Below are 276329 nucleotides of genomic sequence, written 5' to 3'. Positions count from 1 at the left end.
ATTGCGGCACTATTCACAATAGGAAAGACTTGGAATCAACCCAAATGTCCATCAGTGACAGATTGGATTAAGAAAATGTGGCACATATACACCATGGAATACTATGCAGCCATAAAAAAGGATGAGTTTGTGTCCTTTGTAGGGACATGGATGCAGCTGGAAACCATCATTCTTAGCAAACTATCACAAGAACAGAAAACCAAACACCGCATGTTCTCACTCATAGGTGGGAACTGAACAATGAGATCACTTGGACTCAGGAAGGGGAACATCACACACCCACACACCGGGGCCTATCATGGGGAGGGGGGAGCGGGGAGGGATTGCATTGGGGGTTATACCTGATGTAAATGACGAGTTGATGGGTGCAGCACAGCAACATGACACAAGTATACATATGTAACAAACCTGCACGTTATGCACATGTACCCTAGAACTTAAAAGTATAATAATAAAAAAATTAATTAATTTAAAAAAAAAAAAAAGAGTACATGAAATTTTGGCTACTTCTTTCCGGACTTCATCAGGTCTGCACAAACCACAACGTCCTGGAAAAACATCACATTGTACGCCCTAAAACACAACCCCCAAAAAGTGCTAATTTGAAAAACAAAACAAAACAAAAACCCTGCAAATTTGGATCTGCATATGAAATCTCTCCATTTAAAAATGGTGTCGGCGGGTCTGTGTGGCTCACACCTGTAATCCAAGCTCTTTGGGTGGCCGAGGCGGGCGGATCACCTGAGGTCAGGAGTTCTAAACTGGCCTGGTCGACGTGGCGAAACCCTGTCTCTACTAAAAATACAAAAATTAGCCAGGGGTGGTGGCGCGTGCCTGTAGTCCCAGGTACTCAGGAGCCTGAGGCAGGAGAATCGCTTGAATCTGGGAGGTGGGATTGCCCCACTGCACTTCAGCCTGGGCGATAGAGTGAGACTCCCTCTCAAAAATAAGTAAATAAATAAATAAATAAAATGTCAATTAATTAAAAACCCCCAAAGGCAAAATTGGAAGCAGACAGCTGCTACTCTAGAGAATTTATTACAGCAACTCAAAGCTCAAAGGAGACTTAGGGTTGTTCAACCTCACCAAAAACACTGGGTTCAGGTAAACTGAATGAGAGGTGGCAAAGTCAGGTGTCTTCAGGAATTGTGTAATTCTCACTCAAGATATATACTTGCCAGCAGGCACGGTGGTGCCACCGCGCACGGCTAATTCATGCCTGTAATCCCAGCACTCTGGGAGGCCAAGGTGGGAGGATTGCTTGAGCCCAGGAGGTGGGGACCAGCCTGGGCAATATGGTGAGACTGTCTCTACGAAATTTTTTTTTTTTAATTAGCCAAGTGTGTGCGGGGCGCGGTGGCTCACACCTGTAATCCCAGCACTTTGGGAGGCTGAGGCAGGCGGATCACAAGGTCAGGAGATCGAGACCATCCTGGCTAACACGGTGAAACCCTGTCTGTACTAAAAATAAAAAAAAAAAATTAGCCAGGCGTGGTGGCAGGGGCCTGTAGTCCCAGGTACTCGGGAGGCTGAGGCAGGAGAATTGCTTGAACCTGGGAGGCAGAGGTTGCAGTGAGCTGAGATCATGCCAATGCACTCCAGCCTGGGCGACAGAGCGAGACTCTGTCTCAAAAAAAAAAAAAAAAAAAAATTTAGCTGAGTGTGTTAGCACGCATCTATAGTTCTAGCTAGTTAGGACGCCGAGGCGGGGATGATCACTTAAACCCAGGAGGCAGAGGTTGCAGTGAGCCATAGTCACCACCGCACTCCAGCCTGGGTAACAGAGCAACACCAAGACCGTGTCTCAAAAAAACAAACAAAAACAAAACATAACAAAACACAGATGGTTTCTGCCTTTTAGCTGTAGAGGATGGCTTCCATGTATTGCCAAAACTGCCCATTTTTTTTAAGAGCGCATACATTCGCATCACAAAAAAATACATGTGAGGTGATGCATGTTAATCAGCTTGATTTAGCCATTCCACAAAGTACATATATTTCAAAACATCATGTCATATATGATAAATTTTATTTGAAAAACATCACATTGTACACCTTAAAAAGTAAAATATGCTAATTTGAAAAGAAAAATTCTACACATTTGGATTTCCATGTGAAATCTCCCCATTTAAAAATGGTGTTGGCCAGGCGTGGTGGCTCACATGCCTGTCATCCCAGCACTTTGGAAGTCCGAGGCGGGTGGATCACCTGAGGTCAGGAGTTCAAGACCAGCCTGGCCAACATGGTAAAACCCGATCTTCACAAAAAATACAAAAATTAGCCGGGTATGGTGGCCTGTGCCTGTAATCCCAGCTACTTGGGAGGCTGAGGCAGGAGAATCACTGGAACCCAGGAGGCGGAGGTTGCGGTGAGCCAAGATCACACCATTGTACTCCAGCCTGGGAGACAGGAGTGAAACTCTGTCACAAAAAGAAAAAAAGAAAAGAAAAAAAAAGATGTCAACTAATTCAATTTTAAGGAAAATTACTCTGCAAGTCAATCAGAATTGAAAGAAGCCTCACAGCCTCTATTTGTCATGGGAGAAACAGACCTGGGAAGAAACTCAAACTTTTTTTGATAAGTTCAAGATGAAGAGTGTGAAAAGTGTTACCAGTTATTGGCTTGCCTTTTCTTTTTTTCTTTTCTTTTTTATTTATATTTTATTTTTGAGACGGAGTCTCACTCTTGTAGCCCAGGCTGGAGTGCAGTGGCGCGATCTTGGCTCACTGCAAGCTCTGCTTCCTGGGTTCACACCATTCTCCTGCCTCAGCCTCCCGAGAAGCTGGGACTACAGGCGCCCGCCACCACGCATGGCTAATTTTTTTGTATTTTTAGTAGAGACGGGGTTTCACCGTGTTGGCCAGGATGGTCTTGATCTCCTGACCTCCTGATCTGCCTACCTCGGCCTCCCAAAGTGCTGGAATTCCAGGCGTGAGACACCACACATGGCCCACTTTTTTTTTTTTTTTTGAGACAGAGTCTTGCTCTGTCACCCAGGCTGGAGTACAGTGGCACTATCTCGGCCCACTGCAACCTCCACTTTCCAGGTTCAAGCGATTCTCCTACCTCGGCCTCCCAAGTAGCTGGGATTAAAGGCACATGCCACCACACCTGGCTAATTTTTGTATTTTTAAGTAGAGATGGGGGTTTCTCCAGGTTGGCCAGGCTGGTCTTGAACTCCTGACCTCAGGTGATCCACCCTCCTTGGCCTCCCAAAGTGCTGGAATTACAGGTGTGAGCCACTGTGCCTGGCCTTCTTTTCTTTCTTTTCTTTTCTCGTTTATTTTCTTTTCTCTTTTCTTTCTTTTCTCTTTTCTTTTCTTTTTTTTTCTCTTTTCTTTTCTTTTCTCTTTTCTTTCTTTTCTTTTCCCTTCTCTCTCTTTTTTTTCTTTCTTTCTTTCTCTTTTTTTTGAGACAGGGCCTCCCTCTGTTGCTCAGGCCAGAGTACAGTGGCATGATCATGGCTCACCGCAGCCTCAACCTCCAGGGTGCAAGCGATCCTCTCACCTCAGCCTCCCAAGTAGCTGAGACTATAGGCACACACCACCACACCAGGCTAATTCTTTTATTTTATTTTACTTTATGTTCCAGGATACATGTGCAGAACGTGCAGGTTTGTTACATAGGTATATATGTGCCATGGTGGTTTGCTGCACCTGTCCACCCATCCTCTAGGTTTAAGCCCTACACACATTAGGTGTTTGTCCTAATGCGCTCCCTCCCCTTCCCTGCACCTCCGGACAAGCCCCGTGTGTGTTGTTCCCCTCCCTGTGTCCATGCGTTCTCATTGTTTAACCCCCACTTACGAGGAAGGACATGAGGTGTTTGCTTTTCTGTTTCTAAATTAGTTTGCTGAGGATGATGGCTTCCAGCTTCATCCATGTCCCTGCAAAGGACATGATCACATTCTTTTTTATAGTGCATAGTATTCCATGGTGTATATGTACCACATTTTCTTTATCCATTTGATCATTGATGGGCATCCATGTCTTTGCTAATATAAATAGTGCTGCAATGAACATACGTGTGCATATGTCTTTATAGCAGAATGATTTATATTCCTTTGGGTATACACCCAGTAATGGGATTACTCACAGCAGGTTCATTCTTGTATTTTTTTGTAGAGATGGGGTTTCACCATGTTGCCCAGGCTGGTCTCACACTCCAGAACTCAAGCTATCTTCATGCCTCATCCTTTGGAGTGGCTTGGTCTAACAGGCCTGCACCACCAAACCCAGTTTCTATTTTAATCCAAAGTGGATTTAAAAATTCCACGCAGGGCAAGAGGATTGCTTAAGCCCAGAAGACCAGCTTTGGCAACACAGTGAGACCTCTGTGTATATAGAAAATAATAAGTAAAGTAAATCAGATTCTATCATGCTCCTGCTTAAAACATTCTATTGGCTTCCCGTTGTCCTTAAAATAGAATCCAAGCTCTTTACTGTGGCCTAAAATGCCCTATAGCTGGCTCCTATGGCTTCTCTGACCTCATTGGTGCCAAGTCACTTCTCTCAAACTTTCACCTCATTATTCCTATTTAGACATCAGGGACTTTGCATCTGCAAGACCCTGTCTCCTTGAGTCCTCACATGATTGGCCCCTTTTGACATTCAGATCTCAGCATAAGATAATGCAGTCTCATCTGTAATCTCATCGCTTTGGGAGGCCGAGGCGGGTGGATCACGAGGTAAGGAGTTTGAGACCAGCCTGGCCATCATGGTGAAACCCCAACTCTACTGAATACAAAAATTAGCCGGGCATGGTGGCACGTGCCTGTTATTGCAGCTATTCAGGAGGCTGAGGCAGGAGAATCCCTTGAACCTGGGAGGCGGAGGTTGCAGTGAGCCGAGATCGGGCCACTGTACTCCTGCCTGGGTGACAAGAGTGAAACTCTGTCTCAAAAATAAATAAATAAATAAATAATAAAAATGCATCTCACAGAAGACCTAAACATGTTGCATTTTCCTCAAAGCATTTATTACTACATGGCATTATCTTATTTACCTGTTTATTGTTTACCTCCTCACTCTGTATTCTAGAAGGGTTACAGAAACCAGGCTTGCTTTGGCCACCGCTGAATCCCCAGTGTCTAGAACTGGGCTGCACGTGGAGTACAAGGTCTATAAATATTTGGCCCAGGCTAGCTCCTTAGAGAAAGGGCCTAGGAATACAGGTGGACTTACAAGAGTAACACTAAGGGAATTCAATTGGGAGATAAAGCCACTGCCTGTGGGATGCAGAGAGATGGGATTTAATTAGAGCATCTCAAATCAGAAGAGAAAAGAAGAACCACTTCAATTTCAGGTGTTGGGCTAAGAAATGCTGATAACAGGTGACTTTAAAGCAGAAATATTTTATTGCTCTTGGTTTTGTTTCTTGTTTTTTTTTTGAGACTGAGTCTTGCTGTGTCACCCAGGCTGGAGTGCAGTGGCGCGATCTTGGCTTACTGCAAGCTCCACCTCCCGAGTTCACGCCATTCTCCTGCCTCAGCCTCCTGAGTAGCTGGGACTACAGGTGCCCACCACCAAGCCCGGCTTTTTGTATTTTTAGTAGAGACGGGGTTTCACCACATTAGCCAGGATGGTCTTGAACTCCTGACCTTGTGGTCCGCCTGCCTCAACTTCCCAAAGTGCTGGGATTACAGGCGTGAGTCACTGCACCCGGCCTACTGCTCTTTTAAAAAAATCTCTGAGCCAGGTGCGGTGGCTCACGCCTGTAATCCCAGCACTTTGGGAGGCTGAGGTGGGCAGATCATGAGGTCAGAAGATCGAGACCATCCTGGCTAACACGGTGAAACCCCGTCTCTACTAAAAATACAAAAAATTAGCTGGGCGTGGTGGCATGCACCTTTAGTCCCAGCTACTAGGGAGGTTGAGATAGGAGAATCATTTGAACCGGGAGGCGGAGCTTGCAGTGAGCCAAGATCGCTGCCACTGCACTCCAGCCTGGGCGACAGAGTGAGACTCTGTCTCAAAAAAAAAAAAAAAAAAAAAAGCCGGGCACGGTGGCTCAAGCCTGTAATCCCAGCACTTTGGGAGGCTGAGACGGGCGGATCACAAGGTCAGGAGATCGAGACCATCCTGGCCAACACGGTGAAACCCCGTCTCTACTAAAAAATACAAAAAACTAGCCGGGCGAGGTGGCGGGCGCCTGTGGTCCCAGCTACTCCGGAGGCTGAGGCAGGAGAATGGCGTAAACCCGGGAGGCGGAGCTTGCAGTGAGCTGAGATCCGGCCACTGCACTCCAGCCTGGGCAACAGAGCCAGACTCAGTCTCAAAAAAAAAAAAAAAAAAAAAAATGTTTATAAAAAAATTGCAGCCGGGCGCAGTGGCTCAAGCCTGTAATCCCAGCACTTTGGGAGGCCGAGACGGGCGGATCACGAGGTCAGGAGATCGAGACCATCCTGGCTAACCCGGTGAAACCCCGTCTCTACTAAAAATACAAAAAACTAGCCAGGCGAGGTGGCGGGCGCCTGTAGTCCCAGCTACTCGGGAGGCTGAGGCAGGAGAATGGCGTAAACCCGGGATGCGGAGCTTGCAGTGAGCTGAGATCCGGCCACTGCACTCCAGCCTGGGCGACAGAGCGAGACTCCGTCTGAAAAAAAAAAAAAATTGCATGATTTATGAACTGTGAAAAAGTTTAACACCTGAGCTGGCAGAATGGGAAAGGGAGGAAAAGCAACAGACCTGCCTACAGATGGTTTAAATAACCCATTTGCATTTAAATCGTTCCTACAATCTTAGCCTCTGCCTGGTTGTGGGGGGGCATGTTTCCCAGGAGACATAGTGTAGTTTCCATTGAACTGCTTGCTGCAATGACTACCTGGACACTTTGGACACCTCGTGCCGTAAACCTGGGAGTGGAGGAGTTGTCAGACCAGCAGGGTAATCCCCCTGTTTACAATGAGGGGCCAGGGTTGCTGTTATACACCACAGAGTCAGGAGTGTGTCTGGAGCTCAGGGGACTTACCAGGACATCTTTTGTCACTTCCACACCTAGTGATAACAGAAAACAAGCAACTGCAACAACCACAGCCCGACAAGGGAAGGTAATTAAAGGCTAAGACCCTTCTGAAATAAAAGTCTGGATTGCCCAGGCCGGGAAAGCATTTAGGCCAACCAAAGTACTAGCCAAGGGTGAGGGAAATGCGGAATTATGGAGGAAGGAGATGATGATTATCACTTACAGCCTTGTGACCAGTTGCAGCTGCAGAGAGCTTAGTTTTTTTCACCAGCTAGCTCACCTTAAGTCTTTTAGAGATTGTTGCTGGCTACTACATCAAAAGGGATTTATATGAATGTTTGGACTCCTACCGCCCCTCTTGGAAGGAACGAGGGCATTTTGTTCCTACAGTCATGGAGAACTATGGGACTGGATATAACGGGAGGGAGTGAGCAGTGCAAGGAAGGGATTGCATCCAACATCTCTTACATTTCACCTGAGATCTTTGCAGTCTTACCTATCTCCAAGGCCCTTGGTCAATTGTTGCACCCCCAGCCACTTCTGTGCTGACCAGTTCTACTTGGATGGATTCTGTCTGGCCACCCCCATGGTGACCAGCTTGCACAGACCCAATGCAACAGCATGTCACTGGCACGTGTACTACACGCTTTGGACTCCTGCCCTAGAGCTTTTCTATTGCTACTGGAGCAGGAGACACCATGGACCAGCATAGTGCTTACCTATGTGTGACCCAGAAGTGCAGTGGAAGTAATGTCCCGCGGAGCAGATTTTTGGCCAATAAGAGATGGGAGTGTGAACCCTGAAAGAGCTGGTCCTTCAAGATGGATCCTGAGTGGCTAAGGTGGCCTGAAATCAGAACACAGCCAAGCAACCATTCGCTGTCTCTAGGTCACCCACGTATCCTGCATTCCCAGAAACCCACATGCTCATGTAACGTTGGGACTTTCATACCTGTCTGTTCTTGTTCATCCTGCCTGAAATCACTGCTCCTGGAAAATCCCATTTCACTTCCTGAACTGCTATTGTTTGAATATGGTTTGTTTGGCTCCACCAAGTCTCATGCTGAAGTTTGATCCCCTATGTTGGAGGTGGGGCCGTGTGGGAGGTGCTTGGGCGATGGGGGTGGATCCCTCGTTAATAGCTTGGTGCTGTTCTTGTGGGAGGGAGGGAGGTCTCACTCTTAGCTCTCAGGATAACTGATTGTTGAAAAGAGCATGGCACCTCCTCCCCTCTCTCTCGCCTCTTCTCTCTCCATGTTATCTGCACAAGCCTGTTCCCCTTCACCTTTTGTCATGAGTGGAAAACTTCCTGAGGCCCTCATCAGAGACAGATGCTGGTGCCATGCTTCTTGTACAGCTGCAGAACTGTGAGCCTAATAACCCTCTGTTCTTTATAAATTATTCAGTCTTAGGCATTCCTTTAGAGCAACACAAACAGGCAAAGACATGGACCTAATCAATAGACTATGACCTGTATGGACGAATCAGAACTCAACAAACATCAGTCAATCAGAACTAGACAAGATTGTATCCCTCATTTGCATAAGTAGACCATAGTGAGAACCTGGGCGGAGCTTTCTTTGTAAAAGACAACTCCTCTCTTTTTTCTCTTGGAAGGTACCTTTGTTTTCACTGAAGGATGCATCTCTCTGGTTTGCAAACTGTTCATTAGAATGAAGTCTCTCTTTTTTAAAAAAGACAATCCTTGGCCGGGCATGGTGGCTCACGCCTGTAAACCCAGCACTTTGGCAGGCCGAGGTGGCTGGATCACCTGAGGTCAGGAGTTTGAGACCAGTCTGGCCAACATGATGAAACTCCATCTCTAATAAAAACACAAAAATTAGCTGGGTGTGGTGGTGGGCGCCTGTAATCCCAGCTACCTGGGAGGTTGAGGCAGGAGAATCGCTTGAACACAGGAGGCGGAGGTTGCAGTGAGTTGAGATCACACCACTGCACACCACAGCCTGGGCAACAGAAAGAGACACTGTTTCAAAAAAAAAAAAAAGACAATCTTTGTGAGTGGAATTTATATATTTATTTATTTATTTTAGATAGGCTCTCAGCTGGGCGTGGTGGCTCACACCTATAATCCCAGCACGTTGGGAGGCTGAGGAGGGTGGATTCCTTGAGGCTAGGAGTTCAAGACCAGCCTGGGCAACATGGTAAAACCCCCTCTCTACAAAAAATACAAAAATTAACTGGGCGCAGTGGCACGTGCCTATAGTCCTGAGGCAGGAAAATAGGGTTTGGAGGCAAGGAACATAAGGCCAATTCATACTTCAGCTATAACAGGAAATATCCTCTCCATAAAACGTATGTGTAAATAACTTGTAACTTTACTTCATTCTCTCCATTTATGTAGGGTGTGCCTGAAGTAACCAATGGAATCCTCTAGGGGATATTTAAACTCCCAAAAATTCTGTAACGGGGCCCTTGAGCCTCTATGCTCGGGCCTGCTCCCACACTGTAGAGTGTACTTTCATTTGCAATAAATCCCTTCATTCTTTCCTTCTTTGTGTATTTTGTTCAATTCTTTGTTCAAGATGCCAAAAACCTGGAAATCCTCCACCATTAACAGTCGCAGCTACTCAGGAGGCCAAGGCAGGAGGATTCGCTTGAGCCCCAGAGGTCAAGGCTGCAGTGAGTCGTGATTGTGCTACTGCACTCCAGCGTGGGTGACAGGAATAAAACCCTGCCTCAAAAAAAAAAAAAAAAAAAGAAAAGAAAAGAAAAGAAAAGAGAGAGAGAGAGGGAGGGTCTCATTCTGTCTCTTGTAATCATGCCCAGCTAACTTAAGTATTTTGGTATTTTAGTATTTTGGTAAGGACGGGGTTTCACCATGTTGGCCAAGCTGGTCTTGAACTCTTGACCTCAGGTGATCTGCCTGCCTCGGCCTCTCAAAGTGCTGGGGTTACAGGCATGAGGCACCACGTCTGGCCTATATATTCCTTATAGGTTATATCCTGAGAACAAAAAGAAAAGCAAAGAAATCTGAAATGGTTTTAAATAATCCTAGTGTCAGTAATAATATTGATATTGCTACTTTATTTATTTTTGTTTTGCTTTGTTTTTTGTTTCTTTTTTGAGACAGGGTCTTGCTCTGTTGCCTAGGCTGGAGTACAATGGTGTGATATTGGCTCACTGCAACCTCCACCTCCCGGGTTCAAGTGATTCTCCCACCTCAGCCTCCCAGGTAGTTAGGACTACAGGCGCACGCCAGAATGCCCAGCTAGTTTTTAGTACAGACAGCGTTTCACCATGTTGGCCAGGCTGGTCTCAAACTCCTGACCTCAAGTGATCTGCCTGCCTCAGCCTCCCAGAGTGCTGGGATTTACAGGCATGAGCCACTGCACTCAGCCTGATATTGCTACACACACACACACGTACTTATATATGTACTCCCAGTGGGTCCTGAAACCACGAATAGTACCAAATCTGAATGCTGCCAGTTGAAACCTGTTTCTGTTCATCTCTCCCACCCACAAATGTAATGCCTTTTCCATCTGAACTAAGCACTTATCACATACTGCGGTGTAACTTTTGCAGCAAAACTGGCACAAATTTCTTTTTCCTTCTTTACAATTTCATGGATAGATCTGTTTCTATCACAGATCTTAGCAACCTCAGCATACATTTTTTTCTTTCCTTATTAAATCAAGAACGTTCACCTTTACACTCAAAAAAAGGAATTTATGGCTTCTCTTTGGCGTATCTGAGCTACCAGCATCACTAGTCTCGGGCTTTGGGACCGATATTAAGTAAAATAAGGGAAACCTGAGCAAAAGCACTGCAGAACGGTAACAATTGATCTGATAACTGCAAAGTGACTGATGGGTGGGGAGTGTATACAGCACGGAGACGCTGGACAAAGGGGCGATTCACATCCCAGGCAGGATGCAATGGGAGGATGCAAGATTTCATCATGCCCCTCAATTCAAAACTTATGAATTGTTTATTTCTGGAATTTTCCATGTAATATTTTCAGACTGTGGTTGACCACAAGTAACTATAATCATGGAAAGTGAAACCAAGGATTATAAGGGACTACTGTGTATATATGGAGACAGCAAAAAAGAGTGAATATGTTATGCATTAGAACCAAGATTTTCAGTGAAAGGAAAAATATATAGATCTAAAGAGATTAAGTAAAAACATTATTTTAAATTTAATTAAGAAATATCAGTAACAGTACAATGCGTTTTCTTTTTTAAAAAAAAATGTATTTCCGGCCGGGCGCGGTGGCTCAAGCCTGTAATCCCAGCACTTTGGGAGGCCGAGACGGGCGGATCACGAGGTCAGGAGATCGAGACCATCCTGGCTAACACGGTGAAACCCCGTCTCTACTAAAAAATACAGAAAACTAGCAGGGCGCCGTGGCGGGCGCCTGTAGTCCCATCTACTCGGGAGGCTGAGGCAGGAGAATGGCGTGAACCCGGGAGGCGGAGCTTGCAGTGAGCTGAGATCTGGCCACTGCACTCCAGCCTGGGCGACAGAGCGAGACTCCGTCTCAAAAAAAAAAAAAAAATGTATTTCCTAGTGTTTTTTTTTTTTTTTTTAAGAGACGGAGTCTCGCTCTGTCACCCAGGCTGGAGTGCAGTGGCCGGATCTCAGCTCCCTGCAAGCTCCACCTCCCGGGTTCACCCGCCATTCTCCTGCATCAGCCTCCTGAGTAGCTGGGACTACAGGCGCCCGCCACCATGCCTGGCTAATTTTTGTATTTTTAGTAGAGACGGGGTTTCACCGTGTTAGCTAGGATGGTCTCGATCTCCTGACCTCGTGATCCACCCGCCTCGGCCTCCCAAAGTGCTGGGATTACAGGTGTGAGCCACCGCGCCCGGCCGTATTTCCTAGTTTTCTTGACTAAAGAGGTTTATAAGAAATAATTAGACCCAATGCAGTGGCTAAGCACACGTTAGCTCCAGTAGCTTTTTTGTAGAATCTACTTTTTTACATAGACAGTCATGTAGTATGCATATAAAGATAGTTTTATGGTGACTGTGCCTGTAATCTCAGCATTTTGGGAGACTGAGGTGGGAGGATCGCTTGAGGCCAGGAGTTCAAGACCAGCCTGGGCAAAGTAGAGAGACACCCCCAACCTGCCACCGCCTTGCTGTTTCTACAAAAAAAGAAAAGAAAAAAAGAGGATTGTTTAACCTTTCATTCAAATCTGGATTCCTTTTGTTTCTTTTTCCTTTTTCCCTCCCTTCCTTCCCTTCATTGTTCTCCTTATTGCACTGGTTGGAACCTCCAGTGTAATGTTGAACAAAAGTGGTAAAAGCAGACATCTTTGCCTTATTCCTACTCTTTGAGGGAAAGTGTTCAGTCTCTCACCATTAAGTTTAATGTTAGCCGAAGATTTTTTGTAGCTGTAAGATTGAGGAAGTTCCCTTCGATTTGTAGTTTGCTGAGCATTTTTATTAGGAATCTATGTTGTCAAATGCTTTTTCTGTTATTGAGATGATCATATGACTTCTCCCTTTTGTTTTTTTTTTTTGATATGAATAATTATACTGATTGATTCTTTTAAAATTGTGGTAACAAATATCTAACATAAAATTTATCATTTTAATCATTTTATAGTGTACAATCCAGTGGCATTTAGTAAAATGTTGTACAACCATCACTACTACATAGTTCCAAAATATTTTCATTAACCCAAAAGGAAACCCTGTGTGCATTAGCAGTCACTTCCCATTTCTCCCTCCCCCAGCTCCTAGCAACCACAAATCCACATTATTTCTCTATGAATTGGTCTGTTCTGGATATTTGATATAAAAGGAATAATACAATATATGTGGCTTTTGTGTATAGCTTCTTTCATGCAGGATAATGTTTTCAAGGTTTAACTACGTTGTAGTGTGTATCAGTATCAGATTTTGTTTTTTGAGATGGAGTCTCACTCTGTTGCCCCGGCCGGAGTGCAATGGTGCCATCTTGGCTCGTTGCAACGTCTGCCTCCCAAGTTCAAGCGATTCTCCTGCCTCAGCCTCCCCAGTAGCCGGGATTACAGGTGCACACCACTGCACCTTGCTAATTTTTGTGTTTTTAGTAGAGACAGAGTTTCACTCTGTTGGCCAGGATGATCTTGAACTCCTAACCACAGGAGATCTGCCTGCCTCGGCTTCCCAAAGTGCTGGGATTACAGGCGTGAGCCACCGTTCCAGGCCTGTTTGTTTGTTTGTTTGTTTGTTTTTGAGGCAGAGTTTTGCTCTATGGCCCAGGCTGGAGTGCAGGGTGCGATTTTGGCTCACTACAGCCTGAGATTGCTCAAGCCATCCTCCTGCCTCAGCCTCCCAAGCAGCTGGGACTACAGGTGTGCACCACCATGCCTGGCTAATTTTGGTATTTTTTGTAGAGATGGGGTTTTACCATGTTGCTCAGGCTGGTCTTGAACTCTTGAGCTCAAGCAATCCTCTCACCTCAACCTCCCAAAGTGCTGGGATTACAGGCATGAGCCACTGCGCCTCACCCTTCAGTTCTTTGTTTGGCCAAATAGTGTTCCATTGTATGAATGTACTACTTTTTTTTTTTTTTTTTTGACAGAGCCTCACTCTGTCATCCAGGCTGTAGTGCCGTGTTGGGATCTCGGCTCACTGCAGCCTCCCAGGTTCAAGCGATTCTTGTGCCTCAGCCTCTGGAGTAGCTGGGGTTACAGGCACGCACCACTGCACCTGGCTGATTTTTGTATTTTTGTTAGAGACGGGTTTTCGCCATGTTGGCCAGGCTGGTCTCGAACTCCTGACCTCAGGTGATCCACCCACCTCGGCCTCCCAAAGTGCTAGGATTACAGGCATGAGCCACTGAGCCCGAATATACTACATTTTTAATCCATTTGTCAGCTGATAGGTATTTGCCTTTTGGCTATTGTGAATAGCACTGCAGTAAACATTTGTGTATAGTTTTTGGGTTGAATACTTGTTTTGATTTTTGTGGATATATACCTAGGAGTGGAATTGCTAGATCATATAGTAATTCTATTTTTAACTTTTTTTTTTTTTTTTGAGACGGAGTCTCACTCTGTTCCCCTGGCTGGAGTGCAGTGGTGTGATCTCAGCTCACCGCAAGTTCCACCTCCCGGGATCATGCCATTCTCCTGCCTCAGCCTCCTGAGTAGCTGGGACTACAGGCGCCCACCACCGCGGCCAGCTAATTTTTTGTATTTTTAGTAGAGACGGGGTTTCTTTTTTTTTTTTTTTTTTTTTGAGGAGGAGTCTCGCTCTGTCGCCCAGGCTGGAGTGCAGTGGCCGCATCTCAGCTCACTGCAAGCTCCGCCTCCCGGGTTTACGCCATTCTCCTGCCTCAGCCTCCCGAGGAGCTGGGACCACAGGCGCCCGCCACCTCGCCCGGCTAGTTTTTTGTATTTTTTAGTAGAGACGGGGTTTCACCGGGTTAGCCAGGATGGTCTCGATCTCCTGACCTCGTGATCCGCCCGTCTTGGCCTCCCAAAGTGCTGGGATTACAGGCTTGAGCCACCGCGCCCGGCCAGAGACGGGGTTTCACCGGGTTAGCCAGGATGGTCTTGATCTCCTGACCTTGTGATCTGCCTGCCTCGGCCTCCCAAAGTGCTGGGATTACAGGCATGAGTCACCGTGCCCGGCCTATTTTTAACTTTTTGAGACAACACCAAAGTGTGTTTTACAATGGTTGCACCATTTTACATTCTACCAGCAGTGTGCAAGGGTTCCAATTTTCCCTCATACTTGCCAGCCCTCATTTTCTCTTTAAAAAAATTATAGCCGGCCGGGCGCGGTGGCTCAAGCCTGTAATCCCAGCACTTTGGGAGGCCGAGACGGGCGGATCACGAGGTCAGGAGATCGAGACCATCCTAGCTAACACAATGAAACCCCATCTCCACTAAAAATACAAAAAAATTAGCCAGGCGTGGTGGCGGCGCCTGTAGTCCCAGCTACTCGGGAGGCTGAGGCAGGAGAATGGCGGGAACCCGGGAGGCGGAGCTTGCAGTGAGCCGAGATCGCGCCACTGCACTCCAGCCTGGGCGACAGAGCGAGACTCCGTCTCAAAAAAAAAAAAAAAAAAAAAAAAAAATTATAGCCAGCCTCATGGGTGTGAAGTGGTGTTTCACTGTGATTTTCATTTGCATTTACCTAATGACCAGTAATGTGAAGCCTCTTTTCATGTGACTTCTAGCCATGTGCATATCTTCTTTGGAGAAATATCTATTCAAGCTCTCTGCTCCTTTTTTTTTTTTTTTTTTTTGAGACAGGGTCTTGCTCTGTCGCCCAGGCTGGAGTGCAGTGGCACCATCTCAGCTTACTGCAAGCTCCACCTCCCAGGTTCATGCCATTCTCCCGCCTCAGCCTCCCGAGTAGCTGGGACTACAGGCACCCGCCACCATGCCCAGCTAATTTTGTTTTTGTATTTTTAGTAGAGACAGGGTTTCACTGTATTAGGCAGGATGGTCTCAATCTCCTGACCTTGTGATCTGCCCGCCTCAGCCTCCCAAAGTGCTGGGATTACAGGTTTAAGCCGCTGTGCCCGGCCGCTCCCTGCTCATATTTTTAATTGAATTGTTTGTCTTTTTGCTGTTGAGTTATGAAAGTTTTTTTTTTAATGTATATTCCGGATACCATACCCTTATCAGATATATGATAAAATGTTTTTCAAATATTTTCTCCCATTCTGTAGGTTGTCTTTTCTCCTTCCTTCCTTCCCTCCCTCTCTCCTTCCCTTCCTTTCTTCCCCTCTCTCTGTTCTCTGTCTTTCCCTCCCTTCCTTCCTTCCTTCTTCTTTCCCTCCTTCCCTCCCTCCCTCCCTCCCTTCCTTCTTTCCTGCCATCCTCTCTCTCTCTCTTTCTTTCCTCACACTGTCACCCAGGCTGGAATGCCATGGCATGATCATGGCTCACTGAAGCCTCAACATCCTGGGTTCAAACAATCTTCCCACCTCAGCCTTCTGAGTTGCTGGGACCCACCACACCCGGCTACTTTTGTTGCTGTTGTTGTAGAGACAGAGTCCCCCTATGTCTCCCAGGCTGGGCTTGAACTCCTGAGTTCAAGCAATCCTTCCGTGTATCTTCCTTCCCTCCCTCCATCCCTCCCTTCCTTCCATTTCATTCTGTCACCCAGGATGGAGCACAGTGGCACAATCATGACTCACTGCAGCCTTGACCTCCCGGACTCAATGAACCCTGATACTTCAGCCTCCCCAGTAGCTGGGTCTACAGTTACATCCCATCATACTGGCTAATTTTTTATTTGTTTTGTTTTTAGAGACGAGTTCTTGCTATGTTGTCCAAGCTGGTCTCAAACTCCTGGGCTCAAGTGATCTTCCTACCTCAGTCTCCCAAATTACTGGGATTATAGGAGTGAGCCACTGTGCCTGGCCTGTTTTCTTACTATTGAGTTTGGCTCATTCTTTGTTTTCTAAAATTACTCATCAGATACATGATTTGCTTATTGGTCTCTGAGTGGCAAAGTTGTCCCTGGTTGAGAGTCACCGCTCTAGATCTTACTACCACCACTTTACAGGAAATTCAGGTTCAGAAGAGTATGTTAAATGCCACCACAGGAATGTGAACAGGATAGCCCACACTGAGATAAACTCTACAGGACAAACGATAGGGTTTCTTTAACAATAACACATTGTAAAGAAAAGAGAGAAATATGTCAATTGAAGATTTAAGAAAAGAACTTTTTTTTTTTTTTTTGAGAGAGAGTCTTGCTCTCTTGCCCAGGCTGGAGTGCACTGGTATGATCTCAGCTCACTGCAACCTCCGTCTCCTGGGTTCAAGCGATTTTCCTGCCTCAGCCTCCCAAGTAGCTGGGACTACAGGCATGCAACACCATGCCCAGCCAATTTTTGTGTTTTTAGTACAGACGGGGTTTCACCATGTTGGTCAGGCTGGTCTTAAACTCCTGACCTCCAGTGACCCACCCACCTTGGCCTCCCAAAGTGCTGAGATTACAGGCATAAGCCACTGCACCTGGCCAGAAAAGAACATTCTTTTTGTTGGTTTGTTTGTTTTTTGAGACGGAGTCTCGCTCTGTGGCCCAGGCTGGAGTGCAGTGGCACCATCTCGGCTCACTGCAAGCTCCGCCTCCCAGGTTCAGGCCATTCTCCTGCCTCAGCCTCCCGAGTAGCTGGGACTACAGGCACCCGCCACCACCCCCAGCTAATTTTTTTGTATTTTTAGTAGAGACGGGGGTTTCACCATGTTAGCCAGGATGGTCTGGATCCTCTGACCTCATGATCCACCTGCCTCGGCCTCCCGAAGTGCTGGGATTACAGGCGTGAGCCACTGCACCCGGCCGAAAAGAACATTCTTAAAGGTAGTGAGCTTGGCCGGGTGCGGTGGCTCAAGCCTGTAATCTCAGCACTTTGGGAGGCCGAGATGGGTGGATCACGAGGTCAGGAGATCGAGACCATCCTGGCTGACACGGTGAAACCCCGTCTCTACTAAAAAATACAAAAAACTAGCTGGGCGAGGTGGCGGGCGCCTGTAGTCCCAGCTACTCGGGAGGCTGAGGCAGGAGAATGGTGTGAACCCGGGAGGCGGAGCTTGCAGGGAGCTGAGATCCGGCCACTGCATTCCAGCCTGGGCGGCAGAGCGAGACTCCGTCTCAAAAAAACAAACAAACAAACAAAAAAACCCAAAAAAAAGGTAGTGAGCTAGAAAACTTCCTGAAATAAAATTTCACCATCTGGAGAGAATGACGCCCCAGGAGACTCTAAACCAGGAGAATGCTAAGGAGCGGAAGTAGAACTGGGGCCTCCCATACCATAGAGACCTAGGATAGGAGGTTAGCAGAGACCGCGCTGTGAGGGAACACTCCAGTTCCCAGCACAGAAGAGACAGGCACCTCCTAGAAGTGAATTTAAAACTACTCAGTCTGGCCGGGCGTGGTGGCTCACGCCTGTAATCCCAGTTCTTTGAGAGGCCGAGGCGGGCGAATCACGAGGTCAGGAGATCGACACCATCCTGGCTAATACGGTGAAACCCGGGCCCTACTAAAAATACAAAAAATTAGCTGGGCAAGGTTGTGGGCGTCTGTAGCCCCAGCTGCTCGTGAGGCTGAGGCAGGAAAATGGCGTGAATCCAGGAGGCGGAGCTTGCAGTGAGCCGAGACCGCGCCACTGCACTCCAGCCTGGGCGGCAGAGCGAGGCTCCGTCTAAAAAACAAAACAAAACAAAACAAAAACCACTACTCAGCCAGGCGCGGTGGCTCATGCCTGTAATCCCAGCCCTGTGGGAGGCCGAGGCGGGTGGATTGAGCTCAGGAGTTCGAGACCTGCCTGGGCAATATGGTGAAACCTTGTCTCTACAAAAAAATTACAAAAATTAGCCAGGCACAGTGGTGCGTACCTGTGGTCCCAACTACTTGGGAGGCTGAAATGGGAGGATCCCTTGAGCCTGGGAGATAGAGGTTGCAGTGAGCTGAGATCGAGCCACTGACTCCAGCCTGGTGACAGTAATGAAACCCTGTCTCAAAACAACAACAAAAGAAGTAGAACTCAGTGTTTTTCTCAGTGTTTACCCCAGAGAAAAGGCAAAGCGCTGGAAGATCGGAAGATCCCCTGCCACAAACAGGTAAGGGTCAGCCTCTGTAAGCAGTGCAGGCCCAGGGACCGCCGTGCTACTTTAATAGGCAGTAAAGATACTGAAAGGCAGGAGAAAGCTGTGAGGCAGATGTCACAGAAGAAAACGTCAACTTTATGCTTCGTTATCTGGTTGGGAAAAAGAGAATCCAGGTACAGGACATCTTTTAGTTGGATGTATCTGCAGCCTTCGTGTGGCCTCAGAGGGCCTGAATTTTCTAGGGAGACACAAGCAGATCAGGGACAGGCACAGACTTACTGCAAAAATCATGAAATCCCAGGATCTACAACTATGGTGGAGCATCCTCTGTCCATGCCTCCCAGGGACCCTGTGCCCCATCCAGCACCAGCTACGATGTACCAAGGCTCCCAGGAGCCTCAGAACATCTCCATCTTCATAGATGTGTGTTTCATAGTGCAGGGGCTGTGAAAGGAAAATAAATCTTGGGGCCTCCAGATCGCTAAGCTAAAGGGAAAAGGTCAAGCTGAAAATTGCTTGGGAAAAACCTGCTTCGCATTCTATTCAGTCACCCCTCTGCTCACTGAGATAAATGCATATCCGATTGCCTTCTTTGGAGAGGTTACTCAGAAACTCAAAAGAATGCAACCATTTGTCTCTTATCTACCTATGACCTGGAAGCCCCCTCCCCATGGAGTTGTCCCACCTTTGCTTCAAGTTGTCCCACCTTTCCGGACGGAACCAATGTTCATATGTAAATATGTTGATTGATGTCTCACATCTCCCTAAAATGTATGAAACCAAACTCTGCTCTGACCACCTTGAGCACCATGTCATCAGGACCCCTCCTGAGGCCGTGTCACGGGCACGTGTCCTCAACCTCAGCAAAATAAACTTTCTTTATTAACTAAGACCTGTCTCAGATATTCGGGGTTCACATTTTAGTAACCATCTCCATAGAAGGATTCTGAGTGGAGATGCACCTGACCTTTGGCATATCTCCTATCAGTGCTTGGGACCAGCATGAGCTACCTTTATGGCTCAGACCAATAGGACAATTTGCTGAGGTCGGATGCACCCCCTCCAGAGAATCCCTGATCTCCCAAAATTTGGTGGAGATCTAAAGTTTATTTTGCTGTACCACTCCCTTGTTTGTAGTTTTACTTGCTTCCAACAAGAAGATCTCCTGCTTCCACGATGATTGAAGGCAGGTAATTCTTTTACGGAGTTTGAGCTCGCTGCCAGCAGGGAAGATGAGTTTGAGTTTTTTCCTGCTTTTAGGATGGTAGAGAGCAGTCTTCAGCCTGAGACCCATCCCTACGTAAGTAGCTGAATTGGGGTTTTGTCTTGGCTAAAGTTTAACAACCAGCTGGTCTTAATTTCTCTTTACCATTAGAGTGCTTAGTGACCATATTGTTGGGTTTGTTGTTATTGTTGTATGTTCTAGTCTTTCTCCCATTAGATTTGACCAACTCTACGTGACTTCGTCAAATCCGAGTGCGAATTCCAAAATATGGGTAACAAAGCCTCTCTAATTTGGCTAAAATTTCTTGCAGCTGCAAAGAGGGAAAACAGAAAACAAAAAAACCCCAAAAACCATGTGCTTGGTTTCTGTGTTTGTTTTCTGTTTAAAAAAAAAATTCTTTTTTTTGGTGGCGGGGACAGGGTCTCATTCTGTCACTCAGACTGGAATGCAGTGGTGCAATCTTGGCCCAGCACAACCTCTGCCTCCCGCGTTCAAGTGATTCTCCTGCCTCAGCCTCCCGAGTAGCTGGGATTACAGGTGCGTGCCACTAAGACCCGGCTAATTTTTGTATTTGTATTTGTATTTGTATTTTTTGAGATGGAGTCTCACTCTGTCACCCAGGCTGGAGTGCAGTGGCATGATCTCGGCTCACTACAACCTCCGCCTCCCAGATTCAAGCGATTCTTCTGCCTCAACCTCCTGAGTAGCTGGAACTACAGGCGTGTGCCACCACACCCAGTTAATTTTTATATTTTTAGTAGAGACGGGTTTTCACCATGTTGGCCAGGATGGTCTCGAACTCCTGACCTCAAATGATCCATCCACCTTGGCCTCCCAAAGTGCTGGGATTACAGGCATGAGCCACTGCACCTAACCAAAAAAAAAAATTTTTTATTTACTTTTCTTGCATCCTAACCTCCTTCCCTCTTTGCCATATGCACTACCAAAAAATCTAGCGAAGGCTTCCAATGACTTAATCCTCTTTAAATAATTCAAACAAAGGCGCCGCTCACCCTTTTTGAGGTGTTCTGTTTTCTCTGTGGAGTTTTAAGAGTCATGAGCAGATTTTTCTTAGGTCTAAAGCTCTGTTTCCCTGTATTGTATGACCTGACCTCTTGGGCTTTGGGGATATCAGAGATTACCTTATACTGTGAGAGGATTTGACCTTGCTGTGTGTAATGGCGGATAAGAGCTACAAATAAGGGTGGCTGAGCACAGTTTACAGGAAGTAGTCTTGGCTGTTGGTTTTTATTTGCTCTCCTAGGAAGTTGTTGTTTAAGGATCCTACTTCTAGTTCAGAGATGCTCTCAAAATTAATCTTAATTTGGCTTCTCTGTGCATATTTGTGTGAGGAACTGAACTGTTGTTTTCATAGGTAAATGAGAGACTAAGTTTTCTCAGCACCTAAGAGAAAGGGCATTTGCTCCTCCCCGCCGAAAGGCACCCCTGGGTGACTGGGGGCCTCATGGGAGTGTCTGGGGGATTCACCCCCTGTGATGTGCAGTGGCCCCACGAGGAAATCCACAACAAAAATTAATTTAAAAAAAAGGCTTGTCTAAGAAACACATATAAGGGCTGACACTCAGTGTTCTGAGCCCTTTCAGAGGTCATAGACCTCTGGAGAGAGAAACAGAGGGTGGAAACGACTCAGTGGTGACACACTTTGGAGTCCTGCCCACAAGCAGTACGCATCCATCCACCACACAAAAACCCTAGGCCACAGCTCAGTGCCTCCTTTTAAGAGAAAAAAAAAAAAAGTGAGAAACAAATAATCTAAGAATGAGGAGAAAACTATGAGAATAATCACCTTGAAAGCACTCCATAGGTTTTATGGCATCTCTGCTTGCCAGACTTTATGTAAAATGAAAGTAATATGGTCTTTGTGCACATTTACATTAAGGAAAAAGAGCCCTAAGGTCGATCAGCAACTATAGAGTTCCTAAGTCCTCTTTTTCTCTATTTTCTTTTCTGCCTGCTTTAAGTCTGCTGTTATTTTTCTATTAAAATAAAAACCATTGTTTGGATCCAACAGGTTCTTTTTGCAAGCTGGTGAATTTGTATTTATCTCATGGCTAAAGTTCTGAAGTAAAAGCTATACGATCTTTGTGTATGTGTGTGTGTATATATATTTAAAAGGCCTTTATAATTTCTATAATTTTATGTTAAATTGGCAATTAAATCTGTTTTAATTTCCCTCTAGCACACCATAGTTTTTTCTCCATACCTTATGATATAAATTTTGCTATTTGATTTTCATCTGAGTTGTTTCCTTTAGTATGCAACTTGAAGGCAATTTAGCTGACAATTGCCTAGGGTAGTGAAACAGATTATAAAGAATTTGCAAGTCTAAGGAAAATAAAAGATTTTTATGAATCTATAAGATGTACTTATTTTTTTTTGAGATGGAGCCTTGCTGTGTTACCCAGGCTGGAGTGCAGTGGTGTGACCTCGGCTCAATGCAACCTCTGCCTCCTGGGTTCAAGCAATTCTGCTGCCTCAGCCTCCCAGGTAAATGGGATTACAGGTGCTCATGCCCAGCTAATTTTTGTATTTTTAGTAGAGACTGAGTTTCACCATGTTGCCCAGGCTGTTCTTGAACTCCTGACCTCAAGTGATCTGCCTGCCTTGGCCTCCCACAGTGTTGGGATTAGAGGCGTGAGCCACTGTGCCTGGCCAGAAAACATTCTTTCCAAAAAAAAAAAAAAGTGAACAATTTTTGTCTAATTCAAAGCTTATTTAAAGATTATATGGTTATATTAAAAAGGTAAAAGAAACCAGGAAATAAGAGAGATGTAAAGTAAGTTATATAAAAAAAAAAGTTTTATTTTGTTTGTTTGGTTGGGTTTTTTTGGTAAGGAGGCTTAAAGATTTTTTTTTTTTTTTTTTTTTTTTTTTTTGCGATGGATGGAGTTTTGCTCTTGTCACCCAGGCTGGAGTGCATTGGCGTTATCTCAGCTCACTGAAACGTCTGCCTCCCAGGTTCAAGCAATTATCCTGTTTCAGCCTCCCGAGTAGCTGGGATTACAGGTGCCTGCCACCACACCCAGCTAATTTTTGTATTTTTAGTAGAGACGGGGTTTCACCATGTTGGCCAGGCTGGTCTCAAACTCCTGACCCCAGGTGATCCTCCTGTCTTGCCCTCCCAAAGTGCTGAGATTACAGACGTAAGCCACTGTGACCAGTCATGAGAAACAATTTTATATGAGCAAGAACCTTGTATGGTAAGTTTAGTCCTAGAATAAAATGACTGGTTGTTTAAGAGAGAGGGGTGTTTGACCAGGCATAGTGGCTCACACCTGTAATCCCAGCACTTTGGGAGGCCGAGGTGGATCAACTGAGGTCAGGAGTTCAAGACCAGCCTAGTCAACATGGTAAAACTCCATCTCTACTAGAATTATAAAAAATGAGTCAGGCATGGTGATTTGCGCTTGAAATTCTAGCTACTCAGGAGGCTGAGGCATGAGAATCACTTGAACCTGGGAGGTGGAGGTTGTAGTGAGCTGAGATCGTGCCACTGCACTCCAGCCTGAGTGACACAGTGAGACTTTGTCAAGAAAGAAAGAAAGAGAGAGAGAGAGAGAGAAAAGAAAGGAAAAGGAAGGAAGGAAGGAAGGAAGGAAGGAAGGAGAGAGGGAAAGAAAAAAGAGAAAGAAAGAAAGAAAAGAAAGAAAGAAAGAAAAGAAAGAAAGAAGAGGAAGGAAGGAAGGAAAGAAGGAAGGAAGGAAGGAAGGAAGGGAGAAGGAAAGAAAGATGTTCAGGACAAACCAGAAAGTCCAAGCATGGCATGAACAGTCTTTGTAAGTCATAAGAGGATTTATTTAAAAAAAAAACTTTTATGTGATCAAGTTGTCTATTAATTAAAGGGAAATTATAATGGTCTTTCCAGAGATTGGGCTTGATGTAAATGAAAAAAATGCAGTGAATAATTTGTAAGAGCAATGAAACTTTCTTAAGTGATTGATTTACTGTTAATAAATCATAAGAGATTTAAATATTTTTTAACCCAAATTTCAACTTCTATTATAGCTTGCCATTTTCGGTTTTCTCTCCTCTTTTAAAGGGCAAGACAGTAATGCTCTTCAACTTATTTTTCAGCTCATATAAGTTTTTTTCCTTGAGTTCTATTTGTTGTGGACTGATGCGAACAATGTTTTCTTAAAGGTATAAAGGAAATGTTTTCTTCCAACATAATATTTGGCGCAGTGCTGAAGGTTTTTTCTTTTGCCCTTTGGTAACCAGCCTAACAAATTTTATGGTTTACTGAAACAATTCCTATGCCATTATTATCAAGTTTTGGTTTGCTGAAAAAAAAGTGAGATTAAAAGAATTTTTTTTGCTGGGCATGTTGGTTCATGCCTGTAATCCCAGCCCTTTGGGAGACTGAGGTGGGTGGATCACCTGAGGTCAGGAGTTTGAGACTAGCCTGACCAATATGGTAAAACCCCATCTCTACTAATATTACAAAAATTAGCCTGGTAGCAGGTGCCTGTAGTCCCAGCTACTCGGGAGGCTGAGACAGGAGAATCACTCAAACCTGGAAGGCAGAGGTTGCAGTGAGCTGAGATAGCACCACTGCACTCTAGCCTGGGTGACAGAGTGAGACTCTATCTCAGAAAAAAAAAAAGAATTTTTTTAACCTTAAGGTTATTACATTCATGTATCTTTCTAAATGGGCTTTTAAAGTCCTTGTGATACTGAGTTAAAGGGCTTTGACTACTGGGTCTAAGAAGGACACCAAGTCTTGCTAAATGTTGAACACTGACATCAATTAAAGCCTCATCTTTAGGCCGGTAGAAGATGGCAGTCAAAATAAACTGCATTCCTGAGACATGGAGCCAGAAATTAAAGCTATTTAACTCCTCAAGGCCCAGGGACTATCACAGAGGAAGTGGGCATGTGAGATTGTAAAAGCCAATTTTGAGAGATAAAATAAGTTTAGTTTCTCTATAAATTAATCATTAATGTCAAATGCATGCTGATGCAAGACCAGCATTAACAATGTTTTCTCAAAGCATTAACCAACTCATTAATAAAGGTTATAAAAGGCTTATGGAAGTTATAACTTATGGGCAAGATTAAAATTTTATAGATTACTTATAAAATTTTGAAAAACGGCCGGGCACAGTGGCTCATTCCTGTAATCCCAGCACTTTGGGAGGCTGAGACAGGTGGATCACGAGGTCAGGAGATCGAGACCATCCTGGCTAACACAGTGAAACCCCATCTCTACTAAAAAATACAAAAAACTAACCGGGTGACATGGCAGGCGCCTGTAGTCCCAGCTACTCGGGAGGCTGAGGCAGGTGAATGGCGTAAACCCAGGAGGCGGAGCTTGCAGTGAGCTGAGATCCGGCCACTGCACTCCAGCCTGGGCGACAGAGCAAGACTCCGTCTCAAAAAATAAAATAAAATAAAATAAAATATTGAAAAACAAATTTAATTGGCTTCATGTTGTTTTCATTAGGGCTTATTGTTTACAAAATTAAGTCTCCTCTCTCAAAGAATGAAGGTTTCCTCTTTTTTAGAAAAAAATCCTTGAGTTAGCACTTTGGTCAAAAGAATGACTTATTTTACAATGACCTGTGGTATCAAGTGTTTTCAACCTTTAATATTTGACAAACTTTCTAAACTCAAATTATAAATTATGTCTTTTTCTGACCTAATTAATGCTTTAAGATATTAGATTCCCTAAAGTCCAAAAATGACACAATTTGGCTTATTTGGTATAAAAAGTATATAGAAAACACAGTCAAATATGAAATGGTGTTTGGTTTTCTTTGGGCTATATTTGTATAAATATGTTATTAGTATGTGTTCCAAAATTATGGGAAACCCCTATAATTATTGTATGACTTAGTGTATATTATCAGTAATAATTATAATTGTTACATTAAATTATTTTGTGCCACAGATGTAACAAATATCCTTGTCAATTGTGTTTGACTATGGCTGCCCTAAAACTTTTTGTCATCCACAGACAATTGTTGTCTTGTTTTGGTCCTCTTTAGAAGGTTGTTTTATAATCAGCTATAAAATCTAACAGGTGCTCTTGAATACAAGTTTCTGATACATTTGGAGATTGTGACATCAGAATAGAATAAAACTTTCAGAACTCACAGAGAAGTGAAAAGTTCATGAATATCAAGCTGAACAGCAATGAACTACATGGAATGAGCTAACAGAAGACTGATGTAATCTTTTTGACTTTTTGCTGAAAACATTGCTAATCCTTTGTTTTGTTTTTTCAGAGTCAAGGGAAGTTTTCTTTTGAGCTATTGACAGCTTTTAATAATTTAGTATACTCCTATGAACAACATTTTGAACATATTTTTTGCTCTTTACCTGATTTCTCCAGAATTTGGAAACTATCTGTGAGTATTCTTAACTTATGGTAACACAGTTATTTACATCAGTACAATAAGAATCTGTTTTTGGCCAGGTACAGTAGCTCACAACTGTAATCTCAGCACTTTGGGAGGCCAAGGCGGGCAGATCACCTGAGGTTGGGAGTTTGTAACCAGCCTGACCAACATGAAGAAACCCCATCTGTACAAAAAATAGAAAATTAGCCAGGCGTGGTGGTGCATGCCTGTAATTCTAGCTACTTGGGAGGCTGAGGCAGGAGAATCACTTGAACCCGGGAGGTGGAGGTTGCCAACAGTGAGCCAAGACCATGCCACTGTACTCCAGCCTGGGCAGCAAGAGCAAAATTCTGTCTCAAAAAGAAAAAAAAGAAAAAAGAATCTGTTTTCATTTATTGCAGGACAGAATTGGAGAAACTGGTTACTGACTGGAATGGTATGCTTTCCTTTAAGGAATCAAACTTGACCTATGGGGCCAATAAAAGCACCTTGGGAAAACTGGCCTCTTACCTTGTCTACACAGTCCCTGTACAGCATTCCTGACCTGTGGTAAGTAAAGAATGTCACTTTCTGACAGGCCCAGGAGCCACAAGTTTATCTTGGAACTTCAAGAAGAGAGGAATTCACCCAACTCATAGGTTATTTGATGATATAAATCCATGGCTGGGCTCAGTTTTAAAAAAGTCTTGGCCGGGCGTGGTGGCTCAAGCCTGTAATCCCAGCACTTTGGGAGGCCGAGACAGGCGGATCACAAGGTCAGGAGATCGAGACCATCCTGGCTAACACGATGAAACCCCGTCTCTACTAAAAAAATACAAAAAACTAGCCGGGCGAGGTGGCGGACGCCTGTAGTCCCAGCTACTCGGGAGGCTGAGGCAGGAGAATGGCGTGAACCCGGGAGGTGGAGCTTGCAGTGAGCTGAGATCCGGCCACTGCACTCCAGCTTGGGTGACAGAGTGAGACTCCATCTCAAAAAAAAAAAAAAAAAAGTCTTATCTGAGATTCCTTCTATGGAACAAAGTCCATTCATAGCCTTAAAAGCCTATGTAAAAAAATTATTCTTGCCGCACTGTATACAAATAATCAGGCCTAGTATAATAAAGCAAATCAGTCCTAACATGACTTTAGTAAAAATGGGAAACTAGAGAGAGAAAAATTATGTTTCAAAAACTGTAGTACACCTGTTGTTAGACTCTAATCTTGCCTAATGTTTTTCATTTTTTATTATTTTCTACAGTTTGGACTGAATTCTAATTTTTCTTGGCTACAAGTCTTAAAAATAATGTTTTTAATTTCTTTCCTCTTTTTTTTTTTTTTTTTTTTGAGACAGAGTCTTGCTCTGTTGCCCAGACTGGAGTGCGACGGTACGCTCTTGGCTCACTGCAACCTCCATCTCCTGGATTAAAGCAATTCTCCTGCCTCAGCCTCCCAAGTAGCTAGGATTACAGGTGCCTGCCACTATGCTTGGCTAATATTTAGTATTTTTAGTAGAGACAGGGTTTCACCTCGTTGGCCAGGCTGGTCTCGAACTCCTGACCTCAGGTGATCCACCCACCTTGGCCTCCCAAAGTGCTGGGATTACAAGTGTGAGCCACTGTGCCTGGCCCTGTTTTTAGACATTGGCAATGGGCAGCACAGGACTGTGATCCCTGAGAGAAGAGAAACAAAGAGAGTGAACCCTGTGATTTTCCAGGTGTAGGAAAACAGCCAGTTGCCTGGCAAGAGTAACACTATCTTGAAGGGAAACCACCATAATGACCCATGTTTGACTAGTGCATACTAAGGCGGTCCTGTGGCAAGGTCAGGAAACAGTGCCTGTAATGGAGATAACCCCTTGTAAAGAAACAGTGCCTGTAGCAGAGATAACCTCTCATAAAGATGTTTATCTAGGCTGGGTTGCAGTGGCTTAATCCCAGCACTTTGGGAGACTGAGGTGGGAGGATCTCTTGAGCCCAGGAATTTGCGATCAGCCTGGGCAACACAGTGAGACCCTGTCTCTTTAAAAAAAAAAAAAAAAAAAGAGAGAGAGAGCTTATTTAAATTCCCCAGTGGTCAGGAGTTTCACAAGACGTCTGAGGCTAAAATTTCACTATAAAAAGGATACTTTCTGGAGGGCAGTTGCAGAGATCCACTGCCATGTGGCTGCCTCAGACAAGGCTTCTGTTTGTTTCTCTTAAATATTTCTTTTTGAGAAACTGGATTTGTCAACCTCTTTCTTCAGCCTCTCAGTTCCCTTGGCCTTTGGAGGTAGGTTATCTTAGATCTGCTAACAACAGAACACCAGCCTTTCTGCCTGAAGGAATTTCTTTTCTTTTCTTTTCTTTTTTTTTTTTTGAGACGGAGTTTTGCTCTTGTTGCCCAGGCTGGAGTGCAATGGTGTGATCTTGGCTCACCGCAACCTCCGCCTCCTGGGTTCCAGCGATTCTCCTGCCTCAGCCTCCCAAGTAGCTGGGATTGCAGGCATGCGCCACCACACCTGGCTAATTTTGTATTTTTAGTGGGGGTGGGGGTTTCTTCATGTTGGTCAGGCTGGTCTTGAACTCCTGACCTTGGGTTATCCACCTGCCTCAGCCTCCCAAAGTGCTGGGATTACAGGCGTGAGCCACTGTGCCCGGCCTGCCTGAAGGAATTTCTAAGCTGCTAGGAAGGGAAGGGGAACCCAGACAGACAGTCCAGTAGTCTCACAGAGGCAAGAGACAGAGATAGGAGTTGGGGGAAGTTGAAGTGGCTAGGATTTGCAGGGTAAGGTACTGAGAAGAGGGAGCTAGGCAGGGCAAGAATTCCAGAAATGTGCATAGGAATTACCTTTAAATCATCAGCCAAATAATTATCTGTGCATCCATGGAATAAAACTCCACTAGTCTTGGCAAAAATAATTTACGAGCATAGAAAGTTGATTCTTCATCTGGGCATGGTGGCTCACACCTGTAATCCTAGCACTTTGTAAGGCTGAGGTGGGCAGATCACTTGAGGCCAGGAGTTCAAGACCAACCTGGCCAACATGGTGAAACTCCATCTCTATAAATAATGATAATATTGGGCCGGGCGTGGTGGCTCAAGCCTGTAATCCCAGCACTTTGGGAGGCCGAGGCGGGCGGATCACGAGGTCAGGAGATCGAGACCATCCTGGCGAACACGGTGAAACCCCGTCTCTACTAAAAAATACAAAAAAAAAACTAGCCGGGCGAGGTGGTGGGCGCCTGTAGTCCCAGCTACTCGGGAGGCCGAGGCAGGAGAATGGCGTAAACCCGGGAGGCAGAGCTTGCAGTGAGCTGAGATCCGGCCACTGCACTCCAGCCTGGGCGACAGAGCAAGACTCCATCTCAAAAAAAAAAAAAAATAATAATAATAATAATAATGATAATATTAATAAATTTTAAAAAAAGAAAGTTGGTTCTTTGAAAAGATCAACAAAATTGACAAACCTTTAGCTAGATGAACTAAGAAAAAAAAATTCAAATTACTAAAAGTAGAAACAAGAATGAGGACATTGCTACTGATTCCATAGGAATAATAAGGATTATAAAAGATTACTGTGGCCGGGCACGGTGGCTCACGCCTGTAATCCCAACACTTTGGGAGGCTGAGGCCAGAGGATCACCTGAGTTCAGGAGTGCGAGATCAACCTGACCAACATGGAGAAACCCTGTCCCTACTAAAAATACAAAATTAGCCAGGTGTGGTGGCACACACTTGTAATCCCAGCTACTCAAGAGGCTGAGGCAGGAAGGAGAATCGCTTGAATCTGGGAGGCGGAGGTTGTGGTGAGCCGAGATCACACCATTGCAATTACACTCCAGAGCAAAACTCTGTCTCAAAAAAAAAAAAAAAAAAGATTACTGTGAGAAATTGTACACCAACCTAGATGAAATGAACAAATTCCTAGAAACACAAAACCTATCAAGACTAAGCCATAAAGAAATAGAAAATCTGAGTAAACCTATAACTAGTGAGATTGGATTGGTAATCGAAAATCTCCTAAGAAAGAAAAGCCCAGGATCTAATGGCTTCACTGGTGAATTCTATAAAACATTTAAAGAAGAACTAATATCAACTCTTCTCAAACTTCTGACAGAAATTGAAGAGAACACTTCCTAACTCTTTCTATGAGGCCAGCATCATGCTGACACCAAGGCCAAATAAAGACACTACAAGTCCCAGTAATAGCATAAAGAAAAGAAGACACTAGTAGAAAGAAAAACTGTAGATCATTATCTCTTGTGAGCATTGATGCAAAAATCCTCAGCAAAATACTAGCAACTGAATTCAACAGCATGATAAAAGGATTGTGTACTGTGACCAAGGGGGTTTATACCCTGAAAGCAAGAGTGGTTCACCATACAAGAATCATCAATGTAATGTACTGCATTAACCGAATTAATTAAAAAAACACGTGATCATCTCAACAGAGCAGAAAAATCATTTGGCAAAATTCAACACCCTTTCATGATTAAAACAGTCAATAAAGTAGGAACAGAAGGTAGTTATATAATGTAATAAAAGCCATACATGAAAAATCTGGCCAGGTATGGTGGCTCATACATATAAATTCCAAACACTTTTTGGGAGGCAGTGGCAGGAGGATCACTTAAGTCCAAGAGTTTGAGACCAGGTTGGGCAACATAGTGATACCCAGCTCTATAAAAAAGAAAAGAAAAGAAATCCACAGCAAACATCATATTCCATGGTGGAAGACTGAAAGCTCATCCACTGGGATCAGGAGCAAGGAGAGAGTCAACCTAAAATAACAACAGATACAGTGGCTCTAAGAAAAAATGATATTACTTGGGAATGAATGACAAATTGTATATTAGTCCGTTTTCACGCTTCTGACAAAGACATACCTGAGACTGAGTAATTTACAAAAGAAAGAGGTTTAGTGGACTTACAGTTCCAAGTGACTGGGGAGGTACACAATCACAGTGGAAGGCAAGGAGGAGCAAGTAATGTCTTACATGGATGGCAAAAGGCAAAAAGAGAGAAAAGCTTGTTCAGGGGAACTCTCTTGTGAGACTTATTCACTGTCACAAGAACAGCACAGGAAAGACTTGCCCCCATGATTCACCTCCCACCGGGTCCCTCCTACAACATGTGGGAATTCAAGATAAGATTTGGGAGGGGACACAGCCTAACCATATCAGATTGTGTGAAAGGAAAATAAAATCTCAGGACCCCAAACTCACTATTCAAAAAGAAAAGTTAAGCTTGGAAACTAAGCCACACAAAAAGCTGCCTTACCTTTTGTTCCTAAACAGATAGGTATAAGATAGAAGGCCACATGTCTCCCCAGGTGGCCTCCCTCACCTTGACAATGTAAATTAACAGCTTATCTTCACAGGTGCAGCACAAAAGGAGACTAGAAATCATCCCCCCATATACCCCTCAGAAAAATGCATATTTGACCTCTTCCTCTACTCTCTGTTTATCTTATGTACAGATTTACTGAGTGTAAGATATGTAATTGACTATTCCTCTACCCTGTCCTTTTCACATGGAACATGTGGATTCAGTGAGCACTAATCAAAGCCTCAAAAGAATGCAATGGCTTGTCTCACTTGTCTACCTTCCCTTTTTTTCCCTTTCTCCTTTCCCCTCCTGCCCATTTTTCCCCTTTAAATAATGAAGTCCTCAAAATCTTCTTTGGAAAAAAGTGCATGCCACAGATCGTACTGTCTTGTGTCTCTTCTTCTTGGGTGCATGCACAACCTTGGCAAAATAAACCTCTAAATTGATGGAGACCTATCTGAGATACTTTTTTGTTTACAGTTCCATCCCCGGGAATACATGTACCATGGTGAACCATTGCGGGAGGCACTCAGAGAGAAAAAGAAAGGAAAGGGGTTTTAAAGGCAAAATGAGGAAGGTTACATTAGTTGTTTTGAAAAAATTATCCTTGGCTACAAGGATTGATAACAAGGGTAGCATTAGTCCAAGATTGAACAGGCAATTGCTGGACAGGTGTCCTTGCAGAAATATTCTTTGTGCATGGGTGTGACGACCTTTGTGCAAGATTGTGGTTTCAGACAGTCCTTGTTTTTTATTGTTGTGTTGGGGTTTTTGTTTTGTTTGTTTCTTTGTTTTTGTTTTTGTTTGAGACAGAGCTTTGCTCTTGTTGCCCAGGCTGGAGTACAATGGGGCAATCTCGGCTCACTGCAACCTCTGCCTCCTAGGTTCAAGTGATTCGTCTGCCTCAGTCTCCTGAGTAGCTGGGATTACAGGTGCCTGCCACCACGCCCGGCTAATTTTGTATTTTTAGTAGAGACGGGGTTTCATCATGTTAGTCAGGCTGGTCTTGAACGCCAGACCTCAGGTGATCCACCCATCTCAGCATCTCAAAGTGTTGGGATTACAGGCATGAGCCACTGTGTCCAGCCTCAGACAGTCCTTGTAATATTTTCTATCATAGGCGTGTGTGCATGGAAGCCCCTCCTCAGCCTCCTAAGTTCATTTTTTTTTTTTTTTTTTTGAGACGGAGTCTCGCTCTGTCGCCCAGGCTGGAGTGCAGTGGCGTGATCTCGGCTCACTGCAAGCTCCACCTCCCAGGCTCACGCCATTCTCCTGCCTCAGCCTCCCGAGCAGCTGGGACTACAGGTGCCCACCACCCCGCCCAGCTAATTTTTTGTATTTTTAGTAGAGATGGGGTTTCACCGTGGTCTTGATCTCCTGACCAGATCTCCTGATCTCCGCCCGCCTCGGCCTCCCAAAGTGCTGGGATTACAGGCATGAGCCACCGCGCCCGGCCTAAGTTCATTTTGTTAGGGTTTGGCATAAGTGACTCCAGTTTGATTTGGACAACTTGTGCAGAAGGATGCCCACTTTTGCTACTTCTATTCAACATAGGACTGGAAGTCCTAGCCAGGGAAATTAGGCAAGAAAAAGAAATAAAAGCAACTCAGATTGGAAAGGAAGAAGTATCTCTGTTCGCAGATGGTATTTATTTATTTAGAGACAGGGCCTCACTCTCATTGCCCAGGATGGAGTGCAGTGGTGTGATTGTTACAGGACAGGGGTAACCCCAAGAGAGGGTTCTTGGATCTCATGCAAGAAAGAATTCAGGGTGAGTCCTTGGTGCAAAGAGAAAACAGGTTTATTAAGAAAGTAAAGGAGGGGCAAAGTCTCACTCTGTTGCCCAGGCTGGAGTGCAGTGGCACGATCTCAGCTCACTGCAAGCTCCGCCTCCCGAGTTCACACCATTCTCCTGCCTCAGCCTCCTGAGTAGCTGGGACTACCGGCACCTGCCACCATGCCTGGCTAATTTTTTTTTTTTTTTTTTGTATTTTTAATAGAGATGGTGTTTCACCGTGTTAGCCAGGATGGTCTCGATCTCCTGACCTCATGATCCGCCCACCTCGGCCTCCCAAAGTGCTGGGATTACAGGCGTGAGCCACTGTGCCCAGCACTGCAACCTGTGTTATCAGCAAGGTCTTTATGACTTGTATTTTGTGCTGACCTCCTATCTCATCCTGTGATTGAGTATGCCCTAACCATCTGGGAATGCAGCCCAGTAGGTTTCAGCCTCATTTTACCCAGATCCTGCTTATGATGGACTTGCTCTGGTCCACACGCCTCTGACACAATCATGGCTCACTGCAACCTTGACTCCCCGGGCTCAGGTGATTCCCTCACCTCAGCCTCCTGAGTAACTGGGACTATGGGCACCATAACACCATGCCTGGCTAATTTTTTGTAGTTTTAGTAGTGATGGGGTTTGCCAGGTTGTCCAGACTGGTCTCAAACTCCTGGGCTCAATCTATCCACCCATCTCCACCTCCCAAAGTGCTGGGATTGTGGGTATGAACCATGGAACCTGGCTAATAAGCTCTTATCTGTATAAAACCCTAAATATTCCACACACCAAAAAAATGTTAGAGGTAATAGATGAATTTAGCAAAGCAGTAGGAATCAAAGCCAATGCACAAAAATCAGTTAAATTTCTATGCATTAACAATAAGCAACCAAAAAAGAAGACAAAACTTCCACTTACAATAACATCAAAAAGACCAATCAAAAAGCTCATGCCTGTAATTCCAGCTCTTTGGAAGTCTGAGGATGAGAGGATCACTTAAGCCCAGGAGTTGAGGCTGTAGTGAGCTATAATCGTGCCACTACACTCTAACCTGGGCAAGAGTAAGATCCTGCCTCAAAACAAAAAACAAATACCAACAACAAAAACTCATGCAAATAGACAGCAATAAATAAATACATTAATTTAATTAAATAAAACAATTTTTAAAAAAACCTCAAAAAACCAGTAACATCAAAAGGTTCTCAAGGTGTTACCAATTAAATTGAAAGTTCCAGCTGGGCTTGGTGGCTCACACCTGTAATCCCAGTGCTTTGGGAGACCAAGGCAGGAGGATCCCTTGAGGCCAGCAGTTCAAGACCAGCCCAGTTAATATAGCGAGGCTCTGTCTCTAAATAAAAAAATTAAAAAGAAAAAAACAAAAAAACCTGGAAGTTCCCTTCACCCCAACTCCACTTCTACCCCCAGTGTGGGGGCACGTCTTTCCTTTCTCTCTTCCAGTCCATATTTCATAGTAGCCCTTCAAGTCCCACATTAGAAATAGCAGACAGCCCAAATCCCATGGTGTTTCTTTGCATCGTCTCCCTGTACCCCGTGTTTAAATGTCACAGCGCCTCACACACAGAGCCTTGACATACCATTTGCCGTCTGTTGGTCTCACTGGATTGTAATTTCCGCATGGCCATGGCTGGATTTTATAAAACGTTGCTGTCCTGGTGCTTGGCAAAGCGCAGGCAGGGAGGAGGCATTCAGAGCCTGTTCACGGAGGGCAGCGGGCAGCGGCGGAGAGTGGCAGGGTGTCTGGATAAACCAGGTCTGCCTTTCTCGGGCTAGTTCATACCTAAAGGACATTTAAGGGGTCCAGCCGGGCCATTCAAACTCTGGTCGTATGAACTGAAGCCTCCTCAAGGGACATACACACAAAAAATGCACAAAACAACACGGCCTAGTGGGAAAGGACCTGGACTTGCATGAAAAGGTGCGGGGGAGCCTTTCCCAGCCTCAATTTTCCTCCTCTTACAGAGGCGGAGGCTCATAGAATGAGGTGCATGACACCCCAGCTTAGGAGAAGAAACTTTTGCAGAATGAATCAGGAGCCAGGTCTGCGCTCCCGAGGCCAGAGCTGGCCTCCTGTCGCGGCCCAGTGCACAGAACGGCCACTTTGTGCCCTGCGCTTCGCCTTCAGACCGGGCGGGAGCTGTGCCTCGCCGCGGTGTCCTGGACACGAGCAGCTGGGCGCCGCTGCGGAGAGAGGGAAGCGCCGCGCGGGTCCCGGGCCCAGCGCTGCGCCCAGTCCTTAGGCGCCCTCCTGCGGCCGCTGCTCGGCGACCTCCCGGCCCTGCGGCTGCGGCCCCGCCCCCGCGCTGACGTCACCGCATTCCGGCTCCGCTCCTCCCGCCGCGGCGCCCGCACCGCAGTGACAGCCAGCCGGGCCCGGTGGCGGAGAGGAAGTGCGGTCCGCGCCAAGCTCGTCCCCGCCGAAGCCGGCTCCCCGCGGCTCGGGTGACAGCGTCGCGGCCGCCGGACGCAGCGCGGGGCAGGCGCGGGCAGAGCCGAGCGCAGCGGAGGCTCCGGCAGAGGCGCGGGGAAAATGGCTGATGACTTTGGCTTCTTCTCGTCGTCGGAGAGCGGGGCCCCGGAGGCGGCGGAGGAGGACCCGGCGGCCGCCTTCCTGGCCCAGCAGGAGAGCGAGATTGCAGGCATAGAGAACGACGAGGGCTTCGGGGCATCTGCCGGCAGCCATGCGGCCCCCGCGCAGCTGGGCCCCACGAGTGGGGGTGAGTCAGCGCGGGGCCTGGAGCGGGGCTCAGGGCGCGCACCCGGGGGACCCCGGCCGGGGCCCAGCGGCACAGGGTAGAGAGCCTGCTCTAGGCCAGCCGGGGCAGGAGCTGGGGGACGTGGGGAAGAATCTTCTTGGAGCTCTCCATGTAGCACTTCCGAGCTGGGGATGAGGCCTCCCCTGGGGCTGTGGATCCGGTGACTCCCGGGACAGGAATTCGGTCATGACATTTCATCCCCAGGCCAGCTTCCCCGCTGCCCGGCTCTGGAATCCAACCCCAGCTCAGTTTTGAGAGTCCCTCCTGAGCCTTCTAATAGCCTGGCTGTCCCAGGCTCCCAGCTAAGTGTGCAGGTGTGGGCAGAACACAGCCCTCCTGGCCCCTCAGGCTTAGCTCTCTCCTGCAGCTGGGAAAAAAGAGGACCCTGGGTGCTCCAGGAAGTCACTAACCTTCCCCCGTGACCACCTGCCATTCGGCAGTCGCTGGGCTAAGCGCCTTGGTTACATTTAATCACTTCATACACGTTACTGAACCCATTTCAGAGATGGTAAAACTGAGACTCAAAGGGGTATGCTATTGAAATAACTAATAAGTGGCAGATCAAGAATTTAAACCTGATTCTTTTTATTTTTTATATATTTTTTCTTTTCCTTTTTTTGAGATAGGGTCTTGTTGTGTTGCCCAGGCTGGTCTTGAACTCCTGGGCTCAAGCGATCCTCCCACATCTTCCTCCTAAAGTGTTGGGATTACAGGTGTAAGCCACCACACCTGGCCGTGAATTTAAACCTGTTTCTGTCAGACTCGAAGCCCTCTCCACCTGACCACACTGCCTTCCAAGTGTCTGGCTCTGAGTTAGACACCGGAGTGTGGGCCGCAAAGAGGCATCAGTCAGATGTGGTAGGGCCCTTCAGGGTTTTGTAGTTGTCGACTTAATGGTTTTCCAAACGTGGTCCGGAGCTATCATGATTTACTGTGATTGGCTTCAGACTTCAGAGTTCATGCCTGGTCCCTGAGAGATCATCTTTATCAATGATGTTCCTGCCCTGGTTCTGGCTAGCAAGAATGATTTTGTGAAATATTTAGTAAAAAAGTAGATATCAGCCGGGCGCGGTGGCTCTCACCTGTAATCCCAGCAGTTTGGGAGTCCAAGGCGGGTGGATCATGAGGTCAGGAGATCGAGACCGTCCTGCCTAACACAGTGAAACCCCATCTCTACTGAAAATACAAAAAATTAGCTGGGCGTGGTGGCAGGTGCTTGTAGTCCCAGCTACTTGGGAGGCTGAGGCAGGAGAATGGCGTGAACCCGGGAGGCAGAACTTGCAGTGAGCTGAGATCGCGCCACTGCACTCCAGCCTGGGTGACAGAGCGAGACTCCGTCTCAAGAAACAACAACAAAAAAAGTAGACATCACTTTCATGGGTGCATCCAAAACAGGTTTTACTTCCTGTTAATGTCATTTTGGAGTGGTTTATGGACCTGTTGTAATAGTGCTGACATATATACATATAGATATATTTTGGTTAATGGTGTTTACAAGGCTCTTCACAGTCATGTGTGTATTCATTCAACATTTGCTGAGCACCTACTGTGTGCCAGGACACTAGGGATACAGAAATGAATAAGACAGTTCCTGTGGCTGAGGAGTTTGAAGCATCTCTGTATCTCCTTGATATGAGAAATGTAACCAGGCTTTTGTAACATGCAAGAAACTGGTGGCCCAGAGAATCTGAGTATCTTGCCCAGAGTCACACAGCCAGGAGTGACCGATCTAGGGCTTGATCCCACACCTCCCAACTCTGGGCTCCATTCTCTTTCAAATGCTGTGGAGCCTGGGCAACATGGTGAAACCCCATCTCTACAAAACATACGAAAATTAGCCAGGCGTGGTGACATGTAGCTGTAGTTGTAGTTCCAGCTACTCGGGAAGGCTGAGCCAGGAGCATCGCTTGAGTCCGTGAGGTGTAGGTAGGTTGCAGTGTGCTGTGATCATGCCACTGCACTCCAGCCTGGGCAACAGTGAGACCCTGTCTTTAAAAAAAATATGTGTAGCAGTCACCTCCTTGGGAGGAGATAGGATGTGGGGTGAGAAGCACTGGGTCTTTTGCCACCTGTCTGAGACAGCAATGGAGGGCTTCTGAAGTGGCAGCTTCCAGCACCTCAGTACAGACCCTGCCCTGTCCCAGGGAATTGCTGAGAAATGCCTGCCCCAGTTAATGCACCAGTATTCATTGGTCCACACCTCTGTGAGACCACCCTTTTCTTCAGTCTGGCTCCCTGGGGCCTGTTGGGGGAGGGGTGCAGGGAAGAGGAGGGAGGCCTTGTGGGGAGGTCCTGCTGAGGGGAGCCATTGCCAGAACCTCAGGAGAGAGAAGATGGGATTCAGGCCGAGGGCAGCCAGACGCCTCTGGCAGCTGAGCAGTTTGTGGCCTCTCCCAGGATGGTGGGCTCCGGGGGCTTAGAGCCTGGACGGGAAGTTCTGTCCTTGGCAGAGATGGGGCACAGATTGGCCTCAGACCCGAGGTGACAAGGAGAGAAACAGACACGCTTGCTTCTTCCAGGGAGCTGGTGGGGACACAGCCTTCTGAGGGTCTCCCAGGCACATACCTGCTGACTCTGCAAAGCCTCAGCTGCCCTCCTTAGTCAGGTCGGGGAACAGAGAGGTGTTGAGGGATGGTGGCTCAGTGGGTGGCCAGATGGACTAGAATTGATCTGACCTTCTCAGCCTACGCAGTGCTGAACAGGTAATCTTCCCCTGGCCAGGGATGTGTGCCAGGAGCCTGGATGGGGCAGAGAAAAAGCGCCCTGGCCTGCTGGGAGTTGAGCAAAAACTGGCTCTAGCAGCAGCCGCCAGTCAGTACCTCTGAGGCACCTTCTCTTGGATGTTGGGGTCCTCAGATTAGCAGTCTCTGTGCTGCCACTGGGCTCAGGTGCCCCTGGGGAAAGAGGGATCTGCTGTAGACCTGTGCTGGAGCTGCAGGGAGCCCCTCCTCTCTGGCGGGGCCTGTGGCCCTGGGTGATCTGGATGATGGACACTGTTTCCATTCATCAGCCTTGGGTAGGTTTCCATTTTCACACCCAGTTTTCTGAGCACCAGGCCTGGCTCTGACTTGCCTGTCAGTTCTGGGCAAGCCCATTTCCCCCGCTGGGCCTCAGTAAGCTCACAGGAATGTTCTGGACCCTCTCTGCCCTTGTTCCAAAATGGGCCAGGCAGCTGAGGGAAGCAAACATCCAGGGGTTTATCCCCGGGACGTGCCTCTGCCTCAGTCCTGTTCTGCCGGCCTGTGAGTGTGGACTCCCGGTGATAGATGTGCAGTGGGCGGGTGGAGAGCCCTGTGGGAACAGGTACTTGGAACGCTGTGTGGGTGTGTGTGGACTCCCAAGGAGGCCGAAACGGCTTCTCCAGAGGAACACTCTGGAGGCTGAGGCTGGGCAGAGACTTTTTCTGTTGGTCAGGGTAGACTCCGGGCAGCTGCGTGCAGAGGTGGGGTCTGAGACTGGAGTTGGTCAGGGCGGAGTGGAGTGGTGCAATTTCTTGAGAAGGCCAAGTGTACTGACCGGCATCCCAGGAAATAGACAGACCCCGGTAACGTGAGGCCCTGCTAGAGGAGACGGCCCTGCAGAAGCAGCCCCTTTGCGGAAGATGCTGCCACTGAAACCCTATTGGTCCCACTGTGATTTAGGGGCCAGGACACCCATGCAGGAGAAGCCTTATCTGAAGGAGTGGGGGTGACAGCTGACAGAGTTGGTTGGAATCCATCACTGTTTGACTCTGAAAGTAAAGTCAATTATGATTTATGTCACCCGGGGATTATTTCCATGGGATTAAGTGTCCTTCCCTTCGGTCCCCAGGCCAAACACACTGTCGCTGCTCACGGCCCTCTCTGGCTGGTGAAGGGCTGTTTGACTATCTGCCTCATAACCTCATGTGGCCTCCATGGCTTTTTGCTAGGAGGCAGCGCAGTTTTTGAGAGCCTTGCAGATAACAGCAGGCCTCAAAAGAACAATTCAATTTGCATTTAGCCAACAGTCACTGCTCACCCCTTCCGTGCTGGAACCCTGAGGAGCTGAGTAGGACACAGAACTGGGTAACGGGGTACACACGGACCCTGGGGATCATAAGTAATTGCACAAGAGGGTGGGGGATACTGTATGATATCCTGGAATACCCCAAAAGTGAGACCTACCATAAGTGCCTAGGGAAGTAGAGGAAGCAAAAGAGGGCTTCCCAGAGGAGGTGACTTATGAGCTGCACCTTGGAGAATAAATGGATCCAAAAAAGCGTTCTTTAGAGAGGGAAGCAGGACGAAAGCATGGAGATGAGGGTGGTGTGTTTGGGGAAGGAGGAAACCAGAATTTAGGGTTTGTGGGATGGGCTGGTGGGAAGTGAGCCAGGAAAGGGCAGGGCCAGATTGTAGAGATCCTCATGTTCCAGGTTAGATGTATTCATCTGGCAAATATTTATTGAGTCTCTGTCATGTGCCAGGGACTGTTGCAGGTGGTGGGCCCCATCATGGATGAAAGCAAGTCCACACCCTCATGGAGGGTCTGTTCGATGGGGGAAGACAGATAATAAACACATAGACAAATAAACAGCAGGCTGTAGTAAGTGCGCTTAATACTGCTGGAGGAATAGGAAGGGGTGCCCAAGGGGTGGATGGGGGTGTGGTCAGGGAGGCCTTTAATTAGGCAGCATTTGAGCAGAAGCTGAAGGGTGTGAGGGAGCAGCCCTCCAGGCAGAGGGAACAGCACCTGCAAAGTCCCCAAGGCAGGAGCAGACGCTACAGGCCACTGTGGTCCATGGGAAGTGGATTTCTTTGGAGTTTGTTTTCATGACATTTTGAGTCAGAGGAGAGGCGCAGGTAAGTGCATGTTTTATGGACTGTCAGCCCTGGCAGTTGGTTTGAAAGAGGGATGGGAGAGGCTGGAGTCAAGGGGGCCTGTGAATGGGCAAAAGCCGTGCATTCGTTGTCTTTCTTTCATGCATTTATTTACTTGTTTATTCAACAGATAATGACTGCGCACCTGCAAAGGCACAAGTGCGTGCAGGTCTCTGGGAAAGACACAGGAGAAGAGAAAGAGACACAGTTGTGTCTTCCCAACTGTTTGCCCCTATTTAGCAGGCAAAGCAGTTGTGCAGGTGCAAGATGCTGAGGGCCGGGCCTGGGGCTGAGCTGCGGGAGAGAGTGGAGGGCAGCTGTGAATGTCACTGTTGTAGCCGAAGCCCCAGGAATTGGTGACTAATCAGATGTCAAGGAAAGGGACAGGGAGGATTCACTGCTGAGGGCAAACTTCATTCCTTCTGGGAAGGGCACAAAGAGAAAAAATGTGCCAGGTGCTGTCTGGTGGGAACTGCAACTCCTGCTCACCCAGGAGGAGCAGTTGCTTAAGGCACCTCAGGGACAGGCAGAGACACGTAGGCCCCTCTTTTCCTTATCCAGTATAGCCCCCACCCTGAGCTTACAGCAGCTCAGCCTACTCACCAGCACAGGCTCCACAGGTAATCTGGCCATTCCCAGCCATGGCCAGGGGTCGGTGATTTCGGGTAGGTAAGGAGCTATTACTGGCTGGGTGATTTTGAGCAATCGCATGGCCTGTCTGAGCCTCAGCTTGAGTATCTGTAAAATGGGTTGACAACTATTTCATTGCAGGGCTGTGGTGAAAATAAAATGTACTAATGGCTGTGAGAGGCTTTGTAAACAGTCAGGGAGGGGATTGAGCCTAAATTATATATATATCCGTTATGTCTCCTATATGTGGGTCAATATATACATGGGTATACACAGAGTTTGGGTTGAGGGGCTAATGTAGGACCATTTCCTGCTTGCTATAAGCTAAACAGTGAGTAATGCTATCTCCTTGTTCTCTTTCCAGCTGGTTCTGAGGACATGGGGACCACAGTCAATGGAGATGTATTTCGGGTAAGCAAGGCTCTGTCTCAGCAGCAGTGAGGACCAACAGCCCCGATCTCAGTAACTTAAAGCCTCATTGTTGTAGGCTTACAGCTCCAAGTTCTCCTGTTCATTATATCTGATGCGTTGGGGTGGGAACATAGAGAAAGGTTTTTGGCATGTTTTCTTGTCATGTAGAGGGCAGGGAAGAAGAATAAGGACCACTAGTGATCGAGATTGATGGGGAGTAACCTCAAGTTGCCCATGGTGATGTCTGGTTTTGGGAGGGAGAGGTCAAGTAGCCCACGGTGGCATGAGATAAAGGCAGCGCAAGGCCTTCCCTGACCATGTACCACTGACGAGAGGCAGAACCCAGGCCATCTCCACACACAGGGCGGGCCCTTTGGTCCAGATATTCCACTTCCAGAATTTTCCCAAAGGAAATAATTGGACAAGGCCACCCAGATTCTCTGCAGGATTATTTATAATGGCAGACAAATTGGAGACAACCTAAGTGTCCAGCATCAGGGGACTGAATAGATAGATGAGAAAACCATGCTGTTGTTAAAAAGGGCAATCAGGGCTGGCCGCAGTGGTTCACGCCTGTAATCCCAGCACTTTGGGAGACTGAGGTGGGTGGATCACTTGAGGTCAGAGTTCAAGACCAGCCTGGCCAACATAGTGAAACCCCATCTTTACTAAAAATACAGAGAATTAGCCCGTCATGGTGGCAGGTGCCTGTAATTCCAACTACTTGGGAGGCTGAGGCAGGAGATTTGCATGAACTCAGAAGGTGGAGGTTGCAGCGAGCCGAGATCATGCCATTGCTCTCCAGCCTGGGAGATTAAGAGTGAAACTCCGTCTCAAAAAAAATAAATAAATAAAAAATAAAAGGGCAATCAGAGCTTCCTGTATTAACACGAAAAGATGTCCACAATATATTAAGTGGAAAAAGCAGCTTGCAGAATAATATACACAGTATGGTCCTGTGGTTTTTTTTTTTTTGAATATGTTTGGGCCAGGTGTGGTGGCTCACACCTGTAACCCTAGCACTTTGGGAGGCCAAGGCAGGCAGATCATGAGGTCGGAAGATTGAGACCATCTTGACTAACACGGTGAAACCCCATCTCTACTAAAAATACAAAATTAGCTGGGCGTGGTAGCGCATGCCTGTAATCCCAGCTACTTGGGAGGCTGAGGCGGGAGAATTGCTGGAACCCTGGAGGCGGAGGTTGCGGTCAGCCGAGATCGCGCCACTGCACTCCAGCCTGGGCAACAAGAGCAAAACTGTCTCAAAAAAAAAAAAAACAAGTTTGCACTACATATCTGAAAGGATGTGTACCAGCTGTTAAGAATGGTTAGCCCCAAGGGCGGGGTGGGATGGGGATAAGAAAAGGGCATTCACTTTCGCTGGGTTGTTTAAAAATTCTTTAAGTGTTTTTATAGCACAAAAAAGGAAAACCCAGCCGGGCACAGTGGCTTACGCCTGTAATCCCAGATTTTGGGAGGCTGAAGTGGGAGGATCGCAGGAGTCCAGGAGTTTGAGACCAAACTGGACAACATAGTAAGACCCCGTTTCTACAAAAAATGAAAAATTAGCTGGGGAAATAGTGTGTGCCTATAGTCCCAGCTACTCAGTAGTCTGAGGTGGGAGGATTGCTTGAGCTGGGGAGGTCAAGGCTGCAGTGACTATGATTACACTACTACACTTGGCCTGGGTGAGTCTTTTTTTTTTTTTCTTTTCTCGAGATGGAGTTTTGCTCTTATTGCCCAGGCTGGAGTGCAATGGCACGATCTTGGCTCCCTGCAACCTCCGCCTCCTGGGTTCAAGTGAGTCTCCTGCCTCAGCCTCCTAAGTCTGGGATTACAGAAGTCCACCACCATGCCTAGCTAATTTTTTGTATTTTTAGTAGAGACGGTGTTTCTTTTTTTTTTTTTTTTTTTTTTGAGATAGAGCCTTGCTCTATCGCCCAAGCTGGAGTGCAGTGGCGCGATCTCTGCTCACTGCAAGCTCCACCTCCCGGGTTCATGCCATTCTCCTGCCTCAGCCTCCCGAGTAGCTGGGGCTACAGGCGTCCACCACTACGCCCGGCTAGTTTTTTGTATTTTTAGTAGGGACAGGGTTTCACTGTGTTAGCCAGGATGGTCTTGATCTCCTGACCTCCTGATCCTCCCGCCTTGGCCTCCCAAAGTGCTGGGATTACAGGCGTGAGCCACCGTGTCTGGCGAGACGGCATTTCATCATGTTGGCCAGGCTGGTCTTGAACTCCTGACCTTCAAGTGATCCACCCAACTCGGCCTCCCAAAGTGCTGTGATTACAGGCGTGAGCCACCACGCCCGGCATGACAGTCTTTTAAAAAAAAAAAAAAAAAAAAGGAAAACCCTAGTAAGTGTATTTCTAGTTAAGACTGCTTCTGTCTGCACCTGCCTGACTCTCTTCCCCTTGAACACACACAAATCCATTTTAGTACTTTGAGGGAACTCAGACCACAGAGGCGTGCAATCATCCTCACCTCAGCCCCCGAACCAGATGCCTGGTGGGGCTAAACCTCCCCTCAGAGCCTTCATTCCCACTCAGACTGGGCCAAAGACCCTTGATCCTGGGGACTTCGGCTGTGGGATCTTCTGAGCCCCGCCCTGGAGGAGCTGGCTTCTTAAATCCTCTGGGGGAATAAACAATCCTTATTTTCTTATGTAAGAGGGATGGGCTGGTACCTTATGCAGGGAAACTGGCCAAGTCCTGTTTCTGGAAAATTACTCAACTATCAGCAAGCTGGAAAAGTCGATCTCTAGGACTTCAGCAGCTTCATGTCTGGTTGGGCCCGAGGGAGTCAAAGAATGAGGATTTGCTGCTGTGCAGCTTGGTAGATCACTGAGACTTAGGCTGCCCAGGCTCTGGGCACATTCAGAAGGACTTTGGTTGACCCCACAGTTCTCTGTCCTAAAGTGGACCCAGAGCTGGAGATATGCTTGGAACCACAGAAGTATGTAGAACGTGGCTGGGCACACTGACTCACGCCTGTAATCCCAGCACTGGGAGGCTGAGGTGGGTAGATCACTTGAGGTCAGGAGTTCGAGACCAGCCTGGCCAACATGGAGAAACCCTGTCTCTACTAAAAATACAAAAATTGGCTAGGCAAGATGGTGGGTGCCTGTAATCCCAGCTACTCAGGAGGCTGAGGCAGGAGAACTGCTTGAACCTGGAGGCAGAGGTTGCAGTGAGCTGAGATCGCACACTGCACTCTGGCCTGGATGACAGAGTGAGACTTTGTCTCAAAAAAAAAAAAAAAAAAAAGAAAAGTACCTAGAACACTCTGAGCAGGATCATTTACCTTTCCTAAAGATTAGCATCGTGAAGCTCAGAGCGGTGAAGTGGTGAATGCAAAGTCACCTAGGAAATCAGCCAGTTCTGGAGTGCACCCCCTTTGACTGACTTGGCCCCCCGCCTTCTCCCTCCCAACCCCTCATCCCTGGGTGAGCCCTGGGTGAATCTGAGGAACCCTGGGCCTCTTTTCTAATCTCAGTGAGAACTCTTATTTTCACTGTTACTAAGAATCAGAGCAGGTGTGTTTTTTTGTAAATCATATCACATCAGTGCCATCCTAGAATCCTTACAGGCAGGGCAGGGTCACAGACGAACTGAGTCACTCAGAAGCATGGTGGCAAAGCCCCAGTGTGCCTACATCTCCTGACCTCTGACCTGGTGTGCTTTGCATTACCGCTCTGTTGCTGGAACTGGCTGGCCACAGTGGCTGGGTCACAGGTGGAAAGCCCCAGCTCTTTAAGATTGAGCATAGCAGGTCTGGCCTGCACCTGCCTGGGGAGGAGAAACCTTGGCCTGTACACACCCAACACTTTCAAGGATCCTGGACCGAGCTTTTGTGCTTCCTTTGTTACTCTTTTCTGCAGTCCGTGCACCACGAGCGGGTCCAGCTGCAAACCCGATTGCCAACACAGCCTAAGAACAAGCCTGCCCACACCTATTCCAGCTCTATTTGGCACAGCCAGGGAGGGGCAGGGACAGAAGGGCCCTGCAGGACTCTGCCTCCCCACCTCTGCACAGATCCTCTCTCCTTTCCCTTAATACTCCCATCATCCTCCTTTGAGCTACTTAGAGGAATTAGCAGCTCAGCTTAGCTTAGATTTAGCTGATCAATCCCAAAGAAGGATGTGGCTCATCCTCTTGGCCGTCCCTGGAGTCGCAGCACATGCTTGGCTGGTGTGGGTCCACAGAGGCTTTTCATGGGTGGGCCCAGCAGAGGGCCTCTCAGGAGAGGGATTCTAGGGAGCTAGACTGAGACAAGCCTGGCCCTGACTGTCGCCTCCTGCCTTCTGGTCCTGGCTATTCCTGCCCCTTTCTCTCTGCAGAGCTTGGGAGGGGTCAGAACATTGCTCTAGCCACTGGTGAGCTCTGCTGGTTACCACCCCTCCTGGCCATGACTTGATCTCCCCACTGAGATGCTCAGGTGATTAAAGGAGAGCCCAGTTGTGGCCCCTGACGCTGTCACTGGCAAGGGTAGGGGTGGGGGCAGGGGCAGGAAAATCTGTTCTGAGCAGCCCGGAAATAATGAGTGGCGGCTGCTTCTCGGGGCTTTACCTGCTGGCAGCGGCACTGTGCTCTCCTGGCCACGGTGCACTGAGGCCAGCAGGCGTGGGGCCTGCCACACTGGAACAGCGGGCGACAGCAGCCATGCTGTCCCTCACGCACACGCCCTCCATGGGCTGCGGAGTGTTTCCATAGCGTCTCGTGAGCCTCACTTCCCACCGGTAGTAGGATGTTGTCACTCATTTAACAGGTTTGAGAGCCAAGCTGCCCGGGGAAGGGACTTCTCAAAGGTCACGAGTCCGGTGAGCGGCAGAAGGGGGATGTAAAGCCCAGCCCCTCTGGTGGAGTGTCCAGCGCTCTCCCCTGCCCTCCACACCCCTGGGTACCCAGCCACTTGTTTATTCATTTGGTTTATATGTTTGGTCATTTATTCATTTGGTCAGTGCACATTCTTTTATGGCTACACACCTGCTACGGCAGCAAATAAATGGATATGGAGGCAAATCCACTGGGTAGTTGGTGTCCAAAGAGCTCTCTTGGCCGGGCGCGGTGGCTCACGCCTGTAATCCCAGCACTTTGGGAGGCCAAGGCGGGTGGATCATGAGGTCGGGAATTCGAGACCATCCTGGCGTACATGGTGAAACCCTGTATCTAGTAAAAATACAAAAAAATTAGCTGGGCGTGGTGGTTAATACAAAAAAATTAGCTGGGCGGGTGCCTGTAGTCCCAGCTTCTCGGGAGGCTGAGGCAGGAGAATGGCGTGGACCTGGGAGGTGACAGAGCTTGCAGTGAGCAGAGATCACGCCACTGCACTCCAGCCTGGGGGACAGAGTGAGACTCCGTCTCAAAAAAAAAAAAAAAAGAGCTCTTTTTTTTTTGAGAGACAGGGTCTTGCTCTGTAATTGAGACTGGAGTGCAGTGGTGTGATCAAGGCTCACTGCAGCCTGACCTCTTGGGCTTAAGTGATCCTCCTGCCTCAGCCTCCTGAGTATCTGGGACTACAGGGAGGGCCATCATGCCTGGCTAATTTTTAGATTTTTTTATGGAGATGTTGTCTCGCTGTATTGGCCAGGCTGGTCTCAAACTCCTGGGCTCAAGCAGTCCTCCTGCTCAGCCTCCCAAAGTGCTGAGATTACAGGTATGAGCCACTGTGCCTGGTCCCACACTCGCTTCTGATAGAAGATAGGGACCTGGAAAGAGGTAGATGGGAGCCCAGGAAGGTGAGGGCTTGGCTCTGGGGAAGTATTAGGAGCTAACAGATTGAGTTCTTCTCTGTGTAGGCACCAACCAAGAGCTTTACGTGCATGATCTCCCTGAGTTCTCCCAACTCCCTGTGATGTCGGTTGTCATTATTGTTTTAATCAGGAGGGTTAACAGCTCGCTCAAGTTGTGTAGATAGTAAGAGGTAAAACTTGAATCCAGGATCAGGCGCCAGAGCCTGCCCTAAAGTTAGGGAACGCAACTGTGAGGGGACGCTGGCAGGGGGTTCCAAGGCTGCCCATGGGGATGTGGGTGGCCTTGGTCAAGGGAAGAGCATGTGCAAAGCCGCAGAGGGTTGGTCATTCAGTCCAGGGTTCACCCGAGCCTGGGACCTGCTGCACCAAGGGACGTGCCAGGAGAGCCAGGAGGGGCCAAAGGTTTCGGGTGAGCCCTGCATAGCCTTCACTAGAGTGCATCAGTGGGCCTTGCAGCTGGTTGCAAGGGGTGGAGATGTGGACCCGGTTTGGCCAGCCTTGGCACCTTGGGCCTGGGGCAGGACACCGTGGGGGCTGAAGTTTCCTTAAGGCTGTTCTCGCGCCCAGGCTGCAGGCTGCAGCAGAGGTTTAGATGGAGTCAGAAGACCTGGACTTTCACTTTCTGCTTTTTCCCAGCTGGCTGGCTGTGCGCTAGTCACTTAACTGCTCTGAGCCTGGTTTCTCATTTGTAAAATGAGCATTAGAGGCTCTGCTCCGCTGCCACACAGGGCTGTGGAGAAAGTGCTCTGTAGCCCTGGACACTTCTCACAAATTCCTGACCCAGCCCCTCGTTGAGCTTCGGGTGGTGTGTGGGGGTGTGTCCCAGAGGAAGGCGGGCCAGAGGCCTGGGGGCAACCGGAGCTGGGGACCCAGTCTCTAGTCTTGTCTTGAGAAGGAGACAAGCAGGAACACAAATCATGCATCACAGAAGTGGTGCATGGGCCCTATTAGCTACTATGTGACAAGTCACACCCAGCAATTCAGTTTGAATCCTGGCTCTGTCACTTCCTGGCTGGGTGACCTTGGCTCTTTGGAGATAGAGTTTCCCTACCTGTGAAACAAAAAGAATAAAACTTGGCTGGGTGTGGTGGCTCCTGCCTGTAATCCCAGCACTTTGGGAGGCTGAGGGGGGCGGATCACTTGAGGCCAGGAGCTTGAGACCAGCCTGGCCAACATGATGAAACCCTGTCTCTACTAAAAATAAAAAATTAACCGGGCGTGGTGGTGCCCACCTGTAATCCCAGCTACTCAGGAGACTGAGGCAAGAGAATTATTTGAGTCCGGGAAGCGGAGGTTGCAGTGAGCAGAGATCACGCCACTGCGCTCCAGCCTGGGTGACAGAGTGAGACTCTGTCTCAAAAAAAAAAAAAAAAAAAGAAAAGGGCCGGGCACTGTGGCTCACGCCTGTAATCCCAGCACTTTGGGAGGCTGAGGCGGTTGGATCACAGTCAGGAGTTCAAGACCAGCCTGGACAAGATGGTGAAGCCCCGTCTCTACTAAAAATACAAAAATTAGCTGGGCGTGGTTGTGGGCGCCTGTAATCTCAGCTACTTGGGAGGCTGAGCAGAGAATTGCTTGAATCCGGGAGGTGGAGATTGCAGTGGGCTGAAATCACACCACTGCACTCCAGCCTGGATGACAGAGAGACTCCATCTCAAAAAAGAAAAAAAACAAAACAAACAAAAAACACCAAAAAACAAAAAAAAACCACGTAGGGTTGCGAAGATTAAAGAAAGCCATTTAATTGCAAGTTCTCCGGAGTCTTAATTTAGGGCAGGCTTGGCCAGGCGCGGTGGCTCATGACTGTAAACCTGGCACTTTGGGAGACCGAGGTGGGTGGAACACCTGAGGTCAGGAGTTCGACACCAGTCTGGCCAACAGTAGAGACAGAACCCCGTCTCTACTAAAAATACACCACACCTAGCCAGGTGTGGTGGCAGATGCCTGTAATCCCAGCTACTTGGGAGGCAGAGGCAGGAGAATCCTTGAAGCCAGGAGGCTGAGGTTACAGTGAGCCGAGATCCTGACATTGCACTCCAGCCTGGGCAACAGAGCGAGACTCCGCCTCAAAAAAAAAAAATTAGGGCAGGCTTTATGGAGATGGCAGGCCCTCAAGGATACAGATGAAAAGAGACTCCTGCCCAGGGCCCCTCTCCACCCCTCTCCTCCCACATCTGGCTGCATGTGTGTATTGATTTCCCGAAGGCTCCAGGCCCACGTGACTCCTACACGTGCTGGCTCTTGGCCTGAAATGCCCTTCCCCATCTCTCCCCACTGTGCTCTATCTCCAGGTAAGAATGGTGCCCTCCCCCACTCTCTTTACCTGACCTGTGTTCCAGCAAGGTTCACACTTCCCCAGCCATGGTTCTCATCTGCGAGGGACTCCCTGTCCCGACTTCCTGGAGGATGTCTCGCTCATCCCTGTCCCCAAGCCTGAACATCTGTGAATTCATTCAATATTCTTGAAAGGTGGCTAGGCGCGGTGGCTCAAGCCTGTAATCCCAGCACTTTGGGAGGCCGAGACGGGTGGATCACGAGGTCAGGAGATGGAGACCATCCTGGCTAATACGGTGAAACCCCGTCTCTACTGAAAAATATAAAAAACTAGCCGGGCGAGGTGGCGGGCGCCTGTAGTCCCAGCTACTCGGGAGGCTGAGGCAGGAGAATGGCGGGAACCCGGGAGGCGGAGCTTGCAGTGACCTGAGATCCGGCCACTGCACTCCAGCCTGGGTGACAGAGCGAGACTCGTCTCAAAAAAAAAAAAAAAAAAATTCTTGAAAGGCTCCTGCAGCCAGGCCGTCCCGGTGTTGGGTGCTGTGTAGAAACAGGCAGCCTCTGCCCTCCTGGAGCTTGCTTACTTTTTTGGGGGAGGGAAGGGGGAAAACACAGATTTTAAACAGGTAAACAAGCCAAGGCCTCAATCAGGAGGCAGAAGAAGCCCTAGGAAGATATAGACCCTCGATTCTAGGGGAAGAATGTTCCAGACAAAGCCTCTGAGGGGATACAAGATGAGCTTGCATGAAGGCCAGTGTGGCAAGAGTACACAGATAGAGGACAGAAATCAGAGGCCCAGGGAGAGACCAGATCACTTGAATTTTGTTCTAACCATAGTAGGGAGCCTTCACATGTTTTATTTTAATTAATTTATTTTTATTTTAGTTTTATTTATTTGTTTTTTGAGAGAGTCTCACTGTGTCACCTAGGCTGGAGTGCAGTGGCACGATCTTGGCTCACTGCAACCTCCATCCCCCGGGTTCAAGCAATTCTTCTGCCTCAGCCTCCTGAGTAGCTGGGATTACAGGCGCCTGCCACCACATCTGGCTAATTTTTGCATTTTAGTAGAGATGGGGTTTTACCACGTTGCCCGGGGTGGTCTTGAACTCCTGAGCTTAGGCGCCTGCCTCAGCCTCCGAAAGTGTTAGGATTATAGGCGCCAGCCACCATGCGCGACTGCCTTTGGATATTTTAAAGTGTGACATGATAAATCGGATTTAGGCTCTGAACAGGTCATTCGGGCATTTTGTGGAGATGAGGCTGCAGGAAGCAGAGACCATCTGTGGTCCAGGCCAGGGGTGGTGAGGGCCGGAGGGAGAGTTTTAGAGATGGTGATGACAGGCCCTGCTGATGACTTGCTCAGGGCATGGGAAGGAAGGAGAAATCAAGGACGAACATGAGGCTGGGGCCTTAGTACCCTTGGGAAATTGTTCACTGTCCCTAGGCTTTCATTTTAACATCTGGAACAAAAAATCCAAGAAAGCAAAGGAGGTTTTGTAAAAATGTTGTGCGACACAAGGCGAGTGGGTGAGTGGCGATTGGAGGAGGCAGCCCCCACTGCCCCTTCTCATAGACCTAAAGGCTGAGGTCTCGATGCCATGTGGATGCCACCCTAAAGACAACGCTCAGATATGACCCTCTCTTCCCTTCCTCCTCCCCCACAAGGGCACTGTGGTGCCTTTTTCTCAGACGGAGGGTGGGGGCAAGTTTGGGGAATGAGAAGTCAAGTGGCGTTCGGGATTCCTGAACACCCACGTGGGCTGGCGCAGAGAAAGGGCTCAGTACATGTTTGCTCGAGGAGTGGGGATTGGGTGGTGGTCAGATGGCTGCCTTCATTGTATTTTTATTTTTATTTCCAACTTCTCTGATCTCTCAAGTCATTTTAGATAGAGGTAAGTGTTGGGAAGAAAATAAAACAGGGCACCTGGGTAAACCCATATACACAAAGTAACAGTGCAGTTGTCTGCAGATGGAAGGCTCTGTAGGTTTGGGCAACGGTGCTGGGAGGAGTCCTTGTAGCCTGGCCTCAGAGCAGCGTTGTTCCCAGAAAGGAGCAGCGGTGAACTTGTGTTCTCCGGGTACGGGTCCCAGAAGGGCCCCTGGGATGTTGGGGAGAGTCTCTGAATTGAAATACAGTGCTGTGCTGGAAGAGGAGTAAGGGTGGCGCCCAGCTGCCCTGATGATCCCAGGAGCCAGGCTGCACCCCTGTCCTGGGCCTGCCCGTCCCTCACTCCCCAGACAGCTGGAGACCGAAGCCCTGATGTGCCATCTGTGTTCCCTCTCCCAGAGCTCCTCCCAGAACCGGGCGCCTGCTGGCTGCGGGATCTTTGCTCATTCAGGCACTGAGGATAGGTGGGCGCCATAGGACAGAGGGTGTGCCAGACACTCCTGTGGGGAGAAGATGTCAAACAACACGGGCAGTCATGGCAGTTTTGATAACTGCTTGAAGGAGGAGGAAGGGGAGACTATTGCAGGCCAGAAGCCCCAGGAGACAAAGGCGGGGCGGCTGGAGTGGAATGCCTGCAGACAGGAATGCGGAGGGCGTGGGTGCCAGAGCGGGTGTGGCTGGGCCTGGATTGGAAAGGCTTTGCCAGACCAGAGGGTGCCACACCCTTGTGAGCAGAGCTCATAGTCCTCAGCGCTTTGGGTCCCCAGCTCTGGCAAGGGGGGTGGGGAGACGTGAGCAGAGCCCTTGCCTGGGAGTCAGGGACCTGGACTCTAGCCCTGGCTCTGCCACTACATTGTCCCATGTCTCTGGGCCTCAGTTTCCTCCCCTGTAAAATGGGAATAATAATAGTAGTAATTCTAGCTACTATTCACTGAGCCAGCACTCCACACCAAACACTCTTCTAAATGTCTCACAAATATTAATGAAATCACAACAGCTCTTAGGGGTGTTCTTAATATTATTCCTTTTCTTTTTTTCTGAGACAGAGTCTCACTTTTATTGCCCAGGCTAGAGTGCAGTGGTGTGATCTCGGCTCACTGCAACCTCCTCCACCCCCGGATTCAAGTGATTCTTGTGCCTCAGCCTCCCGAGTAGCTGGGACTACAGGCGCGGGCCACCATGCCAAGCTAATTTTGTGTTTTTAGTAGAGATGGGGTTTCACCATGTTGGTCAGGCTGGTCTCTGACTCCTGACCTCATGTGATGCACCCACTTTGGCCTCCCAAAGCGCTGGGATTACAGGCGTGAGCCACCATGCCTGGTCTATTCCCATTTTTTTTTCTTTTTTTTTTTTTTTTTTGAGACTGAGTCTCACTCTGGACCGGGCTGGAGTGCAGTGGCATGATCTCCGCTCACTGCAACCTCCGCCTCCCAGGCTCAAGCGATTCTCCCAAGTCCCAGCCTCCTAAGCAACCACCACGCCTAGCTAATTTTTCATATTTTTAGTAGAGACGGTGTTTCACCATGTTGGCCAGGCTGGTCTCAAAAACTCCTGGCCTCAAGTGATCCACCTGCTTTGGCCTCCCAAAGTGCTGGAATTATAGGCATGAGCCACTGTGCCTGGCCTTTTTTTTCTGTAATTAAAAAAATTTTTTTGAAAATAGTGACAGGGTCTTGCTGTATTGCCCAGGTTGGTATTAAACTCCTGGCCTCAAGCAATCCTCCTGCCTCAGCCTCCCGAAGTGCTGGGATTATAGGCATGAGCTACCATGTCCAGCCCCATTTTTCAAATGAGAAAACAAAAGTCAGGCAAGGTTAAGCAATTTCTCCCAGGCCTTACAAACATTTCATAGTATGAGAGGTGGCATCTGAACCGAGAAAGCCAGGCTGCAGAGTCCACGTTCTTCCCCATGGTGTGATCTGAGCTATGATCATGCTGCATATCTCAGGGATTCTTCTCTACTCAACAAACATCTACTGAGCATCTGCTGGGCCAGGCACTGTGCTGGGCTCTGGGGACACAGCAGTGAAAAGGACAGAGGTGACATCCTGATGGCAGAGACAGACAAACACATTATAAAGTAAGGTCCTTTTGGGCTGGGCATGGTGGCTCAAGCCTGTAATCCCAGCACTTGGGGAGGCCAAGGCCGGTGGATCACTTGAGGTCAGGAGTTCGAGATCAGCCTGACCAACATGGAGAAACTTAGCCAGCCATTGTGATGGGCGCCTGTAATCCCAGCTACTCAGGAGGCTGAGGCAGGAGAAGCGCTTGAACCTGGAAGGCAGAGGTTGCAGTGAACCAAGATCGCGCCACTGCACTCCAGCCTGGGAAACAGGGACACGTCATCTCAAAAAAAAAAAAAAAAAGTGAGAGGCCGGGCGCGGTGGCTCAAGCCTGTAATCCCAGCACTTTGGGAGGCCGAGACGGGCGGATCACGAGGTCAGGAGATCGAGACCATCCTGGCGAACACGGTGAAACCCCGTCTCTACTAAAAAATACAAAAAACTAGACGGGCGCGGTGGCGGGCGCCTGTAGTCCCAGCTACTCGGGAGGCTGAGGCAGGAGAATGGCATGAACCCGGGAGGCGGAGCTTGCAGTGAGCTGAGATCCGGCCACTGCACTCCAGCCTGGGCGACAAAGCGAGACTCCGTCTCAAAAAAAAAAAAAAAAAAAAAAAAGTGAGGTCTTTTTGGACTGTTAGGAGTTGATACAACCACAATAGAGATTTTAATGACAGTAACATAAGGGACTCACTGTGCCAAGCAGTATTTTTATATTTTATTTTTATTTATTTATTTTTTGAGACGGAGTTTTGCTCTTGTTGCCCAGGCTGGAGTGCAATGGTGCGATCTTGGCTCACTGCAACCTCCGCCTCCCAGGTTCAAGTGATTCTCCTGCCTCAGCCTCTGGAGTAACTGGGATTACAGGCATGCACCACCACGCCCGGCTAATTTTTTGTATTTTTAGTAGAGTCAGGGTTTCTCCATTTTGGTCAGGCTGGTCTTGAACTCCCAGGCTCAGGTGATTCGCCCGCCTCGGCCTCCCAAAGTGCGGGGATTACAGGTGTGAGCCACCCGCCCAGTGTTCTTTATAATTTTTAACTCATTTCATCCTTATGTCCTCCCATCAGGGTGCATACTGTTATTTAGCCCATTTTATGACAAAGAAAGTAGCTGGCACACGCTTTCTTGAGTCTCCTGCTTGGGGGGTATCAAAGCCTATGACTGGGCCGGAGGCAATGATCAGGCACAGAGAGGGTGAGTAAGTTGCCTGCAGTCACACAGGTGGTGGAGTGTTGCTGGCAGAGGGAACAGCAAGTGCAAAGATAGGTGTAGTCACTGGAGACGGTGGGTATGAGGTGGTTTGAGGTCGAGTTATGCAGACATGAGCGAGTCCCCAGCAGGGGCAGCAGAGACAGTGGGGCAGGTGTGCTGGCTGGATAGACTGCTGCGTGTTTGTGTTGTAGGAGGCCAACGGTCCTGCTGATGGCTACGCAGCCATTGCCCAGGCTGACAGGCTGACCCAGGAGCCTGAGAGCATCCGCAAGTGGCGAGAGGAGCAGAGGAAACGGCTGCAAGAGCTGGGTGAGGGCGGGGCTGGGCCGGGGTTGGCTGGGTGGGCTGTGTGTGGGGTGGAATGTGTGGGGAGTCCTCGGAGTGCATGGAACCCTGCATGCCTTAATGTGGGACTGGGCCGGTGTGGCCCTGAGGCTGCCTGGCAGGGGCCAGGGGAGGAGCAGCCGGGGTGGCCAGGCCTGTGCATCCCAGCTGGAAAGCAGCCGCTCATTCTTCTGTGGGGTCCTAGATGCTGCATCTAAGGTGACAGAACAGGAATGGCGGGAGAAGGCCAAGAAAGACCTGGAGGAGTGGAACCAGCGCCAGAGTGAACAAGTAGAGAAGAACAAGATCAACAACCGGTGAGAGGCCTGTGGGGACATGAGGGGGCCGTGGGGACATGAGAGGGGGATATGAGGGGGCTGTGGGGACATGAGAGGGGCTAATGGGGACATGAGGGGGTCGTGGGGACATGAGAAGGGCTATGGGGACATGAGGGGGCTGTGGGGACATGAGAGGGGCTATGGGGACATGAGGGGGCTGTGGGGACATGAGAGGGGCTATGGGGACATGAGGGGGCTATGGGGACATGAGGGGGCTGTGGGGACATGAGGGGGCTATGGGGACATGAGGGGGCTGTGGGGACATGAGAGGGGCTATGGGGACATGAGGGGGCTGTGGGGACATGAGGGGGGCTATGGGGACATGAGGGGGCTGTGGGGACATGAGAGGGGCTATGGGGACATGAGGGGGCTGTGGGGACATGAGAGGGGCTATGGGGACATGAGGGGGGCTGTGGGGACATGAGGGGGCTGTGGGGACATGACTGAACATTGCCCAGTGCTTCCTGCCTTTGAGGCTGTGCCCTTCAAGGTACAAGGTCTTCCGGGAAGGGAAAGGCGTGTTGTGGGAAAAGCTGCCCTTCTGTCTGGGGAACTGCTGCGTGCCAGGCTCTGGGGTAGGCACTGAGGAGACGGAGATAAGGAGGACCCAGTCTTATGTCCTCAAAGGGCACAGAGGAGAAACACACACGTTTGACTGAGCTCGAATACACTAGGGCCCTCTGCACGAAGGCCATGGAAGCAAGGAAACAGGTCAGGGAGGGCCTCTGTGTCTTGGGACTTGGGCTTTGGAAGATGACTAGGAGGTCATCAGGGAAAAAAGGGCAGGGGGTAGGGGGCGCATTCTAGACCTGGGTACGAAAGAAAAAAATGTGATGTATTGGACAACGGGGCCAGGGAGTGGTGGGAGAGAAGGCAGGAACCTGTGGGCTCACGTTGTAAGGGCCTTGGCTGATGAGCTGGGCAGTGACATGGGCGGTGGGGAGCCACTGAAGGGGTCTGAACAGGAGTAACACGATCAGGGATGGATTTTAGAGAAGGCGCTGGGGCCAGGGTGAAGGTCCCCGTTCTCCTATTTGGGTCTGTGGATCGTTGCTGAGCCTTCCAGAACTATGCTTCCTAACACTTCTCCCCCGGGAGGTACTAATGCTCTCTCTCTCTCTCTCTGTCTAACCTTCTGCCTGCCTGTCTGTCTTGCCATCTGTCTTCCCCCACCTAACCCCTTCCCTCAACCTTTCCCTCAAGGATCGCTGACAAAGCATTCTACCAGCAGCCAGATGCTGATATCATCGGCTACGTGTACGTGTTCCTTTTGCTTCTCTGTCGGGGGAGCTAGAGAGGGAATGGCCACCACAATTTCTTGAGTTTCCTGCTTGTGGGATATAAATGAGTGTGGCTGGGCTTGGAGCAATGGTCAGAGCAGGAGGCAAATGCCCTGGTGGGTGCAGGCACCAACCACCTCCTTCCCTCCAGCGAATTGGAGGCTGCTTGGCTAAATCAGAGCCCTGCAGGATAAAGGCAGAGAGAGGAATGTGCTTGGCACTCATTCCCATGTGGGAGGGGCAAATGGCAAGGCACCCAAACTCCCTCCCTCTGAGATATCTCTTGGTGAGTGTGTGGGGTGAAGGGTTTTTTTTTTGTTTTTTTTTTTGTTTTTTTTTTTTTGGGATGGAGTTTTGCTCTTGCCACCCAGGCTGGAGTGCAGTAGTGTAGTCTCTGCTCACTGCAACCTCCACCTCTTGGGTTCAAGCGATTTTCCTGCCTCAGCCTCCCGAGTAGGTCAGATTACAGGCACATGCCACCATGCCCGGCTAATTTTTGTATTTTTAATAGAGACAGGGTTTTGCCATGTTGGCCAGGCTGGTCTCGAACTCCTGACCTCAGGTGATCCACCCACCTCGGCCTCCCAGAGTGCTGGGATTACAGGTGTGAGTCACCATGCCCGATTGAAGGGGTCTTTTATTGAACAAACAGACACTGAGCATGGGATGCTGGAGGCATGTGAAGGACAAGAGCTGCTCCTCTGTGACATCCATCTCTTCCTCCTGCCCCAGTGCACTGACTTTGGTCATCAGCCCCTGCCCAGACCACCACAGGCCCGCTCACGTTTCAGGTTTGGGTCTACTTGGTGTGATGAGTAATCAAGACCAGGGTTGGCAAACAGGTTTTATCTCATGCCAACCTCTTGATTGGTAGAGGCATCCTGGAGGGTGGCGGTGGGGATTCTGGAGCTGAAGAGAAAGTACTTTCTGTTCTTCACTCTAGGTGTGCCCTCTCAGCCTGTTGTGTGTCGAGGCTAAGCCTCCTCTCACAGGGCACAGAGCACACCAGAGCCTTCGTCTGCTTCCTTCCACTCTCCCTCATTTAGTACTCATTGGCACTCGCCTTGTGCCAGATTGGGAAGACACCCACAGGCCGCCCCCCATGGTGCTCATGGTCTGGAGTGTGTTGTGATAAGGGCCTCGTGGAAGGACACAGTGAGCTCTGGAAGCCACTGTCTGCCTGGGGAGCCTGGGCAGGCTTCAGAGATGCAAGACCTTCAGCTGACCTTCAAGTGTGAGAAGGAGTTTGCTGGACAGGGAGGGTGGGAAGAGAAGGTGGGAGGAGCAGCTGGGGCCAAGGCATCCGGAGAGAAAAGGCCCAGCTGGCTGCAGTGGCTGAAGCTCTACAGGCCAGAATGGTGGGGATGGGTGGGAGCTGAGGCTGAGAGGTGGTTGGCTTGGGGCTGGTTGCAAAGCTCCTGTTGTGCCAAGGCTGAGCTGAGACTTGATCCAGAAGGCAGTGGGGAGCCACGGGAGGCTTCCAGCAAGGGATGGGGATGTCAGATGGGCATGGGTGCTGTGAAATACCACAGGGTGCTCAATGCTTCTGTTGAGCCTGAGCAAATGGCCCAGAGAGCACCCAGGAGAGCCCTGAAGAGAGAATGTAGACCAGGGCTTCTCAAACTTTTTTTTTTTTTTTAAGACGGAGTCTCGCTCTGTCACCCAGGCTGGAGTGCAGTGGCATGATCTCAGCTCACTGCAAGCTCCGCCTCCTGGGTTCAAGCAATTCTCCTGCCTCAGCCTCCCGAGCAGCTGGGATTACAGGTGCCTGCCACCACACCCAGCTAATTTTTTGTATTTTTAGTGGCGATGGGGTTTCACCATGTTGGCCAGGCTGGTCTCGAATCCCCAACCTCAAGTGATCCACCTGCCTCTGCCTCCCAAAGTATAGGGATTACAGGCGTGAGCCACTGCGCCCAGGCTCAAACTTTCACATGCCTGTGAATTACCAGGGGGTCTGGTGAAAACCCCGATTCTGATTCAGCAGGACTGTGGGGAGGCCCAAGGGTCAGCATTTCTGACAAACTGTGTCGTCATGCTGATGCCATTGGACCATGGACACTTTGAGCTGCAAGGATGGAGGACAGCCTCTGGACCCTGAAGGGACAGCTCCTAGGATAGCTTCCCTCATCCCCACCTGCCACCCAGCTCCACGCGGCACTTCTCTTTTTCCCAGGCCCACTTGCTACCTCATTGAATTCTCAGGCCACTGAAATAGTTGATAGGGCAGAGCTGTGATCCTCATTTTACAGGCTATGAAATGAGCACACAGCCAGCATTGCTCGAGAGGGGCCAGGTCACCTGATCTGAGGTCAGCTCCTCCGTGGAGAGCTCCTGCCATCAGTCGTGTCTGGCATCGGCAGAACTGGTCCTGCTTGAGATGGAGAGGGGGCTTCCAGGGACTTCTGAGGGACCCTCACTGGCCAAACAGAACATTGACCCAGCTCTCCTCACCTAAGCATCCCTTATTGTCTTTCTCTTAATGAGTCCCACGTTAGATTTTGTTCACTATACTGTATTTACTTGTTTCCCCACTGTCCCTTAGTCAGTGGCTTCTGTAACTGTCAACCAGAACTTCTGATGAAGGACCACCAGTTTTCATCCTAACTTGATTCCAACCAAAAGCAGACTCCAGTGGAGCATTCATGCCCCAGGCTGTGGCTCCACAGAGACGCCATAGAGACAATGGTGGTTCTGGGCTACAAGGGGCTCTGTAGTGAAATATGCTTGGGATGTGGTAGATTCCATCACATACCCACCTTGGAGGGTCATGATGCACACAGCGTATTAAAGGCTTTGAAAGTCTTGCTGTAAAGATCCTCTTTAGCTGGGTTTTCCATAGGTATTTGACCACAGTCTTTCTGGAGAATCCTCACACACAGCATTCGGGCCATGCTGAACTAGGTGCTTCTGTTAGGTGGTTCGTCAGTGTCCTACTTCTGCCAAGCTTTTGGAAATGGTGAAAATAGCTAAGGTCCTGCATTAGGTCCTCCAAGGGTCTTTAGGTGTCAGGAACCCCAGGTTGGGAACTCCTGATAGGGAGGTAATGAACAGAAGGTGCCTAGGCTGGGAAGACCTTTCTGAGCAGGTAAGGCCTGCACTGAGACCCGAATGGCAAGAAGCAGCAAGCCAGGAGCGAGTCTGGGGGAAGTGTGTTCCAGGAAGAGGTGACAGCAAGGTCCTGCTCAGGACCAAGCTAGGCTTCCTCTTGCGCCAAGGCTGCCCTCCTCTGAAGTCAGGGGGGCACAAGGCTGGGGAGGACAGAGTGCCCCAGAGTAGGCTGGGCAAAGCAGCCTTGCTCAAGGGACGGGCTGGGGAAAGGCAGACTGCTATAAAACCCCCTGTCCTATCTCCACCTGCAGGGCATCCGAGGAGGCTTTCGTGAAGGAATCTAAGGAGGAGACCCCAGGCACAGAGTGGGAGAAGGTGGCCCAGCTGTGTGACTTCAACCCCAAGAGCAGCAAGCAGTGCAAAGATGTGTCCCGCCTGCGCTCGGTGCTCATGTCCCTGAAGCAGACGCCACTGTCCCGCTAGGTGCCTGCTAGGTGCATGGCCACAGAGCACGGGCCGGGCCTGGGCAGAGGAGGAGCAGCTGCTTTGGTCGGGGCGGAGACTCGCAGCAGCTGCTACCCACAGCCTATTCCACTCCTCCCCATCTCCAGGCGCTGGGAGGGAGACCCTCACCCCCCTCAGCCCTCTCTCCCTCCTGGCCCTATGGTCCAGCCCCTCACACCTCCTCTCAGTCTACTCAATTGTGACTGTCCCTCCTGATGTATTTTTTTTTCTTGGCTTAAAGGGTGTGTTGTTAACTCTTTTTACACTTATTTATTATCATTCTCATTTCTCTGGAAGCCTCAACTGGTGTCAGGGCTCAGTTTGTGCTTAGAACTTTCCCAGCTTCGTGGCCTTGAGAGAACGTGAGACTGTTTCCCCATTTCCCAGCCAAGTGGGAGCCTCAAGTTGTCTATGTCTGTTGCCTCCATCTCCAGGAGGAAAGACAGCCTCTCGCAGAATGCTTTTGTAACCTCGATCCTTTAGCAAGTCTGTGAGGTAAATTCTGTTATTCTCATATAGCCAAGGACACCAAGGTTCCCAGAGGGGAAGTGGTTTGTAGTGGGAGGGAAAAGCAAGACAGAGGTTCCTAGTGGTAGCTTCCTTCTAAGCCTGGGGAAGAGCCCTGAAGACCCAGGAGACTCCCTTCCTCGGGGTTGGCTGGGACGCTCTGGATGTGGAGGGTCCACTGCCCTGTGTGTTTCGCTTCCTCCTTCAGCTGGGCCCATCTGTGGATTCGGGATAAACAACCAGTGACCACCTTCTTCCCCTTCAGCAGAGTTTGCAAACAGGACGCTTATGACCTGCATGATGTTTAAAAAGATTTGAGTAATTGCCAGTAAATATTAGCTTCCTAGGGCTTCTATAAGAAGGTACATGAACTAGCTGGCTTAGAACAGAAGTTTATCGTCTCATAGTTTTTGAGGCCAGAAATCTGAAATCAAGCTGTGGCAGAGCCATGCTCCCTCTGAAGGAGCTGGGGAAGGGTCTGTTCCACCTGCTTCTGGCTTCTGGTAGCCTCAGGCATCCCTTAGCTGGCAGATGCATCACTGCAATCCTGCCCCCATCAGATGGCTGTTTGCACATTGCCTTATAGGTATGTCTGTCTTTGTAGCCAAATTGTCCTTTTTTTTTTTTTTTCTTACCAAACAGGGTCTCGCTTTGTCACTGAGGCTGGAGTGCAGTGGCACAATCTTGGCTCACTGCAGCCTCAACTTCCTTGGGTCCGGTGATCCTGCCACCTCAGCCTCTCAGGTAGCTGGGACTACAGGCATGTGCCACCACATTCGGCTAATCTTTGCATTTTTAGTAGAGATGGGGCTTTGCCATGTCATCCAGGCTGGGCTCCAACTCCTGGGCTCAAGCAATTTACCCACTTTGGTCTCCCAAAGTGCCGGGATTACAGGGATAAGCCACAGCACCCAGCTTAAGGTCACATTCTAACGAACTAGAAGGACTTCAACATTTTTGGAGGGGGACACCGTGACACCAACACTTACAGTGGTCATCCTCTTTAAAAGTGTCACAGTCCTCACCACTCCATGTCCTTGTCTTGTATCTGGAGGCCAAGAGTCACCACAGTGCACTGCTCTACGCCTATCATCTCTGGCTCAAAGCTGACAGGACATGGTGGAGGCGAGACACTTAGCTGGCCCTAGTACAGCCCTCCACGCTGAGATCTAGACTCTTGGGGGGTTCAGGAAGGGGCATGTCTTCACTCCTTTTCCTTCTGCCAGCTTGAAGCTGGTGTTGAAAACAGCAGAATCACACACAGGAAGAGCGTTTGAGGAGAGCTGACCACAGACCAGGAACGCCTGTTGGAGACTTTCCATGAAGGAGGAACTCACAGGCCACCTGTCCTCCAGAGTTTGCTCAGGTCCTCAGCCTCCTCTTCCAGAACCCTTGAACATTACGTACACAAATCGCTGGAGAGCTTTGGGACTGTGTTCTTCCCACTGTGCCAGACTGCTTCTCAGCCTGTTTCCTCTTCTATACTGTGTCAAGAACCAGATGGTCTAGGCTGGGCATGGTGGCTCACGTCTGTAATCCCAGCAGTTTGGAAGGCCGAGGCAGGTGGATTACCTGAGGTCAGGAGTATTCTTCTAAAAATTAGCCGGACATGGTGGCACACACCTGTAATACCAGCTACTTGGAAGGCTGAGGCAGGAGAATTGCTTGAGCCCGAAGGTTGCAGTGAGCAGAGATTGTGCCGCTGCACTCCAGCCTGGCTGACAGACTGAGACTCTGTCTCAAAACAAAAACAAAAACACAACCAGATGGTCTAGATCAGTGGAGCCCCGCAGACTCTCAGGAGGTGGGAGCAGGATGAGGAGCTGATGGCGGAGTGGAGGGCAGAACCCTCTGTCCCTGACCTCACTATGGGAGGCCTCATCTGAAGGAAGGTGGTCCTACTGACAGTGTGAAAACCTGCTGGGTAGATCAGCATTTTTCAAATGGCATTACTCTAGGCCCACTGAACTAGAATCTCAAGGAGTGACCTTGAGATTCTTTTTTTTTTTTTTTGAGATAGAGTTTTGCTCTTATTGTCCAGGCTGGAGTGCAATGGCGGGATCTCAGCTCACCGCAACCTCCGCCTCCTGGGTTCAAGTGATTCTCCTGCCTCAGCCTCACGAGTAGCTGGGATTACAGGCATGCACCACCACGCCCAGCTAATTTTGTATTTTTAGTAGAGATAGGGTTTCTCCATGTTGGTCAGGCTGGTCTTGAACTCTTGACTTCAGGTTATCCGCCCGCTTCAGCCTCCCAAAGTGCTGGGATTACAGGCGTGAGCCACCGCGTCGGGCCAAATCTCTGCTTTCAAAGTGCCCTGGGTGGCTGTTACTAGGAAAGTTCGGGAATAACTAGACTACACGATTTCTAAGCACCACACCAGTCTAAAGTCTGTTTCCTCCAAAATCAAAGACCAAAAACCATGGGGATGATACTGAATTCACCATACTACAAGTGGATTTTTAGAGTTTATTAAGCAGGGGAGTGGAGGGGAGATGTGGCACAAATAGAAGTATGTAACATTCAAACAACAGAATCTAGGATTTCTGAAAAACTTTCAGTTACGGTTACACAAAGGGTCACTTCCTCCCCCAACGACACATGGGCCTCTCAGAGGAGAGGAGGGAGTAAGTCCCATGGTAGGACCAGTGGTTGCTCCTGGGTTTTGGAATCATTTCTGCGGAGCTTTCAAGGCCAGACCTTGGGCTCAGGGTCGAGATTTCATAGCGGTGACAGCTAGACCCAGCAAGAGGGCTGTGACCGTGAAACCCTGGGCGGCGATCCGGGTGCGCATCATGAGCTGAGAGCGCCGGCTGTCGCCCCGGTAGAAGGAGTAGACGCCGTAGGTGAGGGCGGCCACTGTGGCCAGGCAACCTGAAGAGGGGACAAAGCAACTGGGAAACAGCAGGTCGGGCCCCGCAGGTCATTCTCCGCTTTAGGTCTAGCTTCCCCAAAGCCAAGATCTCTGGATCACAGCGGAGGTAGGGCGGAGAGGGTAGGTCGAGGTGAGGTCCTCCTAGCCACAGAGTCCTCCCAATCCTAGGCCCCAAATCCCGCCCCCAAACCCGCTGCTCCCGCTCCAATCAGTTTCTCCCCTCACCGCCCCGCCCCCTCGTTACTTCTCTGGTTCGCTCTCATTCCGCTCCCCGCTAGCGCTGTGTCCTCCTCTACTTCCTTCCCTCCGACATCACTCTCCTCTCCTTGCGCAGTTCCTACAGCACCCACTTACCTATGGGTACCACCGGGTTCTCGCGGGTCTTGCGAAGGAACTTTTCCTTGAAAGTCTCTGGATCCCTGTAAACAGTGGGGCTAAGCCCCTCAATGACTGGAGGCTTCGATGGTTCAAAGGGAACCTCCGGAATCACAGGGCCGGGAGTCGCCATATCCGGGCCACAGCAGCACGAGAAATTAGGGACTCCGAGCTCTGCCTCCCGGTAAAGGTCACGAAAGGGGCGGGGAAACGAATAGATTGAGCGTTGTACGCAGGCGCAGGTGCTCGTTGCATCCTGGGAGTCGTATGCTCAGAACGGTAGCGCTACGAAAGGACTACATTTCCCCAAATGCCCGCAAAGCCTTGTGCACGCCTTCCGGAAGGAGTTTGTTACACGAGGTCTGAGAGTGAGACGCACTTTGAGCTGCTGGTGCCTTGGTCAGCGCGATGCCCAAGGCCAAGGGCAAAACCCGGAGGCAGAAGTTTGGTTACAATGTCAACCGAAAGCGTCTGAACCGGAATGCTCGACGGAAGGCAGCGCCGCGGATCGAATGGTGAGGGGGCTGGGGTTCCGGGTGGCGGTGGGCCTCGGCCGGGAGGGTCCGCGAGATGACGGATCTGCGATGTCTCCCTTTGCCCGTAGCTCCCACATCCGACATGCCTGGGACCACGCTAAATCGGTGCGGCAGAACCTGGCCGAGATGGGATTGGCTGTGGACCCCAACAGGGCGGTGCCCCTCCGTAAGAGAAAGGTACTGACATGGCAGGGTCTCGGTCCTTGTCTTCTTTACTCTTCCCCTGCCATACTGACCTAGGTTTCAGAACTTGGTACTGCCCATACCTTCCCTCAGGCCCTTCCCGAGTTTTCGACCTCGCCACAGTTGGAACGCTCAACTGACGGTGATCACGGGTCTCTTTACTACCTTCATCACACTCCCTCCCCTGCACACATTCCTCACACCCTCTCTACTCGGTCTTTTTTCTCTGAAATTAACCCATTGGCATCTCAACGGTATTTTCCTTAATGTATCTTTTTCTACCCTTAACTTTCCTAATTAGTACTGCGTAAGAGTTGGAGATCTCTACACCTTTTCTTTGTTGCTCTATCATCCTTGGTCTGAGGCTTCCCTAGGCTTCCCTGACTGCAGTCTGCTCCCCGGGTTCAAGCGATGTCCCACCTCAGCGTCCCAAGTAGCTGGGGTTACAAGCGTGTGCCACCACACCCGGCTAATTTTTGTCTTTTTAGTAGAGACAGGGTTTCGCCATGTTGGCCAGGCTGGGCCTCGAGTGATCCACCTGGCCCCCTGGAGGCTTCAACTATTAAAAGAATCTAGATTCCCAAAAGAAAAGCAAGCAATTCATCTTTCTCTGCCTATCTATAAAATGGGTATAACACTCCTTGCCTTAGGGATTATCTAACCCGTGTGGCTGTAGCCTCACATTTATTCAAGAAATGGCAGTGCCATTTTTCCTCTGGCATGAAAGAATAAAAAGAAACTTGCCTAAGGCAATGGGACAAATGCATTCAGCAAGCCCATTCATTAGGTTAACTACTTATTGAGAACATGTCACATCCTAAGCACCCTGGGGATTTAGTAGAGAACAAAACACAAAGTTCTTGTCACCAAGGTTATGTTGGGGGTAAAAGGCACGGACGGATTACTTGAGGCCAGGAGTTTGAGACTGGCCTGGCCAACATGGCAAAAACCCATCTGTACTAAAAACACGAAATTTAGCTGGGCATGGTGCACGATTGTAATCCCAGCTACTTGCGAGGCTGAGGCAGGAGATCACTTGAACCCCGGGGGGAGGTTGCAGTCAACCAAGATCGCAACACTGCATTGGAATCTGGGCAACAGAATGAGACTCTGTCTCAAAAAGAGAGAGAGAAAAAGCCTCCAGGGCATTAGTTCTCATTGTTACCTACTTCTACCTAACCTTGGGCAGGGATTCTTATGGGTTAGCAGTTGTGTTGGGATAAGCAGGAGTCTGTAACTTTCCCTCATCAAAGATCCTTCTGGTCTCAAGGACTCCGTTCTCTGCAGGTGAAGGCCATGGAGGTGGACAGAGAGGAGGGGCCTAAGGAGCTTGTGCGGAAGCCCTATGTGCTGAATGGTGGGTTTGGTCCACATATTCCTTTAGGTCACTGTCCTGCACTGTGGGAAACTGGGAAGGGCCCTAAGATGTTCTCATTTTGCAGATGGAGAAACCAAGTTTCAGAGGGAAGAGATGAGCTGGTTCAAAGTTCACAGAGTTAGGACTGTGTCCTGGCTGGGTCATTTTTCATTGTCCTGACTAAACCCTGACCTTACTGTGTGAACTAAGGTCAGAGATGTTCAGGGGGGATGTAGCTAGGTGCCTGGGAGAATAGAAGAGAAACTAGTAAATCTCAGGCATGTGTATGGCTTACCATGAATTTAAGGATGAACTGATTTTTAGGGATTCCACCATCTCAATAAATGTTTCCAATGACAAAATCGATTTTACATATATTAAGGCTATAGAGAGTGAATGCTAAAACGAGAAGAGTAAACCCTACAGGAAAGTGGGAATGCTCTAGAATTCTTCATTCATCCTTCCCCTTACCTGTCAGGGTGTTTAAGCAGCTCCCCTAAAGATAAAGGATTTGAATGGCCAGACATTTGATACAGAATTCCTTGAGTTCCTGTCTTTATCTCAGTGGTTCTCATGAGAATTACTGCACAGGATTGTATAAACAAAGCCATGTGCACTTACTGTAGTCAAAGAGAAATATTTTTAAAAATTTTAAATTGTGGTTAAAAAGTACATAAAAGTCACGATCCTAACCATTTTTGAGTGTACTGTTCAGTCAAATATACTCACTTTGTTGTGCAATAGGTCCATATAACCTTTCATTTTGCAAAACTCAAACTATACCCATTAAACAACTCCCCGTCTTCCCCTACCTCCAACCCCTGGCGACCATGTCAAAGATAATTTTATATACAATAGGACCTAGCCCCTGGATATTATTTGCCTACTTCCTTTCTCTGAGGTAGCTCTTTCTCTCAGATGAGAAATGGAGTAGGATTTGCCTGCCTATTTTAAAAATGAAGCCATTAGTTGGCTCCACATCCTGGCTTTTTCTCTCCCATGGAGCACTAGTAAGGTGCCAGGGCCCAGCTTCAGGCCCCAGACCCGGAAGCTCTAGATCTCATGTATTTAGACCGTCTGATTTCATGTGTTGAAATAATACATCAAGAGCTTATTTGAGAGGCTTATAGCTGGAAGGGAGCCCTGTCCTGTGGCAGGTATGTGCCTTCATCTCTGTCCTGAGACCTGCCACTAAGTAGAGGTTATTAGTTTGTTACCTTCCTTGTAAATCCACCCGAGGCCCGGAGAGAAGTGACTTCCCTTTCCAAAAGTTGCCATACTGGTAGATGATTGGGTCATAGGAGACAGAGTCTGGGATCCAAGGGGCTGAAGAAGGTTCCAGCAGTGAATTGGGGAATGGGGAGGCAAAGACCCCCAGGTGGTTGGTGTGGTGGGTCTTGTGGCTTGGGAGTGGGTGAAGGGGTGACTGGACAGCTCAAAGAGCACAGAAAGCAAAGCCTCATTCCCTATTTCCCCGCTTCTCATCATTCCAGACCTGGAGGCAGAAGCCAGCCTTCCAGAAAAGAAAGGAAATACTCTGTCTCGGGACCTCATTGACTACGTACGCCACATGGTGGAGAACCACGGGGAGGACTACAAGGTGAGCCGGCTGAGGCCACGTGGGCTGGCTGGGAAGGTGCCCTGGACCATTCGCGGCTTGATCTGCTTGCGCAGCACCTGTTTTCTGAAACTGAGTGCAAAGAAAGGGAGGAAAAAGACACTCTAGGAAATGGATCCTACTGACAGGGACCTAACTCGAACGAATGCTTAAGGCAAGGATAGACTGAGCGGCCTTGGTTCCTGTCTCACTCACAGATAAATGTTTTGCTTGCATATGGTGTTTTTTGGTGTGTTTTTGTTTTTGAGACAGAATTTCACTCTGTCACCCAGGCTGGAAGTCTATTTTTGGCTTCCTTAACAGTGGAAAGATCCGGCTACAAACAATGGACCCTTGGGCCCAGGTGCGATTAGTTGGCTATGATGCGTCATGAGCTCCTCAGCTGGCCCCAGCTCCTCCCTGGCCCACTGGACTCTCAGGCCTTCCTGAGAAGGCCTGAGACAGTCTTTTTTTGAGACAGAGTCTCACTCTGTCACCCAGGGTGGAGTGCAGTGGTGTGATCATGGCTCACCACAGCCTCAAACTCCCAGGCTGAAACAGTCCTCCTGCCTCAGGCTCCCAAGTAGCTGGGCCCACAGGATGGTTAATTTATTGTTTTTGGAGAGACAGGGTCTCACTGTGTTGCCCAGGGTGGCCTGGAACTCCTGGGCTCAAGAGATCCTCCCACCTCGGTCTCCCAGAGTGTTGGGAGTACAGGCGTGAGCCACTGTGCCTGGTGCACCACAGCCTTTGAGGTTAGGATTCTGGACCTCAGGGGTAGATAGCAAGTGGCTTGCTTAATTCAGGATGAGCTAAAATTTCAGCCTTTGCCTGTCTAGCCCTCTCTTAAAGTAGCCCTTCTCCTTTCTTAGGCCATGGCCCGTGATGAGAAGAATTACTATCAAGATACTCCAAAACAGATTCGGAATAAGATCAACGTCTATAAACGCTTTTACCCAGCAGAGTGGCAAGACTTCCTTGATTCTCTGCAGAAGAGTAAGATGGAGGTTGAGTGACTGTTTTACATCACAGCCGCCCCAGGCTGAGGCGTGCCCCGGACCAGTGAAGCTGGAGTCAGGGTGTAAGGCAAGGAGGGCTGTGTGGCTCCAGAGGTGCTGGCCAGGTCCCATGGAATCAGAAGGTTACACACTCACACGCACACACACACACACTCCCCGCTCTGGGGAAGGAACTGTTCTCAGAGGCTCCAATTTATATTCGTCTGGGGGTTCATGGAAAAGCCAGAACCTGCTGTTTTCAGGGTAGGTGGTTTTTATATATAGTGTGTACATAATAAAACAAAGGTATTTTACTTCTCTGATGATTTTGTATTTTCTGCTGTCAGCCAAACCCTGGGACTGCCCCAGCGAAAAGCACCTCTACCGGGGCTGAGAGGCCATCCCACCTTCAGCAAGTGCTACATTCACATGCTCTTCTAGGCACGGCCCCGGCCTCCTCCTGACCGCTGTCTGCCCGTTTCCCACACGGCAGTTCCTCTCACCTCTACAGAAGCTCGCCAGGAACCCTGGGCTGCTTGGAAGGGGCCTGCCTTGCCCACGCTAGTCCCACCCCTAGGCTGGGGGCTGGTGGGGCCTAGCCTGAGGCCAGCTGTGGCTTTACTGGTGGAGGGTAAGGAGCTCGGGGGGTAAGGAGCTCCGCCGGACTCTGAGTGAGCTGCCCTCTGAGTGACCTGCCTCCTCTGCTTTTCTTTGCATTGCTTATGTTGGCCTTGGTCCGAAGTGAATCCGAGGCCCCCAGCCTGGCTTCTGGGACTGGTGGACTGCTGAATCCTACTCTGTTGTATGCCAAGCACTGGGCTACACATGGCATGGCCATCCTTCGGGGCCAGGCTTGCCTGATTTGGTGGCATGAGGTGATGTCCACAATGTAGCAGGATCGCAAGCAGGGTATGGAGTGGGCACTGGGCATTTTCTTAAGTCCTGCTACTTGATCCCCAACTATTAGTCATACAAAAACCTCATTCCCAGGGTTTCTCAGAGTCACCTATCAGCTGTCTCTTGTCACTCATTGTTCTCAAAAAGGAGGGCCTGCTTTTTTTCCATGGATCATTTCATGTGAAATCTTGTATGATGCATGGTTTTATCCTCATCTTACAGGTAAGGAAACAGGCTACAAGGTGTCAAGGTGGGGTTTGAAGTCTGTCCAACAACTAAGCCTAGGCTTTCTGCTTGCTCTCTTCCCCTTTAAGGACCCCGAAGGCTGCCCATCGGTCCCACACCATCAAGTCAGGCTGGGACAGCCCCAGAAGCCCCCTTACTGGAGTCAGCCGTAGCCTCCAGCAATGACTGGCCCTGGGAAGCACGCAGCGGTGTTTAGTCTGCAGCGGTGTTTAGTCCGCAGCAGTGTTTAGTCCGCAGCGGAGCTCCTGAGGGCCTATTTGGCCCCATCTCATGTCCTCCACAGGATTCCAAATTCAGGCCTTTGGCTGGGGTGGCCCCTTAACGTGTATCTTTATGCAGTTGAGGAAAGAACTTTAAGAAGCCTTCCCTACCACTATCCCCCACACCCAGGCCATGTGAGTGTCTTGTAGGTTTTCTGAGACAAGATCTTGATCTTGTATCCCAGGCCAGAGTACAATGACATGATCATGGCCCACTGCAGAAGCAGCCTCAACCTCCCAGGCCCAAGTGGTCCTCCCTCCTCAGCCCATCCCAGGAAGCCATCTCTGGTGGCCTCTCTTCAGAGGGATGGTAATAGGTCAGAGAATGGAAAATCGGAAGCCACCGCTTCATCTGAGTTACTGAGGAACAAAAGCCCCCAGTGCCAGGTGAGTGACCAGACACAGGTTCAACAGGTAAGTGTCGTGAAGACTTCCCTTCTATGTGAGGAGTGGACGCTCTGCATGGTCGGCACCACCCACTCCCTCAGGTCCACAGCCTTCCCTCCAGCCATCTCTGTTGGAACATGAGAGCTGCCCAAACTTAACTCTGTTCCCAAGCTCAGCTAGGTTGGCAGCTGTTGGGTTTAGGCAGTGGGGGGAACACAGTATCACCCAGGCTAGATCATGAGCAGCTCAGGGTAACTGGACTGGTTCCCAAGAGCAGGTGATTGTGGCTCCTGAATCACAAAGTCATATTCAGGAGCAGCTGGGTAAGGGCACCACACAGCCAGTTAGGTGAGGTTCTTAAGGCCTGTTCACCCACTTTGCCCAGTCTACGTGTGGTGGAAACCAAAGCAGGTGAGGACTGTGCCTGGGGAACAGGCCAGCAGCCCCACCAGAGGAGCGCAGCTGCTGACCACCAAGCCACAGGCTGTAGGACACTTACATTCTGTACCAGTATCACAGAGTGGTGCCACTCCGGACCTTCAGTGCCCTCAGTGTGCTGCTGGGAGTGGTCTTGATAAAAGCAGCTCAAGTAGACATAAAGAAACTTTATTCTTCAAGGTCACCTCCCACAACTGGGGACTTTTAAAAATGGTACTATATAAAGATATTCATTAGACAGATACAGAGCTTAATTAGGTAAAATGGGACCCCCTCAACAATTAAACTGGTTCCAAAGGTGACCTCTGTTAAACTGCATTAAGTCTGGCCTAAAGCTGCCTCTGTACATAGTGAATTATAACCTAACTTAATGTGTAAACACCCTGCAACCTAATCTAAGAGTCTACTCTTGTAACAAGTAGCCAAATCTCAGCCAACCGTAGGCTGAAGGCTGCCAAAACATGTCCAAAGAAGGGAAACGCCAGACTGCAGCCAATCAGGCTATCTCTGTATGTCATTTCCATTCCTTTGCCTATAAATATAGCCTGCACACATTCTGAACCATCGCTTTTGGTCCTGAGTGCTACCCGGTTCATGAACCCTCTTCTGCTCAATTAAGCTGTTAAAGTTAACTTGTCTATAAAATTTTTCTTTTAACAAATTGGTGTCAGAAGTAGGATCCGAAGTAGAACTTCAGTGACCTCCAGGAGCACTGAGTGACCACACAAAAAGGTATCTGCCAGGGCCCATCGTGCCCACTGATCTCTCACAGCAACTAGAGGCCATAGTGAGTTCTGGGATTCTGAGCTCCACAAATTTGTTGAGCTCTCCAAGTTTATCTGAGCAATTTTTACTGGACTGGGTCCTGGATTAGACTCAATCCCATAATAAACTGGATGGATCCAGTTAGAGGCATTGGGTAGGTTATCCTTTTGATAATGGTCTTGTTTCAATCCAAGGAGTCTGGGACTCCACCTTCTGGAACTCCATCTAATTTTATATATAAGAATTATGAGGCTGGGTGTGGTGGCTGACGCCTGGAATCCCAGCACTTTGGGAGGTCAAGGCAGGAAGATCTCTTGAGCTCACAAGTTTGAGACCAGCCCAGGCAACATGGCAAAACCCCATCTCTACAAAAAATACAGAAGTTAGTTGGGCGTGGTGGTGTATGCCTGTAGTCCCAGCTACTCGGGAGGCTGAGGTGGCAAGATCTCTTGTGCCCGGGAGGCACAGGTTGCAGTAAGCCAAGATCACGCCACTGCATTCCAGCCTGGGCGACAAAAGCAACACTCTATCTCAAAAAACAAAACAAGTCCGGGCGTGGTGGCTCACACTTGTAATCCCAACACTTTGGGAGGCCGAGGTGGGAGATCACCTCACCTGCCTGGCCAATGTGGCCAAACCCCTCCCTACTAAAAATACAAAAATTAGCTGGGCGTGGTAGTGCACACCTGTGAGCGCAGCTACTCAGGAGGCTGAGGCAGGAGAATTGCTTGAACCTGGGAGGCAGAGGGTGCAGTAAGCTGAGATTGCACCACAGCACTCCAGCCTGGGTGGTGACAGAGTAAGGCTCTGTCTCAAAAAAAAAAAAAAAAAAAAAAAGTCCCCAAGATTATGGACCCAGACCTTGTTTTTAGAAAACCAGGCTAACCTTACTAGAAACAACTTAGAATTAAAATGGCCACAATGAGGAAACTTTAAATAAAACTGTTTATTTGTGGGACACATTAGAAAGGATCAAAAACTCCACAAAAACAATGGGATGCATTTTAAATTGGTCTCTGCAGAGGCACCCAAAAGACTATACAAATCTAAAATTGCCTAAAAGATTCTTTACAAAATGCAAATGAAAGTCTCATGCAGCACACTAACCCCGACTGCTTCTTCTCTTTCTCTTCTTTACCTTGATGCTCTGAGTATAGTAACCCTTTTGCGAAGTCACCTTTTCTCCTTGAGGCTAACGAAAGAGGGGAAGTTGGATAAATGCCTTGCAAAGTGAGACTCTCTAGTCAACCGGCCCTGCCTGCTGTAACCACTTTTACTCCATTGTCTAAAGCTGAGCTTAGAGCCATCATAAAGACTTAACTAATCCAAGAGAAAATACTCAAAAATGTACTGGGAAACTGAGAATCCTCATAGGAGCTTATGATCCAGGCCTCTAATCTTTACCAGTTTATTCACATGATACTGGGACCTGGTAAGCTCGAAGACTGACATTGACGGCAGGAGTAGAATGGAAACAGCCTGAGGATATTAAAGACCACTCCAAAACCCCAAGAGGAGGGCCAAAAGGAACTAGAAGAATTGCCGAAAATCTTTTAAATTCAATCCCTAAGACTTTTCCACAAAAAAATTGATTGGTCAATCACATAATCTTGTGGGCAAAAGATGAACCAGTTTCAGATTATAGAGCTCATTTAGAAACACTACTTGTGAAACCTGCAGAGACAGAAATGACATTAACTGCTCTATTTAAAAAGGACTTCATTCAGAACTTCACAGTCTAATTAAGAAATATAAACCAGGATGGAAAGCCACAGATATGGTTGCTCTAGGATTTCCAGATTACACTGAACCCTTCACCTTGTTTGTTCATAAACACAACAATCAGGCATTAGGAGTTCTTACTCAAGAACATAGTTGGCCCAGCACTTTGGGAGGCCGAGGCGGGTGATCACCTGAGGTCAGGAGTTCGAGACCAGCCTAACCAACATGGTGAAACCCCGTCGCTACTAAATACAAAAAATTAGCCAGGTGTGGTGGCATACGCCTGTAATCCCAGCTACTTGGGAGGCTTATGCAGGAGAATCGCTTGAACCTGGGAGGCGGAGATTGCAGCTAGCCGAGATTGCACCGTTGCACTCCAGCCTGGGCAAGAAGAGCAAAACTCCATCTCAAAAAATAAATAAACACATGAAAAAGAACATAGTTGGGAAAGCGCAGGCCCATCATGTATTATGGCCTGCAATCAGACCCCATAGCTAAGGCATGTCCTAATTGCTTAAAGGCAGTGGCAGCAACACCAGATTGGTAAAGGGTTCATCTGACCTGGTTTTAGGGAATGAACTTTTTTTTTGCAAGTTCCACGTGCTGTGGAAAGTCTATTAAATTCCAGTCAAACCCAGCATTTTTCAGCAAGTAGACTAACATCATTTGAAATTACTCTTTGGCAAGATATGTCATTACAACCCAAAATGAGTTAATAAAAAGCAGACTCTTCCCAGTTTTTCTCTCACTTGAGCTTGTCATATAGCTCAAGGGAAATCAGTAAATGCTTATGTACAGAGCAGATATGCCTTTGGAGTAGTCCACAATTTTGGCGTGTTATGGCAACAAAGAGGGGTTCTCACTTCTAGTGGAGCCCCCATTAAAAACAGACTCAAGTGGATGAACTTGCTACTATCCTGTTGCCATCACAAATTGCTCTAAGTTCCAAGCTATCTTGAGTAAAGGAGAAAAATAAATAACAAATTCTTACAAGATTGAAGCCCATACATGGAAAGCTGAACCTGAATATCAAGGGACTGCCTTGGCAGATTTTCATGCTAAATCAGATAGTGCTGAAACAGTTAGGATGTGCAATTGGAATGAACGCCACTAGATTGATGACCTTTTTGATGACCCATCTAACAGTGCCATGCACCTGATCCGGAAAGCCAAAATTGTTGTCTGACAGACATAAACATAATGTTACGTGTGAACTCACGGAGAGCCTAGATGGCCCCCTGGTCCTTCCTGAGCCCTTGAAACTTCCATTGTTAAAAGCTTTGCACTCGGCCAGGCATGGTGGCTCATCCCTATAATCCCAGCACTTTGGGAAGCTGAGCTGGACAGACGGCTTGAGCCCAGGAGTTCAAGACCAGCCTGGGCAAGAGGGTAAAACCCTCTCTACAAAAATTACAAAATTTAGCTGGGGATGGTGGCGCACACCGGTAGTCCCAGCTACTCAGGAGACTGAGGTGGGAGGACTGTTGATCCCTGGAGGTGGAGGTTGTAGTGAACCACGATTGCACCACTGCATTCCAGCCTAGGTGACAGAGCGAGATCCTGTCTCAAAACGAAAAAACCTTCTGCACCTCACAATTCCTCATGAAATGAGCAAAATGATCCAAATTATAAAAAATATTGATAGTGTGACTCCTCTAAAATGCTAAAATGGGTTATAACCAATATTTGGTTTGTCAAACCCATAATCCTGGGAAGATAATAAAAACTCCAAGCGGTTTATTTCCACCGCCACCTGATGGACCACTGGAACGTTTACAGACGGCCCTCATTCAACTGCCGCCCTCGATTAAGTATCAGTATGTTCTCGTAATAGCTGGCATGTGTTCTGGTTGGACAGAAGCCTTCCCGTGTAGGAGAGCTGGTGCTGTGACATGACAGCAGCTAAGGAGTTACAAGAAAATATGTTTCCTTTATGGGGCATCTCTGGAAAAATCTCCAGTGACAGAGGAACTTATTTTATTGGACAAACTATGAAGCAGCTAAATAAAGTGTTAGAAACACAGCGGCACTACCATCATCCCTTTTACCGTCAGTCTTCTGGAAAGGCCAAAAGGACACACAATATTTTAAAACTAAAACTGGCAAAATTAACTGAATTGATTGGATTATCTTGACCAAAGGTACTACCACTGGCTTCGAATTTCATTTTTATTTTTCTGATCTCTGAAGAAGAAAGTCAACCATCGCCTTTGGTCCGCGGATCAGATCCACGACAGACAGATTGACCCCCATGAAATAGTTACTAGAAAGCCTGTGCTCCTAACAGAACTTCACGTAGTTCCTCCTCTCCTAAATGCTCATATGACTAAATACGACAAAGCTATAACGCATTATGTCACACTGTATTTTGACAAAATAAACTTTCTGTGGCCCACAGAGGACCATCAAACCCTTCACAATCTGTAACCTGAGACTGGGTTTTCTGGAGATGGTATCAGAGAAAAAGTGCCCTTAAACCTCACAGAAAGAGGCGATACCAAGTTCTTCTATTTCCCACAGCGTGGCAAAACTTCAGGGCTTCGAACCGTGGGTCCACATCTCACAGCTCAAAAGGGCCTCTCCAGACTCCTGGAGCTACACACCTGTTGGAGACTTGAAGGTAAAGCTACCCAGGGCAGTTTTCCCCCAGAAGCAGATGGCATCCTAGACACGAACAGCTTTCCCGAGATTGTGGATGAAGACTTCACTGCAATCACAAAAATCTTATCTTTTTCCCTCTATTTCCTACTTTCTGCCCCCAAATCTTTTCCCTTTCTTTATAGGAAAATCCATGGGACCATAATCTGGGGCTGGCTTTAGCAAAAGCTAATGCTCTAGCAAGAAACTAGAGTAACTGCTGGGTCTGAGTTAATGTCAAAATCAGGAAACGATTCCATTAATGGAATGCCAGAGATTCCATTAATCTCTCCACGTTCCCAATGAGTCACCCCGAAACCCCAGACCCCAAAGGAAGAGTAGAATGCTAACCTTTTTTTTTTTTTTTTTTGAGACAGAGTTTCACTCTGTCTCCCAGGCTGGAGTGCAGTGGTACGATCTGGGCTCACTGCAACCTCCGCCTCCCGGGTTTAAGAGATTCTCCTGCCTCAGCCTCCCGAGTAGCTGGGATTACAGGCGTGTCCCACCACGCCTGGCTAATTTTTTGTATTTTTTAGTAGAGACGGGGTTTCACCATGTTAACCAGGATGGTCTCAATCTCCTGACGTCATAATCCGCCTGCCTCGGCCTTCCAAAGTGCTGGGATTACAGGCGTGAGCCACCGCGCCCGGCAGCTAACCTTGATATTCTAAACACCACTACTTCCTTCCCTACGCTCACTGGAAGTGGTACCCTGACCTTTTCAATTAATAACTAGTAAGTGCCAATATGGAAAACCTGTCCAGGTAATGCCTATGCAAGGAATACTGCCTACACCTATGCTTTCAGGCGTCACATATTCAGGACCTGGGAACTATCTATGTGGCTCCAAGCGACTGCTTATATAATGTCACTGGGTTGAATCCAGTAGGGTCCCTTCGCCCTGGCTGTGGTTATGCACCCTTACAGCATGCTATAAAGGGACCACATAAAATCAAGTTCCCCACTGGAGCTTGTTTAGGAGCTGTGCAGACTTATGGTGGAACGTAAGGGACCCCTGCTCAAATGCTACCAGGTGGCCCCCACTTTCCAGCTTCAGAGGGTACCTATTAGGTCTGTGGATAATTTGCTTACTCTGTCCTGACTTCAGATCTTGCTCTTTCGCCTGATTCACACTCGCCTTGCAAACAGCTTTCCCTGAAAGGCCCCATAATCAGAGGTCAAAGACTAAAATGAATACCGGCCTTGAGACAGATGATGAGTAAGTTTCCACCGAGCAGATGTTCCAGTGGGGTTCCTGGGACTCACTTTCCATGGCAGTGGGGTGCCAACTGTATGGAAATTAAAGTTAATGCTACATTGAACAACATTTTGTAGCATGGAGATTCACACGGGGAGAAGCCACAGATGGATGAATGGAGGAGGCCATCTGGGTTCAACAAAAACACTTAATGGAACGTCATGCAGCTTTAGACGCCCTTTGCCCAGCTAGAAGCTTGTGTGTGGTGCTGAACAAAACCGAACGCTGTGCTTATCTTTCCCGATTCTACTACTATGGAGAGCTTAAAAAGGCGGTGGTGGCTGCCGCTGCTGTAGGTACTGCCACCAAACACATCAAGGATGTTTCTCAGGGAAAAGGAACACATGATGTGCTTGCAGGAACAGCTAGTGGTCGGTTTGCAGGCATCCTGAATAGTAGACAGCAAGCTCAGCCGCTAAGGTTTTCTAATCTTTATCTTTAGTGGGTATCCCAATCACCATGACTTTTGTTCCCAAGCTAACTAAAAAATCAAAAACTTTAAAATTAAGTGACTTCATAGTGAACTATGTCTTTAATTGCCGTTATACCCTGAACAGGCTATGAGCCACAGAGCTTGAATGCTGTTGAACTATTTTTTATCGTTGCGACTGTGACCTTGGGTTGTTTGATTCCGATCAGTTTGGTTTGTAGAGACTCATATTTAGGAATGCATTCCAGTTTCTTGGTATTATGCCCCTAATAGCCATCCTAAGGTCCTCACTGATGTGTTGTAGTCGTAAATCCACCAGTGCAGTCATCCTTTGTACCTCAAATGGTCTCATTAAGGTTAGAGGAACAAAAACCTGAAGACATAAAGAATCCTCTAACTGATTTAACATTGTAAACTGTGAGTTCCATAATGAGGTCAAATAGTGACAAGGTAGTGTCAGTGTCTGGGATTTTGGTCAGTCTCTCAAAATTAAGGGACTGAGCAAAATGGGGGACATTGTGAAGCTGAATTAAGTCTGGCCTACAGCTGCCTCTGTACACAGTGAATTATAACTTAAAGTGTAAACAACTCATCACCTAACCTAAAAGTATGTTCTTCTAACATGTAGCTGAATTTTAGCCAATCACAGCAGCCAAACCTTCAGTCAATCATCAGCTGAAGGCTGCTAAAACATGTTCAAATAAGACAAATACCAGACTGCAGCCAATCAGGCAATCTGAGTTATTTTCCTTTTTCTGGCTATAAATGTAGCCTACACACACTGTGGGGCTGAGCATTCTGAACTGCTTTTGGTGCTAAGTACTACCCAGTTCATGAATCTTTTTTCTGCTCGAAACCAGAACATAGTTTTTAAACTCTGTTAAAGTTGTCTAAGGTTTTTTTTGTTAACACCTTCAAGCACTGAAGAACAAGGAGTTCATAGAACAAAGGAGAAAAGTCTCTTACCCTTCCAATGACAAAATGAAAAGCTGCCAGCAAAGTTTCAAAGGCTACTCTAAAACCCAAGTCCTTCCTTACAATTTTACATAGGAGCACATAAACCACTTCTTACTGCAGAAAGTGAACCAGCACTTTAAAGAACAGTGATTCTTTACATGGCGCTCAAGGGCACAGCAGCCACTATTCCAAAGATCGCACTCGCTTCTGGACTTCAGAATTTCCCACCCTCCTTGCGGCCTGTTGAACTGTTTTTATCACAGTTCCTCTTCTTGCACTGGTCACAGTGTGGAACTGAGGCATGCTGGGTAAATGTCAAATGAAATGAAGGCACACAATCTCTATTCTCAACTAGACAGCAAATTGAGGTGCACAGCTCCTCTTAAAAAAAAAAAAAATCCCTTTGTGGTTGTTGATTTAGTGGTCCCTAACAGACAACAGGCTCCTCTTTGCCTGTACTAACAATAAATGTCAGTACAGAGCCAGTCCTTACACTGGGCTGATCGCCAAGCACTGGAGAACCATGGAGTGTGCACTGACGAGAAATCCAGAAACTCAGTCCAACTCGCCTTTCACTGGGGAAAAATTGGGCCTGGAAAGGCTGAGTGATGTACCCAAGGCCACCCCGTTGGCTGGTCTGCTATTCCTGTCCTTAGGATCACATAATACAATTTTTTTCCATCTTTTTACCTAGATTCACATAAGGGAAATCCTCTCCCAGAGCCATTTCTTATCTACCCAGAAGGAATTTGCACCCTTTCAACATCCTGGGCCAAGTGGTGGAGTTTCAGTTCACGTGAATCCATGTAAAGTACTATGACATCGAAGACAGCCTCAAAGCCTGGTGGGAGGAGGAACCTACAGCGTTGTCTCCATTGACATATGTATGTCATCTCATTGTCAGTCATGATTCCAGCTATTTTCCTAAGTTCCAAATTTTCTATCACTATCATCTGGGGTTTTGATAACAGCACCTAGAAACAGAGCCTAGAACTCTGGCCTGTTCCTCTCATAAATTAATAAACTGCAGTTCTGAGGTCAACACCTAGCTCCAGTTGACTGTCGTCCCAGGGACACAGGCTCCTTCCTTCCCCTGACTTATGTAAACATGGGCATTGGCACAGTTAGTACAAGAGCAGCAGCTTGTCTCCAGATTAGAGGGAAAAAAACCCAGCCTTCACTTTTTCTGTTTGGTGGGTGAATATGTTATTCTGTAGTCAAAAGAGGCTGGGAGGCCAGGCCTGGGCTCAGGGAAAAGCAGGGAGGTCTTCAGAAAGCTCCTTGCTAGGATTGCCAGGTTCATCCTAGCACTTCGTACTCCCATGGCTGGGAAAGGCATCTCCGAATTGGGAAACCACCTCCCTTTAAAAATAATGGCCCTGGGGCCAGAGAGGCAGAGATTGCACAAGGCCACAAGTCATTTAGGTGGAGCTGGGGCTGTACAATGCAGGACTGGGAACAAAGGCTTGCTGTGTTACCACTCAGAAGCTGCCCACGTGACAAAGGCATGATGTCACCAGGAGGGAACAGTCTAGACTGGGAGAGACCTTGAGGCTCTAGGAGCATTTCTGACACCTACACTGGTTCCTCAGCTATCGGGACCCGCAGCGGAGAACTGAGCCCACTGAGCATCTCACTGTACAGGTAAAAGGGAAAGCTGGATCCACATTCCAGCCTGGAATGAGCTAGACACCCTCTGTCTCACCCACCTCCCTGCTCCGGCTTCACGGCCACCTCACCAGGAAAGCTTCTGCATGGTTCTTAGCCTTGCCCAGGCCCTGCTCTTGAGAGGGAAAGGAGGGCAGAAGAGAAATGCTGCCATGTGGCTCTTGCCCCAGGCCCAGTCTGGCAATGAAGCAGCAGCAGTACAACTGTGGTCTTGACAGGCAGGTGGCGAGCAGGAGAGCTCCAGCCTAGGAGAGAAGCTCCAAGAGCAGTTTCCAGATGTGAACAGTGCCAGGCTCTTCGAAGCTGGGTCCCGCAGGGGCAATGCTGGCTGCCAAGAGGAAAACCTCCCGCTGGTTGTCGACAGCCTGGAGGCCCAGCTCCCGCTGCAGCTCCACCATACTCATGGCCTCGCTGAGGTCCTGGGTGAGACAGAGAAGTCAGAACACAGCTGGCAGCATTTCGTAACACACTCACACCCTTGTCATTCATGAAATACACTGTTCTTAGGCTATCCCTGGGAATATCAGGCCCCAAGTTCCCAGAATTAGCCTCTGGACCCCTTGATCTACCTCAATACTCTCTCCCTCACCCTGGGCTCACCTTTGTACCAACCTCTTTTCATTGCATTACCACAGTCACTGTGGTAAGAAACAGAGCACTTTCTTTTTTTGTTTTGAGACGGAGTTTTGCTTTGTCACCCAGGCTGGACTGCAGTGGCGCGATCTTGGCTCACTGCAACTTCTACCTCCTGTGGTGGAATCCTGAAGCGATTCTCCTGCTTCAGCCTCCCCAGTAGCTGGGACTACAGGCGTGAGCCACCATGCCTGGCTAATTTTTGTATTTTTAGTAGAGACAGGGTTTCGCCATGTTGGCCAGGCTGGTCTCGAACTCCTGACCTTAGGTGATCCACCCGCCTCAGCCTCCCAAAGTGCTGAGATTACAGGCGTGAGCCACCACGCCCAGCCAGAAACAGAGCACTTTCTATGTGTCAAGCGTTGTAGACAGGCCCTTATATACCTAGCTTAATTTTCACAGTCCACACTTAATTGATGAGAAAATTAGCTCAGGGAGCTGAAATCATTGAGCTAAGGTAACAGTGATAAGTGGCAGAGCTAGGTTCCAACTCAGGTTGGTTTGACAACCAAGTTTCTTAAACTCAGTCATGGAGAGATGATACAGTAGGGTCACTCCCAGACAAGACCTCTAGAAACTAGCTGGAGGAAAACAAGAGACCACTACACAGCATGGCTGGCGATGGACACTGTAATTTCAGCCCTGGCCCAAGAATGAAATGATTCTTCCTGGAGCAATTCAGAGACTGCTGGGACCTTAGATGTTGTCTCCTACAGGTTCAAAACTGCTATAAATTAGTTTATAAATAGAATATGATGTGATTCCTGGTCCAAACTGGGGCAGTGTAAGGCTCAGAGCAGGCACTATTAATAGTCATATATGGGGACTGTCTTGGACAGAAAAGGACATACAGTCACCCTATTTAGAAATAATTGTCAAATGTTTCCTAACAGGTTGGGGAATCTGAGGTCAAAGACATACAGCCTCTCTCCACATCAAGTTGGAAATGGGTCCCACAGCTCTCAGAGGCACCTGAGTTTAGGCCACAGGAAATATGATCAGACTCTGTACTCTGGCAGTTTCACCTGATATTGTGACCCAAGGTCTGTGATACTGAGGGTTCCTGGGCCTAAGGCAACTCTCTGGCACCAATGAGAAGTGCAGCATACTGGTTTAGAGGAAGAACTTGGAAGAATATCTGAGTTCAGGTTGGCTTTGCCACATACCAGCTGCAACTCCAGGTATTTAGTGCTAGCAGCAGGGCCCATCACGGGGTTTTTGAAGGGCTGAAGTGAGGTCATGATTGTCAGGTGCTTACCACATGTATGGCACACTGTAAGCACACAATAAATGTTAGCTATTATTATTTAACCTCTTCTACCTCTCATCAGTTACCAGCTTCAGCTCTCTGATCTAGAGCCAGAATTTGCAAGGGAATAACAGAGTGGAAAAGGTACAGCTTTAGAGTTAGACGTTCTCAATTCCACTATTCTTTTTTTTTTTGAGATAGGGTCTCGCTGCGTCACCCAGGCTGGAGTGTGATCACAGCTCACTGCAGCCTCGACCTCCCGGGTTCAAGTGATCTTTCTGCCTCAGCCTCCAAAGTAGCTGGGACTATAGGCAGGCACCACCACATCCAGTTAATTTTTTGCATTTTTTTGTAGAGACAGAGTTTCGCCATGTTGCCCAGGCTGGTCTCAAACTCCTGGAAACAAACGATCCACATTCCTCGGCCTCAAAATGTTGGGGGTAGAGGTTTCAGCCACCACGCCTGGACCAATTCTATTACTCTCAAGATGTACAGCCTTGGAAAGATTACAAAACGTCTCTCATCTATAAAATGGAATAGCATTCTATACTTTATAGGCTGAACAGAAGCATAAGAAGAAATGTTATTCAAAACCGTACCGGAGGCCAGACACAGTGGCTCACGCCTATAATTCCAGCACTTTGGGAAGCTGAGGTGGGCGCATCACTTGAGGTCAGGAGTTCAAGACCAGCCTGGCCAACATGGCAAAACTCTGCCTCTACTAAAAATACAAAAGTTGGCTGGGTGTGGTGGCACATGTCTGTAATCCCAGCTACTCAGAATGCTGAGGCACAAGAATTGCTTGAACCCGGGAGGTGGAGGTTGCAGTGAGCCGAGATCACACCACTGCATTCCAGCCTGGGCAACAGAACAAGACTCTGCCTCAAAACAAAAACAAAAACAAAAACAAAACACCATGCCTGGCATGTAGGAGGCACTTAATAATTATTTTTCTCATCTCTCCAGGGTGCGAGATGATAGGGAGGCAAAGAGGAAGACAGACAGAAGCAGGGATCAGGACAGGGCACAGGTAGAAGAGGTAGGGGCAGCATCTCAGCCAACCTCTCTAGGCCATGGGCCCAGGCAGCGCTCCTTGCCCCTGCCCAAGCATCTCTAAGTGGACATCCCCTGGACTGAGCTGCCCTCCCACAGCCCTCACCTGCTTGTTGGCCACCACCACGACAGGCAGGTCAGGGTCCTTGTCCAGCAGCTTGTGCAGCTCCTGTCGGGCCCAGGGCAGTCGCAGTCGGTCAGCTGAGTCCACCACAAACACCAGCACATCCACCTCATTCACAAACTCCTTCCAGTAGAAGCGCAGGTTCTGGCTGCCACCAACTGAGGAGAGGCCAGGGGCCAGCTCAGAGCGTCCAGGGCCCTGGCTCACTGCCCACAGCTCCCACCCCACCCTACTCCTAGCTTGGTGAGCTTCCACCGGCCAGGGGCAAGGGAAAGATGGCAGTTTCGGCAGCTACTCACACGGGATTCAGCTCTACCTCTGACAGGTGGGTCTCCTGGAGCAAGTCCCTAGCTTTAAACACCAGTCTCCTCCCTGAACTTTCCTAACAGGGTGCAGTAAAACCCACAGGTACCATGTGCAATGTACCTTTCACAGGACTGACACATAGGTGCTCAGTAAATGGGACTCTTCAGCCCTCCCCCCTGGGCTATCTTGCTTTGCCTCTTGCTAATTCTTAGATTTCTCCGACAGGTTCGAAACTGTCAGTGATGGCTGTGATAGGAGCCAGGAGTCCTATTGTCTAGAAAACTCAGGACCCCCTGCCCTGCCTATATACAATCATTCTCCATTCAGTTTCCCCATCCCCTTCTTTTCCCTCGGAAATGTCATACTCCATCCTACGAACACATGGTTGCCAACACAGTCCCCCAGCCTGGGTCACCTTTCTGTTCCTCTGTGCTCCTCTGCACTAGTCCCATTGGTCACCCCGCACCCTAGTGTTTCTGGCTATGCTTCTGACACTTGTGGATTCTAAGCTGTGAGAGTCAGAGACACTTACCTCTGGATCCCCACAAAGCCCTCAGCACAATGCCCGGCACATAGCAGGCACTCAACAAGTATTTACTGAGTGCTTGCTAGGTGCCAAGCACTGATCTGGGTGCTGGGGATACAGAGGTGAGCAAGGCAGGCAGGGGCCCTGCACCAAGGAGCTCCCTCCCTAACTGGGAAGCACATGGCAGTGACATCAACACATTTCAGAAAGGAAAGAAATAAAACAGAAAAAAGGGAAAGTGGCTGAGGTGGAACAGGGGTTGGCCCTGGATTGGGTGGTCTGGGTAGGTCTCATCAAGGAAGTGGCATGTGAGCTGAGTGTGGGATGGTGAGGAGCCAGCCACGGGAAGAGGCAGAGGAAAGCATTCCAGACAGAGGGGAGAGCAAGCTGGAAGTGTCTGCAAAACAGAAAGAAGGCTGGGGTGCTGAGGCACTGCAAGAAGGAGAAACATGGCTGTGAGGCTAGCTGGGACGGGCCACATAGGGCCAAAGACACAGTGAGGGGGTAGGGAGATGCAAGAGTGACATGACCTGACATGGGCTTTCTGCAGCTGACACTAGGGACAGAAGGGGAAGCAGGAAGACCAAAGAGGAGGCTGTGGTGCTGAGAGGAAAGATGATACTAGATTGGGCCACACAGGCAATGGTGGAGGAGGGTGTGCCACTGCTCACTGCACTCCAGCCTGGGCAACAGAGACCCGGTCTCAAAAAAAAAAAAAGACTAGAAAGGTCGGGCGCATTGGCTCACGCCTGCAGTCCCAGCACTTTGGGAGGTCGAAGGGGGCGGATCACTTAAGGTCAGGAGTTCAAGACTAGCCTGACTAATATGGTGAAACCCCGTCTCCTCTAAAAATACAAAAATTAGCCGGGCGTGGTGGCGGGCGCCTGTAATCCCAGCTGCTCGGGAGGCTGAGGCTGGAGAATCGCTTGAATCCGGGAGGCAGAAGTTGCAGTGAGCCGAGACTGCACCATTGCCCTCCAGCCTGGGTGTCACAGTGAGACTCCATCTCAAAAAAAAAAAAAAAAAGAACACTTGAAAGGTGGGTGACCTTGGATTCATGATACTACTGCTGGAACTCATTTTTCTCTGGAGATAATTAGGGTAGTGACTGATTCTAGTTTTATGCAATTGTTTAGGGGATTTTTCTTAAGCAATGCCTGTCAAGTGCTTGGCATATGAACCCTTAGCTGTTAGTATCTGTGTTAGGCCTGTCGACTTTGGTAGGGGTGATGGGGCAGGCGGTGCAGCTGGAGAGGCCCCATCACGAAGGGCCCTAAATGTCAGAGCACAAAGCGTGGACTGAATCCTGTGCCCCAGAGAGGGGTGGGAAGGATTCGTACACGGGAATGTGCTGCTTAGACATGCATTTTGGAAGCCCCCTTCCCTGCGAGAATCCAGGACAGGTCCAGTAGAGGAGACGGGGAGATGGGGTAGGGTGTCCGCTCACTTTCCAGCAGGTCCACCTCAAAGTCCTTGGTGGGCAGACGCACGGAGTTGAAGCCCCAGGTGGGGATGTGGCCTTCCAGCGGTGGCTTCCCCGACAGCACGCGCAGGAACGTGCTCTTGCCCGCGCCATCCAGCCCCAACACCAGCACCTCGCGCTGTTCCAGCTCCTCCAGCGCCGGCTCCTCGTCCTCCTCGTCCTCGGGCTGCGGGGAAGCGGAGGTAAGGCTGCGGCTGGCGGCCTCCCGGTGGACCTTTCCCGAGGGAAGACCAAGGCACCAGAGGGCTCAGGCCCGCCCTCCACCCGTCCTGGGACAGGCAGGCATGGTCTGGATGAGTGGGACGAACGCTGCCTTTGGAGTCCTGAGTTCCAAACGCTTGGCGAACTCCTCACGCTCGCGCGCCCTGCTTCCTCCACCGGACTCGGAGTCCCAGCCGCAGACGGGAGGGGACGGGGTTTCTCCCGACATCTCCCGGGGCGGGGCGCACTGCGCAGGCGCCGGAGGGGCGCTAGCCGACCCAGCTGGTGCCCAGGATACTCCCGAGCCGCGCCCTCCAAACTCCGGCCCACGCTGGAACGCCCGAGCCCCGCGGCGTGCAGCGACGGCGCGGCTCTACGGCGCCGTATACACCCAAACACGCCCACCCGTTCCTCGGTTCCCGGGCTCTGACCGGCCACCCGCGCGGGGCCTCCGCTGCGGCTGCCAAGCCCTCGACCCCCCGAGCTCCCGGCGCCAGCAGGGCCGTGGTCACACCCCTTGGCCACATGCGCGGAGTCGCAGCCCCAGCTTGCCCGCCCTTTCGCGAACCTAGGCCCGGCACTCACATCCCACTCGTCCCACTCGGGGAGGCGGGCGGCTTCCGCGCCCCACCAGGCCTCGCCGCGGTCCCAGCGCCGCTCCCGGCCGCGGCCGAAGTAGGTCTTCCAGAGGATGAAGAGCACCGAGCCCAGAACCGCCGCGGCGCCGCCCAGCGCCAGCACCAAGGGGCCCAGCGGCCGCGGCGCCATCGGGCTGGGCGAGGGGCCCAAGTACGGGCTGCACAGGCCGAGCCCGCTCGCCCGCCGAAGATGGCCCCGCTGCGACTGCCGCGGCCGCGCCCACCCACCCAGCCCCAGTCCGGCACTACAAGCCCCACAATGCACCGCCGCTGTCACGGCTGGCCGCCCGGGACCCGGCGGCGCGGGTTGGGGGCGCTGGCAGGCAGGGACCTCCGCTCCCCCTGCCAGGTGCGGGGGGGATGAGAGGCTGTGCCTGGGGAGGACGGGAGACGGCGGTGCTTGCTGGCAACCACCAGGGGTTAGCTCATGGCTTTTCTCGGTTACCCCTTACAACGATACCACGCAAAAGGGAAAACCGAGGCCCAGGAGTTAAGTAACCCGCCCAAAGCCGCATCGTAGTGCTTCCGTGTGGCCTGCGTTCAAACCCAAGCGATCTGTCTCCTGGTCATCCCTCAAGACCTCGGGGAGGAAATTGAAGCAAGACCCCGGAGATCACACCGCTATGGGGTGGCAGAGGCAGGAATAGTGAAGGGGTGGCCTGCCCCTCCACACCTGTGGATGTTTCTCATTAGGTGGAACGAGAGACTTGAGAAAAGAAATAAGACACAGAGACAAAGTATAGAGAAAGAAAAGCGGGGCCCCAGGGGACCGGCGCTCAGTTTACAGAGGACCCAGGCTGGCACTGGTCTCTGAGTTCCCTTAGTATTTATAGATAATTATCTTTACCATCTTAAAGATAAGGGAGTGGCAGGACAATAGGATCGTTTTTAGGGAGGAAATCAGCAGTAAGACATAAGAACAGGGATCTCTGTGACATGAATAAGTTTAAAGGAAAATCCTGTGCCTTGAGATAAACCTTTTAGCGGCATTGTTTCATCCTATCACATGGGGATAAACCTTGGACAATACCTAGCTTTTCTAGGAAGAAAGACACACCCTGCACGCCCCAAATCCATTAAACCTTGAGTTACCACAGCACATGTCTCTTGCAAGGACAAGGTTGAGGGTAGGGTCACAGATTAACAGCATCTCAAATACAGAACAAAATGGAGTCTCTTATGTCTACTTCTTTCTATATAGACACAGTAACAGGCTGATCTCTTTTTTTTCCCCACAAATAGAACCCAGGTCCCTGGCTCCCCACCACCTCTAGCCTTCTTTCGCTGCCTCCCGGACCCAGCTGTCTTGGGGTCCTGGTGAGGCTGAATTAAGCAGTGTCAGAAGTTCAGAATGTTTAGAGCTGACTGCCTTGTTCTAGGTCCCCCCAGTGGCTGCCAAGGCTTCTACGTGGGTAGCACGAGGAGGAAGAACAGGAGAAACGACCTGAGTACAGCAGTTGGGTTATTTTGGCTCTCAGAAGGGGTGACACCATGTAGGGTACATGGGTGGAGAGACCGCCTGTGGCTCTCAGGGCCCAGCAGGGTTACCTCTTTTCCTTTATATTGTCTCAACTTTTCACCTTTTAGTTCCTGATTCCTCTGTACCCCTGGCTCTGGGTCCCAGCCCCTATTCCTTCTGATTTGAACCCCTTTCCCTTTGGCTACATATGTATGCTCCTCTCCTCCCAGGTAGTGATGTTTGAGCTACATCCGTATTTCTGTATTAACACTTTTGGAGGACTATGGATGTAGTTTATTTGGGAAGTGATGTCTGGAAGCAGCAGAGTAGGACAGGGAAGAAGGAAAGGAGGCCAATGTCAGGGTACAGCGTCAAGGACTCTGCTGTGGACCCTCTGGGCCGAATCCCATTGAGGCCTCTTAGGGCACTAAATGCCTCTGGGAAGGAAGAGAGGATGGAACAATTACTCACTGGCTGCAGTTTCCCAACGGTTAATGGTTGCCCCTGGGGTGCGTACTGACACTGCTTTCAGAATGTGGTTTTATTGTAAGCCACTCCATGCCATTTTGCCCCCTACCCCTTCTCACTCCTTACCCCCACCCCACCTCCTGGTGTTTTCTAGCATCCCACACACATATACTCAGATTTCTCCCACTTCAGAAAGCTGGCTTCTCTGGTTATTACCTCTTGTTCTTGTCCATTTCAGCCCCACGCCTGAATAATGTGCACTTCCTATGCCTTGCCCCATGCACCCAGTGAAACTGTTTTCACCTGTGTCTCCAACAAATCCCTTGTTGGAAAATCCATTGGGAATACCTTTAGCCCTTATCTTGCTGGAACTATTTAACATTGCTAAACATTGGAACCTAACAGAATAATAAATACCGCTTATCTCCAGGGATAGAACCAACTGAGAAGATGCAGGAGGCAGCCAAACGGAGAGAACAATGCCGCCTGCTGACTCTACAGAGCCAGGCCCCAGCCCAGGAAGCAGGGAGCATCCTCACCTACTCTCTGCCGATGGGCAGGGCTGGGAGGGCAGCTCAGAAGCAGCCAGTTTGAGCATGCCTCCTGCCTTCTAAAATCCCCATCCAAATAAAACAGGCCTCTGGGGGACAGTGAGTGAGGGTTGAGGAGAGAGCCCAAGAGTATGACTCCAGGGCTGGGGTTCAAACTGGTTCAGGACTTAGTGTGTTATGAAATTAATTTAGGGGTTGCTACTACAACTTTAAATTAGAAAATGAAATAGAAGGCCGGGCATGGTGGCTCACGCCTGTAATCCCAGTACTTTGGGAGTCTGAGCTGGGTGGATTGCTTGAGGCCAGGAGTTTGAAACCAGTCTGGCCAACATAGTGAAACCTCATCTCTACTAAAAATACAAAAATTGGCTGAGCGTGGTGGCACACGCCTGTAATCCCAGCTATTCAGGAGGCTGAGGCACAGTAATCTCTTAAACCTGAGAGGCAGAGGTTGCAGTGAGCCAAGATCATGCTACTGCACTCCAGCCTGGGCAACAGAGTGAGACTCTGTCTCAAAAAAAAAAAAAAAAAAAAAGCTGGGTGAGGTGGCTCACGCCTATAATCCCAGCACTTTGGGAGGCCGAGACAGGTGGATCACTTGAGGTCGGGAGTTCGAGACCGTCCTGACCAACATGATGACACCCCGTCTATACTAAAAATACAAAATTAGCTGGGCGTGGTGGTGTGTGCCTTTAGTCCCAGCTACTTGGGAGGCTAAAGCAGAAGAATCACTTGAACCCGGGAGACGGAGGTTGCAGTGAACTGAGATTGTGCCATTGCACTCCAGCCTGGGCAACAAGAGTGAAACTCCGTCTCAAAAAAAAAAAAATTAGCTGGGTGTGGTGGTGGGCAACTGTGGTCCCAGCCACTTGGGAGGCTGAGGCAGGAGAATCACTTGAACCTGGGAGGTGGAGGTTGCAGTGAGCTGAGATCAGGCCACTGCACTCCAGCCTGGGCAACAGAGTGAGACTATGTCTCAAAAAAAAAAAAAAAAAAGGAATAGAATGGAAAACACCAGAATCCAGAATTTTATGAATTTTGTGAATGTGTATTTGTACTGAGCACCATGTAAAAAGTATTTCTTTCTTTGGGATGTGATAATAAAAAATACTTTGAAAGTCCCTGTTCTGGCTGGGCGCGGTGGCTCAAGCCTGTAATCCCAGCACTTTGGGAGGCCGAGACGGGCGGATCACGAGGTCAGGAGATCGAGACCATCCTGGCTAACCCAGTGAAACCCCGTCTCTACTAAGAAATACAAAAAACTAGCCGGGCGAGGTGGCGGGCTCCTGTAGTCCCAGCTCCTCTGGAGGCTGAGGCAGGAGAATGGTGTAAACCCGGGAGGCGGAGCTTGCAGTGAGCTGAGATCTGGCCACTGCACTCCAGCCTGGGCAACCGAGCCAGACTCCGTCTCAAAAAAAAAAGAAAGTCCCTGTTCTAGTGTAAATAAGTACCTCTATGAGGAAATGAGTCAGGGAAAGTGTGCAGGTCCCCCGCCCCCTCCTCCCCAAACACACACACCCTGGTCAGTCCTTTTGCTTGGAACTTGTTTTCACCACCTGTATACCTGGGGAGCTTCTAGATGGCTTTCAACTCCTGGTGGAGCCAGGAGCTCAGCCTTGAGGGATCAGCTCACTGGCAAGACAGGAGCCCAAGGCCTCCAAAGAGAAAAAGTTAGCACCAATTAATGTATTCAGCACTTTGCTGTCAGATAATTAAAAAGCAAGCCAGGTGTGTGGTGGCATGGGCCTGTAGTCACAGCTACTCAGGAAGCTGAGCGGGGAGGATTGCTTGAGCCTGGGAGTTTGAGACTGGCCTGGGCAACGTGAGACCCTGTCCCTTAAAGAAAAACCAGGCTAACATAACTTATGCCTGTAGTGCCCCTGATTTCGGAGGTTGAGGTGAGAAGATTGCTTGAAGCCAGGAGTTTGAGACCAGCTTGGTCAACGTAATCAAACGCCGTCTCTATTAAAAATAAAAAAATTAGCTGGGTGTGGTGGCGCGTACCTGTAATTCCAGCTACTGGGGAGGTTGAGGCAGGAGGATTACGCACAGGCGTTAGAGGCTGCAGTGAGCTGTTTTCGTGCCACTGCACTCCAGCCTGGGTGACAGAATGAGATCCTGTCTCAAAAAAAAAAAAAAAAAGAGAGAGAGAGAAACAATCCTCACAGGGATTTAATCTTAGCACTCCTGTAGATTTTATGTCATTTCAAAGAAAAGCACCTTGATCTCTTAAGAAATGAAGGCTCCTCAAGGTCTAATTTGAAGACCCTGAGGTCTGATTTGGCCTTGCGTCACCTTTCCTGCCTCCTGAGTGAGTCATCGTCTTCTTAGGTCTTTCAGAGGGAGTCTTGCCACCCTGTCTCTCTTTCCCTCTACCTTTTCCTTTCCTTTTCTTTTTGGTTTTTTTTTTTTTTTTTGAGATGGAGTTTGTCTCCCAGGCTGGAGCGCAGTGGCACAATCTCAGCTCACTGCAACCTCCGCCTCCCAGGTTCAAGCGATTCTCCTACCTCAGCCTCTTGAGTAGTTGCTATTAACAGGACCCCACCACCACACCCAGTTAATTTTTGTATTTTTAGTAGAGACACGGTTTCGTTACGTTGGCCAGGCTGGCATTGAATTCTTGTCCTCAGGTGATCCACCCGCCTCAGCTTCCCAAAGTGCTGGGATTACAGGCGTGAGCTACCACGCCTGGCCAGGAGGGGCCATTCTTAAGTCTTGTGATTCAGTTGTGACTTAATCCTCCCTACAGGAAGCCTACAAAATCAAACCATTTAGCAAAATAGTTTACTTGAAGAAGAAGGCTTGCATGGGAATCTAGGCATTAAAAGAATTAGCTCCTCCTTGGTCCGGGCGTGGTGGCTCACGCCTGTAATCCCAGTACTTTGGGAGGCTGAGGCGGAAAGATCACCTGAGGTCAGGAGTTCAAGAATAGCCTGGCTAACATGGTGAAACCCCGTCTCTACAAAAATTAGCCAGGTGTGGTGACACCTGCCTGTAATCCGAGCCACTCAGGAGGCTAAGGCAGGAACCTGGGAGGCGGAGGCTACAGTGAGCTGAGATTGCGCCACTGTACTCCAGCCTGGGTGACAGAGCAAGACTCCATCTCAAAAAAAAAAAAAAATAGCTTCTCCTCAAAAATACACCCACTAAGAGGGGAAAAACCCACAAAATTGCTAAGATTAAAAGTTTGGCCAGTGTGGTGGCTCACGCCTGTAATCCCAGCACTTTGGGAGGCCGAGGCAGTCGGATCACGAGGTCAGGAGATCGAGACCATCCTGGCTAACATGGTGAAACCCCATCTCTACTGAAAATCCAAAAAATTAGCCGGGCATGGTGGCAGGCGCCTGTAGTCCCAGCTACTCGGGAGGCTGAGGCAGGAGAATCGCTTGAAACTGGGAGGCAGAGGTTACTGTGAGCCGAGATTGTGCCACTGCATTCCAGCCTGGACAACAAAGTGAGACCCTGTCTCAAAAAAAAAAAAAGTTTACAGTCTATTATTTGTGGAAAAGAAATAGGTGCTCTCACATAGGTGCCATGCACCAAGACCATGGCAGCTTCAGACACTGGTACCACAATTATTAGGGGTAAAGTGGGTTTTTTTTTTTTTTTGATGGAGTCTCGTTCTGTAGCACAGGCTGGAGTGCAGTAGCGTGATCTCAGGTCACTGCAGCCTCCGTCTCCCAGGTTCAAACGATCCTCCTGCCTCAGCCTCCAGAGTAAATGGGATTACAGATGTCCATCACCACGCCCTGCTGATTTTTGTATTTTTAGTAGAGACAGGGTTTTGCCATGTTGGCCAGGCTGGTCTCCAACACCTCAGCCTCTGAAAGTGTTGGGATTACATGTGTGAATCACCGTGCCCAGCCAGATAAAATTGTTTTAATCAAATAGTAACTTCCAGGAAAGTCTTAAGTTTTCATGTATTTGTGGCTAAGAAATAAATGAGATGATCCCACCTTATGATGTATATAAGGGTGCAAAGTGCTATTTCTTCCTTTTCTGACTGAGAGGTGATATACATCCCTTCCTGTGGTGGATAAGGAGCAAGGTGCCAGCTTTGCTTCCACAGAGGTTAAAAAATATGGCATATTTTAAAAGCTCCAAACTAACAAAGGAACACCTTTAACACACACACACACACACACACACAATTATACTGCAATGTAATTGTGCTGTTCATAAGCTAATTATATAATTCATCAAAGACTTTAATTCTTAGTGCACTCAGGCACCCTGGTCTGGAAACAGTGCTTAAGTTTCAAGTTGCATGAGCAAGGCCTCTCAGTTCTGCCAGTATGGCTGGAAGCCTCAAATGCTGAAATCTAAATGTGGCATTCACGCCACACCACCAATCATAGGCCTCCTGAGATGAGTTTTGATGGCAAGCTTTGGACTGGGGTAGAAACGGGGATGGATTTTTGCAGCTTCTGCCTTAACTTCGTTGCTTCGTCTTCTTTGTGAACCCTTGTGGGATAAGAGAAGTCTTCCTTCAGGATGTGACTGACACCTCAGCTGGCGCCTCTAAGCCTCACTTTCCTTAATGTAAAAGGGAAATCATGTTAGGATCGCCTTCCCTAGAGGAGGCAGGTGAGGTCGGTTCCCCTTTTTGGTTCAGCTGCTAGTATGAACCCTGCCTAACCCCGCTGTTTTGGGAGACAGTCCGTGCTCACTGCACCGCTTATTAACCGAAGTGACTTCTCATCTCTCCCAGTCTCAGCTTCACCTCCGTGAAGTGGGAAAAACAGGATGACAAGTACTCGCACTTGGCAGCCCTTTATGAGCCTTGAGGGCTTGGGCTTGTGGGTGTCATTTTACTATGCCACCAGCGGCTTCCCTTAGCTTGTCACGGACCCAGGCACAGCACACGCGCTGAGGAAGTGGTGGTGAAGTGTGGCGTCTCCTCTCGGGGCTGGCGGATTCCACACTCAGAGTTGCGGCTCCACAGCCAGCTGGGCAGCGTAGGGTGGGGACTCGCGATCGTGGACTACAACTCCCAGTATGCCCTGTGCGCCTCTGGGCCAAGTCTCGCGCGAGATCCCGCGGTCTCCGGAGGCTTTATCAGCAGGGCTGCCTGCCCGCCGGGTAGGTAGTGCTGCCTGGTGGGTCCTGGGGACCTTGGAAATCGCTGCCGCTCTCACCATGGCTTGGGTCCAGACTACGCCACAGCATCTCGGGAGACGTGGACCCTCAGAACCTTTTTAGTGCCGGACTCCGGGCCGCAGGCAGTCCCGCGGCAGCAGGATAACAGGTGAACAGATGGCGGGCTGGGCCCTCCCTTGGGGCTGCGTTCTCTGCCGATCAGGAGGGGCGCTTCCGGCGAGGCCCGATCTGGGGGCCCCTCCAAGCCTCTCCCCTCACCCCTTAACCTTTCATCCCGGCTCCGAGCTTGGCTGGGTCGCCTCTTGTCTCCCTGGCTCCCCTTTCTGGGGTCTCCTTGATGGGGCTCCCTCCGGGGATGCCCTGCAGCTCCCGTACGGGCTTCCCCTCCGCTTCGTGGGACCAGCCCAGCCAGAGCCCCCACGACTTGTCCTCAGCCTCTTCTCCTCAGACCCTGCCTTCGGCTAGGGTCCCGGCCCTAATCTTAGCATGGAGGGGTGGGTGAAGCAGCCGGCCTTTCATGTCGTGGCGGCACCGTATTGTATATTGTGACGGAGAGGCAGAGGGACGGTGAGCTGGGGGGTGGGGGCACAGGGAAAGGGGAAGGGGATGTGTCTGGGGCGGGAATGCTCCCTGGACTGGGAGGATGGCTGAACTCGGCCTTTGCGACGCTCGTTAGTGACGAACTATCAATAACTGGTTTGCTCTCTCTCAGCCCTATCGGGATAGAGGGACGGTATAGCAAGCTGAAAAACAGTAACTTTCTCAGGCCCTCGCTTTAACTCCCCTGTAAACAGCATGAAACTACCTACCTTGCACATGGACCACTTATCTATGACCTTGGACAAATTAACTCCTCTGATTTTTAGTTTCCTTCTCTTTATTATTATTTTTAAAAATTTTTAATTTTTTTAATTTTTATTTTTGGTACTGAGTCTCACTCCGTCGCCCAGGCTGGAGTGCAGTGCCTGGATCTCGGCCCACTGCAACCTCCGCCTCCCGGGTTCAAGCTATTCTCCTGCCTCAGTCTCCCGAGTAGCTGGGATTACAGGCGCCCGCCACCATGCCCAGCTAATTTTTGTATTTTCTTTTTCTTTTTTTTTTTTTTTGAGACGGAGTCTCGCTGTGTCGCCCAGGCTGGATCTCACTGCAAGCTCTGCCTCCCGGGTTTTTACGCCATTCTCCTGCCTCAGCCTCCCGAGTAGCCGGGACTACAGGCGCCCGCCACCTCGCCCGGCTAGTTTTTTGTATTTTTTAGTAGAGACGGGGTTTCACCGTGTTAGCCAGGATGGTCTCGAACTCCTGACCTCGTGATCCGCCCGTCTCGGCCTCCCAAAGTGCTGGGATTACAGGCTTGAGCCACCGCGCCCGGCAATTTTTGTATTTTCAATAGAGAGGGTTTCACCATGTTGGCCAGGCTAGTCTCGAACTCCTGACCTTAAGTGATCTGCCCGCCTGAGTCTCCCAAAATGCTGGGATTACAGGCGTGAGCCATCGCACCCGTCCAGTTTCCTTCTCTTTAAATTTAGGGTATCTTTTCTGTAAGAGATAGCTTAAAAAAAAGGGGGGAGCCGGGCGCGGTGGCTCACGCCTGTAATCCCAGCACTTTGGGAGGCCTAGGTGGGCGGATCACGAGGTCAGGAGATCAAGACCATCTTGGCTAATGCGGTGAAACTCTGTCTCTACTAAAAATACAAAAAATTAGCCGGGCGTGGTGGCGGGCGCCTGTAGTCCCAGCTACTTGAGAGGCTGAGGCAGGAGAATGGCGTGAACCCGGGAGGCGGAGCTTTCAGTGAGCCGAGCTCGCTCCACTGCAATCCAGCCTGGGCGACAGAGCGAGACTACGTTTAAAAAAAAAAATTGGGATAAATAATATCTGCTTTGCCATCTTGCTGCAAGGATTAAAAGACAAGATAAACGCTATAAATAGTTTATGGTGTTAGCAGTAAAGAGCGAATTTCCCTACTGTAGTATCTGGCCACTTGCTGTGAGTTAAGATAATGAAATGAGTGTAATAGCCCTTGCAGGGTTGTTGTGGGGAATAAACAAGTGTTTGCCAGACTCTGACGGGCTGTTCCAATGCTGGCTGTTTGTTGTTATTAGAACCTCTGGATGGACGCTTCCTGGGAAGCTTTGCTAATTTGCAGCAGCTGGACCATGTTCCTCATTAACATCTGTCTGTCAGCTTAGTCGTCACATCATTTCACTGTGGTAAGGTGACTTTACCATGTATGGCGTCTTAGCTCTGTCATCTCACCGGTGTTAAGATCAGCCACAGGTGTGGTGAGACCTTTGACTTTATCCTTCTTTTTTCATTGGCATGTTTGTCACCCACTGGCTCTTGTGTGTGTGTGTTTCAACCTTGTAAACAAGCCATAAAATTCTGTGTGCCTGTCAGAAGAACAGCATTGGTGCTGCTCTTTGGTGTTCACCATAAGAAAATGCCCTTTGTTATTTTATTAGGTGGCAGGGACTCAGCTCGGAATTCTATATAGAAAAAGCACCTGGATCCCAGTCTTTCAATGGCTTCAAGACAACCAGAAGTGCCTGGTAAACTTAATTCTTCTTGGTAAAATCATGTTTTGCCCTTATTAATGTTTTAAGCGAGATAGAAACCATTTTATCTGAACTATATATTAATGGTTAATCTCTGCCACCAGGCGAGTATTTAGACTTAATAGATTGGCTTATTTTATTTTATTTTTTTGAGATGGAGTCTTGCTCTATTGCCCAGGCTGGAGTGCAGTGGCACAATCGCAGCTCACTGCAAACCTCCACCTCCTGGGTTCAAGCCATTCTCCTGCCTCAGCCTCCCCAATAACTGGGATTACAGGCACACACCACCACGCCCAGCTAATTTTTGTGATGGGGTTTCACTATATTGGCCAGGCTGGTCTTGATCTCCTGACCTTGTGATCTGCCCGCCTCGGCCTCCCAAAGTGTTGGGATTACAGGTGTGAGCCACCGCGCCCGGCCAGTTTTATTTTACTTTCGAGATGGAGTCTCACTCTGCCCAGGCTGGAATGCAGCGGCATGATCTCAGCTCACGGCGACCTCTGCCTCCCAGGATCAAGTGATTCTCCTGCCTCAGCCTCGAGTAGCTGGGATTACAGGTGCCTGCCACTGCGCCTGGCTAATTTTTTGTATTTTTAATAGAGACATGGTTTCTCCATGTTGGCCAGGCTGGTCTCAAACTCCTGACCTCAGGTGATCCTTCCGCCTTGGCCTTCCAAAGTGCTGGGATTACAGGTGTGAGCCACCGTGCCCGGCCTTAGATTGGCATCATTTAAATATTTTATTAGTTGCTCAGCCATAGTATGAAACTTTAACTTAAAGAGAATAGTCACTTCAGTTAAGGGTATTATGACAAGTTTGTTACTTTCCTAGTTATCAAATAAGAATTCAGAATAAGTTGTGCAGTTCTTGTAGTAGGTACCGAAGTGATTAAACTCACCTTCTTGTAGTATGTACCAAAGTGATTAAACTCACCTTTTTGGGGGTGGTGGGGAGGTGGGATGGAAGTCTTGGTAAAAAGGCACCAGCCTGCTTAAATGGCAGATTGAACCTAATCATGAAAATGCTCACAGCAACCCTTAATGAGTCAATTTCTGGGTTACTGACACCATTGATGACTACTTGAATTGTTTCATGAGAAAGGAAAGTGATTTTTAATTAAATCTGAATCGCTTAATTTCTGATTCTTGGTAAATTATGATGACGAAGAAAGATGATGGTTCCTATCTCTCAGGATTGTGAAGATTAAACAAAATACGTAAAAATGGGAGTTAAAAATCAGTGATAAATATGTATTTACTGCCCAGAATGCATTTGGTCTGTCTGTATACGAACATATTTTCTAGTAAATATTAGCTGACTTAATTGGTTTTAGGATGGCTGTTCAGTGGGAATCTTTAAGATGTTTTCGAAATTGCTTCCCAACTAGGTGGATTAACAGAAGTCTCCTGCATTCCCCAATATAGATCCATCTCTAGTTTTAACATCATCAGCTGTGTTTTAGTTTGTCTTTCATTGTTGCTGTGATTACCGTACACTCCATGTAGCCATCGCGAGCCGTAGGGTTGTGCCCATTCGGTGAATGCTTTGTAGTGTGTTGCATGCAGAGTGTGTGCACTGGCTCAGGTCTGTGTTCCAGTTCCCGGCGCGCTCTTTCAAGCTAGGTGATATTGGGCAAGTTGATTGTGAAAATGGGAAATTGGAAAATGGGAAGAGTATCTGTTTAATGAGGATTAGGTAAGATGAGGGATGTAATTGTCTAGCAAGGAGGAAGACTTAGTAATTATTATTCGCTTGTGTGTTTGAGATGTAATGCACATACCATAAAATTCACCCACCGAAAGTGAACAATGTTGTGATTTTTAGTATATTCACAGGGTTGTGCAAACAAAACTACTATCTAGTTGCAGTACATTTTCTTTCTTTTTGAGATGGAATCTCACTCTGTTGCCTAGGCTGGAGTGCAGTGGCACGATCTTGGCGCCCTGCAACCTCCGCCTCCCGGGTTCAAGCAATTCTCCTGCCTCAGCTTCCCAAGTAGCTGGGACTACAGGCACGTACCACCACGCCTGGCTAATTTTTGTATTTTGAGTAGAGATGGGGTTTCGCCATGTTGGCCAGGCTGGAACGCCTGACCTCAGGTGATCCACCCACATCAGCCTCCCAAAGTGCTGGGATTACAGGCGTGAGCCACCGCACCCGGCCATATTGCAGTACGTTTTCATAACCTCCAAAGGAAAACCTCATACCATTAGCAGTCACATCCTCACTGCCCCCCACCCACTCCCTGGCAACCTCTAATCCTCTTTTTATTTCTATGGTTTTGTTAATTATTACCAATAGCAATAGGAATAATAGTGAGAGCTGCTTGGTCCCCTTGCCATTTAAATGAAATCTTTTTTGGTTTTGGACTTACTGCCAGGCAGGTTGATGTCTTAGAGAATGTGATTGTATGATTTTAGCAACAGGAACATGTCGCCTCTCAGGTAGGGTCTGGACATGATTTCTGATACGCAAGGGTTAGCAAACGAAACACAGTGAACTTGGCTCCCTGGTCTGGCACAGCCGAGAGTGCCCGCATCACAACCGGACATGCTGGGCGTCAGTTCCAGTGGACAGGAATGGCGGGATCAGCTGGTGGTGGTTTGCGAGAGTGGTTGTCAATCATTTCTGTGATGGAAAGTGACTCTGCTGTTGGAATAAATCATACAGAACATTTGCAACTACAGGTGATGCCAGACAACATTTCTTGCAGTGCTGTTTTCTTTGGTGAGGAAAGGAAGGTAGAGGATCCACAGACCTTGGCTGAGCCCCAGAGAGCCATTTTCTGAATGAACTTGGGAAGATCACTTTACCCCTAGGCCTTAGTTTCCTCATCTATGAAATGGGAATGAGAACTTCGTATCCTCAGTCATTTCATATCCTCAGTCTTGCATGAATTGAGAGCTTTAGTATTGCAGTAGGCGGGTGGCTTCTGTGGCGTAAAGGACACAGGTTTGAAATCAGATAGGTTTGGGTTTTGATTCCAAACTGTACTTGGAAGTTGTGGTCAAGTACATTTAAATGGAACTTCAGGTTTCCTAATGCATGAAAATTAACGTGGTGGCATATGCCTATAATCCCAACTACTCACTGGGCTGAGGCACTTGAGCCAGGAGGTTGAGCCTGCAGTGAGCCGTGATGGTGCCGCTGCACTCCAGCCTGGGCAACGTAGACTGTGTCTCTAAACAAATAAAAAAAAAAGGATTAGGACGGCTGAGTGGGTTAAGCGGACCACCCACAGCGTCAGGCATAGAGGAAGGGCTTGGTACCACTGCCTTTCCTGAACGGGGTTAGCTACTCCAGAACAAGCTATTTTGCTCTGTCCAAGAACAAGAGTATTTCAGAGCTTTCCTTCCTGCAGATTAATTCAAAGCTACTAGTGTGTCCAGTTGCTGTACCTGTCTTGACAGGTGTCTCTGTTCTTAGCTCTCGAGGCTAGTGGGCCTCTAGGCAACATGTCCCTGCCCATCGGGATATACCGCCGGGCACTCAGCTATGACGATACCCTCGAGGACCCTGCGCCCATGACTCCTCCTCCATCGGACATGGGCAGCGTCCCTTGGAAGCCAGTGATTCCAGAGCGCAAGTATCAGCACCTCGCCAAGGTATCTGACCCTGCTGGCCGCTTCTGGCATACGCAACCCGTTTGTCCTTCCTCTGCTCCAGGAGCCTTCAGCGGCTCCCTGTGCCCACGGAGTTGGGCAGCAGCCACTCCCTGTACGTGTTTTCTGTGCCTCAGTTACAGTTGTCTTTTCTTCTTTAAGATTTTATTTATTTTGTTAAAAAAAAAAATTCAGTAGCTTTAGGGTGACCCGAGGTTTTGTTCACATGGATGAATTGTATAGTGGTGAAGTCTGGGCTTTTTGTGTGCCCGTCACCCGAACAGTGTACAGTGTACCCAATAGATGGTTTTCTAAATCCCCCTCTGTTTTTTTCTTTTTAATTCAAAACTCGAATGGCCTTGTCTGCTCCTGAGACTCTTCCACATTCCCCACAGAGCTAAATCCAAGCTCAGCATGATCCACGTTCCATGTGATCTAAGTCTTGCCTGCATCTCCCCAGCTCCCCTACCCAGTGCTTGAACCACGCAAGTTACCTAAAATTCTCGCACTTACCAGCGTATTTTCTGCCTGTCAGTGTTTGGCTCACACTGCCCTGATTGTTTAGGATGTTTACCATCCTCATCCTGTCCTCTCACCCCTTCTCCCACTCCATTTGCCCTTTAAGTCTTAGCTCAAAAGTCTCTTCTGTGACAGTTTGCCTGACATCTCCGTCCTCCTGATAAGGCCATCACCCCTCCCTCTGAGCTCCCCACGGTACCATGGTCCCCATCGTCATTCCTGCATTGCTTTCCTACCCTCCATTAGCTTCCTGAGGACAGGGGCCGTGTCTAGGTTTGTACTGTTACCTGCAGAATCCAGCCGAGGGCCTGGCATAGATTCCCAAAAAATGCTCATTTTGTGATTGGGGAAAAAAATTGGCCCTTTCTTGAACACATGCTGTACCTCTCCTCATGCTGTTCTTCCAGCCTCAGCTGCCTTTGCCCATGGCCGTCCTCTGTAAGAACTGCCTCCTTCCTAAGGCCACTCCGAACACACCTCACACTCGTTCGTGCAGTCTAGTTTCGTAGGTTCGTATTATTGGAGCCTCTGTTTCCCGACCTCAGGGACCCTCTCCCCTCTGACTCTCCAGCCACCAAGAATACAGAAAGGCTAGACTGTTGCCTGAATAACGTAAGTCCACCAAGTTCACATAAGGCTGTCTAACCTGTAGTTACAGTTTCTCTGAACTTTGAGCCATATGATAGCTCAGGGCCCGACAGGCAGTACACGGTAAAGGTCCCCTGAAATAGACCGGGGTGTGAGTCCCAGGTGGTCTGTCCTAGCAAGACCTTGGGCCACACAACTTACCCTGAGCCCCAGTGTCTCCCTCTGAGAGCTGGGAATACCTTATGTCATAGAGGTGCTGTGGGGATTGAGTAAAGGGATGTAAAGGCTTGGCACATTCTGTATTAGCTGTGTAGCTGGTACTATGAACGCAGGCTCCCTGCTTAACTTTCTCTTTGCAGAGCCATATTTGTTTCTTTCTAAGGAGTGTTTTCTCCCCCCACCTCCAGTACACTCTGAGGGCAGACAGCTCCTTTCTAAGAAAGTACCCCCCACAGCTCTGGGGGATATTCCCTGTATCAATTATCTACTGAAATATGAGCCAGTCCGCTGTTGAGGAGAGAGTATGCCACGTAACAGGTAGCAAAAGTGCAAGGAGAAAAGGCCTGCTGCAGCTTGCCTGTGACATCAGAGCAGTGGGCTTGAGGGTCCAGAGCAGGAGGTGAGCGGGGCTTCTGGTGGCGCTTCCCAGGCCACACACCCTGCTGATGGCTCCACAAGGCAAGGAATGAGCCGGCTTCCAGGTTTCTGCGGGGCCTCAGCTGGAACAGCTGACAACTTGGAACAGCTGTGCCAAAGGAGAGCTCCGCCTGACTCATCACATGCGATCTTTCATTTGCCTTAACTCTCCCCATGTTAGGAATCAACCATCTTCCCAGTAAGGAAACATAGGCTCAAGTTTTACTCAAGGTCACAGCTTAAAGGTATAAATTCCGTTTTGTAGTAAGGATACAACATTTTTCAGTACTTTTTATCTGTCCCCCCCTTTTTTTCAACCATCTTATTTTCTTCTCAGTTCTTCCAGACAGGCACAGAATAAAGAGTAAGTCTTGTTCTCTCCTCCCTGCTAGGCCTGAGTAAGGTATCAGGTGTTTCGATTGCAGAAGGTGGAGGCTCCCAGCTCTTGCATGTTGAAAATGAGGAGCTAAGTAGATTTTTTTGTTTCAAAAGACCATTACTTGAACCTTGGGAGCAGTGGTCCTCAAGGTGTGGTCTTGGGGCCAGCAGCAGCAGTATCACCTGGGAATTTATTAGAAACAAATTCTTAAACTCCACCCCGGACCACCCGGGACCTACTGAATCAAACTGAGGTGGAGCGCGGCAGTCTGTTTTAATGCCTGGCCCAGGGTGAGAACCACTTACCTAGTGCTCTCATCAATTAAGATCTAGCACAGTGCTGGGATGTGGCCAGTGCTTCATAATAAGCATTTCTTCTGCATTCTTAGGGCATAGTACTATAGTATACTGGAAGGTCATAGTCTAGGAAGGTAGTAGACCTCAGACTTTCAAATTCTGACTTTCCCACCTTTATAAATGTAAACTATTCACATAATGTCTGTTTTTGTTGTCACTTTGGATAATACCTATCTAGCTGGGTGGAGATGACCAACTCTTCCCTTCAACGATTTCCTCACTTACCAGATTAATGTTATTTCAGTAACTTCCTCCCCAAAGGAGTAAGTTTAGGTGTGTGTCTCCCCTGCCCTGCCTAAGTGCTTCTGTACTGTACCTCTCTTGAACAGGTGGAGGAAGGAGAGGCCAATCTACCCTCCTCTGCCATGACCCTGTCATCGGCCATTGACAGTGTGGACAAGGTCCCAGTGGTGAAGGCTAAAGCTACCCATGTCATCATGAATTCTCTGATCACAAGTAAGCACTCTTCACCCTCAGAGTAGAGTGCCATAGGGGCGGGGAAGAGCTGAGGCTTCCTACAAGCGGACTGGAGATGATTCTGCAACATGCCCGCCTGACCTTGTCCCAACAAATGTCAGTTTGTTAGGTTGGCTGAATCATGTCAGTATTGAAGCTCCATTTATTAGGTGGAAGATTTGCCAAATGTTAAGCATCTTAGTCTGATTTAGGTGCATTCCTGCTGCTTTGTTGATACAATCTCATTTTCCCAGATCTGTCACTGTGGCCTTGGGCAGGCTACTTAACTGCGGAGACCGCCCCGCTCTAAAATGGGGAGTGTCACTGGCAGGCTGAGGTGAGGATGAGACGGCCCAGTGCTCAGTGGCTGGCAGCTGCTGCTGTCACTGTTTCAAGCTCTGCTGGAGAAGGCCAAACATCCAGGCATTTCCCACTTGCCCCAGTTTTTTTTTTTTTGGTAATTAAACAGCTCAAAGTTGGTCTACCAGGAAGACGACCAGGTCCAAGTGTCTTTAGTCTTAAGAATGTATGATTGGTCATCCTAATGAACCCTGATATGAGAACTTGGATTTTTTCTTAACCTTATAACAAGCTAACTAAACTTCATTCTGGAGGGCTGTACGGGTTGCTGTGGGAAGTTAACAATTAGATACATGGCTCTGCTTGTCAGCAGCTGTGCCCCTACCAGGGTAAGGTACATAGAGGTTCTCCTTGGTTGGCTCATTTTTGAAGGCATAAGCCCTTGTTTATCTTCTCCAGGAGGGCATCCATTTGTCCTGGGCATTTCCTAGTGAATTCGCCAAGAACCCAAAGTCCAAACTCTTAACTCTTACTTTGGTTTCTTTTTTTTTTTGAGACAGAGTCTCACTCTCACCTAGGCTGGAGTGCAATGGTGTGGTCTCAGCTAACTACAACCTTCGCCTCCTGGGTTCAAGCAATTCTCCCGCCTCAGCCTCCCGAGTAGCTGGGACTACAGGCGCGTGCCACCATGCCTGGCTAATTTCTGTATTTTTAGTGGAGATGGGGTTTCACTCTGTTGGGCAGGATGGTCTTGATCTCCTGACCTTGTGATCCACCCGCCTAGGCCTCCCAAAGTGCTGGGATTACAGGTGTGAGCCACCGCACCTGGCCTATATACTTTGATTTTCTCTTATTCACATCTGTTGAATCAACAACACTACTTTTATATTACAAGCTTGAGAATGTGTTCTAGCAGTGTTACAAAACTTATTCATTGTTTTTTTTAGCAAAAGTAAGCACTCTTCACCATCAGAGTAGAGTGCCATAGGGGTGGGGAAGAGTTGAGACAACTTTTTTTTTTTTTGAGACGGAGTCTTGCCCTGTCACCCAGGCTAGAGTGCAGTGGCGTGATCTTGGCTCACTGCAAGCTCTGCTTCCTGGGTTCACGCCATTCTCCTGCCTCAGCCTCCCGAGTAGCTGGGACTACAGGCACCCGCAACCACGCCCGGCTAATTTTTTTGTATTTTTAGTAGAGACGGGATTTCACTGTGTTAGCTGGGATGATCTCCGTCTCCTGACCTCGTGATCCACCTGCCTTGGCCTCCCAAAGTGCTGGGATTACAGGCGTGAGCCACCGCGCCCGGCTAGCACAATGTAACTTCTTTAATGAAAATAATTTACCCACCGGGCGTGGTGGCTCAGGTCTGTAATCCCAGCACTTTGGGAGGCAGAGGTGGGTGGATCACTTGAGGTAAGGAGTTCAAGACCAGCCTGGCCAACATGGTGAAACCCCAACTTTACTAAAAATACAAAAATTGTTGAGTGTGGTAGCGTGTATCTATAATCCTAGCTACTCGGGAGGCTGAGGCAAGATAATTGCTTGAACCTGGGAGGCAGAGGTTGCAGTGAGCTGATATCATGCCGCTGTACTCCAGCCTGGGCAACGAGTGAGACTCTGTCTCAAAAAATATATATATAGTTTACTAACAGTACAGAACATTATGACACTCCAGTATGTGAATGTCACTCATATTTATTTGGCTTACTCATTTCCACATACATGCATATTTTTATATAACTCCAGGTATAGTAAATATACCATTCTGGTTTTTTTCAATTAACACTTCCATGAACTTTTGATGTTGCTATAGTCTTAAGTTTTAAAAAGCTGCATTTAAGGCTGGGCGTGGTGGCTCACACCTGTAATTCCAGCACCTTGGGAGGCAGAAGCGGGCGGATCACGAAGTCAGGAGTATGAGACCAGCCTGGCCAACATGGTGAAACCCCGTCTCTACTAAAAATACAAAAACTAGCCGGGCGTGGTGGTGCACACCTGTAATCCCAGCTACTCGGGAGGGTGAGGCAGGAGAATTGCTTGAACCTGGGAGGTGAGGTTGCAGTGAGCTGAGATAGCACCATTGCACTCCAGCTCTGGGCAACAGAGCAAGACTCCATTGTGGGGGAGGGTAGCGGGCAGGAAAGCTGCATTTAATTCTGGTATTAGTTGGGTGCGGTGGCTCATGGTTGTAATCCCAGCACTTTGGGAGGCTGAGGCAGGAGAAATGCTTGAGACCAGGAGTTTGAGAATCAGCCTGAGCAACATAGTGGGATCCTGTCTCTATTAAAAAAAAAAATCCTGGTATTGGTATATTGTCACGCGTTAAATCCCTTGTTTTTAGATTTTCAAGTGACTACCTGGTAAGTCTGAAGAACATCTTTATGCATTTAAGTTTTTTTTTTTTTCTTCTATTTCTGATGGAAATACCTCCTTAGAAGAGGAATGACGAAGTCATAAAAGGCATCTGGTATCTAGTCTTCTGGTTCACAGCTGCCACATTCCTGTATGTGAGAGTGTATTATGTGGTTTATGTACAGATTAAGCAGAAAGTCAGCCGTTATTCATTCCACAGCAGAACTAACTTTTTGATTATGAGATAATCAGGTCAGACTGAAGGAATGTTGAGTGGAGTTATGTCTGCTGTTCCAGGCACTGGGATGGGGCATTTCACACAGGAGAAACATGGAATCAGTAGACTTTGGCTAGCTCAAGGCAGGCTATCTGGTTTGGATCTGGATGGTACCTTGGTGCTATCTAGCCTGAATGTGGCCAGTTTCTCTTTGGCAAAATTTTTTGTGTAGGTGACGAGGGTGGTGAATCTCTTAGAAAGTTTTATTTTTTTATTTATTTATTTTTTTTTGAGACGGAGTCTCGCTGTGTCTCCCAGGCTGGAGTGCAGTGGCGTGATCTCGGCTCACTGCAAGCTCCGCCTCCCGGGTTCACGCCATTCTCCCGCCTCAGTCTCCCAAGTAGCTGAGACTACAGGCGCCCGCCACCACGCCCGGCTAGTTTTTTGTATTTTTAGTAGAGACGGGGTTTCACCATGTTAGCCAGGATAGTCTCGATCTCCTGACCTCGTGATCCACCCGCCTCGGCCTCCCAAAGTGCTGGGATTACAGGCTTGAGCCACCGCGCCCGGCCGAAAGTTTTATATTTGGAGAATTTTTACTGTGTCGGGCTATCAGCCGCCTTCCTCATGCTGCATTTCTTTTTTTCTTTTTTTTCTCTTGAGACAGAGTCTGTTGCCCAGGCTGGAGTGCAGTGGCACGATCTTGGCTCATTGCAACTTCCACCTCCCAAGTTCAAGCGATTCTCATGTCTCAGCTTCCCAAGTAGCTGGGATTGCAGGCACCCGCCCGCCACCATGCCCGGCTGATTTTTGTATTTTTTTGTTTTTTGAGACATAGTTTTGCTCTTGTCGCCCAGGCTATAGTGCAATGGCGTGGTCTCGGCTCACCGCAACCTCTGCCTCCTGGGTTTGAGCAATTCTTCTGCCTCAGCCTCCCAAGTAGCTGGGATTACAGGCATGCGCCATCACGCCCAGCTAATTTTGTATTTTTAGTAGAGACAGGGTTTCTCTATGTTGGCCAGGCTGGTCTCGAACTCCTGACCTTAGGTGATCCTCCTGCCTCAACCTCCCAAAGTGCTAGGATTACAGGCGTCAGCTACGGCGTCCAGCCCCATGTTGCATTTCTAAATACAAAGAAAATGTCACCGTGTACAACTAAGAGGAGGGTGGGAGCACTGAGCTCAGGGTTCTTCAGTTGTCCCTTTAGGAATAACCTTCAGCTTGGTGTGAGGGAAGGCTTCTTTCTGGCTAGACAGCCTTTGTGTGCGGTCAGAATTAGTGCTACAGTACCTCTCTGGCGAAAGTCTCCTCTTCTTTGCATGGTCAGTGTGGTCTCTTGCTTCTGGGGAGAACAGTAGATATCCATGTTGTCCTCCCTGTTTTGTGACGGGAGAGGGCAATGGGCATGACTGTCATCTCCTCTGTTCCCAGAACAGACCCAGGAAAGCATTCAGCATTTTGAGCGACAGGCAGGGCTGAGAGATGCTGGCTACACACCTCACAAGGGCCTCACCACCGAGGAGACCAAGTACCTTCGAGTGGCCGAAGCACTCCACGTAAGCTCTTAGGAACTTTCAAAAAACAAAACCTTCAGTGTTCATGGCTTGAAATGTGGCTGTGGTTTCGAAGTTACCAGCTCAGTTAGTTGAGGACTGTGGAGTTAGTCTCGCTCCCGAGCTCTTAGCCTCGTAGTTTTGCTTATCCACCTATACAGTGGGTGTGTCTGTTTTGCTACTTCTGGTTAGCAGGATCGAGTGAGAGCCTCAGCTTACATATATATACGAGTACTTTATGAACCATAAAGCAAATGTGAAGTATCTTGGGGAGAACTAGGCAGCCTCAACAAGAGATAATAGTTTAACTGGAAAGGAACATCATGCTCTGCATTTAATTTTAACAAGTGAAAATCCAATGTGGAATTGGAATGTTTTTGCTATTTCTTTTCTATAAGTGAAGAATTTTAGTAAGGGTTAATTTAGTGACAGCCAAGTATTTGAATGAATAGTTTCAAATGACTTTCTTTCAGAGGAGACCACTTCATACTGGATAACATTTTGATTTGTGAAGCCCTTGCATTCATTTCATCCTCACAATCACCTTTTGGGGCAGATGCTCTTCTCCATATTTTGTCAATGAGGAGATTGAGGTTCGAGGCCATCTATTCAGCCAGTCATAGTACCCAAACCCAGGTCTCCTGATGCCTTACTTCCTGTTGGCTGCTTCCTCCTCCTTCCAAAGCAGCCTGGAAATCTAGCTCCTGAAGGGGCAGATTGTGAAGAGATGCAATTACAGTTAAGAAACTTGGGACTGGAGGCCGGGCGCGGTGGCTCAAGCCTGTAATCCCAGCACTTTGGGAGGCCGAGATGGGTGGATCACGAGGTCAGGAGATCGAGACCATCCTGGTGAACACAGTGAAACCCCGTCTCTACTAAAACTACAAAAAACTAGCCGGGCGAGGTGGCGGCGCCTGTAGTCCCAGCTACTCGGGAGGCTGAGGCAGGAGAATGGCGTGAACCCGGGAGGCGGAGCTTGCAGTGAGCTGAGATCCGGCCACTGCACTCCAGCCTGGGCGACAGAGCGAGACTCCGTCTCAAAAAAAAAAAAGGAACTTGGACTGGCTTCTGTAGGCAAAGGTGGGTCAGAATCCAGGCTTGTTCCAAGCTTGAAGAGTTCTGAACAGGGTATGATGAGGGCGAGGTGAGGAGAGCACAAGAGGCCGGAAAGGATCATAGTATACATTATACATAAGGAGAAATAACCTGGGTCTGGTGGCCTGTGGGTGGGGATATAAAACACTGTGGCCTGTTTGCAGTCACCCGGGCTGAAGTACAGTATCGCGCTCTCGGCTCACTGCAACCTCTACCTCCTGGGTTCAAGTGATCCTCCCACCTCAGCCTCCCAAATAGCTAGGATTACAGGCATGCACCACCATGCCTGGCTGATTTTTAGTAGAGACGGGGTTTCACCATGTTGGCCAGGCTGGTCTTGAACTCCTGACCTCATGTGATCCACCTGCCCCGGCCTCCCAAAGTGCTGATATTACGTGTGAACCACCGCACCCGGCCCTGTTTGCATTTTGTAATGAGCATTCCAGATGATTCTTTTGCAGGCTAGGTTTAAAAACTGCTATAGGAAATCAGGTTTGGGCTGGTGGCCAGTTTAAGCTTTCAAACAAGGCCGATGCTTCCAGAGAGGGGTACCATCAGCCTTTGACACTGAACTGAGAACTTTCCAGTATAGGTCAGTGAGAATTCTGTTTGAGCAATTCACCTTACATAACGGTAGGACTGACTTTGGTTGACTCATTTTCTGTGTCTTTCCCATAGGAGTAGAACATGAGGATGGCTGAAATATTAGCTGTAACTTACATCTTGTAACAGATTGTCAACTTACATGAATGGATCTGTTGAATGTTTGAGAAAATTCAAACGTGATCATTGTTTGGAGCACAGCTTGGGCTAAGCAGTGGCATGGCAGGCCCGGAGGGAGGAGACAGCATGGGAACCTTGCTCTAGAAGAGCTGAGATTAGACCTGTCTCTCCCCGCTAGACTGCGAGTCAGTTAGAGGAATGCTAACGGTGCTGAGGGAACCCAGAGTGGCTGACTATGGGAGAGGAGGAGGAGAGAATGGAGCAGGCTCCTCAGAGGAAGCATTTAGCTGAAGAGACCCACATGCCTGAGTCTTGGCTTGGAGAGACTGAGAATGGCAGGGCTTTGTACGTGGTAGGAGCAGCAGCGAGACAAGAGCTTAAGCCCTGCTTAAAAGGCCAAGAAGGCTGGCAGCTTGAGTTCTGGCTCTTCCATTTTACTGACTTGGGGGAATGTGGGGGCAATTACTTCACTTTTCTGAAAGTAAAAGTTGTAGTGTAAAGCTTTAAGTACAGGGATGTTCACAATACAGTGTAGAATGAACACATTTTTTGAGGAGATGGAGTTCCATGTCCTTTGGCAAAAACAAAGGACTACCTGTTAGATCACTCGAAATCATTCCACCTGTAGATGTCTTGTGCTTAAAGTTAGAATGCAAACCCAATTGTTTATGCCTAGGCTTAGCTGTTTGCATTTGCTTTCATTTTTAAAAAGTCTCTCTTCTTACCCATCTGAGCAGAAACTAAAGCTACAGAGTGGAGAGATAACAAAAGAAGAGAGGCAGCCTGCATCAGCCCAGTCCACCCCAAGCACCAGTCCACATTCTTCACCTAAGCAGAGGCCCAGGTGAGCCCTTCCTGTGACGCTTCCGAGTTCCCGTGTGCTTCAGGAAAGCTAGTGTGGCAGGCGAGGTTGTATTATTTAAGCCTGTGGTTTCAGAGGGAGAAGGGATAGTTCAGTTCCTGTTCTTTTGGTGTGAGACATTTCTAGGGGTGAAGGAAGAGGTATTTTAGGGTATGTTTTGTTTTTTTTTTCCAGGGGCTGGTTCACTTCTGGTTCTTCCACAGCCTTACCTGGCCCAAATCCCAGCACCATGGACTCTGGAAGTGGGGATAAGGACAGAAACTTGTCAGACAAGTGGAGCCTCTTTGGACCGAGATCCCTTCAAAAGTATGACTCTGGTAAGGCAGTGCCTTCAAAAAACAGAGCGGCATGGCAGGCATCTTACCATATTGTATATCGGGAGCTGCCTACTGGTTTTGAAATCATTCACGCTCTGGTTCACTTTTGTAGGAAGTTTTGCCACCCAGGCCTACCGAGGAGCCCAGAAGCCCTCTCCATTGGAACTGATCCGTGCTCAAACCAACCAAATGGCTGAAGAGCCAGCAGCCTTGAAGCCGCCCAAGATGGACATCCCAGTGGTGGAAGGAAAGAAACCACCACCACGGGCCCATAACCTCAAACCCCGTGACTTGAATGTGCTCACACCCACTGGCTTCTAGAGCCCTTTCTTTCCAGGGATTCTGGTAAAGAAGGTTTCTTGCACCCCACTCCCCTTTTACCTTGGCATTGACATAGGAAAGGTATATTTAAAAACTTAATCAGCTGGGCATGGTAGCTCATGCCTGTTATCCCATCACTTTGGGAGGCCAAGGTGGGTGGATCACTTGAGGTCAGGAGTTCAAGACCAGCCTGGCCAACATGGTGAAACCACGTCTCTACTAAAAATACAAAAATTAGCTGGGCGTGGTGGTGGGCGCCTGTAGTCCCAGCTACTTGCGAGGCTGAGGCAGGAGAATTGCCTGAACCCGGGAGGCGGAGGTTGTAGTGAGCTGAGATCATGCTATTACACTCCAGCCTGGACGACAGAACGAGACTCTGTCAAATAAATAAATAAAGTAAAGAACCCGTTAAATTGAGGCTAGAGCTGGAGATGTAATTGGTTTTTGAGAAACATTAGTACAAAGTTGGCCCTTGTTGTGTAGAAGAAGTCATTTTGTACTGCTTTAAAGTTAGACTAAATATTCTCAGCACTGGTGCATGGGGACCTCATTACCTATTTTTTCATCATTTGCCCTAGGTAAGAACATTGATCACTGCTTACTGGGTAAAGAATGTTTGTGCTGTTTCAAAACCCAGACTTCTCGATTCCTTTACCACTATCCACGTGAGCACTGACAAATCATGGCTTAGAGGTGCTCATTGACTCCCTGAGACGACTTTGGCCCTGTTGATGGCTGGTGCTGTGCTCCAGCCTTATCAGTTAGGGGACCCAAGATTTGTTTGGGACCTGGGTACAGGTAAAAGCCAGATTCGGCAGGGACCCCTCTTTCTAGGCTGAACACTGCGTCCCCCTGCTTTTTGGTAGACCTAATGGATCACTGTCCTGCAGCCAGTTCTTCTTGTGGGGCCTCTTAGGCCAGTGCTGGGGGAGGCATGCTCCTCTTTCTATGCCACAGAACAAACACTACTCTAGCAGAGCCTTTCTTGCACTTTAAAGTGAGATTAATTTAGCTCTAATTTGGTTAAAAACTTCCTAAGAGAGAAAATTCAGTCTACTGATTTGGTATAGGTAAATGGACATTAAATTTTAAAAAAAGTAAAGGAGATGATAGGTACAGTTATAGTCTTGAGGTTCATGTGAAGCCAATGGTGTTACCTTATTTTGATTTCCTTGTTCAGGTCAGGGCCTGGAATGCCTGTGTGGGGAGGTGAATGAATTCAAAATTTTCTGTATGAAAGCATTTTTCACCAAAATGAGCCTCATCCCTTTATGCAACACATAACCTTACTGAGGGAGGGAAATAGGGAAGCCACCTTTTTATTTCTCCTCACTGTGTACAAGTTCAGTTGTTGTCTTGAACACTGTCTCAAGTACCTGTTTTTTGTTTGGGATAGTACCTGGTCTGTATAAGAAGCTGGCCTTTCCATAGAGAGGCCCTGGAGTCTAAAATTATGAGAACAATTAATTTATTTGTGTCTTCTATTATGATTTCTTGTTTTGACAGTAAAAATCTTTACTACTTTCTCAAATGTGGCTATTTTTTTGTCCTTTTAACAATGGTGATTCCACTCTGCCTACCCAGAGTCACAGTGAACTTGGTATTTTGAAAAACCATTGCCTTTTTATTGTCTCCTTTTAACATCAAATGTTTTGTAACACACTTGATCCTTTTGTTTCTACCCTCTATTTATTACAAAGTCAAATTAATAGGCAATATAATAGGTCTAACATAGAATGCTTGCATTTCATTAGGGAAAAATGAACGTCTCTCCTGAAACAGGTCGTCGGTACCTTGAATGACATAATATTGGTGTATAGAGTGGCTTCAGCAGAGGGATTTTTCCACATCTTGAATGAAAATGTTAAACGTGGTGCACACAGTATTAACCTGTTTCAAAAAAAGTATAGATAAATAATTTATTAAAAAATATATATACCTTGTATATTTAAGCCATATTTGAGAATAGGCTAGGATAGGATTATTTAAAAAAAGATATTTATACTAGAGTTAGAAATTACAACCTACTGATTAAATAATATAGGTTTGGTCTTGTAAGATTTTAGCCACTTTTCCTACTTTTGGAGCTTTTAAGTAGTTGGAGATAAGAGTTCAGGAGGTATTCTTGGCATTCGGTGCTTGGCAGGCCCTCAGGAGCTGCTCCAGCCCTTTTGAGAGGGCTCTGCGTCAGGGTTCAAGTCCGCAGCATAGAAGAGCAGGAGCTTCAACAAGTGCACTTTGTCTTGGAGTTGAGGGACAAGAGGCTCCCCCAGCATCTGGATCAGGCGGCTGCGGAAGGCCTCAATCTGCTTCTCTACGTCCACCACTGTGATGTCATCTCCTTGCTGGGGTTTGGGCTTAATCCTTTTGATTATTAAGTCCTTTCGGTCGATCACGGAACTCCTTAAGTGTTCTGCAAGAGGGAAAAAGTCAGCTGGGTGCTCTGAACTGCTTTTTATTCCTTTTTTAAGAAGTCTAATTTTGGTAGGTAGGTAGAGTCTTGGCAAAGACTTGTTGACTAGCTACAGGGATACAAGTCGAAGGCTATGTGAGTGCCTGCAGTAACTCCACTTCCAGGAGGCCCTTTGTTCTCAGTTCTCTAGGGTCCTTAAGTTTTACATTAAGGTGATATGGTTTGGATCGGTGTCATTTTTTATGATCACATAAAAAGCGGTCAAAAAATGAAAATACTGGGGAAACAATCAGACATCTTCATCTATTCCATGTTCTAGCCAGTAGTATTTAACATGAGTATGATCATGAATAAACAACTAGACAATCCCAAATTGTAATCCCTAATGTTGGAGGTAGGGCCTGGCGGGGGTGATTTCTCATGAATGGTTTGGCACCATCCCCTTGGTGCTGTTCTAGTGATAATGAGTTATTGTGAGGTCTGGTGGTTTAAAGTGTGTATGTAGCACCTCCTCACTCTTCTGCTCTGGCCACGTAAGACATGCCTGCTTCCTGTTCAGCCATGATTGTGTTTCCTAAGGCCTCACTAGAAGCAAAAGCCACTATGCCTCCTGTATAGCCTGTAGAACTGTGAGCCAATTAAACTTCTTTTCTTTATAAATTACCCAGTCTCAGGGGGGGGTGTGTGTGTGTATACTCCTGACCTCAAGTGATCCGCCTGCCTCAGCCTCCCAAAGTGCTGGGATTACAGGTGGGAGCCACCGTGCCTGTCTGTTCCATGTTCTTGTTCTTGTCAACAGTATTTAAGTGTGATCATGAGTAAGCAATTAACAATCTCAGTTATGGGACATTTACAAAATAACTGGCCTAGACTCTTAAAAAATATCTACTGTGAAAGACAAGTAAAAGCTGGGAACTGTGCTAGACTGAATGAAAGAGACCAAAGAGTATGACCACCAAGTACAGTGCTTCATATTTGACTGTATCCTGGCTCAATCTAAAATCAACCACCAAAAAAGGATATTACTGGGACACTATTAGATAACATGCTATCAAGAACAAGTTTCATGGCCGGGTGTGGTGGCTTCTGCCTGTCATTCCAGCACTTTGGGAGGCTGAGGTGGGCAGATCACCTGAGGTCAGGAGTTTGAAACCAGCCTGGCCAATATGGTGAAACCCTGTCACTACTAAAAATACAAAAAAATTAACTAGGCATGGTGGTGCGTGCCTGTAATCCCAGCTACTCGGAAGTCTGAGGTGGGAGAATTGCTTGAACCCAGGAGGTGGAGGTTGTAGTGAGCCAAGATTGCACCACTGCACTCCAGCCTGGGCGACAGAGCTAGACTCCACCTCAAAACAAACAAAAAAACAAAACAAGTTTCGTGAGTGTGATAATGCATAGTGGTATGAAGTACAATATCCTTATGCTTAGAGATACATGCTGAACATGCTGAAGTACTTAAGCAATAGAATTATAATGGTGTACTTATCAACTGTTTCAGAAAAAATGGTACATAAATGGATCAATAGGTAAACCAAATGTGTCAAAATCTTAGCAGCTAATGAATCAACGTAAATGGCATATATATATGGGCGTTCGTTGTACTATTCTTTCAACTTTACCGTAGGTCTAAAAATGAAAATACTCAAGAAAACAAAAAGTTAGGCCATCCCCAATAGATTCTAGAAGCATGTGAAATTGAGGCAAATGAGCACAAGGTCACATTAGGCAAATGTATTGAGAGAGTTCTGGGGACTCGAAGACTTCCAGTTGCATATAAGTACACCATTATTTCTCAGTCTCCTCATTTATCAAACGGGGATGACGGCATTTTCACTAGCAGTTATTAAAAGGATTGAGCTACACTGTGTCCAGATTTAGGACACAGAATAAATCATTTTAAGCGGTATATCAGGTTACATTTTCAAGTAATACATTCAATATGTTTTCTTCTCAACTTTCAGAAGAAATGACTGAAAAGTGAAATCTCTCAAAACTAAAGTCTGTAATCTGCGAAGAAGTATAGTAAGTATACAACAGCATGTTCAGAAAGTCTGGAAACACAGGAAACAAAGCTGCCTCGAGATGGAAGTGCAAGGCCCTTTCAACATTCAAACAGCACACATCTACTGAGCACCTGCTGCACATCTGGAACTGGCTAGAGTCTGGGGACAGTGGAATTCAGAGCCTTGGGCCCAGTCCTTGTAGACTGATATTCTAGTTGCAGGAAGCCTGACAAGTTAGTCAACAATATTGATTGTAGTCTGTGGCAAATGCAATCAAATAAATACATCAGATGCGGTGATAAACAGTAACACTGGGGGGAATAAGGGAAGCAGCCCACTCTAGCCAGGGAGGGTCTGTGAGCTGAGTATGGACGGATGAGGAGGCAGCCATGCAAAGGTCAAAGGGAAAAGCAGTCCATGGAGAACAGCAAGAGCAAATGCCCTGAGGAAAAGCATGCTTTGAGAACTAGACAGAAAGTCAGGGTAGTAAGCCTTCTGCCATGGTAAGACGCAGCAAGAAGTCCTTCCCGGGTGCAGCCCCTCAACCTTGGACTTCCCAGCCGCTGGAACTGGGTGGAAGCACTGGGGATGCATATACCACATGTTAATTGCATCCATGGAAGGCAATGGAAATTACATTTGATACCTAAAGTGTTTCAGCTAACATAAAGTAATGACTTTATAAATTGAGAAACTTAAAAAAAATCAGAGTAATAAAAGGGAGAGAAGTACTAGATGAGATTGGAAGGTAGGGCAGGCCACATTATAATGTGGAGTTTGGCCTTTGAGAGCAAAACAGGGTATCTATAGACTTAGAGGGTTGTAAACAGGGAAATATGAGCTGTTTCATTTGTGACTTGTTAAGAACAGTTTCAGGAAGAAAAGAGCCTTTTTGTAGACTTTGATTTTCTTAAGGCATGTCCCACTCTGAAAAATATAAAAATGATTTTGAAAGAAGTGGGAAAAAAGTTGAATAGGGTGGGACGGGGATACTTAGAGGGCAAGCAAGAAGCATTTGGAGTTTATTAAATCCTGCAGGAAAGTTAAAGAAGCAAATGTTAGCAGCGCCCATCTCAGCACTGTCTATGGGGGAGGAAACCCTGGCCAGTGGACTTCAGCCCTGCTGGTCTAGTCAGCAAGGCCTTGGATTTTATGCTTCGGTAAGATGAGAATTGTTATATCAGAGGCTGCTGATTACTGTATGAGGACATTTAGCATTGAAAAGGGTTTGAGCCATAATGCCTGAATCAGGATATTTCAGCTGATAGTATTGTTAGTAGTTTTGGATCAATAAAAGAGTTAGCTATTATTTTATCATCATCATCATCACCATCATCACTATAGGAATCGTGTACCTAATATGTCAAACCTGAGCTCCTGATCTTCCTTGCAGATCTTTCTCCATGTCAGCAATGGCAGAACCCTGGGAGTCATCCTTCAGACTCAGTCACTTAAGCCCTGTCAAAGTTATATTCAAAGTGCTTCTGTCCCATCCACTGCCTTCTCCACTGTCCTTCCGTCCTCGCCACACCCTTGTCACCATTACCCCTCCCCTGGCTCTCTGCCAAATGATTCGCTACACATCAGGTAGAGCGGCCTTTTACATTTGCAGATCTGATCATGACACTCCCTTACTTGGAACCAACCACTTTGATGGCTTCACTCTGTTCTAGGAACCAGCTGAATTTCCTTAGCATGGCCAAGATGGCCCTTCACAACCTGCCCCATGGACTACTCTAGTCTCATTTAGTGTTATTCTCCCCTTACTCACTACATCCTTGCCCTGCTAGCTTGTTCTATGTTTCTTGGACTCACTAAGCATCTTTTTGCCTCGAGGCCCTTGGACATGCAGTTCCTTCTTTCTGGAAAACTCTTGTCTCCCCATTTGCCTGGCTAACACCATTACTTCATGTCTTTATTTATTTTTGAGACGGAGTCTTGCTCTGTCACCCAGGCTGGAGTGCAGTGGCACGATCTCAGCTCACTGCAACCTCTGCTTCCCAGGGTCAACTGATTCTTTCTCAGCCTCCTGAGTAGCTGGGATTACAGGCACCCACCACCACACCTGGCTAATTTTTGTATTTTTAGTAGAGATGAGGTTTTGCCATGTTGGCCAGGCTGGTCTTGAACTCCTGACCTCAGGTGATCCATCCACCTCGGCATCCCAAAGTGTTAGGATTACAGGGGTGAGCCACCGTGCCTTGCCTACTTAACATCTTAGATGAGGTATCACTTCTTCAGGGAGGCTTTCCTGGGTCCCTCCAAAAATAGATTTTGTGCACTTGTACTTCCTTCATAGCATTTACTTTAATTGTAACTATAGGTTACTCGTGTGATTATTCATTTAGGACCAACTGATCCTACCTGCTTCTGCTTTTCCCCGTCCATGGACAGGGCTCCTTGCAGGGAGACTGTGTGTGACTGTCCTCAGAATGACTGTGACTGACTTCTGTAAGCTATGCTGGCCAGATGAGCAGGATTCAGGAAAAGCATGCATTTGTTCATTTAAGTATTATATGTTCAAATCCCTAGAATTCATACTCATAAACTCCATGACAGGCAGCACTTTGTAATTTTGCAGAGGCTGAAACTTGAGCCACATGGCTATGGAACTGGGGTGGGGGGATTGATTCTCTCAGTTGAAGAACAAGAACATGAGCTCAACTGACAGCCCAGAATCCATGTCTCTGACAGATCTGTTTGAATCCCGGCTCTGCATCTACTTTTCTCTCAGCCTTTGTTTTCCCATCTGTAACAGGGGGGTGATACCTTCACAAGGTTTTTGGATTATATAAGCCAGTGCAGGTGCATTTACCTAATCTCTTTTCCTCTCTCCCTCCATGCTGAGAGTTCCCCTAAAAAAAGGGAAAGCTTAGGCTCTCTAATCCCTTCCCTTCTTCTCCCACTCGTGCAGCTAGACAATTAGTGGAGCTAGACAACTCAGACTAATCTCAAAATGCCCTCAACCACATCCACAGACCACGCGCAGAAGGCAGAGATGAGGAAGGGGTCCTCACAGTAAGATGCTTACTGACTGACAAGGACGCTGACTATTGCAGGGCACCATTCGGCTGTGTTCTTTGCAGGACAATGTTTTCAAACTACTAGTGCTAATTTTCCTCCTTCCCAACTCTTGGACCTCAAAGAAGCTGGAACGAACATTAAGGATAAAACAGCATTGCAACACACCCCATTTATTCTTGGTCAATATATACTGGTCTGAGGCCTTTCTCTCTCTTATCAAAACATTAAAAATATTCTGTAATAAAAGTAGATTCCGTTTCCATCTTAAGTCATTATTGCCCATGATAGGTGTATTCCCTGGGAATTGAAATAGTAAGGAACAAAAAATGTGAAAGGTGAACTTTAAAACAAGCTGTTTAATATTAACCTTCTGGTACTCTCCAAAACAATTACCTAAGCCTCCTTGAGGCTAAGAACACATGGAACTTGCCTTCGGGTCTTTGTTCTGAGAAGGACATGCACCTTTCTTTGAGGGTGCTACAAAATGCACAAACTGCACAACCACATATCATGCATGAACTGGACAACATACTCTTTTGTTTGTTTATTTTTTTTGAGACAGACTCTCACTCTGTCGCCAGGGCTGGTGTGCAGTGGTGCGATCTTGGCTCACTGCAACCTCCGCCTCCCGGGTTCAAATTATTCTCCTGCCTCAGCCTCCTGAGTAGCTGGGATTACAGGACCCCACCACTATGCCCCGCTAATTTTTTGTATTTTTAGTAGAGACAGGGTTTCACCATCTTGGTCAGGCTGGTCTTGAACTCCTGACCTTGTGATTTGTCCACCTCAGCCTCCCAAAGTGCTGGGATTACAGGCGTGAGCCACCATGCCTGGCCGACAATGTACTCTTTTAAGTGTTAGTTACAAGAGTCTGAAACACAGAGAAGACCCTTAGCCTACCTCTGCCCAGGAACACAGGAAGACAGATTCAATAAAGATTAAACACTTAATACTTTTTTCACACTCAAGAATAATCCTTGCAAGTTACATACTATCATCCCCATTCCATAGAAGGAAGAAACCGAGGCCTAGAGACAGTTAGCTGCCCAACACGGAGTAAATGGTGAAGCGGGGATTTAAACTCAGACTTTCTGTCTTAAATCCAGAACTTTTTTTTTTTTTTTAAACGTCTCTACAACAGCTTTGTCAATTCCTGGCCTAAGAGGGTCTGAGGGCTATCTTACCTTCTCAAATGCCATTACTGAGTTAAAATAAATCTCAATATGATCATGGGCATGTGCACTTCACTTATACACTTTTGTCGCTTACTATTTGGGAATAAGTTGCAGACACTGTGCCCTCTACCCTCAGTACTTCAGTATGGATTTCCTGAGGCCAAGGATATTTACTATCACAATCCAGTATGATTATCAAAAATAGGGAATTCAGTATCCACACAATACTGTTATCTAATCTATTAAAGTTTTACCAATTGTCCGAACAATGTACTATAGCCTTGCCCTGCTAGTTTGTTCTATGTTCCTTGGACTCACACTAAGCAACTTCTTGCCTCAAGGCTCTAGGACATGCTGTTCCTTCCTTCTGGGAAACTCTTGTCTCCCCATTTATGATTTCTTTTCTCCTGTTCAGGATCCAGCCTAGGGTCATGCACTGCATTTAGTATTTATGTGCTTTAGTTTCTCTTAAATATGGAAGAGTATCTCAGTCTGTCTTTGTTTTTAAGACACTAGCACTTTAAAAAAGTACAGGTCAGTTATTTTATAAAAGGTCACTCAATCTGGTTTTGTCTGAAGTGTACTGGCCACTGGATCGCGGTCATAAACTTTTGGCAAGAACATTACATACATTATGATACATCCTTCTCCGTCAATCACATCCAGGAAAAATGCCAGGTTTCTCCCCTAGCAAGTTACTAGTTTTCCTCTAGTAATTAATAATTCATCAGTTCTTCAGTTTTCCCACAGGCCTCATTAATCCTTGGCTAATAAAATCATTCTCATTTGAAGCAGCTATTGTATCATTATCCTGGTCAACATTTACTTTCTGAGGGTTACCTGGTCTAACTCTCCTACATCGTCATTGGTCACTGGCTTCACCCGTGACCTGAGCAGCTCTGAAGAGCCACTTTCATAGACTTAGGGTATCTTACATCTTCTGCAAGATGTACATGTTCACCTTGCTCCTGATTTGCTCTGTACTTACATCGTATTGACAGATGTTCACAATGTTTACAATGTCCACAGTCATTGAGCAAAGATGCTGCAGTGACAGGCCAAGGGAGGATGCCAGGGGTCTTCAGGTCATTCCTGACTCCTTCTCAGGTTCTGATGACTTCTCTGTTTTTTTTTTTTTCCCTTGAGACAGGGTCTCACTCTGTTGCCCAGGCTGGAATACAGTGGCATGATCTTGGCTCACTGCAACCTCTGCCTCCCGGGTTCAAGCGATTCTCCTGCTTCAACCTCCTGAGTAGCTGGGAGTACAGGCGTGCACCACCACGCCTTGCTAATTTTTGTATTTTTAGTAGAGACAGGATTTCCCCATGTTGGCCAGGCTGGAGGTTCTGATGACTTCTGCTTACCTACACAACCTTACAACTATGAGGACCATGAATTGTCGGCCATAACAAGAATATGTGAATTCTTTTTCACAGTGGTGACTCCAGCTATGTCATTTCTTATCCCTTATAATAAGTTACATACAACCAAGGAACAATGTCAACAAATTAGAATCTCCTGTGTAGTTATGATTAATACAAATGTCCACTGAGACATCCCACAACTCCATTTGTGAATAAACGCTCCTTACCTCTTAAAACATGTTGATAACTGGACAACAGAAACTGCAGATGCTCAACCAATTCGTCCCAAGTCTGCCACTGGCTTTTATCTGACTGTAGAGATAGTAAAATTGATTGATAATAAATGCCTTCCCCAGTTAAAATTTTTGTACAGTTTTCAATTCACCTTCACAGAATGCTCAAACAGTTGTGTTTTAAGCTAAAATCCTATGGGAAGGGTTCGGCTTTAGAGCAAAGAAAGGTGCTCTAGGTCTGAAATTGAGCAGGGAAAAATGTACCTGACACTTGAGCAGTGACGTAGAATTATTCAGAAAGTAGAGGGCCTGAGCCAGAGACAGAGGCAGGCGGGTGGGTGTCTCGCAGCTGTGGAGGAATATGATCTCTAACACTTTGCAGCGCAGAAGGTGGCTTTCCATGGTGGTAAAGAACATCTCTCTGTGTGGGAAGAGGAAGACGGAGTTAACCACAACTGTGCTTTAAAGAACATAAGCCACGATTCACCCTGAATGTACAACATTTGTCCTAAAAAAGACAGTTAAGAAGGAATACCATGGAGGCCTACAGAATCACAAAACCTGTGGAAAGGGTAGAAATGGGTTTGTTGGACTAGCAACGGCTAGAATCAGGAAAGTCTTTCACATTTGACAGAGACAAGTTTAGGATACATTAAAAATAATTACTACACATTGTAACTATGAGAATTCATCATGAGAATATTTCTGAATGCCTATGATGTGCCAAATACTATTTGGCACAACAAGGAATACTAAGATAAATAAAAGAGGGAACCACTCTCAAAAAGCTGATAGTTAAACAGGGGCAAGGGGTACGCAAAAGGAACTTAAAAACGTTCAGGGCAAGTGTGCTCGTACGCAAAGTGCTAGTGGTGCTCCAGAGATACACAGAAGAGAGAGCACATTTGGTCAGGGGACTGGAAGTGGCCTTCCTATGGAGGCAGAAGCACTGGTGAGAGTGTTCTAGGAGGGGCAAAAAAGGCTCAAGGCAGGAGGTATTTCTTTCTCTCTCTCTTCTCTCTCTCTCCCTCCCTCCCTCCGCCCACCGCTCCCTTCCTCCCTCCCTCTCCCTCCCTTCATCCCTCACCCCACACCCCACCTTTCTGACAGGTCTCACTCTGTCACCCAGGCTGGAGTGCAGTGGTGTGATCATCACACACTGCAGCCTCAATCTCTTGGGTTCAAAGTGATCCTCTGACCTCTGCCTCCCAAGTAGCTAGAACTACAGGAGTATGCCACTGTCCCGGCTAATTATTTTTTTGTAGAGATGGGGTCTCACTACGTTGTCAGGGCTGGCCTTAAACAATCTTCCCACGCTGGCTTCCCAAAGTGTTGGGATTACAGGAATGAGCCACTGTGCCTGGCCATAATATTTTTTTATCTGAAACTATTTTCTCTTCTAATTTTTATGCCAGGGCTTGCTTTATAATCTGCAGATGGTAAACTCAGAGATCTACAAAGGATAAGGACACAATTTCAATATATTCAACACACTAGGAACTGTAGATAGAATTACCTATAGCAATTCAAATTAAAAATTTAAAAACAAAGCCAGGCACAGTGGCTCACGCCTGTAGTCCTAGCACTTTGGGAGGCCGAGGCGGGTGGACTGCTTGAACTCAGGAGTTCGAGACCAGCCTGGGCAACAATGGTGATGCCCCGTCTCTACTAAAATACAAAAAATTAGCCAGGCGTGGCAGTGTGTGCCTGTAGTCCCAGCTACTTGGGAGGCTGAGGCAGGAGAATCGCTTCAACCCAGGAGGCAGAGGTTGCAGTGAGCCGAGATCGCACCACTGCACTCCAGCCTGGTCAACACAGCCAGACTCCATCTCAAAGAAAAAGATACAAAGGAAAAAGAAAGGCCAACATCTAGATCCAGCCTCAACACAGTAACTGTTTTGGACTTTCCTTTCTGTCACCCAGAGAAAATACAGAAAACAACCATTTTCAGGCACTGGAGAACTTCCTACAAAGGACTGCGATTTTTTTTTTTTTGAGACAGAGTTTTGCTCTTTTGCCCAGGCTGGAGTGAAGTGGCCTGATCTCAGCTCACTGCAACCTCTGCCTCCAATCCCCAGGTTCAAGCAATTCTCCTACCTCAGCCTCCTGAGCAGCTGGGATTACAGGCGCCCACAACCATGCCCAGCTAATTTTTGTATTTTTAGTAGAGACGTGTTTCACCATGTCGGCCAGGCTGCTCTCGAACTCCTGACCTTAGGTGATCCACCCCCACTGCCTCCCAAAATGCTAGGATTATATGAATGAGCCACTGTGCCCGGCAGGACTGCGATTCTTGAGAGAAGGGAAACAAAGGTGGCAAATTTCATCTACCTCAGATTTCTTGCTGGGGGCACTTTCTAATGAAGGCAGAGGAAGGTGTGGGTCCAAAATAGAAGACAGTGGGCTTCTTGGGCAGGCAAAACAGAGACTGGAGTTTAGGACAGCTGAGGTGTCTGGAACTCGTGTCAGAGAAGAGGGTGCTCAGGAAATGTGTGTAAGGGAATGGGGAAGCCCCAAAAGCCTGGTGGAGAACAGCTACTGGGGGGCTGCAAGCTGACTGGGAATTTTGGAGATCTCAGAGTGCTGAAAGATACTGGTGTTTCAAGGAGTCAGTGTGGAGAGATCTCACGGAATATCCTGGACATTCAATTGAGACCCCAGAAAGACTAAGCCTCAAGAATGTAGCTCCTTAATAAGGGCTGCTGTGGAACCATCCTCACAAATCCTAGAAACAAGCCTCAACAGGAGAAAGCTAATCTGCCAGCAAATTAACTGCCTGCCAGAATAAAAGTCAATACTCTTTAAAGAAAGAGAGCAAAATCCAGACTCTCAACAATGTAGTGCCCACAATGTCCAGCACACAATAAAAATTACCAGACAAGTAAAAAAAGCAGGAAGATGTAATTCATAACCAGGAGCAAATGTCCACAGAAACACCAGGAGGTGATACAAACACTGGAATTAGTTGCGAGGGGCTTTTAGACAACTATTATAACTATGTTCAAGATTTTCAAAAGCAAGCAAGTAAATTAAGATGTACATAATGAGTGACTAGATGAAGACCGGCAGCAAAAAGAACAAAAAGGAACCAAATGTCAACTCTAGATTCTAAAAATACAATAATGGACTTAACAGCAGATTGGGCACTGGGGGAATAAAAGGAACAGAGATTTTAAAGACTATTGAGAGAGAGAGAGGGAGAGAGAAAACAAAATAAATGAAACTAAACAGCAATAGAAAACATAGAGCCTCAGTGATCTGTGGAACAGATCTATATGTACACTTAGATTCCCAGAAGATAAGAGAGGTTAGGGCAAAAAGAAAAAAAAATTAAAAATATATATTTAGGCCAGGTGCGGTGGCTCACACCTGTAATCCCAGCACTTTGGGAGGCCAAGGTGGGCGAATCAACTGAGGTCAGGAGTTCAAGACCAGCCTGGCCAACACAGCAAAACCCCGTTTCTACTACAAATACAAAAACTTAACTGGGCGTGGTGGTACACACCTGTAATCTCAGCTACTCAGGAGGGTAAGGCAGGAGAATCACTTGAACCTGGGAGGTGGAGGTTGTGGTGAGCTTAGATTGCACCACTGCACTCCAGTCTGGGGGACAGAGTGAGACCCTGTCTCAAACAAAACAAAAGAAAACACCAAAAAATCCCCACAACCTGGATGAATCACCAGGGAATTATGCTCAGTGAAGAAAGCCAGTCCCAAAAGGTTACATACCAAATGATTCCATTTATATCATTCTTTTTATTTTTATTTTTGAGATGGAGTCTTGCTCCATAGCCCAGGCTGGAGAGCAGTGGTGCTTGGCTCACTGCAACCTCTACCTCCAGTGTTCAAGTGATTCTCCTGCCTCAGCTTCCCAAGTAGCTGGGATTACAGGTGTGTGTCACGACGCCAAGCTAATTCTGGTTCCCTTTTTTTTTGAGATGGAGACTTGCTCTGTTGCTCAGGCTGGAGTGGAGTGGCGCGATCTCGGCTCACCACAACCTCCACCTCCTGGTTTCAAGTGATTCTCCTGCCTCAGTCTCCCAAGTAGCTGAGATAACAGGTGTATGCCACCACGCCCAGCTAATTTTTTTATTTTTAGTAGAGACAGGGTTACACCATGTTGGCCAGGGTGGTCTTTAACTGCTGACCTCAAGTGATCTGCCCACCTTGGCCTCCCAAAGTGCTGGGATTATAGGTGTGAGCCACCACACCTGGCCCTGGTTCCCTTTCATGTAAATTGGAATTTAAAAACAAAAATCTGGGTATGAGGTGTGCTCCACTACTACTAAGATATAATTGCTTCTATGCTTTCTCAGTGGGCAGAGGTAGGAAACATATGTATGAATACACACATACGTATGTGTATATATAATATATGTAAATAGGCCAGGCACGGTGGCTCACGCCTGTAATCCCAGCACTTTGGGAGGCCGAGGCGGGTGGATCATGAGGTCAGGAGATCGAGACCATCCTGGCTAACACAGTGAAACTCCGTCTCTACTAAAAATACAAAAAATTAGCCGGGCGTGGTACTCGGGAGGCTGAGGCAGAACGGCGTGAACCTGGGAGGCGGAGCTTGCAGTGAGCCGAGATCGCGCCACTGCACTCCAGCCTGGTAGACAGAGTGAGACTCCATCTCAAAAAAAAAAAAGAAAAAAAAAATATATATCTATGTATGTATGTATGTATGTATGTAAATAAGCCCTCACACATCTACATCTATTCCTATATCTCTCTATATTTATTAGAAACCATGAGTTCATACTGATACCTCCAATTCCAATCCAGTACCACAAAGTTCATTCTATCCTTTCCCCTTTTCATATGTGTAACTCTTTTCTCTGACAGTGAGAAACCTGGTTCTCAGCATCCACAATATATTTATATGTTTAATCCTAGAATACACATAAAATAGTTTTTGAATTGTTTATCTATATCTCTGCAAAAAAGAAACCTACTAACTAGAGTTCATTTTGTCTTTACCATTATGACATTTAGTTCAAATATTGTGTTTTAAGTGACTTTGACACAGACAGAGAACAGATTAGTGTTTGCCAGTAGCTGGGGAGGATGGATGATTGTGGCTATAAAAGGGTAGCACAAGGAATCCTTGTGATGATGGAACAGTTGTACATCTTGACTGCAGTGATGGTTATATAAATCTACACATGTAATAGAACTAAAAAGAGAGAGCTTCACACAAATGACTGCATGAGAATGGGTAGAACTGAATAAAGTCCTGGATTGTACCAATGTAAATTTCCTATTTGTGATATTGTACTATAGTTACAGTTCTCCTTGTATTTGGGGGAGAACAGTGTAAAGGACACACAGTACTTGTAAAAGGTTTTGCAATTTCCTGTGAATCTACAATTATTTAAAATAAAATAAAAATAAAAAGTTAAAAAAAAGTTACCTGGGCTTGTCACTCCACCCCTTACCCCATTTTTATTGATTAATTACCAACAGGATTTTGCTGTGTTGCCCAGGCTGGCCTCATACTCCTGCGCTCAAGTGATCCACCTACCTGAGCCTCCTGAGTAGCTGGGACTGTGGGTGCATGCCACCATGCTAGCTCTGCTTTATTTTATTAAAGTACAGTTAGGTTAACTTGTTTCTGTTTGTATTCCATTTTTGGTACCCTGTGAACTTGATTTTTTTTGAGTATGTAAAACATTTAATTTATGCCCAGTGTTCCATTATTGGAACGCTAAGCTTGTGAGAGTTATTTGTATCCTACTGCTCAAGGTCATTGCCAAGGTCTGATTTTTCACATAAAAAATGTGCAATCTCAGGAGTAAGTGGTTTAACATGACTCTAAGAAGTGTTTATAGGCACACAAAAAGGCATATTCAGGGAAGTGTTTACCACTACCACCACTGCCATCATTACCACCCAGTCCAGTACCTTTTCTCCTTTTTATCCTATTCCCACCCATTCTCTATATGTAAGCAATTTTATTAGTCTGTGGCTTACCTTAACTTTGTTTCTTTTTTAAACAAATGATCAGAATTGTGTGTATTTTTAATTTATCCTTTTTTACAAAAAGATATGTATATTTAATATACATACTCTTGTATTTTGCTTTTTAAACTTATCTTAGAATTCAGTTCATAGAAGGCTGCGTGTGGTGGCTCACACCAGCGTTTTGGGAGGCTGAGGTGGGCAGATCACCTGAGGTCAGGAGTTTGAGACCAGCCTGGCCAACTTATCTTCTTTCAATATGCATAAAGAAACATTATGGAAAACATTAAACATTACAGAAAAATAAAATTACAGATCAATATCCCTTGTAAACATTGATGCAAAAACCCTTAATGAAATATTAGCAACTGGAATCCATCAATATATAAGAAGGATAACATCACAACCAAGTAGGGTTTTTATTCCAGGAATGCAAGGTTGGCTTAATATGAGTAAATTAATCAGTGTAACATACCACATCAACAGAATAAAGAAGAAAAACTATGATTATCTCAATAGATGGAAACAAGATATTTGGCAAATGTCAATACTCATTCTTCATAAAAATAATAAACTAGAAGTGGAAGGAAGCTCCCTCAATCTGACAAAGGGCACCTATGAAACATTTATAGCTAACGTCACACTTAATAGTCAAAAACTGGATGTTTTCACCCTACGGTCAGGAATGGGGCCATAATGTCTACTCTCACTGCTTCTCCAACATTTTCCTGGAGATACTAGCCTATGCAATAAGGCAAGAAAAAGAAAGCAAAAGCATACACAGATTGGGAAGGATAAGGTTAACTGTATTTTTAGACAACGTGATTGTGTATGTAGAAAATCCTAAGGAAAACAAACAAAAATCCTACTAGGATAAGTTAATTTATTAAGGTTGCAGGGTTTCTATACACTACTAATGAGCAATTGGAAAATGATAGGTCAAGAAGCTATATGCATTTGTCAAGACTCGCTGGATGGTATGTATGCAAGTTAGTTTACATAATTTAATTGTATGTAAATTATACTTAATCTTTAGAAAATTAAAATAAATAAAGGTAAAGGCCAAGTAAAGTATCTTTTAGTATAATTTGAGTGAGTGGCCAATTTGCCCCTTCTGAGAGAATTTTAAAGTAGGGCCAGATTTTGTATAAATCATGTTCATCTGTTTTAATTCCTAATTCGTTTTTGTTACCCATTCCTTAGCTTTTCCATTTCTTACCAGCATCTGGGCTTATATGAATGGATAGTAGAGGAATTGGACCCAAATGAAATACTCCTGACAAAGTGTTAGAGCAAGCATGGTATTCATGTGCACTTTCTTCTGTCTGACTACTACAACATACTGCCTCCTTTGAATACTGAATTTGGGATTAAGCAGCCCTGGGTTTAAATTTGGATTCTGAACCTGATTAGCTACATAAACTTAAGCTAGTTAACTCCACCTCTTTGAATGCTTTTCTTATTCATTAAATAGAGGTAACATTGCCAGGTGTTGTGGTTTATGCCTGTAATCCCAGCACTTTGGGAGGCTGAGGTGGGCGGGTCACCTGAGGTCAGGAGTTTGAGACTAGCCTGGCCAACATGGTGAAACCCCATCTCTACTAAACATACACAAATTAGCTCGGTATGGGGGTGTGTACCTATAATCCCAGCCACTCAGGAGGCTAAGGCAGGAGAATCGCTTGAACCCAGGAGGTGAAGATTGAAGTGAGCTGAGATCCCACCACTGTACTCCAGCCTGGGTGACTGAGTCAGACTCTGTCTCAAAACAAATAAATAAATAAATAGGGATAACATTATAAGAAAAATAAATAAGGTTGGGTGTGGTGGCTCATGCCTGTAATCCCAGACTTTGGGAGGCTGAGGCAGGAGGATTGCTTGAGCGTAGGAGTTCAAAACTAGCATGGGCAACATAGCAAGACCCTGTTTCTAAATTAAAAAAAGAAAAAAACAGGAAAAAAAACCCCCAGAAAACAAATGAGATAATGTGACAATGATTGGCACATTGTAGAGGCTCAGTAAATGTCTTAATCTTACCAGAGTATTTTAATTAAGTCCTATTACAGTACTATTTGGTATGACATTTTCTTGTAATAGAAGAAACCAGAGCTGCACAATAGTTGTCTTGGTTGCCAGCTGGGTGTTTAGGGACGGAGATAGGAAGCAGTCATGGAGCTGATGGAGATGAACTGCAGACAAACATATACCATAATTTCCCTAAGGGTCACCACTACACAATGACTCTCTTATACTTATTTCCTATACCAGCAATTGTTCATGAATTAATATTCATTCCAGTTTATTTTTTTTCCTCTGGATTTTAAAATTACTGGCTCAAGGAAGGAATCATTGGTTTTAGCCAAAAACCATTTCTTTATCCCTTCCTAACGAAATACTTCACTAATTCATGCTTAGAGAAACTGAATTCCTAATTCTTACTATCTGGGGTCATTCTACAGGTCCAGCTCTTTTCTTTCTTGGGTCACCTCTAGTTCCCCTAATATTGGATATATCTATTTCATTCACTCACCAAACCTTTAGTGAACACTTACGCCAGGCCTATGGATAAAGATCAGAGAAGCAGGCAGGGCTTAACAGTTAAATAAATTTATTTATTTATTTATTTATTGAGACGGAGTCTCACTTTGTCGCCCAGGCTGGAGTGCAGTGGTGCAATCTCAGCTCACTGCAAGCTCCGCCTCCAGGGTTCGTGCCATTCTCCTGCCTCAGCCTCCAGAGTAGCTGGGACTACAGGCATCCACCACCATATCCAGCTAATTTTTTTTTTTGTATTTTTAGTAGAGACGGGGTTTCACTGTGTTAGCCAGGATGGTCTCAATCTCCTGACCTCATGATCCGCCCACCTCGGCCTCCCAAAGTGCTAGGATTACAAGTGTAAGCCACCGCAGCCGCCCTTTATTTTTATTTTTTTTGAGATGGAGTCTCACTCTGTCACCCAGGCTGGAGTGCAGTGGAGCGATCTCAGCTCACTGCATCCTCCACCTCCTGGTTCAGGTGATTCTTGTGTCTCAGCCTCCCGAGTAGCTGAGATTACAGGTGTGCACTACCACGCCCAACTAATTTTTGTATTTTTAGTAGAGACAGGGTTTCACTATGTTGGCCAAGGCTGGTCTTGAACTCCTGACCTCAGGTGATCTGCCCGCCTAGGCCTCCCAAAGTGCTGGGATTACAGGCGTGAGTCACTGCACCCAGCCTTAACAGTTAAATATTGACAGAAGAGTAAAACTGTTAGGCAAATTGATAAGGTTAGAAAATTTAGGCTCCATTTAGGGTACTGTGCCTCTTCCCAAGAAATTATATCTCAGTTGTAAATAATAATAATTAGTTGAGAACCTCCTTTCCAAAAGGTAAAGACATGAGAATAATCCTTCTACTATTGTCTTCCTATCTTAATTAGTTTGGAATTTTCTTTTGTAAAATTCTGTTCCTGACAGGTAACATAGATAGAAAAGTTAATTTAATAAAAATGATTTCCAAGAGGTTTCTTTTTCTTTTTTAAATAACCGCTCTCCCCAATAAAACTAAGACTCACCTTTGGCTCCTCTCAGGAATGTCCAGCACAAACCCAAACATCATCTCAGCAATTTTATTGGAGCTGCAGGTGGGGGTCCTGTCCACCTCTACGGCTATGGAGAGCATCCTCTGAAGCTGGCACACAATCCTGAGTCCAGAACATAGGACACATATGAGTGTGAGGGTCTGGCAAGGAGCCACTCTGTGGCTGGGAGGAGTCCCCACCAGTGTACATCGAGAGTAGAGACTACTAAAGGACTTATAAAGCACACACAAGGTCAGGGAGAACTACTCAAGCCATCAGCATGCTTTTATTTAGCAATTTCACCTACCTGAATCCCTTTTGCCAGAACATACTATCTGAACCTCTCAGAACCTGGGGTTGAGCTGTAAAAGCAAGCTGCTTTTAAATTCAAAAATAGAACCACACAACCTTAAGGATCTAGAGAACTATAAGGATCATCTGATCTCTAACTTCCCTATTTTGCAGATGAAGAAACAGGTCCAGAGTGACTTAAAATGATTTAAATTTCTTTGATACAGGAGAAAACTGTATGGCAAATACATGTTTTCTCCTGTTACTGTTTCCTTTACAATAGTTTCTTACTAAGATCAGTCTCAGAACCTCCCCTGGTGGAACCTGACCTTCTTTCTCATTAGATCTAACTGTGGGAGACAGCCAGCCTGCTGTGGCATTAGGTGTCTGGGCAACCTCTCAGAAAGGTGAGCCTGGCCTGACATCAGCCTTTTCTAACGTGTTATTTGTGATGGAAGAAAGGCTTTACTTTAAGAAAATCTGCAGCTAGCAACACAATAGGTGGGCCAGATCAGGAGCTCTAGCCTCAGCTTCTGTCTCTACAACGATAATAAGCTGTTCAACCTTTGACAAGTTACTAAACTGCTCTGAGTCTAAGTGTTCTCATGTATAAAAAGGGTGAGCAATAATATAATCTACTTTGTAAACTTGTGAGTGCTATATAAAATATCTCACAGATAGGGACTCTAGTGATAAGTGGTAGCAACCTATTATTGTTGTTAAGATCATAACAAAATTGACTTTTAGGGGACCCTATTGTTACTTCTACTAACATGTATTTATAAACATTTATTATGATGATGATTATTTGATATTAGCTTCCATTGAAGGAACAGTGTCCACCTCCCTCTTGGGTCTCTATGTGGCCCCTGTGGGAGAATGCCACTTTAGGGCCTTCCTCAATCTGCCCAAATGCTTCATTGTTCCAAAACATTCCCCTTTAGAATTGTTTCCTAAATTAGTTATAATTATTTATAATTTAGGAAACAATTTAAACTTGTAGGCCTTCCATAAAAATCAGGTTGGTGCAACCAGATTATAATATAACATTGTGAATTCAGACACAAATGTATTTGAAATGTCCAGTGTGACTGGCTTTTAACAATATGATTGACATGGAATACTGGGTTACTTGTGCAAGGGTAGCTCCAGCCCCTAATATCCTGGCATCTCTCAAAAAATGCCAAGGCCACTCTCAACTCCATAAAAGAAATGCCATGAATTTCTTTCCAGTCCAGACTGTGGTGATGAGACCTGCCTTCGTGTGTTGGAACCTGCAGGCTGAACTGCTATTTTCCTCCCGGGACCTGGGGAGAGAAAGCCAGGTCCTTGAGGACTCGAAGTTAACAAAACTCGCACTACACACCGCTCCTTCTCTATGGCAACAGATACCTAAAGTGATGAGCAGCTGTAACCCTTTACTGTCTCCTGAAATGCAGGAAATGAAGGGCAGTGTTCTCTAGCATTTGTTTTGTGTCTGCGTTGTGACTTCGTAATCACTTTGTGAAGTCCTGTTCATTCTAGGGGTGAAAGCACCTGGTTTTGTTCCACCTTTTAAATTAGAAAATTAGCCTTTAGTTAAACTAAGTCTTGAATAAGCATCAGCTATGTTCTAAGATCTTGTTAATTTGGGGGAAGCTGCTCTTAGGGATTGGTGCTGTTCTCTAAAATGCTAAACCCCAGGAAAGATAACTGCCTGCCCCTTACAGCTGATTGGTGTTCTTTGTCAGGTTGGGCTGGGAAGGAGGGTGGCTACCGCCGGCCCTCAAGATTCCCGTTCCTGAAGACATTTGATTTCCATTTGGGGGCTGAGTCAATCCATCTGCAGTTACTGCTTTGACCAGCCACTTGATAACATCCCTGCAATGGAAAAAAGAAAGAAAAGGTTTATTCTTTCTTTCCTGTGCAGAAAATAAATAAATAAATAAATAAATAAATAAATAAATATATAGAGAGAAGGTTTCAATGTCTGCTGTATTTATGGTGCTCAGAACCACAGCCTTAACCTGGGCCCCGAGATCCCTGGATTTCCCTACAGGCAACAAAAAGGCCTTTCGGCTATTTTCTTTTTTTTTTTTTTTTTTTTGAGACGGAGTCTCGCTCTGTCACCCAGGCTGGAGTGCAGTGGCCGGATTTCAGCTCACTGCAAGCTCCGCCTCCCGGGTTCACGCCATTCTCCTGCCTCAGCCTCCGGAGTAGCTGGGACTACAGGCGCCCGCCACCTCGCCCGGCTAGTTTTTTGTATTTTTTAGTAGAGACGGGGTTTCACCGGGTTAGCCAGGATGGTCTCGATCTCCTGACCTTGTGATCCGCCCGTCTCGGCCTCCCAAAGTGCTGGGATTACAGGCTTGAGCCACCGCGCCCGGCCTATTTTCAATAATTAAACAAGTCTAACAAAAACATCACATTTAACTGCAGTAAGGCTATAAAACCCGACGAAAGGCCAGGAATGGTGGCTGATGCTTGTAATCCCAGCACTTTGGGAAGCTCAGGTGGGAGGATCTTTTGAGACCAAGAGTTTGAGACCAGCCTGAGCAACATAGCAAGAACCCATCTCTACAAAAAAAAAAAAAAAAAAAAAAAAAAAAAAAAAAAGCTAACTAAAATATCAACATCTTTCTTTGAGTTATAAGTATTTATAAGTATTCAAAAGTAACTCCAGGGTCAAACAGTACTATCTGTGCCTTCCTGACCAGGAACATTTCTAAACCAAGTGGAAAGTTGGACTGGATGACCATAGAAGTCCTTGCCAGTTCTATATTATTGTCACCTATTAATGTTAACAACTAAGGTTTACAGTGTGTGCAGTGGAATCATACTTTATACAGGGCTGAGGCTCTATAAGTTAGTAAGGTAAAAACATCTCATATAGTCAAAACTACTTTTCATGATCACTTAGGTAACCTAGGTAAAAATAGTAGATTGAATATACACACCTAATTTTGTTTCCTCCAAAACCCCACTAATATTATAATAAATAACTTTTGAAAAATATCTACAAGGACGAAGAGAAGAGGAGAGAAGATGATAGCAGTGAAATTTTGAAAGGTGGAAGGCAAATGAAGGATATTCATAGAATATTACATAGTAGTCAATATGAATAAACTACAGTGACAGGCAACAATATAGACAAGTCTTGGTACTATAAAATAGTAAGTGAAAAATAAAAGTCTCAGTAGATTACATACAGCATGATACCTTTTAATATAGACCTAAAGGAACTAAAGTAAGAAAATATTTTATAGGAATATATGTATATGCAATAAAACTACACAGAAAGCAAAGAAATGAAATGATGACCATGCAGAATGATGATCACCTCGGGTGCAAGGTGAGTGAGAAGGGGTGTGGAGATGGGTTCTTGCTATGTTGCTCAGGCTGATGGATGAGGGGTGAGGTAACTGTTAAGGGCTTAGTCTTTGATTTGGGAGTAGGTTGAGAGATGCCGATTACAAAATTAAAGGCAACCAATTAACTAAGCAAATAAAGCCACTGTGCCATTTTTTTTAAAGATGATGTTTAATCCAAGCCTATGAATGAGGCAAAGGAATACATTTTAATTGACTTAGTGGAATTGAGAAAGCTGAATCCTAAGCCAGCAGCAGAGAAGAGCTATCCTATTTAATCCTATTTACTTAAAAAAAAAACAAAAAACAACTTCAATAAGCTCTGTAAGCGGCAGCACCAGGTTTCTCTGAAGTGACAGTGAAAGAGAGGTAAACTGAAATAAGTAGGAGGTGGCCAGGCATGGTGGCTCACTCTTGCAATCCCAGCACTTTGGGAAGCTGAGGTGGGCAGATTGCTTGAGTCCAAGGGTTTGAGACCAGCCTGGGAAACATGGTGAAAACCTGTTTCTACTAAAAATACAAAAAATTAGCAAGGCGTGGTGGTGCATGCCAGTAGTCCCAGCTACCCAAGAGGCTGAGGTGGGAGGATCACCTGACCCCATGGAGGTCAAAGCTGCAGTGAGCTGTGATTGGGCTGCCACACTCCAGCCTTGGGCAATCAGAGTCAGACTCCACCTCACAAAAAAAAAAAAAAAAAAAAAAAAAAAAAAAAAGGATGGCTTGAAAGCTGTTTAAGAAATTTTTAGACGTCTAGATCTTCCCCAGTCCTGCAGACTACAAGTTAACTTTGTGGAGAGGTAAACCAGATGGTCTCTGGACTGGGATACCAGGCATGGCTTGGAAGCAGACACTGAAGCAAATGGGGCACTAAAGGAACATATGCATGCTGAATGCAGAGACCCTTGCCATCTTCTCACACATGTCTTCCAACACCTTGGCATCCTGTCTTCATCCTTCATGTAAGAGGTTGGATGTCTTCTCTGTAAAACTGAACCAGCCCAAGAGGAAAGACCTTGACTCAAGAAATTTTCTTAGAAATGAGAAATCAGGGCCGGGCACGGTGGCTCATGCCTGTAATCCCAGCACTTTGGGAGGCCGAGGCAGGCGGATCACGAGGTCAGGAGATGGAGACCATCCTGGCAAACACGGTGAAACCCCATCTCTATTAAAAATACAAAAAATTAGCTGGGCATGGTGGCGGGCGCCTGTAGTCCCAGCTACTTGGGAGGCTGAGGCAGGAGAATGGCGTGAACCCAGGAGGCAGAGCTTGCAGTGAGTCGAGATCACGCCACTGCACTCTAGCCTGGGCAACAGAGTGAGACTTCGTCTCAAAAAAAAAAAAAAAGAAAAAAGAAATGAGAAATCAGTTCCACCTACAGGGAAGTGCAGAAATGACAAGTCCTCTCATGTCTTCACAGCTTCCATTATCTTTTGAGTCTCGCACCTTTAAATATGGATAGACTATAGACTACCAACATTTACCAGACATCTATGGAAAGAGACTGAAACACTTCTCCTTCCTCCCAAAAAAGCAACTTGGAGAAAACAGACATTATGTAGAAGAGAAACAGAATAAACAAAAATGAAAATTCTGATTAGCAAAATCAAAGATATGAGATGATACAGATCCAGGAAAGAAGAAAATAAGAATACAGTTTATATTATTAATTTTTTGCAGAGTCAGGGTCTTGCTATGTTGCCCAGGTTGGTCTTGAACTCCTGGCCTCAAGCGATCTTTCCACTTTGGCCCCTGAAAGTGCTAGGATTACAGGCCTGAGCCACTGTGCCCAGCCTATTATTATTATTTTTTAGAGATGAGGGCTTGCTCTGTTGTCCAGGCTGGGGTGCAGTGGCACCATCATAGCTCACTGAACTCCTGAGCTCAAGCGATCCTCCTGCTTCAACCTCTCCAGTAGCTGGGACTACAGGCACATGCCACCATGCCTGGCTTATTGATTAATTTTAATAAGGAAGACACAGAGAAAAAATAAAAGAGCTCTGGGAAATTAGAAAGATAATAACAAAAGTGAAAAATCCTGTTTATTAGAAATGAAGGACATTTTTCCAGACTGAAATGGCCCACTGAATGCCCAGCACAATGGATGAGTATAAACCTAGGACAGGCACATTTGGCAAAAAGAGAACTTTATAAACTTCCAGAGAGAAAAATCAGGGCACACACAAAGACTCAGTAATCAAAATAGCTTATGTCTTTTTTCCCCTCCAAGACAGGGTCTTGCTCTGTCACCCAGGCTGGAGTACAGTGGCACAATTTCGGCTCAGTGCAACCTCTGCCTCCAAGGCTCAAGTGATCCTCCTATCTCAGCCTTCTGAGTAGCCGGGACCACAGGTGTGTGCCACTACCACCAGCTAATTTTTTGTAGTTTTGGTAGAGATGGGCATTTGCCATGTTGCCCAGGCTGGTCTTGAACACCTGAGCTCAAAGTGATCCACCCACCTCGGCCTCCCAAAGTGCTGGGATTACAGGCGTGAACCACCATACCCGGCTACTTATGATTTCTTTTTTTTTTTTTTTTTTTTGAGACGGAGTCTTGCTCTGTCGCCCAGGCTGGAGTGCAGTGGCTGGATCTCAGCTCACTGCAAGCTCCGCCTCCCGGGTTCACGCCATTCTCCTGCCTCAGCCTCCCGAGTAGCTGGGACTACAGGCACCCGCCACCTCGCCCGGCCAGTTTTTTGTATTTTTAGTAGAGACGGGGTTTCACCGTGTTCACCAGGATGGTCTCGATCTCCTGACCTCGTGATCCGCCCATCTCGGCCTCCCAAAGTGCTGGGATTACAGGCTTGAGCCACCGCGCCCGGCCTGACTTATGATTTCTTAACAGCAATTCTGGAAGCTAGAAGACAATGGAAGATTTCCTTTGATGTTCTGTAGAAAAGTTATTTCTAAGCAGATCATATATCCTTAGCCTAATTATCAATCAATGCATGAGAAGATAAAGACATTTGCAGACAAACAAGATCTCAAAAACTTTACTTCCCATACACCTTTCTTAGAAAGCTACTAGGAATGGATTCCTTAAATGAAGGTATGAGCCATGAAAGAGAAAGACAGGACAAACAAGTCATCCAACCTTGAAAAGCATTAAAGGGGACTCTCAAATTTACAATGAAGACTGGAAAAGAGGACGAGTGATCCAGACTGAAGGAGATCAAAACATTCTACCTCAGATTTTTGAGAAGAAACTAATAGGACAACCCGGTGTGAATAAACATCTTGAGGGGATATTGAGACCAACTGAGGCAGGAAAATAGGGTCTGGAGGCAGGGAACCTACGGCCAATTCATGTTGAATTCCTAGAACTAAATCAAAAGAAAAACCCCAATTTTCCATGCCCAAGTACCAAAAGGACCAGAGGCTTCTCCCTTTGCAACCCTGGCCCCTCCTACAACTAATCAAACTGATGGCAGGCCACGACTTCATTTACATAGGGTGTACATCAAGTACAATGGGAAACCTCTAGAGGGTATTTAAACCCTAGAAAATTCTGTAACCAGGCTCTTGAGTTGCTTGCTTGGGCCTGCTCCCACCCTGTGGAGTGTGCTTTCGTTTTCAATAAATCTCTGCTTTTGTTGTTTCATTTTTCCTTGCTTTGTTTATACATTTTGTCCAATTCTTTGTTGAAGACGCCAAGAACCTTGACACCCTCGGGAGGGTGTCAACTAGGAGAGAATTTGGGGTTGAATTCTGATATGTACAAGGAAAGCAAGAAACTTAAAAATAGGATAATTATTAACCTTAGGGAAAACAAAAAGATATGAATAAAAGGAAAAGCAATCACGGTTTAGTACTTAGTAAAATTCTGACTAGCATACATAGTTATAGTAATAGAAACATTGAACACTGATATAAAAATTATAATGATATTAATGATATAGGGGCTGGGAAATATGTGTGTGATGGGGAATGTGGGGAGGAAAAAGAGCAAACTCCTTATCTTTCATGTGAGAAGTCAACAGATAATGGCTAACGATGAAAAATCAAGAAGCGGCACTGAAAGCATGTTATTTTGCCATATGGAGGTAAACATTAAAAATACCAATTAAAGAGAAACAAAAATGCAGGTGAGGGGACCTGGAGACAAGTGTATTTCTGAAGTCTTGTAGAAACTAGCCTACTGTTTGTATGTGTAGTTCAAAATGAAAGAAAGAAAAGAAAATCCCTTAAGAGGGGGTCATATGGAGACTGATCATCTCTCTCTCTTTCTTTTTTTTTTTTTTTGAGACGGAGTCTTGCTCTGTCACCCAGGCTGGAGTGCAGTGGCGCGATCTTGGCTCACTGCAAGCTCCGCCTCCCGGGTTCACGTCATTCTCCTGCCTCAGCCTCCCAAGTAGCTGGGACTACAGGCGCCCACCACCACGCCTGGCTAATTTTTTGTATTTTTAGTAGAGACGGGGTTTCACCGTGGTCTTGATCTGACCTTGTGATCCGCCCGCTTCGGCCTCCCAAAGTGCTGGGATTACAGGTGTGAACCACCGCGCCCGGCCTCTCTCTCTTTTTAAAAATATGTCTTTGAGGTATTATTTACATACAATAAATTGCCAAAGTTTTGTTTGATGAATTTAGATAAATACATGCATACATCCTTGTAATCACCAACTTAGTCTAATATCCATTTCTTAATGAATCAAAGATAGTTCATTTTCCTGCCAACTGAAACAAATGATTTTTTTCATTGAGCAAGCACGAAACAGAGGACCTGGCCTAGATTTACAGGTCACAAACACCCCTCAAGAATGCCTATCTTTGTTGTTGTTGTTGTTTTGTTTTTGAGACAGAGTCTTGCTCTGTTGCCCAGGCTGGATTGCAGAGGTGCAATCCTGGCTCACTGCAACCTCTGCCTCCCAGGTTCAAATGATTCTCATGCCTCAGTCTCCCGAGTAGCTGGGATTACAGAAGTGCACCATCATGCCTGGCTATTTTTCTACTTTCACTAGAGGTGGGTTTTGAGGCCAGGCTGGTCTCAAACTCCTAGCCTCATGTGATCTGTCCCCCTTGGCCTCCCAAAGTGCTGGGATTACAGGCCTTAGCCACCATGCCCGCCCCAAAATGCCTTTATTTATGAGACAAGAGTTTTCCTCTGTTGCCCACGCTGGAGTATAATGGCACGATCTCGGCTCACTGCAGCCTCCACCTCCTGGGTTCAAGCAATTCTCCTGCCCTCAGCCTCTCAAGTAGCTGGGATTACAGGTGCCTGGCACTATGCCTAGCAAAAAAAAAATTTTTTAAATGTATTTTTTAGTAGAGATGGGGTTTCACCATGTTGGCTAGGCTGGTGTCCAACTCCTGACCTCAAGTGATCCGCCCACTTTGGCCTCCCAAAGTGCTGGGATTACAGGTGTGAGCCACTGTGCCCAGCCTTAAATGCCTATCTTTAAACCCAAGAGTCGTACCTTGTACAGTGAGAGGCTCACACCACAAGAGGTGAAAACGAAAGCAACCGAGAGAACAGTGCCTTGTGTATCCCACTCACTCTAATGCCTAGGCAGCAAAGCATAATGGTAGATGGAATTGTTCTCATTATATAAATTATTTTTCACTTTTTAAAATTTATTTTTTATTTGCTTTTGAGACAGAGTCTCACTCTTGTTGCCCAGGCTGGAGTGCAGTGGGGTGATCTCGGCTTACTGCAACCTCTGCCTCCCAGGTTCAAGCGATTCTCCTGTCTCAGTCTCCCAAGTAGCTGGGATTACAGGCGCATGCCACCACGCATGGCTAATTTTTGTATTTTTAGTAGAGATGGGGTTTCACCACGTTGGCCAGGCTAGTCTTGGACTCCTGGGCTCAGGTGATCTGCCCGCCTCGGCCTCCCAAAGTGTTGGGATTACAGGCGTGAGCCACTGCGCCTGACCAATTTTCCACTTTAAAATTCAACTGTGCTGTCTTGTGCTCTTTGCTGATCCTCTGCTTACTGATTTTGCACCCCTAAAATGATTAAGATTTAGATAAAATACCACATATAGGGAAATAAATATGGGCATGCAAACTAAGGGGGTAGGAAAGCTGACCAATGCCCAAAACATAATGAAACGTCCTCCTTTTTATTAGAGGATTTATCATACTCAATACCCCATGTTGACCTGTGAATACTACTTTCAACAAATATGTAAGAACATATGAGAACGTAAGTATGAGTGGAAGAGTTTCAACGCTGCTCTGAACAAAGAGATGCCGGTACACCCTTCTAGTAAGAGCCATTTCCAAAAAAGGAAGGGATGTTCAGATGCTCAACATATGATGGGGTTACATCTGGATAAAGCCAACTGATATAGCTTTGATATTTGTCCCCTCCAAATCTCATGTTGATGTGATCCCCAGTGTTGGAGATGGGGCCTAGTGGAAGATGTTTGGGTCATGGAGGCAGATCCTTCATAAATGTCTTGGTACTGTCCTCATAGTAACGAGTGAGTTCTCACTCTATTAGTTCACTTGAGAGCCGGCTGTTTGAAAGAGGTTGGCACTATACCCTTGTCCCTGGTCTTCCTTCCTTCCCTGCCAGGTGATACTCCAGCTCTCCTTCACCTTCTGTCATGAGTGGAAGCTTCCTGAAGCCCTCACCAGAAGCAGATGCTGGAGCCATGCTTCTTGTACACCTTGTAGAATTGTAAGCCAAACAAACCTCTTTTCTTTATAAATTACCCAGCCTCAGGCATTCCTTTATGGCAACACAAAGGGACTAAGACATCATTGTAAGTTGAAAACATTTTAAGTTGAAAACGCATTTAATGCACCCAATGTACCGAACATCGTAGCTTAGCCTAGTCTACCTTAAATGTGCTCAGAACACTGACAGCTTATAGTTGGGCAAAATCATGCAATACAAAGCCTATTTTGTAACAAAGTGTTGAACAGTTTATGGAATTTATTGAATATTATACTGAAAATGAAAAACAGAATGTTTGTTGGGTACTTGAGGAATAGTTTCTACTGAATGGTTATCACTTCAGTACCAATGTAAAGTCAAAAAATCCTAAGTCAAACCATCACGAGTCAGGGCTGTCTGTAGTTCCAAAAGAAAAATTCCAGCCCACGATCCCCTGCCCTAAAGATCATACTTTCCCCCTTGGTATCAGCATATAGTAGAGTTCCATGCTTCCAGAAACTCTCACTCTGATTCTGCAAAAAAAGAGCACATGCTTACTATCTATTGTACCTTGTCAACTACATGACCTATTGTTACAGATACTACTTTTCAGAAACTAGTAGTGACAAATGAGATTTATATTGAGGTTCATCGGGGGATAGGAATAAATGCAGGTTAATAGAAACTGAAAAGTTTTATACAAGGTTCTCCCCTAGATCTCATAATGTTGTTTGGACAATATTGAAATAGACCAAAGGAAGTCTGTTGGTCTTGAGAGAAAAATCACTCAAGCTATGTGGTGCCTGCCGCATTGTTGGTTTCTTTTATGATTATCAGGAGGGGGTTATTTTATGATTAGCTATAGTTTTATTTTTAAAAATTAATTAATTATTTTTGAGATGGAATCTTGCTCTGTCACCCAGGCTGGAGTGCAGTGGCGCAATCTCGGCTCACTGCAACCTCTGCCTCCTGGGTTCAAATGATTCTCCCATCTCAGCCTCCCAAGTAGCTGGAATTACAGGAATGCATCACCACACCCTGCTACTTTGTGTAGTTTTAGTAGAGACGTGGTTGTGCCATGTTGGCCAGGCTGGTTTCGAACTCCTGATCTCAAGTGATCCGCCCACCTCAGCCTCCCAAAGTACTGGGATTACAGGTGTGAACCACTGCACCCGGTCTATCTGTAGTTTTAACAATTAGCCCTACTACACTACCTACTGACTAGAAAACCTCACCTGGCTGATATTCTGGCTTTAGCAGCTGCCCACCTATAATCCCTTACCTCTTCCCATCTCAGGGCTCAGGTGGCTGCTCACCTGACATTGTGGGGCTGCTTGTCACAGGACAGCACCATGTTTGCAATGGACTGCTGCAGGTGCTGCCGTTGTCTCCTCAGGGTCTGCTGGAAGTCATCTTCTAGGGTCTGAACGACGTAACGCAGGAAAAGGACTCGCCCAGGCAGAGTCTGTCCCTGTGGGAAAAAGAAGGAGAAGTCAGTCTTCGCAGTCTCCTGGATGACAGTCAACATTGGGCTCTCATAAACACTAAGCCCAAGAGAAGGCCATGCATCAACAAGTATGCCTGTGCTTAAAAGAGAGGCTCCCAGGAGAGGGTAGGTAGTCTGGGTCATTATGAGAGAGGACAAATAGGGTGACTGCTGAAAGAATCATACCTCATAAGAGTTCAGAAACCATTTTTTAAGTATTATTACTTGTTCAAAGGATCTAGTCATCTGCAAATAATTATAATTTTCTAACACCTAAGTTGCAATCAAATATCTACTGGAATCTCTAGGATTGTAGATCATTTGATTTAAGAGACCGCCATGGGAAGTTAATCTCTCCCTGTCACTGAACCTATCAACCTCAGGATATACCCAAAACTATGGATGGCAAAACAGAGAAAGAGAAACTGGTTCTTTAATGACTCCTGTGCTGCTAGATCAAACTGCCATGATGTCCACTCTGCTAATGAACTTTCAGTCATGGGACCTGATTGAGCCAAGTCTGTTGGCTTGGCTCAACCTGACTGCTGGGCCAAGTCTGAGTTGGGTATTCTGTTACAGGTGAAATGATCCTAACTGACAAACAGTTGAAGAGCATGGGCTTTGGAGGCACACAGCATTCAGTTTTTGTTGCTGTTTTAGATCTAGCTCTGTCCTTTATTTAAGCCGTCTAGAACTTAGCGTCCTCGTAGTTTATATGGGGATAATTCTAACCTTACCAAAGACAGTGTAAGTACTTGTCACATAGTAGGCAGGCATGCACAATTTGTTGGTTTCCCTTTACTACGAGACAAGTGCTGGGAGCTTAGGCTTCAAACTTTAAAGAATGAGAGGTACCAAACTATTTCGGGACTATGTGGAAACCTCCGAACTCCAGGGAATAGGTATATTTTCTCAGAACATAAACTAATGGACCAGGATATGATTCAGTCAGTAGGAAACTAAGTGACCATTCTAAATACATATCATTTCTTTCTTTTTTGGGAGGAGGTGACAATATCTTTGTCTTCCACATGTGTTTATTTTTCTCTAATCCTTGATAACCGATGCAAATGCTTTTTTAAAAAATCAAGTACTTGTGCTAGATTTTTCTTTTTTTTTGTTTTGGAGTCTCAGTCTGTCACCCAGGCTGGAGTGCAGTGGCACAATCTCGGCTCACTACAACCTCCGCCTCCCAGGTTCAAGCAATTCTCTAGCCTCAGCCTCCCGAGTAGCTGGGATTATAGGTGCCTGCCACCAAGCCCGGCTAATTTTTGTATTTTTAGTAGAGACAGGGTTTCACCATAATGGTCAGGCTGGTGTTGAACTCGTGACCTCAGGTGATCCACCCACGTTGGTCTCCCAAAGTGTTGGGATTACAGGGGTCAGCCACTGCACCCAGCCTTGTGCTAGATTTTTGATAAAAAGTCTTCTACTGACACCACTCTCCACCACTACTTGTCTTCTCCAGTATCCTAGAATAATTTTTAACTCATTCTTCTAGAAGTCACCATAAACATCTCTAAAGAAATAGACTTTTATTATGATTTCTTGATTTATCAACTGTAGACATTATCTATTGATTTCTGCTATGCTAGGTAAGAATTTACTTAGGCCAAATCCCCCACCTCTTCTCTTCCTAAAATAAGTGTATTTCTATCACCTACAGACAGTTATCTCTTGACTCCCCATTTTGGAAGATAAGAATGTTACACCAGCCCTACTATTTTCAGAGGTCCTGTCGCTTTTCATCTTCCAACCTTTATCTTCTATACTTTCCATTTTACATCATCAAGGCTAATAAAATTGTCTCCTATGCTTTGTATATATTCTAAATGTTATAACTCCATGGTGTTTACAGTGTCAGGATTATGTTAAAAGTATTTACTAAATACATTTACTAAATACTTTTAGTAAATCCACATAGTAAACTAAGAAAATCATTCCTTTCTTGTGAAGCTTTTTGTTTTTCTAGAGTTTTGCTTTTTTTCTCCCCTCCTTTAACTACCTGTAATTATAATATACCTCTTTCAACTCTTCAAGAATAGTGCTGAATCTTGATAATACCTTTTTTCCCCGAAATAATTCTCTCTCTCTCTCTCTCTTTTTTTTTAAATAATGTGGGCTGGGCATAGTCATTCATGCCTGTGATCTCAGAACTCTGGGAGGCTGAGGTGGGAGGATCATTTGAGGCCAGGAAACACCACCAGCCCAGGAAACATAGTGAGACCCCATCTCTACAAAAATAAAAATAAAGAAATGAGCCATGCCTGTAGTCCGAGCTACTTAGGAGGCTGAGGCAGGAGGATCACTTGAGTTCAGGAGGTCATGGGTGCAGTGAGCTATGATCACGCCACTGCACTCCAGCCGGGGTGAGAGAGCAAGAGACCTTGTCTCAAAAATAAATAAATAAAACAACTTTAGTAGCATACCATAAAATTCAGCCATTTTAAAAGTACAATTCAATGACTTGTAGTAAACCTACTGAGTTGTGCAAACATTACCATAATCTATTTTTAGAACATTTCCATTACCCCAAAAGATCCCTCATGGGCACTTACAGTTCCCTTTCCAATCATCAGGCCAAGGCAACCACTCATCTGCTTTCTGTCTCTCTAGATCTGCCTTTTCTACACATTTCTTAGAAATAGAATCATATAATATGTAATGTTTTATGTGTGGTTTCTTTCACATAGCTTAATTTTTTTAAGGTTTGCCTGTATTATTAGTATGCATCAATAGCTCATTGCTTTTTATTACTGAATAGTATTTCATTTTGTTTATCCATTCACCAGCTCATGGACATTTGGGTTATTTCCACATTTTGGCTATTATGCATAACACTGCCTTGAACATTTGAATATAAGTCTTTCGCTGACAGACATTTTCGTTTTTGTTGGGTCTATATCTAGAATTGAAATAGATAGGGTGAATAAATTTATGTTCAACTTTTAAAGAAGTGTCAAACCATTTTCCAAAGTGCCTGTACTATTTATCTCTCATCAGCAATGTATGAGACTTACTGTTCTCCACATTCTTGGCAATGTTTGTTATTATCTGTTTTTTCTTTAACAAAACTTTAAAAATTGTGATAAAGGCCAGGCACGGTGGCTCACACCTGTAATCCCAGCACTTTGGGAGGTCAAGGCAGGTGGCTCACGAGGTCAGGAGATCACAACCTTCCTGCTAACACGGTGAAACTCAATCTCTACTAAAAATACAAAAAATTAGCCAGACATGGTGACGGGTGCCTGTAGTCCCAGCTACTCGGGAGGCTGAGGCAGGAGAATGGTGTGAACCTGGGAGGCGGAGCTTGCAGTGAGCCAAGATTGCGCCACTGCACTCCAGCCTGGGCGACAGAGCGAGACTCCGTCTCAAAGAAAAAAAAAATTGTTATAAAAACCATATTATCATTAAATTTACTACCTTAAACATTTTTAAGTGTACAGTTCAGTAGTGTTAAGTATATTCACAGTCCTGTAAAAGATCCCCAGAACTTTCCATCTTGCAAAACTGAAACTCTATATCCATTGAACAACTTCCCATTTCACACTCCCTCATACTGTTTTCCACAGCAGTTGTACCACTTTACAATCCCACCAAGAGTGCACAAAGGTTCTAATTTCTCCAAATCCTTGCCCACACTTTTTTTTTTTTTTTTTTTGAGACGGAGTCTCGCTCTGTCGCCCAGCCCAGGCTGGAGTGCAGTGGCGGGATCTCGGCTCACTGCAAGCTCCGCCTCCCGGGTTCACGCCATTCTCCTGCCTCAGCCTCCCGAGTAGCTGGGACTACAGGTGCCCACAACCGCGCCCGGCTAATTTTTTGTATTTTTAGTAGAGACGGGGTTTCACCGTGGTCTCGATCTCCTGACCTTGTGATCCGCCCGCCTCGGCCTCCCAAAGTGCTGGGATTACAGGCGTGAGCCACCGCGCCCGGCCCTTATTTTTTGTTTTTTAAAAAATAGTGGCCATTCTAATGGGTATGAGGTGACATTGCATTGTGGTTTTGATTTGTATACCTCTAATGACTAGTTATATTGAGTATCTTTTCACAAGTTTGTTGGCCATTTCTATATCATCTTAGGAGAAATGTCTATGTAAGTCCTCTGCCCATTTTGAAATTGGGTTATTCATTTGTTGTCGAGTTGCTGTCGTTTTTTTATATATTCTGGATATTAACTCTCATCAGATAAATGATTAATACATATTTTCTCTCATCCCATAGGCTGCCTTTTCACTCTATTTTTGTATTTTCTATTTTTATTGCTTACTCTGTTGACGCATAGAAGTTCTGAAGTTTGATGTAGTACTATTTGTCTATTTTTGGTTTTGCTGCCTGTGTTTTTGGTATCATATTCAAGAAATCAATTGCCAAATCCAATGTCATGAAGCTTTGCCCCATGCTTTCTTCAATGAATTTTATAGATTTGGGTCTTATATTCAGGTCTTTAATGCATTTTAAGTTAATTTTTATATGTTCAGAGTCCAATTTCATTCTTTTACAAGTGGATATCCACGTTTTCCTATGACATTCAGAGACTGTCTTTTCACCACTGAGTAGTCTTGGCACCCTTAATGAAGGTCACTTGACCATGTACCAAAGGTTTATTTCTGGGCTCTCTATCCCATATATCTATCTTTTTTCTTGTACCACACTGCTTTGATTACTGTAGCTTTATGTTTTACAGTCAAGAAGTGTGAGAACTCCAACTTTGTTCTTTTCATTTCAAGATTGCTTTGACTGGCCAGGCATGGTGGCTCATGCCTGTAATCCCAGCACCTTGGGAGGCCGAGGTGGGCAGATCCCCTGAGGTTGGGAGTTCAAGACCAGTCTGACCAACATGGAGAAACCCGTCTCTGTTAAAAATACAAAATTAGCCAGGCATGGTGGCACATGCCTGCAATCCCAGCTACTCGGGAGACTGAGGCAGGAGAATCGCTTAAACCCGGGAGGCGGAGGTTGCAGTGAGCTGAGATAGCGCCATCGCACTGTAGCCTGGGCAATAAGAGCTAAACTCTGTCACAAAAAAAAAAAAAAAAAAAAAAAAGATTGCTTTGGCTGTTGGGTGTCCTTTGCAAGATATCAACTTTTTTTTTTTTTTTTTTTAAAAAAAGACAGAGTCTCACTCTGTCACCCACACTGGAATGCAAAGGCAAGATCTCAGCTCACTGCAACCTCTGCCTCCCGAGTTCAAGCAATTCTCTGGCCTCAGCCTCCTGAGTAGCTGAGATTACAGGTGCCCAACATCATGCTCGGCTAAAGACACCAACTTCTGAAAGACTAAAAGTTCATGTCCCTTGGGATTCAACATGAATTTTAGGATGGAATTTTCTATTTCTACACATACACACACAAAAAACTGCTGTTGGGATTTTGATGGGAATTGTGTTGAACCTGTAGATCACTTTGGGTAGTACTGACATCTTTTTTTGTTTTTTTTTTTTTGTTTTTTGAGATGGAGTCTCGCTCTGTCGCCAAGGCTGGAGTGCAGTGGCCAGATCTCAGCTCACTGCAAGCTCCGCCTCCCGGGTTCCCGCCATTCTCCTGCCTCAGCCTCCTGGGTAGCTGGGACTACAGGCGCCCGCCACCTCGCCCGGCTAGTTTTTCGTCTTTTTTTGGTAGAGACGGGGTTTCACCCTGTTAGCCAGGATGGTCTTGATCTCCTGACCTCGTGATCCGCCCGTCTCGGCCTCCCAATGTGCTGGGATTACAGGCTTGAGCCACCGCGCCCAGCCAGTACTGACATCTTAACCATATTAAGTCTTTCACTCCATGAATACAGGAAGCCTTACCATTTATTGGTGTCTAATTTCTTTCAACTTTTTGTAGTTCTCAGTGTACAAATCTTTAACCTCCTTGGTTAGGTTTATGGCTAAGTATTTTATTCTTTTTGATGATACTGTAAATGAAATTGTGTTATTTCCTTTTCAGATTTTTCATTGTTGGTTTAACAAAAATGCAACTGAGTTTTGTGAGCTGGTTTTATATACTACTGTTTTGCTGAATTCACTTATTATTTCTAGTTTTTTTTTTTTGGTGAAATTTTAGGATATTCTACACATAAGATCATGTCACCTGTGAACAGAGATATTTTACTTCTCCCTTTCTAATTTGGATGCCTTTTATTTCTTTCCCTTGACTAACTGCTCTGTCTAGGACTTGAAGTACTATGTTGAATAGAAGTGGCAAGAGTAGGCATGTCTGATTTTAGAGGAAAATCTTTCAGTCTTTCACCATTCAGTATGATGCCAACTGTGGGCTTTTCACAAATGGCCTTTATTATGTTGAGGTAGTTTTCTTCTATTCCTAGTTTGAGCGTCTTTATCGAGAAAGGGTGTTGAATTTTGTCAAATGTGTTTTCTGCATTAATTGAGGTGATCGTGTGTTTTTTCTCCTTCATTCTGTAATATGGTGTATCACATTTATTTTCATATGTTAAACCATCCAGGAATAAATCCCATATGTTCATGGTGTACAGTTGGCTCTCTGTATCTGTGGGTTCTGCATCCATGGATTCACCCAATTAAGATTTGAAAATATTTGAAAAAAATTTACATCTATACTGAATATGTACAAATGCTTTTTCTTGTCATCATTCCTTAAACAATGCACTATAACAACTATTTACATGTAATTTACATTGTATTAGGTATCATAAGTAATCTACAGATGATTTGAAGTATGTAAGAGGATGTGTATAGGTTATACAGGATTTAAACATCTGCAAATTTTGGTATCCAAGGGAGGTTCTGGAACCAGTCCCCCCATGTAGTCAACCAAGGGATGACTGCATATCCTTTTAATGTGCTGTTGAATTTTAGTTTGTTAGTATTTTGTTGAGGGTTTCTTCATCAACATTTATCAGGTACATTGGTTGGCAGTTTTATTGTAGTTTTTTCCTTTCCCTTTTTTTTTTTTTTTTTTTTTGAGACAGAGTCTTACTCTATCACCCAGGGTGGAGTGCAGTGGCACCATCTCAGCTCACTGCAACCCCTGCCTCCCGGGTTCAGGCGATTCTCCTGCCTCAGCCTCCCCAGTAGTTGGGATTTCAGGTGCATGCCACCATACTCGGTTAATTTTTGTTATCTTTAGCAGAGATGGGGTTTCGCCATGTTGGCCATACTGGTCTTGAACTCCTGGCCTCAAGCAATCCGAACACCTTGGCCTCCCAAAGTGCTGGGATTGCAGGCATGAGTCACTGCGCCCAGCTGCTTGTAGTTTTTTTGGTCTGGCTTTGATATCAGGGTGTATCATGCTACTAATAAAGACATACCCTAGACTGGGTAATTTATAAAGGCAAGAGGTTTAGTTGACCTACAGTTCCACATGACTGGGAAGGCCTCACAATCATGGCAGAAGGCGAATGAGGAGCAAAGTTACATCTTATATGGCAGTAGGTGAGTTTGTGTAGGGAAACTCCCCTTTATAAAACCATTAGATCTCATGAGATTTATTCACTATTATGAGAACAGAACAGGAAAACCCGCCCCCATGATTCAATTACCCCGCACCGGGTCCCTTCCATGACACGTGGGAATTATGGGATCTACAATTCAAGATGACATTTGGGTGGGTACCCAGCCAAACCATATCACAGGGTAATGCTGGCCTTATAGAATAAGCTGAAATAAAATCCTCCTTCCATTTTTTGGAAAACTCTGAGGAGGATTGGTGTTTTTATTTAAATGTTTGGCCAAATTTACTAGTGAAGCCACCTTGTTGCAGGCTTTTTTGCTGAAAGGTTTTTGATTACTGGCTCCTTACTCGTTATTGTTCTGTTCAGATTTTTTAGTTTTTCATGAGCCAATCTTGGTAGGTTTCCAGGAATTACTCCATTTATTCTAGGTTATCCAGTTTATTGGGAGTATAATTGTTGGCAGTATTCTCTTATAATCCTTTTTATTTCTGTGGCACTGGTTGTAATGCCCCCTCTTTCATTTCAGATTTTACTAATTTTTTAAAATTCTATCACTGAGCTATCAATACTGATTTTAGTAATTTGAATCTTCTCTCTTTTTTAATCTAGTTAAGAGTTTGTCAGTTTTGATCTTTTCAAAAACCCAACTCTGTGGCTGGGTGCAGTGGTTCATGCCTGTAATCCTAGTACTCTGTGAGGCAAAGGTGGGAGGATCACTTGAGGCCAAGAGTTCAAGACCAGCCTGGGCAACTTAGCTAGATTCCCACCTCTACAAAAAATAATAAAAAAATTAGCTGAGTATGGTGATGCATGCTTGTTGTCCCAGCTACTTGAGAGGCTGAGGCTGGAGGATGGCTTGAGCCCAGGAGTTCAAGGTTTCAGTAAGCTATAATTGTGCTACTGAGCTCCAGCCTGAGTGACAGAGTGAGACCCTGCCTCAAAACAAATGAAATGTTTAAAAACCTCATATCTTAGTGTTGTTCATTTTTTTTCCCTATTCTCCATTTATCTCTGCTCTAATCTTTACTATTACCTCCCTCTGCTAACTTTGGGTTCAGTTTCTTCTTTTCCTACTTTAGATATAGTCAGGTTGTTGGTTTGAGATCTTCTTTTTTAACGTAAGCATTTATTTACATCTGTAACTTCTTAGTGCTGCTTTTGCTGCATCCATGTTTTTGTATGTCGTATTTCCATTTTAATTTGTCTCAAGGTATTTTAAAATTTCCCATGAGATTTTTTTTTTTTCTCTGAACCACTGTTGTGTGTTGTTTAGTTGTCATATATTTGTGTGTTTTCCAGATTTCATTCTGCTGTTGACTTCTAGTTTCATCCCACTGTGATTGGAAGATACTTGGTGTAATGTCAATGTTTTTATATTTTGTTTAAGTCTTGTTTTGTGGCCCAACCTGTGGTCTATCTGGAGAAAATTCCATGTACACTTGAGAAGAATGTGTGTTCTGCTGTTTTTGGGTGGAATGTTTTGTATATGTCTATGCTGAAATGGCTTATAGTATTGTTCAAGTCCTCTGTTTTCTTATTGATTTTCTGTCTGGTTATTTTATCCATTATCGAAAGTGGGGTATTGAATCTCCTACTATTATTGTGTTGTCTATTTCTTCTTTCAATTCTGTCAGTGTTTGCTTTATAGATTTAGGAGGTCTGATGTTCAGTGCATATATATTTGTAATTTTTATACCTCCTTGGTGAACTGACCCTTTTATTATATAATGTCCTTCTTTGCCACTTGTAACAGTTTTTGACTTAAAGTCTTTTTGTCATCTATTAGTATAGCCACCCTTGCTCTCTTTGGGTTACCATTTGTGAGGAATATCTTTTCTCATCCTTTCATTTTCAGCAAGTCTTTCTTTCTTTTGTTTTTTAGAGACAGGGTCTTGCTCTGTCACCCAACTGGAGTGTAGTGGCACTATGATAACCTACTGCAGCCTAGAACTCCTGGGCTCACGGGATCCTCCCACCTCAGCCTCCACAGTAGCTGGGACAATAGGTGTGTGCTACCATGCGTACTAATTAAAAACAATTTTTTTTAGAGACAGAGTCTTTCTATGTTGTCTAGGCTGGTCTTGAACTCCTGACTTCAAGCAATCCTTCTACATTGGTCTCCCAAAGTACTGGAATTACAGGCATGAGCCATTGCACCTGGCGACAAGAGTTTGGTATTTGAAAACATAAAGTGAGACTCTTGTAGATGGCATATAGTTGGATCCTGGTTTTTAGTCCATTCAGTTATCTCTGTCTTTTAGTTGGGGACTTTAATCTATTTGCATTTAAAATAATTACTGATAGGGAAGAACTTACTATTGCCATATTAATTATTTCCTATATGTCTTGTAGCCTTTTCAGGCCTCCTTTCCTTTGTTACTGCCTTCCTTCATTTTTCATTGATTTTTTTTGTAGTGACATGTTTTGATTTCTTTCTCATTTCCTTTTGGGTATATTCTATAGATATCTTACTTGAAGTTACCATTGAGATTACATAACGTTGGCCGGGCGCGGTGGCTCAAGCCTGTAATCCCAGCACTTTGGGAGGCTGAGACGGGCGGATCACGAGGTCAGGAGATCGAGACCATCCTGGCTGACACAGTGAAACCCCGTCTCTACTAAAAAATACAAAAAAACTAGCCAGGCGAGGTGGCGGGCGCCTGTAGTCCCAGCTACTCGGGAGGCTGAGGCAGGAGAATGGCGTGAACCCGGGAGGCGGAGCTTGCAGTGAGCCAAGATCACGCCACTGCACTCCAGCCTGGGCGGCAGAGCGAGACTCTGTCTCAAAAAAAAAAAAAAAAAAGAGATTACATAACGTATCTTAAAGTTGTAACAATCTAGTTTAACAACTTTGTTGCATACAAAAACCTCTACTTCTTTACTACTCCACCCCAATTTATGTTATCAATGTCTTAAGTTAGATATTTATATACTGTATACCCATAACTTATTTTATTTTTTGAGACAGAGTCTTGCTCTGTTGCCTAGGCTAGAGTGCAGTGGCATGATTTTGGCTCACTGCAACCTCCACCTTCTGGGTTCAAGCAATTTTTGTGCCTGAGTAGCTGAGACTGCAGGCATGCACCACCACACCCAGCTAATGTTTGTATTTTTAGTACAGACAGGGTTTCACCATGTTGGCTGAGCTGGCCTAGAACTCCCGACCTCAGGTGATACTCCCACCTCAGTCTCCCACTCCAGGAAAGGCACGGTGGCTCATGCCTGTAATCCCAGCACTTTGGGAGGCCGAGGTGGGCGGCCAGGCAGCCCCCATACAAGTCAGTACATTGTATGCATGGTCCACTCTTTTGTTTCTGGCCCAAGGGAAGAGCCAAGGTATGGGAGGTTTTCTCCTGGTTGAACCATGCTTTGCCAGGCAGGGAGAGGCACATGGGCATGTAAAATGCCACAAACTTTCCTAGCACTTTTGATAGACTATGCTCTGGGTTAGGCATTGGCCTGGGCACTGAAGCTTCTTAATTCGGCTCTAGAGTTCTCACAGTGATATTCTGGCCTGTATATGGTTGTTAATTCAGTGTCTCCATGGGGTAACAAGGGCCTGGAGCTTCCTAGTCTACCATCTTGCTGATGTCTCCCAGACTGTTCCTATTTAAAGTCCTCCGTTATTTCACTCCAATCTGGACTAATTGCTTCCTAGGTGCGCTCTTCATCGTAATTTTGGGACATCTCTTCAATATTCTCCTGGATTAAATCTGATGTTCCCTGGATCCCATGCCTTCCCGCTTTTTTTGATTACTTCCTCATGCCTTTGATACACTACCTCAGTAACCTCCTAAGAAACAGGGTGTGGGGATATATTCTCAAATTCCTGCATAGCTGGAAATGTCTTAATTCTATCCTCACACTTAACTGATAGTTTGGCTATGTACAGAATTCTAAGTTGAAAGTAATTTGTTGTAGCTAATTGCTTTAGGTGAGCAGACAAAAAGTTGGCTATTAAACTCGGGGATCCTTAAAGGTCAGAATGTGGAAGACCTTTTTCCTGTAGCACCAACTCTGCACTAGCTCTTTGTTTATTACAGACGGTTCCTTCAACTTTTTTTTTTTTTTTTTGAGACGGAGTTTCATTCTTGCTGCCCAGGCTGGAGTGCAATGGCATTATCTTGGCTCACTGCAAATTCCACCTCTCGGGTTCAAGCGATTCCCCTGCCTCAGCCTCCTGAGTAGCTGGGATTACAAACATGTGCCACCACACCCAGTTCATGTTGTATTTTTAGTAGAGATGGGGTTTCTCCATGTTGGGCAGGCTGGTCTCAAACTCCCGACCTCATGTGATCTGCCCGCCTTGGCCTCCCAAAGTGCTGGGATTACAGGCATGAGCCACCGTGCCCAGCCTCATTAAACTTTTTTAGACAATAAATTCTCTCACTTTTTGCCTGAAGGTGGGTAACCTGGCTACTGATCCTCCTGTCCTCAGAAGAGGTTGGCTGTTCCATCCACCAACTTTCAAAATAAATATCCAATTACAGCCCACATCTGACTCCTGCCCTCTATTAGATACTGTGTTTCTGAGTCCAAGACCTCTCTGGTGCTCTAAAGGGAAGATTCGTCCTTCCTTGGCTGTAGCCTCTCTACATGTATATGGCTTTCTCTGCCCAGCTTCATCAGTCATTACTCTTACATTCTCTGTAGGTCTCCCTAATCTTCATTCAAATCCACTATCCTTCCCCCTTTTTTATAGCCATGAATTTATAACTTTCTCTATTCATTTACTATTATTTTTAATGGGATCTCAAGGAGAGGGATAAGTAAACATACTAAATCTTGAATTGGAAGACAGCACATACCATTTCAATAGGAATTTTTTGGCAGGGGTGGGAGTATCAGGAGGGAATAATGGTGTAGACTTTATTACCAGATTTACTGTCACTTTTCTTTTCAGACAGGGTCTTGCTCTGTCACCCAGGCTGGAATAGTGTTGTGATCATGGATCACTGGCCTCGACCTCCTAGGCTCAAGCAATCCTCTTGCCTCAGGCTTCCATGTAGCTGGGACCACAGGCATGCGTCACTATGCCTGGTTAATTTTTTATTTTTATTTTTGTAGAGACAGGGTCTCACTTTGTTGCCCAGGCTGGCCTTGAACTCCCGGGCTCAAACTGTCCTCCTGCCTCGGCCTCCAAAAATGTTGGGATTATAGGTATGAGCCATGGCACCTGGTATCACTTTTCTTTACAGTTAAAACTTCCCCTACAGAAGATATAACCTCGTAATTGTTGTTACCTCTTCCTCCATGACGTAGGTGAGCAGTTTCCAGTCCCACTCCACTGTCTTGGCATTGGCTGGATGTAGCCTGAAAGTCAAGTGAAATCAATTAGAATTATGGAGAATTTAGAGGGAGAAGGGATGGGATCTGGAAGGTGATAGAAGGAAGAAGCCTCTTCTTATCCTCCACGCTCTTGCTCACCCTGTGGTATTATACCATGTCAATCTGAGAGTAGTGGAACTTCATTGTTTTTTGCTACCCAGTATCCACTCCCCTTTTGGAAAGCTTTAGTACTATAATTTTGTCTTAAGAAACCAACTCTTCACTACTCTTAACCAACTAGTTTTACCTACCAGAACGCCAAAATGAAGTATATGACTTTTTTAGCCAATCATGCTGTTCTACCCCTCAATTCACAGTGATTGGCTCAAAGATATAGTCATGTCTCTCATTAGGCCAATTAAATCCTGCAAGACTCAATTTCAGAACTCTTGGGTGACTGTAAAGGAAACAGACACTCTCTCCCACTGGAAGTGTCATAAAAGCCTGAGGGTGAGAGGGCTACCACACGCAGCCCCAAAACAGAACCAAAGTAGAGCTGCAAAATGAATCCTGGTAACCATTTTTGTATACTGAATCAAGTCACATCTTACTCCTAGGTTTCTAGTAACAAGAGGCATTACATTCTCTTTTACCAGTAGTTAAGGTCTGCTTAGACTGGGTTTCTTATCATTTGCAATTTAAATAACACTAATATACTAAGTCACCCACTGTGTAACAAGTTAAAAAAGCCTGTCAAGAGAAAGCTATGCCCTGAGTCCAAGATCCCTAGAAGATTCACCAACAGCCAGAGGTTACGGTTCATACTGTTGAATTTTCATGAGAAGCATGTAGGCCTCCTTTAGGACATCCACAGTCTCAGAGCCACTGAGCAAGATTTTCTGGATGATGTGAGCCACAATTTCTCTTGGTGGGTAATGCTGGGGTGACACAAAGTCCATCAAAAACTGCACAGTCCCCAGGGGAAAATTCTCTTCAATGGTATTTGCTACCATTCTTAGTCTTCGATGAGGGATGGGTTCTAATTTTTGACCCTTGTTCTGTAGAGATTAAAAAGAAGGAAATTAGGAGGGATTTCTGTAGAATACAAAAATAAGAGGTTCTAGAATAGGTTGAAGACAGCAACGTTTTCCAGGCATTTGAAATATTTCATAATGAGAAAAAAAAAAGAGGCTGGGTGTAGTAGCTCACACCTGTAATCCCAGCACTTTGGGAGGCCAAGGCAGGTGAACTGCTTGAGGTCAGGAGTTCGAGAGCAGCCTGACCGACATGGTGAAACCCCGTCTCTACTAAAAATATAAAAATTAACCAGACGTGGTGGCATGTGTCTGTAGTCCCAGCTACTTGAAGGCTGAGACATGAGAATTCCTTGAACCTGGAAGGTGGAGGCTGTAGTCAACTGAGATGGCGCCACTGTACTCCAGCCTAGGTGTCAGAGCGAGACTCCATCTCAAAACAACCAGACAAACAAGAGCTTTAGCTAAAAAACTTTTAATGACATGGGAAAAAGCTTATATAAAGTTAAAAAATCAGAATTCAATATTATACATATAACTTGATTTCATCTATGTTAAAATATAGCATAGACAGAAAAATACAAATGGGTCAAGAGGTAGCCTAGGTTGATTTTGGGGTGAGGGTAACTAGAGACTTAGGGATAGCTGTGATACTATATCAGATACTGAAATAGATAAGAAAGAAGTTTTAAATTCATTTTGTTGTTAGGAGAAGAATTCCATTTTTTTTTTTTTTGTGAGAAGAGTAACTATTAAGTTGCTTCTTCCCCCAAAAAATATGTATATAAAGACTGTGACAGAATATGTGAAAAGTGATTTTCTATTATGTGGGTGGTAGAATTAGAGGTGATTTTTTCTGTATGTGCTCTTCCATATTTTTCAACTTGTCCATAATACACACTTATTACTTTTATAATTAAAATTAAACAATTTTAAAGTTTGATTGATATGAGGATTTAATAACAATAAATTTTGAACTTTTTTTTTTTTTTTTTTTTGAGACAGAGTCTCGCTCTGTCGTCCAGGCTGGAGTGCAGTGGCGCGACCTCGGCTCACTGCAAGCTCCGCCTCCCGGGTTCCCGCCATTCTCCTGCCTCAGTCTCCCGAGTAGCTGGGACTACAGGCGCCTCCACCTCGCCCGGCTAGTTTTTTGTATTTTTTTTTTTTTTTTTTGAGACAGAGTCTCGCTCTGTCGCCCAGGCTGGGGTGCAGTGGCCGGATCTCAGCTCACTGCAAGCTCCGCCTCCCGGGTTTATGCCATTCTCCTGCCTCAGCCTCCCGAGTAGCTGGGACTACAGGCGCCCGCCACCTCGCCCGGCTAGTTTTTTGTATTTTTTAGTAGAGACGGGGTTTCACCGTGTCAGCCAGGATGGTCTCAATCTCCTGACCTTGTGATCCGCCCTTCTTGGCCTCCCAAAGTGCTGGGATTACAGGCTTGAGCCACCGCGCCCGGCCTGAACGCTTAATTTTTTTTTTTTTTTTTGAGATAGTCTTGCTCTGTCACCCAGGCTGGAGTACAGTGGCATGATCATGGCTCACTGCAACCTCTGCCTCCCAGGATCAAGCCGTTCTCCCACCTCAGCCTCCTGAGTAGCTGGGACTATAGGTGTATGCCACCACGCTCGGCTAATTTTCTTTGTATTTTTAGTAGAGACAGTTTTGCCATGTTGCGCAGGCTGGTGTCGAACTTGTGAGCTCAAGCAATCAAGCCTGTCTTGGCTTCCCAAAGTGCTGGGATTACAGGTGTGAGCCATCGTGTCCGGCCTTAAACAATTATTTTATTTATTTATTTATTTATTTGAGATGGACTCTCACTCTGTCGCCCAGGCTGGAACGCAGTGGCGCGATCTGGGCTCACTGCAAGTTCCGCCTCCCGGATTCACACCATTCTCCTGCCTCAGCCTCCAGAGTAGCTAGGACACAGGTGTGTACCACCATGTTCAGCTAATTTTTCAATTTTTTATAGAGGGGGTTTCACCATGTTGTCCAGGCTGGTCTCAAACTCCTGGGCTCAAGCAATCCACCTACCATGGCCTCCCAAGATGCTTGGGTTACAGGCATGAGCCACCATACCCAGCACTGAAGACTTAATTGATCCACAACCAGTTCTTACAATAATCTTAGGAAATACATACTATTATTATTCCTATTTTATAAATAAAGAAACTGAGATTTGGAGGGTAAGCATTTGTCATACAACAAATGGCAGAAGCTGGTTTCAAACACAGGTGGCATAAACTTCAGAGCCATCCTCTCAACCCCTACTCCCCATAAACAACAAAAATAGTAAGTGTATATATTAAAAATCCCAATTATTAAAATAAGTAAAATGCCTATGTATAAAAAGGCAACTGGGAAGGAAATACATCAAATTATTCACAATAATAAATGCTGTCTGGGCCGGGCGCAGTGGCTCACGTCTGTAATCCCAGAACTTTCAGAGGCCGAGGTGGCTGGATCACTTGAGGTCAGGAGCTCAAGACCAGCCTGGCCAACATGGTGAAACCCTGTCTCTACTAAGAGTACAGAAAATTAGCCGGCAGTGGTGGCGGGTGCCTGTAATCCCAGCTACGTGGGAGGCTGTGGCAGGAGAATAATCGCTTGAACCTGGGAGGCGGAGGTTGTAGTAAGCTGAGATTGTACCACTGTACTCCAGCCTGGGTGACAGGGTGAGACTCCATCTCAAAAAAAAAAAAAAAAAAAAAGAAGAAAAAAAGAATGATCAGGCAGAGGCATTCAGAAGGAGAAGACATAAAACATATTAGAAGATGTAATAATTTTAAAAAAGAGAAAAAAAATCATTCCCCAAGGTCAAATCAGTATGAATCCTTGGCTCCTGCCTACCTGGATCTCTGCTTGAATGAGGAGAGCATACCTTTTGACAATGAACTATTTCAAGCTGGTTTTCTTAATATGGGGATGGGATGTACGTAACTAAAAAACACTTCATACTGTGGAACTTAGCCACAGTTATTTTCCCTGACACATCTAGTTTCCTTCTCATAAATCAATGATGACCAATGGAAAGTAGCATTCCCACTCATGTCTTAAAATTGAGTTTCCTCCCCCAAAGTCAGCAAGTAATAATTTTGGAGGCCCTTAAGTGATAGAGTATTATTATGTCTGTGATATGGAAGCTATAATAAGGGCATCAGGAAGGGAAAGCATAGGAGTTGAAGATAAAAATTTATTTATTTTTTTGAGACAGAGTCTTGCTCTGTGGCCAAGGCTGGAGTGCAGTGGTGCAGTCTCAGCTCACTGCAACCTCCACCTCCCAGATTCAAGTGATTCTCCTGCCTCAGCCTCCTGAGTAGCTGGGATTATAGGTGCCTGCCACCACATCCAGCTAGAAGACAAGAATTTACATAAGGCCTACGATGAGCCCAAAACCCTGACACTTTACATGTATGACCCCGTGAGGTATGTTATTACTTCCGTTTTACAGATAGGAAAGCTAAGGCTCAAGAAGGTAAAGTGCCCTGCCAGCCGCAGTGGCTCACGCCTGTAATCCCCGCACTTTGGGAGGCTGAGGTGGGTGGATCATGAGGTCAGGAGATCGAGACCATCCTGGCTAACACGATGAAACCCTGTCTCTACTAAAAATACAAAAAATTAGCCAGGTGTGACAGCATGCGCCTGTAGTCCCAGCTACTAGGGAGGCTGAGGTAGGAGAATCTCTTGAACTTGGGAGGTGGAGGTTGCAGTGAGCCAAGATTGTGCCACTGCACTCTAGCCTGGGAGACAGAGTGAGACTTCATCTCAAAAAAAAAAAAAAAAAAAGAAAAAAAGAAAAAAGTGACAGTTTTTAAGTGTGGGGCTAAAATTTGAACCCAGATCTGGGCCTCTACACTGAATGGGTCTTCACAAGTGGAAGAAAGGTAAGAAATTTCATTTACGAATGAAATTTCATTAATTTGACCTGTCCTCTCATGCACGGACTCCAGTCACACTGACCTTCTCCTAGGCCTAGGGAAAGGACACCCAATCCCTAGGGGAAGATGTTAGCTCACCTCTCTTGTGTCTTTATCCGGTATTAGTGTCTGAAAGAAGAGGTGATGAACCGGAGGTCGTAAGAAGTACTTCAGTCTATGCAGGCATGGTCTGTTGTACAACCCACCTTGTGGTGTTCGTGCTTGTACATGGGCCGACCTGAGTTTGGCAGGCTCTGACAGTGATATTTCTTTTCTGGCTGGGGTTTCCATGACAGAGAGCCAAGGAACTTTCTCTAAGGGAGTTTCAGACAGTGGGCTGGGAGAGCAGCTTGGAGAAGACAGAGCTGAGATATCCATAGGCATGTCACGGTTCTGTACACCATTCTGGGTAGAGTCAGGCCTGTCTCCTGGTAAGTGAGGGATGTCTCTAGGTGAGTGTGTCACATCCCCTGATGAGTGTGGCCTGTCTCCAGGTGAATGTAACACATCTCCCGGTAAGTGTGGCATGCCCCCTGGTGACGGTGGTACATCTGGTGACGGTGAAGCATCACTTGATGACTGTGGCATATCTTCTGGTGACCCTAGCATGTCTCCTGATGACTGTGGCACATCTGGTGATGGTGGCATGTTTCCGGGTGACCGTGGTACATCTCCTGGTGACTGTGGCATGTCTTGCACGTATGCCACATCTTGTGGATGTAATATGTTTTGAGGTGGGCCTGGTACATCTTGAGGTAGGCCCAGAGAGTCTTGAGGTGGGCTTGGTGAGTGCTGAGGATGCCATAATGAGTCTTGAGGTGGGCTTGGGATATTCTGCCCAGGGCATGGCACTTCTTGAGGTGGGTGAGTTAGAGCTGGTAGTTGGCACTGCATGGTTTGTGATGGGCATGACAAAGCTCGTGGTGGGCATGAGGAGGCTCGTGGTGGACATGGTGAGGCTCTCAGTGGGCACGGCAAAGCTTGGAGGGCACATGGCAAGGCTTGTGGTGGGCGAGGCACATCTTGCTGTGGGCATGGCAAGGGTGCTTTTTGATTGCTGCTGCTGCTGCTGCTGCTGCTACTATTATTGCTTGTTGGGGAGAGGGAGCTAACATCTGAAGACAGCTGTAGGCCTGCCAAGAAGCTGAGGTTACCTGTGAATGTGGCTGAGCTACAATTAGGCTCTGTTGGATAAACAGAGCTTCCACTGATGGATGTAGCGGGTGGGGGACCGACAAAGGTGTTTTCTTCCACTAGGTCCAAATCTACAGGATCACTGTTAATGATTCTCCGTGCTGTAGGCTGAGAGCTTCTGTCCACCTGCCTTTCCATCGCCCCTTTGCCAGAGAGGCGGGCACATGTCTGAAGACTGGTTGGCTCCTTCTGGGAAGGAGTGACAGGTTCTAAAGTTAAGTCAAGAGTGGCAATAGGTCTATTTTCTCCCTCAGCTCCTGTCAGGTCAATCACACACAGTCCATTGCGATCTTTTGTCCTTGGTCTGGTCTCTCTAGTTAAGTCAATGAAGTCCTGTTGAAGGATTGTATGAAGAGAAGAGGTCAAGATGGCAGTATTAGCTTTATCTGAGATGACTTAAGTCTTAGCTTTTAAGGATAAGCATTACTTTACCATTTCACCTCACTGATAAGTTACACATCTTGTATAACATAAGCAATAGTATTGCTAAAGCTGTCAATTTCTATACCTTCTTAAATTCTCCAAATGCCACAGGCACATGACTAGGATCATAGTGGGATTTTTTTTTTTCTGGTCCAAGGAGGACAGGGGAGTAGTAGGAGATATTCCAACCTTGAGTCACAAAGCAAAAAGCAACCTTTGTTTGGAAGGTCAAATACACAGGATAACCTACAACAAAAGCTAAATAAGAAGTGAAACAAATGTAAGAGAACCTATGTGCTAAGAACATGTTGAGTATTTTCACATCTCTTTAATTTTCACAACGACCTGATAAGGTAGGCATTATCAATCCATCATACAGATGGGGAAACTAGAGTTCAGAGGGGTTATCTACCTTAAGATTATACAGCTAAGTAGCAGAGACAGACATTCAAACACAGATCTGTCTACTTCTTTCCCTGTGAGGGCCTAGGAATGTACAACTTGATTCAATATGTAATCAGCCTAGAAACAGATATGAAAGATAATATAACAAGGGTAATAACACCAATAGTGTAAGTCTGAACTCTAAGTAAGTAAATTAATGAAAACTTCGGATATCCACTTCCATTCCTTGGCAAATTGATCAGGCTATTCACAAAGCCTAATGATACAGTACAGAGGTATTGTAATCAACCCCTGTACCATAAGCCTAGAAAACTATTGCTCTATCTTCCAGGTGTCTTCTCACTTACTTGGATACTATCACCATTGGTACTTTAGGGCCCTGAGGCTAGCAATACTATTGCTGCTCCAACAGCTACCATGCTATTTCTCTTAATAGATGGTCACCATTGTCAACAGCACCAAAGCAGAATACAGAATTCTGGGTAGGTCAAGTGAGAAGCTGGCATCCTGGAATAGGGATTCCCTCATCCTGGAATAGGGATTGCTTGGTGAAACCTAATGCCTCATTCTTAGGAAGCAGCCATATGGTATCACCACCTTCAGTGGCTTGGCTTGCAATGGCTAGTAGAACTGAACATAAATAGCTGAAAGGCCATCAAAGGTCCGAACTCAACTCCTCTCCCATAGCCAACTGCTAAAATGCAACATCACCAGGTCTCTCCCATTTATTTATTTATTTAATTTAATTTTTTCTTGAGATGGAGTCTCGCTCTGTCAGCCTAGGCTGAGCAGTGGTGCAATCTTGGCTCACTGCAAACTCTGCCTCCCAGGTTCAAGCGATTCTCCTGCCTCAGCCCCCCAAGTAGCTGGGATTACAGGTGTATGCCAACACACCAGACTAATTTTTGTATTTTTAGTAGAGATGGGGTTTCACCATGTTGGCCAGGCTGGTCTCGAACTCCTGACCTCAGGTGATCTGCCCGCTTTGGCCTCCCAAAGCGCTGGGATTACAGGCATGAGACACTGTGCCTGGACTATTTAAAACCCATCACTGGCTAGGTACGGTAGATTACCTAGGGCCTAGGAATGTTTGCTTTTGTCCTTTTTTTTTTGAGATGGAGTCTCGCTCTGTCGCCCAGGCTGGAGTGCAGTGGCCGGATCTCAGCTCACTGCAAGTTCCGCCTCTCGGGTTTACGCCATTCTCCCGCCTCAGCCTCCCGAGTAGCTGGGACTACAGGCGCCCACCACCTTGCCCAGCTAGTTTTTTGTATTTTTTAGTAGAGAAGGGGTTTCACTGTGTTAGCCAGGATGGTCTCGATCTCCTGACCTCATGATCCACCCGTCTTCGCCTCCCAAAGTGCTGGGATTACAGGCTTGAGGCACCGCGCCCGGCCTGCCTTTGTCCTTTTACCTAGAATGACTATTATCCCTTTGATTGTTTGGAGTTTTTTGTCTTTCAAGACACAGCACAGATACCATTATGTGTGAAATCCTTTCAGATGACTTCTCCTCCCAGGTTAAACTAACCCCTTCCTCTACCATGTCTCCACTGAACCCATGCAAACCTCTCTCTTTATCCTCAAGAATTTAATGATATTGAAAATAGAAATGTATTTTTACTTCATTTTCCAATTATGCATCACTACTATAAATATACTTGATTTGCATATATCAATACTGTATTCTGCAACCTTGCTAAGTTCACATACTAGTTTGAGTAAACTTTTTTTATCTATTCCTTAGGATTTCTTTTTTTTTTTTCCTTTTTTATTCTTTCAATTTATTTTATTTTTCTAAGTGTTTGCTTACATTTTACTTTTATTTTTTTACTTTTTTTATTATAAGTTCTAGTATACATGTGCACAACGTGCAGGTTTGTTACATATGTATACATGTGCCATGCTGGTGTGCTGCACCCATTAACTCATCATTTACATTAGGTATGGTATATCTCCTAATGCTATCCCTCCCCCATCTCCCCACCCCACAACAGGCCCTGGTGTGTGATGTTCCCCTTCTTGTGTCCAAGTGTTCTCATTTTTCAATTCCCACCTATGAGGGAGAACATGTGGCATTTGGTTTGCTGAGAATGATGGTTTCCAGCTTCATCCATGTCCCTACAAAGGACATGAACTCATCCTTTTTCATGGCTGCATAGTATTCCATGGTGTGTATGTGCCACATTTTCTTAATCCAGTCTATCACTGATGGACATTTGGGTTGGTTCCAAGTCTTTGCTATTGCGAAGTGCCACAGTAAACATACGTGTGCATTGTCTTTATAACAGCATGATTTATAATTCTTTGAGTATATACCCAGTAATAGGATGGCTGGGTCAAATGGTATTTCTAGTTCTAGATCCTTGAGGAATCACCACACTGTCTTCCACAATGGTTGAACTAGTTTACAGTCCCACCAACAGTGTAAAAGTGTTCCCATTTCTCCACATCCTCTCCAGCACCTGTTGTTTCCTGACTTTTTAATGATCGCCATTCTGACTGGTGTGAGATGGTGTCTCATTGTGATTTTGATTTGCGTTTGATAGCCAGTGATGATGAGCATTTTTTCATGTGTCTGTTGGCTGCATAAATGTCTTCTTTTGAGAAGTGTCTGTTCATATCCTTCACCTGCTTTTTGATGGGGTTGTTTGATTTTTTTCTTGTAAATTTGTTTAAATTCTTTGTAGATTCTGGATATTAGCCCTTTGTTAGATGAGTAGATTGCAAAAATGTTCTCCCATTCTGTAGGTTGCCTGTTCACTCTGACGGCAGTTTCTTTTGATGTGCAGAAGCTCTTTAGTTTAATTAGATCCCATTTGTCAATTTTGGCTTCTGTTGCCATTGCTTTTGGTGTTTTAGACATGAGGTCCTTGCCCATGCCTATGTCCTGAATGGTAGTGCCTAGGTTTTCTTCCAGGGTTTTTATGGTTTTAGGTCTAACATTTAAGTCTTTAACCCATCTTGAGTTAATTTTTGTATAAGATGTAAGGAAAGGATCCAGTTTCAGCTTTCTACATATGGCTAGCCAGTTTCCCCAGCACCATTTAATAAATAGGGAATCCTTTTTTCCCATTTCTTGTTTTGGTCAGGTTTGTCAAAGATCAGATGGCTGTAGATGTGTGGTATTATTTCTGAGGGCTCTGTTCTGTTCCATTGGTCTATATCTCTGTTTTGGTACCAGTACCATGCTGTTTTGGTTACTGTAGCCTTGTAGTATAGTTTGAAGTCAGGTAGTGTGATGCCTCCAGCTTTGTTCTTTTTGCCTAGGATTGTCTTGGCAATGCAGGTTCTTTTTTGGTTCCGTATGAACTTTAGTTTTTTTCAATTCTGTGAAGAAAGTCATTGGTAGCTTAATGGGGATGGCATTGAATCTATAAATTACCTTGGGCAGTATGGCCATTTTCACAATTGATTCTTCGTATCCATGGGCATGGAATGTGCTTCCATTTGCTTGTGTCGTCTTTTATTTCATTGAGCAGTGATTTGTAGTTCTCCATGAAGAGGTCCTTCACATCCCTTGTAAGTTGGATTCCTAGGTATTTTATTCTCTTTGAAGCAACTGTGAATGAGAGTTCATTCATGATTTGGCTCTCTGTTTGTCTGTTATTGGTGTATAGGAATGCCTGTGATTTTTTTCACATTGATTTTGTATGCTGAGACTTTGCTGAAGTTGCTTATCAGCTTAAGGAGATTTTGGGCTGAGATGATGGGGTTTTCTAAATATACAATCATGTCATCTGCAAATAGGGACAATTTGACTTCCTCTATTTCTTTCTCCTGATTGTCCTGGCCAGAACTTCCAACACTACGTTGAATAGGAGTGGTGAGAGAGGGCATCCCTGTCTTCTGCCAGTTTTCAAAGGGAATGCTTCCCGTTTTTGCCCATTCAGTATGATATTAGCTGTGGGTTTGTCATAAATAGCTCTAGATACGTTCATCAATACCTAATTTATTGTGAGTTTTTAGCATGACGGGCTGTTGAATTTTGTCGAAGGCCTTTTCTGCATCTATTGAAATAATCATGTGGTTTCTGTCTTTGGTTCTGTTTATATGATGGATTACATTTATTGATCTGCGTATGTTGAACAAGCCTTGCATCCCAGGGATGAAACCCACTTGATCATGGTGGATAAGCTTTTTGATGTGCTGCTGGATTCAGTTTGCCAGTATTTTATTGAGGATTTTTGCATCGATGTTCATCAGGGATATTGGTCTAAAATTCTCTTTTTTTGTTGTGTCTCTGCCAAGCTTTGGTATCAGGAAGATGCCGGCCTCATAAAATGAGTTAGGGAGGATTCCCTCTTTTTCTATTGATTGGAATAGTTTCAGAAGGAATGGTACCAGCTCCTCCTTGTACCTATGGTAGAATTTGGCTGTGAATCCATCTGGTCCTGGACTTTTTTGGCTGGTAGGCTATTAATTATTTTCTCAATTTCAGACCCTGTTATTGGTCTATTCAGGGATTCAACTTCTTCCTGGTTTAGTCTTAGAAGGGTGTATGTGTCCAGGAATTTATCCATTTCTTCTAGATTTTCTAGTTTATTTGCATAGAGGTGCTTAGAGTATTCTCTGATGGTAGTTTGCATTTCTGTGGGATCAGAGGTGATAACCCCTTTATCATTTTTTATTGCGTCTATTTGAATCTTCTCTCTTTTCTTCTTTATTATTCTTGCTAGCAGTCTATAATTTTGTTGATCTTTTAAAAAAATCAGCTCCTGGATTCATTGATTTTTTTGAAGGGTTTTTTGTGTCTCTATCTCCTTCAGTTCTGCTCTGATCTTAGTTATTTCTTGCCTTCTGCTACCTTTTGAATGTGTTGTTCTTGCTTCTCCAGTTCTTTTAATTGTGATGTTAGGGTGTCAATTTTAGATCTTTCCTGCTTTCTCTTGTGGGCATTTAGTGCTATAAATTTCCCTCTACACACTGCTTTAAATGTGTCCCAGAGATTCTGGTATGTTGTGTCTTTGTTCTCACTGGTTTCAAAGAACATCTTTATTTCTGCCTTCATTTCGTTAGGTACCCAGTAGGGTACGTAACCTGCTCATTCAGGAGCAGGTTGTTTGGTTTCCATGTAGTTGAGTGGTTTTGAGTGAGTTTCTTAATCCTGAGTTCCAGTTTGATTGCACTGTGGTCTGAGAGACAGTTTATTATATTTTCTGTTCTTTTATATTTGCTGAGAAGTGCTTTACTTTCAACTATGTGGTCAATTTTGGAATAAGTGCGATGTGGTGCTGAGAAGAATGTATATTCTGTTGATTTGGGGTGGAGAGTTCTGTGGACGTCTATTAGGTCCGCTTGGTGCAGAGTTGAGTTCAATTCCTGGATATTCATGTTAACTTTCTGTCTCGTTGATCTGTCTAATGTTGACAATGGGGTGTTTAAGTCTCCCCTTATTATTGTGTGGGAGTCTAAGTCTCTTTGTAGGTCTCTAAGGACTTGCTTTATGAATCTGGGTGCTCCTGTATTGGGTGCATATATATTTAGGATAGTTAGCTCTTCTTGTTGAATTGATCCCTTTACCATTATGTAATGGCCTTCTTTGTCTCTTTTGATCTTTGTTGGTTCAAAGTCTGTTTTATCAGAGACTAGGATTGCAATCCCTGCTTTTCTTTTGCTTTCCATTTGCTTGGTAGATCTTCCTCTATCCCTTTATTTTGAGCCTATGTGTGTCTCTGCACATGAGATGGGTCTCCTGAATACAGCACACTGATCGGTCTTGACTCTTTATCCAATTTGCCAGTCTGTGTCTTTTAACTGGTGCATTTAGCCCATTTACATTTAAGGTTAATATTGTTATGTGTGAATTTGATCCTGTCATTATGACGTTAGCTGGTTATTTTGCTCGTTAGTTGATGCAGTTTCTTCCTAGCCTCGATGGTCTTTACAATTTGGCATGCTTTTGCAGTGGCTGGTACCAGTTGCTCCTTTCCATGTTTAATGCTTCCTTCAGGAGCTCTTGTAAGGCAGGCCTGGTGGTGACAAAATCTCCCAGCATTTGCTTGTCTGTAAAAGATTTTATTTCTCCTTCACTTATGAAGCTTAGTTTGGCTGGATATGAAATTCTGGGTTGAAAATTCTTTTCTTTAAGAATGTCAAATATTGGCCCCCACTCTCTTCTGCCTTGTAGAGTTTCTGCTGAGAGATCTGCTGTTAGTTTGATGGGCTTCCCTTTGTGGGTAACCCAACCTTTCTCTCTGGCTGCCCTTAACATTTTTTCCTTCATTTCAACTTTGGTAAATCTGACAATTATGTGTCTTGGAATTGCTCTTCTCGAGGAGTATCTTTGTGGCATTCTCTGTATTTCCTGAATTTGAATGTTGGCCTGCCTTGCTAGGTTGGGGAAGTTCTCCTGGATAATACCCTGAAGAGTGTTTTCCAACTTGGTTCCATTCTCCCCATCACTTTCAGGTACACCAATCAGACGTAGATTTGGTCTTTTCACATAGTCCCATATTTCTTGGAGGCTTTGTTTAACTCTTTTTTTCTCTAAACTTCTCTTCTTGCTTCATTTCATTCATTTGATCTTCAATCACTGATAACCTTTCTTCCAGTTGATCAAATCGGCTACTGAAGCTTGTGCATGCGTCACGTAGTTCTTGTGCCATGGTTTACAGCTCCATCTGGTCATTTAAGGACTTCTCCACACTGGTTATTCTAGTTAGCCATTCATCCAATCTTTTTTCATGGTTTTTAGCTTCTTTGTGATGGGTTCGAACATCCTCCTTTAGCTTGGAGAAGTTTGATCGTCTTAAGTCTTCTTCTGTCAACTCATCAAAGTCATTCTCCGTCCAGCTTTGTTCTGTTGCTGGCAAGGAGCTGCATTCCTTTGGAGGAGAAGAGGCGCTCTGATTTTTAGAATTTTCAGCTTCTCTGCTCTGGTTTCTCCCCATCTTTGTGGTTTTATCTACCTTTGGTCTTTGATGATGGTAACGTACAGATGGGGTTTTGATGTGGATGTCCTGTTTGTTAGTTTTCCTTCTAACAGTCAGGACCCTTAGCTGCAGGTCTGTTGGAGTTTGCTGGAGGTCCACCCCACACCCTGTTTGTCTAGGTATCACCAGCAGAGGTTGCAGAACAGCAAATATTGCAGAATAGCAAATGTTGCTGCCTGATCATTCCTCTGGAAGCTTCATCTCAGAGGGGCACCTGGTCGTGTGAGGTGTCAGTCGGCCCCTACTGAGAGGTGCCTCACTGTTAGGCTACTCGGGGGTCAGGGACCCACTTGAGGAGGCAGTCTGTCCATTCTCAGATCTCAAACTCGGTTCTGGGAGAACCACTACTCTCTTCAAAGTTGTCAGACAGGGACATTTAAATCTGCAGAAGTTTTTGCTACCTTTTGTTCAGCTATGCCCTGCCCTCAGAGGTACAGTCTACAGAGGCAGGCAGGCCTCCTTGAGCTGCGGTGGGTTCCACCCAGTTCAAGTTTCCTGGCTGATTTGTTTACCTACTCAAGCCTCAGCAATGGCCGGCGCTCCTCCCCAGACTTGCTGCCACCTTGCAGTTTGATCTCAGACTGCTGTGCTAGCAATGAGTGAGGCTCCATGGGCGTGGGACCCTCCGAGCCAGGCGCGGGATACAATCTCCTGGTGTGCCGTTTGCTAAGACCATTGGAAAAGCACAGTATTAGGGTGGGAGTGACCCGATTTTCCAGGTGCCATCTGTCACAGCTTCCCTTGGCTAGGAAATGGAATTCCCTGACACCTTGTGCTTGCTGGGTGAGGCGATGCCTCGCCCTGCTTTGGCTCTCGCTCAGTGGGCTGCACCTACTGTCCTGCACCCACTGTCCGACAAGCCCCAGTGAGATGAACCCAGTACCTCAGTTGGAAATGCAGAAATCACCTGTCTTTTGCATTGCTTACGCTGGGGGCTGTAGACTGGAGTTGTTCCTATTTGGCCATCTTGGAACCTAGGATTTCTATATACATTTCTATATATGTGTTGTCTGCAAATAAGTCTTACTTCCTTTCCAATCTGTATATATATATTTTTTGCCTTATTACAATTGCTAAGGCATTCAGTATAATTCTGAATAGAAGTGCCAAGAACAGACATTCTTGCTTTTTGCTTTTTGAGATGGGGTCTTGCTATGTCACACAGGCTGGAGTGCAGTGGCATGATCCTATGACCTCAGCCTCCTGTGTAGCAGGGACTGCAGGTGCGTACCTCCAAGCCCAGCTTTTTTTTTTTTTCATAGAGACGTGACGTCACTACAGACTGGTCTTGAACTCCTGGGCTCAAGGAATCCTCTTGCCTTGGTCTCCCAAAGTGGTGGGATGACCAGCGTGAGCCACTGTGCCTGGCCATTGCTTTTTCTTTTTCTTTTTATAAGTACATAGTAGATACATATATATATAATATAATATATATAATAATTGTATATTATATATATTTATGGGGTACCTGAGACATTTTGAGACAGAAATATTTTGAGACATTATATAATGTGTAACAATCACATCAGGGCAAATGAGTATCCATCACCTCAAGAATTCATTTCTTTGTCAAGAGCATTCCAATTATACTCCCTCAGTCATTCTGAAATGTATAATAAAATATTGCTTACTGTAGTCACCTTGTTGTGCTATCAAATACTAGATCTTATTCATTGTATCTAACAATATTTTTGTACCCAATAACCATCCATTCTCTCCCAACCCCCTACTCCCCTTCCTAGCCTCTGGTAACCATCATTCTACTCACTATCGCCATAAGCCTAATTTTTACCTCCCACAAACAGTGAGGACATGCAAAATTTGTCTTTCTGTGCCTAACTTATTTCACTTAACAGAATGCTGTCCAGTTCTGGAAGGTTATTAATAATTATTGATTCAATTTCTTTATTGGATATAGGTCTACTTAAATTATCTACTCATACACCTCTTTTTTTTTTTTTGCGACAGAGCCTTGCTCTGTCACCCAGGCTGGAGCATAGTGGTGCGATCTTGGCTCACTGCAACCTCCGCCTCCAGGGTTCAAACGATTCTCAGGCCTCAGCCTCCTGAGTAGCTTAGATTACAGGTGCCTGCCACCATGACTGGCTGATTTTTGTATTTTTAGTAGAGACAGGGTTTTGCCATGTTGGCCAGGCTGGTCTCGATCTCCTGACCTCAGGTGATCTGCCCACCTTGGCCTCCCAAAGTGCTGGGATTACAGGCGTGAGCCACCATGCCTGGCCCCTTTCCTCTTCCCTCTCCTCCTGGTGCTGTGAGCTGTGCTGCCTGAAGTTGGGGAAGCGGTGACATAAGCTTTCCCTTGGCTGCCCCAGCTGGTGTCTCACTGTATTGTGTGGACCCCAAATCCCCTGGTTCTGAGCCTAACACAGCACCAGGTCTCGTGCAGGAATTGCAGTCCTTGTGGCCTAGACTGCCTTTCAAATTTATTTAGCACACCAGAGCACCTTAGCCCATGGTGGTGGGGCTAGCTGGAACTCAAGTTCCGACTGCTAGGATGGACGATTTGCCTCTGGCTATGTGTGTTCTAAATGCTCCTGCTGTGGGCACCAGCCAAATTCTGCCGTGTGTTGTTTTCTGCTGTGACAGAGCTGCAGTGAGTTCCAATGCAAACTCCCACAATCACTTCACTTTCCCTTTCCCAAGCACATAGATTCTCTCTCCACATCATACTGCACTGCTGGAGGATGGAGGAGGGGTGGTATAGGCAATTAAAGACTACCTTTCCTAACCTCTTCAGTGCCTCTTTCCTTAATACGTTAAAACCAGGTACTGTGATTGCTCACCTGTGTTTTAGTTCTTATGAGAGTGTTTTCTTGTGTGGATAGTTGTTCAAGTTGGTGTTCTTGCTGGGGGGAAACTGCTGGAGGGTTCTATTCGGCCATCTTGTTCTGCCTCCCCTGCTTATTCTTGAACTTAGAAGAAAGAATTTCAGACTTCCATCATTAAGTATAATTCTAGCTGTGGGGTTTTCACAGATGCCTTTAAGGAAGTTCCTTTCTTTTCCTAGTTTACTCAGAATTTAAATTTGGAATAGCTTTTAATTTTGTCAAATGCTTCTTCGGCATCTGTTAAGATGATGATGATTTTTTGTTCTACTAATATCAGAATTTATATTGATTGATTTTCTAGTGTTAAATTAACCTTGCAATCCTGGGAAATCTTCTCTTGGTTATGATGTATTGTTCTTTTCCTATATTGATGGGCTTCAGTGAATTGATATTCTGTTAATAATTTTTGCATATTTATCCTGGGCACAGTGGCGCATGCCTGTAATCCCAGCACTTTGGAAGGCCTAGGTGGGAGGATCTCTTGAGCTCAGGAGTTCAAGACCAGCCTGGGCAAAAAGCAAGACCTCATCTCTACAAAAAAAAAAAATAAATAAATAAACTAGCTGGGCGGGGTGGTGCATGCCTGTGATCCCAGCTACTTGGGAAGCTTAGAAGGGAGGACTGCTTAAACCTAGAAGGTCAAGGCTGCACTCTGGCCTGGGCAATAGAGTAAGGCCTTGTCTCTAAGAAAAATAAATTTGCATGTTTATGTGGGATTTTTATTTGTAATTTCCTTTTTTTGTAATTTCTTTTTCTGTTTTTGTTATCAGAGTAAAACTGAATTCATAAAATAACTTGAGAAACAGTCCCACCCCTTCTATTTAAGTTGTGTTTGAATGGTACTATGTCTTTCTTAAATATTTGGTGAAATTCACCAGTGAAGCTCTTTGCACCTGAAATTTGCTTTTCAGGAAAGGTACAAATTAAAATTACAAATTCAATTTCTTTAGTAGACATAGGGCTATCAATATTTTATCTGCCTTCTTGTGTTAGTTTTATGACTTGTGTTTTTCCAGAAATGTGTCCATTTCATTTAAAATATCAAATTTATTGGCATAAAATTGTTCATAATATTCCCTTATCAACTTTATAATTCTATACTCTGTATAGATTTATTCCCAATTCCTATTTTTATTCCCAATATTGGTAACATTTTTTAAATCCCTGATAAATCTAGCTAGACATTTATTGATCTTTTTAATCTGTTTCCTATTTCATCTATTTCTGTTATCTTTATTATTTCCTTCTTTCTACTTTAGATTTAATTTGTTCTTTCTCCAGCTTCTTAAATGGAAGCTTAGGTTTAGACTTTTTTCTTTTCTAACATTAACATTTAAAACTAAAAATTTCACTGTAATGACTACTTTTGGCTTCATCCCACAATTTCAAAAAGTATGTGAATTTTTCTGAAGGACACAATTTTTAATATGTACTCATTTTATTATCATCTGGTTCAAATTTACTTCCATTATGGTCAGAAAACATACTCTGTAAGATTTTAATCTTTTGAAATACACTGAGACTTATGTCCTAACACATGGCCTACCCTGGTGAATCTTCCTTGTGTACTTAGGGAGAAAAAGTGTATTCTGTATTTGTTAGTTACAGTTCTATAAATATCAATCAGGTCATGGTAGCTAATAGTGTTTTTCAGATCTTTGATTTCTTTACTTTGGTGGGGGGAGATCCAGTTGTATTATCAGTTACAGAGTGAAAAGTGTCCAACTACAGTTCTAACTTTGACTGTTTTCCCTCTTAGTTCAGTTGTTTGCTTCACGTATTTTGAAACTATATTTATTAGGTGCATATACACATGTAATTCTCATAACTTCCTAATGTATTAACTCTTTTATCATTATGAAAGATTCCTCATAGTCTCCAAAAATCTTCCTTGTATTGATGTCTTGTTTTTCTGGTAAGAACAGAGTTACTACAAATTTCTAGTGCATACTATTTGCATGGTATATTTCTTTCTATCCTTTTACTCTCAGTGTATTTGCATCTTTATACGTAGAATGTCTCTCATATAGACAGTACATCTCATACAGTTAGCACATACTTGGTTTTTGCTTTTTTTTGGTCCAGTCTGACAATCTCTGCCTTTTGTTTAGAATTTTGGTCTATTTACACTTATTTACATGTTCAGTTTTAAATCTACGATCATACCGTCTCTTTCCTATTTCTTCTATCCATTACTTGTTTCTCTGTCCCTCTTTTCCTACCTCCCTTTATGCTAGTCACATAATTTTTGGCATTCCATTTTAATTCCTCTATTGGTTTTCTATGTATATCTCTTTTCATCATATTTTTAATGGTTGCTCTTGGGACTACAGTGTATAAATTCAATTTATTCCAGTGTACTTTAGAAAATTTTAGAAAATGTACTGAATTACTTGGCACAGCATGGTGGCTCAGGCTTGTAGTCTTAGCACTTTGGGAGGCCAAGGCGGGCAGATTGCTTGAGCTCAGGAGTTGGAGATCAGCCTTGGCAACATGGTGAAACCCCATTGCTACAAAAAAAATTAGCTGGGCATGGTGGTGCGTGCCTGTAGTCCCAGCTACTTGAGGGGTTGAGTCAAGAGGATTGCTTGAACCTGGGAGGTTGAGATTGGGAGGTTATCCTGTGTATTATCTGTATACATTGTAAAAAGATATTAAGACATAACAAAAAATCATTATTTTTGTTTTACACACGTTTACAATTTCATGTACTCTTCATTCCTTTGTGTAGATCCAAATATCCATTTAGGTGTCATTTCCCTTCAGTCAAAATGTCTTATAGTGCAAGTCTACTAGTGAAAAATTCTCTCATCTCTGTTTATCCAAAAATGTCTTTATTTTCCCCTTATATTTGAAGGATAATTTTGCCAGATGCAGAATTCTTGACTGAAAGCTTTCTTTTTTCCATCATTTGAATATGTTGGTCCAATGTCTTTTGACCTTCACAGTTTCTGATAAGAAGTGAGGTGTTGGCCGGGCGCGGTGGCTCAAGCCTGTAATCCCAGCACTTTGGGAGGCTGAGACGGGCGGATCACGAGGTCAGGAGATCGAGACCATCCTAGCTAACATGGTGAAACCCCGTCTCTACTACAAATACAAAAAAACTAGCCAGGCGAGGTGGCAGGCGCCTGTAGTCCCAGCTACTCGGGAGGCTGAGGCAGGAGAATGGCGTGAACCCGGGAGGCGGAGCTTGCAGTGAGCTGAGATCTGGCCACTGCACTCCAGCCTGGGCGACAGAGCGAGACTCCGTCTCAAAAAAAAAAAAAAAAAAAAAAAAAAAAAGGAAGTGAGGTGTTAATTGCACTGTTGTTCCCTATGTACAATATACCATTTTTCTCTGGATAGTCGGTAAGTGGTTTTCATTGTGATTATCTTGCTTTCAGTCTGCTATACTTCTTGGGTAAGTTAATTTTTTCCCATAAAATGTGAGAAAATTCCAGTCATTATTTCTTTAAAACATTTTCTATAATCTACTGCTGCCGTTCCTTCTAAGACTCTAATTATACCTATAATGGATTGTTTGATAGTGCCCTACCTACCTCTTTTCAACTTTATTCCGGCTTTTTCTCCCCTGTTTCTTGAAACTGGGTGATTTCTATTGATCTAGCTTGAACTTCATGGCTTCTTTTGCCAATCTGCTTTGTTTTCTAATCTACTGTTGAAGCTATTTAGATTTTAAAAAATTTTCAGTTACTGTATTTTTCAACTCTCAAATTTCCATTTTTATAGTTTCCATTTCTTGGTTGAGATTTTCTACCCACTCATTGATGTCATATTTTATCTCATTGAACACATTTACAATAACTGCTTTGAAGTTTCTGTTAAATCCAACAACTAGGCTCACTCAGAGTCAGTTTCTATTGACTGCCCTTTCCCCCTCCTTGAGTACGATTCACACTTCTGTTTCTTTGCATGCCTAGACACTGGGTTTAACTGTGTTCTTCTAAGAATTGCTGTGGGATTTTTGTTGTTGTTCTAGTAGATATTAATACTTAACCTGCCTAGATTTGAACTGCAAACTTTGTCTCCCTTGTACAATATAGGTACTGATATCTTTATTCTTATGGTTTCCAGCTGCTGTTGTTTTAACCTGGCCTCTTGAGGCAGAGGGGTCCTCTGTTGTGCCTACATAATTTGGCTGTCAGCCAAGCACCTGAGCAGTCCTTATACTAAAATTTTGTGGTTCACCCTTCTCACGATTTTTCTTGTTTGCAAGGATTCTTCTGTAATTTCTTGCTTTGCCAGCCTTGACCTCTGTCCCCTAACATTTCAAGTCCATAAAATCTCAGCTTTCTGCCACCCAAACTGCAAATGATTGGGGAATGCAATCAGTTAAAAAAGCCACAAAGTCACAGGTATCACCCTATGCAGCTATCTTATATGAATAGATTCCTCTCTGGTATCTGCCTGGTTTTTCACTGGGCCCTCAGAGAGTACTTTAACAGGTATGGTGAGGGAGTTTCACAGATTGGAAATAGAATCCAACTGCATTGCTCTTCAAACTTTGGAGAAGTCAGTTGCTCCCCTCTTTGATAGTTTCATAGCACACTGTACATACTAATGTTACTTTAGCACATATCATGAGGCATTTTGCAGGATACTTAATTATCTTCTTCCCCATTTGAGAATAACCTCTTTTTGTATCCTGTATCCTTGTTAGCTATAAGGTACTTGGATCCAACACATGATTAATAAATAAATTTAATCTAATAATATTTGTTAATTTTTCATTATTCTCTCATACTCTCCCTAACTCCTAATTAAGTAATTTGCATTTCCATCACATATTGCTCCAATTAAACTTTCACAGATAACAAATTATCTTTCTAATTTTAACAGTTGGATTACCAGAGGGAGGAGAAACACAGATTACTAAGGCGTCCCATTATTTGGCATCTGCAGAGTGAAACTAGGAAACAATTCCATCAGGCCTCCTAATTAACCCTATTTTCAGACATTGTGAAGTGAACATTATTCACATTTTAGAGCAAAACAAAGAAAGCTCAGAAACCAGAACACTTTTCTTTTGGGGCTTTGGACTTAATAAATTGGAAGTGTCAGATTCACCTATACCAGCAAACGACTGACCCAAAGCTTATCACCCACTTACGGTATTGATAATAGGATTTGCTGCCTATCACTCTAGTTTCTTCTCACAGTTTTTGGTTAATTTTACTCTTTGGAGACTTTTGTTAATTCTTGCCAGCTTGGCTAGCAGGAAAAATTAGTTTCAGTCAGAATCCTGTTTGTTTGTTTTTCAGTGGAGAGTCCTTCTAAGTTGGCTATACTCCTGAAGGAAAAAATTCCTGGTCAAGGCTTGTGTTGAATTTGTATCCAGTGACCTTGTTAAACTCACTCAATTAGGTCCTAGGAGGGCTGTGTTGTTGTTGTTGTTGGGGGTGGGTATACTCCTTGAGATCTTCTGCATAGACAATCATGTCATCTGGAAATAGGGACAGTTTCATTTCTTTTTTTTTTTTTTTTTTTTTTTTTTCTGAGACGGAGTCTCACGCTGTTGCCCAGGCTGGAGTGCAGTGGCGCGATCTCGGCTCACTGCAAGCTCCGCCTCCCGGGTTCCCGCCATTCTCCTGCCTCAGCCTCCTGAGTAGCTGGGACTACAGGCGCCCGCCACCGCGCCCGGCTAATTTTTTGTATTTTTAGTAGAGACGGGGTTTCACTGTGGTCTCGATCTCCTGACCTTGTGATCCGCCCGCCTCGGCCTCCCAAAGTGCTGGGATTACAGGCTTGAGCCACCGCGCCCGGCCAGTTTCATTTCTTTTTTCCAATCTGTATGCCTTTTATTCCCCTTTCCTATTTTACTTTTTTTGTAGAAATGGTATCTCCCTATGTTGCTCCGGCTGGTCTTGAACTTCTGGGCCCAAGCAATCTTCCCTCCTTGGCCTCCCAAAGTGCTGGGATTACAGGCATGAGCCACCATGCCTGGCCTATTTCCTTTTCTTAACTAATTGCACCATTTGAGACTTCCAGCACCATCTGAATAGGAGCGGTAAAAGCAAGTATCATTGCTTTGTTCTAAATCTCACAGTCCACAATCAAATGTGGGAGCAAAGGGCTGATCTAAGGTTTCAACTTAAAATTAAAAGGAAAGCAGAGTGTAAAAGTTTGAAAAATTTACAACCCAATCCTGTGGTAGGGAAGGAACAAGCATTTTTAGGAGAGAAATTTAAAGGGGCCGAAGAGCAACCACTTGCAAAAGAAATTAGCAAGACAATGGGGAAAAGGCCTAGAGACCTAGAAGGACAGAATGCTTTCAGGAGCCCAATCCAAATTCAGGCTGTTCAGGCCCCAGGCATGGCTCAGGCTGCCAATCAGAGGCCCTGACAGCTTCTCTGTGGTGTTAAGTCTGTAGACACACAGAATGCGAGAGTGCATTCTGGCAGTTTCCACCTAGATTTCAGAAGATATATCAGAAAGTCTGCATGCCCAGGCAGAAGACTGCCACAGGGGCAGAGCCCCCGCAGAGAGACTCTACCAGGGGAGTGCCAAGGGGAGATGTGGAGTTTGAGCCCCTACAGAATCCCCACTGGGGTACTCCTTAGTAGAACAAGGCTGCTGCCCTCCAGAGCCCAGAGTGGTAGAGCCACCAGCAGGTTGTACTTTCAGCCTGGAAAAGCCAAAGGCACAACTCCCACCTGTGAGAGTAGCCATATGGGCTGTGCCCCAGTAAAACCAAGGGGTGAGGCTGCCCAAGGCCTTAGGAGCCCACCCCTTGCACCAGTGTGCCCAGGATGCAGGACATGGAGTTAAGGGAGATTATTTTGGAGCTTTAAGATTTAATGTCTGCCCTGCTGAATTCTGGACTTGCATGAGGCCTATTACTCCTTTCTTTTGGCCATTTTTTTCCTTCTGGAATGGGAATGTTTACCCTATGCCTGTATAACCATTGTATCTTAGATTTCAATAACTTGCTTTTCATCTTACAGGTTCACAGCTGTAAGAAATTAGCCTTCAGTCTCAGAGGAGATTTTGCATTTTTTAATTGATAGTGAAATGAGTTAAGACTTTGGAAACTATTGGGAAAGGATGATTCTATTTTGCAATGTGAGAAAGATATGACATTTAGGGGGCCAGGGAAAGAATAATACAGTTTGGATATTTGGCCCCTCCAAGTGTCAGGTTAAATTTGATCCCCAATGTTGGAGGGAGGACCTGGTGGAATTATGGGGACGGATCCCTCATAAATGTCATGGCCATCCTCAAGGGATTGAGCCAGTTCTCACTCATAGTTTCTTCAAAATATGATTGTTCTTTTTTCTCTTCCTCCTTCTCTCACCATGAGACATACCTGCTCCCCATTCGCCTCTGCCATGGCTGGAAGCTTCCTCAGGTCCTCACCAGAAGCAGATGCTGGTGCCATGCTTCTTGCTCAGCCTGCAGAATTATGAGTCAAACAAACCTCTTTTCTTTATAAATGACTCAGCCTCAGGTATTCCCTTACAGCAATGCAAAATGAACTAAGACAGCTGTTCTGAATCTTTTGTCCCTCCATATAAACTTTACAATCAGTTTGTTGATGTTCACAGAACAAATTGCTGGGATTTTGATTGGGATTGCATTGAATCTACCAATTAAATCAGGAAGAATTGACATCTTGATGACACTGAGTTTTCCTATTCACTAACATATTTCTCCATTTATGTAGTTCTTCTTTGATACCTGTCATCACAGTTTTGTAGTTTTCCTTATAAAGATCTTGTAGATATTTTGTTATATTTATGTCTATTTGTTCAATTTTTGAGAGTGCTAATGTAAATGGTAATGTATTTTTCATTTCAAATTCCACTTTTTCATTGTTGGTATATAGGAAAGCAACTGACTTTTTTGTATGTTAACCCTGTGCTCTGCAAACTCACTATAATTGCTTGTTAGTTCCAAGAGGTTTTTTCTAGATTCTTTGAGATTTTCTACATAGAAAAATCATGTCTTCAGTGAACAAATACAATTTTCTTTCTTCCCAATCCACATATCTTTTGTTTTTTTTTTGAGACAGAGTCTCACTCTGTCACCCAGGCTGGGGCGCAGTGGTGCAATCTCAGCTCATTGCAACCTCTGCTTCCTGGGTTCAAGTGATTCTTCTGCCTCAGCCTCCCAAGTAGCTAGGACTACAGGTGCTCACCACCATGCCTGGCTGATTTGTATATTTTTAGTAGAGACAAGGTTTCACCACGTTGGCCAGGATGGTCTCGAATTCCTGGCCTCAAGTAATCTGCCTGCCTTGGCCTCCCAAAGTGCTCAGATTACAGGCGTGATCTACCATGCCCGGCCCTGTATCTTTCTTTTCTTCTGTTTTCTTGTCGCATTAGCTAGGACCTCCAGTACAATGCTGAAAAGGAGTAGTGAGGAGACATCCTTGCCTTATCCCTGATCTTAGTAGGAATGCTTCAAGTTTTTCACCGTTAGGTATGATGTTAGTGGCAGGTTTTTGTAGATGTTCTTTCTGAAGTTCCCCTGTATTCCTATATTCCTAGTGTGCTGGAAGGTTGTTGTTGTTGTTGTTTTTTTTTTTTTTATCATGAATGGGTGTTAAATCCTTTTTTGGCATCTATTGAAGGGATCATGTGATTTCTCTTCTTTAGCCTACTGATGTGGGGTGAATTGCATTAATGGATTTAAATGATGAATTGACTTTGCATACCTGGGAGAAATCCTACTTGGTCACGATGTATAATTCTTTTTGAACATTGTTGGATTTGATTTGCTAATATTTTATTGAGGATTTTTGCATCTGTGTTCATAAAAGATATTGGTCTGTAGTTTTCTCTTATAATTTGTCTTGTTTTGGTATTAGTGTAATGTTGGTCTCACAGAGTTAGTTACAGAGTAGTCCCTCTGCTTCTATTCTGTGAAAGATTGTTGAGAATTTATATCATTTATTCCTTAAATATTTGTTGGAATTCACTCGCCAACCCATCTGGGCCTGGTACTTTCTGTTGTGGAAGGTTACTGATAATTACTGATTCTATTTCTTTATTGAATATAGGTCTACTTAAATTACTTATTCATAAACCTTTTTTTTTTTCCTTTTATGTTTTGCTCTGTCACCCAGGCTGGAGTGCAGTGGCATGATCTCAGCCCACTGCAACTTCCGCCTCCCGGGTTCAAGTGATTCTCCTGCCTCAGCCTCCAGAGTAGCTGGGATTACAGGTGTGTGCCACTACACCTGGCTACTTTTTGTATTTTTAGTAGAGATGGGGTTTTGTCATGTTGGCCAGCCTGGTCTCAAACTCCCAGCCTCAAGTGATCTGCCCACCTCGGCCTTCCCAAGTGCTGGCTGGGATTACAGGCATGAGCCACCCAGCCATCATACACCTTTTATAACAAAAATCTAAATTTTAAAAAGCATTTGTTCTACCCAAATTGATCTATAAGCTTAATAATTACAAACAAAATTCCAATGGGATTTTAAAAAGTAACAGATAAGATTATTCATAACTTCATTTGAAATAGAAAAAGCAGTCGGGCGTGGTGGCTTGTGCCTGTAATCCCAGCACTTTAGGAAGCTGAGGTGGGCGGATCACTTGAGACCAGCCTGGCTGATATGATGAAACCCCGTCTCTACTAAAAATACAAAAATTAGCCAGGCATGGTGGTGTGCACCTGTAATCCCAGCTACTCAGGAAGCTGAGGCAGGAGAATCACTTGAACTCAGGAGGTGGAGGTTGCAGTGAGTTGAGGTTGTGCTACTGCACTCCAGCCTGAGTGACACAGCAAGACTCCATCTGAAAAAAAAAAAGGAAAGAAAAAAACAAAGAACTTTACTACTGCTGCATATAATTGACACTGCTGCTGCCATCTTCACTAAATTGGAGTTCACCTGGGCCCTGCTTCTTCCCGTCACCAGCTTCTGGTAGAACCTAGGTCCCACATCTTAGCACTAGGTGCAATGGAGCCTGGGAAAGTGAGCATCTGCCATTTCTGCTTCTTTACACAGAAGTAGATTGTATCTCTGAAGGTGGGAGTTCTGTACACTCCTAGTATTCTGAAATTCAGACACTAGGATCTCAGAAGGAATGACATAATGTCCACAATAGTGGTATATATTAAAATAAAAAAGACATGTTACTCTTTATCCTCAAAATTCCACTGCAAGGAACTTGTCCACTTGTCCTACAAATCCTACAAACATTTTTTTCCTTTTTTAACCATAAAATGCAGAGAAAAAAGTCGTATTTTAATGACTATGCAAGAGGATTCATCATATCATAGTCTAACAGCAAAAAAATTAAAATCAAGAGACTGGCTAATTTAGGTTTTTAAAAATTTTATTAAAATTTCTTTTTAGTTTCATAGGTTTTTGGGGAATAGGTGGTATTTGATTATACAAGTAAGTTCTTTGGTGATGATTTGTGAGGTTTTGGTGTACCTACCACCCAAGCAGTATACACTGAACCCAATTTGTAGTCTTTCCGCCCCTTTCTCACCCCTTCCCCCTGAGTTGCCAAAGTCATTCTTATGCCTTTGCATCTTTAGCTCCCACTTATAAGTGAGAACATACGATGTTTGGTTTTCTATTCCTGAGTAATTTAACATGACTTTTTAACATTAGAATAACATTTTTTAACATTAGAATAACATGCAGCTGATAAAATGATTATTGAATGAATACTTACAATGTACCAGGCACCATATTGTGCACTGGGAATACTATTGTGAGCAAAATGAATAATGGTCTGAATGTGGTACGAATTTTTAAAATGTCTATTATATATATTTTTAATTTTAAAACATATATACTAATTATATATATTAATATATATAAATTTTCTTTTTGCTTTTATTTTAATGCCTATAATAAGCAGTTTAAAAAAGTTAGTATGACCCCATTGGGAAAAAATTATACACCTATATATGTTTGTGCACACACAGGGAAAATTTCTGGAGCAATACACAAAAACTGTAGTAATCTAGAGTAGAAATAGACAGGGGCAGGTTCTTACATAAGAATTTCCTACCACTATTTACAATTTATGATTATTATAATTAGTGTTGAGATAGAGTCTTGCTCTGTTGAACAGGCTGGAGTGCAGTGGCACGATTTCGGCTCACTGCAACTTCCACCTCCCAGGTTCAAGCAATTGCCATGCCTCAGCCTCCAGAGTAGGTGAGACTATAGGCGCATGCCACCACTCCCAGCTAAGTTTTGTATTTTTAGTAGAGATGGGGTTTCGCCATGTTGGCCAGGCTGGTCTCGAACTCCTGACCTCAAGTGATCCGCCCGCCTCAGCCTCCCAAAGTGTTGGGATTATAGGCCTGAGTCACCACGCCTGGTCTATTTACAATTTAAAAATAATGTTTATAATTTTTTTTTTCAGATGGAGTCTCGCTCTGTCACCAGGCTGGAGTGCAGTGGAGCCATCTTGGCTCACTGCAACCTCTGCCTCCTGGGTTCAAGCGACTCTTAGTCCTCAGCCTCCCAAGTAGCTGGACTACCATGCCTGGCTAATTTTTTGTATTAGTGGAGATGGGGTTTCACCATATTGTCCAGGCTGGTCTCGAACTCCTGACTCAAGTGATCTGTCCACCTCAGCCTCCCAAAGTGTTGGGATTACTGGTGTGAGCCACCGTGCCCAGCCTAATGTTTATAATTTAAAATAGGAAAAATTAATTTTTGAATGATATGATTATGCACCTTTAAAACATAAGCAAACCAGAGAACCCATTGGAGGGTACATGGTTTCCTTCTGGAATGAAGTAAATGTTCTAAAATTAGATAGTGGTGATGGCTGCACAACTAAGAGAATTTTATGGTATGGTATGGAATTATACCTTAATAAAGCTGTTATTAAAAGACCCACTGGAATAAGGTAATACTTTACAAATTAGCTAACGTAAAAATACAAAACTAAATTCCTTCCAGTCAGGAAGGAACACTTTGCCTTCATGGGTAGCCAGACCCACCAACCTCCCAAAGACAGCTCAGGATGAATGAGGGATGTTGGAAGTAATCTGTAGGCTTACAAGGAAGCTGAACTTGATTTAAGACCCAAGTTAATTTCACATCTGATGTATTAAATTCAAAATGTAGATGAATTTTGCTTTCTATTCTATGGCAGCTCCATACAGCTGTACTGAATATTATATTAATAAGTTCACTAACTTATAATATTTGGGGGAACGGGTTGAGAAAGAGAAGGTAATTTTTTAAAGTACCTGATAAGAGTTAAAAAAAATATATAGCTTGGTGTGGTGGTGTATGCCTGCAATCTCAGCTACTCAGGAGGCTGAGGCAGGAGAAGTGCTTGAACCCGGGAAGTGGAGGTTGCAGTGAGCCGCGATCGTGCCGCTGCACTCCAGCCTGGGTGACATAGCGAGACTCTATCTAAAACAAAATAAAACAAAACAAAAAAACCAAAAAAACAAAAAAGGAGTTTTGAAAAACAATTTTCAGATTAAAAAACTCTGGTGGGTCTATTTTTTCAAAACCATCCATTTAAAAAATAGAATTATATTTTGTGACTTGCTTTTTTCCACTTAACCATTTACTACTAGCATCTCCACCCGATGTTCCCTTGGAAACCTGGCATGAGGTTTGAAAGTTTGCCCCAGGATCTTAAAGATGGAGACAAGTGGTGGTAAACCTGCTCTACTAGTTAGCATCTCGTTGAACCTACCTTAGTTTCCTCATTTACCAAACAGGGATAATAATACTACCTACCTCATGAGGTTGCAGCGAAGATGATGAGTTAATCGAAGTAAAGCACTTGACATGTGCCTGGCATAAATGCCAGCTATTCTTATTATGTGATGCTTACCATGATTGATATGTTTAACCCTACATAGCTCATAGTCATTCAGAATCAAAACACTAGCTCCACAAAAGGGCACCAAACCCCAGGAAGTCTTACAGTTTTACTGATCACCAAGAAGCAAATCTCATAAAATGAAAGTTATACTGTACTTCTGCTTAGAAAGACAATATTGTAAAGACATTAATTCTCCTTTAATTAACTTATAAAACTAATGCAGTGGTTCTGAACTGGTACAATTTCACCCCCCATCCAGTGGCTATTTGGCAATGTCTGGAGACACTTCTGATTATTGTCACAAGTTGAGGGGTTACTACTGGCAGGCATCTAGCGGGTAGAGGTCAGAGATGCTATTAAATATCCTACAGTGCATAGGACAACCCCATGCAACAAATAATTATATGACTCAAAGAAACAATCTAATGCAGTCTTTGACAAAATTATTCTAAAATTCATTTGGGGGAATAAATGGGCACAAATAGCCAAGATTTTTTTTTTTTTTGAAAATTAGTAAGGAGACACATACATACATATGTATGTATTCCCCATATGTTGAATTGTATTCCCCATATGTTGAATTGTAATCCCCAAGGTTGGAGGTGGGGCCTGGTGGGAGGCATTTGGGTCATGGGGGCAGATCCTCATGGCTTAGTGTTGTCTTCACAATAACGAGTTAATGCGAGATCTGGTTGTTTGAGTCTGTGGCACCTTTGCACCCCCACTCTCACTCTCTTGCTGTCGCCATGTGATGTGCCAGCTCCCACTGTGCCCTCCACCATGATTGTAAGCTTCCTGAAGTCTCAGAAGGTGAGCAGATGCTGGCACCATGCTTCCTGTACAGTCTTTGGAACTGTGAGCTCTTTTCTTGATCAATTACCCAGTCTCAGGTATTTCTTCTGTTTTTTAATTTAAAAAAAATTTTATATAAAAGTCTTTGATCCACCTTGAATTGATTTTTTGCATAAGGTGAGAGATGAGTATTCTCGGGGATTTCTTTATAGCAATGCAAGAACAGCCTAACACATATACTGCTTTATGAAATCCCAAAAGATATATCAAACTATAAAAATAAAACAGGGAAGTTATGGTATTGAATAAAGAAATCAATGAAACATAATGGAAAACCCAGAAACACAAGTAAATAATTTGGTATAAAAATGTGTTACAGGCCAGGTGTGGTGGCTCACACATGTAATCCCAGTGCTTTGGGAGGCTGATGTGGTAGGACCACTTGAGGCAAGTTCAAGACCAGTGTGGGCAACATAGTGAGACCCTGTCTCTACCAAAAAATAAATAAGTTAATTTAAAAAATTAGCCAGGCATGGTGGTGCATGCCTATGGTCCTGCCTACTCAGGAGACTTGAGGCAAGAGATCACTTGAGCCTAGGAGTTCAAGGCTGCAATGAGCTATGATTCTGCCACTGTACTCCAGGCTGGGTAACAGAGTGAGATTCTAAAAAAAAAAAAGAGTTACAAATAATTGGAGAAAAGATAATTATTTTAAAATGATTGACACAATTGATAACACCATATTTTATAATCTAATATCTGGAAGGTTTCCATAATACATATACAACCGGGATGTATCCTATAATTAATGTGTGCATTTCATGTGGTAGTGTTTCTTTTTAGAAAAGCTGTTTTTAAAATGAATAAGCAAGTCTTAGATTTGTTGTTGTCTTAGAAATAAGGCAAGAAATTAAATTTTATCCTTAAGTAAAATGACTAATTATTTAAGAAGGACAAAACTAAAGGTCTAAACATGCCATAGAAGGTCTGAGTATGTCACGGAAAATTTGCGAAGGATGAATTTACAAAAGAAATTTGTGGTGACCAAGTTGGCTATAATTAGAAGAAACGTACTTATAAGTTGTTCTAAAGACTTTGCTTCAATTAAGAAACATATGTGTGTATATACATTTATATACACATTGATATGAAAACTAAAATTTTGATCTCCTATATTAGAACAATGTTTTCTTGGAGTATTAATCTGCTTTTAATAAAATTTGCAAGAGATTTTGACCTAATTCTTTGTTTCTTAAATTTTCAACCATCTTCTGAACTGCAGCTTTTTTTTTTGTTTTTCAGTCTTCATTTCTCTAATATCAGTTTTAAAATGAATCTTCTTCATTTAAAATGGTAATTTCATGTTTTGAGGTAGAGTTTTCCTGTGGAAGCTTCTCAGATTCATATCTCAGTAGTTAAACTTTTGCTGTATCTTGTTTAATGTGATTTGCAGGTCTGACATTTCTGCCTTTTGGTCTTTCGCTTTCTCTCCTTGAGAAGGTATATCTTTTTGTTTGGGTCAGGTGATAATTCTCTTTTAACTTTTTCATCTTCTGTAACTTTTTTCTCCAGCTCTAACTCTGCTTTTATGGCCTGACACTGAAATGTTCTATCTTGAAGGCCTAGAAAAATTATGTTTTCCTCCAGTATATCCTGATTCTGTGCTCTTGGATTTCTTACTTTTTTTTTTTTAAAGACAGTCTCACTCTGTCGCCCAGGCTGGAGTGCAGAGGCGCGATCTTGGCTCACTACAACTTCCGCCTCCTGGGTTCAAGCGATTCTCCTTTCTCAGCCTCTAGAGTAGCTGGGGTTACGAAAGTGCGCCACTACACCCAGCTAATTTTTTGTATTTTTAGTAGAGATAGGGTTTCGCCATGTTGGCCAGGCTGGTCTCAAATTCCTGTTCTCAAGTGATCAGCTTGGCCTCGGCCTCCCAAAGTGCTGGGATTACAGACATGAGCCACAGTGCCTGGCCCTGGCTTTCTTGATGTGCCTCAATTGTTCCATGTAACCCAAACATTTCCCATGCTTTACTAAGAGCTAGGTACAGTTGACCCTTCAACAACATGGGTTTGAACTGTGTGGGTCCACTTACATGAGAATTTTCTTCAATTAAACATGGATTGAAAATACACTATTCTTCAGACGTGAAACCCATGTATATGGAGGGCTGACTTTTTTGCATCTGTGGGTTCTGCAAGGGCTAACTGTGGGACTTGGGGAAGGGAAGACTTTGGTATCTGCAGTTAGTTCTGAAATCAATGCCCTGCAGATACCGAGGGACAACAGTATTCCTATTCCCTTACTCAAGTTACTAGTTTTCCTATTTGAAGTTCTCTATAATATGGTGTATAAGCTTACAACCTTGGACACACTCTTCCTGTGTCTGATTAAATTCAAGTATCTTTTCATCAGGCTTGACTTCCAGTTTACCTAAACAGGCTTCCCATAAGAAGCAGCAATCATACTATAAGAAGTTTTTCTTTACATTTTTGGTAACTGGCCTCAAAAACAAAGATTTAATGTTTTGTCAAGATAATTTCTTATACTGTCTTTATTAGGTTTTCTGAATACTTAGGAAAACTGAGCTTTCAAAGAGTTAAAATAATTTTTAAAAAATATATCCATGTAACTTTCTACATTGTTTTTAAGCCTTTATCACTCCAGTTAAATGAATGACTATTGTTTCACAGTGATCTGTAATCATGTTTTGAATCTTTTGACATTGTTAGCAGGCTTCCCCAGGATCACATTCTAAATTAAGTCTTTATGACCTTGAACTAACTTTGGGATGTACCAGAGGGTCCTAGAACTTCTCAAAGCTTTATAAAAGAGAGATACTGAACTAAGTCAGGCTTATTTGAGATACTGAATTGTACAGAAAGCAGTGTCAAATGATAAGTGATACAAGATCTTTTATTAATTACATTTATGGGTATATTATTGATATGTTTCTTCCAATATTACATAAAATTCCTAAAAATCTAATATGTCAGTCACAATTCTGGTTACTATGTTGTATGCTACAAAAATAATCAAATTTCCCTGTCATTTTCTGGTTATGGTAGACTTTCATCAGATTTTTAACCATAGCTATTCTCTTTCATCCACAGTTATGATTCTTCTCTAAAAGCATTTGCAATGAGATTCATGAAAAAGACTCTAATAAGTACTCTTAAAGATTCCTAGTAACAAAGATCAATGGACTAACATTTTTTTCAGCACTGTAATGAAGAAATTGACGAATTCATGAAACTACTAATCAACATTAAGCAGAACAAAAATTAATTACATGAGATTAAGAAATGAATGAATGTTTTCTTCTTTTTAATTTTTATTTTGAGATGGGAGTTTCGCTTTTGTTGCCAAGGCTGGAGTGCAATTGCGCAATCTCGGCTCACTGCAACCTCCGCCTCCCGGGTTGAAGCGATTCTCCTGCCTCACCCTCCCACGTAGCTTAGATTACAGGCATGTGCCACTATACCCGGCTAATTTTGTATTTTTTTTTTTTTTTTTTTTTGAGGCGGAGTCTCGCTCTGTCGCCCAGGCTGGAGTGCAGTGGCCGGATCTCAGCTCACTGCAAGCTCCGCCTCCCGGGTTCCCGCCATTCTCCTGCCTCAGCCTCCCGAGTAGCTGGGACTACAGGCGCCGCCACCACGCCCGGCTAATTTTTTTTGTATTTTTAGTGGAGACGGGGTTTCACTGTGTTAGCCAGGATGGTCTCGATCTCCTGACCTCGTGATCCGCCCGTCTCGGCCTCCCAAAGTGCTGGGATTACAGGCTTGAGCCACCGCGCCCGGCCTGTATTTTTAGTAGAGACGGAGTTTCTCCATGTTGGTCAGGCTGGTCTTCAACTCCAGACCTCAGGTGATCTGCCCACCTCAGCCTCACAAAGTGCTGGGATTACAGGCACGAGCTATGGCACCTGGTCTTGAAGGTAATGTTTTTATGACTTTTATTTGAAACATTATCGGTTTTTTTTTTTTGAGGTGGAGTCTTGCTCTGTTGATCAGGGTGGAGTGCAGTGGCACGATCTCAGCTCACTGCAACCTCAGCCTCTGGAGTAGCTGGGATTATAGGTGTCCGCCACCACTCTGGGTAATTTTTGTATTTTTAGCAAAGACAGTGTTTCACCATGTTGGCCAGGCTGGTCTCGAACCCCTGACCTCAGGTGATCTGTTCCCCTAAGCCTCCCAAAGTGCTGGGATTATAGGCATGAGCCACCGCGCCTGGCGAGGTTCTTTATTTAAATATTTTGCTTTCTAGATTTAAGGAAAACTTTTCTTTCTCTTAAGCTACTTATTTACAGTAATTTGGTATACTTTTGTGAACAAATGTGGAAACATTTTTTTGTCCCTATTTGACTCCTCTAAAATTTATTTATTTATTTATTTATTTATTTATTTTTTTTTTTTGAGACGGAGTCTCACGCTGTTGCCCAGGCTGGAGTGCAGTGGCGCGATCTCGGCTCACTGCAAGCTCCGCCTCCTGGGTTCACGCCATTCTCCTGCCTCAGCCTCCTGAGTAGCTAGGACTACAGGCGCCCGCCACCGCGCCCGGCTAATTTTTTGTATTTTTAATAGAGACGGGGTTTCACTGTGGTCTCGATCTCCTGACCTTGTGATCCGCCCGCCTCGGCCTCCCAAAGTGCTGGGATTACAGGCTTGAGCCACCGCGCCCGGCCTGACTCCTCTAAAATTTAGAAACTATCCATGAGTATTCTTATTTTTTTATGGCAAGAATTATTTACAAAAGTTTAATAAAATTTGCTCTCTCTTTATAACAGGATGTAGTTGGAAACATTGGTTATATATATTACTAAGGCTTTCACTAGAGCATCATATTTGAGAATGTGCATGTAAGGCCTGGCTTCAAGGGTTCCCAGCATTACAGTGAATAAGGCTGTTAATACATCTGTTCTTAGATTATAGCCCTGAGCATTGTCTTTGAGTTCCTGTTATATACTGGTAGACTGAACTAAATCTCAAATTCTTCTAGATTCCTCCAATCTTACTTTCTTCCATGAAATTACTAAAAACACGAACTGCTCTGTTCCTGAAATCCTAAAAGCTAAAACTAGATCAATTTTAAGGGGCAAGTCTCACGGCTGATGACGGGTCATACAGAAAGTTCACCAAACCATCCAGTGCCATAACCAGAGACATTCACAACTGCAAACCAGGACAATAAGTTGGCATTTTCATGCTGCCGACAGCTGCTTCCCTAGATGTTAAAACAAGACTACAGAATCAGACTCCTACTCCTCTTAATCCTACCTTTTCCACTTGGCAGGATAATGGTGTAACTGAAATTTCACAATCAGCAGCTTCTGTTGGTAACTTGACAGAAACTGGTTTAAGGGATCCTTTAGTCCATCTAGTGGGTGACCTTGGCAACATCCCTAATACAACTGTTGCTCTCTCTCTGCTTTAACTCCACCTAGTCATGGGATCCTAGATGATAAAATTGGTCTATATTATCTATTAGTTAAATAGGGAAATTTCTGTGCTGCTGCTAATACTTTATGCTGTACCTAGATAAAGACCTTTGAGAAAGTTGAGACCCATATATGCAAAATAAGAAAACAGGTCACATGGTTACAAAATGTGTCACCTAGTTATCCATGGTCATCTGATTTATTCAATTGATTCAAAAGTTCAATTGAACCTTGAAGCCTAGGTTCATGGCTGAAAACTATTACACAAACTGAGATTACCATCTTACTTTGTATTTTTCTTTTTAAACTTTGTAGCTATTACTTGTTAAAATTCTGCCAAACTACAACTCCTAACAGAATAATGCTGGCCCAGCACTTTGAGGTGATAGGAAACACCTATGGAACTGATTAAATTAAACTTAATAATTAACTCCAGGTAAACTTAGCTTGAGAGCCACTCCCTCCAAACCTCCCTTGTTGCTCAAATGTGGCTAAAAGAGTTTGACACTGACTCCTAGTGGTCAATGACTCCCTCCAACATGAAATCAGACCAACAATCCAGGATAGGTCCATCCTGGTACTGAGGGATATCAAAACTGAACTATTGGCAGGCACAGTGGCTCACGCCTGTAATCCCAGAGCTTTGGGAGGCCGAGGTGGGTGGATCACTTGAGGTCAGGAGTTCGAGACTAGCCTGGCCAACATTGCAAAACCCTGTCTCTACTAAAAATATGAAAAAATTCTCTAGTAGTATCTTTAGAAGAGCAGCCAGCCCCTAGACACATAATCGTCATATTCACCAAGTTGAAATGAAGGAAAAAATATTAAGAGCAGCCAGAAAGAAAGGTCAGGTAACCCACAAAGGGAAGCCCTAACAGCAGATCTCTCTACAGAAACCCTACAAACCAGAAGAGAGTGGGGGCCAATATTCAACATTCTTAATGAAAATAATTTTCAACCCAGAATTTCATATCCAGCCAGACTACGCTTCATAAGCGAAGGAGAAATAAAATCCTTTACAGACAGGCAAATGCTGAGAGATTTTGTCACCACCAGGCCTGCCTTACAAGAGCTCCTGAAGGAAGCACTAAATATGGAAAGGAAAAACTGGTACCAGCCATTGCAAAAACATACCAAATTGTTTTTGTTTTGTTTTTGAGACAGAGTCTTGCTCTGTCGCCAGGCTGGAGTGCAGTGGCACAATCTTGGCTCACTGTAATCTCCACCTCCCAGGTTCAAGCCATTCTCCTGTCTCAGCCTCCCGAGTAGCTGGGACTACAGGAGCACGCCACCACACCCAGCTAATATGTGTATTTTTAGTAAAGACAAGGTTTCACCATGTTGCCAGATGGTCTCGATCTCCTAACCTTGTGATCTGCCCACCTCGGCCTCCAAAAGTGCTGGGATTACACGGGTGAGCCACCATGCCTGGCCAAACATACCAAATTGTAAAGACCATCGACACTATGAAGAAACTACATCAACTAATGGGCAAAACGACCAGCTAGCATCATAATGACAGGATCAAATTCACACATAATATTAACCTTAAATGTAAACGGGCTAAATGCCCCAATTCAAAGACACAGACTGGCAAATTGGATAGAGTCAAGACCCATTGGTGTGCTGTATTCAGTAGACCCATTTCATGGGCAAAGACACACATAGGCTGAAAATAAAGGGATAGAGGAATAAATTACCAACCAAATGGAAAGCAAAAAAAAAAAAAAAAAAAAAAAAAAAAACCAAAAAACTCAGAGGTTGCAATGCTAGTCTCTAATAAAACAGACTTTAAACCAACGAAGATCAAAAAAGACAAAAAAGGGCATTACATAATGGTAAAGGTATCAATGCAACGAGAAGGGCTAACTATCCTAAATATACATGCGCCCAATACAGGAGCACCCAGATTCATAAAGCAAGTTCTTAGAGACTTACAAAGAGACTTAGACTCCCACACAATAATAGTGGGAGACTTTAACACCCCACTGTCAATATTAGACAGATCAACGAGACAGAAAATTAACAAGGATATTCAGGACTTGAACTCAGCTCTGGAACAAGCAGACCTAAGAGACATCTACAGAACTCTCCACCCCGAATCAACAGAATATACATTCTTCTCAGCACCACATCACACTTATTCTAAAATTAGCCACATAATTGGAAGTAAAACACTCCTCAGTAAATGCAAGAGAATGGACATCATAGTCTCTCAGACCACAGTGCAATCAAATTAGAACTCAGGATTAAGAAACTCACTCAATATCGCACAACTACATGGAAACTGCACAACCTTCTCCTGAATAGCAAAATGAAGTAATTTATAATGAAATGAAGGCAGAAATAAATAAGTTCTTTGAAACCAATGAGAACAAAGACATAATGTACCAGAATCTCTGGGACCCAGCTAAAGCAGTGTTTAGAGGGAAATTTATAGCACTAAATGCCCACAGGAGAAAGCGGGAAAGATCTAAAATTGATACCCTAACCTCACAATTAAAAGAACTAGAGAAGTAAGAGCAAACAAATTTAAAAGCTAGCAGAAGACAAGAAATAACTAAGATCAGAGCAGAACTGAAGGAGGTAAAGACATGAAAAACTATTCAAAAAAATCAATGAATCCAGGAGCGGTTTTTGTTTTGTTTTGTTTTGTTTTTTATTTTGAGACGGAATCTTGCTCTGTTGCTCAGGCTAGAGTGCAGTGGTGCTATCTCAGCTCACTGCAAGCTCCACTTCCTGGGTTCACACCATTCTCCTGCCTCAGCCTCCTGAGTAGACTATAGGCGTCCGCCACCATGCCCAGCTAATTTTGTTTTTGTATTTTTAGTAGTGATGGGGTTTCACCGTATTAGCTAGGATGGTCTTGATTTCCTGACCTTGTGATCTTCCCACCTCAGCCTCCCAAAGTGCTGGGATTATAGGCGTGAGCCACCATGTCCGGCCAGGAGCTGTTTTTTTGAAAAGATTAACAAAATAGATACACCGCTAGCCAGATAAAGAAGAAAAGAGAGAAGAATCAAATACACACAGTAAAACGTGATAAAGGGGATATCACCACTGATCTCACAGAAATACATACTACCATCAGAGAAGACTACACACACCTCTACACAAATACACTAGAAAATCTAGAAGAAATGGATAATTTCCTGGACACATACACCCTCCCAAGACTAAACCAGGAAGAAGCTGAATCCTGGAATAGACCAATAACAAGTTCTGAAATTGAGGCAGTAATTAATAGCCTACCAACCAAAAAAAGCCCAAGACCAGACGGATTCACAGCCAAATTCTACCAGAGGCACAAAGAGGAGCTGGTACCATTCCTTCTGAAACTATCCCAATCAATAGAAAACGATGGACTCCTCCCTAACTCATTTTATGAGGCCAGCATCATCCTGATACCAAAACCTGGCAGAGAAACAATAAAAAAATTTCAGGCCATTATCCCTGATGAACATCAATGTGAAAATCCTCAATAAAATACTGGCAAACTGAATCCAGCAGCACATCAAAAAGCTTATCCACCATAATCAAATTGGCTTCATCCCTGGGATGCAAGGCTGGATCAACATATGCAAATCAATAAATGTAAGCCATCACATAAACAGAACCAATGACAGAAACCACATGATTATCTCAATAGATGCAGAAAAGGCCTTTGATAAAATTCAACACCCCTTCATGCTAAAAACTCTCAATGAATTCAGTATTGATGAAACGTATCTCAAAATAATAGGAGCTATTTATGACAAACCCACAGCTAATATCATACTGAATGGACAAAAACTAGAAGCATTCCCTTTGAAAACCAGCACAAGACAAGGATGCCCTCTCTCACCACTCCTATTCAACATCGTGTTGGAAGTTCTGGCCAGGGGAATCAGGCAGGAGAAAGAAATAAAGGGTATTCAATTAGGAAGAGAGGAAGTCAAACTGTCTCTGTTTGCGGATGATATGATTGTATACTCAGAAACCTCACTGTCTCAGCCTAAAATCTCCTGAAGCTGATAAGCAACTTCAGCAAAGTCTCAGGATACAAAACAAATGTGCAAAAATTACAAGCATTCCTATACACCAATAGTAGACAGAGAGCCAAATCATGAGTGAACTCCCATTCACAATTGCTACAAAAAGAATAAAATACCTAGGAATACAATTTACAAGGGCTGTGAAGGACCTCTTCAAGGAGAACTACAAACCACTGCTCAAAGAAATAAGAGAAGACACAAACAAATGGAAAAACATTCCATGCTCAAGGATAGGAAGAATCAATATCGTGAAAATGGCCATATTGCCCAAAGTAATTTATAGATTCAGTGCTATCCCCATCAAGCTACCATTGACTTTCTTCACACAATTAGAAAAAACTACTTTAAAGTTCATATGCAACCAAAAAAGAGCCTGTATAGCCAAGACAATCCTAAGCAAAAAGAACAAAGCTGGAGGCATCATGTTACCTGACTTCAAACTATACTACAAGGCTACAGTAACCAAAACAGGATGGTCCTGGTACCAAAACAGATATATAGACCAACGGAACAGAACAGAGGCCAGAAATAATGCCACACATCTACAACCATCTGATCTTTGACAAACCTGACAAAAATAAGCAAGGGGGAAAGAATTCCCTATTTAATAAATGGTGTTGGGAAACGGGCTGGCCATATGCAAAAAACTGAAACTGGGCCTCTTCCTTACACCTTATACAAAAATTAACTGAAGATGGATTAAAATACATCTTAAATGTAAAACCTAAAACTATAAAAACCCTAGAAGAAAACCTAGGTAATACCATTCATGACATAGGCATGGGCAAAGAATTCACGATTAATACACCAAAAGCAATGGCAACAAAAGCCAAAATTGACAAATGGGATCTAATTAAACTAAAGAGCTTCTGCACAGCAAAAGAAACTATCATCAGAGCGAACAGGTAACCTACAGAATAGGAGAAAATCTTTGTAATCTATCCAACTGACAAAGGGCTAATACCCAGAATCTACAAGTAACTTACACAAGTTTACAAGAAAAAAACAAACAATCCCATCAAAAAGTGGGTGAAAGATATAAACAAACACTTCTCAAAGGAAGACATTTATGTGGCCCACAAACATACGAAAAAAAGCTCATAATTACTGGTCATTACAGAAATGCAAATCAAAACCACAATGATACACCATCTCACACCAATTAGAATGGCATCATTAAAAAATCAGGAACCAACAGATGCTGGAAAGGATGTGGAGAAACAGGAACACTTTTAAACTGTTGGTGGGAGTGTAAATGAGTTCAACCATTGTGGAAGATAGTGTGGTGATTCCTCAAGGATCTAGAACCAGAAATACCATTTGACCCAGCAATCCCATTACTGGGTACATAATCAAAAGATTATAGATCATTCTACTATAAAGACACATGCACATGTATGTTTATTGCAGCACTATTCACAATAGCAAAGACTTGGAATGAACCCAAATGCCCATCAATGATAGACTGAATAAAGAAAATGTGGCACATATACACCATAGAATACTACGCAGCCATAAAAAAGGATGAGTTCATGTCCTTTGGAGGGACATGGATGAAGCTGGAAACCATCATTTTCAGTAAACTAACACAGGAACAGAAAACCAAACACTGCATGTTCTTGCTCATAAGTGGGAGGTGAACAATGAGAACACATGGACACAGGGAGGGGAACATCACATACGGCGGCCTATTGTGGGGTGGGGGGCTAGGGGAGGGAAAGCATTAGGAGAAATACCTAATGTAGATGATGGGTTGATGGGTGCAGCAAACCACCATGGCACGTGTATACCTATGTAACAAATCTGCACGTTCTGCACACATATCCCAGAACTTAAAAGTATAATAATAAAAAATTAAAAATTAGCTAGGCATGGTGGCGCTTGCCTGTAATCCCAGCTACTCGGGAGGCTGAGTGGGAAAATCACTTGAACCCGGGAGGCGGAGGTTGCAGTGACCCGAGATCACTTTGCCTGGGTGGCAGAGTGAGATCTCAAAAAAAGCAAAAAACAAAAAAACCAAAAAACCCCAAAACACACACAAAAACCTAACTATTATACAAGCTGATTGGTGATGTTTTTGGGAAAACATCTAGATCAAATGAGGGAAATGTGAGTTGTTAGTATCAAAATGGAGTCACTTGTGTTACAAAAAGAAAGAAAGAAAGAAAGAAAGAAAGACCTTGAAAAACAGAGCTAGGGAAGGCCATGAAGGGAAGATTATTATGCACAAATGCCTGATAAGAAGTACCACAAAAGGCTCTGCAAAAAACACAACCTTGCAGAAAAAAATACTTCCATGAGGATGTCTGCCCAGCAACTGCCTGCCTGACCTTGGACTGGAGCCACCCTTGTTATTAATCCTTGTAGACAAGGATAATTATTTCTAAACAATTATGTAATCCTCCTCATTTTTTCCTTTAAAAGCTTTTGCCTTCGTTTACCTCCCTGAATACATACATAGTTTATTATGGCTCACATACTCCTGTTGCAATGCCATTCCTGAATAAATATAACTTTCTTTTTAGAGAGTCGCTGTCTGTTACTTAGATTGATATAAGCATGACAACTAAGAAATCATAAAGAAAAGGAGTGGTAGAATTGACTATATAAAAATGCAAGACTTCTGTAATTAAACAAAAACAAAATCAAAAGTTGAAAGAAAATCGTAACATGTATGACAGGAGGCTATATTAGTTTCCTAGTAAAAATCACCAGAAACTAGGTGGATTTAAGCAACAGAAATCTATCCTCTTGCAGTTCTGGAGGCTAAAGGTCTGAAATCAAGGTGTCGATAGAGCCATGTTCTCTTGAAGGCCCCAGGGAAGAATCTGTCTCACGCCTTTTTCTTAGCTCCTGACGTCACCAGCAGTCCTCGGTGTTCCTTGGCTTGCAGCTGCATAACTTCAGTTTCTGCTTCCACTGTCACACGGCATTCTTCCCGTGTCTTCACGTGTTCTTCTAAGGACAGCAGTCATGTTGGATTAAGGGTTCACCCTACTTGGCACGACCTCATCTTCACTGATTATATCTGCCAATGACTCTGTTTCTAAATAAGGTCATTATCTGAGGTAGTGAGGGATTAGAACTTCAGCACATCTTCTTGGGAGATACAATTCCACCAACACCAGTCTTTAATACATGAGTAGATTTTACAAATGAGTAAGAAATGTTGGCAGGGTGCGGTGGCTCACGCCTGTAATCCCAGCACTTTGGGAGGCCGAGGCGGGTGGATCACTTGAGGTCAGGAGTTTGAGACCAGCCTGACCAACACAGTAAAACCCCGTCTCTACTAAAAATACAGAATTAGCTGGGTATGGTGGCGCATGCCTGTAATTCCAGCTACTTGGGAGGCTGAGGCAGGAGAATTGCTTGAGCCACGGAAGTGGAGGTTGCAGTGAGTTAAGATCACGCCATTGCACTCCAGCCTGGGCAACAAGAGTAAAACTCCGTCTCAAAAAAAAAAAAAAAAAAAAAAAAAAAAAAAAAAAAAAAAAGAAAGAAACATTAAAACACCCCAACAGAAAAACGGGCAAACGACAAGCATAGGGAATTTGCACACACACCCTATGTGTTTCCAATAAACATAAGCAAGATGTCTGGCTGTACTATATGTGAGCACACTCCCTTATCTCCAACCTCACTAGTTGCTCTTCCTCCCTTGGGCTATGCACTATGTTACCTTGGGCTAGGTCCTGGATGCTCTTCCTCTTGTCGCCTCAACCTAGATAATTTTATCCAGGCCAATGACTTTACTATAACCTATATGCTAATAAGACTGGCCGGGCACGGTGGCTCACGCCTATAATCCCAGCACTTCGGGAGGCTGAGACGGGCGGATCACAAGGTCAGGAGATCGAGACCATCCTGGCTAACACGGTGAAACCCCGTCTCTACTAAAAGTACAAAAAACTAGCCGGGCGAGGTGGCAGGCGCCTGTAGTCCCAGCTACTCGAGAGGCTGAGGCAGGAGAATGGCGTAAACCCAGGAGGCGGAGCTTGTAGTGAGCCGAGTTGGTGCCACTGCACTCCAGCCTGGGCGACAGAGCAAAGACTCCGTCTCAAAAAAAAAAAAAAAAAAAGACTAAATTTGTGTCTCTAGTGAGGACTTTTCTTTTGAGCTCTAAACTCAGTACAAATGTTATACTTGGCATCTCCAATTGGCTATTCCACAGGCATCATGAGTTTTATACCTTCAAAACAGAACTCTTGAATCTTTCCTCTAACCCTGTTCCTCCCAAGTCTGTTTCATTTCAATGCATGACACCAACATGCATTCAGTTGCTTCAGAACTCAGGGCATCCTTCTTAATTCCTTCCTTTCCCCCTGTTATCCACATCCAAGTTATCAGGACCTGTTGATTTTATTCACTATATATCTACATCCCTCCACTCTCCCAGTCTGTACCACCACTCCAGTCCAAGCTACAATTATTTCTGACCTGGACTACTACAGCCAACCTTCTAACTGATCTCCCTAATTTCACTCTTCCCCTCTTACAGTGGGGCGACTACTGACTACACTTCTGGTTTGTTTGGGACAGTTCCAGTTTTCACCTGTTGCTTGACATCCTGGTCCAGTTAGCATCCCTTTTCATTTGCAGAAGTTTCCCATTTGGATGATAAATTATATGGTCTCCCTACCTTACCATCTTTTCTTTTCACAGTAGCTAAAGTCATCTCTAAAAAATGTGGATCAAGGCCAGATGCGGTGGTTCACGCCTGTAATCCCAGCACTTTGGGAGGCCGAGGTGGGTGGATCATGGGGTCAGGAGATCTAGACTATCCTGGCCAACATGGTGAAATTCCATCTCTACTAAAATACGAAAAGTAGTCAAGCGTGGTGGCGCGCTTGTAGTCCCAGCTACTCAGGAGGCTGAGGCGGGGGAAATCGCTTGAACCTGGGAAGTGGAGGTGACAGTGAGCCGCTCCACTGCACTCCAGCCTGGGCAACGCAACAGAGCAAGACTCCGTCTCAAAAAAAAAAAAAAAAAAAAAAAGTAAATGAAATCATGTCACTGTTCTGCTTAAACCTTCAAAGATTTCTTACTGTATTACAATAAAATCCAAATTCCTTATTGTGGTCTCCAAAGCCCTATAACCTAACCTAGCTACTTCTCATCTCTTCTGACTCTGTCCATCAGTCGTTACATTCCAGCCTCACTGGCTTTCCATTCTTCCAGTAAGTCATTCCTTACCGGAACACTTATTCCTGCCTCCAAGCCTTTGCTTTTGCTGTTCCCTTTGACAATGCCTTATTCGTCTAGATCTCATAGCTGATTTGTTGTCATTTTAGTCTCATATCAAATATTAACTCTTCAGAGAGGCCTTCTCTGAAAACACAATCAAATGTTCCCAATCCCACCAAAGTTACCCTCTATTATACTGTTCTCTTATTTGTTAGTTTGTTTACTGCCTATCTTTCCACAGCAGAATGTAGTTCCATTATCATCTTGTTCACCTGTGGTTCCCAGGGTTACAGCATAGGCTCAATAAATACTTATTGAATAAATGAATCATAATCGATGAAAAAAATTAAAAATAATGACATCTTATGGAATCTGGCTATCAAACAGCAAAGATTAAAAGAACAAAAATACCTTATTTTTTTTCCTAACACTCTGTATTATCACCTGACATTACATTTATGGAGTTGTTTACTATTTGTCTCTCCTCAGTAAAATGAAATCTCCATGAGGGCAGGGACTTGGTTTTCACAGATGTATTCCCAGCACCTCTAAGAGTGCCTGGTATATAATAAGTGTTCAATAAATATTTATGGAATAACTTAACAATACCTAGGGGTGACTAGGAAGCAGAGAAAGGGATATGCTTGGCCATATACCACTGGTAAGAATATTAATGCACAATTTCTGTAGGAAATTTGTCAATACAGTTGACTCCGGAACAACACAGGTTTGAACTTCATGGGTCCACTTACAAGAGAGTTTTTTCAAGAAATATATTGGAAAATTTTTTGGATTTCTAACAATTTGAAAAACTCACAGGCGAACTCCATAGCCTATAAAAATGGAAAAAAACTAAGCAAAAGATATGTCCTGAATGCATAAAATACATGTAGATACTAGCCTATTCTATCCATTTACTACCATAAAGTCAACACAAATATACAAAGTTAAACTTTATCAAAATTTATGCACACAATCACTTACTGACCATACATGGTGACCTTTGCAGTTGACAGAAATGTAAAGATGCAATATTAAATCACATCTTTAAATTTATTTTTGATTTTCTTAATTTGTATCACAACTGCATAAAATTAACCATAGAATACACTGTACTACTGTGATAATACTGTACTACTACCACAGACATCTCCTGCTGCTGTGGTGGTGAGCTCAAGTGTGGTGAGTATCCACTTAAAATGCCATGTGACACTAATCAATTTCTGCATTACTTTCCACTAAACTGTATATTACAGTAAAAAGTGTTCTCTCCTGGGGTTTTTTTTTTCCACTTTTTTTTTTTTTTTTTAAATCATGTGTAGGGTAATATCGTAAACCTTGAATAACACCATGAAATCCATACAAAATGCTACTAGTGATGCTGGATGTGCTCCCAGGAAGCAGAGAAAAGTCATGACATCATAAGGAAAATTGAATTGCTTGAGATGCACCATAGATAGAGGTCTGCAGCTGTGGTTGTCCACTATTTCAGGCAGATGATTTATCTTGGAAACAGATGATGTAAACTTATGGTATTGACAAATACAGTATAGTACTGTAAATGTATTTTATCTTCCTTATGATCTTAACATTTTTCTCTCGCTTACTTTATCATAAGAGTACATATAACATACAAAACATGAGTGAACTGACTGCTTATGTTATTGGTAAGGCTTCCAGTCAACAGTAGGCTACTGGTAGTTAAGCTTTCCAGGAGTCAAATATTATATGTAAATTTTCAACTGCACGGGGGGTTAGCAACCCTAACCCCCATGTTATTCAAGGGTTAGCTACATATATCAAAAGTAGGGCACACCTTTTGACTCAGCAATCTAACTTCTAAGAGGAATTTAATAAACAAATGAACAAGAGTATAAAGATTATGAAGGAATTTTTCACTGGGTTCTTAGAGAAAATTTAGAAACGAAGGCATAATATCCATTAAGAGGAGGTTATAAAAACATGTATGGGGAGGACACATAGGTATGTATGTATTCACATGTGCATTCACAAGTAAACATTTGCATAGACATACATCAAAATGTTAACATTGGTTATCTTTGGATGGTGAGATTATGGGCAATTTTAATTTTCTTCTTTATACATTTATAAAAATTGTATAATTAGTTCAACAAAATTAACTATCTGAAAATATTCTGCTTTTATAAGTAAAAAACCAAAAACCCCCAAACTAAAAAGCCACAATAAACACAGAAACACACCTCATCAACTAAGTGAAGACTAAAGCCCGGGTTAAGAATAAAGAGTTCAGAAATGTCAACTTCATTATTAGATATGGCTTTCTTAAGTTCAAGCAAGTTACTTTCCCTTAGTCAATATTTATTTAAAAAAAAAAAAAAAAGAAAGATGTGAAAGTTGCTTCTTTTATCTCACTGCCTGTGAAGCTCAAGAGGGACAGGCCTGGGCTTAGAAACAACACAAAAAGTGGCAAAAGCTATCATTTATATGAGACCCTTTCCTTGCATTTGTCTCATTAAAAATTTAAAACCATCCTGCTAGGTAAGCATTAATGTTCTCAGGCTCAAAAGCTGAGAGCTGACAGAACTTTCCAAAACTCAAATAGTTGAGTTTGAGTTATGCTATGTTGGAGATATTGATTCAGAAGCCTCTCTGACCTCAGAGCCGTCAGGAAAAGCTACAGAAAAAAGGGCACTTGTAGACTTTATAACCTTGTAAGTCTCTCAATGCCTCTGATCTTTTACATGGTTATCATACCACCCTTATCTAACTTGCAAAAAAGATAAAACAAGAATAAGCTTGGAACTTTTAGAGAGCTGGAATAAGTATCTGGAGAAGCATGATTTAAATTGGGTACTGCTCTCTGGAACGTGCCCTTCATTTCGATTCAACTCAAAGGCTCCAGATCAAAATGCTTGCTTGAGTGGTCACAAGGGAGAGGAACAGTGAGAGAGCACACCCATGTACGTGTGTGAAAGACCACAAAAGACTAGGATAACGATGGCATCCGACCACTGAAGAGAGAAGCTGGACCAGAACGAGGGAAAATGGACAACACTTGGGAGGAAAGGAAGCAAGTGAGAAGGACAAAGTTAAACAGGTACTGAGAGAAGGGGCTAGAGGAATGAGGAAGAACTAGGAGGAAAGCAGTATTTTTTTCCTTCCACCTTTTCTCTCTCTACTCTTTTCCTTGATGATCTCAGTCACTATTAGGCCTTCAATACTCCTTTCTGTTTGCATGACTTCCAAATATCTCCACTCTTGCCTTTTCTCCAACTACTGAGCTGGCCACATCCATCTACATTTCCTATTAACACTGTAAATCCAACAGGTCCCACCTGAATTCAGCATCTCCTTCATCCCAAGCCTGCTGCTACTTTTATATGCACTTCTCTTATACTTGTCAAACATCCATCTAACCCATTCTCTCTCCCCATATTCTTTCAATCGTTCCTTCATCCAACAAATATTTATTGTGCATCATTATGTCCGCTACATTCAGCGACAGCCCTAGATATACCCATTCACTCATGAAGTCGGGTCATTTCTGTCTTGGAAATCTCTTCTGACTACTTCATGAGCTGCCTAACTCAACTAAATTTGTTACTAAGACGTACTGAGAATCCCTCTTGCTTGAAAAATAATTAACTAGTTAATATATTTTGAAAAATATATTAACTAGTTTTGTACGCTATTCATTCTATAGTGATCGTCTAGCACTTGGCACTGTACCTCGGGCACAGAAACCCAATGGAGGTTTAGGGACTGTAAACTAGCTGGAAAGGGAACAGGGGCCGCAGAAGCTAGGAAACGTCTTGAAGGAGTATTTGCATAGGAAGCATGGTAAACTGTATGATCTATACACATAACATCAGCTTGATAATCCTTGTGTTTCCGGGGGACGGCTCTGGGAGGCTGGGGAGATCGCTGGAAGCCTTCTGAGAGAAAAGCTCCACCTCCCACCCCTTGAGAAGGTCCTCAGTAACCACCTGATGAATGTATCACCTTATGAGGGGACCATGGATGTTGTGTTCGCCGTTGTAGCCCCAGCCCCTGCAACATCGGTCCGTAGTAGGGATTCAATCAACATCTATGCAGGATTCTCCAAAGGCAGATAATTCACCACCTCATGAATGAGAAAAATGAAAGGGTTCTGGGGGAAGCAGAAATAGTGCGCGAGGTTTCCTTCTCTGTTCCTTCAGGGCTTGGTACGGGGTAATTGCTTGCTGAGGAAATAAATCGCCCTTCTGCACAACTTCAAAATCGGGCCCCTCGCTCTGCAGTCAGGCCCTGGAGCGCGGCCACCATCTGGCCCAGGCCCGCGCTTCTCTCCCTCCCAGCCTGGGCTCCTGTTACCTCCCTGCACGCATCTGTGCCCACCACAGGCCCAACAATTACGGGCTCCCGCTTTCCTGCCTCAGCCAGGGCCAGTACACTCGAGCCCCCACGTCCCGCCGAGGCTCTGAGGACGCCCGCGGCCCCGGCCTGAGACCCCGGCCCCTGCAGCAGGCGCGCCAGGAGCTCGTCCATGTGCTCGCCCGCTTTCCAGCCGCAGTCCTCTCGGGCTTCAGCGTTGAGCCCGGGAGGCCCGGCCGCCCGTGTCCCTGCCCCGGCCCGCCGCGCTCCCCGGGGCCCGAGAGGCCCGGAAGGAGGTAAGGCGGGAAGTGGCTGCAGCTGTGAGGAGCAAGGGGGTGGGAAGGGGGCGGCGGGCCCAGCAGAGGGTTGCGAAGACGCGCGCCCCCAGACTAGGCGACGCTCACTCACCACGGTCCGGCGGGGCAGGGCGCCGGGGGTCCGCGACAGGGCCCGGCGCAGCCTCCGCGACCGGCCCGGGCGGGCGCCCCCGGAGCTCTCGGAGCCGCTGTCGTCGGAGATCACGATGAAGTCCTCCATGGCTGCGGGCCCCGACCGAGCCAGCGCGCGGGCGGCCGGCGACCCAGGCAGCGGCAGCGGCGGCGGCGACTTCGGTTCCTGCTTCTGAGGTGGCGGCGGCAGCGACAACCCGGGCCATCACCACGCCGGCCCCGCCCCGAACCCCGCCCCTCCCCGCCCCGAGCCCCGCCCCTCCCCGCCCCGAGCCCCGCCCCTCCCCGCCCCGAGCCCCGCCCCTCCCCGCCCCGCTGGGCTGCCAAGCCCCGCCCACCGGCGGCGGGCGGCTGGGGTCAGGGCCGGGGTCGCTGTGCTTCGCGGCGGCGCGGGTCCTCCCTTCCCCAGGAGAGAGAGAAAGAAAAAAGAAAAATGGAGTCGCCACTGGCTTCGGCCGGTGTTGGGGGCAGGCGTACGAGACCCCGAGGCCGCGGGGACTTCCCCACCTGCTTCCAACTGACGTGAGGCGCGCCCAGCCCCAACCTAGCCCAGGTGTGAAGCTCCTTCCGGACCGAGAGGGCCTTGACTGAGGGGGCAGGGAGAGGAGTCCTGGCCCCCGAGTGACGGAGGGTGGGTGACCTGGCTTCTGGCCGAGCTAGGGGAGACAGACCCCACTTTTTGGTGCAGATGCGCAAGTGCATCTGTAGGATAAATGCCTGAAAGTGGACTTACTGGTGCAAATGCCATGTTTTTGTAGTTTTGATAAATGATGCCAAATTATCCTCCTAAATTGTACCAGTTTTGCGGTTTCACTAACAATATGTGTCTCTCAGGAGTTTAAACTGAGATTTAGAGCAGGAGTGTCCCATCTTTTGGCTTCCCCGGGAAGAAGAATTGCCTTGGGCCATACATAAAATACACTAATGATAGCTGATGACCTAAAGGAAAAGAGTTGCGGCGGGGGGGAATCTCATAATGTTTTAATGGGCCGCTTGCGACTCAGGCAAGGGGTTAAACAAGCTTGGCGTAGACAGTTGTTCAGTTGGTATGAGGATCAGAAGCTGAAAAGGTGCACAAAAGAAGCCATGAAGCAGCAGAGGCCACGAATAATTAGACGTTGTGAATAGCAGAAGTTATAAAGGTGAAAAAGGTTGTCACTAGTGGAGGAATCGGTGGGTAGTTGGCTGCTTGTAGGGCAGGACCATTAAAATCAAGATAGGACCTATTGGTACACTAAATGTGGGGTATTGACAAAATTCTGCTGCTCAGGCTCCAACAATTTTGCCAAATATGTTAACAGATCCAAAGAATATGTGTTTAATAGGAGGGGGATTTGTTCCCAAAGGAATGGTTATCAGGTCTCTCTAAATACTGTCTAATGCAGTGTTTTTCACACTTTAGTGAGTATCAGAATCACCCAGAGTGTTTGTTAAAACAGATTGCGGCCAGGTGCGGTGGCTCACGCCTGTAATCTCAGCACTCTGAGAGGCCGAGGTGGGTGGATAACTTGAGGTCAGGAGTTCGAGACCAGCCTGGCCCACCTCATCTCTACTAAAAATACAAAAATTAGCTAGGCATGGTGGCAGACACCTGTAATCCCAGCTACTTGGGAAGCTGAGGCAGGAGAATTGCTTGAACGCAGGAGGCGGAGGTTGCAGTGAGCTAAGATCGCGCCATTGGACTCCAACCTGGGGGACACAGCGAGACTCCATCTCAAAAACAAAAACAAAAACAAAAACAAGCAGCAAAACACAGAGCGCTGGGTTGCTGGTATGGTTTGGATCTGTGTCCCTGCGCAAGTCTCATGTTGAATTGTAAGCTCCAATATTAGAGGTGGGGCCTGGTGGGAGGTGATGGGATCATGGGGGTGGTTTCTTTTTTTTTTTTTTTTTGAGCCGGAGTCTCGCTCTGCCGCCCAGGCTGGAGTGCAGTGGCCGGATCTCAGCTCACTGCAGGCTCCGCCTCCCGGGTTCACGCAATTCTCCTGCCTCAGCCTCCCCAGTAGCTGGGACTACAGGCGCCCGCCACCTCGCCTGGCTAGTTTTTTGTATTTTTTAGTGAATAGTTTAGTACCATCCCTTTGGTACTGTCCTTGTGATAATGAGTTCTCTTGAGATCTGGTTGTTTAAAAATGTGTGGCACCTCCCATCTCGCTCCTTTCTGCATGTTACCTCCACTCCCTCTTTGCCTTCCGCCTTGATAGTAAGCTTTCTGAGACCTCCCCAGAAGCAGATGCTACTGTGCTTCCTGTACTGCTTGCAGAACCGTGAGCCAATTAAACCCCTTTTCTTTATAAATTACTCAGTCTCAGGTATTTCTTTATAGCAATTCGAGAATGAACTAACAATCACACATCAGATTTTCTGACTGAGAAAAAGAATTTTGGGGGTGGGGCCCTGAAATTTGCATTTCTAACAAGTGCCCAGGTGATGTTGATGCTGCTAGTCTGGGGACCACACTGTGAAAACCACTGGTCTGGTGGACAGGGAGTTTATGCCCAGCAGATTTCAGACATTCTGGTCCAATGGGTGAAGCCACCCTTATGAAAGGATTCATTAAGTTGTCTTCATCTAAAGCTATTAAACATTTAGGGTTGTGGTCTCTCACACCTGTAATCCCAGCACTTTGGGAGGCCGAGTTGGGAGAATAGCTTGAGGCCAGGAGTTTGAGACTAGTCTGCGCAATATAGCAAGATCCTATCTCTACAAAAATAAAAACAAATTAGCCAGGTGTGGTGGCGCATGCCTGTAGTCCTAGCTACTCAGGCAGCTGAGGCAGGAGGATCCCTTGAGCCCAGGAGGTAGAGGCTGCAGTGAGCTATGGTAGTGCCACTGCACTCCAGTCAGGGCAATAGGGTGAGACCCTGTCTCAATAAAACAAAATGAAACAAAATACACAACCATTTAGTTTGTTTAACTACCTGCTTGCTGAAACACTGTCTTCTCTAAGTTTCTATGATGCTGTACTTCTCTCACCACTTTTTTTTAAGTCTCCTTAGCTGACTCCTATTTCCCTACTCACTCCTTAAACTCTTGATGTCCCTTAGAGTCCTGACATCGGCCACCTTTACACACTGGACCTCTCCCTATACAATCTCAACTATTCCCTGGCTTCAGTGATTGGTTTTATGCCAATGGCTGCCATGAGTTTATCTCAGCCCAGCCCTCTCCTTAAAACTCCAGTTTATGCATCCAAACATCTGCTGAAGTTCGTAGGCCTCTCAGGTTGAATATGTCTAAAGCCAAACTCACCCTCATGCTCCCCACACCCACACAAAAGCCTGCTTTCTGTCTGTGTTCCCTGTCTTATGGTGATGGCTCTAGCAGCCAGCGATTGCTGAAGTGAAAAACCTGAGCACTGCACTTGATTTCTCCCCTTTCCTAAACAAGTCCTGTCTGTTTTACCTCCTACACACCTCCTGCATCCCTCTACTTTTTTTTTTTTTTTTTTGAGATGGAGTCTTACTTTGTCACCCAGGCTGGAGTGCAGTGGCGGAATCTCGGCTCACTGCAAGCTCCACCTCCTGGGTTCACGCCATTCTCCTGCCTCAGCCTCCTGAGTAGCTGGGACTACAGGCGCCTGCCACCACGCACGGCTAATTTTTTCATATTTTTAGTAGAGACGGGGTTTCACTGTGTTAGCCAGGATGGTCTCGATCTCCTGACCTCGTGATCCACCCGTCTCGGCCTCCCAAAGTGCTGGGATTACAGGCTTGAGCCACCGCGCCTGGCCTCCTCTACTTCTTTTGGCCTCTCCTGCTGATTCTAGCCAAGCTCTGGCCTACTCTACTGTAGCAAGACACAAGAGTGTTCAGATTTTATCTTTCTCATCAACCATCCTGCCTGAAATACAGGAAACTCAGGACCCCTGGTGGTATAATATGAGAACACCTTAAAATTATCCTGCCCTTACTTGGCAACCCAGGTGGGATGAATGCTGGCTCTGAAGTTGCCTTCCTTAAAACTATGAGTAATGTCACTTACGTTTGTGTGGCCATCCTGGATTTGTCTTGAAGTGCACCATTTACCCAAGACTTCCAAAATGATTGTATGTTTTGCAGAAATTTGTGTAGTTTTTTTAAGGTGGTACTTTTTCATAGACTCACTCCCCCCAAACCATACATTAGTCTCATGTAAAATGAGAGGCTAATGTAGTATTTTATGCAGCCAGTGAATACTGTATTTGGTGAGTACCTGCTAGATGCTAGGTATTATGTTAGGGGTCGGGGATAAAGCAGTGAGCAGGGCAGCTATTGCTTTTGTTCTCAAAGAGCTTAGCAGTTAAGGAAGTATCGCTAGTTGGTTAATGAAGAAAAAAATGTTTCTTTTCTTTTAAAATAATTTTTAATGAAACATTTATACATGAAAAAATGTGTGAAGATGCAAATCAAAACCACATTGAGATCCTACTTTATACCCATTTAGGATGGCTATTTTTTTAAAAAACAGAAAACAAATTTGCTCAAGGATATGGAGAAATTGGAACCACTGTGTGTTGCTGGTAGGAATGTAAAATGGAGAAGCAGCTGTGAAAAATAGTTTGGCAGTTTCTCAAAAGTTAGACATAGAATTACCATATGATTCAACAATTCTACTCCTAGATATTTGCCCAGAAAAATGGAAAACGGGGACTCAAACAGGTACTTGTCTGCAAATCTTCACAGCAGCATTATTTGTAATAGCCAAAAGGTAGAAACAAGTATTCCTCAGTAGATGAATGGATTAGTTTTGGGGTGGGGGGAGGGGGGAGGGATAGCATTAGGAGATATACCTAATGTAAATGACGAGTTAATGGGTGCAGCACACCAACATGGCACATGTATACCTATGTAACAAACCTGCACGTTGTGCACATGTACCCTAGACCATAAAGTATAATAAAAACAAACAAAGAAATAGCAAAATAGGCAGAAAGTAATCGTAGAGTCTGGATTTGCTCTATGACACTGGAATTGCTTAAAAAAAAAGTGGTATATACATATAATAGAATAATATATTCAGCCATAAAAAGGAATTAAATTCTGATAACATGCCACAACATGGATGAACCTTGAGAATATTATGCTAAGTGAAATAAGCCAGATACAAAAGGACGAATATACAATTCCATTTACATGAAGTACCTAGAATAGGCAAATTCACAGAGACAGGTAATGGAATAATGGTTTTCAGGGGTTGGGGATGGGGAGGATGGGGGGTTTTTGTTTAATGGGGAGAATGGGGAGTTCTTATTTAATGGGTATTGAGTTTCTGCTTGGGATGACAAAGAGTTCTGGAAATGGATGGTGGTGATGGTTGCACAACTTTGTGAATGAACTAATGCCACTGAATTGTACACTTAAAATGGTTATAATGGTAAATGTTGTGTTATGTCTATTTTACCAAAATAGAACGCACTATATGCATAGTTTTCTTTCATAAATTTTAAAAGCATTATAGACAAGGCTAAAGGCCCCTTTTGCCGCCTCCCCCATCCAGATTCCCAATTTCCCTTTTTCAGTGCTATTATGTTTATTCCTCTAGAGCTGCTTCTATGTATTTACCTGAATTCATATGTACTTACTAAAATTACATGCATTTTTAGCTTTATGCAATTGCATATCTGCTCTGGTATTGAGTTTTTTTTTTTTTTTTTTTGAGATGGAGTCTCACTCTGTCACCCAGGCTGCAGTGCAGTGGCACAATCTTGGCTCACCACAACCTCCTCCTCCCGGGTTCAAGTGATTCTCCTGCCTCAGCGTCCCGAGTAGCTGGAAGTAGCTGGGCATGCACGCCACCATGCCTGGCTAACTTTTGTATTTTTTTTCTTTAGTAGAGATGGGGTTTCACTATGTTGACCAGTCTGTTCTTGAACTCCTGACCTCGTGATCCACCTGCCTTGGCCTCCCAAAGTGCTGGGATTACAGGCGTGAGCCACCGCACCCGGCCTGCTGTAGAGATTTGAAACTGTCATTTGTGGTAAAAACACTCTAAATACAAAGCTTCCTGCCTTATTAATGGAGATATATATATATATATTTTGGTGGTGGTTATTTATCTTTAAAAGATTTTTTCTTTTTTCTATTTTTCGTTACATGGCAGGGTCAGTGCCTGCAGACCCGCTTTTGTTTATGCTAAAGCCAGCTAGCTCAAGTTTCTCCCTGCTGTAGGGAACATTCTGTCCCTTCTGCTGGATTCCAGGTCTAATCTTCCAGTTTCAGAGCACTCTTAGCTTTTCCACTGGATTGCTTCAGCAGGCGGCCTCTCAGTTTACATAACTTTATTTAAATCATTTTCTTATCCTTTCTCCCTGCTTCCTTCCCATCTTCAAATTTGCTGTGATATCAAGGTCTTTGTAAAAATTTTGTTTCATTCCCTGTGTTCAAATATGATACATCCTTATTTGAGAAAATTAAAGCAATTGAGAATGGTTACGAAGCAGAATGTTAACTCCATCATATTTTGATAACATCTTTCCAGATATCTCTAAATGGCTGATACTCACGTGCAAAATTTTTACATCCATATTGTATCACAGTTGGTTTTCTTAAATTAATGTGTCCTTATGGTTTTCTGTGTCAGTGAACATGGATCTATAGTATCCATATTGTCTATTTTATGGCTCACATTTTAAAATAGTGTTTTTGCTCTTATATAGAAAACCACAAAGAAGCAAGTAAAAAAATATACCACGTTCTCCCATTCTTGGTATCCCTCATTGAACAGTTTGTAAAATTAAAAGAAACATCTTGTGAGTTCAGAAAATTCTTGCAACAAAACTTACAAAATAAAAAGTGAAAGTTGAAAGCCACCCTCTCTTTCCTAGTTCTTCTTCCTAACACTAAATACCCGTATTAGTTTCTTATAAATCCTTCAAAATGTATTTACTTACTACACATACTTATCTGTTTTAGCACACCCCAAAAAATCACACTGTACAGTTATTTACTTTGCCTTTTTTTTCATTTATCATGGGCATTATTTCCTAACTGCATTTTTTCCATACTGTCTCTTTTTAACAGCTTACGTTAAAAAGTTATTTGTTAGGCTGTGCCACAATTTATGTAATTGGTTTTCTATCATGGATATTTTGGTTGTTTCTAGGGTTTTTATTCGTGTAGTTTTGTTATTACTATTATCAATTATGTTACAACAACGTCTTTGAGCTTCTAAGAAGTCTTGCCAGCATATCTGCAGGGAAATTCTTTTTTTTTTTCTTGTGAGATGGAGTCTTGCTCTGTCACCCAGGCTGGAGTGCAGTGGCGCAATCTCAGCTCACTGCAAGCTCTGCCTCTCGGGTTCACACCATTCTCCTGCCTCAGCCTCCCGAGTGGCTGGGATTACAGGCACCCGCCACCACACCTGGTTAATATTTTTGTATTTTTAGTAGAGATGGGGTTTCACCGTGTTAGCCAGGATGGTCTTGATCTCCTGACCTTGTGATTCACCCGCTTTGGCCTCCCAAAGTGCTGGGATTACAGGCATGAGCCACTGCACCCGGACTGGGAAATTCTTAAGTATGGGGAACTGGGTTAGAAGATGTGTGTTTTACATATTGATAGAAATTACCAAATTGTCATCCAGAAAGGTTACACCAATAAGAACACTTGAGAGTGCCTGTTTCCCCGAATTCTTCAAGCACTGGTTATCAAACTTTTTAGTTGTTGCCAGTCAAATAATTTAAGTTGGTATCTTGTGCTAATTGCCTTTACTTCATTATGAGTGAAGTTAAGATACTTTTAAATTGCTCATTGGCTATTTGTAGCTTTTTCTTTAAACTCTGTTCATATACATTGACTTTTTTTCTCCTATGCTGTTCATCTTTTTCAGTAACAGTGAAATTTATATGAGTAGCTAACATTTACAAAGTACTGCATTGCTTGCATATTCAACAAGACACCAAATAATGAACATTTAGAGTGTTTACAGTATTATCTTGCAGCTTTAAACATTCTTGCACATACATCTTTGTCCTCTGGACCAGATACTGTTTAAGTTAAATTTCTAGAAGTGGAATTGCTGATTTAAAGTTGAATTCTTTGTCCACATGTTCTAAATAGCATTGTGTGATAGGGGAGTGGTCCAAGTGAGGAAGTAGGAAAGACAGGAACTATAAACAGTTGCTCCTAATTGCAAGGCCAATCAGCTCTAAATTAGAGTTGAGTTAGCAGGCTAATTGATGATATCATCCTAGCTGCTTTCATCAGTAAGCTTCGTAAAATCCTAACTCTCCTTCTCTATTTGAGAGCCCAGAACTCCTGGGAGTCTGCAAATTCTAGGGTTAAAAAAAAAAGGGAAAAATAATTTTGTAATTTCCAGGTGAGCGATAGTATTAAAAATTATAAGCACAGGCCGGGCGCGGTGGCTCAAGCCTGTAATCCCAGCACTTTGGGAGGCCGAGACGGGCGGATCACGAGGTCAGGAGATCGAGACCACCCTGGTGAACACGGTGAAACCCTGTCTCTACTAAAAAATACAAAAAACTAGCCGGGCAAGGCGGCGGGCGCCTGTAGTCCCAGCTACTCAGGAGGCTGAGGCAGGAGAATGGCATAAACCCGGAAGGCAGAGCTTGCAGTGAGCTGAGATCTGGCCACTGCACTCCAGCCTGGGCGACAGAGTAAGACTCCATCTCAAAAAAAAGAAAAAAAAAAATAAGCACATTCTGAATCACACATTCTGAATCATTTTATGACCATACAATTCCAACATTGGCTTTATATTTCTGTTTCCAATTGCCTGCGTTGGTGCATAATGTTTTAAGGCACTATGGTAGTTCATGAATTTTAATTAAGTGAAGGGAAGTAGTGGGAGAATTGAGCCAGTTTACTTATGGGGCAGGTGGCTTCTGGGGCAAGCAGAGCTCAAAAGAACCTGGGCAAAAGCAATCCCTTAAATTAGAAGAATGTAGGAAATGATTTGAGGGAGGATGAATTGCATAAATCCTGTGTTTGTACAAATTGTTCATTAGCAGCAAGTATAGTAGGAAACAATGACATTGTTTTGCATTTCTGACTTGAGTAATAAATGGATTAGGATACCAATTCAAGCCAAATTGCATTAATGACCACAATGTCCACCTTAGTTTTACAGGAGTTATTGGGTAACTGCATTAAACCAGGCATTCCAGGATTGTTTGGAGGCGGTTTTGACCAAGTATGAGGTCTACCTTGAGGTAGCGAAGAACTGAAGTTATTAACACCATTTTGTACAGAATAATTATCTGAACATTTTCTGCATTCATTTTATTGACAAAATCAAATGGACAAAAATTGGTGTGCTCTCAAGTTTTGTTCTAATATGCATTTATTTAATAAGGATATATAAAGTGCTATTTTTTCTTTTTTCCAGTGTTACTTTCTTGTGAAAAAAGACATCCAAGACAAAAATCTACTACTCACATTAAGTTGTCCTTTGTCCTAGTTACCATTACATACATATTCAGTTTTACATATTTTAACAATATTGTGGCTAGACTTTGGATTTATACATTTCACTTAGCATACCATGAATATTTTCCAGTTTCACTCATCTGTTTGTTATCTCCCTTTATGCTCTTGCCTTATACATTCTTTGTTGACCACCATCACCAGGCAAGTGTTGTTTGCCCAGGTGTGTAAGCCTGTACATATTTCTCCATAATCACGTAAGCCTCTCCAAAGATATAGACATATGTACACACATACAAATATATAAAAATATGTAAATGTGAATTTGTCATTTGCTTTTACTAAAGTGAAATCATAAACTATATTTCTTAACCACATTTTTTTTTGCTTAATTCATCAGGACAGCCACCAGATCAATAGCTACAGATCCAGCTTGTTTTAAATAGTGACATAATTATTCCTACTGTAGAGGTACATGTTTATTTACTTTTTCCCCGTTGATGGTCATTCAAGCTGTTTTCATGTTTTTTGTCATTACAGTGTCACAGTAAGTCTCAGATTCAACCTTACATTGTTAGGACTAGGATCACTAGATCAAAGGGCATGTATATTTTTGGTTTTAGTGTATAAGGCCATGTTACTTACTTTAAAAGGTTGTAGGGCGTATCACCCAGTATCAATGTGTAGACCTTATTTGGATCTCAGTTCAAACAAAATATAAAAAGTATGACATTTATAAGACAGTTGGAAATTTGAACACAGGGTCAGGTGTTGTGGCTCATGCCTGTAATCCCAGGTCCTGGGGAGGCTGAGGTAGGAAGATCACTTGAGCCCAGGAGATCAAGGCTGCAGTGAGCTATGATTGTGCCACTGCACTCCAGCCTGGGCAGAAGAGCAAGACCCTGTCTCTTAAAAAAAAATTTGAACACTTTGTAGATGTTTCACTAAATTAAGGACTTTTTGGTTTTCTTTTTTTTTTTAGATGTAATAATGGTCAAGAAACATTCTGAAATATTTATGGATAAAATAATTTGCTTCAGAAAGGTATTGGGGAGAGAGAAATAGATGGAAACAGGGATAAAATGAATGGCCATGAATTGACAATTACTGGAGCTGGTATAATGAGAGTCCATTATGCCGCTGTCTTCTTTTAGATATGTTAGAAGTTGTCCATAATAATAATTTTATAAAGCTGTAATAATTCACCTTATATTATCAATGTATGAGAAAAATGATTACCTTACATTTCCCTTGGTAATGGGTGTTACTACTTTTATTTTTCTCAATCTGATGTGTGCAAAGAGGTATTTGTTGCTATAATTTGTATTTACCTTAATGCTAGTGAGGTTGATTATCTTGAGAAAGTGTAACGCTTCCTTTTTGGCAGCAGTCAGGTTATGGTGTTCCCAAACATAAAGAATACTTTCTAGAATATAAATAGGATATAGACAAGGCTACTGCATGACCATATCTGGAACAAAATAGAGACAAAGCCATTTTGCAACCATGGAAACAATAAAACATTCTCCACTTCTAACTGGAGTGACTGCTGCTCATTTACCAATGACGACTGTAGTCTTACCTTAGTCCTCCTTCCTAGATAAAAATTAAGATATCCCAGCCACTGCATTGCCCTAACTTATTAACAACCCTCAACCCACAGTGAATCCTCACTTCTCTAGCTTTTCTTGAAATAATCTAGCACAAGCCCAAATTCTATGAGAAGCCCCTTTCAGTTCCTTGTTGAGACCTCTACAGTTCCTTTGGAGTGCTTTCCCCCGTCCTGCAGTAAGGTAAATAAACCAAACTATTTTCTACTATAGAAATGTCCCTGATGGCCTTCAGTCAGTGGGCTTTGAAACAGTCTTTTTAAAGTTTGTCTATTTGGATTTCTTCTTCTTTGGAACGTTTTCCCAATTCAGTGGGTAGTTTTGAAATTTTTCCTTTTGTCTGAGAGTCAGTTTCATTTTTACCTACCCCACTCCTTAAGAATATTTTTCTGGCTAGGCGTGGTAGCTGCAATCCCAGCACTTTGGGAGGCCGAGGTGGGCGGATCACCTGAGGTTAGGAGTTCAAGACCAGCCTGGCCAACATGGTGAAACCTTGTCTCTACTAAAAAAAAAATTAGCTGGGCACGGTGGCGGGTGCCTGTAATCCCAGCTACTAGGGAGGCTGAGGCAGGAGAATCGCTTAAACCTGGGAAGTGGAGGTTGCAGTGAGCCAAGATTGCACCACTGCACTCCAGCCTGGGCAACAAGAGCCAGACTCCGTCTTAAAAAAAAAAAAATTGTTTTTGTGGGTAAATAGGTGCATATATTTATGGGTTACATAAGACACTTTGATACAGGCATGCAATGCATAACAATTACATCAGGGTAAATGGGGATAAACCTCAAGCATTTATCCTTTGTGTTACAAACTCTCCAATTATACTCTTTTTAAAAAACATACAATTAAATTATTTTTGACTATAGTCCCCCCCGTTATGCTAGCAAATACTAAGTCTTACTCGTTCTAACTACTTTTTTGGTACCCGTTAATCATCCCCACTTCCTCCCAACCCCTGTTCTTTTCTAGGATCCCTATATACTACCTAGAGTAAGTAAAAGATAAGGATTCCCATTCAGGTTAGATCACTCCAGGTTTGATGACATTAGCAAGTGTTTTCAGGGTTTTGTCAATTCACCAGTAAGACCACTGGAGGTTGAGGCTGCAGTGTTGCTAAGTTGGACCTCCTTTTGCTCTAGACTCTTTTCTTAACTACCAATCTAGTTTGGCTGATGCTGATAATGTGCGTGCTCACACGTGTGTGTGTGTATTTGTGTGAGTGCGTTTACCACTTATTGCTCATTTTGTAAAGTATTGAGGGAGAAAATTGCTAATGCATTTTCATTTCATCATCTTATCAGAAGTCTGGTATTTCTATTATATTTTGCTTTGTATATTTACAAGTGCTTATGTGAGATATATAAAAATTCAAGTTAATTGTTATTTTTCTGATATGAAGTATCACCATTTGTCCCTTTTAGTGCCTTTCATCTTAGAGTCATTGGTTACATAATATTACAACATACATAACAATTCTTTGATGTGCTGGGAAAATACTGATATTTAAGCCCACATGTTTTTATCCAGTATGTAACTTTCACCATTCAAATAACTAGACAGAGTCTTCCTTTGCCTTAAAGAAGATTGTCACAGTGGAACCAGAATACAAAAAGACATATTCTTGGCTTGTGAATGTCAGAGCTGGGGCTCAGGTGTAAGACATTCTGAGGCAGTTTCTTCCCCCTCAGAGTAAGTCATGTTGTTTGCTCCATTAGTTCTATTTCCTTAGATGTGACTTCTCTCCTTCGTGCGGGGTGGTGTTTCTCATTTTTAGTGTTAGAGTTTTCCTCAAATTTTTTGCCATTCTTGGTTGGGTGTTTGTCTTAATTCTTGAAGTTCCCTGTTAGCTCACATGTGAGTGCTAGATTTTTTCATAGCACCTTGTTGCCAGTAATTTCAGGAAAGAATTTGGACTTGCAATGGGATAGGGTTTGCTAGCATCCAGTCTTCTGGGACAGGCACGTGTGTGTGTTGGGGGAAACCACATAGGTACCATGGGCACTGCAACGCCCTGCCTCTCTGGCTCGGGCGCTCACACTCGCACTTACTGCTCTTAAGCGTCTGCTGTCAGTTGCTTTGCAAATGCTGAAGAAGGTTACTCTTAGGTGCCCAGGGCTCACTCCTGTTTCCTCATATCTGCTGCCCCTGGGGTTGGAGATCCATCAAGTTGATCTTACCTTTTGTTGTGGTTTTCTCCTCTGGATGTTTTAGGTTATGATTTTCTCCTTCAGTCTGATACCATTTGCTCTCCATTTTTCTGGGATTTCCTTATAATTCCTGCAGACTAATGATTGTCAACATATCAGGCCCCAACACTACTCTAATCAATTTTCTCTCCTTCGCACACTTCCTGAGAGAGTCATCTACATGAGCAGGCTCCATTTTCTAGCCTCATATTCACTTCTCAACCCACTCCAATCTAGCGTCCACTCCTCATTAGTCAGCAGAGATAGTGCTCACTCAGGTCCCCTGACCTCTATGGTGGTTTTAAAACATGTCCACAAATTCCTTAGAAGTCCTCCTTCAAAAGGCCGCATCTAATTTCCCTCCCTTTAAGTGTGGGTTGTACTAGGTTGACTTGCGTATGATAAATAGAATGTGTCAGAAGTGATGGCAGGTGATTTCCAAGTCTGGCCTGAAAAAGACAATGTGACTGCAGCGTTTCTCTCCTGGATAGATTGCCTGCTCTGGGAGAGCCAGCTATGAGTGGGCCTTGTTGGATGAGGATCCTCCAGGCCTACTGGCCTTTTAGATGGCTGCAGCCTCATGAGACACTGATCCCAAATCTCTCAGCTAAGCAGCTCCTGGATCCTTCACTTTTAGAAATTGCATGAGTATCTTCGTCTGTTAATGCTGCTGTGGCAGAATACCCAAGACTGGGTAATTTATAAAGAACAGAAATTCATTTCCTCACTGTTTCTGGAGGCTGGGAAGTCCAAGATCAAGGTGCCAGCACTGGTACGTGGTGAGGGCCTTCTCGTTGCATCCTCTGGGAGAGAGGAATGCTGTGTCCTCACATGGTTGAAGAGGAGAGGAGTGAGCTAAGCAAATGCTGCAAGAAGCCTCCTTTATAGGGGCCTCAGTCCCATTAATGAGAGAGGAAATCTCATGGCCTAATTATCTCATAAACACCCCACCTCTTAATACTGTCGCATTGGCCACACCTGAATTTTGGAGGGGACACATTCAAACCACAGCAATCAGTTAATATATATTTGTTGTTGTAAGGTGCTGAAGTTTAGGGTAATTTGTTACACAGCAATAGAGAAGGGATACAACCTACACATTGTTATATCTAAAGGATGCTGCGACTTCTGGGCAGCGTTTGACACCGCTGACCTCTCCCTCTCTGAAACACTCTTCCTTTTAATTCCACGACACTGCATTCTTCTACCTCCCAATCCTTCCTTCTCATTCCTTTGCCAGTTCTTTCTCCTCTATAGTCATTTCAGTGATGAGCTCTTTAAAGTCCAAAGTCCTGGCCGGGCGCGGTGGCTCAAGCCTGTAATCCCAGTACTTTGGGAGGCCGAGACGGGTGGATCACGAGGTCAGGAGATCGAGACCATCCTGGCTAACACGGTGAAACCCCGTCTCTACTAAGAAATACAAAAAACTAGCCGGGCGAGGTGGTGGGCGCCTGTAGTCCCAGCTACTTGGGAGGCTGAGGCCGGAGAATGGCGTGAACCCGGGAGGCGGAGCTTGCAGTGAGCTGAGATCCGGCCACTGCACTCCAGCCTGGGCTACAGAGTGAGACTCCGTCTCAAAAAAAAAAAAAATAAATAAAAATAAAGTCCAAAGTCCCTCTTCTCTTTTCAATCTAATCTCTTTCTCAGTTCTCACTCAGCCTCTCAGTAAATATGCAGTTGACAGTTTCTTCATCCAGCCCAGACCTCTTCCCAGAACACTTCACCTACATATGAAACTGTTTGCTCAGCGTTATCCTTCATCACCCCCAAAGCACGTCAGTCCCTACTCAGAAAACAAATCATCTTTCCCGCAAACTTGGTTCTCTTTCTGTGTTTTCTATTTCAGTGAATAACATTACCACCATCTATCCAGTTGCTTATAGCCAGCTATGCACCTCTCTCTCCTTAACCACATGTCTAATCCATTTCCAAGCCTGTTTAACTCCTGCATCATCTCTTAAATCTCCTCTGCCATCCCAGCCATAATTCTTTGTCACCAGGACTCTTATTGTAGCCTTCAAACCTATTCCCTTACATCTACCCTAGGCCCATCTCCAGTCCATTGTCCATACTCTTGCTTGAGGGATATTTTCTTTTTTTTTTTTTTTTTTTTTTTTGTTGAGACAGAGTCTCGCTTTGTCGCCCAGACTGGAGTGCAGTGGCCGGATCTCAGCTCACTGCAAGCTCCGCCTCCCGGGTTCACGCCATTCTCCTGCCTCAGCCTCCCAAGTAGCTGGGACTACAGACGCCCGCCACCTCGCCCGGCTAGGTTTTTGTATTTTTAGTAGAGACGGGGTTTCACCGTGTTAGCCAGGATGGTCTCGATCTCCTGACCTTGTGATCCGCCCGTCTCGGCCTCCCAAAGTGCTGGGATTACAGGCTTGAGCCACCGCGCCCGGCCGGGATATTTTCAAAACACAAATCTAATCATGTTTCTTTTCTTTTTTAATGTCTTTTTGTTCTGCTTTAATGCATTTAAAGTCTTTAATCATCTCCTATCAGTCTTTGACTAAAGCCCCCAAGTCCTTAAGATGACCTGCCAGTCTCTGTCTTCTTATCACAGCCTACATCTCTGGTCTCATTGTGCCGCACTCCCCACTTGCTCCCTGAAATTCAGTCATAGTGACCCTTCTAACATGGTACGTTCCCCCTTGACCCAGGCAAGGCCTTTATGGGAGCCTCCATGAAATACTTTTTCCCTGGCAGATCTCAGCATAGCATCCCTAGGTCATGGAAAACTCTCCAAACCTACAATCTATGTCAAGAATGTATCTTACAACTTTCTGGAGAATTGGGGCCCTTTTCTCTAGGTCATAGCCTAAGTTAATAATTGGGCCTAGAGGTGGTACCTTGGATTAACATTTGCCCCCCCCTTCAATTGTGAGTGCCACGAGAGTGTGGGGAATGCCTAACTGTGAACACTGTTGCAGCTCAGTGCCTGGCACGGGGTCTAATAACCTTGTAGACATTTGATGAATATTTGGGACTGACTGTTCCTTGAAAATTTGAAAGGACTTGCACATAAAAATCTTTGGTCTGGTGCCTTTTTTATGGAATGTTTTTTTCAGTACTTGTTTTTCAAAGTTTTTTTTTTTTTTTTTTTTTTTTTTTAACTTCTGATTTTATGGTTCTTCCTGAATCAATTTTGATAATTCGTATTTTCTCAAAAAATGTCTGATTCAAGACTTAAACATTCATCGGGAAAGAATGGTACAAACTACCTTATTATAGTGGGGGAAAATCACATTTGTGGTTTAATCTTTTCTTGTTTTTTATATGGTATATTTATCCCCCCAACCCTTTTTAGGCTAGTGTGAGTTTGTCTATTTCATTGCCTTTGGTATTTTTCCTTTAAGAACCAGATTCTCTCTTTGAAATTTACAGTTAGAAAGTTATGTAATTTTTATAGCCTTTCTTAAAACAGCTTTGTTGAGGCACAGTTTACATCCCACAATATTTACCCATGTTAAGTGTTATAATTTAATGATTTTTAGTGTATTTATAGGCTTGTATAACCACCATCACAATCAAGTTTTAGAACATTTTCATCACCCCCCAAAATCCCTTGCTTTTGTTTATTTGTAACCAATCCCTATGCCTACCCATAGGGTCAGGCAACTACTAATCTGCTTTCTGTCTCTAGGTTTAATGCCTCATCTGGACATTTCATATACATGAAATCATATAATATCTGATCTTTTGCATCAGGCTTCTTTCCTTCAATGTAATGGTTTTGAGGTCATCCATGTTGTAGCAAGTATCAATATATCATTTCTGTTTTTTTATTTGTTTTTTTGTTTTTTGTTTTTTTTTTTTGTTGAGACAGAGTCTTGCTCTGTCGCCCAGGCTGGAGTGCAGTGGCGCGATCTTGGCTCACTGCAAGCTCTGCCTCTTAGGTTCATGCCATTCTCCTGCCTCAGCCTCCTGAGTAGCTGGGACTACAGGTGCCCGCCACCACGCCTGGCTAATTTTTTTTTGTGTTTTTAGTAGAGACGGGGTTTCACCATGTTAGCCAGGATGGTCTCAGTCTCCTGACCTCGTGATCTGCCCACCTCGGCCTCCCAAAGTGCTGGGATTACAGACGTGAGCCACCTCACCAGGCCCTTTTATTTCTTAATAGTATTCCATTGTATGGATAGACTGCATCTCACTTGTCTGTTTACCAGTAGATTAACATTTAGTTCTTTCCACTTTTTGGCTATATGTATAATGCTGCTGTGAAGACCCCTGTACAAGTCCATGTGGACATATAATGTCATTTCTCTTTATTACCTAGGAATGGAATGGCTGGATAATATGGTAAATTTGTGATTAACCTTTTAAAAAGCCACCAGACTGTTATTTCACATTCCCATCAGCAATGTTGCGGTATAATTTACCTACCACAACCTCACCAATACTCGTTACTTTTTCTGTAAAAGGTCAGATAGTAAATATTTTAGAATTTGCAGACCACTGTGGTCTCTGTAGCACTAGTAAATTCTGCCATGATAATGTAAAAACAGGCATAGACCATACATTATAAATAAATGGGAGGGCTGTATTGCAATAAAACTTTATTATACAGAAACGGGTGGTTGGTTCTGTAATTTATCAACCTCTTTTTTTTTTTTTTTTTTTTTAAATTATACTTTAAGTTCTAGGGTACATGTGCACAACATGCAGGTTTGTTACATATGTATACATGTGCCATGTTGGTGTGCTGCACCCATTAACTTGTCATTTACATTAGGTATATCTCCTAATGCTATCCCTCCCCCCACCCCCTCCCCACAATAGGACCCGGTGTGTTCCCCTTCCTGTGTCCAAGTGATCTCATTGTTCAGTTCCCACCTATGAGTGAGAACATGTGGTATTTGGTTTTCTGTTCTTGCAATAGTTTGCTGAGCACAGCTGCATCCATGTCCCTACAAAGGACACGAACTCATCCTTTTTTATGGCTGCATAGTATTCCATGGTGTATATGTGCCACATTTTCTTAATCCAGTCTGTCAATGATGGACATTTGGGTTGATTCCAAGTCTTTGCTATTGTGAATAGTGCCACAATAAACATACGTGTGCATGTGTCTTTATAGCAGTATGACTTATAATCCTTTGGGTATATACCCAGTAATGGGATGGCTGGGTCTAATGGTATTTCTAGTTCTAGATCCTTGAGGAATCACCACACTGTGTTCCACAATGGTTGAACTAGTTTACAGTCCCACCAACAGTGTAAAAGTGTTCCCATTTCTCCACATCCTCTCCAGCACCTGTTGTTTCCTGATTTTTTAATGATTGCCATTCTAACTGATGTGAGATGGTATCTCATTGTGGTTTTGATTTGCATTTCTCTGATGGCGAGTGATGATGAGCATTTTTTCATGTGTCTGTTGGCTGTATGAATGTCTTCTTTTGAGAAGTGTCTGTTCATATCCTTTGCCCACTTTTTGATGGGGTTGTTTGTTTTTTTCTTGTAAATTTGATTGAGTTCTTTGTAGGTTCTGGGTATTAGCCCTTTGTCAGATGAGTAGATTGCAAAAATGTTCTCCCATTCTGTAGGTTGCCTGTTCACTCTGATGGTAGTTTCTTTTGCTGTGCAGAAGCTCTTTAGTTTAATTAGATCCCATTTGTCAATTTTGGCTTTCATTGCCATTGCTTTTGGTGTTTTAGACATGAGGTCCTTGCCCATGCCTATGTCCTGAACGGTATTACCTAGGTTTTCTTCTAGGGTTTTTATGGTTTTAGGTCTAACATTTAAGTCTCTAGTCCATCTTGAATTAATTTTCATATAAGGAGTAAGGAAAGGATCCAGTTTCAGCTTTCTACTTATGGCTAGCCAATTTTCCCAGCACCATTTATTAAATAGAGAATCCTTTTCCCATTTCTTGTTTTTGTCAGGTTTGTCAAAGATCAGATGGTTGTAGATGTGTGGTATTATTTCTGAGGGCTCTGTTCTGTTCTATTGGTCTATATCTCTGTTTTGGTACCAGTACCTTGCTGTTTTAGTTACTGTAGCCTTGTAGTATAGCTTGAAGTCAGGTAGCATGATGCCTCCAGCTTTGTTCTTTTGCCTTAGGATTGTCTTGGCAATGCGGGGTCTTTTTTGGTTCCATATGAACTTTAAAGCAGTTTTTTCCAATTCTGTGAAGAAAGTCATTGGTAGCTTAATGGGGATGGCATTGAATCTACAAATTACCTTGGGCAGTATGGCCATTTTCACAATATTGATTCTTCCTATCCATGAACATGGTATGTTCTTCCATTTGTTTGTGTCGTCTTTTATTTCACTGAGCAGTGGTTTGTAGTTCTCTTTGAAGAGGTCCTTTACATCCCTTGTAAGTTGGATTCCTAGGTATTTTATTCTCTTTGACGCTATTGTGAATGGGAGTTCATTCCTGATTTGGCTCTCTGTTTGTCTGTTACTGGTGTATAAGAATGCTTGTGATTTTTGCACATTGATTTTGTATCCTGAGACTTTGCTGAAGTTGCTTATCAGCTTCAGGAGATTTTGGGCTGAGACAATGGGGTTTTCTAAATATACAATCATGTCATCTGCAAACAGGGAAAGTTTGACTTCTTCTTTTCCTAACTGAATACCCTTTATTTCTTTCTCTTGCCTGATTTCCCTAGCCAGAACTTCCAACACGATGTTGAATAGGAGTGGTGAGAGAGGGCATCCCTGTCTTGTGCCAGTTTTCAAAGGGAATGCTTCCAGTTTTTGCCCATTCAGTATGATATTGGCTGTGGGTTTGTCATAAATAGCTCTTATTATTTTGAGATACGTTCCATCAATACTGAATTTATTGAGTTTTTAGCATGAAGGGCTGTTGAATTTTATCAAAGGCCTTTTCTGCATCTATTGAGATAATCATGTGGTTTTTGTCTTTGGTTCTGTTTATATGCTGGATTACGTTTAGTGATTTGCATATGTTGAACCAGCCTTGCATCCCAGGGATAAAGCCCACTTGATCATGGTGGATAAGCTTTTTGATGTGCTGCTGGATTCGGTTTGCCAGTATTTTATTGAGAATTTTTGCATCGATGTTCATCAGGGATATTGGTCTAAAATTCTCTTTTTTTGTTGTGTCTCTGCCAGGCTTTGGTATCAGGATGAGGCTGGCCTCATAAAATGAGTTAGGGAGGATTCCCTCTTTTTCTGTTGATTGGAATAGTTTCAGAAGGAATGGTACCAACTCCTACTTGTACCTCTGGTAGAATTCGGCTGTGAATCCATCTGGTCTTGGCCTTTTTTTGTTTGGTAGGCTATTAATTATTGCCTCAATTTCAGAGCCTGCTATTGGTGTATTCAGGGATTCAACTTCTTCCTGGTTTAGTCTTGGAAGAGTGTAAGTGTCCAAGAAATTATCCATTTCTTCTAGGTTTTCTGATTTATTTGCGTAGAGGTGTTTATAGTATTCTCTGATGGTAGTTTGTATTTCTGTGGGGTCGGTGGTGATATCCCCTTTATCATTTTTTATTGCATCTATTTCATTCTTCTCTCTTTTCTTCTTTATTAGTCTTGCTAGCGGTCTATCAATTTTGTTGATCTTTTCAAAAAACCAGCTCCCGGATTCATTGATTTTTGGGAGGGTTTTTTGTGTCTCTATCTCCTTCAGTTCTGCTCTGATCTTGGTTATTTCTTGCCTTCTGCTACCTTTTGAATGTGTTTGCTCTTGCTTCTCTAGTTCTTTTAATTGTGATGCTAGGGTGTCAATTTTAGATCTTTCCTGCTTTCTCTTGTGGGCATTTAGTGCTATAAATTTCCCTCTACATACTGCTTTAAATGTGTCCCAGAGATTCTGGTATGCTGTATCTTTGTTCTAATTGGTTTCAAAGAACATCTTTATTTCTGCCTTCATTTTGTTATGTACCCAGTAGTCACTCAGGAGCAAGTTGTTCAGTTTCCATGTAGTTGAGTGGTTTTGATTGAGTTTCATAGTCCTGAGTTCTAGTTTGATTGCACTGTGGTCTGAGAGACAGTTTATTATAATTTCTGTTCTTTTACATTTGCTAAGGAGTGCTTTACTTCCAACTATGTGATCAATTTTAGAATAAGTACGATGTGGTGCTGAGAAGAATGTATATTCTGTTGCTTTAGGGTGGAGAGTTCTGTAGATGTTTATTAGGTCCGCTTGGTGCAGAGTTGAGTTCAATTCCTGCATATTCGTGTTAACTTTCTGTCTTGTTGATCTGTCTAATGTTGTCAGTAGGGTGTTAAAGTATCCCATTATTATTGTATGGGAGTCTAAGTCTCTTTGTAAGTCTCTAAGGACATGCTTTATGAATCTGGGTGCTCCTGTATTGGGTGCATATATATTTAGGATAGTTAGCTCTTCCCGATGAATTGATCCCTTTACTATTATGTAATGGCCTTGTCTCTTTTGATCTTTGATGGTTTAAAGTCTGTTTTATCAGAGACTAGGTTTGCAACCCCCACTTTTTTTTTTGTTTTCCATTTGCTTGGTAGATCTTCCTCCATCCCTTTATTTTGAGCCTATGTGTGTCTCTGCGTGTGAGATGGGTCTCCTGAATACAGCAAACTGATGAGTCTTGACTCTTTATCCAATTTGCCAGTCTGTGTCTTTTATTTGGACCATTTAGTCCATTTACATTTAAGGTTAATATTGTTATGTGTGAACTTGATCCTGTTATCATGATATTAGCTGGTTATTTTGCTCATTAGTTGATGCAGTTTCTTCCTAGCATCGATGGACTTTACATTTTGGCATGTTTTTGCAATGGCTGGAACCTGTTGTTCCTTTCCATGTTTAGTGCTTCCTTCAGGATCTCTTGTAGGGCAGGCCTGGTGGTGACAAAATCTCTAAGCATTTGCTTGTCTGTAAAGGATTTTATTTCTCCTTCACTTATGAATCTTAGTTTGGCTGGATATGAAATTCTGGGTTGAAAATTCCTTTAAGAATGTCAAATATTGGCCCCCCTCTCTTCTGGCTTGTAGAGTTTCTGCTGAGAGATCTACTGTTAGTCTGATGGGCTTCCCTTTGTGGGTGACCTGACCTTTCTCTCTGGCTGCCCTTAACATTTTTTCCTTCATTTCAACTTTGGTGAATCTGACAATTATGTGTCTTGGAGTTGCTCTTCTCAAGGAGTATCTTTGTGGTGTTCTCTGTATTTCCTGAATTTGAATGTTGGCCTTCCTTATTAGGTTGGGAAGGTTCTCCTGGATGATATCCTGCAGAGTGTTTTCCAACTTGGTTCCATTTTCCCTGTCACGTTCAGGCACACCAATCAGATGTAGATTTGGTCTTTTCACATAATGCCATATTTCTTGGAGGCTTTGTTGATTTCTTTTTACTCTTTTTTCTCTACACTTCTCTTCTCACTTCATTTCATTCATTTGATCTTCAATCGCTGATACTGTTTCTTCCAGTTGATCGAGTTGGTTACTGAAGCTTGTGCATTTGTCATGTAGTTCTTGTGTTATGGTTTCCTTTTTTTTTTTTTTTTGTGAGACAGAGGTCTCGCTCTGTCACCCAGGCTGGAATGTAGTGGCACGACCTCAGCTCACTGCAAGCTCTGCCTCCCAGGCTCACGCCATTCTCCTGCCTCAGCCTCCTGAGCAGCTAGGACTACAGGCGCCTGCCACCACGCCCAGCTATTTTTTTGTATTTTTAGTAGAGATGGGGTTTCATCGTGTTAGCCAGGATGGTCTTGATCTCTTGACCTCATTATCCACCTGCCTCGGCCTCCCAGAGTGCTAGGATTACAGGCGTGAGCCACCACGCCTGGCCATCGTGTTATGGTTTTAATCTCTATCAGTTCTTTTTTTTTTTTTTTTTTTTTTTTTGAGACAGAGTCTCGCTCTGTCACCCAGGCTGGAGTGCAGTGGCCGGATCTCAGCTCACTGCAAGCTCCGCCTCCCGGGTTCACGCCATTCTCCTGCCTCAGCCTCCGGAGTAGCTGGGACTACAGGCGCCTGCCACCTCGCCCGGCTAAGTTTTTGTATTTTTAGTAGAGACGGGGTTTCACTGTGTTAGCCAGGATGGTCTCGATCTCCTGACCTCGTGATCCGCCCGTCTCGGCCTCCCAAAGTGCTGGGATTACAGGCTTGAGCCACCGCGCCCGGCCATCTATCAGTTCTTTTAAGGACTTCTGTATGCTGGTTATTCTAGTTAGCCATTCGTCAAATCTTTTTTCAAGGTTTTTAGTTTCTTTGCGCTGGTTACGTAGTTCCTCCTTTAGCTCTGAGAAGTTTGATTGACTGAAGCCTTCTTCTCTCAACTCGTCAAAGTCATTCTCCGTCCAGCTTTGTTCCGTTGCTGGCGATGAGCTGCATTCCTTTGGAGGGGGAGATGCGCTCTGATTTTTTGAATTTCCAGCTTTTCTGCACTGCTTTTTCCCCATCTTTGTGGTTTTATCTGCCTTTGGTCTTTGATGATGGTGACGTACTGATGGGGTTTTGGTGTGGGCGTCCTTTCTGTTTGTTAGTTTTCCTTCTAACAGTCAGGACCCTCAGCTGCAGATGTGTTGGAGTTTGCTTGTGGTTCACTTCAGACCCTGTTTGCCTGGGTATCAGCAGTGGAGGCTGCAAAAGATAGAATATTGCTGAACAACGAGTGTTGCTGTCTGATTCTTGCTCTGCAAGCTTCGTCTCAGAGGTGCACCCAGCTGTGTGAGGTGTGAGGTGTCAGTCTGCACCTAGTGGGGGATGACTCCCAGTTAGGCTACTCAGGGGTCAGGGACCCACTTGAGCAGGCAGTCTGTCCATTCTCAGATCTCAGCCTCCATGCTGGGAGATCCATTGCTCTCTTCAAAGCTGCCAGACAGGGACATTTACCTCTGCTGAGGTTTCTGCTGCTTTTTGTTTAGCTATGCCCTGTCCCCAGAGGTGGAGTCTACGGAGGCAGGCAGGCCTCCTTGAGCTGTGGTGGGCTCCACCCAATTCGAGCTTCCCAGTGGCTTTGTTTACCTACTTAAGCCTCAGCAATGGTGGGCGCTCCTCCCACAGCCTCACTGCCACCTTGCAGTTAGATCTCAGACTGCTGTGCTAGCAATGAGGGAGGCTCCGTCGGCATGGGACCCTCCGGGCCAGGTGTGGAATATAATCTCCTGGTGTGCCATTTGCTAAGAGCCTTGGTAAAGCGCGGTATTAGGGTAGGAGTTACCCGATTTTCCAGGTGTTGTGTGCCTCAATTTCCTTTGGCTAGGAAAAGGAATTCCCTTCCCCCTTGCACTTCCCAGGTGAGGTGATGCCTCACCCTGCTTCAGTTCTCGCTGGTTGAGCTGCACCCGCGGACCAGCACCAACTGTCCGACACGCCCCAGTGAGATGAACCCAGTACTTCAGTTGAAAATGCAGAAATCACCCGTCTTCTGTGTCGCTCACGCTGGGAGCTGGAGACTGGAGCTGTTCCTATTAGGCCATCTTGGGCGTGCCCCCTCAATTTACCAACCTCTTACCTAATTATAGCCATTCTAGTGGTAGCTCATTATGGTTTTAATTTGCATTTCTCTAATGACTAATGATGTCAAGCATCTGCTCATGTGCTTATTAGCAATTCATATATCTTCCTTGGTGAAATGTTGTTCAAATATTTTACCCATATTTTAATTCAATTGTTTGTCTACTTATCAATGAGTTATGAGAGGCCTTTATATATTCTAGATACAAGTCCTTGATCAGATATATGATTTGCAAATATTTTTTCCAGTCTGTGATTTTTCTTTTTATTTTCTAAATGATGTCTTCTTAAGAGCAAAATTTTAAAAATGTTGATGCAGTTTAATTTATCACATTTTTCTTTATGCATTAGGCTTTTGGTGTTCTGTCTAAGGACTCTGTCTAATCTGTCATGGGTGAGCAGCAACTGTCTGGGGTAAAAAGAAAGAATTTAGCAAGACAGTTGAAGGTAAAGAAAGGCAGATTTACTAGAGAAAGTAGGAAAATACATTGCAAGGAAGCAACGGAAAAGTTTGCAAGAGAGGAGCTAACTGCAAGGAGACAGAGGTTTGCTGGGGATTTTATAGGGTGGTGGTTGTGCTGTGTGCTGAAGGGGCTCTGTGCAGTATTGATAACACCAAGGTTCCAGTGAGCTAACTTGCAATTTTTTACCAGCTGAGGGTCTGGTGATAGGTGCAGGATGATTGTGAGTTATTTGCCCAAGAGGGCTATGTGTCCTGGACCATGAAGAAAGGCAAACTTACAGCTTCTCTGCCTTCTCTTTTTGCTTTCTGTTAGTCGCATCAGCCTGACTCCTTTTCCCTGATTAAGACTCCACATTTTCCTGTTGACAGAGCAACAATGACAGATGTTTGGCATGTGAGTGAAGTTCTCATCTTCCAACTGCTTCCTGCTGACCAGGGGCATAGAGTTGGCCCTACCTAGGATTATTGGCCTGCTAGGAGGCTATATGGGTCTAAACCCCTGAGTTGGGACTTGAATTGGGCAGGGTTGCTGTGGGACTATGGGGGGACAGCATTTAGCAGCCTAAAATTTTGTCTTGCTGTGTTTAAAGAAGAGTTTGGAGTACCCTCAGTGGCTGATACCATTGCTGCCGTAACATTTTGGTTTGAAATTGTTGTATTCTAGAAGACACAAAATGAGATATTGCATTAACAATGAATGGTACAAATGAACTCCTGTGAGCATTACTACAGATGGGAGAAGTGGGGTCTGACAGATAAGACTTCTAAATATTAATGGGATAAGGGAAAATTGAGGAGAAGATGTAGGTGTATTAGGATAAGGAGATGTCTAGTCTTGACCCCTATTCCTATATATTCCATCCCAGTTGCTGAATTGTTTATGGGCATAAAGTAATCATCATCAATCTCGCTGGCATTAACTTTGTTGTTTCCCCGAGATAGAGAAAGCCTGTGGGGGTCCACAGTGAGTTGACTGAGTCATCATATGGCCCCTGTTCCTGGTGTACCTGATTATAGCTGAGGGTGAGAATCGCAATGTGCTTGTGTTAAAGCCCCTAGGAAAGGGCTGGTCTCCTTGGAGTTTCTAATGTAGAGGCTTGCCTTACAGGCCATCTCTGGTGCCTTCCCGATCCACTTTGTCATGGTGGATGATTGCCACGAGGGATCCATTGGCCTAGGTTTCCCTCTTAAACCTGCGTTTTTGGTGTGCGTGTAAGTGGTGTAGTCGAATCCAGAATATTGGGCTTGTATGTTAACAATTTCTTCTATAGATAGTGTGACAGCTAGGAGGAGTGTAATGTCATCCTCAAGTGCCTGCCTGTGTGGGCATATTCAGCAGTCAGTATTGTGTGTTATGTTAGCAACTTGAGATATTACTGGGTAGAGTGGGTGCTTGGGTGCAGCCATCGAGGCAATAGCTAGCTATGATAGAGTAAAAACAGAATCATATTTAAGGAAAATGACAATATATGGTAAACCCAGGGAGACAGGAAAGAAGAGGGGCTGTAAAGACTATGAGAAAAACAGTTAAACACCTAGTCCTTCAGTACATTGAACTTGTGGTGTGGGGGTAAATAATATTACTAGGGCAAATGTAAAGAAGTTTCATCTGGGTGATAGTTTTGGAGGTTCCTCTGCAAATAGCAATCATGTACTATCTCCCTTATAAAAGCATTAATATCAAGAGGGTGAAGCTGCTTAACAGGCAGTTGGATAATTACTGAGAGCCTGCAATAGAACTGAATACAAAGAGTTAGCTTTAAGAATAAGATCTAGCCCAGCACAGTGGTTCATGACTGTAATTCCAGCACTTTGGGAGGCTGACGCTGATGGAGCAGTTGCAGCCAGGAGTTTGAGACCAGCCTGGCCAACATGGTGAAATCCTGTCTCTACTAAAAATATGAAGATTAGCCAGGCTTGGAGGCACATGCCTGTAATCCCAGCTACTCAGGAGGCTGAGGCAGGAGAACTGCTTGAACCCAGGAGGTGAAGGTTGCAGTGAGCTGAGATGGCACCACTGCACTCCAGCCGGGTGACAGAAACAGACTCTGTCTCAAAACAAAATAAAACAAAACAGATTTAAAAGAGATGCTGGATTTATTCCATCAACTTTAAGGGAGGTTGAAAAATTCTAGGTTGTTTGGTTTAACAAACTTCTTTAATGCTTTTTTTTTAAAAAAAAACTTTAAGAGTTTCCAGTGTTTACATTCTAGTTAGACCATAAATAATGAGTCCTATCTCAGTACCAGCAGCTTAGTAACAGCAGTTTTAAAGCAGGAAGAAAAAAAGAGGAAAACTGAGAGCTTTAGAAGACCGTTTACCTCTGTAGTGCAAGTTAACTGTTTGAGCTCTGAATTGTTTCTTGTTTTTTGTTTTTTTTGGTAATTTGCCCATTCGTTTTAAAATGTGCACAAAAACAGAGCATAATATGTAAGCAGCTGGAGTTTTAAAAAGAGCAATAAAATCAGGGGCTAGGATGTTAGAAACTGTTTTTCCCATTTAAGGTTAGACTCCTGGATTGAACAGAAAAAGAGAAAAAGTAAAGAAAGGAATGGAGGAAAAGGTTAAGCTTTACAGGATGGCTTTTGAGCCTGCAGCCACTGGACAGTGCAGGGCAGCATCCCTACCCCTCTCGCTTATTTCCTATCAGGGAGAGCCTTAACACCCCAGACCTTCACAGTATGGGATGAATTCCGCCTGCCTCCACAAGCCACCAGTTAAGGTGAGCTGTTTCCAGTGGCAGCAGAGAGCCCCTTCAACTTAAGGCCATCAGGGGTCAGGATTCTGTTTCAGGGGCCCTTCGGTCCTCAGTGCAGTCCCTTTTCCAGTGGCTGAGCTTAGGGCAGATAGGGTAAGCCATGTGGGGCTTTTTCCCATTTATCCCATTAGGCAGTTTGCCTTTTAGTGGCCTAGTCTTTTGTACCAATGATGGTTACCTGGAGGAGTGTTCTTAGGGAAACCTGGAGGGGGCTGGGGGCTCGTAAAGCAGCCAAGAGTTGAGCCTGGCTTTTGTCCCTGTGTTTTTCTTTCTTTTTAGCCCTGTCCTCCTTATTCTGCTTTTGGCTATAAAAGACTGAGGAGGCTAATTAGGATTTTCTGCATAGGGGCCATGCTGTATTACACAAGAAAATTAGACGTTTCTTCTTAAGAGTCTAAAGGTTAAATTTGCTCCAGTGTTTTCGAACGCAGCCTAGATGTGAGGCTAAACGAATAGATGGGGTTTATCCCATGATGGGACTGGAAAACGTGCTGCTCAGGGCTAATTGAACCACACATTCTCTCTGGATATCCTGCCAAGATGAAAAGGGCTCCACTCATGTCTGCTGAGGGACTCAGGGGTACACTTTCTAAAGGGGCCTCCCACCTATTAGAAAAGACCTCCGGGCTGCTCAGGAGCTTTGTGCTCAGTGGCCAGGCCAGGTGCTCACACTGCGTGGTCAGCCCAGGTAGAGGAAAAAGGGTAAAGGAAGAACTCAGCCTGGTGCCAGTCAGAAGAGCGGGCGGATAAGGGAAGACTCATTGTTCTGAGGCTGTCTGAGATCACCTGGTTTAGCAAAGTCCTGAATAGGATGGCTGATTGACTCCACAGGATAATTCAGAGTGAGAAAGAGAGGGTACGAGTCATCCAAAATGTGTGTGAATTTGCTCTGAACGAGCTTCTGCTGTCAGTTGTGTCACACATAGGGTTTAGGGACTTTTGACCAGAAAAGATAAGAGAGCGCTTTCCTTCCTTTTGGGCAGGGCACTCAGCCCTGTTCACCCTTTGGCCTTCAGACAACACCAGAGAGTGGCCCTGGCCAGTCACCATCAATTGCCAGAGGGATACTAGAAGCCAGCTTCTGGCAGACTGAAAAGTGAGAGTAAATTTAGGTCCCTCACCTGAACCTGGTGGTGGGTCAGACGCTTCCACATGGACATCTTTCAGTCCCACTGGAGTGTAGGTCTGGCCAGAGACCTTTAGTTGTCTCCGTGCTCAGATGCTGGTCACCAAGGATCTCAAGTTGGGAAAGAGAAAGAGAGAAGGGAGAGGGTTCCCTGTAAGGAGAGAGAGACCCTATACGGGCCACCAAAATGTCATGAGTCAGTGGTGACTATCTGGGGCTGGTGGTGTGATGGTTAAAATAATTTACCAAGACAGTTGTAGGTTAAGAAAAGCTGATTTATTAGAGAAAGTAGGAAAATATGTTGCAAGGAAGCAATGGGTAAGTTAGCAAGCGTGGAGCTAACTGCAAGAAAACAAACGCTTGTTGGGGATTTTGTAGGATGGTGCTTGTGCTGTGTACTGAAGAGGGCTTTGTGTAGTACTGATAACACCAACGTTGCAGTGAACTAAACTGCATTTTTCTATCAGCTGAGGGTCTGATGATAGCTGGGCGCAGGAAGATTGTGAGTTATTTGCTCAGGAGGGCTGTGTGTCCTGGACCATGAAGAAAGGAAAACTTACAGCTTATCTGCTTTCTCTTGTTGCTTTCCCTCAGTCCCACCAGCCTGATTCCTTTTCCCTAATTAGGACTCCACATAATCCAGGGTCACAAGGATTATTTTCTTCTAAACATTTTGTAATTTTAGGTTTCTTTTTTGTTTTTTTGTTTTTGTTTTTTTCGAGATGGAGTCTCACTAGGTTGCCCAGGTAGGAATACAGTGGCATGATCTCAGCTAACTGCAGCCTCTGCCTCCCGGGTTCAAGCAATTCTTATGCCTCAGCCTCCCAAGTAGCTGGGACTATAGGCGCATGCCACCATGCCCGGCTAATTTTTGTATTTTTAGTAGAGACAGGGTTTTACCATATTGGCCAGGCTGGTTTTGAACTCCTGACCTTGTGATCTGCCCACCTCAGCCTCCCAAAGTGCTGGGATTACAGGCATGAGCCACTGCGCCCTGCCTGTAATTTTAGTTCTTATATGTAGATCTGTGACTCATTTCGAGCTATTTTTAATGACTAGTATGAAGTACCTAAATTTATCTTTTTGCATGAGAATATCTTTGTCCCACACCATTTGTTGAAAATAATATTCTTTCCCCTTTGAATTTTTCTGGCAGCTTTGTTGAAAATCAGTTGGCCATAAATGTAAGTTTATTTTTGAGCTCTTAATTCTGTGTAATTGATCTATATGTCAATCCCTATGCCAGTACACTCTCCTGATTTTTTTATTTTTCTTTTTATAGACAGTCTTGCTCTGTTGCCTAGGCTGGAGTACAGTGGTGTGACCATAGCTCACTACAGCCTTGAAGTCCTGGGCTCAAGTGATCCTCCCACCTCAACCTCCCAAGTAGCTGGTACTACAAGCATGAGCCATCGTGCTCAGCCTGTCCTGATTTTTGTAGATTTATAATATGTTTTGAAATTAGGAACTGTAAGTCCTCCAACTTTGTTCTTCCTTTTCAAAATTGTTTTGGCTATTCTAGGTCATTTGTATTTTCACATCAATTTTAGGATCAGCTTGTTAATTCCTGCGAAAAAGGCAGGTGGGATTTTGAAAAGATTGCATTGAAGCTATAGATCAATTTGGGGAGAAGGGTAATCTTAACAAGACCGAGTCCTCCAATCCATAAATATGGATGTCTCCTCATTTATTTAAATCTTCTTTAATTTCTCTCACTACCAGTTTTAGTGTATAAAAGTTTTAGTGTATAAAAGAAGTGCTTTTTTTGTTAAATTTATCCCTAAGCATTTTATTGTACTGATACTATTATGAATGGAATTATTTTTTAAATTTCATTTTCAAATTGTTCATTGCTGGTATATAGAAAAATAATCAATTTTTGTGTATTGATGTTATATCTTGTGACCTTGCTGGAGTTACATCTATCCTACTGTTTATTTAGCTGAGTTGTTTTGCTGTCAGTGCTGGTGTTCCTAGTTCACTCAGAAGCCCCTGTGCTCTGATCCTGACAATTTCCAGTGCCATTTCTACTGTCAGTAATGAACCCACAGTTGTCTGCAGACTGCCCAGCCTCATCTGCAGCTGAGGCAGAGTCAGCCCTTTCTCCTTGTCCTGCTTTTCAGCAGGGTTGGAAATGCACAGTCTGGGATGCTTCTTACTGGGGATAGCCTGAGATGCTGGAGGAGTCAGTGCTTGCCATTGGGTAGCAACCCCTCTGGCCCTCTTCCATACTTCAGCAGTCCTAGGATCTGGGTCCCCTGGTACCTGGGGGTTCTTAGATCTTGTTCCAGATCCCTACTCCAGCTCTCTGAGGATTGAGGGACTCTGCCTGGCACTGTAAATTTACAGAATGTACCTTCTTTTGACAAGATCTGTTTCTCTGGGGGAAGATCAGGGCTGGACACTTTTCCTACCTTGTTCCTGACTATTTTCTGACAGATTTCCTTAGTGTTCTGTTCTGTAGTCAGTTCCCCCTGCCCCCTTCTTAGGACATGAGTCCTTACTGTCCTCCATCTAAGTTGATACCAGCCTGTGGCTGTTGCTCCTCTTCTTTTCTGGGAGCTCCTGTGTTTTGGTCACTGGTAGCTGTGGCTGACACTTGGGCAGCTTTTTGTTTGGGAAGTTAGCAATTGTGTTCCTGAGGTGCGAAAGCCAGATGAGCAACTGTGGGTTCTCCCCAGGGCTGGGTATTAGCATTGCAAATATGGCTCTTTAGTTCTAGTTAGTAAGGTGATGCCCAGGAAGGGAAGGAATTGTGCCAACCAAGGAAAGGTTCTCATTTATACTTTCCCCATCCAGCAGGAGGTTTTCTTTTTCCTTTTTTTTTTTTTTTTTTTGAGACAGAGTCTCACTCTGTCGCCTAAGCTGGAGTGTAGTGGCCGGATCTCAGCTCACTGCAAGCTCCGCCTCCTGGGTTTACGCCATTCTCCTGCCTCAGCCTCCGGAGTAGCTGGGACTACAGGCGCCCACCACCTCGCCCGGCTAGTTTTTTGTATTTTTTAAGTAGAGACGGGGTTTCACCGTGTTAGCCAGGATGGTCTCGATCTCCTGACCTCGTGATCCGCCCATCTCGGCCTCCCAAAGTGCTGGGATTACAGGCTTGAGCCACCATGCCCAGCCTAGCAGGAGTTTTCAAAACATAGCATCTGTCTTAGAAGGCTCTTGTGTGCTCTAATAATCATAATTACTTTTATAATTGTGATGTGAATTTAAGTTTCAGTCACAAACTCATGTGTGCAAAAAGTATAATTTTCTTCATTCTTAATACCTCATTAATTTCTGACCCTGCATTTTTGTTCTACATAATGGCAGACAATTCCTTCCCAGCCCAGTTGGACCCCATTCCTTTTAGGTGGCCTCACTGACAAACTTTGACACCGTTACTTCTCCAGATTTAGTGACCTTTACTGGAGCCTGCTTCAAACTTGCTTATTGCCCTCCAAAAGAGTTTTGAAAATCTGTGTACCTCCTTTGTTGACATTTAAAGCTTTTTTTAAAATCATAAGTTTAAATAAATCTAAGTTATTACATATATTGATGTTTAAAAATACAACTGTCACTATTATCCCATGCTTTCTTTTATTTTTATTTTTTTGAGACAGGGTCTTGCTCTGTCACCCAGGCTGGGGTGCAGTGGTGCGATCATGGCTTATTGCAGCCTTGACCTTCTGGGCTCAAGTGATCCTCTTGGCTTAGCATCCTGAGTAGCTGGGACCACAGGCATGTGCCACCACGCTTGGCTAATTTTTGTATTTTTGGTAGAGATGGGGTTTTGCCATGTTGCCCAGGCTGGTCTTGAACTCCTAAGCTTAAGTGATCTCCTGCCTCAACCTCCCAAAGTATTGGGATTACAGGTGTGAGCCACTGTGCACTGCCACTTTTTAAAATTTAAACAATTTTTTTTACAGGCAGGGTCTCACTATATTCCCTAGGCTGGTCTCGAGCTCCTGAGCTCAAGTGATCCTCCTACCTCAGCATCCCAAGTAGCTGGGTCTACAAGCACATGCTTCTGCACCTGGCTTATTATCCCATACTTTAAAATGTATCCAAAGAAATCTAAATACCATAGCAATTGAAGTTCATTAAAAGTACCTTATATCCAATACTACTACATTACTTAGAGCTAAATTGATACTTGTAAATGCCTATGTTGAAAAGAAGAAAGATATCAGTCAATAACTTAACCTTCCACTTTACGAAACTGGAGAAGAGCAAACGACACTCACAGCAAGCAGAAGGAAGGAAATGTTAATGTGTGAAGTGGAAAGAAATGAAATAGAGGTAGAAAGCAATGGAAAAAAATAAAGGAAACCAGAAGTTTGTTCTTTGAAAATATCAACAAAATTTACAAACTTTTAGCTAGGCTAATCAAGCATAAAAGAGAAAAGATCCAAAATTACTAAAATTAGGAATAAGAGTGTAGATGTTAGTATTGACCTTACAAAATAAAAAGAATTATAAGGGAATACTATGGACAACTGTGTGTCAAATTAGATAACTTAGATGAAATGAACGAGTTCCTAGAAACACACAAACTACTGAAATTGACTCAAGAAGAAATGGAAAATCTGAAAGACCTATAACAAGAAAAGATATTTAATTAGTAATAAAAAATCCTTCCCCCACAAAAAAGCCCAGGGTCAGATGGCTTGACTGGTGAATTCTACCAAATAATGTAAAGAGGAATTAATATTACCTCTTCACAAACTCTCCCATAAGCATAGAAGAGGCGGAAATACTTCCCAACTCGGAAATACTATGAGGCTAGTATTGCCCAGATACCAAAGCCAGACACACACACACGAAAGAAAACTACCAACCAGTATCTCCTATGAATTTAGATACAAAAATCCTTAGCAGAATCCTAGTAAACTGAATCTAGCAACATATAAAGGGATGCTATATCATGACCACATGGGATTTATCCCAGGAATGCAGTTTGTTCATCAGATGAAAATCAATATAATACACTGTATTAATAGAATAAAGGACAAAACCCACATAATAATCTCAATAACTTCAGATAAAGCATTTGATAAAATTCAAAATAAAAACAATTAATAAACTAGGAATAGGAGGGAACCTTCCCAACCCATGAAAGGGTATCGCTGAAAATTCACAGATAATTTCATGCTTTAGGTTAAAAGATTGAGAGCTTTCTCCCTAAAGTCAAGAACAATACAAGGATGTTCATTCTCATCATTTCTATTCAATATCATATTGGAAGTTCTAACCAGACAGGCAAGAAAAAGTATTAAAAGGCATCCAGATAGGAAAGGTGGAAGTAAAACTGTATTTGCAGATGACGTGATCCTGAATATAGAAAATCCTAAGGCATCTACAAAAAAACTATGAGAGCTAATAAAGGAGTTCAGCAAGGTTTCAGGATACAAGACCAAAATACAAAACTCAGTTGCGGCTGGGCACGGTGGCTTACGCCTGTAATCTCAGCACTTTAGGATGCTGAGGCAGGTGGATCACCTGAGGTTAGGAGCTCAAGACCAGCCGGCCAACATGGTGAAACGCCATCTCTACTAAAAACATAAACAGCTGGGTATGGTGACAGGCGACTGTAATCCCAGCTACTCAGGAGGCTGAGGCAAGAGAATCACTTGAACCCAGGAGATGGAGGTTACAGTGAGCCAAGATCATGCTATTGCACTCCAGCCTGGGCCACAGAGCAAGACTCTGTCTCAAAACAAAACAAAACAAAACAAACACCTCAGTTGCAGGATACAAGACCAAGACACAAAAATCAGTTGTATTTCGGCTGGGTGTGGTGGCTCATGCCTGTAATCCCAGCACTTTGAGAGGCTGAGGCCGGCGGATCACGAGGTCAGGAGATCGAGACCATCCTGGCTAACCTGGTGAAACCCCGTCTCTACTAAAAATACAAAAAAATTTAGCCGGGTGTGGTGGTGGGCGCCTGTAGTCCCAGCTACTCAGGAGACTGAGGCAGGAGAATGGCGGGAACTCTGGAGGCGGAGCTTGCAGTGAGCCGAGATCGCCCCGCTGCACTCCAGCCTGGGTGACAGAGCGAGACTCCATCTCAAAAAAAAAAAAAAAAAAAAAAAGATTTGAACAGACTTTCCACGAGAGAGGACAGAAAGATGGCAAATAAGCAACTGAAAGGATGCTCAATATTATTAGTAATTAGGAAAATGCTAATTAAAACCACCCTAAAATATTATTAAATACCCATTAGAATGGCTAAATTTAAAAAATACTGACAATACCAAGTGCTGATGAGTACACAGAATTACTGGAACTGTCATACGTTTCTACTAGGAATGCAAAATGGTACAGATACACTGGAAAATAGCTTGGCACTTTCTTAAACAAGTTAAACTTACGTTTACCATGTAACACAGCAATCCTGCTTCTAGGGATTTATGCTAGAGAAATGAAACTTATATTCTCTTAAAGATCTGTGTGTGTGTGTGTGTGTGTGTGTGTGTGTGTGTGTGTGTGTGTATTTATAGCAGTGCTACTCATAATCATCAGAAACTGGAAGCCACTAATCTGTCTGTTAATAGGTGAATGTATAAAGAAATTGTGATATAGCTACACAGTGGAGTACCTCTCAGCAATAACAAGTAATGAACTATTGAGGTACTCTACAACATGAATGAATTTATGCATTATGTTAAGCGACAGACCCTGCCACAGATGGTTACATAATATTAGTCCATTCAGTGCCCTTCTGGAAAAGGAAAACATCTAGGAACAGAGACCAAGGTCAGTGGTTGTCCGGAGTTAGGGTTGGGGCTTTGAATGCAAAGGTCAGCCCCCAGGGAATTCTTTTCCTGGTTGAATTTTTCTAATCTTGTCAGTGGTGATGGTTATAATATTAATAGCATATTCATGTTTAAAATCTCATAGAGCTGTACATAGAAAAAAGCAAATTTTGCTATTTTGCAATTTAAACATTGAAAAAGAAACAATATCTGCCTTGCTAGGTTGTTATTGGCATTCAATAAAATATAATCTATCGGATTTATAAGGCCTGCTCAACAAGTAGTAGCTGCTGTTGCTGTTTTTCCAGGGAGTATAGAATAAAGGTTCAAAGCATATAGGCTCTTAAGTTAACCTGCCTGTATTCAGATCCTACTGGTTTGTGATGTCTGTGCGTCTCAGTGTTCTCCTCTGTAAGAAGGAGTAATAACCGTACCTATCCTGTAGGATTACTAAATAGATTAAATGGGTTAACACAGACAGGAACTTAATGGATGTTCACTGTTGGTATTAACATCATTTATCGGTTTCTCTATATTGATTTCTGTGGGAGACAAGCTAGGGAAGTGTAGTGTGAACCCCAACCTCAGGGTGGGGAGGCGCGCTAAAAGGACTGTGCTGGCATTTGCTTTGCTGACAAAGACGGCAAATATGATAGTAGTCAGGAAGCAGGAGCTGTGAAGCTGTTTGGGCTTCCTAATGGTTCCTGAGAGGAGGGCCTGATGTAGGGAGAGGAAGCCTTGGCAGAGGCCTTCCTTTGTGTAATTAATTTGATCTGGTCTCTTGGAGCTGCTAACTTTCTTAAGTATTTTTAATTGGCTGCCAGACCGTCATTTCTAGCAGCAGGAAAATTGTGGCCTTCCCGTTTTCCCAGCCTGTGGGACCCCCACCCTGCCCCCAGCTTGGGAATGGTGGTGTAAAGTTACTGCAGCGGACTGGCTGGCTGTAGCATTAAATTCTGTTTAAGGACCTCTTAAAATTTTACCCCAGGGCTTTGAGACATTGGTTTTGTTAGCACCTCTAATGTCTTTCTATAGGCGTTTAGGGTCCGCATGAAGCCTGTGTGGTTGCATTTGCCTTCCAAAGAGTCAATGTGTTGTCTGCCAGAGGGTTTCCGGCAGCTCCAGGACTACTCCAGCTTATGGGTAATGATGGCAGCACGCCTTGTCCTCTGGGGTGTATGGTGGTCTTGTCCTCTGGGGTGTATGGTGGCCTTGTCCTCTGGGGTGTATGGTGGCCTTTGTTGGCCTTCCTACTGCCCAGATATATCAAAGTTCAGTGGAGTGAGGAAGGAAGGGGAGGCATGGAGGCAGAGTTTTTATAGTTAAAAAAGATATATATGTATATATGCAAAATTTTTTGAGAATTGAGTATTTAATAAGGCAGTGACCCAATTCTAGAGCTCTTAAAATTATATTATAGGAATATTTCATATTTTTGCATTTTTTAAATCCCAGAAACAGAGTTAAACAATTCTGTCATTAACATTGTAATCAAGAGCTCTGTGAAATGCAGGTACTAAGCATGAAGCATATGGACTACCACAGTCCTCGAAAGTCATCAGTTATTTATATGTGTGTGTATATATGCCTGGCCTCATTCTACAAAGGATTTGTGGTGGCTTATGATAAACACTGAGAAAAATGCAAAAATAAAAAATCAGGAAAAGACAGATATAAATAAGAGTAGAAAGTCAAGGCTGGCAGAGAAAGGGAAATATGCAAAAGAATAAAGGTCTGATTAAATGATTGAACTAAAATTTTGGCTCTGAGCTCCCTGGAGGCCAAAGTGAAGAGGCAGATAAGTCAGTTAGCTAATTCTTATGAAAAAGAAAAACACACTCCAGCGCCTCAGAGAAAGGAAAGCTTTTATTAGCTTTCACCTTCCAAAGAAATGGTGCACGTAGGGGTTGCTACATAGGAACAATATCATTTTTCTAATGTATTTTGGCATAAAAAACAAAGCCAGAATACAATCTATATATAAGAGAAGTTTGTAGAAGAGTTTGAAAAGGCAAGTAAGCAAAAAATGAAACATAAGTCATCCATAATCATAGCTCTAAGAGAGAGCTGTTATGTTTTGGTGTATATCCTTTCCAAACTTTTCTGGTACTCTTATAGTACGTTTTATGTACTATATTTGCACATAGAAATAGATATATTCGTGTGTTTTATCTTTATAAAAATCTTTTGAGGGATAGACAAAGTTTAATTAAAGAACCAGCCCAATCCAGTTCAACTTTGTGTAATAAAAGATGTGAGTTGTTTTTCAGTTGCCTCGCAACTTGCAATAAAGCTTTTTCTTTTCTTAAAAACTGGTGCCATGGTATTAACTTCTGTGTGCATCAGACAGTGGGCCCTTGCTTGGTGTAACAAAAACAAGTTTAAGATAAATCATACAAAATGCTCAACACAATGTTGTAGGCAAATTGTAAGCAGAAACACAGTATTAATAGATCATTTTCATTTATTGGACATGCTGTGATGGTTAATACTGAGTGTCAACTTGATTGAAGGGTGAAAGTATTGATCCTGGGGGTGTCTGTGGGGTGTTGCCAAAGGAGAGTAACATTTGAGTCAGTGGGCTGGGAAAGGCAGCCCCACCCTCAACCTGGGTGGGCGCCATCTAATCAGCTGCCAGTGTGGCCAGAATATAAAGCAGGCAGAAAAACGTGAAAAGGCTAGACTGGCCTAGCCTCCCAGCCTACATCTCTCCCATGCTGGACGCTTCTGGCCCTCAGACGTAGGACTCCAAGTTCTTCAGTGTTGGGATTCAGACTGGCTTCCTTTCTCCTCAGCTTGCAGATGGCCTATTGTGGGACCTTGTGATCATGTGAGTTAATACTGCTTAATAAACCACTATCCTATTATTTCTGTCCCTCTAGAGAACCCTAATACACATGCCTTATATCCCTGGCATTGTAATAAGCACTTTATTTAAGCTGAGCTGCTACCCAGTTTTCACCACAGACCTCTCCCACACTAGATTATTAGCATCATTGTGTGGCTTTAGGGAGATCAAGTAACTCAAGGTTACTCAGTAAGTGATAACTTTCACATCCAAGTTTGTCCAAAAGCCCATATGGGTTCTATTGCAGTGAGTTGCTCTGTTTCTGCACCTATCACTCTTCCCATTTTACAGATGAGTAAACCTTGGCTCTGAGAGGTTGACTATTGGCCTAGGTTAGTGAGAGATGGAGCCAGGGCTTCAGTTGTAGAGTACTGGCTTTGCTCCTGCCCTGAGATGAGCACAGTCCCTGAAGAATGTTGCAAACCAACCTGCTCCCACTTTGTGTTGGCAAGATACTGCTCTTCAGCTGCCTGGGAGAGCATTTATTCTCATGGTTAATGTAAAAGCCAGTGAGAGTAAACTTGGATGTACTGGTTCTTGCTTTTGCAGTTATCTGCCACCAGAATGGTTGCTGTTGCTTCATGTCTGTATATATGCCCCTTGGCATTGTGACCAAATGCTTAGGGGTTTAGTCCAAGTAGTATTTGATCTATAACCTTCTCTCCCATCCATATGGATTCTTGTATTGTCTTCTCCAGATATAGAAAAGCAAAAGTAGCAAACCACCTCAGTTGTCACTTAAATGAGAAGAGATTCACTGCTTTTAACTAAAAGAGCAATGGAAATTAGCAACAGGAAAATTATTAGCACACATACCAGAGCAGAAAGTCCCCACTTGTGGCAGCTGACTCTCAAAGTCATGCCCCACACTTCCTTTCCTTGGCTACACAGTCCTAGATGGTTTGATACCAGCCCTAGAGAGTGGCCAGGAAAGAGCTTTGAGGGTTGGGCTCTGCTAGGAAAGTGTCAGTGACTCAGACCCAGGACCCAATGGCTTGGTCAGTTCTCTAATTTCTCCAGACTCATATCTGGTCAATTATTAATGTCAATCTAGGCACAGCATACAGTTTCTTTTTAAAATACTAGTAAGCTAGGTGGGGTGGTACAGTCAGCTATGGGCTAATCTGGTTAGTATGAAAAAGCTCATGTTGATTGCTATTACAAGCCAGGCTGAGAAATAGCTCAGATTATAGTGTCATCCGAAGAACAGAAAGTGTGTAGTGCAAACTATTTCTTATTCTTGCTCCATCTTTTGCTGAGACCCAAGTATCTTTGTAGCTTGCAATCCAGGGCAGGATGAACCTGTTCATCATGCCAGATGTGAAGCTTGTGAGGTGCATGTGTGTGCCTTGTGATTTGTTTCCCCCACCTTAACCTGCGTGGGTGGGAGGCTGAGCAGCTGGAGTCCTGGGAGACGGCCATGGGCAGAGGGTTGGGAGGCTGGTGGAGGGAGTCCTGGACAGAGGCACATGGATCCAAGGAACAGGCTAAGCCCAGAGCTGGCTTGGCCCCCCTCAGCAGGAGGCTGAGGTGTGGAGTACTACAGACGGATCAGGAAGAGGCCAGTCCTGGGAGGCCCAGGGACCGGGCTGGCGGGGGAATGAGAGAGGAGAGAGAAAGAAAGAATCTGGTTGGGGTGATGTGATGTGTGGGTTGGCCCAGTTTAGAGTGGCCAGCAATGGAGTAGAAATGCCCTGAGCCTTTTCCTGTTTCTACTCCCTAAGGGTTTTAGTTACAAAAGGGACCATGAAATGTCTTCCTGCTTTGGAAGAAAGAGCCCACAGACAGATTTAAAAGGTAAGTCCTCTCTTCAGGAAGAGAGTAGAGGTTGAATAGAGTGTGCTGCAAACTCAGAGATACCTAGGTGTATTGTCTTCTTTTCTCTCTCTGACACTGGTGCAGTGGAAATAATGCTGGCTTCATACTTGGGCAGAATCAGATTTGAATCTGGCTCCAGCAGTGATTTATCTGAACCCATTTTGCTCATCCATTAACCCGGGATGATGAATCCCCTTCTCCTTGGGTCGTTAGGAAGATTAAACAAGATACAGTCTGTAAAGTGTCCAGCACAGCACCTGGCAGGAGGGAGGTGCTTAATAAGCCTTCTCCTTGCTTGAGGTGGAGCAGCTCCCAGGGAGAGCACAGGGGCTGGTGCAGGGACCTGTCACGGGTCCGTCAGCCTTCTCAGCTCCAATGCCGCTGCTGCCGGGCGAGCCACGTTCATCATTCCAGAGCGAGTGCTGTGAAGGGAGGTTATGGATCCATCACACCCCGGGTGCAGTGGGAGGTTCAGAGGAGAAATATGAGATCTGCTTTCCATTTGCAGTCTGTTTGGGCGCATGATGGATAAGTGTGTGTGAACAAGTGGAGCATAACTCAGACCACACAGGAACAGGTGGAAGAGGAGGAGGGCGAAGCTCCTGCTAGCTGAGCCTGCTGGGAAAGGGTCGCATGGGGAGGAGGTGGCCTCAGTGCAGGCCTTGGGTAGAGCAGAGGTGAGTGCAGGGCAGGCGACAGGTGAGGGGTGGTGCTGCAGCTTGGAGCCAAGCCAAGGAGGTGGCCGTCAGTGTCCTGGATGTGAAGATGGTCAAGGCCAGTAGGAGATGGCACTGGAGGGAAGAGGGAGGGAGGGGTGTCTGGTTCTGGGTGGTTTCAGTTTGGACTGGCTGGTAGCGTGGCTGGCTGAGTAGGTAAGAGACGGATATACCTGGGTTCAGATCCTTTCCTGCCATTGCTGTTGGGGAGACTTGGGCTAAATCACTTCACCTCCATGATTTTGCTTATCTTTAAGATGTGCCTGATGGTCGTGTGACTTAGGAGGGTTACATGAGTTGCTGTGTGTAAATACCTGGCACACTGTGGGGGTGCAGGAAGCAGCAGCTCTTGTTATGGAGGTGCTAATACCATGTGTGTGCTGTATAACCTTCCTACCTTAGGAAGGGGCTTTCGCTGTCCCTGGGCACCCCCAAGCATGGAAATAAAGGAATATCTTGAGTTATTTCAAGGGAAATTCCAGGTACCTAGCCACCCCAAGAAGTAAATGAGCAACTTGAAAAGCAAGAAGGTAATCGTAGCTTAAAACAGCAGCCAAGGAAGTTAGAATCGGAGGTGTCTGGTTCCCTGTAGAAACGAAAGGTAACACTGTAACATATATCCAAATTGTTTTTCAGAAACCTGGACCCCCATCAGACAGATCCACTGGCATGCAGAAATCAGATGAGGGGGACCAGAGGACTGAACTCAGACCACCATTCCTTGTTCTACATTTCTTCTTGAGGGGCCTGAGGAAGTCCCACCCACAAGCCAGAGCTAACATTATTTTCTGCTGACCCCCAGTTTTTTTTTATTTTGGTGGGGGGACGGAGTCTCGCTCTGTTGCCCAGGCTGGAGTGCAGTGGCGTGATCTCGGCTCACTGCAACCTCTGCCTTCTGGGTTCAAGCAATTCTCCTGCCTCAGCCTCCTGAGTAGCTGGGACTACAGGCGCCCGCCACCACGCCAGGCTAATTTTTTTTTTTTTGTATTTTAGTAGAGACGGGGTTTCAGCGTGTTGCCCAGGCTGGTCTCGAACTCCTAAGCTTAGGCAGTCTGCCCACCTTGGCCTCCCAAAGTGCTGGGATTACAGGCGTAAGACACTGCGCCCAGCCTGCTGACCCCACATTTTTAAACAAATCTTCCCTTCCTTAACTGATGACAAGTCAGGAAATCTTTGAATCGACCTATGACCTATAAGCTCCCGCTTTGGGGTATCCAGCCTTTTGAGGCCAAACCAATGCGTAACCTCCATCTATTGACTTACGCTTTCCTGAAATTTACCCCCTGCCTTTAAAAACCCTTACAAGCCCTGGTCACGTGTGAGCTGTCTGATTCTCCCTGCTCAGCATCCAGCAACAAAAGCCTCACTTTCTCTCACTGCAGTCCTGGTGTCAGTGTTTGGTTTTATTGCACCAGGAGAGCAGACCCACGTTAGGTTCAGCAACAATCACACTGAGTCTAAAAGAGAGGGAGATAGGGTTGTGAAGAAGATATTGTAGCTTTAAAAAGGGGGTGGGATTTGGAGAAAGTGAATATTTAAGACTGTTTGATACCCATGTATAGAGCTAAGGCCCTTTGTTAGCATTTAGGAAGACTAAATTGAAAATATTCATACAATTACACATTTACTAGTATTAGTATGTTTGAATTTTTTTGCTTACACGGAGCCATGATCTGTTAAATTTCAAGACATCCAGTGTCTTAGTTTTCTCCCCTTATAAGCAGCAGACTAGAGAAGAAAACATGCCCACCTGACCAGGGGTATCATAGTTACAAAGCCACTGGATACAATTTACCTGGCTGGAATGTCCCCTTCTGGTAATTACTCTTGGGAGGTGTTACATCTAAAGGGAACAGTGCTTTCTGGGCCACCTTGGGTTTGCCAAGAACAAGTTGCTAATCTCACCTTTTTTACTCTTACCTTCCTGATAAGATTGCTGTAATACAGGCATGGCACAGACACAGCAATCTGTCTAAACATCCGACATCTTGAGGACCAAAAGAAATGTGAGCTGGCACAGGTCTGTTTGTACCCGGTCATCAGCTGTACCCTGAATGGGGATAGGTCAATTTGGAGAAAAGTTTCTCTCTTGAAATGATACACTAATGTAGGGTTCAGGTGGGAACTGACCAGATCTATCATTTACTGACCACTTAGGATGGACTGATTTCCTCTAATATTGTGGCTAAAGTGCTTCACTGAACATGTAGCACAAAGGAGGCTTGCCCTCTTTGTAGAAGGGAGGAATTTTTGGGCCAGGCATGGTGGCTCACACCTGTAATCCCAGCACTTTGGGAGGTTGAGGTGGGTTGATCATCTGAGGTCAGTAGTTCAAGACCATCCTGGCCAACGTGGCGATATCCCATCTCTACTAAAAATATAAAAATTAGCCGGGCGTGGTGGTGGGCACCTGTAATCCCAGCTACTCAGGAGGCTGAGGCAGGAGAATTGCTTGTACCCGGGAGGTGGAGGTTGCAGTGAGCCGAGATCACACCATTGCATTCCAGCCTGGGTGACAAGAGCGAAACTCTGTCTCAAAAAAATAAGGAATTTTTGTTGGATTGACCAAATACCTGAGCTCCGACTGCTGGGCATTTGATGAGGAGATAAGTAAGGCCACTGTACCTTGGGCCCATTGTACAGATGAAAACTGAGGTTCTGAGGTTAGGGAGCTTGCCCAAGATCAAGTGGTCAGTTCATCAATTTGAACCCCATGTTCCTTTCATTGTGTTATGCCCTGCACCTGGGTCCAGCACCCCAACTGTTTCTGCCTAATCTAGATGTGACTAACACAGATGTAAAGGCTTAGGGTCTTAGGAGTTCTCTCAACATTGGGATTCATCTGGTTCTTTATGGGAAAGGTGTCACACTGCTGAGGGGCAGAAGCTAGGAGACAGAGCAGCTTTAGCTTGGTGAACTGGACTGGGCATGGTGGCACACGCCAGTAATCCCAGCACTTTGGTAGGCCAAGGTGGGTGGATCACTTGAGGCCAGGAGCTCGAGACCAGCCTGGCCAACGTGGTGAAACCCCATGTCTACCAAAAATACAAAAATTAGCTGGTCATGGTGGTGTGCGCCTGTAGTCCCAGCTACCTGGGAAGCTGAGGCAGGAGAATTGCTTGAACCGGGGAGGTAGAGGTTGCAGTGAGCCGAGATTGCCCCACTGTACTCCAGCCTGGGTGACAGAGCGAGACTCCAAAAAAAAAAAAAAAAAAAAGCTTGGTGAACTGAAGGGAAACAACCCATTAAGGGCAAGAGGGTTCATTTATTCAGTGTCACTCAACCCCCATCCTGTGCCAGGCCTCACTGGAGCACTGAGGGTAGAGGTGAAGGTCCCAGAGTCTGGTGTGAAGATGGTAACAATTCATATGAGAGTGGTTTCATAAAAAAGCAAGACAGAGTCCACCTCTCCCTTGCTTAGAACACTCCATTATATTCTCATTGAACTTTTTACAGATCTGATCTTTCCAGACTGTGTCCTTCAAGTCTTAATTCAGAAAACATAAGCAGCTTTGAGATATAATACACATGCTGGTAGGCTGAATGGATCCCAAAGATGTCTATGTCCTGCTCCCTGGAACCTGTATGTTACTTTACCTGGAGAAATGGCCCTGGATATGTGTTAAGGATCTAGAGACACAGAAATTATCCTGGGTCATTCATGCAGGCCTATTGTAATCAGAAGGGGTCTTATAAGAGGGAGGCAGGAGGGAGAAAGGGAGAAAAAGGAAATACGATGTTGGAACTGAAAGTGTCTAAATGAGGCACTTTGAAGGTGCAAGAAGGGGCCATGAGTCATGGAAGGTAGGTAGCTTCCAGAAGCTGAAAAAGCAGGAAACAGATTCTCCACTGGACTTTCAGAAGGAAATACTTTTTTTTTTTTTTTTGAGACGGAGTCTCGCTCTGTCGCCCAGGCTAGAGTGCAGTGGCCAGATCTCAGCTCACTGCAAGCTCCGCCTCCCGGGTTCACGCCATTCTCCTGCCTCAGCCTCCCGAGTAGCTGGGACTACAGGCGTCTGCCACATCGCCCGGCTAGTTTTTTGTATTTTTTAGTAGAGACGGGGTTTCACCATGTTAGCCAGGATGGTCTCGATCTCCTGACCTCGTGATCCACCCGTCTCGGCCTCCCAAAGTGCTGGGATTACAGGCTTGAGCCACCGCGCCCAGCCTAATACCTTCTTTTTGGACGTTTTGGTTGTTATTTTTTGTTTGTTTTTGAGAGGGAGTCTTGCTCTGCCACCAGGCTGGAGTGCAGTGGCACGATCTTGGCTCACTGCAACCTCTGACTCCCGGGTTCAAGTGATTCTCCTACCTCAGCCTCCCAAGTAGCTGGGATTACAGGCACACGCCACAATGCCCAGCTAATTTTTGTATTTTTAGTAGAGATGTGGTTCACCATGTTGGTCAGGATGGTCTCGAGCTCCTGACCTCAGGTGATCTGCCCACCTCAGTCTCCCCAAAGTGTTGGGATTACAGGCGTGAGCCACCACGCCTGGCATGATTTTGGACTTCTTTTGATCTCCAGACTGTAAAATAGTAAGTTGGTATTGTTTGAAATTACTAAGTGTGGTAATGTGTTACAGCAATAGATAACCAAATGCACAGGCTGTACAATTGTGGATTTTACTATATTCAGAGTTGTGCAACTAATACCACAATCAATTTTGGAACATTTAATGAATCTCCTTCTCCCCCTTCAAAAACAAAAAACGAAACAAAACAAAACTCCATTCCCACGACACTCACTCTCCTTTTCCACTGGTTATTAGCCATGTGGCCTTGGGTAAGATCCCTAACCTGTGTGGATGAGCCTCAGTTTTCATCTGTAAATGAGATACCACTCGATTCCCAAGGATGTGGAATAATTCCATGAGATCACGTGTGTAATCCCTCAGCACAGTGCCTGCCGTCAGCATTCAGTAGAGCATCGTTTTGTTATTTTATTAATACCAGTGAGGAGGCTGTTGCAGAAGTCCAAGGGAGAGATGAAAGAGGCTGAACTAGGCCAGTGGTTCAGGGATGGAGGACATCTTGTCAGTGGCTCGACGCCTGTGATCCTCCCTCACTGGACAACAGGTGCTTCCTTCCATGGCGGGAACTTGCTGAAAACCTGCCTGCTCGTGCCTGTGCAGCCTCTAGAAGGCAGTGGAGCCAAGGCTGTGGATAGAACACTGTGTGTCTGTGCGTTCAGCCTTTTTTCCCTGTTCTGAAACTTCATTGTATGTTTGCATTGCTCTGTTCCCTTTCTCCTTGCTCTGTGCAGATGATGACTTTTTTTTTTTTAATAAAAGATACAGCATCCAGCTCGGTTGCACAGGCTGGAATGCAGTGGCGCAATCATAGCTTGCCTTGACCTCGTGGACTCAAGTGATCCTCCTGCTGCAGCCTCCCAAAGTGTTGGGATTACAGGCATGAGCCACTCACTGCAACTGGCCAGTTGATGATTTATTTTTTAAACCACCTCACATAGCAGGGTAACCTCTGAGTTCCTGTTCCATCTTGTGGCCTGGGATTAGGTATGGCTAAAACTGCCAAGTTTCAGACAGCTATTTTTTCCAGAGCTCAAGTGGCTGGAGAACATGGGGGCCCCCTCCCTGCAGCTCAGCAGAGCCTAGAATGAACCAGTTGCTCTTCTGCCAGTTCAAAAGTTAGGGCCTGTTCCATTTTGCATTCCTCCTAGGCTCCACAGGGCATTTGAGTTCCGCCCAAATCACGTGGGTTGTGGTGGGTGGGGGTGTGTGCTGAGTGTGATTCCCTGAAGAAAATTCAGATGCTGTCACCAGGCAAAACCAACAGATGTCCACTACAGCTACCACCGTGGAACGGAATAATTCACCATTAAGCACCTGGCTTAGGACCCCAGTTCCCAGGGATGGAATCTCAACTCCACCATTTGTAAGTTGTGTGACCGTGGCTGGGGCACTTCACCAGTCAGCCTGAGTCTGTGTCCCATCTGCACAAAGGGAGTGATGGCCCACATCGCCAGCTTCAATCACCATGAAAGCACCTTGCAGAGAGTCCAAGCAGGCTCAGGCAGGTGGCGCTGCAGTTTGGTGTGGCATGAACTATGTCGTCTCTGGCCTGTTATCCAGCCAGTTCCAGGGTAGCTGTCTGCAGAGAGCAGCCGGATGTAGCACAAAGAGCCAGGCTGTCCTGGGTTCAAAGCCTGAACCTCCCACTTAGGAGCTACACGTTCCTCCTCCATGATGATCACCTTTCCTGCCTCCCAGGGTAGTTGGAAGTGTCAAGGGGACATGTAGACAGCCTGGTACACTGTTCTGTGAGTGGTGATAGCTGTGTTCATAGTACAGTTACTCCACAGCACGCCAGGAGTCCAGATGTGAATCGAACAGGACAGACCCCGTACTCTGAACAAAAGCCCATCTTTCCGGGTAAAGGGTGCATTTGGCCAGCAGCCAAGGGCCCCGGGAAGGCTTTGTGCAGCCTGGCCCTTCCCTCCTTCAGTTCAGCGTGGGGTGGGTACAGCCTCACGGAGGTTCTTGTGTCACTATTAATTATCCCTCAGGCTCTTTTATCAGCCTGTCTCTCATTCCCACCACAAGGCTGTCAGCCAGACAGTTGGAACAGAATCTCATCTGGAGTGTGTTTGCTCTTCTCCCCCATCGCTGGCAGAGATCTGGGATCAGCTCTGCATTAGGACAAGTTGTAAGTAAACACACATTTGCTCAAATGTGGCCCTTCTAGTAGAGAGACTCAATTTTCTGTATTCCCCTTCCTTTTACGAATGGCTTGGAGGTTATGGTAGGCAGACCATAGCTCCGACAGTGTTTATTAACGGTTATATTAGACTCAGTGAAGGTTTCTGTCTTTACTTGGTATTGAGTTACTCCTTTTAAGAGACCCCGTCTAGTAATGCTATTGTCATGTTACTCATTTTATAAATCCTATCTATAATGTTATTGTCACAGAAATGACAAATGTTATGGAAGAATCTCGAAATACTGCTAAATGTGTTAGTCAAAAAATGTCTTTGCCCCTAAAATGTGTAAAGGTATTGTACATTATATAACTATTATCACAAAGTATTATGTTGAGTATACTATTTCAGACCCTAGTCTTGCTACTTAGTGAGAGAAAATGCCTTTTCCATAAAAGATTTAAGAAAGAATGCTCTAGATGGGAACCTTTAGGTTTGAAGTATTCCCACACATTTCATAATGAAGTAGATAACTGGAACTATAATTAGGTGTTTCTAAAAATTGATACTAATTTCTTAAAAAAAAAAAAGTTATAATTTAAAAGCTGTTTTGTTTTCCTTCTTCCTAATTCTGGAAAGTTATGAATTAAAGAAACTAAATTTGGAAACTGGCTCTAACGTATATTTATCCTTTTCCTCAAGCAATTTTTAAAAACTTTGTATTCTCATGAACAAAGAAATGTTCATCATGATACATCTAGCATTATATATATTATATGTTATATATATATATTACATATATATATATATATATATATATTTGGAGACAGTCTCGCTCTGTCACCCAGGCTGGAGTGCGGTGGTGCCATCTGAGCTCACTGCAACCTCCGCCTCCTGAGTTCAAGTGATTCTCTTGCCTCAGCCTCCCTAGTAGTAGCTGGGATTACAGGCGTGTGCCAACACGCCAGGCTAATTTTTATATTTTTAGAAGAAACAGGGTTTCAACATGTTGGCCAGGCTGGTCTCGAACTCCTTACCTCAGGTGATTTGCTCCCCTTCAGCCTCCCAAAGTGCTGAGATTGCAGGCATGAGCCACCATGCCCGGCCAACTAGCAGTCTTTTTACATAATTTTTTGCTGGTAGAATTTTCACATGGCATTATGACAGCAGCACTTTCTTCGTGTAGGTATTTAAGATTGTGTGCTGAAAAATTAATAGCATAAACATACTTTAAATTAGAGAGAGATGACTAAGGGGAGTCAAGAAAGGGAGGCAGAGCCCTGTGCAGGCCTTCCTTTCCCTGGGGACAAAGAGAAGCCAGGGCCAGGCCTCCTGGGCCGTTGCAGGCTGGCATGTCTGCCTTGCACCCCACCTGGCCCCAAATTCCCCTTGTGGGACCTCAGGAGGGGCCCCGTTTCCACTCTGCTGCCTGATGTTCTGGATCCTGAGCCCACACCCAGGCCCAGGCAGGGCTGAGTCTCCTCTCCCTGCAGCCTCCGAGGCCAGCAGGCCCCAGGCTTCAACTCTGTCCTCCACTGGACGACCCTCTGGTCAGGTCCCTGAACATACCCGTGGGAAAAGATATGCACCCATGTGCACGTGTCCACATATGTGAAGACAGGTGTGCGCATGTGCACAAGTGTGCAGGGTGCACCCATGTAAGAACCCTACAGACCTTTTTCCCAGGAGAAGGCTATATCCCCCCCATGGTGTCAGGTGTCCACTCAAGCCCCCCAAGGGTGAGGTGGGGAGACAGGGGAGAAGTGGTTGGGATTCTGGGCAGAACTGCCGTCTCAGATGGGTCCTGAAGCTGTGCACGTCGGCCAAGGTCTGGCCACAGTGGTTCCTGGGAAGTGTGGGGAGGGGGCTATTCAGACCCACCCCTTACCTCTTCATTCTCCTGGAAGACAGTCACAGGAGCCTGTTTGCCACCAAAAGTTCCACACACCCCTCTCCCCCAGCCTCTCACTCCTTATCAGGTCCCTTCCCTGGGCATAGGCCCGAGTGTGCAGCCTGGGTAGCTGCTAGCCCCACAGATGGGACCTGTCTGCACCGTGGGGAGCTCCCTGTGGCCAACTCTAGCTTTGTCAGCCCTGGCAAGGGTGGGTGGCAGGCAGCACCCGGTCCCTTGGTCCAGGTTAGCTCTCCTGGGCTGGCTGCCCCCGCTCCCCAACACCCCCCCTCAGCAGGCTAGCTCTGGACATAGTGATTGGCTGAGTCTGAGCCAGACCCTGACTTGGCAGCTCCCTCTCCTGCCTGCGAAGGCGACTTCACTTTGACTTCAGATCTGCAGAGTGATGTGCAGATCACACATTCAGCCCTGAGCCCCACCAGGACACAGCAGGGACAGGAGCAGCTGCGGGGGCTCCCCAGGCTCAGGTTCCTAGGCCCCCAAGGCCCCATGGGCTTCCCTTCCTCCATCCTTTCTGTGCCTAGATGCAGGCCAGACCTCAAGAGGCAGCTGGGGGATGGGGAGAGAACAGAGGACTTTTCCCACAGAGGCCCAGAGCACACATCCAGCCTCAGCCCACAACCCCCCCATTGCAGGCCCACTGGCTTCTCCTTGTGAGATGAGTATGTTCATGGCCATCATTTCTTTGGGGGAAATTAAGAGTCTTTGGGGCTCCAGTTCCTCTCTGCTGCTCGCTCTCCTCTGCTGCCCGCTCTCCTCTGCTGCCCGCTCTCCTCTGCTGCCCGTCCCACATCCTAAGAGTACCCCTGTGTAGAGAAGGGGAAGGGCGCCCACCCTTACCAGCTCCCCCCATGAGGCTGAAAGTTGACCAGTTCTTCCATAGACCCGATGTAGACAGCTTCCTTGAATACACGGAGAAATTAATCCTGCTAGTCTTAAAAAGAAAGTTACATTTTTTTCATTTGAGTTCCCTGAAACTTACCAGCCCAGGGCCTGACAATGAGAAGCCAGCCCCTCAGCCCCTGTGATTGCCTAAAGCACCACCTGCTGCCTGGTGACCAACTCCCTCTTCCACAGGCCTTCCCAATTCCTGTGTTTCCACACATGGTTACATTTCTTCTGACTATCCCTGCAGGACCCCCAACCTATTCTGACTACCCCCGCAGGACCCCCAGCCTATCCACTAACCCGGATGTTGAGAAAGGCTCTCTTGGCCCGCTTCCCTGCCCAACTCTTTCTGTCCTTCTGCCTCTGCCCCGCCCCCCCCCACCCTTTCTACAGAGGCCCAGTGCCTCTGAAAAATCGCGGGGGTAGGGGGTGGTGCGCTCTGCCAGGGGAACCTGGGGAGGCGAGGCGGTTCTCTAAGGCCCCTTGGTCGCACCCCCAGCCATTCCCGACCTTGCATTCCCGCGCGGCTTCCCTGCCCTCTCTGAGCAGCCGAAACAGGCAAATGCACGAACTGCACACTGGCACACCAGATGAAACGAGCGGCTGTGCCTGCAGAGGCGCTGGGACCCAGGCTACTGGTGGCCTTTCCAGCATCAGGTTCCATCTTACCCGGGCCCTGCACCCTACTCCTGCTGGCACCCCGATCCTATGAAGGCGCTGCCTGCCATCACCCTGCACCTACCCACGGTCTGGTCCTAACCGCACCCTGCCCCGCCAGCACCCTGCTCCCACCCACACTGCTGTACCCACACCCGACCCTGCCAGCACATCCTACCCGCGCCCCGCAATCACCCTGCCCCTACCGCACTCCGTCCCACCCTCCCACGCCCCTCCAGCACCCCGATCCTACCTGCACCCCGCGCCTACCCACGTTTCTCCCCACCAGTACCCCACCCTGTGCACTCAGCAAGCATCCCGCTCCACCCGCACCCCGCTTCTATCTGTGCCCTGCGCCACCAGCACCCTACTCCTACCCACACTCTGCTCCTTCCTGGGCCTGGTCCAGCTGTCACCCAGCTCCTACCCGCACCCTGCTCCTACCTGCATCCAGCCCCACAGCACCTAGGCTCCTTGCATGGCCTTTCTCCTACCTGCTGCCCTGCCCGGCAGGACCACATCCTACCCGCGCCCCACGCTGCCAGCACCCATCCTGCAGCACCCCATCCTACCCACGCTAGCTCCACCACAACCCCAGTCTTACCCACACTCCACTCCTACCCATGCCCTGCCCCGCCAGCACCCTGCTTCTACTTGCACTCTTCTCCTTCCAGCGCCCTGCCCTGCCAGCACCCCACCCTACACATGCCTGGCCCAGCAATCACCCTACTCCTACCTGAACCCCACTCCTACTCACACCCCGTTCCTACCCACGACCCACCACTCCAGCGCCAGCCCCTACCTGAAGCCCGCTCCTACCCATACTCTGCCCGCACCCCATACCACGCACGCCTCACCCTGCCAGCATCCCAATATTACCCACACCCAGATCCTACCCACACCCTGCTCCTAACTGTGCCCCACCCCACCAGCACCCCACTCCTAGGAGCACCCTGCTCTGACTCGCCCCCCACACCTACCCCTGCTCCTGCCCCACCAGGACACCACTCCTACTGGAGCCCATTGACATTGCACCCTGATCCTGCTTGCACCGTGATACTACCCCTTCCCAGCTTTGTTCGCTCAGGCTGGAGTGCAGTGGCGCAATCTCGCCTCACTGCAAGCTCCGCCCCCGGGTTTACGCCATTCTCCTGCCTCAGCCTCCCGAGTAGCTGGGACTACAGGCGCCCGCCACCAGGCCCGGCTAATTTTTTGTATTTTTAGTGAAGACAGGGATTCACCGTGTTAGCCAGGATGGTCTCAATCTCCTGACCTCGTGATCCGCCTGCCTCCGCCTCTCAAAGTCCTGGGATTACAGGCGTGAACCACTGCACCTGGCCCATTTAAAATGTTTATTGATAAACTAAGTTATTTATGACATGAAAGTCACACACATGTTGCAGGAAACTGAGGACCGGAGAGACTGATATGAGTGTACAGGAGGATTGTTTATTTTAGGTACCTGTTGGCTCAGTGGATTCATACCCAAAAAGCTGAGCGTTAAAGTCAGAGTGGTGTTTTTGTAAGTGGACTTACAATCAATAAAACAAAAGCAGCTAATCATATGACAGGTCGCATAATCTATAGCATAGCGTAACTTGTGGCCTTGCATAGCCGGTGGCCTTGTAGCTGCATTGAAAGAAAAACAAGAACTGGCTAAATATAGACATTTGTAAAACATAATCATGCTTAAGAAGCCTGGGTAAACAGTAACAGTAAAATAATATGTCTTTTTCTTTTTTTTCCTTCGCCCTTGTCCTGGAAGGGGGCGGTGTCTGGAGCCCATTCCTTTGGCCTTGGCTTCTAAAGCAGCCTTATCTTGTAACTGTCCATAAGTGAGCTGCTAAGCAGAGGAAAACTTGTTCTTTTCTTTTTAACCCTTGCCTGTTACTTTTCTGGGAGTGAATAAACGCATGCTTATTTTTAAATTTCTGCCTCATGCAAACAAAATATGCTGGAATTTAATTTGAAATTAAATACAGAGGTCTAGGAAATAAGTCACCAAATTCTCAAAAACACATTCATTAGAGTAACATGTAATTTTTTTTTTTTTTTTTTTTTTTTTTGTTTGAGACGGAGTCTCACTCTGTCGCCCAGGCTGGAGTGCAGTGGCCAGATCTCAGCTCACTGCAAGCTCCGCCTCCCGGGTTCACGCCATTCTCCTGCCTCAGCCTCCCAAGTAGCTGGGACTACAGGTGCCCGCCACTTTGCCCGGCTAGTTTTTTGTACTTTTTAGTAGAGACGGGGTTTCACCATATTAACCAGGATGGTCTCGATCTCCTGACCTCGTGATCTGCCTGTCTCGGCCTCCCAAAGTGCTGGGATTACAGGCTTGAGCCACCGCGCCCGGCCAGTAACATGTAATTTTTAAAAGTAGTTTTAAACAAAACGTAGTTTTAGACAAATCAAGACAGTTTCATTTATGGCACATAAAATTCCATAATCTCGTGCATAACACTTTACAATGAGAACTTTTATTAACCAGGACACATTATTTTCTATGTTCATTCTATTGACACATAGATTTATGTTTCCCTCCTAGACTTCCTTGCAAAAATGCCTGTTTCGGATTCCTCACAGTACAGATAAGAAGGAAGGCTTGATCAGCATGTGGTGGATCTGAAGATTCAGAGGTGCCATGGCTCAAAAGTAGACATTTTGGTAAATGTGAAGAAGTGAGATTCAATAAAGATGGTAAGAAATGAAAGGTGTTACCAAAAGTGGGTGTGTGTAGCTATGCTTGTCACACAAAGTAGGCTTTAAGTCAAAAAAGCACAGAAATAGAAAATAAAGGTCATTATAAAATGATAAAGGGATCAATTCAGCAAGAAGGTAGAACAGTTGTCAATGTAAACACACCTGACGCAGGAGCCCCAGTTATTACAGTAAGAGTTATTCGAGCAACAGACAGAGACAGACAATAACAGCTGGAGACCCCAACACCCACTTTTAGCAACAGACACACCCTCTCAGCAGAAAAGCAACAAAGACCAGACTTACACTCCAACAGAAGTCGAAGGGACCTGACAGGTAATTACAGCACATTTCACCCAGCAACTGCAGAACCTGCGTTCCTCTCATCAGCTCACAAAACATTCTCCAGGATAGGCCACATTTTAGGCCACAGAACAAATCTCAAAAAAGCATTTAAAAAATGAAAATCATAGCAAGAATCTTCTAAACCCAAAATGGCATAAAACTAAAAGCCAGTAACAAGAGAAACGTTGGAAACTCTCCAGGTACATGGTATATAAATAACGGTAATGGTCACTGAAAAAATCAAAAAGGAAAGTAACAAAAACATTTCTTGGAGAAAAAAAGGGAACAAGAAAAAGAAATACATATAGTAGGTGTTTTTGACATAAAAAATGCAGAATAAAAAAGTTCCAAGATACAATAAAAGAAACAAAAATTGATTGAAATGTCTCCTTTCACTGGTAACAAAATGACTGGCAAGGAAAGGTGATGTCCCTGAATTTTTTTTTTTTTTTGACGGAATCTTACTTTGCCACCCAAGCAATTCTACCACCTCAGCCTCCTGAGTAGCTAGGATTACAGTCATGTGCCACCACGCCCAGCTAATTTTCTGTATTTTTAGTAGAGATGGGGTTTCACCATGTTGGCCAGGCTGGTCTCAAACTCCTGACCTCAGGTGACCCACCCACCTCAGTCTCCCAAAGTGCTGGGATTATAGGTCTGAGCCGCCACGCCCAGCTGATTAGACAGGCTTTTAAAACCACAGCAGAAGCAGCAGGAGTCTGTAACCGATGGCCGAACAGTATTAAACTCCTGGTTGTTTTGCGTGGAGTCACTACAACTACAGCTCAGCTAACACAGTGCTGAGGGGACCTACTGGAGTTGACAAGATCCCCTGGGGGCACAAGTGGCAATGGCTGTGCATCAGTGGCTGGATATTTCTGAAAAATGAAACGAAGTTAAACTAGTAGTCATCCAAGATGATGTAGAATTAATATACTGAAAAGCATTGATGATCATGGTCCGGCTCAACAGGAAAGCTGCAGGAATCATGCACACGTTCAATGCCCATGCAGCCACTGACATCACTGGCTTCGGGGTCACCGGTACAGAATGTGACCAAGGAGCAGAGGGGCTCTCTTTTTAAAGGTGCTTTCATAGGCAGGCACCGTGGCTCATGCCTGTAATCCCAGCACTTTTGGAGCCTTAGGCCGGGTGGCTCATGTGAGGTCAGGAGTTCGAGACCAGCCTGGTCAAAAACTCCATCTCTACTAAGTAAAGTAGAGTATAAGTAGTGTATAAGCACCCGGTCCTAGGCACTGGGTATAAGACTTCGTCCTAGGTTCACCCCAGGACCCCCTAGCACAGGTCCAGTGGCTTCTCGTTATTAGAGGTGAATGTGATCCTGGGCATCATTTCTTTGGGGGAAAACTGGATTCTTTGGGGCTCCAGTTCCTCTATGTTGCTGGCTCTCCTAGGCTGCCAGTACCACATCCCGCATTCTCTTGTGTACGGGGGAAGGGCACCCCAGGCACCCCCTTCACACTTCCCCCATGAGGCTGAAAGTGGCCAAATTCTCCCATAGAAGTTTGCTGCTTCCTTGAATAAACATAGAAATTGATCATCCCAGCCTAAAGAAAGTTACATTTGTCTCAATGGAGTTGTTTTCTTGGGAAATGTCCCAGAGAACAGTAGGGAGCTGAAACTTACCAGCTCGGGGCCTGACAGTGAGAGCCTGCCCCTCACCCCTCCCGCACCCCTCCGGAGTGCCTCAGCCACCTGGTGTCTGTTGACCAACGCCTCTGCCTCCCTCCTCCCTAACTCTTGTTTTCCCACAACTGGTGACATTTCTTCCCGGCCAGGCCTCCGGGACCCCCACCCTCCGCACTGCTCTGGATGCTGACAAAGGCTCCCCTGCCTGCTCCCTGCCCAGCTCCTCCCTTCCTCCCGCCTTTGGCCATGCAGAGGCCGAGCTCCACCGTGCCTCTGCCTCTCAGAAATAGCTGGGGGTGCGCTGCGGGGGAGCCTGGAGCATGGGTAGGGGAAGGGGTTTTGGGGAGAGGGCGTTGTTCTCAGAGTCCTCTGTGTGGCAAACCCCAGGAGTACCAGATCTTGCATCCCCACCTGGCTTCCCTGCCCGCTGTGCAGTAGAAAGGGCGCACCTGGCTAAAGGAGCGGCTGTGCCCGCAGAGATGCACGGACCCAGCTACTGGTGGCCTTTCCAGCACCCGCCCCTCTTCCACCTGTCTGGCTACCGCGCCATGCTCCTGCCCCTGCCCAGTGGCGCCTGGCTCCCGTCCGCATCCTGACCCCATTCTGCACCTGCGCGCCCCGCTCCTACCTAAGGCAGACCGGCGCCCGCTCCTACCCGCCGCTTTGCGCTGCCCCTTCCGGCTCCTTCGGAGCAGCCGGCACCCGCCTGGCCCAACAGTGATCAGAGTAGGGCGCGCAGCCGCTGAATGCTCTGGAGTCCCTGCCCGGAGGTGCCACGCCCGCATCGGCCACACCCGGGCTGGCATGGGGCTGCGGGACTTAACGCCGCACCCCACCTACCAGAGCCACGGTCTCTACAGCCGCGGCCCCAGCGCGCACTGGGGATAGCAAAGACGACATCCGGTGCTGCCGCGGCTGCTCAGCAAGTCAGTCTTGCTGGTTACAGGCGCCCGCACGGGCCAGCGCAAAAGTGGCCCGGAGTGCCAAGCGACGGAGCCAAGGCTTTGAGCACCACCTTTCTGCTTGCGCTGGGCAGGGGGCTGCATGTGACCGGCCACCTGGCCTTGGCTGGGAGCGCACTGGTGGCGGGCAGCAGGCAGGTCTCTGGCAGGAGCAGGTGCCCGTCGGCAGCGGGGCCAGTGCTCAGAACCTAGCGCGGTGGGAGTTCCCAGCGTGGTTGTCCCGAGCGCCAAAGCCGGTATCCTGAAGGAACCAGGACAGCTCTTTCAGGGCAGGTGTGGGCGAAGGGGCAGGGAGGGAGCCCAGGAAGCCGCGACAGGCACCGGGGTCTGTTTTTGCAGGAGGTGGCACAGTCCTGGTTTTTTTTTTAAAATTGTATTTCTTTATGCTCTAAGTTCTGGGGCACATGTGCAGAATGTGCGGGTCCGTTAATAGGTATACATGTGCCATGGTGGTTTGCTGCACCCATCAACCCGTCATCAACATTAGGTATTTCTAATGCGATCCCTCCCCCCGGCCCCAACAGGGCCCAGTGTGTGTTCCCCTCCCTGTGTCCATGTATTCTCATTGTTCAACTCCCACTTATGAGAACACGCGGTGTTTGGTTTTCTGTTCCTGTTTGCTGAGAATGTTTTCCAGCTTCATCCATGTCCCTCCAAAGGACACAAACTCATATGGCTGCATAGTATTCTATGGTGTATATGTGCCACATTTTCTTTATCCAGTCTATCATTGATGGGGATTTGGGTTGGTACCAAGTCTTTGCTATTGTGAACAGTGTGGCAATAAACATACATGTGCATGTGTCTTTATAGTAGAATGATAATCTTTTGGGTATATACCCAGTAATGGGATTGCTAGGTCATATGGTATTTTCTAGTTCTAGATCCTTGATGTGGAGAAATAGGAACGCTCTTACACTGTTGATAGGAGTGTAAATTAGTTCAACCATTGTGGAAGACAAGTGTGGCGATTCCTAGTTTCCTTTTTGACCTCTACCTTCCTCATTCCTCCTCCAGCTCTGCCGCTTTGGTTGGCAGAGGAGTGCAGGGGCTCTCTTTGGCAAGGTTGCTTTGCTCTCCTGCATTTTTGCCACCCTGGTCTTTAAAAACCTAAAAGCCTGTTGTTTCTGGGGTGGCTCCCTTGGAGGGGTGCAGTGGGCTGAGACCCAGCCTGTAGCCTGGGAGTTCTGTGCCACTGTCTGGCAGGGCACCTGAAGATGTAGCGTTGGGGCCATGGGAGGCTCAGGGCCAACACTTATGGGTGCAAGTTTTGGGCCTGGGTATCAGGAGCCAGCGGGCTGCACTGAGAACTAGGTGCAGGGTGTGGCACAGAGTTGAGTGTCAGGGGCAGAGTTGCTGCAGTGCAGAGGACAGAGGTGGTGCGGGGGGGGGGGGGGTGGTCCTGGGCATCAAACAGCAGGGGTGACAGAGCAGGAGAACCATCATTTCAAACACTGCCACTTTAAGTTCCAGCTCCCTTTCTAGCCCCATGCATTTCAAGGAAATCACTTCACTTCTAACTACAAGCAGCAGCCAGAAAGAGCAAGACAGTGAAACACAGATAAGACAGCTCGGGCACAGAGGGAGGTGGCGGTAAAGTCTCTCAAGTAACTGCCAAACTTCACCCTCATAACAATGGGCCCCAGTAAACCAGTGGGCCTTAAGCACAGTCCTTTCCCTTCAGGTGCACTAAAATATCGGGAAGCTACAAGCGGACTCAGGGGAAGACGGAAGTATGCCTGCAGCTACAGCAAGATGTATGAGCACACACACAACTGTCCCGCCAGATAAACACAGCAAAGACACACACAGGCAGTGCAGCCTCTGATAAACTTTCCCAACCTGAATCCTTAAAAACTCTTAGCCTGTAAGGGAGTGCGGGTTCTGACCTAACTTTGTCATTAGTCCCTCCCAGGTTTGAAATAAACCTGTACTTGTTGACTGTTGAGCCACCCTCCTTCTGAGATGGAGATGTTTATAACTTGGGAAACTGAGGCTCAGAGAGTCGACTAAGGGAAGGCAAGAAAAGGAGGCAGAGCCCCCTGTAGGCCCTCCTCACCCAAGGAACTGAGAGAAGCCCGGACCAGGGTCTGCCTTGCAACCCACTCTGCCTCCACCTCCCTTTGTGGGACCTCGGGGTGGCTGAACTCCCCTGTGCTGGTTGAACTCCTTTTTGCTGCCTGATGTTTTGGATCCTGAGCCCACACCCAGGCAGGGCAGTCTCCTCTCCCTGTAGTTGCCAAGGCCAGCAGGCCCCAGGCTTCATACCTCTGTCCTCTACTGGGCCACCCCCTCTAGTCAAGTCCCTGGGTGTGCCCGTGGAATAAGGTGTGCATCTGTGTTCACACATGTGAACACAGGTATATGCCTATGTGCATGTATGCAAGTGCACGGGGGGCGGGGGCACCCACTTGAGGCTCCTCAGATCTTTTCCCCAGGAGAAAACCACATCCCCACCCTGGCGTCAGCTGTCCACTCAAGCCCCCCAAGGGTGGGGATGGGGAGAAAGGAAAAGTGCCTGGGATGCCAGGCAGGAGTGCAGGCTCAGATGGGCCCTGAGGTGGTCAGAGAGCTGAGCCAGGCATCCAGTCTGTCCAGCAGCAAAGATGTGGCCAGAGTGGTTCCCAGGAGGTGGAGGGGTGCTATCCAGGCCCACCCCCTTCCCTCTTCATTCTCCTGGGACAGTCACGGGAGCTTGTTTGTTGCTCAAAGTTCCCCTCAGCCCCTCCCTAACTACAATGTCCCTTCCCTGGGCATAGGCCCGAGTGTGAAGCCTGTGTAGCTGCTAGGAATAGAAACGGGGCTCGTATGCACTCAAGGGAGCCAACTCCAGCTCTGTAAAGCCTGGCGGGGGTGGGTGGCAGGCAGCAGAACGTCCCGTGGTTTAGGGTACCTCTCTCATGGGCTGGCTGCCCACACCATCTATCCCTCAGCAGGACAGCTCTGGACATAGCAGTTGCCCAAGTCCAAGCCAGCCCATCTTGGCAACTCCTCCCCTGCCTGCCAGGGTGACTATTTTTTGAGGTCTGCCGTGATGCACAGATCACTGATTCAGTCGTGAGCTCACCCAGGACACAAGAGAAACAGGACGGGCTGGCCCCCGGGCACCCCAGGCCCAGCATCCTGGGCCCTCCCACCCCATGGCCTTCCCTTTCTCCATCTCTCCGTGGCTGGGTGCAGGGCAGACCTCAAGAGGCAGCTGGGGGATGCGGAAAAAACAGGGACTTTCCCCACGGAAGCCCAGAACCCACACCCACCCAACCTCACCCCAGGGACCCCAGCACAGGTCGGCTTCCCCTTGTTAGAGGTAAATGTCATCCTGGGCATCATGTCTCTGGGGGAAAACGATTCTCTCGGGCGCCATGCTGGCTCTGCTAGTCCCATATCCTGTGTAGAGAGAAGGGCACTCCCTCCAAACTCCCCCCAGGAAGCGGAAAGCAGCCAAATTCTCCTATAGAATATGTTTACTGCTTCTTTGAATGAATGTGGAAATTGCTCGTCCCAGTTTTAAAGTTACATTTCAGTGGAGTTGGTTTCTCAGGAAACCTCCCAAACAACAGCAGGAAATTCAAGCTTACCAGCTCGGGGCCTGACAGTGAGCCCTTCCCCTTACCCCTCCGGACTGCCTTAGCCACCTGATGCTTGTTGACCAATGCCTCGGCCTCCCGCCTCCCGCCTCCCCACAAACCTGGTTACATTTTTTCCCAGGCCAGGCCTCCAGGACCCCCACCCTCTGCACTGCCCTGGATGCTGACAAACGCCCCCCAGACCCCAGCTTCTACTTCCTCCCGCCTCTGGCCCCAGAGGCTGAGCTCCACCGAGCCTCTGCCTCAGGAAAAATGGCCAGGGTGCGCTCTGGTTGGGGGAGCCTGGAGCATGGGGTAGGCATGGGGGGTTGGCGGGGAGTGTTGTACTCAGAGTTCTCTGGGTCGCAACTCCAGCAGTCCCAGACCTTGCGTCCCTGCACGGCTCCCCTGCTGTCTTTGTGCAGCAAAAAGGGCAAAGCACAGGGACTGCAAGGCAGGTGCACCTGGTTAAAGGCGGCGCTGTGCGTGCACAGGTGAGTAGACCCAGGCTACTGGTAGCCTTCACCAGCACCACACCTGCTCCCACCTATCTCTGCCTGACAGCTTTGCTCCTACCCGCGCCCTGCTCTTACCCCTGTACGGTCCGTGGCCCACGCCCCACTCCTGCCCCTGTCCCGCCCGCACTCCTCTCCTCCATATCACCTGCGTGCTGCCCCTGCCCACTCCTGTCGCCCAGGGCACTCACCCGGCAGGCAGAGATCAGAGCAAGGCATACAGCAGCTCATATTGCCCAGGAGTTCTTGCCCAGAGATGCCTTTGTGTCCGCAATTGGTGGGTTCTCGGTCTGACTTCAAGAACGAAGCTGTGGACCCTCACGATGAGTGTTACAGTTCTTAAAGATAGTGGTGTCTGGAGTTTGTTCCTTTAGACGTTCAAGATGGGTCTGGAGCTTCTTCTTCCTGGTGGGTTCATGACCTCGCTGTCAGGAGTGAAGCTGTAGACTTTCCTAGTATTATAGCTCTATAAAGGCAACGCCTCTAGTTGTTGTTGGTTCTTCCCGGTGGGTTCATGGTCTCATTGGCTTCGAGAGTGAAGCGGCAGACTTTCCGCGGTGTTACAGCTCATAAACGCAAAGTGGACCCAAAGAATAATCAGCAGCAACAATTACTGCAAAAAGCAAAAGAACAAAGCTGCCACAACTCAGAAGAGAACCCCAACAGGCTGTCACGACTGCCTGGGGCAACCTTTTTATTCCCTTATCTGACCCCACCCACATCCTGCTGATTGGTCTATTTTACAGAGAGCTGATTGGTCCATTTTACAGAGAGCTGATTGGTCCATTTTGACAGAGTGCTGATTGGTGCCTTTACAATCCTTGAGCTAGACAGTCACAGAGTGCCTTAGACACACAGTTAACTAGATACAGAGTATCAATTGGTGTATTTACAAACCTTGAGCTAGACACAGAGTACTGATTTGTGTGTTTACAAACCCTGAGCTACACACAGAGTGCTGATTGGTTAATTTACAATCCTTGAGCTAGACACAGAGTCACAGAGTGCTAGTCCTCCAAGTCTCCACTAGGTTAGCTAGACACAGAGTACCAATTGGTGTATTCACCAATCCTAAGCTAGACACTGAGTGCTTATTGGTGCATTTACAATCCTTGAGCTACACACAGAGTGCTAGACGGAAAAGTTCTCCAAGTCCCCACTAGGTTAGCTAGATGCAGAGTGCTGATTGGTGCACATACAATCCTCCAGCTAGACATAAAAGTTCTCCAAGTCCCCATCCTGTTCAGGAGCCCAGCTGCCTTCACCCAGTGGATCCTGCACCGGGGCTGCATGCGGAGATGCCTGCCAGTCTTGAGTGGCGCCTGCAGTCCTCAGCCCTTGGGCCGTCCGTGGAACCGGGCGCCACGGAGCAGGGGTCCGCGCCCGTAGGGAAGGCTCAGGCTGTGCGGGAGCCCACCGCAGGCGAGGGGAACTCAGATATGGTGGGCTGCAGGTCCCGAGCCCTGCCCCGCGGGGAGGCAGCTAAGGCTAGGCCAGCGGGCCGGCACTGCTGGGGAACCGGGCGCAACCTCCGCAGCTGCCGGCCCGGGTGCTAAGCGCCTCACTGCCCTGGGCCGGCGGCCCCAGCTGGCCATGTGAGGGGCCGGCGGAGCCCGCGCCCACCGAAACTCACACTGGCCCGCGAGGGCCAGGCGCAGCCCCGGTTCCCATCCGCACCTCTCCCTCCACACCTCCCCACAAGCAGAGGAAGGAGGCTCCGGCCTCAACCAGCCCAGAGAGGGGCTTCCTCGGTGCCGTGGCGGGCTGAAGGGCTTCTCAAGCACCGCCAGAGTGGGCACCGAGACCGAGGAGGCGCTGAGAGTGAGGGCTGCTAGCACATTGTCACCTCTCACCTTGACCACAGTGTCCCTCGGGTCCACCAAGCCCTGGGCAGGCATGGGGCGACGGGCTGAGCGCCGCACCCCGCCCCAGAGAGCCGCCAGCCAGAGCCATCGTCCTTTCTGCAGCGACACTGGTGGGCTCAGCAGCTGGGGGGCAGGGAGGGGGAATCAGGGTGACAAATAATTACATTTATTTATTTATTTTGAAACGGAGACTTACTGTGTCACCCAGGCTGGAGTACAGTGGTGCGATCTTGGCTCACTGCTGCAAGCTCTGCCTCCTGGGTTCATGCCATTCTCTTGCCTCAGCCTCACGAGTAACTGGGACTACAGGCGCCCGCCACCATGCCCGGGTAAGTTTTTGTATTTTTGGTAGGTAACACGGGGTTTCACCGTGTTAGCCAGGATGGTCTCGATCTCCTGACCTTGTGATCTGCCTGCCTCAGCCTCCCAAAGTGCTGGGATTACAGGCGTGAGCCACCGCGCCTGGTCAAAATTATCCATTTTTCAGTGGGTGATTTGTGGCATTCAGCACCGTCACAGCCTTGCACAGGCATCGCCTCTGTGTAGTTCCAAGACATTTCCACGACCCCAAAAGGAAACCCCATACCTATTAAACAGCTGCTCCCTGCTCCCTGCCTCCCCCGCCCCCTGGGTTCTGCCTCTGTGGCCTGGCCTCTTGTGGACATTTCATCTGGACTTTTGTCTGGCTTCTGCCACTCAGCATAAGGTCTTCTGGCTTCCTCCACCCTGTGGAATGCGTCAGGCCCCCTTCCTGTGAGGGGTGAAGAGTGTTCCATCACCCGTTCACCTGGGGACGGACATGTGGGTGCCTTCCACCCTTTGGCGATTATGCAAAGTGCTGTCAGGGACATTCCCGTTACAAATAGCTGAGTCTCTGCTTTCAGTTCTCTTGGGTAGGTACCTAGGCCCCACGTGTGAAATTGCTGGGTCATTGTTTTGTTTTTTGAGGAGCTGCCACGCTGTTTTCTGCAGTGGTTGAACCGTGTTCCATTCCCAGCAGCAGTGCACGGGGGTCAGTGTTTATCACGTCCTCACCACCCCGTGTTACTCTGGTGCGTGTCTAACTCTGGCCATCCAGTGGGTGCACAGTGCCATCTCACTGTGGCTCTGGCTTGCCTTTCCCTGGTGACAGTGCTACCGGGCATCTTTTCCTGGGCTTGCTGGCCAGTTGCATCTCATTGGAATGGCATCTCTTTGAGCCCTCTGCCCATTGTCTACATCTGGAAAACCCAACAGCCTGTCCCATTTTTAGTGTCCCGAGTTTAAGCATTTCTCTGCCCAAACCATCAAGCAGCTTCATCCAGAGGCGTCTTCATCAGTGCCTGAGCCCCAGGTCTCTTTTGAGGAGGGCGTGGGATCATCTGATTTCTCCTGTGGGCACTGAGTCACCACCATCCTCAGGAACCCTGGGAACATTGTCAGAAGACCTCCTTCCCCCAAACCTCAACTGTGCCTGGACCCCTTCCCCACCCACGGCAGAGGGCTGCATGTCGTTTTAGTAGTGTCAGGAGACTTGGGTCCTGGTCACAATTTCACCATGAGTGTAAGAGGCGAGTGCTGGGCCTCCGTTTCCCTGCACAGAATGGGGGAGGGACGTCCGTGTTCTCCAGTGGGTGGCTCAGGCTGGGTGCTGGAGGAAAAGCCTCTAGGAAGAGAGGGCTGTGCCTTTGTGTGCAGGGATGGTGGTGCCTCCGAGGCCAGGACTGGCTCCCATCTCTGCTCCTCCTCCCACTGCTCCTCCACGCCACTCCTCCTGGCTGGGGGCCCAGGAGGAGAGGTCTCTGCAGAGGCCCTGCACCCCACACTGGGTCCCCCACTCCACATGTTGGGAAGAAGGAATTTAAGTCTGGAACTGAGAATGCACTGCCACGATGGTGACTGTTGTCCTTATTGGACACCAGGGAGGTAGCTGTCCTTGGCATTTATTGAGTGCCCAGTGTATGCACTAGGCTGTTCATGCATCTGCAGAGACCAGGGTTTTCTTGATGGTTTGGCAGAGAGATGCTTAAACTCAGGGCACTGGGAACAGGACAGGCTGTCGGGTTTTCAGGTGGAAGCACTGGCTTGTAGATGAGTGCAGCTGGGCGGTGGAGCCGTGAGCTGAGGCCGCTGCTCCCAGAGTGAGGCTCCTGTGGACCATCCCGTCACTCCAGCCTGCCCCAGGCCTCTCCACACCTGCTCAGTGCCGGGCATCAGGCCATGGCGGGTGGGCGACCTGATGCCTCGTTCTGCCCCTTCATGTGTAGACACAGCTGGTGTCCAGCAGCATGTTCCAATCGAGGTCACCAGACGGACAGAACAGATTCTGTGGCAGTAAAGTACCAACGTGCAAGCAGCACCTACCGCCATGCCAGGCAGGGGCTGAGTCACACGCCCCTAAACAGGGAATAAACTGTTCTGACTGCCACGGAGTTTCTTTCTCTCTAGCAGCTAAATGAGCACTATGAACAGTTGTAGCAGCACCACCAGACACCAAGTAACTGGCCCCCAAGCCCTGTTCCAGCAGCCGTAACTGCAGCTCCAACTGCACAGGAAACCGGTTTCAGTAACTCACTCCTGGGAAGAGACCACCCGCCACGGGCTGGCTCTGGCCGGTTTACAGAGGCTGTGCACTTGTGTGCCTTTGTGTCCTGAAGACCTTTTGAGGTATAAGGCCTAATTATAATACATTTAAATATTAGGTCTCCACCCCATAGTGAACATGGGTGATATGTTGCATGTATGTATGTTTGGTATACATGCATCAGGACCATCCTCATGAATATTCACAGCTCCCCCGTAACCTGTGGAAGGTTTCTATTCAGCCAGCCTGTCCAGCGTAAAGCTCCTGCCCCAACTCCCCCTCCTTCTGTGTGCCAGGCTCTGGCCTTGGCAGGAGGCACACGTCCCAGCCTGCAGGATGGCCACGTTGCGCACTATAAACTTTCATAAGAAATCAAGTCTCTGGTTGTGCCAGAAGCTCTTTAGTTTAATGCAGTCTCATACCAGGCCTCAGCGACACGATGTACCCATGTAACAAACCTGCACGTGAAGCCCCTGAACCTAAAATGAAGCGAAGAAAAAAAGTTTCCTTTTGTTTTCCGAATGTATGAATCTTGTGATTTTTTTTTTAAGTTAACGGAGTGAATGGAATGCTTCCTTTGTAGAGCAGCATTTCAGGTCTGCGTTAGCTTTCATTACCCTGTCACTCCGCAACCCTCCGGTTAATTTCCCTGACTGTGTGTGTACTTGTCAGTCAACTCACAGTTGCTGAAGCAGCAGGAAAACGCACACTTGTCTTCCCCTTGGTCTGGGTCATAGAGCGGCAGGTCTTTCATCCCATGTTTGACAGGTATCTCTGTGCTGGAGATTTTCAAACAGGAATTTACATGTGGCTTTTTAAACATGTTTGCAATTTCTCTGCTATTCTCCTCCTGAGAGGTGGCCGTCTATGCCTCTTCTCATGGGGCCGGGCACTAGTGCTCACTTCTCCCTGACAGGTGACGTGGAGGGGATGCTGAGAAACTTCCCAAGCTACGTTTCAAAAGGCCACGAGCCTCTGCCTGGTTTACTCCAGTCACTCACCTGTGGCGCCCTCGGCCACCAAGTCAAGGCTCTGAAATGTCCTGCGATTGCCCGGCTGCTTGGAAGCCCAGAACAACAGAAAGTCTCCTGTAGGTTCTCCAGCCAAGCCCAGTGACCCTGGCAGACCCAGGAGTGATGTCCCCTCTGGATGATTCCAGCCCCTTGCTGTGGATTCAGCCCCAGCCAGTGAGCCTTCTCTGCAATCCCCAGACATCAACACGTAGCAAGAAGCTATCTTTTCTGTGTCTTGTGTGAATTCCTATCCCCATGAAGCATCAACAAAACAAAATGGTGGTTTTCTACCAGCATTTTGGGGTATTCATTTAAAAAAATGAATAAATTCCCAATAAACGCACCCGGAATAACACACTTGTAGCACATTCACAAGGTACAGAAGAAGGCACACTGAAATCTGGGTTTCTGCCTTTCCCTCTTCTGCAGCCTGCCAGCTCCCGCCTCTGGAAGTAACAGCTGTTTAGTTTTTGTACATTTGTCTAGATGTATTAATTGAACAATCACATATTACAGACACCGTGACAAAGCTTTCTAAGGGCTTTGCCTGCCAGAGTGAAAGACACATTCAGTTTTCATTCCCTGTAAACACCCAGGTGGCAGCAGGAAGGAAAGCCTTTTGCTCTTTTCAACTGTTCCCTATAAATGGAAGTCCAAGCTGCTCTTTTAAAAGTTGCTTTTGAATGCTGTTCCTCCAATGAGATGACTTTTTTTATTTAATGTATTCTCTAGTTTTAAAAAAAATTCTTCCTCAATTTGCATTGGTGATGTGTATGTTTTCTAGTGTTTTTTAAAGTCTCACCACTGTCTCTCTCTCTCATGCATATATATATATATATGCATACACATGTATGTGTATATACATATGTATATATATCCACGTATATTACGTGCAAACACATTTTTCTGTTCAGTTGTTAACCATTATAATTCTCTATTTAGACAGGTAATATTACCTGTTCCTTCCCAAATCCTGTCAGTCACTTTCTCAATTAGGTAATCTGTGAAAAAATGGCAATGTCTATGTTAATGCAGTTTTTATATCTCACCAATGCCCATTTGATTGAATAGTTCTTAAAGCTTGTGATGAATCCGCAGTGATGGAAATTTGCACTGAACCATTTCATTTTGTAATGGGTATCTACTTTGTTTTAAATGTGATAATGCTCTCATTTTTATTCTCTAATTTTCAGTTGTTCCGTCTTTTGCAGGACCTGTCAGCTGCCTTCCAAGTGCTAATTCTCATGAAGAGATAATAAGAATGGGTGTGACTGGGTGTTGATTGATGAGCCGAACACATTTAATCCTGGAGTTTGAGGTTATCGGAACTCCCCATTTAGAAAATCATCCTGTATTTCCAGATAAACACATTGTTGAACATATAATGCTTCTTTTTTCTTCATCTCCGAGTGAATAGCCAGTCTTTCATGTATACATTCACAGAGAAAGCTCTCAAGAACTCAAAGAGATTCAGAAATTAGTAAGTATATTGCATACAGAGAAAAACAGTAGATGATATAGATAGCTGATAAGAGATTCTATACAATTCCTATGAGTTATATTCTTAGAGATTAACTTTTAAAAATTGAATTTAGGCCAGGCACAGTGGCTCACTCCTGTAATCCCAGCACTTTGGGAGGCCGAAGTGGGTGGATCACCTGAGGTCAGGAGTTCAAGACCAGCCTGGCCAACACAGTGAAAACCCATCTTTACTAAACATACAAACATTAGCCGAGCGTGGTGGTGCCTGCCTGTAGTTCCAGCTACTAGGGAGGCTGAGGCAGGAGAATTGCTTGAATCCGGGAGGCGGAGGTTGCAGTGAGCCAAGATCGCACCACTGGACTCCGGCACCGCTGGACGACAGAACCAGACTCTTGTCTCAAAAAAAAAAAAAAATTGACTTTATACAAAGGCATTTTATACTTTCATCTGGAACAAATTTAAAACTGCCGAATACAGAAATAGCTGATGACTCAGGAATAGTAAAATGGGTGGGGATAGTCTTTCAAATCCAGGAAGGAACCTCATTTTATTCTGAATGTGTTTTGACCCTCTTCACCCTGAAATTTTCACTATAGAATATATTTGGAAGGTGGGTCTTTTTTCCTCATTTAACGTTTATCTCATACACAGGGAATAGTACTGTGGGTGTGGGATTCAGATTTTGAAATGAAGCATGGACTCTGAGTGGCCCCTTGTCCTGTGAAAGTGCGCTGGTCTGGAGAGCGGCAGTTGGACCCCAGAGTGTGGCGCGTGTTCCTGTGTTCATTTGAACATTCTCTGATGACCTGTCGCTGAGGTCATGTGATGATGCGTATCCTGTCTCCACCCCAACTGCCGCTGGGTTTGAACTGCCGGCTGGACCACTCACCAGAATGGGAGGCAGCCTCTGCTGCTGTGGTGAAGGTAGGCTCACGTCCGTCTTCTCACTGCAGCTTCTTCACATGGGCCACTTGTACTTAAAATGTCTTCCTGATTTATTTATTTTTTCCCCAACTCCAGTTGGATATTAAGAAATCATTATTTTTAAGTATATACTGGCGGAAGTAAATAAGGAACAACAATTTTGATTTTTCTCCTTCACTTTCCTTATTCTCCCAGAAACTGCTGATTTTGTCAGCTGTTGAGCTGTATTTCTCCATTTCTTCTATGGGCCCATGAATTCTGGGCTTCCAAATCCCAAGTGAATATCAGCCTCCAGCCAGAGCTCCCCTGTCTAGGGTACCAAGCTTGCTTGTGTGACCCTTGCTTCAAGGGCCCTCTCCTCGGAGACACAATGGCTTCTGCCCCTGCCTGGGCTACAGAACTTTTTCGTGTGTTCAGTCTGCTCTTAGGATCTTAGGGAAGAAGAGAAGAGTCCTGCCTGTACCAGTGTGAACGCCTGTGCCTGGAATGCTTGCCCACGGCTTCCCTGGGCTGGCTCCCTCTGGGAAGCTTTCCTCCACTCTTCCCAGATTTCCCGTGAACAGCATGCTTGTAGCACCATGGCCGCTTACACCCCCTGTGCAGATGGCATTGGATCGTCTCTCTCTTTGCCTATATTCTTCTCTGGAGCACAAGCTCTAAGGGTGGGAATATCATTGTGTCCTCAGCACCTAGCTAGGTCCTTTGGACAAAGGAAATACAGAAAACAGTTGACAAAATAATTGAATTCAGAATCTTCAACTCAGATTTCTGTGTTAGGATCTAAAAACTGTCTGTGCAGCCATTTGGACCTCAGTGTGAAGTGGTGTTAAAAGGTGAAGTCTATTCTTCAGGAAGTAAACCTCTGCCAGGCGGATCATGCTCAGACATTCGATTGAAGTTTGTCCAACAGTTTCTTGCTTTGGAAGGTGTCCCTCTTGGTGGAACACAGTAAGTGTCAAAGATGGACAACTAGTCAATCCCCTGTTTGTACATGTATAGGAGAAGATCCCAAATTAATGTTTGGAGGACAATTTTGTTGTAACAGACACTGTTGAGGCTCAGTTGTACAGAACTGGAAAAGCCTTTAGATGTGCATGTGTCTAGATTCAGCCTTTGTTTAACATATATTCCAATCCTGATCCTGCCTTCACCAGCTGCAAAGAGTAGCTGACATGTGACCACAACACAGGAGCTGCTGAAGAGGGAGTATTACCACCTCCAACTCGCGGCCACCTGGTATTTTCAAAAGCCAGCCGAGAGAGATTTACAGAGCTATGGAGAGAACATGCAGTCCATCCAGGCATCTCAGTGAGCTAAATTTCTCAGTCAGTCACCCCGTGGCTTCTGGATGTCACACTTCCTGCCCATACCAAATGGGGCACCTCAAAAGGAGCAGAGCCTAAGAAATGGGATTTAGTATTTACTGTAAAATTGGGTTTTTGAGACTCCCCATATTCCACAGATTCATCTCCAAAGGCCTCAGCTTTCTCTTTTAATACAAGGCAGAGAGGCACAGACCACAGCTTAAATAATTTATTAGCTGCTGATTTTCCCCAAGTTTGAGTAAGACCCTTCTTTTAACAGACAAAATGTGGGTGAGATGGCAAAATAATTCACAAAAAACTGGTGCCTCTTCTTTTTTGAGGTGGTGATGGGCTTGTGGAACTCAGCTGGTGACATTTACCTTATAAGTGGACTGGAAGGTGTATGTGGGGTCGTCTTTATCCTCTGGGATGTATCTTCACTGAATTAAACTGACTTCCATCTAACTGGAAAACTGTAAAGGCTCATTATAGAAGCCATCTGCTTCCACCAGATGGCTATACCTTCTTCACAGGCAGCCACAATCAATGTTGAGCCGCAAGTTGAGGCCTTGGCCAAGCACACGGCTGCAGCTTTGAGTAATACGCACCGTGCCCTTACCCTCCTAAGGACATCGCTCAGATTAGGCAGGTGGCCTTACCAAACCGAATGGCAAAGCCATTTTAACAGCAACTTAAGGGGGAACTTGTGCTTCGATCAAAATGAAATGTTGCAGCACATTCCAGACTACTCACATATTACCCAGGCTAAGAAAGCTTTAGACACTCGTATCTCTGCCACTGATGCACTGTCAGCCAACTCCTTATCGGCTTGCTCCCAACAACTGCCCAGTCTTTGGAAAACCTTCCTGTTAGTTTACCTGGGATAATTTTACTTTTCTTTGATGTTGTCGAGTATATTATGATTGTACTCTTTGTGGAGGAACACAAGATAAGCTTACTCGATACCTTCTTAAATTGGATCCTTATTAATCCTCCAGGTTTCACTTTTTGCTGGAACTCAGAGCTGCAAATGATGCTTAACATACCAACGCTTTCTGACTGAGCTCCTCTCTACCCTGAATACAAGAGACCCTAATAGTTATGTGGAAATGTCATCGCCCCTGTTCAGCATGAAGTTACAGAAGATGGACCTTCATCCTTCTGCAACCCCTGGATTAAGGGTCCTCTTGTAAAAGGGAGGGGGGGAATATGTA

At 45.6% G+C, this 276329-nt stretch overlaps 6 protein-coding genes, 2 long non-coding RNA genes and 1 other non-coding gene across 17 annotated transcripts; 4 read left to right on the top strand and 5 right to left on the bottom strand.

The window, feature by feature from the left end:
* Nucleotides 1-35524: 35524 nt before the first annotated feature.
* On the top strand, nt 35525-60793 carry CLTB (clathrin light chain B). 2 transcript variants are annotated; one of them, XM_015141464.3, is made up of 6 exons: nt 35525-35886; nt 41758-41804; nt 55185-55302; nt 55523-55634; nt 56859-56912; nt 60298-60793. In XM_015141464.3, exons 1-6 carry the CDS (start codon nt 35700-35702, stop codon nt 60467-60469), a joined length of 690 nt encoding a protein of 229 aa, XP_014996950.1. In that variant the 5' UTR covers nt 35525-35699; the 3' UTR covers nt 60470-60793. The 2 variants fall into 2 exon arrangements, with proteins under 2 accessions (XP_014996950.1, XP_014996951.1); XM_015141465.3 differs by lacking the exon at nt 56859-56912.
* Nucleotides 60794-60846: 53 nt separating this feature from the next.
* On the top strand, nt 60847-61364 carry LOC144329607 (uncharacterized). The gene is made up of 2 exons (XR_013395025.1): nt 60847-60985; nt 61206-61364. It is a non-coding gene; the product is annotated as an uncharacterized LOC144329607 (long non-coding RNA).
* Nucleotides 61365-63452: 2088 nt separating this feature from the next.
* Nucleotides 63453-64420, bottom strand: HIGD2A (HIG1 hypoxia inducible domain family member 2A). Its single transcript, NM_001257901.1, has 2 exons — nt 64227-64420; nt 63453-63871 (listed from the first exon to the last, which is right to left on the bottom strand). The coding sequence occupies exons 1-2, from the start codon at nt 64378-64380 to the stop codon at nt 63705-63707; spliced, it is 321 nt and encodes a 106-aa protein (NP_001244830.1). The 5' UTR covers nt 64381-64420; the 3' UTR covers nt 63453-63704.
* Nucleotides 64421-64650: 230 nt separating this feature from the next.
* Nucleotides 64651-68943, top strand: NOP16 (NOP16 nucleolar protein). The gene is made up of 5 exons (NM_001266227.1): nt 64651-64762; nt 64852-64960; nt 66254-66323; nt 67817-67923; nt 68793-68943. Exons 1-5 carry the CDS (start codon nt 64656-64658, stop codon nt 68934-68936), a joined length of 537 nt encoding a protein of 178 aa, NP_001253156.1. The 5' UTR covers nt 64651-64655; the 3' UTR covers nt 68937-68943.
* A 9094-nt stretch (nt 68944-78037) lies between these two features.
* On the bottom strand, nt 78038-87003 carry ARL10 (ADP ribosylation factor like GTPase 10). 2 transcript variants are annotated; one of them, NM_001266393.1, is given in 4 exon segments: nt 79301-81002; nt 83625-83800; nt 85922-86123; nt 86744-86991. In NM_001266393.1, coding segments are annotated over 4 exon segments (735 nt in total). In that variant the 5' UTR covers nt 86927-86991; the 3' UTR covers nt 79301-80828.
* On the bottom strand, nt 84480-84588 carry MIR1271 (microRNA mir-1271). Its single transcript, NR_128281.1, has one exon. It is a non-coding gene; the product is annotated as a microRNA mir-1271 (primary transcript).
* A 7328-nt stretch (nt 87004-94331) lies between the features above and the next one.
* Nucleotides 94332-112732, top strand: KIAA1191. Of its 5 annotated transcripts, none has more exons than XM_015141445.3 (9): nt 94332-94522; nt 96475-96582; nt 96835-96940; nt 100354-100532; nt 103337-103463; nt 107762-107886; nt 110439-110545; nt 110738-110880; nt 110993-112732. In XM_015141445.3, exons 4-9 carry the CDS (start codon nt 100383-100385, stop codon nt 111199-111201), a joined length of 861 nt encoding a protein of 286 aa, XP_014996931.1. In that variant the 5' UTR covers nt 94332-94522; nt 96475-96582; nt 96835-96940; nt 100354-100382; the 3' UTR covers nt 111202-112732.
* Nucleotides 112733-112804: 72 nt separating this feature from the next.
* Nucleotides 112805-205268, bottom strand: SIMC1 (SUMO interacting motifs containing 1). Of its 3 annotated transcripts, XR_001445673.3 has the most exons (11): nt 205049-205268; nt 160392-161819; nt 156173-156405; nt 155323-155392; nt 142496-142650; nt 132938-133090; nt 130934-131062; nt 121681-121837; nt 121411-121495; nt 113230-113614; nt 112805-113091 (listed from the first exon to the last, which is right to left on the bottom strand). XR_001445673.3 is itself a non-coding variant. In XM_015141460.3 (10 exons), the coding sequence occupies exons 1-10, from the start codon at nt 205175-205177 to the stop codon at nt 113352-113354; spliced, it is 2802 nt and encodes a 933-aa protein (XP_014996946.3). In that variant the 5' UTR covers nt 205178-205268; the 3' UTR covers nt 112805-113351. The 3 variants fall into 3 exon arrangements, 2 of the variants coding, with proteins under 2 accessions (XP_014996946.3, XP_077793583.1); XM_015141460.3 differs by having other exon boundaries at nt 112805-113614; XM_077937457.1 differs by lacking the exon at nt 205049-205268 and adding an exon at nt 172050-172179 and having other exon boundaries at nt 112805-113614.
* Nucleotides 205269-250721: 45453 nt separating this feature from the next.
* Nucleotides 250722-266943, bottom strand: LOC144329606 (uncharacterized). Its single transcript, XR_013395020.1, has 3 exons — nt 266156-266943; nt 253813-253978; nt 250722-252766 (listed from the first exon to the last, which is right to left on the bottom strand). It is a non-coding gene; the product is annotated as an uncharacterized LOC144329606 (long non-coding RNA).
* Between the last annotated feature and the right edge of the window lie 9386 nt (nt 266944-276329).

This window comes from Macaca mulatta, chromosome 6 (genome assembly GCF_049350105.2).
Source record: "Macaca mulatta isolate MMU2019108-1 chromosome 6, T2T-MMU8v2.0, whole genome shotgun sequence".
Lineage (NCBI taxonomy): Eukaryota > Metazoa > Chordata > Mammalia > Primates > Cercopithecidae > Macaca > Macaca mulatta.
The sequence above is the reverse complement of the archived record's forward strand: the minus strand, read 5'-3'. Positions and strand labels throughout refer to the sequence as shown.

Bases quoted from the DNA above. Each gene is read 5' to 3' on its own strand.
- CLTB (XM_015141464.3), top strand. From the start codon at position 35,700: ATGGCTGATGACTTTGGCTTCTTCTCGTCGTCGGAGAGCGGGGCCCCG. The intron at 35,887-41,757 runs GTGAGTCAGCGC...TTCTCTTTCCAG, and splicing joins GCTGGGCCCCACGAGTGGGG to CTGGTTCTGAGGACATGGGG. The intron at 56,913-60,297 runs GTACGTGTTCCT...CTCCACCTGCAG, and splicing joins GCTGATATCATCGGCTACGT to GGCATCCGAGGAGGCTTTCG.
- HIGD2A (NM_001257901.1), bottom strand. From the start codon at position 64,380: ATGGCGACTCCCGGCCCTGTGATTCCGGAGGTTCCCTTTGAACCATCG. The intron at 63,872-64,226 runs GTAAGTGGGTGC...TCCCCTCTTCAG, and splicing joins GAACCCGGTGGTACCCATAG to GTTGCCTGGCCACAGTGGCC.
- NOP16 (NM_001266227.1), top strand. From the start codon at position 64,656: ATGCCCAAGGCCAAGGGCAAAACCCGGAGGCAGAAGTTTGGTTACAAT. The intron at 64,763-64,851 runs GTGAGGGGGCTG...CTTTGCCCGTAG, and splicing joins GCAGCGCCGCGGATCGAATG to CTCCCACATCCGACATGCCT. The intron at 67,924-68,792 runs GTGAGCCGGCTG...CTCCTTTCTTAG, and splicing joins ACCACGGGGAGGACTACAAG to GCCATGGCCCGTGATGAGAA.
- ARL10 (XM_015141449.3), bottom strand. From the start codon at position 86,926: ATGGCGCCGCGGCCGCTGGGCCCCTTGGTGCTGGCGCTGGGCGGCGCC. The intron at 86,124-86,743 runs GTGAGTGCCGGG...GCTTCCCCGCAG, and splicing joins CCGAGTGGGACGAGTGGGAT to CCCGAGGACGAGGAGGACGA. The intron at 81,003-85,921 runs GTGAGCGGACAC...TGTCTCACCCAG, and splicing joins TGAGGTGGACCTGCTGGAAA to GACCTCAGCGAGGCCATGAG.
- KIAA1191 (XM_015141447.3), top strand. From the start codon at position 100,383: ATGTCCCTGCCCATCGGGATATACCGCCGGGCACTCAGCTATGACGAT. The intron at 100,533-103,336 runs GTATCTGACCCT...TCTCTTGAACAG, and splicing joins AGTATCAGCACCTCGCCAAG to GTGGAGGAAGGAGAGGCCAA. The intron at 110,881-110,992 runs GTAAGGCAGTGC...TCACTTTTGTAG, and splicing joins CCTTCAAAAGTATGACTCTG to GAAGTTTTGCCACCCAGGCC.
- SIMC1 (XM_015141460.3), bottom strand. From the start codon at position 205,177: ATGGAGGACTTCATCGTGATCTCCGACGACAGCGGCTCCGAGAGCTCC. The intron at 131,063-132,937 runs GTAAGGGGCAGG...TTCTGGACTCAG, and splicing joins ACAAAGAACACCAATCAGCT to GATTGTGTGCCAGCTTCAGA. The intron at 121,838-130,933 runs GTGAGTCTTAGT...CTTCCCACACAG, and splicing joins ATTCCTGAGAGGAGCCAAAG to AGAGATGTTCTTTACCACCA.